This window comes from Cricetulus griseus, assembly GCF_003668045.3.
Source record: "Cricetulus griseus strain 17A/GY chromosome 1 unlocalized genomic scaffold, alternate assembly CriGri-PICRH-1.0 chr1_0, whole genome shotgun sequence".
NCBI lineage: Eukaryota > Metazoa > Chordata > Mammalia > Rodentia > Cricetidae > Cricetulus > Cricetulus griseus.
In genome coordinates this window covers 108,989,962-109,273,185 of record NW_023276806.1, presented here as the reverse complement: position 1 = coordinate 109,273,185, position 283,224 = coordinate 108,989,962, and the positions used below count along the sequence as shown (strand labels likewise).

Below are 283,224 nucleotides of genomic sequence, written 5' to 3'. Positions count from 1 at the left end.
TATCAAGGGCTGTCATCAGTATCTCTCAAATAAATCAGCAGCAGTTCTTCTGCAGCAACTGTTAATGCAACTTAAGCATGACTGTGTTAGCACTTATAGTACCATACTTTTGATAAGCACAAATTGTATCATCACAAAGTTGATGACTTAATGATACTATCAAACTATTTGAAAAGTATAGAATGGGTTACTTGCTAGTTTAGTCTTGATAGTGTGAGTATATCTTGGAACAAAAAATCTCCCTTAAATATTAGATTTTGCATTCTGTACTGATAATAAAGCAAGTTCAAAACTATTGTGATGAGCCTTTTCTCACACACACACACACACACACACACACACACACACACACACACACACACTTTACCCATAAGCACACTCTAGTAACTTTTTGGTTGGTTGGTTGGTTTTTACGAGACAAAGGTTTCTTTGTATATCTCTAGCTGTCCTGGAATTCACTCTGTAGACTGGGCTGGCCTCTAACTTACAGAGATCTGCCTGCCTCTGCCTCCCTGAGTACTGGGATTAAAGGCTTGTGCCACCTCTGCACAGTTATAGCAACATTTTTGTTGAAGTGGAGCTAGTTTACAGCTATCCAACAAAAGGATGTTCCTCAAGCTGGGCATGGTGGAGTATGCCCATAATCCTAGCCTCAGGAGACCGAGGCAAGAAAATCTAAAGTTCAAAGCATCACAGAGAGACCCTTTCTCAGAAAAAATAGTTCTCTAAGGAGAAGTGGTAAGTGCTATTTCCAAGGTTTTGTAGGAGATGTTCATTTTTTCAGAGATGTGAAATAAAAAAGTACATTTGAAATACCCAAGGTTTTAACATTTGATGGGTAAAAGAACCTTAAGCTAGTGGAGATAAGCTATAAAAAATTTTGTGAGGCTACAAGTTGGTATAATGAAGTAGAAAATTTTCCGGGTGCTTGGGCCAAATATATTTTAATGACAGTAATTTAAAATATATTGGTGATGTTGCTCAAAGAAAAAAATCTCTAGGGAAATTTTTCTAAGGAGCTTTTAGTGTGGTTTCTTGTAGTGGTCAGTGTAACACCGAAACAAGAAGGGAAAATACTCTTTCAGATCAAAGAAATAAGTAAAACAATCATATTTGGAATAGTTTCCCACCTAAAGATGAGCTAAGTTATTACTATTTATAGAGCCACACTTAAGGCAAGTTTTTACAGTAGAAAGCAATTAATACAAGTAGTCAATGTGTAAAAGACTAGCCCCCATCTCTAGCACAGGTAAAGAACAAGCCCACTAAGATGCTTAGCATCCTAGACTGAGCTGAACTCTGTATAATACTAAACTGTTATCAGAAATCAGTTGCAATGAACAAAATAACATAGATTTCATAAGGAAATATCTTGATATTGAGACTACTGTTGGCAAAGCACAGCAAAAGTATGCTTAAATGGATACTTCATTACTAGTGCTGAATTTCTTTGTCATGTTTAGTAAGTTCCTTTACATTTTTTTTTCCTAAAACACATAGGAGAAGTTAGAGCAACATTTTTCATGGATTATTTGAGTCAACATACTGACTGAAATTGAACAGTGAGTTTAAAAATAAGAAATATAATTTCTGTTCATGTGTGTTTCAATAAGACTTAGCAAAATGCAATTTATTCAAGTGTTATTGAACCTCTGTTTAGTATGTGGACATTATTATATTTCAGTTAGTTCTATAAAATAGTACTCTGGGAGACATAATATCTTTTTCTACCAAAAGGGGCCTCATTCTTTTCATTTTACTGTTTGAGAATTTCATACATGAAAAAAATATATTTTGATCAAATGCACTCCCCTTCACTTTCTCCCCTATTCTCATCAGCACTATTCCTTACCAACCAACTTCTAGTACCAGCGTTTTAAACCCCCTGAGTCCATTTAGTGAGCATGGGTATAGAACAATCTACTGGAGCATGGATAGCCTCTCAGGCAACTACATCTGTGAAGAAACTGATTCTCCCTCCTCCAAGCAGCCATCACTTCCCAATAGCTCCTTAGCACGTGGTGAGACTTGAAGAGCCTCTTCCCCATCCATGCTGAGATTCTAGCTGATTTGATCTTGTGCAGGTCTTGTGTATATAGTCACAGCCACTGTTAGTTCTTTCTGGCAAATACCATTTCACTGCAAACATCTACCTCTTGCTCATGCAGTTTTTTCTATCCCCTCTTCCACCATGATCCCTGAACTGCTAGGGTGTATTATTGATTGATGTCTCATTTAGAGTTGGGGGCTAGTCTTTTACACATTGACTACTTGTAGTTCTCTGTATTAATTGCTTTCTACTGTAAAAAGAAGCTTCTCTGAAGAGACTTGAGAGACACACAAATATGTAGGTCTAGATAAAGAACCGAGGGTCAGTTTATCATTATTTTCATTTAGCTAAATAATAGTATTAGGTTCTCTCACCAGGACCTGTGACCTAACCAGCAATAGGGCTTTGGCCCAAGTAAAGGTATCAGGCAAGAGTTCTGTCTTATGAATCGGTCTTTAAATCCAATCATTCTCACCACTCTTGCACCAATGGGCATATCTTGTTGGGCCAGTTTTTACTGTAGCTTACAGAGTTCATAGCATGGCAAGTTTGTTGATTATATTTCTTCCTGGATAGCATGCATAGCACCTTCCAGCAGTATGAAAGCTAGCCAATAAGGATTAAGATTCCAAGTTAATAATGGTTTGATTTCTACATGTCTTGTGATTCAAGTATGTGTTGTCATCAGCAATAGGGTCTTACCCTCAAGTTCTATAAAGTAACCAGGAACTGTGCAATAGCCTGTAGGTTTGGGGAATCTCTGGAACCCCACTGACCACCCAAAAAGGTTGAAAAGAGGTAATCCATACCTAGCACTGGGTGTCTGTTTACTAGCCTGTGGTGTCTGGGGGGAGGCATTGCTCCTTATTACAGAGTTACTCCATTTAAACTCTCTCTCTCCTCTCTCTCTCTCTCTCTCTCTCTCTCTCTCTCTCTCTCTCTCTCTCTCTCTCTCTGTCTCTCGTGTGTGTGTGTGTGTGTGTGTGTGTGTGTGTGTGTGTGTGTGTGTGTGTGTGTATGTATGTATGTATGTATGTATACATGCATGCTCGAGCTTTTTTTCTTTAGGACGCTTCTATGGTAGTAAGCTTCCATATGGAATTTTCAAAGACCTTTAATATTAGTAATCCTTTAATCCTTACTATGATTACTCCCCTGCCCTCTCATTCCCCATCCCATTTAACCCTTCCTGTTCCATATTTTTCCCCATTCATAACCATGTGTGTTCTCTGTCCCCTTTTAAATCCACCCTGCCATTGCCCCTTACTAGTTTTCCCACCTTTTATGGGTACTCCAATTCAGATACACATATTTGAAGTTCAAATCTAGCATCCAATATAAGTGACATCTCACTTATATTAGACATCATATTTGTTATTCTAGATCTAGGTACCGCACTGGTTATTTCTAGCTCCATCCATTTACCTGCAAATTTCACAATTTTATTTTTTCTTCTTTACAGCATAATATTCCATTTTGGAGGGTTTTTTTCCCCAGGGTGAGAGAAAAGGATCTATTTTGATTCTTCTACTTACAGGTATCCAGTTTAAGAAGTGTCATTTGTTGAAGATGCTGTCTTCTTTCTAGTGTGGATTTTTTGGCCTCAAAATCAGATGGCATAGGAGCAAAGGCTTATATATCTCTGTCCCTAATTGTATTCCATTGATTTGGGTTTGCATGCTCACTCTTTCTTTTCCTATCTCTCTCATGTCCCCCTCCCTCCCTTCCTCTTTCCCTTTTTCTCTCTCCTTTTCTTATTCCCTCAGTTAATTGGCTGAAGGTTTGCCAGTCTGGTTAATCTTTCAAAGAACCAACTCCTTGTTTCACTGATTCTTGTTTTTGTTTCTATTTCATTAATTTTACCTCTAATTTTGAAATATTGCTTCATCTGCTCTTTTGAAGTATTGTTTGCCTTTGTTTTTCTAGGGCCTCCAGGCTCATTACTGTTCTTTTTGGATTTCTCAGATTTCTTGGTGTAGCAACTCAGCACTATAAATTTTCCTGTTAGGACTGACTTCATCATGCCTCATACACTTTGGTTTATTTTGTTTTAATTTTCATTCATTTCTAGGATTTAAATTTTTTTATTTCACTAGTGACCCATCATTCAATTGTATATGTAGTCTGAATGAGTTTGTATGTGTGCTCTCCAATTTCTCTTGCTGTTGGCATCTAACTGTTAATCCATTGCATCAGATAGAATGCAGGATGTTATTTGTTTTCTGTATTTGTTGAGACTTGATTCATGTCCGAAATATTTGACCAATTTTGGAGACACTTCAATGGGCTGATGATATGATGTGTATTCTGAAATTTGGGGTGCCATGTTTTGTAGATGTCTTCTAGGTCCAGTGTTTCTCTGTTTAGTTTTTCAGATGACCTGTTTTTGATGAGATTGAAATATTGAAGTAACCCAGTATCACTATGTTGGAGTACATTTTTAAAAATGAAATTGGGTGCACCTTTATTTGCTGCATGCATGTTTCAAATCATAATATCCTCTTGGTATATTATTAGTTTCATGAATATGAAGAGGCTTTATCCCCTCTGACAAGCTTTTGCTTAGTCGGTCAGATGTTCGATATACCCACTTGTTTCTTAGTTGTGCATGCTTGTAATACCGTTTTCTATCCATTCATCTATATAGTTGATGGTAAGTTGCACTTCTTGGATGCAGCAAAAAGATAGATCCTATTTTCTGACCCAGTCAGCTACTTTCTGTCTTTTTATTGGGTGAATAGAAATCATTAATATTCAGTTATTGCTGACATTCCTGTCATTTTCATAATTTTCTGGTGTTTTCTATGACCTCTTTTGAAAGACTGTCATGATTTAAGTATTTCTCCTAGTGTCATTGTGCAGAGCTGGCTCAGTGATCATAAATTCCTTTAATCGGTTTTTATCATGGAATGGTTTTATTTTTCTAATAGACTCCTTATATTTATATTAAAATTATTAATTATAATTTTAAGAAAGGCAGTATTAAGATGCAAGCAGGTCTGTAAAAGAATATCTGAAGGTGGTAAATTGAAATTAAGATCAGGTGTGAAGAGATGCTCTAAGAATTGCTGAAGATTGAATGGAGAAACTGCATGGATTCTAATAAATCCAAAAGAAATAGGAAGGAAAGAGTGAGAGGCAACAGTGAAAGGAATAATGGTTTATACTTTTTAAGAATCTCAACCATCATGAAGAGTGGATTTACACAAAGTACAATGTTACTTGTGTATGAAAATGTCATGATAAAACCCATTCTTTTTAAAGGTTATTTTATCTGAATGTGTGTGTACCTACATGAGTTAATGTGCACTACAATGTGCACAGGTACTCGGGAACTAGAATTACAATTGGTTATGAGCAAATTGATAGCTGGTGCTGTGAACCCAACCTAGGTCCTCTGGAAGAACAGCAATCACTCTTGACTTCTGAGCCATTATTCCAGTGCTCTCTCCCCCCTAACCCCGTTATTTTAAATAAAAAAATTAAAACTGAAAAAAAAACAGTAAAGGTTAACAAAACACTCACTGAATAGGTAAAATACACAGACTCATAATTATGAAATACCAAAATAGGAAAACAGACCAGCTCAAAACTTTAAAAGGATTAATATTTAAACTCATTCATAATGGATCTCTGAAGAGAGGGAGATACTGCCGATTAGTTCCAGGGGCTGGGAATATAACTCAGTGGTAAAGTATGTGCTCAGTGTGCATGGGTTCCTGGGTCCAATCATTAGCACGCCCTAAAAACTATATTCAGCTAAATTATGGCTAGTTATTTTGAGATAATATTTTTAAATGCTTCATCATTCAGAGACTTTTGCTGAAAGATTTACAAACCTGAACCCAGAAATAATATGCAAGAAGTGGTGATATAAACAAATAAACCTAGATAAGTGCTTACTGGCTTTGAAAGGAAAATGCCAACTTTTGTGAATTTGGGGATAATTTGGCCCCCTTTTTACTTCTCTTCTGAGTCTGCATACATTCCACTCTCTTCCTTCTTAATACAAGTTTTTAGGAGGAGTCTCAAATGTGACTTTAGTTACACTATGCTTAGGTAAATTTACTTAATATCTGGGGTTCAATAATCACAAATCCACAAGTATATCAGTCATTTATTAATGTTACTAGTAATAAAGGTTGTGTTTTTAATGTTCATTTCTCACTCTTCTGTCTCAGCTTTTGATAATTTGGATAAGATTTTAGATAAAATAATATCTGAAACGAACTTTATTACGTCTTCATATGTATGAATTCTAAAACTTTGAATATTGTCTTATTGCTGTAATATTGTTTATTGCTGTGATAAGACACCATGACCAAAAGCAACTTGGGGAGGAAAGGGTTTATTTTGCTTACACTTTATATTTCAGTCTGTTGTGAAAGGGAGGCAGGGAAGGAACCTGGAGTCAGGAGCTAATGAAGAGGCCAAGGAGGCATGCTACTTAATGTTATGCTCTTCAAGGCCTGCTTATCATGCCACTCTTACTCCCCAGGGTCACCTGCCAAGGGTGTCACCATACACAATGGGCTAGGTTGTCTCATATCAATCACTAAGAAAATGTACCACAGGCCAATCTGGTGGGAGAATTTTCTTAATTGAGATATCCTTTTTCCAAATGACTCTTGCTGTGTCAAGTTGGCATGAGATCAACCAGCTCCTTAATGAAGCCGATATTTAACTCTTCGGATTAAAAAAAGGGAAAACTAGACCAGGCTGGGGATATTGCTCAGTTGTAGAATGCTTGCTGAGCATGTGTGCGATCTTGGTTTCAATCCCCAGTTGGGGAGGGAAATGGAAACAGTAACAAGCAGATAAAATGAAAAAAAACAAAAACCAAAGACATAATGATGAAGTAAAGAAATCCAAAAGCCAATTCTTTTAAATAGTAGTCATAAGAACAAGAAAAAATACATAGGCAATATTAAGAACGGAAGAAGACAAAAGCACTAAAGAGATTTAACTTGAATAAATCATGTGCCAACAACTTTAAAGGTGTAATTAAAATAGTAATTTTCAATAAAACTATGGCCGTTGATTCAAAATAGTAAAAACCGTGAATAAATTATAGCCACTAAAATAATGTGGTAACCAGTGGTCATAAGTCTTGTCAGAGAAAAGAGGAATCGCCTTCTAATTCTACAAAGCTAGTATTGTAGTTTGAATGAGACTGGCACCATAGATTCACGTATTTGAATGCTTGGTCCCCGGCTGTTGGAACTATTTGATAGGATTAGGGGCCTTGTTGAAGGAGATATGTCACTGAAGGAGGGCTTTGAAGTTTCAAAATCCTGTACCATTTCCAGTTAGCTTTCTGGGCCTTCCTCTTGTGGATCAAGATGTATCCTTTAAGCTACTGCTTGTTTCAGCACCATGCCTGCCTGCTGCCATGTTCTCATCATGACAATCATGGACACTAATGCTCTGAAATGTAAGTCTCAAACCCCTCTATAAGTTGCCTTGGTTCTTGTGTCTTGTCACATAAATTAATAAAAAAAAACTTAAGAAAGCTAGTCTTATCTTGATTAAGAAAAGTAAAGGAAGCATGGTCAGTTTCAATTGTGAATATAGATGCAAATGTTCTACATAATCAAACGTGGTATATCTGAGAACAGTCAAAATCATCTTTGGATATTTGATTTAGCTCAGGAATGGCATGATGTTAAAGAGTCTGTTAATAATTTTCACCGAGTAACATAATTGGGAATGAGGTACCATTTTATTCAGTGTTGACCAGCATTTGCTAAGTTTCAGCATCCAAGAGAAGAAAAAAATCATAGCAAACTAGGAATGTTAATTTTGGAATTTATTATAAACAATATTTTCTGTTAGAGACAAGTATGCTCACTATTCCTTATATTCTACATTTTATTGTAAAACTTAAAGAAATAATAATAAAAGGACAAAATGAAGTTATTTCCTAGGTTATATAGTTTGAAACTGAGAATTCCAAGAAACTAAAAACACCAGAATCTATAATACAGTACAGCAAGATTCCTGGATACAGGATCAATACAAATTAGCATTATCCTATTTCAATAGCACTTCTGCATAATTACATTGACCTTTTGGTGCCAGGCACTAATGCTGTGTTTACATTTAGTCTGAAAAATAGTCCAGTGAGTAATATCATTTTAAGAGAAACCAAACCCACAACTTGGAAAGTAATTGCCAAAAATCCTATAGGTGGTAAAAGTTATGTATGCCTAGGATTACAACCTAAATTCATATAACGCCTAAAAACTTGTCCTGTTTTAACTTCTAAGTACTCATTTCCTCCTGTTAGCTGTATAGAATGAGAAATCTTTGTTCCTGACATTAATGATTTCTTTTTAAGATGTTAAGGTTTTTTGTTTTGTTTTTGTTTTTTTACTAGAAAACACACCTGAGGTTCCAAAGACATAGATAAATGAAATGAAATTTGTGGTCCTAGGAGAGTTTCAAGGTTTCAGGAAAATCTAGCCAGTGGTAGATCATTATCCCTCAGGATAATAGCTGAATGAGGCAACTAGTGGAAGCCACTGAGACCCAGAGTTCTGAAGAGCCAAAAGCATCCAATCCCTGCTCTGTGCGCGCACAGCCTGCTGGGAAGCCAAGTCTGGTAGTCTCCCAGGGAGGTGTTGAACCAGACAGAACATGCCTTCTGCAAACTATGGACAAGAAAGGTTCTTTAGAGACACTAGAGTTGAGGCAATAGTGACCTCCCAGTTGACTTGGTGTCGTTCCTGAAATGTATTTCGCATTCATTATAGCAACAACAGCTGGAGCTATTGCCACACTTGCTGCTGCTGCAGTGACAGCGGTGCTGATAGTGAAAGGTCTGAATACCTTAAGGGACATAAATACAGACAAGGGTACTCAACATGCGGATAAAACCTCCGTGCCTAGTTCCAGGATAGAACAGGAAGCACACAAAAACTTGGACAAGGTGGACCAGGGCTTACACGAGGAACCGGATACGGGTCAGCAGATACATGAAGAACTGGACCCTAAGGAAGTGGGGACAAAGGAGGGGCCGGATGAGAAAGAGCGGAGTTCGCACCGGGATGTGCATGGAAAGGAGCAGGGCCGCCAGCCTTCGTGAGTGTAAAACTTGTTCAAGTGAACACAGGCAACACGCAGCCACGGTAGGCTTCTTTTCTGAAGCTCACTGGGCAGCAGGTCAGGGCCTACAAAACCAGTTTTCATGGGACGGGGCGCAGCGCGGTGGCTCTGAGGCGGATGCTGCCCTGGCACCGCACAATGGGCTCAACCTCACAGAGCGGCTGCGGGAGCCGCCTCAGCGCGAGCCTCACATGGGCCCCTCGGGGCGACGAGGTCGGCGGGTGAGCGACCAGGCCGCAGCTCTCGGGGACTGGGACCGTGGGAAAAGATGCGGGCGGGGCGAGTGGTGGGGAGGAGAGCGGGGCCAAGACAAGGCGAGGCGGGGAGCGGTGCTGAGGGAGAGACGCTCAGGAGAGCTTCCTCTGGTCGCTGCTACCCCGCCGTTGCCCGGAGACTGCTTGGCCTCGCTTCACGTGTCGCGACCGGCGCCCCGCCCCACCCCGCGGCTCCGCGGTCTCCCCTTTCCAGCTTTCTCGAACCCGCCGCGGCGCAGCGAGCCGTTGCCGAGCGCTGACGGGAGCGGCCGAGGGCGAGGCCGCCGAGCCTCAGCCGACCGGTGGCTCGCGCCTCCCGGGGCCGAGCGCGCAGGCGCAGACCGCAGTAACTGCCGGTTGGGGGCGGCGAACCGCAGTGGCGACGAGGCGGCGGGACGGGCGGAGGCGGCGCGGCGCAGGCGGGCGGGCGGCTCCACCTCCGCAGTTCCGACGCCCTGCCCTAGATTTTCTGACGGAGAGTGGGTCCTCTCCTTTGCTTCTCTCAGGAGTCGCAGTGCCCACAGAGGCGGCCCGCAGCGGGACGCGGTCCCCGCAGCCCGACGAGGAGGCGGGATGTCGGTGGTGGGCATTGACCTCGGCTTCCTCAACTGCTACATCGCGGTGGCGAGGAGCGGCGGCATCGAGACCATCGCCAACGAGTACAGCGACAGGTGCACGCCGTAAGTGCCGCACGCCCCCTTTCCTCGGGTGGGGCCCGGGACGCCCTTCGCGACAGGTGCAGCGTCTACAGTCGGGTCCGAGGGCGACAGGAGCTGGTGCCTCGCATCGCCCCTGCTGGCCGCAGACGCCCTTGACCCACCAGAGCCCCCTCGTTAGGCTGCAGGAAGGTGCCAGTGCAGGGCCACCCAGGCGTCCCAGACGCAGAGAAAGGTCTCCGGTGGCCTGTGGCCATGACCTGGGATTATCCTGCACTAGCTAGACTAGAGCTCTGCGTTCTGCCCTCCCTCCCCCATCTCCCTGAGCGATAGCTTTCTCAGAAAAGTGACCCCTGGTAAGGTACACTTCACGGAATGAATGGTAGTTTTTCTAAACCTAGAAGCATTTGTTTTATTTATCAATCAGTCTATTTATAGAAGAAAGGAAATGTTGTCCTTGAGAATTCGAAACCATCTTACCAGTTTCCGAAGGGATTAGGTTAATGGTGCATTCGCTAGGAGAGACTCGGCAGTGGGAATCTTGACCGAGTATATTGTCAATACTGTCAGTTTGTGGAAATTTCTACCTAAAGAGTATTTCTATAGAGTGAATTATTGGTGAGTCAGAGGCGACTATCCTGTATAAACAGGATTGTGGAGTGTTTCCATTATGAACTCTTGATGAAAGACTTAGTAACATTATGTCATGGAAACATGTGGGAAGTTTATTGGCAAAGAACACAGCTGATACTTGCATGTGAAAAACTCTTCTTGTAGGCTCCAGGTAGCCTGTAATTTTATGAGGAAAATTTTGTTCGTGTATTTTTATGGAGAGGTCATTTATTCGATCCTTGTGAATGATCCAAACTTAATTTTAAATTAAACTGTTAGCCAAGATCAAGTTAAATCATCTTTAAATGCTGAAGTTGCTACAGTTCTAGGAGTAGTGTAAGAATATAGCAGTATGTTTAAGAATAGCATTTGTGAATGCAGAATGCGTTGTTTACAAATATAGTTTAGACTAGCTTTAGGTCTCCTTTTCTTTCTAGATTGACACATCACCTCTCTATTGAAATTCTAGATATTTATATGCTCAAATGTTGGACATAAATCAGGTAATCATCGTATTCCCAGGGCCAATAATTTACTCATGATTTATTCATTCATTATGTATTTTATTAGAAAAATTTTGTTAAACTTAGAAATATTGGTACCTAAATGATAAAATTAAAAATTGTAATTCTATCCAAAAATAAAATTTCCAGATGGTTTCTATTTGTTTTTAAGATTGGAAGGGGAAAATAGACTTGATGTTCTATTTACTAACTTTTATGTACAGTATTTCTATACCATTAGTTTTAGTGTTTGTATGATCATTTCACTAATTCCATTCCATGTCTTACCTTTATGTGTATATTTCATTTTTGCAAATAATGTTACAATAACTACCTTTTTGTTTCCTTTTACTTTGTATGTTTGGGTTGGTGTTTTTGTTGTTGTTGTTGTTGGATATTTTTGAAAATTCACATTTAGTGGATGATAAGCTACTATGATTATTTTGCTTCTGACAAAAATTCAATGACTACATTTGCTGTCCTGTTTTTTAAATTAAATTTGTTTGGGGGTTATATGGGTTGATAGTACAAATTAAAACATAGCCAAACATAAGACTGTTTTAAAAAATCTTCAAGTATTAATAATGCAAGACTAAACAACTCCAGTCATTGCCTTGATTTTATAGGTGAGGAATTTGACATTAAATAAGTATAATGAATTTATGATGTTTCACATGCCATTGGTAGTCTTTTCAGTTTGTGATCATTATAAAAATTAATGATCATCACTGAGATATGGTAAGATTTCATTTAAGAAAGTATGTTGCAGATGGTAGTTTACAGGTTTTCTAGCCAGATATTTTTAAAGAACCTTAAAAACTATTGTACATTTGTATTTGCATTTTTACTGGGTGAATTTTGGGGAGGCTGTTTTTTTGTTTGTTTGTTTGGGGGATTTTTGTTTTTGTTTTTTGAGACAGGGTTTCTCTGTGTATCTCTGGCTATCCTGGAACTAGCTCTGTAGGCCATGCTGGCCTTGAACTCACAGAGATCCGCCTGCCTCTGCCTCCCAAGTGCTGGGATTAAAGGCCTAAACCACCACTACCTGACAGCTGGGTGAATTTTTAATTAAAACCATCATCAGCCTAATAATATGTATATACAATCACTGATCAGTTTCCATTTTTGTTTTTTGAGACAAGATTTTGGGCAAGTAGCCCAAACTGATCTTGGGCTTGATCCTCCTCCCTCAACCTCCTGAGCACTGAGATGAAAGGCAGGCATTGCCATGCCTAATACCTGTTCAGCTTCTTCAGTATTTGTGTGATTTGTTAATGGTCTCACATTATAAACTAATTTAATCTTTAAATTATATTTAATAAGCTTATGGGAACTTACATTACTTTTTCATTTGTTAAAATATTTAATCCTTTGACCATAATGAAAGATTGGAAGTTCTATGTTGTCATTAAATTATATATGCCTAAAGTTTTTTTAAGCATGATTGAAAGCCTATAGCAACAATATTTCATTCTGAGCACATTTCCTCCCTCTTCATCCTCTACCTTAACATTTTCCCCAGATAGTTTAAAAGTATTCAGATGTAAAATTCCCTGAAGAGCTAGATTCTCAAGTCCCTTTACTTGTAAGCACTGAAAAGTGTCCTAAGAAAAGAATGTTTTCCCAAGCTTACTTTAGCATTAAAGAACTATGTTGTACAGAAACTTGAGATCTGTGCCAGGGTTCTTAGATGCAAGTGATTTTGCCCTCATAGGAACATTTTATACTTACCTACAGATTTTTTGTGGTTGTCACAGTTGAAAGTAGGAGTGAAAGTGTACTACTATTAGCATCTTGTGGGTAGAGGTCAGCGTGCTCAACAGTCACAGTGCAGTACAGCCCCATTCATCCAACAGAAGAAGCATCTGGCCCTGTCAGGATTGCCATGGTTGAGAAACTGCTTTCAGGACACCCTGGCACTATAGTTGGAACAAACACATTGCTTAGCTGCTGAAAATTTAATTCACAGCCAAACTGGCAACATAGGAAGAGGGTCATAAAGACTCACCAAGGAATTGAAGAGATCGAAGCTTGCTGGCTATCTCGTATCATTATTCATCCAGCAACAACACAGTGACAGTAGAAGGCCAAGAATCCTGTGGTCTTTGTCTGGGAAGGTGAAAGAAAAAACTAGGACTATTTTTTAAAGGTTATGTAGCAAATTGTTTAGAGGAGCAGACAGATATATAGAGAGGTGGCTGAATTCAAAGTGCAGTGGGCCTCAGTGTGATGTCAGCTCTTACCAAGTCACACTGAGATAGAACCTTTGTTTTGTATTATACAGCACCATACATTGTTCTCTCCATTGCTTAGAAACTTAATTTCCATTAACGGATGCAGACATTTCAAATTTGTAATTGGGTCGTTGAGGCCCTATACAGTCTGACCTCGATACTATCTTAATCAATCACTCCTATGAAACTAGCCAACTCTGTATTCTTCCTAGTTACCCTGAGGATCATTCAGAAAGTGCCCTTCCTGTTTACCAGTCAGTACACCTGTCCAGTGCAGTAGAACTTTATGTTACTTATATTGGTTCTCTGTATACCTTTTATATCTACTAGCTACATGAGAGTGTAAGGAACCTGAAATGTGACTAGTTTTAAGGCACAGAATTTTGTTACTTTAATTTAAAATTTACCAAAAATGTGTGAGCATTGGATACCATTTTAATAGTGTAATGAGCACAGTGCCTTGTTCCCTTACAGATTTCACATTTTGCCTAGAGATACAGCTGGAGAAAACAGTTGTATTAGATGGTAATATATACTATAGAAAAGTAAAATTGGTTTTATATTCCATGAGATGTTTATGTTGGAGAGAATCAGGAATGCTGTTTATATAGGACTGACAGGGTAAAGTGTCAGACTAGGAACTTCTAAGGAGACTTGCTTGGCTCCAGATTCTCGTGGCTGGAGAACACATCCTGCACATTGCTGGTGTTCTGGCAGTGTCAGAAAGGGGACATTCTGTATGTGACATACTTCTGCAAAGTGAACACTGATTTTTCTGAGTTTGGTGCCTCATAATCTGGCTCCTATGCTCTACACAAGTGTCATTACATTTGGGACTAAGCTTTTAGCACATGAACCTTTAGAGGTAAACCATATCTAACTTCAGCACCTGTGTGCCTGCAATGTCCTTTCCACCAGACAGCTACAAATTAAATGCTTTTATTTCCTTTCAAGTCTTAATTTAGAAGTTGCTTCCCCTAAGCCCTGTGATGTGGAAATGGTTGTTCTTTTTCATTATCTTAGGTATTCTGTTGAATTTTTTCAGCAAATTGTAAATTATCCAAGGATAAATAGTGGATAGTGTATGCACAGCATTTGTTGATTGAATAGTTTCTTGTAGTTAAAACTGAAATCATGGAAATATTTTCTTCAATAACATGATAAAATCTTAATTTTTATTTTTATGTGACATGTAAAATGTAGTGATTAAAATATCAAGCATTTTAATTTTATTGTGCCAGGTGTTGACAGCACTTCTTTTTTTTTTTTTTTTTTTTTTTGGTTTTCGAGACAGGGTTTCTCTGTGTAGCTTTGGAGCCTATCCTGGCACTCGCTCTGGAGAACAGGCTGGCCTCGAACTCACAGAGATCCACCTGCCTCTGCCTCCCGAGTGCTGGGATTAAAGGCATGTGCCACCAACGCCCGGCTTGACAGCATTTCTTAACACCTACATTCACTCTCCTGGTTCTCATATAACCTGATGAGCAGGTGTTGTCATCACTGTCACCATATGGAAAACTGAAGCAAATGATGCTTACATAACTCCCACAAGATATTTAGCAGTTAAGCCAGAGTGGAAATCCAAGCAGCCTTACTTTACTAAATATGATTACTTTTTAATAGGTCTCAGGTCAGTAGAATTTGAAAAACAATTTTGGCACCAATACTATATTGTCAACTATTAGAACAGTTTTTTAAATTCTAAAATTCTGATCACTATTTTGTTACTATAAAGTTTAAAAAATGTAAAATTTTTATTTCTACTACCTGTTTTTAAAATAATTGTTTTAATTATTTTAAGTTTACTTTAGTATAAGGAAAACCATATAAAACCGCATAAACAGTATACCAGATAAATAGAGGAACTCTTGTTCTCATCTTATTCAGGGCCTGTATATCTTTGGGATCCAGAACTCGAGCCATTGGAAATGCAGCAAAGAGCCAGGTATGTTGTTAGTGTGGTTGTTTTGGCTTAGAGAGAAAGTTAAGTGCATGATGGTGAATTCTCGTGGTATATAGTTGAGAATTAAAGTATAGAGTTGAGAATTACAAGTAGGACAGAGTCTTATGCCTTTGTATTTTGTCAGAGACGCTTTGCTGGGTGTGGTGGCACATACCTGTAATCCCAGCTCTTGAGGCAGTAGGATTAAGAGTTCAAAGCCAGCATAAGAAGTATGAGATACCATTTCAAAATAAACGGGGTGTGGAAAAGGGAGGAGAAATAAATTTTTTTTGAGTTATAGACTAATTTTTATTTTATTTATTTTAAAAATTGTAAAGGTGAATGTCCGACCATGTGGATTTTTTCCCCCATTTTTTCCCCCGGTATGATCACTTTCTATAAGGGGCAGTCTTCTGGATCATTCAGTGAATAATAAAGTGTTCTTAGTAAAAGAAAGTGGGAGAAACAAAGGAGATAATTTCCAAAGTTACTTAATGTGGACCATGAAATTTAAGTACAGCTCTAGGCTTTTGAAATGCTTATGAATAGAATATTAACTTCAGGTTTGCCTGTTTGCTTGATAGCTTGTTGTTTTTATATGGGTTTACTTTTTCTTTATTTTCCTAAACCAAAGTTCTTGGTGGTTATTTCTTATATTTTGTGTATAGCATTGTCTTTTTTTCCTGTTTTCATGTCTGTAAACCTAGCACTAAGGAGTTAAAATGATCAGGAATTCAAGGCTGATCTCAAGTGAGATTAAAGCCTGATCTACATGACATCTGTTTTTAAAAAAGATCAGTAATATAATGAGCCATTATTTCCTCATGATTTTGTAGGAATTATTTACTCATTTATTTAAAAATTTTTGCTTACAACTTTGAAAGAGAATGTCTTTTATAACAACTATTTTGTGAAAGTGTTTTATGTTTTCTACATTCATGTTGTATATAAATGTTAATAATGTGCTAAACCAGCTCCTTTAATTAGGTTTATACATCACATTGTTGTTTTTAAGAGTTATTTTTTTATTTTATTTGTGTATACATCTGTGTCTGAATGTACAGGTGTGGGGCCAGTGCTCCTGAGGCCAAAAGAGAGTGTTGAGTGCTTTAGAGCGGGAGTCATGCACCTTGCATGGCTCCTAATAGGAGTGCTGGGATCCAAACTCAGGTCTTCATGACTGAGCAGCAAGCTCTCTTAACCACTGAGCCACCTTTCTAGCACCATCATATTTTGACTGCTTTAAATTTAGCAGAAATAATCTTTGTTTAAAGCAGCCTATAATGTTACTCTCCCATGAGTTAAATGAACTGAGTACCCCTATGTTTTAATCCCATGATGGAAGCTCCAGATCTGTTTGAAGGTCAGATACTGCATCTAAGTAACTATACATTTTGAACAAAAAAATTATCTTGTCAAAATATCAGTCATTTCCAATTAAGACTGCTGATTAGCACTGTACTACATAGAAGGGATTTTAATTACTGGTCTAGGGGTGGTTTTCAGCAATGGGAGCAATAAATAAGATATCTCTCAAGAAAATTGACATTAAGGAAAAGGAAAACTAAATTATTTTAAAAAATTAAATAAAAAACATTTAAAAATGGGGAAAGGTTTGGAGAAATGGCTCAACAGTTAAGAGCACACACTGCTCTTGCAGAGGACCAGAATCAGCTTCCTAGTACTACCAGTAACTCCAGCCCCAGGAGATTGGACTCCTCTTCTTGGCCTCTAAGAGCCCTGTGGGTACTCATATGTACCCACACACCCACACACATAATTCAAAATAAAATTTTTTTAAATGAGGGGAAAACACAAATATCAAAGATAATAATTTACTGGATCAAAAGTGCTGAAAATGAGCTGGGAAGATGGCACAATGGTCAGGAATACTGGTTATTCTTCCAAAGGTCCCAGATTTGATTCCAGCACCCACATGGTGGCTCACAGCCATCTGTAATTCCAACTCCAGGAAATTTGATTCCTTCTTCTGGCCTTATCTCAGGCACCAGACATGCATGTAGTATACAGACATAACATGCAGGCAAAATAACCCATACACATAAATTTTTTTCAAAGTGCTGAAAACGAAGAGATGATTTGTCAATAGTTTTTTACCATATTACTTGAAAAATTTTAGCTTTTATATTAACATTCTCTTTTTCACTAATTCCTAGGCTAAAAAGAAAATTGTAGAGACATACATTATATCATACCTTTTAGCTGGAAAACAAGAAAATGAATGAAATAATATTCTGAACTTGAGTATATTGGATTAGGTATTTTGGGTGGTTTTAATATTATGGATACTACCTTATTTTGCCTCATTAAGTAATTGATAAATTCAAATGTCTATTGCCAACAGATAGTCACAAATGTAAGAAATACAATTCATGGATTCAAAAAGCTTCATGGACGATCATTTGATGACCCAATTGTGCAAACTGAGAGAGTCAGGCTTCCCTATGAACTGCAAAAGATGCCAAATGGAAGTGCAGGAGTAAAGGTGAGCTTTGTGATTGCACAGTACATCTGTGTCCTTAAAGGAAAGAAAACGTGAGAATGTTGCTGTTATAACTCAGATATAGTACATATGTGCATCTCTTCTGGCTGATTTATTGTCAACTTGTCACAAGTTAGAGTTTTTGGGAAGGGGGACTCTAAATTGAGAAAATGCCTCAAGTACTTGCCTACAAGTAAATCTGTAATACAGTCTTCTTATGGGTCCAGCCCGTTGTGGTGGTGCCATCCCTGGCAGATAGGGGTCCTAGGGCATAAGAAAGCAAATTGTGCAAGCCATAAGGAGCAAGCCAGTAAATAGTGTTCCTTCATAGCCTCTGCATCAGTTCCTGCCTCCAAGTTTCTGCTCTGACTTCCCTAGATGATGTAAGATGAAAATAACCCTTTCCTCTCCAAGTTGGTTTGGTCATGGTGTTTTATCACAGCAGTGGAAACCCAAATTAGGACAACACTTGAGATAGTCAAGTTTGCAGTAATTTTAGTCAAGAATGCAAAATATTCTGTTTTGGATAGTAACTTTTAAAAAGAGTTATTTTGTTTGAAAGAAGAAATGACTAGTACTGGGAGAACTCCAGTAAATGAGACTTTTCTAGGGAGTAAAGGCACAGCCACGTACAACTTAGAAGAGTACACCTCCAAAGTAGTAGAACTGTCATTTTTTTCAAGTTTATAAGAATCTTGTAATATTTAGAATTGCTAGAACAAACTTTTTTTTTGGAAGATAAGTTTGTATTTATGTACAGAAAACTTAGCGGTGAGTGTACATTTAACCCAGTTTAGTAGCAAGTTCTTTAGCCTTTGCCTTTTCCAGCTTGGCAATTCGAGCCACAGATTTAGGACCCAGGACATTGCCTCCCCAGTGGCGTCGGATCTCATCATATCTGTCGTTGTAATTGCTTCCTAATAGCTTCCACCAGCTTAGCCAAAGCACCCTTGTCTTCCGAGTTAACCTGTGTGAAGGCAACAGTGGTACATGTTTTCCTGTGGACCAGTCATCCCAGCGTGGCTTTTCCCTTGATGATGCAGTAGGGGACCCCCATCTTCCGACACGGGGCAGGCAGGAAGACTACCAGCTCAATGGGGTCTACATCGTGGGCGATTACCACCAGCTGAGCCTTCTTGTTCTCCACCAAGGTGGTGACTGTGTTGACTCCTGCTCAAAGAACAGGTGGCCTCTTAGTTGGGACATCCCCTTTGCCAGCAGCCTTCTTCTCAGCATGGGCCAACAGTCTTTGCTTCTTCTCCTGCTTTGTCTCTGGCCTGTACTTGTGGGCAAGCTTGAGCAGCTGGGTAGCTGTTTGCCGGTCCAGGGCCTGGATGAACTGGTTAATGGCAGGAGGAACTTTTAAGCCGCTTATAGAGGATGGCCCTTTGCCGCTGCAGCCGAATGTATCGGGGCCATTTGACGAAGCGTGTAAGGTCTCGTTTGGGCTGGATGTCCTGCCCAATGCCGAAGTTCTTAGGCCTCTTCTCAAACAAAGGGTTCACCACCTTCTTGGCCTCCTGTTTCTTCATGACGGCGGGGGCCGGGGCCACCTTCTTCCCCTTGGCCTTCTTTCCCTTGGGCATCTTGCTTGGCTGCAGAAGAGAGAGAGCTAGAACAAACTTTTTTAAAAGAAATGGATTCTGTGTTTTGACTTCATTCTAAACACTTGTTAGAAATTGGTTTACACAAATGAGTGAGATACTAAAGCACAGTCAGTATATGAGTCAACAATTCTGCTCCTTACAAACCCCAAAGAGTTGAAAATATGTTCACAAAATTCCTATACATGAATATTCATAATATTAACAGTGTAATTTATAGTGATGAAGTTGCTGTTCTCATGTGTCCATCATGAGTTGGATAGGTGAAATAACATCTATACAGTAGAATAGTATGCAACCATAAACAGAAAGTACCGATACACACCATACCATATATGAACTTCAAAAACATGCTAAATAAAGGAACCCCAGCACAAAAGTCCACATAATTTAGCAGTCTAGTTATTTGCAGTATGCCAGGATACAGTAAATTCATATGGGCAGAAAGTAGATTAGTGACTGCTAAAAAGCCCAGGGGAAGGGAAAATGGGATGTACAGTTAACGACTATGAGGAGGTTGATTTTTCGAATGGGCTGGGGAAAACTAAGTTTTTAAGAGAAAACTCATTTTCAAGCAATAAAATTTTGTATATTCAGTATGAGTGGCTATAGGATAGTTAAAAGGCTTTGGAAGTGTCAACTTTGTGTTCCACTGTCTCCATCTTTGGAATCTGAGGATTGCTAGTCAGCTCTGTGTATTTTGTTCACTTGTTTTTCTTTACAGATTTGATTGAATGTACTTATTATTCATTTCATCTAACCTTCAAATACCCTTATAAAAAGAAGTACTGAACACCTCATCAGCCAGTTTCTGTAAGACTATGTGGCTTGATTCATTCTTTTCAGTGTTGCTCATTTCTCCTTACCCCCTTATTTTAAAGGCAGCAGTTCAATAGCATTTGCTACGTAGGAAAACAGTAAAAATCAATTTTAGTTGTGGTTGAAAATCTCTCCTGTATCTTTTTATATATACTGATTTTTACATATTTACACATCTAAATGCATTGCTAGGCTTGAGAGAATTCTACAGAACTCTTTCATAGAATAAAGGTGCACTCGGGAATCTAGAGGTAAAGAACATAGGCTTATATTGAGTGAATTTGTTTTTGCTGGGCATGGTGGTGCCCACCTTTAATTTCAGACTCAGGAGGCAGAGACAGGCAGATCTCTGTGAGTTTGAGGCCAGCCTGGTCTACAGAGTGAGTTCCATGACAGCCAGCACTACACAAAGAAACTGTTTCAAAAAAAAAAGTTTTATGCAAGTTCTTCAGATCACTTTGTATTGTATTGTATTTCATGAGTATGGTGTTTTGCCTGCAGTATTTCTGCATTCATGCCTGTTGCCTTCGGAGGGCAGATTCCCTGGAGGTAGAGTTATAGATGGTTATGAGCTGCCATGTGGTTGCTAGGTGTTGAATCCAGGTCATCTGGAAGAGCATCCAGTGCTCTTAACTCTTAGCCACCTTGCTCTGCTTTGCTTTTAAATGCATCATAAAGGCTAAATTTTCAAGTACAGATTCCTTGCTCAAACTAATCTTATATTCCTAAATGCAACACAATTAGGTGATAAAGTGATATCTGGTCTCCATTAATCTTTAAATTTTATACTTAATCCATATGTGTCCCTAGGAACTTTGGTGTAATCCAAGCACACTTTCTTCATGAGGATTATTTTCCTTTATTTCCCCAGTGTTTTTAATTTCCTCTTTTCAAAAACATGTGACTGATGCTTGCATATTAATACCAGTAGTACTAACTTTTAAGAATTTTATCATTTTTCCTTCATTATTTACATCAGACATGAAAAATTAATGATAAAAATTAATGCCTTTTGTGGATGAAGACCTACAAGTTTAGAACCCTCTTCAAAGTAATATAATTGTGTGGAGCTAAAAATGAGAGGCATGCTCAGTTTTGCTAGTGACCATCTGTAAGGAATAGACTGCTGTTTATACTGTTGTGTGTGGTGTACACATGTGTTTTGTGAACAAGTGACTAAGTGTATCAATCTTGGTTGTAGGTTCGGTACCTGGAGGAAGAGAGACCCTTTGCAATTGAACAAGTCACCGGGATGTTGTTGGCTAAGCTTAAAGAGACCTCAGAAAATGCCCTGAAGAAGCCAGTGGCTGACTGTGTGATCTCGGTGAGCTGCAGGGTATTGACATCAAGGAGAAAAGGTTTTCTCTACAAAATTTCTCCTTTTGGCCAAAAAATAACTTAAACTGATTTTACTTTTTTAAAAACTACCTTATTTCATAAAGTTTAGATTGACTCTCCTATAAACTCAGTTCTGATAATCAGTGAATCTTCCAAAAACCAGAGTGGGTTTTTTTGTTTTGTTTTGTTTTGTTTTGTTTTTAGCCTTCCTAAGGAATAAGTGAGATGGCTCAGCAGGTAAAGATACTTGCCACCTGAGTTTGATTCCCCAGGACCCAGATGGTGAAACCTGACTTCCATTGTCCTTCCATTCTTCATGATGTCATATCCCTTTAATCCCAACACTCAGGAGGCAGAGGCAGACAGATCTCTAATCTAATTTTATCATACTCTTAGGGTTTAAATTTTCATTATTAAAGATGGACTAGTGGGGACTAGAGAGATGGCTCAGCGGTTAAGAGCACTGACTTTCTTCTAGAGGTCCTGAGTTCAGTTCCCAGCAACCACATGGTGACTCATAACCACCTTGAATGAGACCTGGTGCCCTCTGCTAGCATGCAAGCAGAAGACATAATAAATAAATAAAATCTTTAAAAAAAAAGATGGACTAGTATTTTATTTTTTAACTTTTTTTTGAGACAGGTTCTTACTATGTAACACTGGCTGCCCTGGAATTCACTATATAGATCAGGCTGGCTTCAAACTCGAGATCCTCTTGTCTTTACCTCCCAAGTGCTGGGATTAAAGGCATGTGCCACCATACCTAGGACTAGTGTTTTAATAATCTATTAGTCAAGCTTTCAATACTGTATCAAAATACAGGCTAACTGTAAAGAAAACAGGTTTATTAAGATCATTCATTTTTGGAAGCTGAATTTAATAATGGGAAACTATTAGTCTTGTGGTGAGGATATAACAGCATCATCAGCAAGATTATATATGAAGAAAGTACCAGATTGCCGAAGAAGAAGAATCCAGACAGAAATGAGGTCCATAATCATTCCTAAAGCATACCCCTCAATTAATTTAAGCACCTTCAACCACAGTCCACCTCCACAAGGTCCACACTGAAAACTAGCACAGGAGCCTTAGAAACAGCTGTCTAAACCACAGTAACCAAATTAACACTGGCTCCTTGGGGTAAAGAGAACTGGTGATCCTGTCATACTAATTAGATTTGTGTTCACACTTGGATCCCATCTGTGTAGTATAGAAACTGTCAGACTTAAGAACCTACACTAGTATTTTATATTGATTTCAAGTTACATGTTCTGCAGTTACTAGTAAAGTCTGTAGCACTGAGGCAGTAACTTATGACTATTCTTAACAGATCCCGAGCTTTTTCACTGATGCAGAGAGAAGGTCCGTGATGGCTGCAGCTCAGGTTGCAGGCCTAAATTGTCTGAGGCTGATGAACGAAACAACTGCAGGTTGGTATAGCCACTTGAAAACTATCACCAGAAAAACAGCATTTTTTCTCTCTACAGCCTCTTAAAACTCTTGTATTGTTTATAATTTGTTGCTTTGGAATATAGAATTTTGGCTGAACTCACATTTGAACTTAAAGAATGGTTACTGCGGTAACTCTTTACAGATAAGTATTGAAAATAAAATGTTAAGTAATTTGTGAAAAGTTAATGTAGGTTGAATCTATTTTACTATACTGTATATTAGAATACAATATAAAAACAACTTTGTCTTGTTTTCCAAAGGACAGCTATACAATAATTAACCTGATGTTTATTCTTACATAGTTGCACTGGCATATGGAATTTATAAACAGGATCTTCCTTCATTAGATGAGAAACCAAGGAATGTTGTGTTTATTGACATGGGACATTCTGCCTACCAGGTCTCTGTTTGTGCTTTCAACAAAGGAAAACTTAAAGTAAGTAACTCAAATATTTTCTGTATATAAGATTGATGAGTAAGAGCATACAATATGTAAAGAGCACATATTTAACAAGTGGGCTAAAAGTCTTATTCTGCCTCTTAAAAACATAACCATCAGGACTGGAGAGATGACTCAGCAGTTAAGAGCACCATGGGTAGTCCACAACCATCTGAAACTCCAGTTCCAGGGGATCTGAGGCCGTCTTCTGACTTCTGAGTAGACTATGCATGCACATGGTACATAACACACACACACACACAACACACACACGTGTATATGTGTATACACACACACACACACACACACACATATATGCATACACACACATGTAGGCAAAGCATTCATACACAAAATAAATCTAAAAATATTACATGTGCATATATGTGTATATATACATATACATATCCTCAGCAAGTTTCTTAACCTTCCTTGACCTTGTGTCTCTCTCTCTCTCTCTCTCTCTCTCTCTCTCTCTCTCTCTCTCTCTCTCTCTCTCTGTCTGTCTTTCTCTCATTTTTTGAGACAAGGTTTCTCTGGCTGTCCTGGACCTTGCTCTGTAGACCAGGCTGGTCTGGAACTCACAGAGATCTGCCTGCCTCTGCCTCTGCCTCCCGAGTGCTGTGATTAAAGGCGTGTGCCTGTTATCTCTTGATTGATAACAACATCTACAAGTTGCCTTTTTTTTAAATGAACAAGAGAGCTTATAGAGTATAAATAAAGGAGTTACTTCCAAGAAGCACTCATCACAAAGTCCACCCAGCAGCATGGAACTTCTGTGAGACCTGTAGGCTGCTTGGCCTGTGGAGCTTCTCCTAGGATTTTTGTAGATATAAAATGCCTGAAATGTGCAGCATCTAGTTGTTTCTGTGTGCTATATATCTATATATCTTTGTTGTTTTTGTGTTCATCTGACAGGAGGTGCACCTTCATGTTACTAAAACAAAATCTTTATAATCAGAGCAAAGGAAATGGCATGTGATAGAATTATAGTATTTTTTCATAAGTTGGTTTAATTCCTGGCCTCTAATCTTAAATTTTAACTTAGTAACAAAGGTGAATTTTCTCTTCCTTTTTCTGCTAACTTGTAGTCATCTATACTTTTTTCATCACTGAGTCTTGTTGAAGTCTGATAAAGAAATTCTTAATTGAATACACCCTTGCGTTATCACATGGCAAGATAATTTTGTATTTCATGCTGGGCAGCAATGAACCCTGTGGATGTTCTGCATTCATAGAGTCTGTTGGAAAAATATCATCAATATAGTATTTGCATCATAGTGTGATGTCCCATCTTAGAAGAAACTGCTGAGGAGCCATTCCTACAGAAGGGTGACTCGGTAATTATAAGTTTAAGTAACCATTTTTCTCAGGGAGAGGGGTTAGATATCCTGGAGTTCTCTGACTTACTGGCCTACACACAGTGGCCAGCTGGTAGTCTGGTGGGAGGCAAGTTATTCTTTGTTTCTATTTCCATTTTTACTCTCTTGTATATTCTTTTGTTTTACATTGTAAAAATGTAGTATCTGGGAGACCATAACCAGTACCTCCTAGCTTATATGTCTAGTACTTTTTTGGAGGGAAGTATGTGGATTGAGAAATGGCAGGTAGAAAATGAAGGATACTAAAGAAAAAACAGACACAGGATTGATTTATGAGGGCAATCCAGTGAATCCTGAATTCTCCCCAAGTTAATTTTTCAAAGCCCTTTTATATCCCAAGCCAAAGGGGAGGGCAAAAAGCTTCTTTTCCATGATACAAAGAACACTCAAAACATTTCTTAAAGAGCAAAACATCCAGCACTCACACCCTTAGGCCAAACACTGGGTCAAAGTAAGACATCCATTAGTTACTTCTTAGGCCAAACATTCTGTTGTTTGACCTTGAAGGAGTGAAAACAAGCTTGAACTCTGTAACCTTATGTCAAGATGAAGTGGAGCTATTTCTCTGGGCCCCAACATGGAAATAAGTAGGTTTCTTAAAAGATCATCACCAAAAGCTTACATACTAATCTAGAAATTGCCTGGCTACATATAATAGTGTAGATCCAGTCTTTTGATATTTTTTTTGGATGCTTTTCTCTTGTCTGCACTTAGCACTTAACTGTTATTTGTCCTTAAACTTCATTTGGGATTCAGTTTATTAGAGAACCAATGAATGTAAGTTAATGAAATCTTACTTGTCACTCAGTTATATCATAATTAGAATTGTCCTTCTAGTTGTGTGATAGATTTGTTTAACTATAGGGCAGGTAATAAAGATGAGAGAGCTGTTTGAGCCAGGTACAAGAGATAATTTAACCCAATATTTGGCACCCAGTGATTAAAAGAGTTCTTTTGGTTGGCCTACAATTTTAAGAGTGTTTTTTGTTTTCTGGTTTGGTTTTTGGCTTTTGATTTTGTTTTTTTGTTTGTGGTGGTTTGAATGCAAATGGTTCTCAGAGGCTCATATGTTTAAATACATAATCTCTAGTTGGTGCAACTGTTTGGGAAGAATTAGGGAGTGTAGCTTTGTTGGAGGTGGTATGGCACTGAGGGTGAGCTTTGAGGTTTCAAAAGCCTATGCCACTCCTAGTTTGTACTCACACACTCTCCCTCCCACCTCCCATCTTCCCTCCCTTTCACCCTTCTCCCTTCCCCTCCTTGAATCATGTTTGTGAGTCATAATGTAAATTCCCAGCTACTGCTCTAATGCCATACCTGTTCGCCTGCTGCCATGGTCCTTGCCACGGTGGTTATGGGCTTTAACCATCTACTAGAGAGAGCTTCATACAAAGTAGAACCAGCCTAAGAAACAGAAGTATGTTGTAGACCGCAAAACTGAAAGGGCAAATCCATATGTGTGCTTTGACATGAGTTGTGAAGTTACAGGGTTTAGAGATTGCCCTGAAGTGTTTGGTCTTACTTTCATCCAGTATTTCCTTACTGTGTCACCCTTTTGGAATGGTAATGTATATTCTGTTCTATTGTTTGTTGGAAGTCTGTAAGTTGCTTTTTGTTTTTTATTTTACAGGGGTTACAATTAAGAGATTGCCTTGAGTTTCAGAAGCGACTTTAATCTGTGAAAAACTAAGGAACTTCTGATCTTGGACCAAATGCATCTTGCTTGATGATAATGGCCACAAGCCTATAGGGACTAGGGAATGTAATGCTGTGGTTTGAATGAGAATAGCTCCCATAGGCTTCTGTGTTTGATTACTTGTCAGTTGGTTGAACTGTTTGAGGAGGATTGGGAGGTATGGCTTTGTTGGAGGAGGTGTGTCAGTATTACCTCTCTCTGCCCTGTGGTTGTGTCTCAAGAGAAGATACTTCAGCTTCTGCTGTAGCATTGTACCTACCTGCCTGCTTCCATATTTCCTGCCATGATGGTCATGGACTCAATCTCTGTAACTGTAGGCTCCAAATTAAATGTTTTCTTTTATATTGATCATGGTGTTTTGTCATGGCAATAGAAAAGTAACTATTACACTGTATTTTGGAAAACTCAGTTATTTTCTTTCAACTAAACAGGTGTTGGCTACTACCTTTGACCCATATCTGGGTGGTAGGAACTTTGATGAAGCTTTAGTGGACTACTTCTGTGATGAATTCAAGACCAAATATAAAATAAATGTCAAGGAGAACTCTCGGGCCTTGTTACGGCTGTATCAGGAGTGTGAGAAACTGAAGAAGCTGATGAGTGCAAATGCTTCAGATCTTCCCTTGAACATTGAATGTTTCATGAATGACCTTGATGTTTCTAGTAAGATGAACAGGTACTGTATGTGTTCACTTGGAAGAGTGCTTGCTGATTTTCTGTTTGGGTTATGATGGGAACTCTTTCCAGTTGTGTTGTTTTAGAGGGTGTATTCAACTTTTCTTACCCAAAATAATGGTTTTTATTTCATTTTTCACAGGGCTCAATTTGAACAGTTGTGTGCTTCCCTCTTGGCCAGGGTTGAACCACCTTTAATAGCAGTAATGGACCAAGCTAGTAAGTAGAAATGACCAACTTTCTTTAAAAGTGTTGTGTTTTTCATTTTGAAAAGAAATTATAACCCATTCATTCATAGAGCAGGACACTAGAATTTCAGCTTTCTGAGCATTTCCCTGCTTGTTATGTTGTTTGGGGTGCTTTATGTGATTATATAAGATTTTAGTAGGAGATTAAATTAGATATGAGGATATAATTGAGGTCCTGAAGATAACTTTTTAAATAGTCTTAATACAGTTAGAAGGTGAAAATTAGAAAGGTGATAACCTCTGGAGAGCTTCAAAGCTCATAAGGAACTTTTCTGTACTTGTCATTGACATCTGGACCACAGTCAGTGGCATCACACAGACAATGTTACAGTTTGCCTTTTCCATAATTGCTAGGGTTCTTTTATCTTCTTTTGAGCACATAAAAAATCCACTTACATGCATATAAAGTACATTCTAGCAACTAGTGTGCACAAATTTTGAAGACTTCTCATTCTTTCACTGAAACACATTTTACTTCCAGACTTACAACGTGAAGACATAAACAGCATAGAAATTGTAGGAGGGGCCACTCGGATTCCTGCAGTCAAGGAACAAGTCTCTAGGTTCTTTCTGAAAGATATCAGTACCACACTAAATGCTGATGAAGCCGTTGCCAGAGGATGTGCATTGCAGGTTAGAACTGCTTAATATGTAGTTTGCACAGTGTCTGTAACAGGCCTTTTATCTGTTCCAATCACCCCGTCAATATGCTGAAAGTAAACTGAGGTTACTCTAGGTAAGGCGTGCATGTGCGAAAGAGAGAGAGAGAGAGAGAGAGAGAGAGAGAGAGAGAGAGAGAGTGTGTGTGTGTGTGTGTGTGTGTGTGTGTGTGTGTGTGTGTATCTACCTCTGCCTTTGAAGTGCAGGGATTAAAGGCATGCACCACCATGCTTGGTTTTCTTGAACTTTAAACTGTAATATGATAATGTATCTATGTAATGAAAACTGAATTCTTGAGATTATGTTCATTAATAATTCATTTTGGAAATTTAAAGCTGTTCGTAGATTAACTTTTGTAAAATCACATAAAATATGTGGGTCCTTTTAAACTTTCTTTTGTCATTCCAAAATTGTAACAAATTTTAAAATCTTAACAGTTTTTATTATAAAGACATTACTAAGCAATTTAATTATGGTTAACATAGAATGTGATTTGTACTTGCTCATTTAAGTGCATTTCTTACTTTCAGTGTGCGATTCTCTCACCAGCATTTAAAGTGCGTGAATTTTCCATAACAGACCTTGTCCCCTACTCAATCACATTAAGGTGGAAGACTTCTTTTGAAGAAGGGACTGGGTAAGTTATTTTTAAATCTTAATTATATTTTATCTTAAATCTTCAACCAATTAAATCTGCTTTTCCTAAATCATAGGAATTTATGCTTCTTAAAATTTTGTTAAATGTGTGGGGCTCAGTGGTTAAGAGAACTGGCTGCTCTTCCAAAGGACCCTGGTTCAACTCCCAGCACTAACATGGCAGCTCACAACTGTCTGTAACTCCTGTTCTAGGGGATCTAATACCCTCACACAGATATACATGCAAGCAAAACAACAATGTACATAAAATACAAATAATTTTAATAATTATTAAATGTGTTAAATAGTAATAGAGAAAATAGATTATAAAAATATCTTACAAACCACAATGAGCATATTTGTTAATTCACATTAGCTGTTTTTAACAGCTAGTGTATCTGCCCACACCTGTTCTTTGAATATTCATAAATAAAAACATGCACCTACTCAGTATGTACAGGATCATCTGTGGAGCTCCAGTGTAATTTGCTTTTGAAAAAGATATAGGACTTTCCCATGTCAGCAAACAGTAACTATCACAACAATTGAATATGCCATAGCAAATAGCCAAAGCACTAGGAAAATCACATTTTGCTATTTTAGGTGGTGTTTAGAAATATTGTTTTGTACACAACTATGCCCAGAGTGTTTGCTATGTCTATTAAAATAGCAGAGTAGAATTGCTTAGCCAGAGTAATCAACCATTTTGACTCATACTAACAAATTAGCGTTTAGTACAATATCTAAAAAGATCCCTTGCATTGCTATTAATACAAGATTACATGTTTTATTTCATTTCCCCTGTACTTTTAAATTTAACATGATTGTTGTAAAAAAAAAAAAGTACCCTTTTTTTCCTTCCTAATAATTTGACTCAGTTGGTAGAGCCTAGCATGTACAAAGGCATGGGTTCCATCTTCAGTACCACATAAATGGACATAGTATGTTGGAACATGCCTAGTACTCAGGTGGTGCAGATAGGAGGATCGAAGTTCAATGTGCTCAGCTACAATAGAGCATTGAAGGCCAGCATGGGCTATAGAAGATCCTGTCTAAAAAAACAAAACAAAATAAAAAGAATGTTTTTATTACTGTGCAATAAAATATTTTACGATATATTTTATTGTAAATATTACATAGATAAAATATAAATATTTTATTATATATTTATAAGCATATAATGTAAATTATATTTTGTGCTTCTGTTGACATTTACATTGTTTCTGTAAATTGCTCCGCATGTAAGTAGCTTGCTTCCCTACCAAAATAAAAAATTGTATTTTACTTGCCTCCCTTTGGAAATGGCTTATTCAATGAATAAAACTATCTACATTGTGAACTTGCTTTTGTTCTGTGTTCTGTATGTTATTATACCCAAGAAACTAAATTTTTTGTACAGATTTCAAAAATACAGACTTTAACTTGTGCTGGCCAGATTCATGTCAACTTGACACAAACTGTAGTCATCTGAGAGGAGGGAACCTCAATTGAGAAAATGCCTCCATAAGATCAGGCTGTGGGCCAGCCTGTAAAGCATTTTTTAAATTAGTGATTGGTGGGGAAGGGCCCAACCCATTGTGGGTGGTGCCACCCTGGGCTGATGCTCCCAACTTCTGCAAGAAAGCAGACTCAGCAAGCTATGTGGAACAAGCCAGTAAGCAGCACTTGTCTATGGCCTCTGCATCAGCTTCTGCCTCCAAGTTCCTGAAGTGCTTGAGTTTCTATCCTGACTTTTCTTTGATGAAAAACTGATGTGGAAGTATAAACTGAATAAACCCTTTCTTCCCCAACTTGCTTTTTGTCATGTTGTTTCATTGCAGCAGTAAAAACCCTAACAAAGACACAACCCTATATGAATGCCTTGTAGAGTATTTGGATGACTCATGTTAATTTTAGTTTAAGTCAAGAACTGTTCTGTAGAGTTCAATTTCAGTTAAATATGTAAGAAAAATCTCAAAATATATAGAGAGCTAAACTAAAAAGCATATGTGGTAGTGACCGCAGTAAGAATGAAGAAAGTATTAGTAGGCTACTGAAAACTAGAAAGAAATGTTTAATCTGTGTAACTTAAGCCCTTGAGTGACTGGAGTGATATGATTGTGTTATATAATAAACAGCTGTAAGCAATGGTCATAAACATTCCTGTTACATTCTTTAAAGAATAGAGATCACTCCATGTTTAAAACTTCCTGCTCTAAAGGGAAGAAAACACTATAAACAGGCATAACAACTGCAATATGACTAAAACTTCAGAGACTTTCCCTTTTAGGAAGTATTTGCAATAATAACATAAATGTGTCGCTTTCTATTTGTTTAGTAAAAAGTGCACAGATAGAATATGTGCATTCAAATGATGAGACAAGTAGGGCAAAGGCAGTAGCATGTCTGGGTGACTGATACACAGATACTTACTGTTTTTTATATGTATACCCTTTTGAAAACTTAAGTTTATTTCCAAATAAGATTATTTTATTGGGGCTATAATTCAAAGGGCTGGATATGGTCAAGTGTTTGAGAGTTAATAGGCAGGGCCTTGGCCTTCCTACATATAATCTCATAATATGCATATTCTCTGATAATTTTTCTCTTGGTGTACAGTGATCAATTATGTTAGACATTCTAAAAGCCTTAAACTGTAAACCTGATGAAAATAGAAAAAATCCATAGGTGTTTTTCCTTATGTATGTTCCTCTTTGCAATTGCTGCTCATGAATTAAGAGTGAAAGAATGGTCTGCCATTGGGTTCCCAAGCAACCTATTAGTTTTATTTAAGTGAGTGTCTTTTCCACCTGCACTTTAGGGAATGTGAAGTCTTCTCTAAGAACCATCCTGCCCCATTCTCAAAAGTCATAACTTTCCACAAGAAGGAACCATTTGAACTAGAAGCATTTTATACTAATTTGCATGAAGTGCCTTATCCTGATCCAAGAATTGGTAAGACAACAAAAATATTTAAGTTCTTAACCTTTAATAAACAACATATACCCAGGTGGTGGTGGTGCATACCTTTAACCCCAGCACTTGGGAGGCAGAGGCAGGTGGATCTCTGTGAGTCAAGAAGAGCCTGGTATACAAGGGTAGTAGTTCCAGGTCAGTGAAGGCTACACAAAGAAATCCTGTCTCAAAAATAATAAAACGAAGCAAATAAGCATTATATAGAATTAAGTAAGCAAAAATTAACATTTCATTTAAATTAGTCCTGATTTTAAAGAAATTTGTACTGTTTTGTAACTATGAACATTTTGTGCTTAGTTTATTTCTAGAATAGCATATTTGAATAGTTCTCATTTGTTTTGGCCTCTGTATTAGTGTATAGTCTTTGTACAAGATGATGGGTTTCATTATGACATTTTCCTTTCTGTGTGTATACGTAAAAGTAGTGTGCTTTGATCATAGTCACCCCATTATCCTCTCAACCTCTCTTTCTACCACTCCTTCCTTTTCTCAAGTAGTCCTACTTCTGTTTTCATTGACTCTGTATTCTGTGTATTTTAAAAGTGTCCTGAGAAGTTAATGTCAAGGTTGTTTAATGAAAAACACTTAGGAAAATTGTATTTATATCATTAACACGACTATGTAACTCTGAAACTGTATTGTCAAGTGATAAAAAAGAGCAAATGGGGAGTTGTGAGATCCATTTTATCTATTTATGTTTAAGTGATACAGTACACAACATGATTTTATAATATTTAAAAGAAATATTTTAAAATTTTTTCTCTATTAATAAACTAAAAAAGAGAAAGTAAACTTTGAAAACAATTACCAAAGCAGTAGAAGTTACTGCAAGTTATACTAGTTTTTATGGCTGCTGTAGTTCCACCAGCTAGATTGCTTAGGCAACAGATACTTATTGTCTCTATTCTGAACTGAGCTATAGAAAGTATGTTCCCAGCTGGTTGGAAGGTAGAGAGTTATCTCAATTGGTTGCTCAGACAGCCAATTTTGTCTGACTGGAGATTGAACTCCTGATCTACACTTGACCCTCTTCTCATTACTGTACTTTACTAGTCTTAATTAATAAAAAGAAAAAAGAAAGTATGCTTCCTAATAGGGCTGTAAAGGAAGGATCTACTACTCAAAGTGCCTCTCCTTGCTTTGTAGATGGCCATCTTCATAGTCACGTGGCATTTCCATGTATCTATGTAGGACCTTTTCTAAGTATCTCATTTTAATAAGGAAACCAGTCTTTAATTAAATAGCTCCTTAAAAAACAAAACAAAAAACAGAACCAAAACCTATCTACCAATACTATCATCTTGTGAGGTACTTCGTGGGACATAGAATGAGTGTTGGGGTACAACCCAACCTGTAAAAATGTAAGCTAAACTTGTTCACTGGCCTGTCTTAGTTTTTGGCCTGTTAGTCTCTCTTTAGTTAATACCACTAATTTTGGTATAGGAGAATTTGTTTTGTAATGTTTGTTTTGTAATGTTTGGAAATGTTGTATTCATGAACAGTAACTATTTTAAACAAATATATATATATATATATATATATATATATATATATATATATATATATGAGAGAGAGAGAGAGAGAGAGTTTTCAAACTCAGAAATTAGATTTTGTTGTTTTGGCTTTTAATTAATTATAAGTTACTTAAAGTCATTTATTGGCTTTTGAATCAAATCAAATTGTCCTTAGTTTAAAAAATACCAGCTCTTGATCTGGCAAGATAGCTCAGTGTGATAAAGGCACTTGCCACCAAGCCTGATGAACCTGAATTCAATCTCCCAGATGACTCCCATGGTAAACGAAAAGAAGTAACTCCTGGGAATTTCCCACTGACCTCCATACTCACTTGGTGGCATGTATGTATGCACATGCACATGATAAACACATAAATAGTATCAAAATCACATTTTTTCCTAGAACATTACTAAATGTGTGTTTTCATACCAGCTTAATACTGTAAAGAGGATAATCTGAGCAAAGCACTAGTTCCATAGCAAGCATCCAGAATTTAATCATATTTTACATATGCCTTAAAGAGGATGCTTATTAAAAACCTTTAATGAGTTTGATCTGAGGTTCATACACTAATCAAAGCTTTTTTTTCTTTAAGGGAACTTCACTATTCAGAATGTTTTCCCACAGTCTGATGGTGATAGTTCTAAAGTAAAAGTTAAAGTTCGTATTAACATCCATGGAATCTTCAGTGTGGCCAGTGCATCAGTGATTGAGAAGCAGAATCTGGAAGGTGATCACAATGATGCCCCTATGGAAACAGAAACTTCATCTAAGAATGACAACAAAGATGATGTGGTAGGTAGAAATTGTATCTCAGGTTCCCCTCACCTGGGATCATGACAGCACCCCACTAGTGAGTACTTTATTTCCCAGGGTTAGCATTGGGGTTCTTCTGTAGGGTTTCATCTTCATAACCACACTAAGGAAGACTTAGTTTAAGAATGCTCTACACCTTCTATCTTGTAATACACTTCACAAGGGCAAGGCATCTTCTATAGCTTATATGGAACATGTGAGTTTTGAAGTCTATTGATAATTCTTTAAAACATACATTTTATTTATAGCTAGATAAAACTAGGAGTAACTTATGAACTAAACATTTATTTCTGTTCTTCTTTGTAGACAGGGTCTCACTATGTAGACGAAGTAGCCTCAAATTCATAGATACCCACCTGGCATTCTGTGATTAAAGGCATGATTCTTATATAGTTAGGAATATATTTTACATATTTTTAGTATTTTTTTCAGGGTTTAGTTATAAATCATCTTAAAGGGATATTCTGTATGTCCAGTGACATTCAAATGTAGATTTTCTACTTTATGAAATATTTATGAGGCACCAAGTTTACTGCTGATACACTATAGAGGAAGGAGTATTGGGGAACTGTTAAGGCAAGTGCTCATGCTACCCAGACTGTCCTTAAACTCTGTATGTTGTTGAGGCCAAATGAACTCCTGAGCCTCCTCCTACCTCTAGAATACTAATATTACAGTTGCGCATCCTTGTCTCTGTGCCCAGTGCAGGGGGAGCTTGTTTCATTGACTTGAAGAAAATATTTACCTTTTTACATGCACAATATGTTTGCTATTGTCAATTGCATTTATCAGGTATTTTTTTCTACTCACATTTGGAGTAATTCCAAAGTCCTTCCCTTTATTCATGCATTTAAGAATGGGTTTTCAGAATGGGAGGTAGCTTAGTTGGTAAATGCTTCTTACAACATGAGGACCAGAGTTCAAAGGGAGAACCCACATTTTAAAACCTGAGCTTGATAGTACTGGCTCATCCTGGAGAGGAAAGACAGAATGAACCTCTGAGCCTTGCCACTTAGCCTAGCCTGCCTGTTAAATAAACCCAATGAGAAACCCTGTTTTTTTTTTTTTTTTTTTTTTTTTTTTGTGTGTGTGTGTGTGTGTGTGTGTGTGTGTGTGTGTGTGTGTTTTAAAGTGGTGCTTGAGGAATGACACCTCTAACTAAAATTTTTCCTTAAAAGAAAAAGTGGGGTGAGAGCTAGAGAGATGGCTCAGTGGGTGAGTACTGGCTGTTCTTCTAGAAAATTTAGGTTCAATTCCCAGCATACACAGGGAAGCTTACAACTCTGTGTAACTCCAGTTCCAGAGGATCCCTTGCCCTCCTCTGGGCCTCTACAGGTACCAGACACACAAGTGATGCACAGACATACATGCAGGCAAAACACTCATAGATACAAAATAATAAAAATATTTTAAAAGATTGGAGAGGGTCTTCAAGTAGGCATAGTTGTAGGGGGTAACTTTAGTATCAGCTACTCTGTAAGCGGAAGTGAAATGGTTGCATAAGCCCATGCCTGAGGGACATTAGGAAGACCCCATTCAAAAGGAGGAGGGTTATCTTTTTACAAGACAATTTCCTTTCTTTGGAAGTTGGCTGGCCTGTTTCATTTAACAAGAACTGTATTTATCCTTTCTTCTTGTTTGATCAAAGGTGTACTAGTAGCTTTAAAATATTTGAATTATGGCCCAGGGTATTTTCCCATGCAGCATTTTGTTAGTTGTATTGTTCCTTGGGAAATGTCAAATTATTCACACACACAAAGACAGTTCTTAATAATTTAATGACATGATAGTGAAAAGTTTTTTCTTTAAATATAAAATAAAAATTCTGATACAACATTATGACCATTTCCTTGAAAGCAATTTTGAATATTTTTACATTTTGTTTACTTATTTATTTCGCTTTGCAGGATATAAAAACCCTAAGCAATCACTCTACCACTCTCTACTCCTGAGTTAAATCCCCAGTAGCATTTTTCTTTTCTGTTTTTAAATAAAAGAAAGCATTTAACTGTGCTATGGATTCAGAGGATTAGAGTTCATAATAGCAAAGCAAAGGCATGGTGGCAGAGACAACTGAGATTTCATCTTGATCCGCAAGTAGGAGGCAGAGAGCACCAACATTTTTTTCTGTATTACTGTGTTGCATTTAATATTTACATTATGTTCCTCTGTGACCACAACTCAACACTGCATTTTTTTTTATCTGTTGTCATGATGTGGGAGGTTATAGAGTTGTAAAGAAAGATTTGGAATATAAAATATGACTGATCCTAAGGGCTAGGGTTGTAGCTCAGATGTAGGATTCTTGTCTAACATGCACAAAGCCTGGGGTTAAACTCACAGTAGCAAAATAATAATAATAATAATATTATTATTATTATTATTATTATTATTATTATTATTATTATTATTATTTAGCCTGTTTTTCTCTTTGGCAAAACTGTGTATTTATATTTATTTATTTATTCAAGAGAATGTTCTGGCAGTACATATTTGCTCAATTCCAGATAGAGCAAAAAAAAATGCAATGATTCCTATATTCTAAGCTTTTTCTTTCAAGAGGATAGCGATGAATGTGATTAGAAAGGGTACAAGAATGTATCTGTTGTTTGTTTGCCAATGGACAGCCCACTTGGCTGTTTATATCTGAGTGTTTCAAAGACATCTAAGTTTTGGTATTTTCTACACTGAAAAATATGTAACAGAAGGAAGGAATGGTGTTAGAAGGAGAGGAAGAGGAGGATGGGAGGAGGTGAGGTAAGGGAAACTGATCAGAATATATTGTATGAAAATTGATTTTCAATAAAAATTAAATTTGAAAATATGTAACTGAATTGTATGGTTGAATCTTATCTTTTTTACTGCACTTCCATCTAACTAAGGTCATCTCCATAATATTTTAATGTCAAGTTGAATATTCTCCCTTTTTAAAGCTTAATTTTAAGAATTCTGTTTGAGAACAGTTATCTGTATTCTTTACAAATTTTTAGTCAAAAGGTGAATAAGAAAGTATATTTACACAGTTTCAAATTGATCTTTTCATTTATACTTGTTAATCTGTTTGTTGCTACTATCATTTGAAAAGTGAGCTGCTTTTAGTATGCACAGCATCTCAGCATGGGAATAGTGCTATGCTTTTTACTAGAAAAAGGAAACTATGTATCATCTGTTACATATTTTGCCAGGACAAAATGCAGGTTGACCAAGAAGAAGGAGGTCATCAAAAATGTCATGCTGAACACACCCCAGAAGAGGAGATTGACCACACTGGGGCCAAGACAAAGGTTTGCTTTCCTATTTTTGTGGCTGTGTGATTGGAGCTTTGTCAGGTTTGGACTTTGTATCTGCTTGTTTGAGTGTGTCTATGTGGTGCAGGACTTTCTCACTCTTACATGTTCCCTCACTCTGAAGCCTCCCAAGTAGTTGGGTCACAGACCTGCACTACCTATCAGGCCTGGCTGAGATGAGATGAGATGCCTAGCTGATTTGTTTATTGCATGATGCTTGCCTTTTAATATGCTTAGTAATTTAAACTGCAGTGCTATGGAAAAGCATAAAAGCTTACAACTAAAATACCTACATTTTAGAGTTTTACTTAAAAGCTTTTAAAAGGACAAAACAAGCCAGGTGATGGTGGCACATGCTTGTAATCGCAGCACTCGGGAAGCAGAGGCAGGTGGATCTCTGTGAGTTTGAGGCCATCTGGGACTACAGAGCAAATGCCAGGACAGCCAGGACTATTACACAAAGAAACCCTGTCTCAAAAAATAAAAAACAAAACAAAAAACCCAAAAAGAACAAAACATAACATTACAAGTAAAATTATCTTTTGACAGGGAAAAATATTTTAATAACATTTCTTTTCATTGGAAATTACACAGTCTCAAAAAAATGGAGAAATGGAGCAATTCTAAATAAATTTAAATGTATAATGCTCTGCATGGAATTTTGGTCACATCATATTTTTCTTTAAAAAATATGGCCTGGGTGATGATGGTGCATGCCTTTAATCCCAGCACTCAGGAGGCAGAAGCAGGCAGATTTCAGTGAGTGCAAGGCCAGCCTGGTCTACAAAGTGAGTTAGTTCCAGGACAATCAGGACTGTCACACAGAGAAACCCTGTCCCAATAAACCAATTAAAATAAATCTTTGGTTAATAGAAGACAATACAGGGTCTCCCATATTCTCTGGCTAGCCTGGAATTCATTGTGTAGACCGACAGGCTGGATTTAAACTCACAAAGATCTCTCTCTGCCTCTCTGCCCCTCTGCCCCCTGCCCCCTGCCCCTCTGCCCCTCTGCCCCTCTGCCCCTCTGTCTCTGCCTTCTATGTCTACAGTCCTGAGAGCAACAGATCTCATTTACTTCCTATGGCTCCCTACCTCCATCCAATTCTCTGAATAAGATAATAGGACTGGGGAGATAGTTCATTGATATGAGTGATTGCTGCTGTTCCAGAGGACTGAGTTTGCTTCCTAGCAGCCTAGCTCACCATGTCCTATAACTTAGCTCCAGGAGCCCAATGCCCTCTTCCTGCCTCTGCAGGCACCTGCACTCACATGCACAAACCCATACACAAATACACATGCATATACATAATTAAAAACAATAAAAATACAATCTTAAAATAACAATTTGATAAGAATGTTTAATGCAAAATGCTAGAGGTAAATAACTCATTAGGATTGTTTTATTAAGATAATAATTTGCAAAAAAGCTGCACTTACCCTGTGGCCTGGTAAGTGCAGCTTCAGCTGCCCTGTACCGAGGTCCATCTGTACAGCATAGCTATGTGATGATTTTCCTTATAGGTTTTAAATTCTAGATTACAAAATTATTTAAAACCTGAAACCTGTTTTTTGACTTTCTCATTTTACTCATAATTTTGTGTTGTTGTTTGAGTTTGAGTTATACCTGGTACATCACACAGTTCTCCCACTTAGTGTACAGATCAGTAGTTTTTGGATCCTCACACCTGCATCATCACAATTTCAGAGAATTTTTTTGCCCTAAAAACAGTCACATACTCAGGAGCTACAACTTTCCCTTTCTCTAAATTCTTCCCCTGTCAGCCATAGGCAACCATTAGCCTACTTTGTATCTACAGATTTACCTATTCTGGAAATTTCAGATAAACGCCCTTAATGCCTTTCTACATTAAGCATGGTTTCAAGGTTCATCTTAGTAATAAGATGTGTTAGTATTTCATTTCTAGTTATAGACTAATACTGCATTGTATCAGTGCATCCCACATTCTTATTTACCCATATACTTGTGATAGACTTTTACAGTGTAGTTTTCCTATTGAGAATGTTACTTTTGACAAGTTTTCTGTGTGTGTGTGTGGTTTTCATTTTCTTTGACACTTACTTAGCAATGCGCTTGCTAGTCATAATAGTATTTAAGGGTTTAGCATTTTTGAAGAACCTCTCACCTAGCTTTGGGGCAGGGGTGTGTGCATATGCATGTATGTATACACATATATGCCACAAACTGTGTGGCGGTCAAAGGACAGCTTGCATGTGGGTCCTGGGGATTGTATTCAGCTTGTCGGCCTTAGCAACAAATACCCCATGAACCATCTCAGTGGCTCAACTATTTTAAAAACTGGCAACAATTACTACACACAGTACACAGTTTATAATGCTGTCAACAGTTTGTAAGAAAGGTTCCAATTTCTCCATACTCTTACCCATATTTGTTTTCCTTTGTCACTACAGCTTTGGATTTCCAACTCCATATTCGAAATGTAGAAAGGATTTAGCACTCAACAGAATACAAAAGGCTAATAACTAATATCAGTATTAGTTTTTATGTGGAAGCATGGGGGAGGTGATACCCAGAGTTTGTGAATGTTAGACAAGCACTTTGCTCTGAGCTGCATCCCCAGCCCATCCAGTTTCATTTTTTAACAAGTATAGTAAATGGTAATAGGTTTGTTGGCTTTACTTTTTTGTTTCACCTCTAAAATTTGTTTTTAAAAATTACACTTTTGATTTTCTTTTCTAGTCACCTCCTTCAGACAAGCAAGACCGCATAAATCAGACTATTAAAAAAGGGAAAGTCAAGAGTATTGATCTACCCATTCAGAGTAGCCTGTACAGACAACTGACCCAAGATCTTCTCAATAGCTACATTGAAAATGAGGTATGTAAGTTGGAGTTGATGTTGAATAATTGTCAGTGTATTCAGATACTGTATTGAAGTCAGAGGTTGAAATATAGGCATCAAACTACTAAGTTGTATTAGTACCATATATAGTACTTTTATCTTCGTTATATGAAAAACAATGTCCACTATAGAGAAAAACCTCTTTGCCATCCCCACCCCCCCTTTTTTTTTTAAAAAATCAGGGCTCATATGGCCTAGGCTGGCCTCAAACTCATTATTTAATTAAGAATAACTTTGAGGGCTGGAGAGATGGCTCAGAGATTAAGAGCACTGGCTGCTCTTCCAGAGGTCATGAGTTCAATTCCCAGCAACTACATGGTAGCTCACAACCATCTTTAAGATCTGGTGCCCCCTCCTCTGGCGTGTAGGCAAACATGCAGGTAGAACAACTGTATACATAATAAATAAAATCTAAAAAAAAAAAAGAATAACTTTGAACTTCTGATCCTTCTGTCTCTACCTTCTGAGTGCTAGGATTATAAATATGTGCCACCACTGTGGCTCCCTCTTTTATTGCCTAAGCAATAATAAAATAGGAACAGCCCCCTTTTATTTTGGCTTGGTTTGGGGGATTTTTTCTGTTTTGTTTTGCAGAGGTGTTAAGGGAGAGTCTTGTTGTATAGCCCATGCTGGCCTGAATCTTTAGATCCTCCTCTGCCTTCTGAGTTTTGAGATCGCAGGCATGTAACATCTCCTCTGGCCTAGCAAGCCCCATTTTAAATTTGTGATACTTAAAAGCTGTTCCGAGTGTTGATTAATGATCTTTTAAACTCTATTGTCATTATTAACATTTTCTCACACGTTCTTGTCTATTTTTATGTTTAGTTCCAGTCTGTTGAGAAGTGAGTTCTTTCTTTAGCAGTAGTTGTATGAAGTGTTGTTTTTTGTTTTTTTTTTTTTTTAATATGCTCCTCTTAGAAGGTATGAAGTGGTATCATAGTTTTAACTAGCAATTCTCTAGTGCATATTTTTATAACAATTTGAAACTTTTTGAATAGGGGAAGATGATAATGCAGGATAAATTAGAGAAAGAAAGAAATGATGCTAAAAATGCTGTTGAAGAATACGTCTACGATTTCAGAGACAAACTGGGCACTGTCTATGAAAAGTTCATCACTCCAGAAGTAAGTCTGAAGTTGTAAGAACTACTTGAATGTTTTTTGACAGTTCTAGTAAGAATTATGAATATCAAATTTGTTATTGTCATTTTTTTCCTGATGGTTCTTAGTTTTTTTTCAAGTTGAAGAGGGATAGTGGAAAAACATGTTTATGGATAAAATCAGAAGAATCTGGTATTGCACTTAAAAAGCATCTCTTTTAATGACTTATTTCTAAGGCATTTGTAATTCCTGTCTCTTAAATGTCTAACTAGGACATGAATAAGCTGTCTGCAATATTGGAAGACACAGAAAATTGGCTTTATGAAGAAGGAGAGGACCAACCTAAACAAGTTTATGTGGATAAGCTTCAGGAGCTAAAGGTTAGTAAATTGTTTTAAGTAGTAAGTGAATATTAATGTTTGAAACATTTTAGTTTTGTAAAAATTATGCAAAAGCATTGGTATTTAGTTTGCTTCACTTTGCTGGGCATGGTGATGATACCTTTAATCTCAGCATTTGGGAGGCAGAAGCTGGTGCATTTCTGTGAGTTTGAGGCCAGCCTGGTCTATGTCCTAATTTCCGAGCCAGCCAGAGCTGAGAGACCCTGTATCAAAAATAAAATTTGAACCAATATTTAAGTATATGAATCCATATGCAGTAAAATAGTTCTTTTTTTTTGACTGATTCTACAAAGTTTTAGCAACTTGATTTGAAATGATTGACAGTTTGGATTAGCTTTGGAGGTTTGTAAAGAGTCAAGAGGTAATCATGAGTGAATTTTTTTTAGAAAAAATAAAGGCTAAAGTAGGATAAGGGTCACTGGAATATATTTATTTGTGGGAAAATAGAAAAGACATGTTTTTATCTAGCTATCTTCTTTGCCTATTTATCATCCTGTAAGGGAAAAATAAATGTATTTCATTTTTTAATGTTTCTTATGTTAATAGAAATATGGCCAGCCCATTCAGATGAAGTATGTGGAGCATGAGGAGAGACCCAAAGCTTTAAACGACTTGGGCAAAAAGATTCAGCTTGTCCTGAAAGTGATAGAAGCACACAGAAATAAGGTACTGAGGTTATGACAGCAGCTGCAGAGGAGGATGTGTGGTGACTGGAGAAGTCCTCAGCTCCAAAGCTGCAGCTTCTCACGTGACCAAGCACACCAAACTTACAGCTTTTTAGTGAAGAATTACCAGTAGAGGACTCCAGCCGTTTAAAGTGTGAGACTTTCACTCTTAGATTTCCCTGAATTCATGCTTTAATCCAGTAACAAAACCCATTGTTTTCATTTTTGTTTCTTACGTGAAAAAAGGTCTTCCTTGACTCTAAACTGCAGTCTGTATTTTTTTTTCTTGCCTAATTTGTTGTTAATCATCCATCTATCATTAATCCATAGTCTCCTTTTGTTCTTTGTACATGCACAAACCTTTCAACTCTCCACTGTTCTGAAGCTTCAGGAAGGGTAATATACATGTTTCCATTTGGGTTAAATAGTAAGCAACCAGTCAGGCCTAACAGACTGTTGAGGAAATTATTGGTTTATACTTTAAAGTCTTTCCTGTGTCTGTTCACCTCTTCATTGCTGCTGTATTGCTGCAGACCAGCAGACACAGCTCTGTTTCAGAAAACTCAAGAGAAACAGGCCATCTTGTTGAAGTTGTCCCTAGGGATCAGGTTTACATCACTATTTACATACTCATTATCACCCAAGTTTGATCATTGATGTTAATACTGCATCCATATGCAGTAGAGAGCAACATCAGAATCATTCAGGCATGGCATCATCCCAAAAGCTTAGATTCACCAAGTAGTTATCTCACAGTCTCATCAGGGTATTTATTACCTATGAATGATGAATACTCTTGTCTCAATTTGAATATGAGAAGATCTGGATATTTAAGCAGCTTGTTGGATTACACCAATAATAAATTATAGGAGTCAGGAGTCAAACTGAAGTAGCTGGTATTAGTGTGTACACATCCTCTCAGTATCTACACAGTTTTCCAGTATACAACTTAATTCTTTATTTTAGAAGATTTGTGTGTTGTAAAAGAAAATTCTGCCTGAGTACTCATAAGCAGAATGTATGGATAATGGAAAAGTAAAGATTGAGGCAGACAAAATACCAAACATATTTCAAATCTGGTATAGTTTTTGGCATGGTGAGTATTCCTCTGACTTTAGTGGTCTTCTTAAGTATGGGTTTAAGATATCATTCAAAGGAAACTAGACTTTACTTTTGATTAGCCATGTTAGTTCTAATTATGTGCCAGGATGTTTTGTGGGTCCTGCGCTTTAGCAGACAAAAATACTAGGCCTGGTTGGTCTTATATGCTTCAGTTGGAAAATAAAGTGGTAATAAAGAGGCTGTGGAGAAAGTAGGGAACCTCTAGGAGCTCTGTCAGAGAAATTGGCAGACCAAAGAGAGTTATACACATCACTAAAGAATTGAGGGAAGCCAGGCCTCAGAATGATGGAGAAGAAATATTCTTGTAAACAGAAAGTGGGGACCAGTGAGTCAGCTTCATGTATAAAGCCTGCTGAGCCTGATGACCTAAGTTTAATCCTAAAGTCACACATGATGAAAAGAAAGACCTGACTACTGTAGGTTGTTTTTTGACCTTCAAATATGCCCCTCCTCCCTGCCACATACACACTTGGGGACACATACAAAAGAAACATCAAAGTTGTTGACTTACATCTGCGGAGGAGACAGATACCTGATCACAGAAGGCCTCATCTGAGCTGTTATGAAAGTTTGGGGTTTACTCTGATACAGGTAGCTTGGCCGTTTTAGCACATAGAGGCAAAGGGCTTGACCTAGTTTGTGAAGAATCTAGTAGTAGACTAGTTAAGATGTTAGAATAAACAATCAAGAAATGATGGAAGCTCAATCCTGAAATGAAGGACCAAAAGAGATTAGAGTTTTGCATTTATCTCATTTGTAAGGTAGAAATATAATAGTCCAAAATTACTCCAAAGATTTTGATATGAGTTGGTTGCATTTTAAAATATATGGATATGGAGAAAACTTCAAAAAGTAGGTAATTAATGAGGAATTTATAATAGTAGATATTTCAGGCTTTACAAGTAGCATCAAGTTGGTTAGACTTGAGAGTTCTGGGAAAGGCTACAGGCTGCAGATAATGTTAAAAGGCATGTATGTTGATTAATGCAAATAACTAGGAAAGAAAACTTAATCCATGAGCTAGTAAGAAAGTGAATAAAATGTAGCAGCCTAGAAGCCAAGTTCAATGTGATAAAGTTTTCCAAAAAACTGGAAAAGCTTAACAGTTTTGAAAATAGTATCCCCATGCTCCCTCTCCTTAACTTTGGGATTAATCAGTATTGAAGAGGCTAAGGCAGAGGATCAGGACAAGCCCTGGTTTGGCTAGGTTTAGAACCTGTCTCAAAAAAATCAAAGGAAAATACAATAAATAAATTTGGTTTTCTTATTTTAATTAGAAAGAACATTATATGTCGATCCCAGGTCCCTCTCCCCTCCTCCCCTGCCCCCCCCAACTAACACCCTACCTATCCCATACCCTTCTACTCCCCAGAGAGGGTAAGGCCTTCTGTAGGGGGGTCTTCAGAGTCTGTCATATCCTTTGGGATAGGGCCTAGCCCCACCCCCTTGTGTCTAGGCTCAGGGAGTATCCCTCTTTGTGGGATGGGCTCCCAAAGTCCATTTCTATGTTAGGGATAATCTGACCTGAATAAGGGAGAGCTCTTGGTCCCCAGACAGATAGTTGGGAAACCATCTTGGGACTGATCCAGACCCCCTGAATGTGAGTGTCAGTGAGGTGAACTCAGAAATCTGAATTTGTTTTTAAAAAAAAATTAATTAGCACACGCAGTATTAGGTTTTATTATGGCATTTTCAAAGGAAATTTGTTTAGTTTGATCCTCTTTACAAACCCTTCTACTTCCTCCTACATATATGTACCTTTCCCCACCTTCTGCTTTTGTGTCATGTGTGTCCTATTGCCCTCCTCTCCTTCCTCAATACCTCATTTTTCCTTGTTCACCCTGTAATTTCCATGCAATCCAAAATATTTATCAGGAAATCCTTGCTTTTTTAATGTAGCTGCTTTCTGCTCTGCTGGCGACTGATAGATGGCTACAGTAAACTGTGACTTCTTGGGTGGTTTCTCAGATACAGATGCTGTAACTGTGATTTTTGGACAGAATTTCATTATCTTTTTTTTTTTTTTTGTCAAGAGTACACCACCTAGTTTTATGGTGTGTTTAGAATTTTCTTTCTCACTCACTATATACCTGTGGACTTACTTTCTCCTTAATCTGCATAAATTCTACTGTGTTTAGCTTCTCTTGCCCAATGCAGAACCTCTACTGATGGCTCTTCTCCAAAGCTGACCTCTTCTGGGAGTCCTTTGCAAGTCTGCATTGACTTTATATTTTTTCCTAGTCTATTCAGTTTGTATCACCTTGTATCTTTACATTAATATGCATGAAGTGTGTAATAAGAACTTGAGTGCTTTAAGAAGAAATTAGCAACAAGCCATTACTTACAAAAATCACTTTTTCTTTTACAATTTTGTTACTTTTTTAATAGGATGAAAGATATGATCATCTGGATCCTGCTGAAATGGAAAAAGTTGAAAAGTACATCAGTGACTCCATGAATTGGCTGAACAGTAAGATGAATGCACAGAACAAATTAAGTCTTACTCAAGATCCTGTGGTAAAAGTGTCAGAAATAGTTGCAAAATCAAAGGTAAGAAACTAAAATTCCCTTTTAAAAATTATGTTTATGATGTGTGTGAAAGGACACAATGAGTGTGTGGGCACACATGCCATGGCTCACAAGATCAGATGATAAATTTGTGCTGGTTGATTCTCGGCTTCCACTTTTATGTGGGTTTCAAAGATAGAATTCAGATTCCTAGGCTTGCCCAACAGGCACTCTTACCTGCTAAACCATCTCGGTAGCTAAAATTTTCTTTTTCTTGGGTTCAAGCACTAACATAATTTTAGGGACTAAAAAAATTAGTGGGTATCACACTGAGAAGTAGTAAACTTGCAGAAGAACACAGAAGAGAAGTTTAAGGCCTGGCTTTGCTTTACTGACTTCAACAATTTAGGTATGAGTGAGTACTTTTTTTTTAAACTTGCTAGACATTGCTGGCTTTTAAGTTCCAAAAGTAATACACAATGAAATACAGCAATGTGACCAACATAATTATCCAGATTCTTTGAGACCTGTAATATCTTTATTGCAATAGGTCTATCTTTTGACTGTGAAATCCTGTTTTTAATTTTATGTAATCGCAGATAAACTTTGAAATTTAATAAACACTGATGATAAAAATGTCAAAAGCTATAAAAAAATCATGAAAAACATGGCACCAAACTATGCAAAGATGGAAGTAAGTGAAGACACTGGGTTAGGGACTGACAAAGAAGAGATGCATACTCAGTCACTAAGAATGCAGGAATTTATGTCTGCATCATTTGCTGTTTGCATTTATAATCTCTGCTGTAGGTGGAAGGACGTGGAACAGTGAGTACTCTCCCCTGACCAATTTAAATTTGTACAACTTTCCTGGGACTTTATATCAGAATATATAATATATACATATATGTAGACATTTGAAGTAAGTATATAACTATTACCCAAAAATCATAATTCTAGAAATTACTACAAAAATTCTAGGAATTACTACTATATATGTGATATAGCTATGAAGTATGATGCTTTAGTTATAAAGATTTTACAACATTGAGTAAAAATGACTAAAAAACCCTAATAAAACCACATTTGTAGGCATAAAACACAGCTCTCACTTCAAAAGAAATAAGGACCTAATTTCTTGTGAGTGACCATGGACCATGAACACAGATACAGGTTGCTCAGAATAACATTTCATCATGGAGGTAGTCTCATAAACTTAGTTCCTGAACAAAAGTGGGTCATAAATCAAGGCATTTATCAAAGGGACCAAAGGTAGAGAAGTCACAGCAGCAGGAAAATCCCATTTCAGGTTTCAGGCACTATCTTATGACACTATTGGCTTTGGGGATAGTGGAAGCTACTGCTCTGATAAGTTGGTCCATCTAAAATGTTTACCAGAGAGCTAGAAGGATTTGAGGGCAGACATAAATGAGGGGCCTAAAGGTATCCCATAGCTTTAGCTCTAGATCAGTACTTCAACTCTCCACAATCACAGCTTAGTCAGCCAGCCTGCAGAATCTCAATGTAGATAGGACATTTTTCTAGGAACTTCAATTTACAACAGTGTGTGTCCACAAGAGTCTAACATCTAGAAGGATGTTTACGGAAGCAGGGGGAATAGTTTTTCCCCAAGGAAACACATACCAATTGGTCATCCAATACCAAGTTGTCAGTCTTGGAATTATATATAAGTAACATTATACAGACTAAAGAGCATACATTTAGGAATATATATGTATGTACATACACATATATGCATAAAATATCAATTAATGAAAAAGAGGCCATGGATTTGAAAGAGAACAAGGAGGTTTTATAGGAGAGTATGAAGGAAGGAAAGGGAAGGGGGAAATGTAATTATAATCTCAAAAATAGAATGTAAAACAATTTTAAAACAAATTATATAAAACTTAAAATTAAATTGCATTTACCTTTACTTTTTTGTTTGTCCTTCAGCTATTTTTAAAAAGATGCTATGTATACTTACCTAGTTCTGTTTATTAAAATTGTTTTCATAAAAATGTTTAAAAACTTCATTTTTTTGAAATGTGTTGACATAATTCTGAAAACATCTGACATATAAAGAATTAAAAATTACACACAGTAGCAGTCAGGCGGTGGTAGTGCATACTCAGGAGGCTGAGGCAGGTGGATTCCTGAGTTTAAAGCCATCATGTCTATAGAATACACAGAGAAACTCTGTCCTTAAAAACAAAAGTAAATAAATAAAAGGTACCGTAAATAGATTGTTAAATATGGGCCAGGCAGTGGTAGCACACGCCTTTAATCCCAGCACTTGGGAGGTAGAGGCAGGTGTATCTCTGTGAGTTCAAGGCCAGCCTGATCTACAGAGTGAGTTCCAGGACACCTGGAGCTACACAAGGAAACCCTGTCTCGAAAAACAACAACAAAATGTTAAATATGTTGAACTAGCAAGTTTTAAGAGGTTAGAGAGCACTGTCAAACATCTTAAGCATTTTGTGTAATATTTGGCATGGTTTGTTTCTGTCTTCAGGAACTGGATAATTTCTGTAACTCCATCGTTTATAAGCCGAAACCAAAAGTAGAAGTTCCTGAAGACAAAGCAAAAGCTAACAATGAACACAATGGACCAATGGATGGACAGAGTGGTACAGAGACCAACCCAGATCCAGCAAAAGGCAGTTCTCAGCATGCTGAATCTGGAGAGATGGACGTGGACTAAGTTTCATGTAATTCCAACAGTGGGATAACTACAGGGTCCATTCATCCTTTACACCCGGTACACACAACATATGTTCAGTTGTTCTTAACTACTTTTGTCATTTGTTTTTTGGAGTAGTTTTGAAAAGTGTCTATATTGAGTGCACTGTTGATGCCCATTGCTGCTGTGAAGCTTTAGCTGAATATAGATGTACAAATCAGTTTGAGCTCTCCTCACATACTTTGTGTCAGTGTGCAGGACTGCTATGTACTCGGCATCCATCTACCTTAGTCACAGCTTGTACTTGCATAGCCCTCAGCTCCTCTATGCAGAAAAAAAACACTGCATTGCTCTTTTGTTGCAGAGGCAGGGGGTTGAATGCATTGTTATTGTGAAAACAAATTGAATTTCATGTGGTTTAGAGCCACCAGCACTGACCTTTTCCTAGTTTCCATATTGTTATCATTTAAATATTAAAACAAATGAGAGGTTCTGACATACTAGTCCATCTCACTGACGCGCCTCAAGAACTCCAGTCTTATCACATAAATGAACATAATGAGTCAGAAAGAGACAGTGCAGAGTTTGACATTCAGATGATACAAGCATTTGCTGCTTTTGTTAGTAGAATGGATTGACTCAGAGTAACTTTTCACTTGAAACTGTTGATTTACTTGTCCTGAAGACCAGCTGCTGCTACACTAACGCTAAGCCTATACCTTCATGTTATGGGGAAGCACTGTTGACCTGTTCAGATGTGCATCTGGGTTGCTGATGGGCTTAGTTCAGTTTTTATAGTTGTGTTGGTTTTAATTAATTTTTGTTAATAATACCTTAATCTGGGGTAGGGAGAAATTGCACACTGCATTGCATTATATATACCTATCACTGATTTAATGTTCAAATGTAGATAGACACTATTAAATAAGCAGTAATTCCTGAGAAGGAGTACCTGTACCTTAAGTCTTAGAAAATAATGCTTGTAATAAACTTAACTGTGTTACATCAGTAGGCAAAATACACAATGTTACATAGTGTAATATGATATGATGTGATTAAATTATAGTTCCTGCTGTTAAATTGCCTTTTGAAAACTTGGCTCCAGGTTTGGTGCTTCTTAAATGGGAAAAGGCACAGTGTACTTCAGCTATATTAAGGAACTGGTCTGGGTTTATCACCAGACTTGTTCACACCATTCAGCTCTATCCTGAGGCTTGGAACTGTTTGTTTAACCATGGGGAGGGCTGGAATGATGTTAAAATCTTTAAGGGAAAGAAGCAAGACAAATGCATAAGCCCTTGTGTTCCTAATGCCAGTTTACTGAAGATCAGCTTCAGTTAAAATTTTCAAAGGCTCTTTCCCCAAAGCTAAATCTTTATATTAAACACAATACTGACTTAAGTAGTTGAAGACTGAGAGTATACTATCTTCAGGGATAGTCATTTCTCAAATGAGTTCTCTAATAGAGATTTTGTTCCTACAATGTAGTCTGCACTGAGAGTGTAGGAGGGTGGGTGGTCATTTTGTAGGAATTTTTATTAAGCTTTTGGGGGAGGAGATATCATTCCTTTTTATTAAGAAAGCATACAGTCACAACATATTTTAAATGTCTATATCTTTTATTAAAGTGGAATAATTAGATTTAATAAATGAAGAAATACATTTTAAGTAGCTATCAGTTACTTTTCATTTATATGGTGAATATATACATAGGTCCATTAAAAAAATCATGGTTGTGAAGGGAATATGTGACCACAGAGAGATTTTATAGCTGCTTCTTGGTTAACACTTGCACTCACTCAGTAAGAAACCTGTTGGAAGTAGCAGGAACATCTCTCCCAGCACCTGAATGTTCAGCAGAGCCTCACATTTTCCATCCTGCTCTTAAGTCACTTTCAGTAGTTTAATGTTTTAGTCAGATAAAACACATTTTTGTAATTATATAATGTCTTGTTTAATAAGTTAAATATATCCAAAGATAATCTATACTTTTCTAATTAATTTTATGTGAATGTTAAAAGAACAAAAACAAAACCCAGTTTATGGAATTTAAAGGAAGACAAATGCATTCCCCTTAGTAGACAATATGATTCTGTAATAAGCATTGAAGTAGGTGATTCTAGATCCCAGACACTTCAAAACAAAAAAGTGCAATTTTAAAGAATAAATAGTCAAAGCAATGTTACCATTCATTACATTATTAAAGAAGGGTAGGAATCAAAAGTTTCTTAGTATCGTTTAATTCTGAAAATACAAATCATCTTCCTTTAAGAAGCCAACCCTTAAGCGGGGCAGTAGTGGTGTACACCTCTAGTTCCAACACTCAGAAGACAAGGGCAGGTGAATCTCTGAGTTTGAGGACAGCCTACCTGATCTACAAAGCAAGTTCCAGGATAGCCAGAGCTACACAGAGAAACGGTCTCGAACCCCTCCATTACCCCAAAAAGATGTCAACCTTTACCAATTATACTGTGTTTATACAAAGACTGTTAAATGGTACCCCCCCCCAAAAAAAGAATGATGTGCAAACACAAGGTGCAAGCACCCAGGAGACCTTTGTCTTCAGAAGGAGTCTGAACTCCTGGCCAGGCTGGGCTACACTGACATCCTACCTCAAAAAAACAAATTTGCTTTGATTCTTTAGCAGTATACAGAATCCTTAAATTCTGAAAAAATAGAAACATTCTATCAAATAGCTCAGGTGCTGGAATAACAGATGTCAGTTTTAAAACAGTAACCAGGTATTTGCTGTGAACAAATGAACTTTATTTGGGTGGGGAAGGACAAGTTTTAGTGTTTGTGATTATTTCCTAACCAGACATCTTTAATTATGGAGCTCAATACTCAGTTTAAAGATACTATTAAGCCAGTCATGGTGGCAAATGCCTTTTATCCTAGCACTCCTGAGGCAGAGACAGACTGATCTCCGAGTTCAGGCCAGCCAGGTCTACATAGTGAGCTCTATTAGACAGCAATTAACACCTCTGTGACTTGTGAGAAATCTACCTGAAATGATGGATTTGACAGAGTAACTGGATCAGTGTGACCTAAAATAGGTAAAGCCATTGTTTAATTCTCATGCAATGAAATGTAATGGTGACCCTTGAAATAGTTCCAGAAGGAATTTCCATGTGGTTTTGAGAGCTGGAGGTTGATAACTCATACAAATTATGTCCTTTATACTAATTTTAGGTTTGGGGGCAGGGACACCTCTGAGGCAGAGAGGGCCTCACTAACATTCTTAATACTGTGTGGATCACTAAGTACCTCCCAAAAAGTGCTGTATTTTAGAATCTTAAATGAGCAGAAAAATATGACTCAATCTGTCAATTTTTGGAATTTTACAGCAAAAACTATATTTTAGCTATATATACAATTTGTTTTGTGATATTCGACTATAAAATTTAAAGAGCTAATTAGCTGATCTTTTAATTGGTATCTGAAGATGAAGATGACTTAACAAGAAACAGAGGTTCTTAGTTCATAGATTTTAGTTTTAATAATTGTTACCCACTTTCTTGATGTTATATTTTTAACAAATCTTTAGCAAACCAATCATAAAGCAGCCAGGAAATTTTAGAGGACAAGACTTTCTGACCAAAAGATTATCAAGTTTAAACATTTCTTTATGGGTTGTTGTCAAGATTTAATCTAAATATTTTTAAAGCAATTCCAAGGAAGCCGAAGATTTTCTTTTGATTAAAAAGTAGCAAATTCAGTATAAATTAAAGACCAATATTTTAACTAAAAATTGTAACTGTTTAACTATCACATCTATCTTTAAAGTACACAAAATTAAATTCTTGGGTCTGGAAAGATGGTTCAGCAGTTAAGATCACTGTCTGCTCTTCACTGAGGATCAGGATTCAGTTCCCACCACCCATATGCAGGCTCACAACCATCTGTAACTCCAGTGTCAGGGGATCAGTTGCCACCTTCTGTCCTCAGCAAGCACAAACATAACACTCAGGCAAATATTCACACACATAAAAATCTCAGAATAATTTATTATTTATATATTCAATGTCTCCAAACAAAACTGGGCTTACAGTGCTGCCAAGCTTCATGGTGTCTTAGTCTCTGTTCTATTGCAGTAAAGAGACATCACGACAAAGACAACTCTTAAAAAAGAAAGCGTTTAGTTGGGAACTTGCTTACAGTTTCAGAGGTGAGTCCATTTACCTGGTAGCAGAGTAGATAGAGTTACATCCTGAATCACAGGGAGCAGACAGAGAGACTGGACCTGACTTGGGCTTTTGAAACCTCAAAGCCCACCACCCAGTGACACACTTCCTCCAACAAGGCCATACATCCTAATCCTTCCAATTCTTCCAATCCTCCTTAAACTGTTCCACTCCCTGGTGACCAAGCATTCAAATATATGAGCCCATGGGGACAAATCTCATTTAAACAAGCAAACATGGCTAAATTCTTACTATTTTAAGCAGTAAGAATGTTGAAAATCAAACTGCTTCAAAGGAAAGTTGTGATCAGCATTTTATAGCTGCAAAAGTTTCCTTACCTTCTGGATTCTTAAGGATGTAAATAGTAACAGATATATTGAATAACAATATATTGAAACCAGGAGCTTTCAAATCAAGGAGTCAAGAGAATAACTAAATCTATGATCATCTGATGTATGACATACGATGTAGTTAAATCCATGGTAATGAGAATAACACGACCCTTGCTTCGAGTATCAAGTCACAGGATGATTTGATTAAAGAAACACATTGAGACCCTAAAATGTATATCCTATAAGGAGACAGTGAGATAAAACATGTCTTAAATTATATTTTGGCATCTAAATAACATTTCACAATCGATGGTATGTAAAATGTCATTTAGATGGCCAGTGTGTTCAAATGCATTTCTCTTTTAAAATCTTGATTTTTCCTTTAACTCCTCTCTTTCACGATACTGAAAGAGTGCATTTTGTCACTCTGATGATTAAATTAGCAATTTAGATAAGTTTAGGAGCTTCTCTCCCCTCATTTTTGAGACTAGGTCTAGATATGTAGACCAGGCTAGCCTCCAACTTGTAATCCTCATGCCTCAGTCTTCAGTGCTGGAATTACAGGTGTGTGTCACCACGACCAGACCTTTGTTTCCTTTTTAATACTAAGTCTTACATGTTAAGATTTGGGGCTCTTAACTCAAATGAAACAAACCAGCTTATACATTTCCATATTCAACATCTCCAGTTTTAATAGCACCACTGAATAGATTCTCCATCTTTTGGGTGTTAAGTAATATGAAGTAGTTCTGGACCAAAAGAAGTCAGTTTGTGAGTGTTGTCTGTCAAGTATGACAATAACAAGGATCATCAGAAAGTTTGATTCTTTGATGCTTTCTCATTAAAACTAAGCATTATACATCTTTCTAGGTATTATTTTTAGTCTCTTAAGTTTGTTCCTTCTCAGAAATTAAGTGAAAACACTTTTAAAATCATGTCAGCCTGCTTAGACTGTAGATGTTAAAAAGCAATTTAAAATGAAAACTAGATACTCTTGTGGCTCAGTGTCTTGGAAGGAGTATCCTAGCATCAGCTGGTCACCTCTTAGATTTGGTAGGAAGAGGCCACTGTTACTTAACATCATACTACACAGAAACAGTTTGTAAAGGAAGCTATACTAAATTGTTCAGTTCTGGTAAAATGGTATTTCAGTCATCTTCATAACCATTATAACTATGTATAAAGTGACTCTACTCCAGTCATTCCTGTAAGATAACTTTTGACAGTTTAATTCTTAGTAACTTTCTTAGTTTCCTTCCTTTTAGAACTGTACATTTGATTTCTCAATTCTGTTTGCAATGCAGAAAATTATAATCAAATGTGGCATGTCTATAAAAATAATTTTGTTTGACATAATAGACCATTACCTTCAATGAACAGACATAAGAATGGCTTTCAATGTCAACTGATAATATTCTACAAATATCATTTTGGAATATGACTTTGGTTCACAAAAATATCCACAAAATGTTTGCATATGGAATGATCAAAGCATATAAAACATTTCCAATGTATGTAAATTGCATCTTCATACTAGCAAACAAATAACAATTGATAATAAATGCAATTCATTTTTGGATGTCAGTTCACATTGTCAAGAAGTCATGTAATAATAATAAATACATATTCTACCTACTCCTTGAAACCTGAGTTTTGCACACCAGAGGTTTAATTTTCAAGTGTTGAACTCTAATCATTGCATTGCATGAAACACTGAGGACAGGTCACCAAATTATTTTAAAGAAATTTACATAGCAATGAGAGTTTTTGAGTTACCTGGCAAGATTTGCAAACTTTTTTTTGTTTTTTTTTTTAATTTAAATTCTTTACTACTCATATTTACATATCCATCCCCCCCATTCCCTCGCCCTCCCATCCTACTATGTTCTCCACCAACCCCCCCAACTCCTCCCCAGGGATAGTGAGGCCCTCCACCAGGGACCTTCAAAATCTGTTACATCATTTGGGGGAGGGCCTAGGCCCTCCTTGCTGTATCTGGGCTGCAATAGTATCCCTCCATAGGGAATGGGCTCCCAAAGTCCATTTGTGCTCTAGGGTCAAAGACTGGCTCCACTGTTAGAGGTCCCATAGACTTTTAATTAATTCTGAAAATCGTATATGGTAGTTTGTGAATGTTAGATGTGTTGATGGAAGGAAAGTGTTGAAAATTCTCAGTAGGTTGAGAAGAACTTCTTCCTGGGTCCTGTTTATGACTTGCTGCTCCTGGAGCCATCAAGGTGGCTCAACCAATAAAAGTACTTGCTAGCTAAGCCTGAGGATCTGAGTCTATTCCCTAGATCCCATGATGGAAGGGGTGTTACCAACTATAAAGTTGTCCTGAATATGGCAGGAATGCACACACACAGTAAAATAAAGAATGCTGCTCCTTGGGCTGGGAAAATGTCTCTCTCTCTCTCTCTCTCTCTCTCTCTCTCTCTCTCTCTCTCTCTCTCTCTCTCTCTCACACACACACACACACACACACACACCAATAATAATAATAAAAAGGAACTGCTGCTCCTGGGGCTGGGGAGATGTCTCAATATAATGCAAGTACAAGCATGTGGATCTGGAGCATCACTTTACAAAAAAGCTGGGGTTAGTAGTAGCACTTGCCACTAACCAAGAAAATGGAAATGAGATCCCTGGGGCTTTATGATGTTATCTAATCTAGCTATATGGCAAGTTACAGGTTTAGTGAGAGACCAAGTCTCAAAAAATAATATGAAGCCATGTGTGGTGGTAATCATCTTTAATCCCAGTACTTGGGAGGCAGGGGAAGGGAGGATCTCTGTGATCAAGGCCAACCTAATCCACATACCTAGTACCAAGCTAGTCAGGGCTACAGACCTTGTATCTAAGTAAGCAAATAAAACCTAAATACCAGTAACTAAGAGGTGTCATATATTTTCTAGTTTGAAGAGGATATGTGGCCAGGGCAGTGGTGGAGCATGCCTTTAATCCCAGCACTCGGGAGGCAGAGGCAGGCGGATCTTGAGACCAGCCTGGTCTACAAGAGCTAGTTCCAGGACAGGCTCCAAAGCTACACAGGGAAACCCTGTCTTGGAATAAAAAAAAAAAAAGAAAAAAAGAGGATTTGTGGCTTTCAGAAAGACCCAAAAGTGAACAGATGAAGTTATGCTAAGAAAATACCTACCAAATGTGTTGATGTAAATATTTTGTGCCCCCTACATGAATAGTATAAATGAAACATTTAGAATGTAAACAGGGTATACTTTGATTATAAATAATTTGATTATAGAAATGTAGCAGCTCTGACACAAGTTTTAGAACATAGAAAGTAACTAGCAATGAAGGTGAATCCCATGGGAACAGTGATAATGGAAGGCAATAAATAAAAGAACAAAATGTGACTGGATGTAATAGATTTATATCACTAGTCATGGATATTTTAATAGACTCTGACAAACTTTACATACACATAGGATATTTACAAAAACAGTAAGGCCACAAAGTAAAGCCCAGAATACCAAGGACTGTCATACAGAATTTAGGCAACTGTTAATTAACCTATGAAGCCTAACATGGTGGCATACATCTAAAATCCCAGCACTAGAAAGAGGATTTGGAATTCAAGGCCAGCCTGAGCAAGACCTTATATCAAAAAAAAAAAAAAATTCAATTGCCTATTAAGACATTACAGAAATTCTTTATGCTCATGTGCTTGAAATTAAAATTCTAGAACATTAAATCATGTTGAAAATTAGAGAATGTTTCTATAAATGTAAACATTCCTTAAACAAAAACTGAACCCATTAAATTCTAGGGTTTTTTTTAATGTGTAGTTATCAAAATACATGTTAATTATAATCTCTTCACACAAAACAGTTTCTGCTCCAAATGACAGGAATATTTATCTTTGTTTTCAGGCAGCTCTAAGTGTGTCTAGCACATAATAAGATCAATAGGTTTTTGTCTTTAGAGTTTATTTTTGTAAAGTATATGTGATTAAGGGTTTGTATACGTGAGTGTAATGCCCACAGAAGCCAGAAGATGGCATCAGAGACTCTGGACCTGAAATTAACAGGAAGTGAGCTGACAACCGTGAGTGCTGGTCCTTTCTAAGAGCAGCAGTTCGCAATCAGTTCATCAAATCTCCAGCCCCACAGATTTTCACAGTAATTGAAAAATGCCAGCCAAGTACTTGAAGAATACTGTTTAGCTTGCAGTAAACAGTGTTGTGTTCATCTAAAAACAAATTGTGGCAACTCCCCTAAGTTTGGTTTTCTCAAGGTTAATACAAAGACAAAAGGACCCGAACGATGGCCTCACTGATAAAGTACCCACTGCCTCCAGCTCCTATTCCTGACTATAAACTACCCTTTGAAACCTGGAGTCCCCTAAGATGATCTTTGTTGGCAACCAAAAGGCTTTCCTGACTTTTCAAATGAATTTTTAATTGTTTTCTTTATCCAAATGAATCTTTTTCCTTGTCTCACTACTTGTCCTGGAGTCATTGGCATTTGAGGATAGACCTGGTTGGCTAACACTACTAGGATTTCTACTAAGAGTATAAAACACAGGCAGACTGAGAGATAACACACTACGTGGGACCTTCAGAAAACAAGTCATTACTTTTGATCTTTTTACATCTGAGATCTCAGGACAGTTAGGCTAAAAAGCAAACCCCTGCCTGTACACTTACTAATACTGACTTGTAATTACCACTTTTCTGCTTGTAAAGATCCTTACAACTACTCTTTCTTCAGAACATTTTTCAAGGAAACTTGTGTTGATTCCGTAGTCTTAGTCACTCACATACAGCTCAGAATAAATTTCTGTGAGACAGGTAGCTCAGAGCTGGCTCCAAACTCAGGGCAAAACTACCTTAGTCTGCTATAATTTTCAGGAATGAGTCGCTATGCCTAGCTTTTAATATGGGGGGGGGGGTGCAGGGGGACGGTGAGTTGCTGAGAGGAGGGACTGGAACTGCATTGGTCTGTTGAGTGCTATAATTTCGGAATGAGTCGCATGCCCAGCTTCTAATACACCGGTGGTGGGGGGGGGACGCGAAGGGAACTGGAACCCAGGAGCTTGTGCAGCTAAGCAAGCATTTTACCACTTAACTACATCTCATGCAGTTCACCATACACATAAAAACCACAACGTGTACATGGAGGGTAATCTAAGGAAGGCAATGGACTATTTCGAGACAGGGTTTCTCTGTGTAGCCCTGGCTGTCTTGGAGCTCGCTCTTTAGACCAGGCTGGCCTCAAACTCTGAGAGCCACCGGCCTCTGCCTCCGGAGTGCTGGGATTAAAGGTGTGCGCCACCACAGCCCGGCTGGATTTTTCCCCCAGTTCTCTTTAGGTTAAAAGTCTAGACATTGTTAAAAATGTTTTAAAGTATTTGCTAGGGAAAGTAAAAGCCCGGCGCGTGCAAGGAAGGGCCTCTACTATTGCGCTCTGCCCCTGGCTCTAAAACTGAGTCGTTCTTCAGGTCAAGACGTAACCTACCATTTCCAAAAGTTCTCGGCTATAGTGGACGTTCCCCTCAGTCTCACACTGACCGATTTCCCGCAAACTATTCCCCACTTCCGGCGCAGAGCTCGGAGACCCGGAATCCCCTCCTGCGCATGCGCTTCGTTCTCAGAAGTGGCGAGCGTCCTGACGTCACCGCCAGACTGGCTCGCTGAGAGACCGGCGGGAATTTTTCAAAATGGGAGCACCGAGGCGCCGCCCAGGCCTCAGGAGGTACCGGGGGTACCTTTCGGTGGCGTTGGCGGCGGCGGCATAGACAAGGCAGCCTGATGGGCTCCAAGACCCGCTGGCTGCTCGGAGCGCTGCCTCGGAGGGACTGCGACACGGCCGAGTCCGGGGCCCCGGATGCCCGGGAACATGGCGGCGTGCATCGGGGAAAGGATCGAGGTGAGGCGGGCAGACGCGGAGCTGAGGGCAGGCCGGGAAGGCGAGCGCAGTGCTGGAGGGAAGATCCGTATAAGGCTTGGTACAGACACGGGTGAAGCGGGGCGGGCGGGCGGGCGGGCGGCGCAGGCTGAGGGACACCCTGGTTAAGGCGCTCCCTGTTGCTCGGTGACCCATTTATGTGAGGCAGTGCTGCTGGCCAACGGAGGAGTGGCGGGCGGAGCGGCCCGCCCCTCGGAGCCACCCCACCCCCCGCCGTGGGGTGCCTGGTACCCAGCAGGTGTGTCTCCAGGTGTGGGCTCCGCCCGGTCCCCATCCCTTGGCATCGGGTCCTTACTCCCGCCTCCAAAGCCGCGCTCAGGGAGCTGTTCTGCCTGCTCCTCCCCTGGGACGGCGGTTACCATGGCGGGAGCGGCGGCGGGAGCCGGGTGGACGGGAGGAGGGAACCGAACTAACCCGCTCGTTAGAGGAGTCAGTCTCGATCCTCGCTGGAGCTCAGGAAGTTCCGCGGAGCATCAAGATGCCATACACCCAAGACACCAACATCATCGAGGTCTGCTGTCTGCTTGAACCTTGTCATTTCCGCTCGGGCCCATTTTACCAGATTTATTACAGTTCCTACCCAATGGGTTTCTTTCTAGTTCTGAGAGTCATCATGTATAATCTTAATTCTTTTTAAGGACTTTAAGGTTGGAAGTCTACTTGGTAAAGGATCATTTGCTGGTGTCTACAGAGCAGAGTCCATTCATACCGGTTTGGAAGTTGCAATCAAAATGGTAAGAATGTATTAGTGACCCTCTCATCAGTATTTTGCAAGGGACTAGAGAGGCATGCTATTTAAAATGTCACAGCCTTTATCTACTAGAAGCTGTACACACTGTCCCCCTACTCTGTGTGTGTGTGTGTGTGTGTGTCTGTGTGTGCATAGCCAAAAGAGAGTGTTGCTAAGTGCACCAGCTGATCTTAACCTTGCTTAAGTGAAGGTTTTATACTTTATTCATGTTCCAGAGACTAGTACATTTTGTTACTGTGAATACCTAAGGTAACTGGAAGAAGTCAGAACAATTTATGTGTGTCCATAATAATCCAAACTACCATTATTGTCGAGCACGGTGGTGCATGCCTGTAATCACAGCTCTAAGGAGTTGGGAAAATGAAGATCCGAAATCCAAAGCCAACTTCTATTATAACATAAACACATTGGACATACAGAAAATTCATTCTTCTAGTTACAAGGGTGGAACATAAAGAAGAGTAAGTTGACTTCAAAGACATAAAAAGGCTTCAGACAATTTTAGATTGATGTTTGGGCTTTTGTGTGGGCTTAGGGGTATAGCGTGTTGTTAGAGTGCTTTCCTCTAGCATGCATAAGGCCCTGGGTTCAAATAAATCTGGCCTCTTATTTTTAGATAGATAAGAAAGCCATGTACAAAGCTGGAATGGTACAGAGAGTCCAAAATGAGGTGAAAATACATTGCCAGTTGAAGCACCCTTCTATTTTGGAGGTAAGATACAAGGTGTATAGAAGTAGTTAAGAAAGCTGGATGTTTGTGTAATTGACTGCACCCTTTTCTGTTTTAGCTTTATAATTACTTTGAAGATAACAATTACGTGTACCTGGTATTAGAAATGTGCCATAATGGAGAAATAAACAGGTATCTAAAGAACCGAATGAAACCTTTCTCAGAAAGTGAAGGTAGGTGTCTTTTGGGGGGGTGGGAGGTAGTTTTTCTCTCTCTCTCTTTTTTTTTTTTTTTCCTGTTGGTTTTTGAAGGTGTTGTTTTGGAAATATGCTCCTCTTTACTATTTAGTAAAACATTTGTTTTGTGTTTTTGAGACAAGGTCTCTCTACTATGTAGCTCTTGCTGTCCTGGAACTCAGTATATAGACCAGGCTGATCTTGAACTGACAGACTCCTGTCTTTGCCTCCCAAGTGTTGGGATTAAAGGTATATGCCACTACACCCAGCTTGTGTATGTGTGTTTGTATTTTTATTTTAAATGTATGGGTCTTACCTGCATGTGTATCTGTGTACCACATGTCTGTCTGGTGCCCAGAGTGCAGAAAAAGGCTTTGTATCCTCTGGAACTTGATTGTGAGACATCTTTTGGGTGTTGGGAATCCAGGTCCCCTGGAAGATCAGCCAAGACTCTTAAACACTGAGCAGTCCTTTCCGATTCAGCGTTTGTTTTGTTTTGATTTTTAAAGCCATGTGTATGAGTGTGCAATTGTATGTGCGTGTAGTGCATGCAAGTAGGTGCCCATGCCCAAGGAGGGTTAACATGGATGCTGGGAATAGAACTTGACTCCTGTAAGAGCAGTATGCACTTTAACAGCTGAGCCATCTCTCCAGCCACAGATAAAACTATTTCAATTGTTATTTTATTCAATTGTGTCTCCACAAAAGCTAAATCCCATATCACAGAAGTAGAGAGGGGAATTTGTTAGCCTTCTGTTCTCCAAAACACATTTTCAATTAAATCATTGGTAACAATTTACTGTAAATCCTTTCAAACCTAGAAAACTACTTATAATGTGTTTGATGACTAAAGTTTCCAAATAAACACTGAGAACACCATGCTGGAACTCCTTTAGCTTATTGTTCATCTTTTAAAAGCTTGGAGTGGTTCAGACTCCCCAGGTAATATATCTTGGCAAAGCTTTTCCAAATATCTTTCTGTGAAATACAAAATGAATTTCAACTCATTCCCCCCATCTTTTCAAATCAGATATGGTCCATATATTGTCAAACTACTGATTTTTTTTCCCCCGCCAAGCCATGATTGATTTTGATATTGCAGATAGAGCTAAGGAAGAAGGCTGCTGATAGGTTTTTGTTTTAAGTATTTATGTGTTATGTTATATGTTATCATTTGTGTGTTATGGTCAGACATCAACTCTGGGGAGTTGGTTCTCTCCTTGTATCATGTGGATTCCAGATACAAAACTCAGTTCATCAAACTTGGTTGCAAGCAGCTTTATCTGCTGAACCATGTCACAGTGGCCTGAGAGAGCTTTTATACATTTAAATGTCTTTGAAATAGTTGTTAACATGCGCTTAATTGTAGAAATGTTGATAAGCTTTCTCTAAATTTCATTGATAAATGTTTATTCTGGGGGCTAGAGAGATGGCTCAGTGGTTAAGAGCACTGACTGCTCTTCCAGAGGACACTAGCTCAATATCTAGAATCCACATGGCAGCTCACAACGGTCTGTAGTTCCAGTTCCAGGGGCCCCTATACCCATGTTAAAACACCAATGCACATAAAATAATATAAATTTTAAAAAAGTTATTCTGAGGAAATAATACAAATGGCAGGGGGATCCATATACATGGATGGTAATTTCTGTGTTGCAAGTTTTTTTGTAAAGGCTTTATTACATAAGACAAAACTTATAAAGAAAAAAATTGTTAGTTTGAATTAAACTTAAAAACTTACATGCAGCCAAAGATGTATCTCCCTCCCAGCAACAAAGTTTTAAGACAAAGGTGGAAAGAAAATACCTGCAAAATATATGACTGCTAGGGTTGAGGCTGTAATTTAGTGGTAGCAAGTTTATTCAACGTGCATGCACAGGGCCCTAGGTTCCTTGTTTTCTACTGACAAATTTGTATGTGCTCAGTGTGTATAACTAAAAAATTCGCGTTGAAAAATTAACTGTGCACCCAAAAGGGAAAGGATAATCAAATAAGAAACTAGAGGGTATAGAGAATAGTCACAGAAGAGAAAGCTCAAATAACCAATAAACATGAAAAAAATACAGGCTCAATAGTAGTCATGAAGGTGCTAACCAAAACAATGAAGGACCATTTTTACATACTGAATTGAGACTATTTGATGTTAACAGGGAATATATGAAAATACAGCCTTTTAAAAAGGCTAACTTGCCAAAGCATGAAACTGACAATTTTCATATCTCTAAATCTATATATAGAATAAATATACCTTATGCAGAAAAACTCATTTAACATATACACAAAAAGTAAGCATGCACAAGAATGTTTATTCCTATATTATTTGTAATTTTGAAATATCAAAAATTATACAAATGTTAAACAGCAATTAAGTAAAATAAAGATCTAGTACATTAGAGAAATAACTTTAAGATGTACACTGAAGAAAATAATGAAACTATTTTTATACTATTTGTTTTATATTTAAAAGCATTTATTATAATGTGTATGCAGCTTTAAATATATATAAGCATCCAGGAAAGCATTAAGAAATATATTAAATGTTTACAGTGGAGGCTGTGTGTAAAGTTCTTGCCATGCAAGTGTGAGAACTGGGGTTTGGTTCCCAGCACCCATGTAAATGCTTGGATAGGTGTGGCAGCCTGCTTATCATATTGGCACTCAGGAACTAAAAATAAGATTTGCCCTAGCATCTGATATATTTATGAATTATTTATACAATTTTCAAAGCTTTTCTTTAAGATTTATTTTTTCATGTATTTTACGTATATGAGTATTCTGTCTTCATGCACACCAGAAGGAAGAATCTGATCCCATCACAGATGGTTGTGAGCCACCATGTGGTTGCTGGAAATTGAACTCAGGACCTTTGGAAGAGCAGTCAGATGTTCTTCACCACTGAGCCATTTCCCCAGCCCCTAAATAATTTTCTTAATTTTTATGGATATCTGGTTACCCTAGTTACCCTACACACTTTGAACTGATACAAAATTTGGCTTCCCTTAGCGTATAAGTTGAAAAAAGCAAAGATTAGAACGAGTGCCTAGTTAGATTGATGTTTTAGTTGGTTGGTCTAAGCTAGGTTTTATAGTGTATTCTAAACACTGGATTTTCTGTAACTTTTGAATTGTTAAGTTCTGTTTTTTTCCATCTTCACAGCTAGGCAATTCATGCATCAGATCATCACAGGAATGTTGTATCTTCATTCTCATGGCATATTACACCGGGACCTCACACTCTCTAACATCTTGCTTACACGTAATATGAACATAAAAATTGCTGACTTTGGACTGGCAACACAATTGAAAATGCCTCATGAAAAGCATTACACACTCTGTGGAACTCCTAATTATATTTCACCAGAAATTGCAACTCGAAGTGCACATGGACTTGAATCTGATATTTGGTCATTGGGCTGTATGTTTTATACATTACTTATTGGAAGACCCCCTTTTGACACTGATACAGTCAAGAACACATTGAATAAAGTAGTATTGGCAGATTATGAAATGCCAACCTTTTTGTCACGAGAGGCCCAGGACCTTATACACCAGTTGCTTCGTAGAAATCCTGCAGATCGGTTAAGTCTGTCTTCTGTGTTGGACCATCCTTTTATGTCACGAAATCATTCAACAAAAAGTAAAGACTTGGGGACTGTAGAGGATTCGATGGATAGTGGGCATGCCACAATTTCCACAACAATTACAGCTTCTTCCAGTACCAGTTTGAGTGGTAGCTTACCTGACAGAAGAAGACTTTTGATTGGTCAGTCACTTCCAAATAAAATTACTGTATTTCCAAAAAATAAGAATTTAAGTGACTTTTCTTCAGGAGATGGAAGCAATTTTTGTACACACTGGGGAAACCCAGACCAAGAAGCTAATAATAGGGGGCGGGGAAGATTAATTGAAGATGCAGAAGAAAGGCCGCATTCTCGATACCTTCGAAGAGCTCATTCCTCTGATAGATCCAGCACTTCTAATCAGTCTCGAGCAAAAACACACTCAATAGAACGTTGTCATTCAGTAGAAATGCTTTCAAAGCCCAGAAGATCCCTGGATGAAAATGAAAAGAGGTATTTACCCACAAACAGCAATATCAATTTTTAACTTCTTTAAAGACAAAGCAGCCAATAGTTGTAGATCTTTTCAAAGCTTTGATGATGACCAAGCAGTGTAAGGATAATTCTTTCAAAGGCATTTTGATAAACATTGTATTAGCACAGATACAAAGCTGCATCCAAACAAAGTGGAGTTATAAAATAGAATAGAATTAGAATTACAATTTAAGCCAGGCATGGTGATACATGTCTTTATTCCTAGAACATGGGAGGGAGGCACTGGCAGAAGGATCATGCAGCTGAATCCAGTCTGTGTGACACCAAGTTCTAGGCTTGTCTTTTTTTTTTCAAACCAAAAAGGCTTTTATGTTATTAATGTCAGTTAAGGTCTCTTAAAAGTGCATATAGGCTGGTGAGATAGCGCTCATTGGGAGAAATAGTGGCTTAACATATATAGTATTCTCATGTCAGTCCTGAGCACTCTAAATAAAAAGTGAATATGTTCATAACTGTGTTTAAATTTTTAGATGTATTTGGAGTAGATCTCTAGCACAACATACCGTTTATTGTGCAAATCTGATCCCTAAAGGACTAATAGAAACTACATGTAGAGGGAAGCTGAAGCTGAATGAGGAATAGCTGTGATACTGACTGTTTCTGATATGAGCACTAATTTTAGTGTTTAATTTGGTTCTTGTATGTGATTTTTTAATGTTTGAATTATAAATTTCTAAAAGGATAGTAGACATATAGAGGTGCCATTATAGTGCCATGGCATTTTGTCATAGTTTTAGAGACAACTGTTTTCTGCAGTTATTTTAAAATTTCAGGTATTTAAATTTCTTCTAGGGTTTCTGCTTTAAAATGTTTAGGGACTGGGAATTCTGCTGTCATAGAAGCATATTCATTGTGTACATATGTATATACCTCTAAGTTCTGTCTCCAATCCATCCTTCCCCAATAATTGCTTTATGGGATTTTTTTCCCCCCTTTTTAGTTCCAATCACCATTGTCTAGGAGAAACTCCTTTTCCATTTGCAGACCAGACGCCTCAGATGGAAATGGTACAACAGTGGTTTGGGAATCTGCAAATGAATGGTAAGTTTTTAATGGAGCATTTAATTAAAATTTAATGACCTGGAACCTGCCAAACACTGCAGTTTTCTGCTTATAGGTAAGAAAACAGTTCCAATAAAACATACTCTATTATTAACGTTTTGGAATATTTAAGCTACTTTCCTTAATATTCATTGTTATGATTAGTTTAGGTTTACATTACAAATATGAGGAAAAAAGCTATTTATGCATGAGCAAACAGAACACAACTCAGTTTGCACTGCCTCTGTGTGATTAACAAGGATTCTAGGGTAGTCTTGGCTCAGGCTGTACCTTGAAGCCTGTTCTGGTTGATGGCCTGTGTTAAAAACTGCTGTTATCAATGCCAATGAAGTAATCAAAGGATGCCTGACTTTACTTTTGAGAAGCTGATGTGAGAATTTTAGTTTGCCAGTAGTTTCTCATACTGAAATACACAGCTACTGAAACCCAAACATTTAAGCAGCTGTCCCCAGGTCATTATTAAGAATGTGGAGATTAAGTGTCCCCCATTAATGAACAACACTCACAGAAGGTGGGTGGAAAATAGTGGTGGGAAAAGAGAATTAAAAGGCAGCATCTGGAGGAGATCGTCTTTCACCATTGTGTCGTGTGGAGTGTGAGATAATAGCTCTCATTAGGCAGAGTTGTTATGCCCTGTCAAGAGGAGTCTTTTCCTTCTCAAGAAATATGTATGATTTTCAGAAGTCTAAAGAGAATCAGTCTGACCATATATACATACTAGATTTTTATTTTTTTTATTATTTATTTATTTATTTATTTATTTGTTTTGGTTTCTTGAGACAGGGTTTCCCTGTGGCTTTGAAGGCTGTCCTGGCTCTTGTAGCCCAGGCTGGTCTCCAACTCACAGAGCTCTGCCTGCCTCTACCGAGTGCTGGGACTAAAGGCATGCACTACCACCGCCCAGCTACTAGTTTGTTTTTTTTTTAAACTACAAAACTGCCCTGTACATTAGTCTTGCAGTCTTGTACTTATTTACAGGTTATTTTTAGTAATATGAGCTATTCTGAGATGGAGAAATAACCTCTATAAATATAGTCATTCTGCTCCAATTTTAAAGTATTTTACTTGATAGAAAATATTTTCCCTTATATTGAAAATGTGAGGACAAGAAGCTTTACAAAAATCATTTAAGATAAACTTGTGTTGAAAATTCAGAGAGTTTAATACTAAAAAACTAGAGTTCTATATAATTGATCATTTAAGGCCTTTAAAAAAATAGCATTAGGACATGGTGGCCTATTCCTTTAATTACACAATTTGGTAGGCTGAGGCATAGGAACCATGACTTCAAGACTAGTTAGGCTACATAAGTGAGACCCTGTCTCAAAAAAAAAAAAAAGAAAGAAAGAAAGAAAGAAGATAATTAAATTAATTTATCACAGAGAGTTTTATGTAATTAAATTATTTTAAGGCACTTTTAGAAACATGAACTCTAAGGGCTAGAGAGATGGCTCAGTGGTTAAAAACACTTGCTGCTCTTCCCAGAAGATCCAAGTTCAGTTCCCAGTACCCACAGCAGGTGTCTCACAGCCACTTGTAACTGCAGTTCCAGGAGATCTGATAGTCAGGCACTGCATGTACGTAGTGCGCATATATACAGAAAAGTACACACGCACATGCATAAACAAAATTTTTTAAAAGTAAACTCTGAAACCATGTGAAATATGAATATATAGAATTCTATAAGAGCTTTTAAATATACAGGTAAAGATACATTTGTAATAGGGATACTGAAGGTAGTGTTTCGCTTTTTAGTTGCACATTTTCTAAGTAGAGATTGATAAACCATCCTTATATTAAAAAAATTTATTTTTTTTCTTCTATAGACTGGGAATTCTCATTGACTTGTTTTAGAATGAGTAACTTGGTTTTGCTTTGATTGAAAAATTGATTTCTCCAGGCAGTGGTGGTACACACCTTTAATCCCAGAACTCAGGAGACAGAAGCAGGAAGATCTCTGAAGTTAAGCACAGCCAGGGCTACACAGAGAAACCCTGTCGAGAGAGAGGGAGGGGGTTGAAATTGATTTCATTTTAGTACATTTTCATAGCTGAAAGTTTTCCTTCAACCTGGCTTTAAATGTTCCTTTAATTTTTGTCCTTTTTTATTAAGAGCTCATTTTCTTAATAGCTTCTTCTTTTAAAAGAAACTATATATTTAAGATATATAATTATGTTATAAATAGTAAAATAGTTATGGTGGAAGAAATTAGCATATCTGTCATTTCAGTGTAATTACACATTTCCCCCTTTAGCAAAGAAAAACAGCTACAATTTACTGATTTAAAGAGAGTTCTAAGTATAATGCACAAGTGTTTATAATTGACTTTTCTATTGTTTAAAAAGTGCTGTTTATCAGTGTGTGGTGTAGCATGCCTTTAATCCTAGCACATGGGAGGCCAAAGCAAACCCATCTATTGAGTTCAAGAAAGACATAGAAAGACCCTGTCTTCAAACCAGGATCCCCTCCCCCCACAAAAAAAGTTACCATAATCAGCACATTATGCTACATTTTACTAAACTGCTTTTTAAATGTATATTTTAGCTCATTTGGGAGAAACTAATGAGCACAAAACCGATAACCCAAGCAGAGATTTCCAGGGCTATCCAGATTCACGGGACATGTTAAGAAATGCTTGGACTGATACAAGAGCCACCAAGAATGCTGATAATTCTGCTAATGTTCATCCTGTAAACCAGCTGAGTACGACAAAGTTTACTATGACTGCACATCATAGTAAACCTGAGATTATTCAACAAGAGCTGGCCTTCCATCCTCATTCTGAACAAAGCAAGAAGAGGAGTATGGAGTCAACACTGGGTCACCAGAAACCTTCCTTACGAAGCATTACATCTCCTTTGATTGCTCACAGATTAAAACCAATCAGACAGAAAACCAAAAAGGCTGTGGTATGTCAGTTATTTTTTCTAATTGCCTATTTGATGTTTTCCTTGGATACAATTCTTAAGTATGATCTGTTTTTTGTTTTCTATGGTATCTTTGGAATTTGAGATATTATACAAACTTAACATTTGAGGAAAATTTGAGTATTCATGGGAAAATAGCATTTGCTTCCCTCTGGTTTAGATAGGTAACATTTGGGTTTTGTTTTATGTGTTTTAAGAGTTTCCAGTAGGTAATCCAGGCTGGTTTTGGATTCTCTCCTTCTGCCTCAGCCTCATGTGTGCTGTGATTGCACCCTGGTGCCCTCTAGCTTTTGAAATTGGCAAGTTGATTCTGATAGGTTTTTAACTTTTTCCTTAGTGATTTTTTAAAATATATTTATTCTGATTTAATGTTTTGAGTATTTTACCTACATGTATGTATGGGCATTACATGCTTGCCTGGTGCCCAGGGAAACCAGAAAAGGGCATTAAGTTCCTTGGCATTGGAGTTACAGTCAGTTATGAGCAAACATGTGGATTCTGGGAAATGAACTGCAAGAGTAACAGGTGCTCTTAATCACTGAACTACCTCTCCAGTCCGTAAATTATATTTAAAAGACGGTTAAATGAAAATATTTAAAATAATATTGGCTACATGCTATGTTAAATACTTTATTTACATCTCCAGCTGGTGATTTTTCTATGTTTAATTTCATTTCAAATCAAGAGTAAGTTAGAAAATACAACTTTTAAAAAAGAACTGAAAGTAATATGCATTTCTGAGTTAAAATTCAATGAGCATATGTGAAGATGAAATAATTTCTTTGTGATTCCATCTTGATCCTGTTTGTTCTTTGTTTCCCATGTCAACCAGTCTTGCCTTTGTTTGGCCCCCAATTGTTTTCAGAGTCCTTGTCTCCACCCTACCTTCTGCTTGCTTTTTGCTCATTGGTTAGCATTTCACACTTAATTACACATTCTCACCTTTATACCTTCTGGCTCACAACTGTACGCAAGTACAATCTCTGTTCTAGACTACCAACGTGACGCAGCAGTTGGATTTTGTTATTTCTGCTATGGTTGGGTACTTTTCCCTCCTAAGTATTACGTGCCAGAAGTGTTCTTAAAAAAACAATTTATTAATTTTTCTGTTTCTCTAGGTGAGCATCCTAGATTCAGAGGAAGTATGTGTGGAGCTTCTAAAAGAATGTACATCTGAAGGACATGTGAAGGAAGTTCTTCAGATATCTAGTGACGGGACTATGGTAGTGTACCAGTTTTATTCATTTGCAATTTTTGGTGTGACTAAACATTCCGAATTGAGTTCCTTTTGCAATATGGTATTTAACCTGTATCTTTGGAATTCACAAACTGAAAAATAATAATAATTATTATAACTAGTAATAAAACTAAAATTTTATGTTAGAATACTTTATTATTTTTAGAAACTATTTTAATATTTTTCTAAATTAATGTTTAACATAGAACCTTGTATACTTTTTGGTAACAAAGGATAATACTTAATGGCATATAAGTTTTATTTATTTATTTTTTTAATCAGATCACTGTTTATTACCCAAATGATGGAAGAGGCTTTCCTCTTGCTGATAAACCACCCTTGCCTACAGACAACATCAGTAGATACAGCTTTGACAATTTACCAGGTATGTACATTTCCATGAGTTGAATTGAGATAAAAGATTTATATAGACATAGATTTTGTATGTATTTTTGTGGCATTTTTGTGATAAGTTGTAACTACCTTTGCTTCAATCTGGTTACTGGTCATATTCATGTACTGGGAAGATCTGGTGTATCTTACTATTCCACTGTCTACTGTTTATATATGTTGCCACAAACCTGTTAAGTATTAGTAACATCAGAGCTATAGCCTGTGCTTTTGTTTAGTTATTGTTCTATGTAGAACCATGAAAAATTTCAACATGGAGTATCTAGTTTTTCACACTTGAAATCACTGCAGTAATATAGAAAAATAATTTATAATTGTTGGTAACTTACTGTGTCCTGCATAAGCCCCTAGAAGCTATGATTTGGAGAAACAACTACTGAATAGCTTGGTTGAGATAACTTTCAAAAACAAGAAAGCTGTCTAACTTTTCCAGGAATTAGAATGCAGATACAACTGTATGTTTAGTCGATTCTTTCTTCCTTAATGTTAGATATATTTTTCTTCTTTAGAAAAATACTGGCGGAAATATCAGTATGCTTCCAGATTTATTCAGCTCGTAAGGTCTAAAACTCCCAAAATCACTTATTTTACAAGATATGCTAAATGTATTTTGATGGAGAATTCTCCTGGTGCTGATTTCGAGGTTTGGTTTTATGATGGTGAGTATACTACATGTGATCCAGTTTTTTATGGCTGTGCCCCTGGCTTTTTATCTGTAATATATGAGATCTTGCCCTATTCTCTGCTTAGCCCTGCATCAGTTCATGGCATAAGCTGCATGAAAAACAATATCCATATCTTACTTGAAACCGAAATGGACAGGCTTAACAATCTCTGAGCATTCTCTGGAGTTGATTTGTCTTTAGCTGTCTCCCTTCATAAAAGGTTCCCATGTAGACATCGCAGCACATGGTTATAGCTATCCCTGGTATTCTGTATGAACTTTGAGCAATCCAATCAGACACATGCTGAGAAGGAAAAATGATGCCTTACATTTGTTGAATACTTGGAGTGCTGTTTTACAAATGATCAATAAACATGATGTAAATAACTTTTCTGACAGTCATGTATTAGTATGATAATGAATTAATTATAGGAATAGTAAAATAACTGAAAAAAGAATGGTTTTCTGCTAATTTTCAGGAGCCAAGATACACAAAACAGAAGATTTAATTCACATGATTGAAAAATCTGGTAAATCTTATACTTTAAAAAATGAAAGTGAAATTATGAGCTTGAAAGAGGAAATGAAAATATATATGGACCATGCTAATGAGGTAAGTACCTATATTTCATCCAGTTAACAGTCACATGGTAAAGCAGCGAACTGCTGACAGGAGGCATTCTTCTCTGTAATAGGGTCACCGTGTCTGCTTGGCACTGGAATCTGTAATCTCAGAAGAGGAAAAGAGAAGCAGGAGCTCTTCATTCTTCCCAATAATTATAGGAAGGTAAGAGCTTAACATTCCTAACTATGGCTAAAACGTTTAAGATACATTTTGGTCATTTCATTGTAAATGATGATAAGAATTGCACCATGGTGACACACTACATAATCCTGGCACCTACAAAGTAGGGGCGACCTACCTTAGAACAGCTACAAGGGCCAATGAGATGGTTCACTGGATAAAAGTGCTTGCCATGCAAGCTTAACAACCTAAGCTTGATCCCTGAAACCTATATAAAACTGCTGAGAGAACTTACTTCAAAGGTCATTCTTCGACCTGCAGACACACTCTGAGGCATACATGTACCCACATATCCACACCATTCACACAGACATACATAATGAATGAAATTAAAAAACTTAACCAGCCAGATGAGGTGGCACACACCTTTAATTTAGGCACTGGAGTGGCAGAGACAAGTGGATCTCTGAACTCAAGGCCAGCCTAGTCTACATAGTGGGACCCTTTGTCAAACACACACACACACACAAATTTTTAGTTCTCTGTATATTGAAAAGCTTTAGGGAACTATACTGGGTCATTTCTCTTCTTTCAGAAAACCTGGTAATACTAGTTCACCTAAAGCCTTATCACCACCTCCTGTGGACCTAAGCTACTCAAAGGGTGAGCAAGCATCAACGAGCAGATTGAGCATGAATAGTGCGGCATTTCCAACACAGGCACCACTACACAATCCTTCTGTAAGTAAATATGAATCACATGGTGAGTGCCTGATGCCCTTACATAAAGTGAAATTGTGGGTTGGAGGTACAGCTCAGTTGTAGACTACATGCTGAATATGTGTCCATAGGTTAGATCCCAGCACCATCCAGAAAAATAAAACACTTACTGTCTGGGCCTCCGAACTATTTTGCCATATGTCTGCTTTCATAAGACAAAAGTCATTGCACATGCTATCAGCTGCCTACGGCTCATGGTTTAGTAATTATATAAATGTACAAGTTTGTATATGCGTTGACACATGTGTACATTCTCTAACTTCAGCTATGAAAAATAATGGGAAAGAAATTTGCTAAAATGAAAACAAGTCATGATTTGGCCTTCCATTTCTTTTTTTTTATTTTGAATGTGTGGTTGATTTTAATTTTAGAATTTTTGCTTTGAGAAAATTCTGTTTTAAAATCATGAAGCATTCTCAGCTTTACTAAAGCTGGCTTTATGAATGTGCTAAGGAAGATCTTCCTCTCCCTTACTGTTTCTAGACTGCTACAGCTGAAGGACTTGGCCACACAGCCACTGCCACAGGAGCAAGTTTCTCTTCTTCGAGTCTTCCTAAATCAGCACAGCTTTTGAAATCTGTTTTTGTGAAAAATGTTGGTTGGGCTACACAGGTGAGACATTTCTGAAAAAGATAATTACTCACTGTGGATCTCTTGATTTTTTTTTTCATTAGTTAAACTATTACTCAATAATACAAATTATTTTAACAACTTCTGTTTTCTGGGGAGTTTTTTGTTTGTTTGTTTTGGCTTTTCGAGACAGGGTTTCTCTGTGTAGCTTTGGAGCTTATCCTGGCACTCGATCTAGAGACCAGGCTGGCCTCGAACTCACAGAGATCCGCCGGCCTCTGCCTCCCGAGTGCTGGGATTAAAGGTGTTCACTACCAACGCCCGACTTTCTGGGGAGTTTTTTAATATATTTTTTTGCATTGGTTATATTCCTAAAAGTTTTGCTTTTTAAAAATTGGTATATATCACAAAGCTGCTGATGTTGACATCAGGTTCCTACAATGTGAACCATGTCATAATAGGGGTTTGCAGAGTAGAGGATGATGTCTAGGACATTTGAAATGGCAGAAACAAAATAAGTGTTGAATTAAAATTTACAAAATTTATGTCAGTGTATATACCTTTACATTGTGTGTATTATCAGGAGATTTGAAGTACAGGAATTTTGGAGTATGGCACAGGTATTTTTACTTGACAATTAAGTAAAAATTCACTCTGGTAATTTCCTGGGGCTTGTTGACATTTGTTGAGTACTACTTCCTGTGTGGTCCTATGTTTCTCACATGCATTGTCCCCTAAAATAATCTGGTAAAACTTAAGCTAGTTGCTCTTTTAAAGACAGTAAGATTACAATTTTTTTTGGTAGATTGATTTGCGTAGTCTTGTAGTGTGTGGAACTGTGTAGTCTGGTGTAAATACAGGACTGTTTGAGTCAGTTGGCCATGTTGTTTCTCACCTATGCCACATATCTTTCCATTTGTAGTAGCACAAAGACAAGTTTCAGTAGCTAAGAGATAACACAAGGGAGCTTTTGTCATTTCTTCAATCCTATCTTGGGAAAAATACTATCTGAAAAAACAAACTACTTAAATAACCTAGTAGATATTTGTGAGAAGCCAAATTTATTGAGAGTCATTTTGATATTATGCTGCCTTGGCCAATAGAGAAATGATCTGAAGAGGAAAAAGAAAAAGAATATTTCCAATGCTAAGATTATTAAAACCCAAGTTTATACTTATTGAGACAGATGTTTTTAAAGCTGTATTGGGTCTGTGTGTGTTCGCACATGCATAGAATTCTGGTATTTAGGAGGTACAAGCAAGAGTGAAATCAATGCCTGTCTGGGCTGTATAGTACGTGAGACCCTGTCTTAAAAATAAAATGTGTCCTTTAATCCCAGCACTAGGGAGGCAGAGGCATGTGGAGCTCTGTGAGTTCAAGGCCAGCCTACTCTACAGAGTGAGTTCCAGGCCAGGCTCCAAAGCAATACAGAGAAACCCTGTCTCGAAAAGCCTGAAAGAAAAAGAAAATGAAATGTGGAGCTAGAGAGATGGCTCCATGATGAAGAGCACTTGCTGCTCTTGCAGAGGACCCAAGTTGTTTTCCTCCGTGGCAGCTCACAACTGTCTGTAACTCCAGTCCTAGGGAATCTGATGCCCTCTTCTGGCCTCTTCAGGTTCTGTGAGCAAGTTGTACAGAGACATAAAATGAAGGAAAAACATTCATAGACATGAAAAATAAAATAATTTAAGTATGATGTGTGCCTTTAATCCCACAACTCTTAAGGCAGAAGCAGGTAGATCTCTGAGTTCTCTGAGTTCAAGGCCAGCTAGTGCTATATACTGAGACTATTTCAAAAGGGGTGTGAGGGAGGGGGGACCAAACTACTAAATGAATGAGTAAGACAAAACTATATAGAACACTTTTTAAGCCCTTAAAAATTGCAAGTTGTGCTGGGTGGTGGTGGTGCTTGCCAGCACTCAGGAGGCAGAGGCAGGTGGATCTCTATGAGTTGAGGCCAGCCTAGTCTATAGAGCAAGTTTCAGGACAGCCAGAGCTACACAGAAAAACCCTATCTTGAAAACACCCTCCACCCTCACCCCCACCAAACAAACAAACAAACAAACCTCATTGTGTCTTCTTGTGTGTAGTCATTTTCTATGCTTCTTGTTTTTCTAGCTAACTAGTGGAGCTGTGTGGGTTCAGTTTAATGATGGTTCGCAGCTGGTTGTCCAAGCAGGGGTGTCTTCCGTTAGTTACACATCACCAGATGGTCAGACAACTAGGTAAGTTCTTAAAGCACTGGGTGGGTTTCAATGTTTACTCTCATTTTGCTTTCTCTGTACTTGGACATAAGTGGCTTGCTAAGCTTAGTATTTTGACAATTTGTATTTACACTGTTCATAATCAACTCAAGAGATAGGATTTCTTTTAATTTCATTGAATAACCTGTTCAGTGACCTAATTAGGTTGACTCTTTTCAGAATGGACTTATGAAAGTTGATTGATACATATTTTTTCTTTTTTACCTAAAAGAACATGGGCCATGTATAGTGATGCATACCTTTAATTCCTCACTTGGGAGGCAGAGGCAGGTGTGTTGAGTTCAGTGCCAGCCAGATCTACCTAAAGACATCCAGGCTCAAGAAACAAACACAAAAAGGACATGGAGGGCTGGAGAGATGGGTCAGTTGCTTAAGTACTTGCTTTGCAAGCAGGAGGACTTCAATTCAGAGCCCCAGCACCCATGAAAAATGCAAGGCATTGTGCAATGATAACACAAGCACTGAGGGACTGGGGACAAGAGGATCATTGGCTCACACTGGCCACCCAATCTAGTCAAATAAGTGAGCTTCAGTTTCAGTGAGAAACCCTGTCTGAAAGTGATTGAGTAAGACATCTAACAGTTACCTCAAGCTGGATGTGATGGTATATAGACCCTTAGCAGGAGTTGGAGATCATCCTTGGCTACATAGCAACCAACCTGGATTATATGAGACCTGTCTCAAAAAAGTCTAAAGTAGCTAAATAAATTTGGTTATTTTTCTAAAATAAAAGTTATGTCCCATCTTTTGAAAGACTTTGATTTTTTTGTTGTTGTTGTTTGTTTTTTGAGACAGGGTTTCTCTGTGAAACAGTCCTGGGTGTCTTGGAACTCACTCTGTAAACCAGGCTAGCTTGGAACTCCCTGAGATCCACCTGCTTCTGCCTCTCAAGTGCTAGGATAATAGGTGTGTGCCACCACTGCCCAGCTTGAAAGATTTTTTAAAAACTTGTTTTTTTTTTTTATGGTAGGTATTGAACCTTGTGAATGCATTGCAAGCCTTCTAACTGAACTGTACCACCCAGCACTGACATTTTTGAAAGCAAACTACTAGTCCTGACAATATATAAGTGCTGTCTCTAAGTGTTCAACTAATCACAGATCAAAAATATAAAAATACTATGGTTGTACTGAGATACAACTCTATCAAAACAAGTGTTCTGTTTTTTAAAAGAAACAAATTGGGTGTACTTCATTTGTTTTTGGAATCCTAGTAAGTATATTGTTTTCTTGAGATAACTCTTGTCATTAAAGGATTACTGAGAAATGTGCTTTTGAGTATTCCCTTAAGGTCCAAGTAATGAAGTTTGTTTTGTTTTGCTTCATTTAGGTATGGAGAAAATGAAAAATTACCAGAATACATCAAACAGAAATTACAGTGTCTCTCTTCCATCCTTGTGATGTTTTCTAATCCAACTCCTAGTTTTCATTAATTCAAGTCCTTTCAGGTGTCTTTATTTAATAAATGACTTTTTGGTTGGCTTTCAAGTAAAGTGAGGGTTTTTTTTGTTTTGTTTTGTTTAATTTACTGTAACTTCAGAAAGCCTTTCTATGGCCAGGCGGTGGTGGCGCACGCCTTTAATCCCAGCACTCGGGAGGCAGAGGCAGGTGGACCTCTGTGAGTTTGAGACCAGCCTGGTCTACAAGAGCTAGTTCCAGGACAGCCTCCAAAGCCACAGAGAAACCCTGTCTCGGAAAACCAAAAAAAAAGCCTTTCTATTAAACAGAAATTTAATCTTTATCATAAAAAATAAAAAATATATGCTAAGAAAACAAAATAGAATAAAACTTTTATTACCAAATACAGTGGTTATAAAATAAACTAGGACATCTGATTTTGCTCAAAGTACTTAATTGCTCAAACTTTCTGTGCTCATGTTTGTATTGAACTAAATTGTGTGTGGTGTGTTTGTTTTTGTTGTTCTGTACTAGTAAGTCATTGAGAATCATGAACAAAACATGTTATAGCTTTGAATATGTAAATAATGTACTTATAAGCAATATGTAAACATGTATATTTTGTATTTATTTTTGTAGCACTTGTGTCTGATAAAATATTTCTGCAAATACATTTTATAAAATAAACACATTGGTAAGTTTACTTTTCATTTAAATACTTGTTTTAAAATAGGTTACTACAAATTCTTAAATTTTGTTTGCTGTTTATGAGGAGCCCCCCTATTTTATTTTATTTTTTGAGACTGGGTTTAGCACACAGGCTGTCTTTTCTATCTTCTGTCACTCTCATCTTCCCTCTGCTGGGAGTTCCTGCATTGCTCCAGGAGAGAAGAGGGTACTGGGCAGACAGACACAGGACCTGAAGGAAGCTTGGGGTGGTAAAGATACTATGGCTCCTAGGCAGGCACTCAGAGAAAATGTCTATCTGGGCAGAGGGAAGCCATTAACCTCGCAAGTCAGAGGGAGGAACTTTGTCAGCAGCTCTTTCTGTGCCCTTTATAGGCACTTTTTGTAAGAAGTTTTATTTCACCCACAGAGGTCAGAAGGGGGTCAGATACTCTGAGTTTGAGTTATAGGCCATTGTGAACCACCATGTTAGTTCCAAATCCACCATAAGAGTAGTAAGCACTGTAAACTCTCGACCACATTAAAACGTGAAGTTTTAATCTTGTAAGCTAAATTCTTGGGCTTCATTACTGAGGTTTATCATTTCACTTATATTGAGATTTGCTCTACTATGATCATTTGCAAATGTATTCATGATATACTGTTCGTGTTTTCTTTATAATTAGAACCTTGAATTTCATGAGGAATCAAATTGAACTAATAGGACTGTCCAGTCACTGTACTCCAGCCATTTTGGACCTGGTTTGAGTTCTGACAAATCTCCCAAAATGTCTTATCTCTAGGTTGTTTGCAAATCCTACTTTCTGCCTTAAGTGCCTTAGTTCCACCTTTTCCCATTCTAGTCATTCTTACACCAGGTACCAGCAAATCCTTATTTTCTTAGGGAAGTTTCCTAGTGCTGCTCTTTAGGTTGAGCTCCTTCTGGCCTTATCTTTCATTACGTTTCCCATAGCCAACCATAAATATCTATACCAGCTAATTAGTGTCTGAGGTTCCTGATGGAGTAGAAGCCTAGCAGTCACTGCTCAAATTTCAGTAAGTACATGGGAATAAGCATGTATTCAGGGCTTCTTAATATGTACTCAAAGTTGGCAGATACAAATCCTTGCTTTTTTTGACATGAACATACACAATGTAAGAGAAAGTTATAAATAAATCTTTAATAGTAAATGGTAGACAGAATTGTCTTTAAAATAAGTCTTAAACAGATTCAAATAGTAGTTTATCATCATTAAATTAAAAATCACAAGTTTATTTCACTTTAACACAAGAAATGAGCTTGAAGAGCTTGTTTTATAGAGAAGCATAATGGCTAGAAATGCTTTAAGAAGTGACAATCCATTCAACTAAAGAAATAACCCTTTGCTAGGTTTTCAAGAACAACTTATTTACTATACAGTAGTAACAGTTTTCATACCTTATGGTCTCTGTCTGCTACTCAGTTTATCCTCACTTTGTTCTATTCAAAACTTTAGCTCTTTTCCTAAACCTGTTGTTTCCCTCACTTCTTTGGTGTCGAGGTATGTGGTAATCTACTCTCCCAAGAAACAAATGCCTTAGTAAAAAAGAAGGTGTAGTCACTTTTGCTAGGTTATAGTTCCCTGAATTGTAGTGTTACGATTCTAGGGCTGGAAAACTTGTTATGTTCTTGCTGGGAACATGGTATACTGATAAAAAAGCTTCTTCATTCATTACACTTAATTTTTTTTCCCCAAATATTTCTGCAAGTCTGAGTCACTAGTACAAATAGTTCCTCACAGTTAAGTAACTGGTAGTGCAACTTCTGGGAAATTTTCCTTTTCTGAAAAGTGCAGCTGAAGCCTCTGAAGACACTTAGACAAGGACCATGCCTCCATTAATTCAAATGTGTCAGGGAACAGGATCTTCAGCCCTAAGATTGCTGTGAGAAATTACTGTGGGTAACACAGGAACTTGGAGAGAACTCTCACTCTTTTACTGTTGTCTCTGCATAGCACACACAGAGGGTTTTAAGGTCAGAAGTGACCGGGACCTGACAACAGAAACTGACTAAAGCAAAATGCTGCCATCATCTAGTGTTGATAACTTCAGTAGACTGTGGAGTTGAGGAGAGTATGATGTTCATGCTCAAATTTGAAACCATGGTCACAGAATGGGAAAAACACTTTTGCATGTTTTCAGAGATTCCTGTACACATATCAGTGTTCTATTCACACAGAACCAGAAACTCTGCATTCTACCTCAAATCATAGCATGACTAGACAGGAATGTCACAGCATTCAAAGTCCAACTGTATAGTTCTGCTTCTATGAATGGGTCTGCAGGTCTGCACAGGATGGAAATAGCAGTTCCTCTCTGTCACTACTGAGACAGGGCAGTAAAATCTCAAAGTTGCACTAGAGTTTAAAGGACTTAGTCATTTTTCTTTCTTTCTTTTTTTTTTTGGTTTTTCGAGACAAGATTTCTTTGTATTGCTTTGGAGACTGTCCTGGAACTCGATGTATAGACCAGACTGGCCTCGAACTGACAGAGATCCGACTGCCTCTGCCTCCCAAGTGCAGGGATTAAAGGCGTGAGCCACCAACGCCCGTGGAAAATAGTGATAATTTCAAGAATCCATTTGCTGCTAATACCATTAAAAAACACATTTGTCTTATGTTTCTAATGTGAATTTACAAGCACTTGAAAAGGTAGCCCTTCTAAAGGTAGTAAAATCCACCTTGACTCTTAGTTCTCTTTACTCCTCAGATATTAGCATTATTCTTGCTCACAGGTTAATTTAGAAGTGAGATTCTAAGTTAAAGTAGACAAAGGTGCAATGTGCAAATTACACTGAGGGAGAGTCAATGGGTTCACCCTGAGCAGGAAAGAAAAACTTAAGCCTAGTCTGGTGGTGGGCAAGCTACAAGAATTTAAGGCTCAGTTTTATTTCATTAGGAAACTGAATAATAGTGCATTTTCATAAAAAAAGAAAAAACTTTGATTAAAATATTTGTATTTTTGTTTAAAAAATGTTTCAGTCTGCCCTGGCTGATTAAAACAGAATTTTCCTCCAGTTCCACTTTCATAGTCCCATTGTTTTCAGGAGAGCTTCACAGTTTATATTGAGTGCAGTTTTGCACCTACAAACATTATCCACCCACTATTGAGTTCGTGAACTTCAGTTAAGTACAATAAAGATAATTCACTTTTGATAAAGAGATTATGACCCAGAATGTATTTTCACACATTACCATTCATAGTTAACTTACTCAGCACATGTTTTTGATACTCAAGGCTGAGTTGGAGATGGTTGGCAGCAAGCATCCAGCAGAGACTGCTAGTTTATTCCTGGATCCTCCCACATCTGACAGAAAAGGCAATAAGTCTTCTGTAAACGGCTCCCATGAGTGAAATGGTGAGCACCACTATTCCACACACAAGGCTGAATGCCCATCGTGGGCCCAAGTAAGTGTACACATGGCTGATGAACACAGGCCCAAGAATCCGTGCTGCACTTCCAGAAGCAGATAACCAGCCCATGTACATACCCTGTATTGGGGGTAAGGTAGAGAACAACAGATTAATTCAGGTTTAGTTATTTCAAATAAGAACAGTAAATCAGGCGTAGCACAAGCCTTTAGTCATAGCACTTGGGAGGCAGAGGTAGTTGGATCTCTGAGTTAAAGTCCAGCCTGGTCTACAAAGTGAATTCCAGGTCAGCCAGGGCTGTTACACACAGAAACCCTACCTCAAAAAAAAAAAAAAAAAAAAAAAACAACAACAAAAAAAAAACTGATCTGAGACAGTTTCAGGTCAGCTAGAGCTACACAGAGAAACTGTTTCAATAATCCAAAAACAAAACAATAAAAACTGATCTGATGATATGACAGACTTTGGAGATCCCTCAAGGAGGGCCTCACACTCCCTAGGGAGCTGAGGGGGGATGACCAGGAGGAGGGGAGGGAGAGGGAGCTGGGATTGACATATGAAGCAAGTTTGTTTCTAATTTAAATGTTAAAAAAGTGAGTGGAAAAAAAAAAAAAACTGATCTGAGCTGGAGAGATGGCTCAATGGTTTGGTAATATTTGACTTGTAAGTTCAAATACCTGCTTTCAATCCCTAGAACTTAATTAAAAAGCATGTGGGGGTAAGTCTGGAGGGAGAGATTGAATAAATATGATCAAAACATAGTGTGTGAAATACTTAATAAAAATAAGAGCAACAGGCCAGGCAGTGGTGGCGCACGCCTTTAATTCCAGCACTCGGGAGGCAGAGGCAGGTGGATCTCTGTGAGTTCGAGACCAGCCTGGTCCACAAGAGCTAGTTCCAGGACAGCCTCCAAAGCCACAGGGAAACCCTGTCTCAAAAAACCAAAAAAAAAAAAAAAAAAGTAAGAGCAACAAAAAGAAATGGGGCATGGTAGCATGTGCTTGAAATCCCAGAATTGGGAAGTTAGACACAAGCAGAACCCTTGGGTTCCCCAGGCAGCCAACCAACCATAGCCAATATATATACTGAGTCTTGGGCCAAGGAATGCTGGTATTAAAGGCATGAATCACCATGCCTAACCATTTTGTCTCAGAGTGTGGGGGGAAGGGGGAGGGCATGTGCCTGCTCTCCAGTGAGCTAATCCCTTGCAGCTGGAGTCACAGGTCATAGACCTCCTGATCTGGGTGCTAGGACCTGAACTTCAGTTCTCTGGAAGGGCAGTAGGCACTCATGACTGCTAAGCCATGTATCCATCCCCTTAGTTTGCTTTTTAAAGATGATCTTACAGTATAGTCTAGGTTTGCCTAAGAATCAACAAGTAGCCTTGGCTGGCCTCAAATTCAAGATCTTCCTGCTCCTTCCTCAGAAATGCTGAGATTACAGTCATGTGCCACCACAACCATTTCAGTTTAATTTAATTTGATTGGTTGGTTGGTGTTTTGAGACAGGATTTCTCTGTGTAGCCCTAGGTGTTCTAGAACTCGCTTTGTAGACCAGGCTGGCCTCGAACTCAGATCCACCTGCCTCTGTCTCCCAAGTGCTGGAATTAAAGGCATGTGCTACCACCTGGTCTGAGTTTAATGTTTAAAGAGTAAGATAATTTGTGGCCATTTATATAATTGTCATTAAAAACAAGAGTTTAGAAATACAGAAAATAAGTAAACAATAGTCCGATTATGAGTAAGTGATGGTACATCTATATAATGAAATAGTGTCTCACTGAAAGTAAATCTAAAGAATCCACGACATACTCCTTAAAGTACATGTAGCCATTTACATAGTCATAGAGAAGGGACTGAAAATGGAGTCTGACTTCATTAAAATATTAGTAGTTATGGCCTCTCTGAAACTATTATTCATATGTATCTATGTATTTTTTTCATTTTTTATAATGAATACATAAATTACTTTTGTGTGTGTATGTGTGCATGCCAGAGATCAAACCTAGGATGTCAGGCATTCTAGGATAAAATCTGTGCTTCTAGCCTAGGAATTTCCTGTGTGTTTTTGTGTTATTTAGGACCAAGTTTCACTATATGGCTTGGCTGTCCTAGACCTCACTGTGTAAACCAGGCTGGCCTTGAATCTTCTGTGATCCTCCTACCTCAGCCTCCTGGATTCTGAGATTACAGCTATGTATAACCATGCCCAGCTCAGCCCTGACATTCTTACTTAAAAATTAATTTTGGACCAGGGCTTTAGCTCAGTGGTAGAGCACAAGGATCCAATCCTAGCACTGAAAAAAAAAAAAAGTTAAAACTTAAAATACAGCTAGGCAGTGGTGGGGCACACATGGGGCACACATTTAATCCCAGCACTTAAAGACACCCTGGTCTACAGAGTTCGTTCCAGGACAGACTCCAAAACTACAGAGAAACCCTGTCTTGGAAAGAAAACCTTAAAATACATACAGATAGGTTTCAGAGTAGCTCAGTAGTAGCAGCTCAAGGTCCTGGTTTTAATCTCCAGCACAACACGGAAAAGGAAATAGATATAGCTGCTAAACTGTTTGAGACTATTGTATTTTTTAAGTTCAGAGACTTTTTTCAATGAAAAGTATTTTGAGCTCATAATTACTGAATTTAAGACATCTGATTTCTGGCTAAGCAAGGTTGTATTTCACCAGATAAATCTCACCAAACACATCATAGAATTTTTTGAGTGTTGGAAGCAGACAGAGGTAGAACCTAAAACTCAGACCTGCAGGGATACAAGTGAGCTCCAGCTCCAGAGCCTGTCTAAGAAGTACACCTCTCCCCAAAATTAGCCTTTTATTTTGTTTTCTTTTTTCATTTGAAATGTGAAATCAGATTTTTTTTTTAGATTTATTTGTTTATTATGTATACAATGTTCGCCTACATGTAGGCCTGCAGGTCAGAGAGTGCGCCAGATCTCATTACAGAGAATTGTGCAACCATGTGGTTGCTGGGAATTGAACTCAGAACCTCTGAAGAGCAGGCAGTGCTCTTATCCTCTGAGCCATCTCTCCAGCTCCATGAAATTAGATTTTTAAAATCTGCTTAAAAGGAAATGTGCTAGTGCTGAGACAAAATGTTAACTTACCTGGGGTTTGGGTCCTAGAACTTTTGAATATAATGTATAGGACATGACATTGCAGGCTGGATAGCCGATTCCAACTAGCACAGCAGCTGTCAGGAACTGGGCCAGATGGATCACCGGGGTATACAGGCACCAGGCTTGTTCAATTGGGCACCCGGTTGGCTGCTCACTGTGATCTTCTCTTGGAGAATTCCAAAGATCTATAATAATTTCTCCAAGTGTAGTATTAGGGATTGAGCTGTTGTGTAAATCTGTAAAATAAAGATAAGGTATCACTTGCTACTTCTAAAGAATGGAATGGACTGGTGTTACAGAATTAAAATCACCATACCTTCCCACTGTACTTTGGGAAACTGATTTCCCCAGGGTAACAAGATAAAGAAGCCGACCCATACAACCACGAGACCTCCCAGGAGAATGGCACGCTCATCAATCCTGTTGAACAGAAACTGATTTTGAAATGCAATGTGAATTCACAGTTCTGTTACCATAACTAAAAAAAAAAAAATGTAAGTAAACTTGCTATACAATTCATTATATTTATCAATTAATGCAATACTAAATAGAATTCCCCACTGAAAGCACCCAGTACTAGGCATGGCAGTGTACACCTGTAGCCTCAGCACCTAGTTAGATACAGAGCAGAAACCCAGGGAGGGAGTTCAAGGACAACCTGGGCTATATAGAGAGACCCATTCTCAAGAGAAAAAGAAAAAAAAGGCTTCTCTAATAAACTGATGATTTCAGATTAGGGAGCTGGACTCGAGGTGATGAATGCATTTATCTTTTCCTACAGAAAGTAGAGCTTGTCAGTAACTATTAGGGCAAAGAGACTTAGAGCCAGTGTGAAGAATGACCATACCTATACATGCCTATGCTCATTTTCAACCAGTATTTTAAGAATAATTAAACCATTAAAGCTGTTCATCAGCTAATAACCTGTGTTAACCTATATGGAAGGCTGAGATATATAGCTCAGTGGTAGAGTGTTCAGTGGTGGTATGCATGAAACCCTGGTACAATCCCTGCACCATAGAGAAAAGTAAAACTACGTGACAGAATTCAATTCCAGAATTCAATTCCCATGCATTCCCATATTTCCCACACACAGGGTTCCTTATAGTTACTTTCATAAAATTATTCTTTTAAAAAAGTTATCTAGGCCTGGCGTTGGTGATGCACACCTTTAATCCCAGCACTCAGGAGGCGATCTCTGTGAGTTCGAGGCCAGCCTGGTCTCCAGAGCGAGTGCCAGGATAGGCTCCAAAGCTACACAAAGAAACCCTGTCTCGAAAAGCCAAAAAAAAAAAAAAAAAAAAAAAAAAGTTATCTAGGGGCTGGGAATATAGTGGTAAAGTACTTGCCTAGCATATGTGAGGCCCTAAATTCAACCCCCAGCACCACACACACACAAATAGTTATGTGGTCAAATAACTTGGAGAAATAATTATAATTATATATGCCATGGTGATGGTATAGTGTTTATAAGATGGAGGCCTAGTTAGATGTTCTAAAATATATAAGCCTATAATCCCAGTGCCTCAGAGGTGGAGGCAGGAGGATCAATAATTCAAGGTTAGCCAGGGTACATGAGACCCTGACTCATAAAAACAAAACACACACACAAAATCTATGTAAGTTCAATTTGTTCTTTGAGACATGGTCTCAATAGGTAACATGCAGGCACTCATGGTCCTCTTGTCTCAGCCATCAGTGTAGAGGCTTTAATAACCAGAATTTCCCAAACTTAGTCATTCAATCTCATAAGACAATGTTTTATGAGATACACTTTTAGTAATATACATTAAAAATTATATAACAATAGTTAGTATACAGTTTTTTTTTTTTTTGGTAAGGCATTTTACTTTACCAAAGTGATGCCATAGAATATAAAAATATACATTCTCAGTAAAGTTTTCATCTTTTTGCAAACTTTCAAGAACTGTAATACAGCCAGGCATGGTGGTGCCTTTATTCCCTGTTCTCAGGAGGCAAAGGCAGACTGACCCATGAATTCCAGGCTAGCCAGGTCTATGTAGTGAGTTCCAGACTAGCTAAGGCTAATAAGCTCTGTCTTAACAACAACTAAAAAGCTATAACAAATGAAAAAATGTACTAGCATATTCATTTATATTAGTACTGCTTCATGTTTCTTTTTTTCAAAGACAGATTTGAAATAAAACTAAAACCATATAACTTACTTTTTGGAAAGTAATTTAACACCCATAAAAACAACAACTGCCTCAACTCCAAGAGCAGCAAGAATTACTCCGTCATAGAGCACAGCCTGCTCCTGGGTCCAGGCATACATGTCCATTGTTAATGGAGTGAGGATTCTAAGAAGAGAAAGCCATTGCTAAGAATTAAATATAAGCATTTATAATAATACCTTCAAGAATATACAAACCCTTTTAATTTCATATATAAGTTTATATAAGGAACACAGTCACATTGCAGGTTTGCAAACAAGAGACAACATAAATCAGTTACAGCCCTATCCTCCAAGCAACCAGTCATGATTACACTCTTTTTTTTCGTAGGGGGAGCTTTGAGCTTTAAGGGTGAAACTATGACTAGCCTTTCTTTGGGGCGTCACTTCTACTGAGGGCCTACTCTAAAGAGCCCCTACAGAAGTAAACTTTATGTTGATATCATTTTCAAAATCAGAAATTTATTTTAGTTTTGCTGGAAGTGCACTTTCTACATGCCCCCCCATTATAAAGTATGTGTGTTACCAGCAATGTCACACTGTTAGCAGACAGCAAAACAATTTAAAGTTTAAATTTTGTATTAAAAAGAATAGTATCTTAAATTTTGAAATCAGATGAGCTGATATGGAAAACAGATACATGCTTTCTCCAAGGGCTAAACAGTTAACAGGTACAGATCCAAGAACTGAACTCCAGCAGACATTTGCACAGCAATGTCACTCAACACAGCTGCATGATGCCAACGGAGCTCTCATCAGCAGATTAGTGGTCAACTAAAAGTAGCTGCCACCTGCCATAAGAAGTTAGAGAAGTCTGATACACCACAGTAGGAGGAACCCTAAACCTTCACACTCAATGAAATAAGACATGCATAAAATACTGCATGATGCAACTTCTTTGAGGGACCTTATACAGACAAGTCATCAGGAGCTGGTGAAAGACATGGGGAGTAACTGTGAGGGTGTGCAGCTTGTTTGGGATGATGATAATCTTATGACTCACAAAGTTGTAACCACACTTAATGCCATTGTATTCAACTTTTCAAAAACAGTTAAGAGTCTGAGAAATGGCTCAAGATTAAGAGCACTTGCTACTCCTGCAGAGGACCCAGGTTTGATTCCCAGCACTACAAGATGGTTCATAACCATCTGTGATTCCAGTTTCAGGGAAGCAGTTCTCTCTTCTGACCTCTACTGGCACCAGGTACACACATGGTATACATATATTACATGCAAAACACTCATAACACATTTTAAAAAATAAAAATAAATCTAAAACTTAAAAAAAGTTAATGTTGGGCCTAGTTGTACAGGTCTGTAAACATTACAGGAGGCTAAGACAGAAGGATCACAAATTTAAGCCCTGTCTGAGCTACAGAGTGAGTTTAAAGCCAGTCTGGATGTCTTAGTGAGAACTCATCTCAAAATAAAAAGTAAGCAGGTTGAGAATGTACCTCACTTCCCTAGCATGCTTAAGATCCTAAATTAAATCCCCAATGTTAGGGGGGAAAAGATTAATATGGTCAATTTTATGTGCCGTGTGTTTTGCATTAAAAATGTTCCCTAAAATGAATTAAGATTTTCATATGGATGAATTATTTTGAAAATATACACACCAAGCACATCCATTGATTCGTATTGATACAAAAATGTTGTCAAATGGTGACGTTACAGCTTAGGAGAGTGTAATACATTCTTCCTCTCCATTGAAAAAAACATGAAGTAGATTTTTGCAGGGCATATTTGTATGTGTATATGTGTATATAATGCTACATTTGCATATTTTTTCTCTTTTGAAAGGGTCATGTGATTTTTAAAAAAGGATGAATGAAACCTACACAGTTGTGAATTTTATAATTTTTGATCAAAGATTAAATAGAGATAATATTGCCAGACTTAGTGTTATGTCATAATGTAAAATCTATATACATTTATATTTAAATTGGTTGTGGTGGCATACCCATTTAATCCTAGCACTTGGGAGGCAGAGACACTCAGATTTCTGTGAGTTCAAGGCCAGCCTGGTCTTCAAAGGGTTCCAGGACAGCCAGGGTATATAGACCCTGTCCCCCAAAAACAAAACAGAATAAAAAAACCCAAAAATTTTATTTAAGAAAATATGCCTTACATAAATCTTTAAAAACAAAATCTATATGTATAATTAACACTGCATTAAGAAACATGGATTACTAAGTAATTGGATTTAAATAAAAAATAACACTTACGTTTCAAACAGGGCAAAAATAAACAAAACCACAAAAAACAGAATATTGGTAGTCACAACAGCAACTTGATCAATGCTTCCTTCAGGAATATGAACTTCATCTGTATTTTCTATAAATGGGAGAGAAATATTATTACCTATTTGTGTAATTTTGCATATGATGATAAAGTAATAGGAAATTATTAGCTGGGTGTGATGGCTCACACCTTAATCCTAGCACTTGGATTATAATCACAGCAAATCTGAGGCCAGCCTGGGCTAGGAGGTGTGGGGGAAGAGAAAATAAAAGTAACAAAAAAGGGAAGAGGTTGAGAAAGAAGTATCAAGATTCCCATAGTAATAAATCTTCAAATGGTAGTTAAGGTAAAGTAGATAGTCTTCCAAGAAGTATGTTTGAGTTCCATTACCTGTAGGAAATACTCAGGGTGGTTTATGTTGGTGTCTCCCAATCCAAAAGAGTGTTTAATAGACTTCTTAAAAAATACATTTGCTTTCAATTCCAGGTATGGATTTTCTACCTGACTTAAATCTTAATCTTACAATGATTCTATTATGTTCTATCAGTAGTTCATTAAACCAGTTCCCAGTTCTTTGGTTCATTTCAATGGCTCTTTTTTTTATTTCAATAGTATATCTTTATATCTTTGCATGACAGTAGCTTTAGAAGGCAAAGCACAAAGTACAGACATTTCAGACATAACTTCATAGTTATATACACAGCTGTGTATCTGCTCAAACCCATTCCTTATGTTATTACTCAGTGTGAACAATGTAATAACACAAGAATGAACATTATGCTCTGGGAGGGGGCAAAAAATGAGAAGCATGGTATGGTGTTCCCTGACAGAGAAAGTTTGTGTATGTTTTTGTAATGGTGTCTGCCCTTCTACCTGAAGGGAATGGAGATTTAGAAATGTCTGTAGTAGTATAGAGAGTGGCATGTGACTTTTCTTTCCAGTCACACTAAGAGTAACGGTCACCTTCATCCAGATCCCTTCACAGAAGCAGGCCCAAGCTCTTCTGACCCTTGTACTATCTGGGTACACCTTTCTAATTCTTAGTTAATACCCAGGGCCTATCTTGACTTCTTTGAATCAAGTACTAATGCTGCACTGTCAGACTGAAATTTCCTACATATCCATTGGTTGTTTCCTGCAAGCTATATCCAGTAAGGATAGAGCTGTAAGGAATCTCAGAAATGTATCCCAAACTGAGGAAATTGACTAAATGTCCTAATTACAAGAATTTTAGGGCCTGTCAGTGGTGGTGCAAGCCCTTAATCCCAGCACTCAGATGGTCTCTGTGAGTTCAAGGCTAACATGGTCTACAGAATGAGTTCCAGTACAGCCAGGACTACAAAGAGAAACCCTGTCTTGAAATAAATCACACACACACACACACTCACACACAAGAATTTTAAGGAAAGACTACTTCAGTTTATATTGATAGATTTAGTTTTTAAATTAAATTGGTTGGTTGATTTTTATATGTATTAGTGTCTTGCCTGCAGCATATATGTATATGTTTGGTGGTTGCAGAAGTCAGAAGAGGGCTTCCAAGTCCCTGAAACTGAAGTTACAGAATGTTTTGAGTCACCATGTGGGCACTGGGAACTGAACCCAGGTCCTCTGCATGAGCAGTAAGTGATTTTAACTGCTGAGCCATTACTCTACCCCACCCCCCAAATTTTATGTAAAATTATAATCCCACTCAAAACTTCTTTAAACTTGAACATCTTTAGATATTAAAAAATCATGTAAGTCTTTACCAATTCATTTTATCAAGGTATTTATTGAAATATAAAATGATCTTATATGAAAGTATTCAGTAAAATTACTTTGTTTTTTGTATAATTTTATAAAATCACTGAGCAAGTACCAACTTTCATTCTTACATATGATTGAAGGCCACAATTGATAACTAAATAACAATTTATTAAGTAAAATATTCCTACTTACCAGGAACTTATAAATTGGGAACTTATAAATAAGCCAATAAAAGATTTAAAGGACTGAGCTGTGAGATGGGTAAAGTGTCCACTGCGTAAACATGAAGGTCTGAGTTCAGATCCACAGCACCCACATGAAACTCAGGTCTGTGGTGATGCTAACTGGAGGACACAGACAGGTGGACTCTTGGGGATCACTAGCCAGCCATTCTATTCAAATTGGCAAGCTCCAGGTCAGTGAGAGACTGTCTCAGAAAGTAAGTGGAAACAAGGAAATCATCAATGTAGACCCCTGACCTCATGTGCAGCTACATGGGCATGCATACCTGTACACATATGCACACATGCATGCACCACACATACCCATAAAATAACTTAAAAGATGAAAATATACACTTATAAAATAATAGAATGCCTACTATCTTGATAAAGGTACTGGGAACTGCTGGAAGCCAGGTGTATGTATATGTTGTACAACTGTAATCTCAGCACTTATAAGGCTGAGGCAGGAGGATCTCAAGTTCTAGGCCAGCTTTGCCAAGCATGTCATTTTCAAGGTAAGCCTGAGCTACATACTGAGACACTGTCTCAAAACAACAACAAAACCTGCTTGAAAGGGCTTCCTGTACCAGGGTTATCAGAAGTATGGCAATGAGCACAAGGATTTTAGGACACTGGCTCTTTGAAAAAGAAAAGTGGTCTTTAGCAATGGCTTTTATCCTTGCCAATAATAAACAACATATAACTGACAGGTCTGGGTTCTTTTATTAATGTAGATTCCTTTAACCTTGGAAGATATTCCCCAGTCACCTACCATACTGTGCTTAGAGACAAAAGCAATGTAAATACCAAGGAAACAGAATCAGAATTTAGATGGTGCTACACAGGTTAACAGTACCTTCTTGAAAATTCACACTCTTACACTGCCGTCCTGAGTCATCTACACGATGCTCTCTTAAAAAGAAAAGCATAAATATTAAGACCTTAATTCAGAAGCAGTTTTCTTATTATTTGCACCCTATCTTTTCCACAGGCAGACACAATTTCTTTTATTGGCTTCTGAAAGTTACTAATTACTAATAAACATAACCAATAAACCAAAAAAATACCTTTTGTTTTCAGTACTAGTCAAGAAGCACAGGGCCTCACACATGCTGGACAAGCAAGGCCCAAAGCCTTGCACTGGATCTCCAGTGTGAGCTTTGGTGAGTAAAGGCCCAGCACTGTTGTCCAGCTGCTCTCAAACACCTGAGGTCAAGTAATCCTCCCACTTCACTCTCCTGAATAGGAAGATTACATAGCATATAAAACTTTCAAGATTTATCTAGAAGCATGTATATTTACATTAGTATGTATTTGAGGTTTTCAATGTTTTAAAAATGGTAAGTAGTTTTGGGTGGTTCAAGCCCACCCAGGGACGTTGTGTAGCTTTTAAGATGGGCAGTGGTGGCACAGGCCTTTAATCCCAGCACTCAGGGGAGGTAGAGGCAGGCAGATCTCTGTGAGTTCGAGACCAGCCTGGTCTACAAGAGCTAGGTCCAGGACAGCCTCCAAAGCCACAGAGAAACCCTGCCTCGAAAACCCAAAAACAAAACAAAACAAAACAAAACAAAAATTGTAAGTGGCTTTGGAAAATTGGATGAAGCACTCTAAAACATATAACATAATATTATGCTTGGTGGCGCACACCTATATTCCCAGCACTTCAGGGGATAAGGCAAAGAGAATCCTGAGTTCTCAGGCAGTGTTGACTACATAGTAAATTTTTTTTTCTAAAAGTTAAAACATAAACACAAAGTAATACTTGTTTTAGAAAATGAAATACCATTTTTTTTCTTATTTTTCTTTCTTTTTTTTTTGTTTTGTTTTTTGTTTTGTTTTTCAAGACAGGATTTCACTGTGTATCACTGGCTGTCCTGGAACTCACTCTGTAGACCAAGCTGTTCTCAGATTCACAGAGATCTGCTTCCTGAGTGGTAGGATTAAAGGTGGTGTGCACCACCACCACCACCAGGCAAAATATAGTTAGTAAATGAAGAATAGATCTTCCTCATCTGTGTCCATTCCTTGTCTGTCTTATTACTGCAGTTACCAGTATAACATGCCTAAGCTGTTCAAAAACTACCCAATATGGACAGCAAAACACACAGACTTCACAGGACCAGCCACAGCTCAGGTCTACAATCTCAGCTACCCAGAGGCTGCCTGGGACTCAGAGCACCTAGGCAACTTAACAGGTCCCTGCATCAAAATAAAAAGTAAAAATTAGAAAGGGCTGGCAAGGGCTTCAGCAGCTTAGAGCACTTGCTGGTCTTGCTAAGGACCCAGGATTGGTTCCTGGAACCCAACTGTGTGTAACTCCAGTTTCACGGGACCCAATTCATCCTTCTGGTTCCTGAGGGCACTGCATGCATGTGCTCCACATACATACATATAAGCAAAACATTTTAAAACACATAAAAATCCCTTTATAAAGGGAGATAGGGTCTTGGGAGATACAGAGTAGTGGTAAAGGGCTTGCTTAGCATGTATGAGGCCCAACAGTCAATGCTACAAATACAAAAAGACTTCATAGGAATAATTATCCTTGAATAATAACAAATCTTGTTAACTTTCAGACAATTTATAAACATAGCTTATCGCTTCTATGTAGTTACCTTAATATAAAGAGAATCAGAATAATGTTTACAATTCCCAGGAAGGCACCAAGTAAAACTGGTGCTGTGTACATGTTGATCTGCAGCTTAATGGTGTCCCACGTTACTCCCTTTTCTCCAATGAGTGCAAAGCAAGTCTGAAAAACTAACAAAGTGACATATGTACAAGTAAGTTTTGATGGGAGAAGCATAAGCTAAAAACTGTAAAAGATGCTTACCACAGAACTATTAGGGTCTATATGAAGCCACCATGTGTATTAAGGAATCTCAACTGCAGTGAGAAAATTGGCTCTTGGTTGGTGGAGACAATTTATTCTTTTCTTGTATAAATCACAAATACACACACATACACACACACACACACATATATATATATATATATATATATATACACAAATATATTAGTATATATGACAGATATATGATATTAAATTTTCATGCAGGTTAGAATAAATAGGAAAAACATCTAAGGCAGCTCTTTAGGGAGACTATTAAAAAGGTGAGACAGATGTGTACATTCACAAAGATTATACAATTTGATCAATCAACTCAGCATCCTCTTGACCATTTCTATTAGCATATACTCATTTTATATAATAATAAGATTTATTGTAACATTTTCATAGATCTATAATGTGTTCTTATCATATTTACCACCCATTTGGTGTCTTCATTTTTGTCAGGAGAGGGGTGCTAGGGACTGGGGCCTGAGGCCTGCTAAGTATCTACCCTACCTCTGAGCTACATTCTCAGTCCCAGTATCTATTTTTCTAAAAAAAGAAAAAAGAAAACTACTGTATATGAAAGTTAAGCTATATAATTTATTCAATAAATAAAATATAAATTTTAATAATTACATTGATTTATGTAAGTGGAAGTGGGCAGGAGAGCTTGCACCTGCCAGGGTGTACCTGTGAAAGTCAGAGAACAATTTTTAATCTCTCCTTTCACAATATGTTCTCCAGAGATCAAATTCAGCCTACTAAGTTTGGTAGCTAGCACAAAGGTAAAGACCCATTTGTAGTGATATATTATTTATGATTTATTAAAGCTTGACTGAAGATTTAGAAAAGCAAAGTCAGCCTCAAGCTATAGAGATCAGACAGTGGTGATACACACCTTTAGTCCTAGGACTCAGGATTAAGAGACAGATGGATCTCTGTGAGTCCAAGGCCACCCAGATCTACACAAGAGTGAATCAGTCTAAAAGAGAATTATAGCTCACACCTTTAATCCCAACATTATGAAAGTATGTAAGACAGAAGCAAGGTCTCAGAGAGGCATTTGTTCTCCAGCCACACTGAGGAGGAGGTTACAGTCTGAGACTTGGTGAAGAGCTCATGAAGACAGGACCAGCCTTTTCAGACTGAGCTAGAGGTGAGAGCTAATGGCTGGCTGCTTCACTTTTCTGATATTCAGATTGAAGTTTGAACCCCAATATCAGTTTCTGGGTCTTTCATTAATTCGTGTTACACCCATTGAACAATCTTGTTGGCTCAAGTAGTTAGAAATTTAACCAACTTCATTACTAGAAAACATAACAGTTTCAAGTCAAGTATTTTGAATATTATTGTATATGTGGTACTTAAATTATACATATTTAGTATCACTTAACATTAATCTGTAGTAAAACTTGGATGGAACAGTTCTGGTCTTCACCCCTGGTTGATATGATTTTCCTTGGGCCCTGTCAGTAACTGGGATCTAACTTTAGCTGAGTCGAAAAGCAGATGCTGCTCTTACAACAGTACTGGGTACAAAGCACACAGGAAAATGTCAACTCTGAGCCCTGAACTTCCCACCTGCTTTGATGACACTGGATAGATTCTATACCCTGGGATCCTTATCTGTAAAAGGGGCAAACATCATTCAATTAAGAGCTCTGGTGTCAAGGCAAAATAGTCTAGCAATAGTAGTGTATTGAAAACATTAATGTCAGCTGGGTGGTGGTGGTGCACACCTTTAATCCCAGCACCTGGGAGGCAGAAGCAGGTAGGTTTCTGTGAGTTTGAGGCCAGCCTGGTCTACAGAGTGAGTTCCAAGACAGGCTCTAAAGCTACAGAGAAACCCTGTATCAAAAAATAAAACAAAACCAAACAACAACAAAAAATCTAATGTCCCTCCCTGTTAATGCTATAGCTCAGTGGTAGAGTGCTACCTAGCATACATGAAGCTTTAGGTCAGTCTTCAGTATTACACACACACACACACACACACACACACACACACACACACACACACACACACACACACGGGGTTTGGGGAGATTAATGCTTTCTTTTCATTGTGATAATTTTTAGCTAACATAGGAAATGTGTTTCATTATGATATTTTTATGAATTTATATCACTGTACTTTGCTCTTAATTTCCTGGCTCCCTCCCTCCCTCCTTTCTAAAGTTTCTCTCCTTTTCCCTTTAGCCACAAAGCTTCACACATGGGTTACATTTAAGTTTGAACCACAAAGGTTTTCCTAATTCAAATTTAAGAAATCAAGTAAAGACTACAGACCTGGACCCAGAATAAAGCCCAAAGCTTGGCATGTGCTCGTATTGGCCATGGCACTTGTTCTTTCCTGAAGGGAAGTAGCACCAGCAATGTATGATCGAACAACAGCTACGTTTCCTAAAGAGACAATAACAGTAAAGGAATCACCCTTCAGCTATAATACTCACCTCAACTGGCTTTACACAGAGCAAGAAATACTGATGAGCACCATGGTCACGTCTTCCTCTATGCCATCTTACACAGTATGTAAGATTTTTATTGAACAAACACATAACTAAGGGAACAAAGTATTTTCACTCATACAGAAACTTCAGCTAGGCTGGGTAGTGCACACCTATAATCCCAGCAACTGGTACACAGAGGCCAGCCTAGACCACATAGTGAGTTCTAGGTCAGCCTAAGGTATATAGTAAGACTCTGTCTCAAAATCAACCAACAACAACAAAACAAGAATCAAAATAAAACAAGCCCACCCACACAAGTGAAAACATAGTTTTAGATAATGTAAAAATGGCATTATTATACCAAGATTTTCTCATCAAATAATGGACAGCTGTAATAACAGAGTGCTATGCTATAAGGAAATGTGTCACAAATGGATGCACAGACATGTAATACAGAAACAAAGAGTCCACTAAGAATGTAAGTAAACAATTTTGGGCTGGAGAGGGCACAGTGGTTAAGCATTCATACTGCTCTTATAGCAGACCTGTGTTCAGTTCTCAGCACCCACATCAGACAACTCACAAGCACCTGTAACTCCAGCTCCTGGGGATTCAGTGTTGTCCTTTGGCCTCAGGGTACTACTATCACATGCATATCTTCACTAGGCACATACATATACACAACAAAAACAAAGGTTTTTTTTATTATTAAGCACTTATTTTATAGTAGAGACTCTGCTAGGAACCACAGAACATTTTAAACTATCATTTACTGCTTCTAATGTAAAAATCATACTAAAATTGATGAGAAAAGATGGAACCAGTACAACAGGGCAAGCAAAGGCCAGAAACAGGTCAGAAAAGAAAAGGAACCATTCAGAGGCAAGAAGCTCAAGAGGACTCCACACTCAATAAAGCACTTAATGTGTATCTTGAGGGTGAAATCTGATGGAAATAAAAGAGAGGACCTGTAGGTCCTAGGAGGATTATGAGCAAAGGCAAATGAAAGGCACCTTCCTCTTCCTAAGATGTGTGTGGGATGTGAAACTGAGCGGGGATGACACAGGGAAGACATGGCTATGAACAGTAGGAAGAATGTGAAGCTTACACACAAACCCACATACACACACACACACACACACACACAGAGAGAGAGAGAGAGGGAAGAGAGAGAGAAAGAGAGAGAGAGAGACTGAGCAGGGATGACAAGGGGAAACATGGTATGAAACACATACACACACACACACACACACACACACACACACACACACACACACACACAATTACCTGCTCCAAATCCCACCAATCCACGAGCAATCAACATGTAGTATTTATTATGAGCAGCTGGTACGTGAACATATGCATATAGGCAGTTGGCTACCACCGAAATAAAGATGGAGACGATAAGAGGTTCTTTTCTTGGCCTATAATTAGACCATAAACCAAATAGAGGTGAAGCTACCATTTGGCCAAGACTAAATGAAGCAATAACCCAGCCTAAAAAACTTGCATCGGCTGTCTGATCAATCTGCAGAGAAAAGTAAATGCTTTAAGAATCATCACATAACAACAGTCATAAGCTTCTGGCAGCTACAAACATCCAAGGCAGACTTTTATGTGAATATAAGTCTGGGTAACTAAGTATCTGGGAACATGGCTGCTAGATCAGTTAGTAAAACTATATTTAGCCTTGTAACCAATACCCAGACTATATTCCAGAGTGGCTGAACCACCTGCATTTCTACCACAACCTTTCTGGATTAGTATTTCTGTGGAGAACTCCTGGAACATATTAATAATCGTGGAGAAGTTCATCACTGTACATTCGACATTATAGCACTGTGTGGTAAGTTCTAAAGATACAGAGATGAAATGGAGTCATCCCTTGATGTTCTCAGAACTGACTCCAAGACTCCAAAACACCAGAATGCGTGCACACACAAGACCTTCATATAGAACATTTGCATACCAACTACATATACCTTCTATAGGTGTAAGTCATCTCTGATCACTTATAATACCTACTACAATGTAAATTCTGTAAAGACAGCTATCACATAGTATAGTTTATGGAGTAATAACAAGGAAAATAGTATGGGTGATTTAAAAAAATATTTCCAAACTTGAATTTTTGGATGCAGAACCCAAAGATAAGGAGGACCACCTATATACAACCTGTCCCAGACTGGGTGTTGACAGTCAGAGGAAGCTTCCCAGAGGACATGAGAAAAGAGGCCCGAAGGGTGAATAAAGGTAGAAAGGAGGAAGGGGGGGGCACAGGAAGGAAGGTGAGGAAAGGAGCTAGAAAGAAGCTAGGGAAGGTGACTCTGTGCAACCCTGCAGAGCCTGGGTTACTGAAGAAGGTATGTCTAACACACTGCTCTCTACTTATCTATTACAGGTCAAAACTTAACACACATGAATCTCTGGAAAATCAGTAAGCAAGGGGTGAGCTGCTAAAGATACAGAGAATTAAGACTAAGAAATTAAAGTTAAGACAAAAGCTGGCACAAAAGAGAGGACAGTGCAAACCCTTCACACATGAAGGACAAAAAATGAACTGAACACAGATTTTTTTTCTTGTCACTGTTCTAGGACTGAGCAGTTTAACAACTACATAATGCTGGCATTGTCCTAGGCATTATATGCAATCTAGAGATGATTACAGCATGTAGAAGAATGTGCACATATTATAAGCAAATACTACATCACTTTATGTAGTGGACTTGCACATACAAACATTTTGGTACACTTTGAGGGGACTTAAAAACCAATCTCACAGCACTATCAAGAGACAGCCATGTTGCCTATCCTTTTCACAAAGTTTTCCTGAAAACTCAAATTAATTCCACGGGAAAATCATGAAAGTATTCCTCAAAAATGTCATCTGTACATTTTGAGAATTCCCTTTGTCTACTTGCGCTGCTTTCACTAGGGAGACAGTGATGGATGTGAACACACCTGATTAAGAGGGTAAGCACACCTTCACTCTGCCTGCCACTCTCCAGGCATGAGTCTGTTTCTTGGCACAGCACCCTTTCTGCTTTAACTGTTTTTGTTTGTTCAATAAAGCATATGACCAACATGCCTCCTTCGAGGAACTACTATTTTAAGCTGTTCTGAGACAGATCAAACTACATAATACTAAAGACACTCTCTAGACAATGCTTGACAACACTAGAGTTACCTCCACTATTATTTAAATCAACAGATTGAAATGTACAAACCTTTTGAAGGTATGGCCAGATTGACATTATCACAATAGAAAAACCTGCAAAGGAGCAGACATGTTTACTTGCATTATAATAATGTAATCACTATGACAGGTATAGCTTTTAGAAATATAGCACGGATTTTTAAAATATTCTGAGCCTGAAAATTTACACACACAAATGCTTAACTTATCAAGCAGTAAAGTCTTAACCCTAAGAAGGATAATAAACTCTAATATAAACTAGAAACACAAGGTAATCATAGTCCCTTACTCTGCCTGATACAGCAAGATCAAAGGGTCTGCTTCTCTTCTCATATCCCTTGTAAGTGGAAATTACTGAACACTTTGCTGAGCCTACATGGCAGACATGAGTGGAAGAAAGGCCATGATTGTCAGAAGGAAGTGCTAGTCTTCTGTGCTGTTTAAAAGAGCAATCCACTGCAGGAACGATAGGAAAGAGGGAACACCATCTCAAGGGAAGCAATATTAACTGAAAAACTTGAAGATGGTCACACTATAAAATCTTCCTGGTTTCTGATAGGTTTTTCCACTTAAGAACTATGATAGAAAACTCCTGTACTATTTGTTATCTTTTTTTCACTTTTCTGAAGTGATGGGGATCAAACCCAAGGCCTCATGCATTTGAGATAAGTACTCTACCACCCAGTTACAACCCAGCCCTATTTGTCCATTCTAAATGTTAGGCAAATCCAGTCAGAAATTATGGAACGCCTACTTTTAAATGGTTAGCTTTACTGCTGGGTGTGGTAGCCCAATTCTGTAATCTCAGCACTCAGGAGACCGAGGCAGGAGAATCAAGAGTTTTAAACCAATTCAAGACACTGATTTACATAAAGAAAAAATGCATTAAGATATGATTCATGTCCAAATGACTCACCCCTTAAAATATACAATTCATATAAGGGGAGAGAAGAGGGCAATAGAAGGGCAACTATATTAACATGCACTGGGGCTGGGAAGATTGTTCAGTCTGTAAAATGCTTGATACACAGGCACGGAGATCTTAGTTTGAACCCCCAGCGTTATATAAAAGCTGACTGCAGGGTTCATCATCCATAATCATGGTACTAAAGGGAAAGGGAAGAGTCAGGCAGTTCTGGCTTCTTTCACTAAGCATAAAGCCCTAAGATTCATGTGTCTGGTACTATCTATTAGTAATTACTTCTTTCTTTCATAAAGTCTATTCTCTTGGGCTGGAAGAATAGCTGGAACAGTGCTTAAGAGCACTTGTTCTTCTAGAGGATCTAAATTAAGTTCCCATCACCCATATGGTGGCTCACAGCTATCTGTAACTCCAGCTCCCAAGTTCCAGAAGATCCAACAGCTTCTTATGACTTCCTTAGGTATACACATGGTGCACATACAAACATGGAGGCAAAACACTCATACAGATAAAACAAATGCAAATGAATTTTAAGTCTATTTTTTTAAGATAGGGTCTCACTATCTTGGCTGTTAAGTCTATATTCTTGCTTTTGATTAATTTCATTATTACTGTGGGGGGGAGTAACACACACATGTATATGAGTACAGGCACACATGTGGAGGACAGAGGAAAGCTTGAAGAACCTCATAGGTTCCAGAGATCAAACTCAAGTCACTAGCTGAACTCAGTGGCCAGGGTTGCATGGAAAATGCTTTTTATCTACTGAGCCATCTTGATGTCCCTAAAGTCTGTTTTGAATGTAACACACATTATTATCAGTCTCACCTTCATGTTTTTGTTTTAATTTGGGTATGGGGGTCTTGGAGGTTGAACCCATGCCAGGCATCATTCTACCACTGAGGGGCCCCCAGTTTTCTATGTATTTGGAATTGAATTGACTTCGATGAATAAAGAAATTAAAGAACTATTTCTTAGGCAGACTAGTAGTCTGAACCTGTAATCTCAGCACTTAAGAAGCTGAGGCAAGAGGATCAACAGTATAGGACACACAGTGAAACTGTCTCAAAACCTCTCCCATACAGGGATTTTAAAAAGTACACTTTATAATGAAGTTACATCAAGTAAAATGTTTAACATGTCAATTAACATCTTAAGTAATTTTTCTTTTTCTCTTATTAAACTTGAAACTGTTTCTTAGACAGCTGAGTAATAAAAACTAAATGTTTTAAAGGAGGAAAAATTATCAGTCCAAGCACTAGGGAAGCTGAGGCAACAGAATCCTGAGTTCTAGGCCAGCATAGGCTACATAGTAAGGGTTTTTTTTTTTTTTTTCTAAATTGATAAGTAAAATGGGCACGCCTTTAATCCCAGTACTTGGGAGATAGAGCCAGGCAGATCTCTGAGGTCAGTCTAGTCTACAGAGAAAGTTCCAGGACAGTCAGAGCTAAACAGAAAAATCCTGTCTTAAAGAAACAACAACAAGCCAATCGGTGGTGGCACATGCTTTAATCCCATCACTTGAGAGGCAGAGGCAAGAGGATCCCTGTGAGTTTGAGGCCAGCCTGGTCTACAGAAAGGGCCGGGATAGGCTCCAAAGTTACACAGAGAAACCCTGTCTCAAAAAATGAAAACAAACAAACAAAAACAACAACAAATGAATAGATAAGTAAATAATCTTAAAACTACCACAAAGCTAGTGTACTATGAACAGTAGAACTGTGTGTAACTTCTAGCACTTACCCACACTGCTGAGAAACATAGTGAGGTACAGAATCCTAACAGATCTCCATCTACTCTTGTAATGCTCTTGTGTTTCTACCGTGTCCCATTCTCTAGGTGGAAAGAAGAAAAGGGTTAACAGGTTGAGTGTCCCTAATCTCAAAACTCCAAATCCATGTTACAGTAACTGAATGTGAGGATTCTATCATCTGACCTCATTCAATGAATTATAGCAAGAATGCACATGCATTAAGACACTCTGTACCTGCTGGGTGGTGGCAGTGCAAGTCTTTAATCCCAGCACTTTGGAGCCAGAGGCAGGCAAATTTCTGTGAGTTCAAGGCCAGCCTGGTCTACAGAGCTAGCTCCAGGACAGCTAGGGCTGGATACAGAGAAACCCTGTCCCAAAAAACAAAAAAGAAAAAGAACAAAACAAAACTCTACCATCTCTTTCAAGAACTGGAAAATTACAAGCATTTCAGATAATTTACAAGGGCTGTACTCCCTGGTCTTTAGGGGCAGGTATTTATGCATTAATAATTTTACTCTGTCTTCTCTAAAGATATAAAAATTATATAACAGGCATAATTTATTAATATTGGAACCTCTGAATAAGCATTTTAAATTTCACTGGGTTGTAGGACCATAGTAATGCACCATTTGGAAGATATAAGACATCTTTAAGAAGTAAACTATTTTCCAAAGCAATTTACTGTTTTTTTTTCTTTTTTAAGTTTTCATGTTTATATGGTATGCATATAGAGGCCTGATGGTAGATATAGCTAGTCTGGCTATCCAGGTTGCTCTAGGAATCTGTTTCTAAATTCCAATGCTGGAATTACAGTGGCCCATCATACCCATCTGACACTTAACAAGAGTTTCTAGGGATCCAAATTCTAGTCCTCTTGATCGCTCAGCAAGCATTTTAGCCACTGAGCTATTTTCCCCAGCTCTACTTTTCTATTGCTGAATTCAATAGAAACTTGTTAATCTAACAGGATGAATGAATACATTTTCCTAAGAAAAGTTACATAAACTAGCTACAAGAAACATCTCCCACAAATGATATATATTAAAAATTAATTACCAGGGATGGTAAGATGCGAAAAGGTCCCTCCCTAATAACCTGAATTCCCTCCCTAGGACCCACATGGTGGAGAGAACTGACTCCCCCAAATTGTTGACTACCCTTTACAGGTATACCATGGCACACATGTCTGCACACAAACAAAAATGAATGAATAAATACAATAAAGGTAGATTTGTTTTCAGTAATTACTCTGGTATTTCTGGAATGTCCTACTTGTAGCACCATATTACCTTTGCTGTGAGCTGTTCTGACTGGAATGATGTCACCTAAGACAGTCCCAGCCTGGAGCTTCCTGGGCCACTGACCTTTGCTCTGACATGAATTGCCAAATAAATTCTACTTGTAGACTAAAGAGCTTATGATGATAGAGCAGACTAGTTTCATGTTCTGGATAATTATAATCTGTACTAAAAGCAAATATATCAGTTAATATCTTGTTTGGTGATACCTGAGTGTTTATGCTCATTAAGTGCTCACAAAGGTGCCAGAGTTGGCAACTTATCTTATGTGAGCACTACTTTTCCAAAAAGCAAGACACACTTAACAGACAAAATGCCTACTTATGTTCCAAGAGTATTATCTTTTGGAGAAAGGGTTTGGTTGATTTGTTGTTGCTGCTGCCATTGTTTTGTTGGAATAAAGTCTTTCTATGTAGCCCAGGCTGGTCCCAGAGTCTAAAATCCCCCTGCTTCAGTAAAGTTCTGTACCACAAAATCTGTGGCCCAACACTTATTTTATAAAATAGACCTTGATGTTGTCAAATTTAATCACCAGTGAAGAAGCTTTCTTTCTTCAAATGTGCTATTTATAAATGGCAGAAAGGGAAGAAGAGAAACATTTTAGATCTACTGTTTGCCAAGGATATTCATTACATATACATATATATATTTATATTATTATATTTATTACTTTAATATATATATATGTGTGTGTGTGTGTGTGTGTGTGTGTGTGTGTGTGTGTGTATGGGTTTGAGTGTTACGGTATGCATGTGGAGGTCAGAGGATAAACTGGGAGTTAGTTCTCTCTTTCTGCCCTGTGGATCCAAGGATCAAAGTTAAGGTCATCAAGTTCAGAAGCAAGCTCCCTCACTCACTAAGCCATCTCTCCAGCCCCCAGGACTCATATATTTTAAGTCATTAAAACACTGCATATATAATATTGTGAGCTATACACAGAGACCTTTTAATTGTGATATAAAATACCTGAAAAATGCTAGCACTTAAGATGGCTGTATTACAAAATCAATATACCTAAATTAAATGTATACCACTGCAATTAACCACATACTGGGAAAAGTATGGATCATTGAATCCCAGAGTATGGTCTTTCATATCAATTTAATGCTTAGTAGTATACTTTCAGGTACCCATTACTATTCTATGGAGATTAGAAATTAAACACATTATCACTTTACAAGAAGGATCAGGACAATTTACATTTCCAAGTAACTGTTTCCCTAAGCTCTTTCTCAGCTGGGGAACTGAGAAGTAAATTATTTATGTGAAGAAAGGTAATAAAAAAAAAAAAAGCTCGAGTGACTCTAACCTGACTGGAAGCTCAGTTAAAGGAAAAATAAAACTTTCCTAGCCTAAAGCAGTTACAAATTCAAGGCCAACCTTGGCTATGTAGTGACTGTAGGACAACCTAGGCTACAAAGTAAGAACCTGTCTCTAAAAGAAAACAAAACAAACTTTTTTGCCAGGCCTATAATCCTAGCACTCAAGAAGCTAAGGCAAAACAGGTGTGGTGGGTTAAGCCTCAATGTCTCAGCACTAAGCAGGAGGATCAGGAGTTTGAGGTCATCTTGGGCTGCATAGTGACCTCAAGGCCAGCCTGGGCTCCAAAACTGTCTGAAAAACAAAAACAAACAAACAAACAAACAAAAAATGGGGAAGGTGCTGAGACGTCAAGATCAACATCAGCCTGGGATATATAGCAAAATTCTGCCTCTATTTTTTTAATGAAATTTTCTTCACTTTTTAAATTTGCCTTTTATTTTATATGCATGGGTGTTTTTGCTTTTGGGGTTTGTTTGGTTTTTTTAAGGATTTATTTAGTTACTATGTATACAGTATTCTGTCTACATGTATGCCTGCAGGCCAGAAGAGGGCACAAGATCTCATTACAGATGGTTGTTAGCCACCATGTGGTTCCTGGGAATTGAGCTCAGGACCTCTGGAAGAGCAGCCAGCACTCTCTACCTCTGAGCCATTGTTCCAGCGCATCCATGGTGTTTTGCTTGTATGTATGTCTGTGCTCTGCACCAAATATATGCAATGCCCACAGAGGCCAGAAGAGGGTGACAGATCCCCTGGAAACAGTGTTACAGTTGGTTATGAGCTGCCATATGGATGCTAGGAACCAAATCTGGGTCTTCTGTAAAAGTAACAAGGGCTCATAACTGCTAAGCAATCTCTACAGCTCCTAACTGTCTTCTTATAATAAAATCTCTTAAAAACTGAACGGATGAGAAATTTAAAGTTAGGATTTAGTGGTTATCTTCTATATAATGGATGAAAACAAAAATGTTCAAATTTTGGTTGAAGGGCTGTTTAAGGGCAGGAAAACCCCCATTGTCTAAATTCAAATCACAGAACAAGAAACTCACTTTGATAATGAAAGCTCCAGTGTCCATTCTTCTAACAAATGATGGAGTATGCATTCCCGTTCATTGGGGCCTGGCAGCCTGCACTTCTGATGGAATGAATTAGCATTCCTCAATATTACTCATGTGACAGTCTTGTAACCAAGAGAGAAACAGTTCACTAATCCAGATTGTGAGAAAGCCCTTAGGAACACTGACCTAAATCTAACAGTCAGTTGTCACATGAGCAAAAATAGGTCCAGTGACAGTTTGTTGTGTTTTGTTTTGTGATACAGGATCTCTCTGTGTAGCCCTGGCTGTCCTGGAATTCACTATGTTGACCAGGCTGGTGTCAAATTTACAGAGATTAACCTGCCTCTGCCTTCCAAGTGCTGGGACAGTTCTAAGCTAAACAGTTTAAAACAGGATAGAACCAACCAACATACAAGCAATGACTGTCTTGTATATATAAAGTGTGTTTGTGTGTGTGCATATGTGTATTTGTTTATTACATTATTGGAACAACTAGAGAAACAAGGAATACAGAGCATAAATTGTATAATACTCGTAGTGGTATTTCTTTGTTGTATTGGTGTTTCTAGTGGTATAATAATGATGGAATTATATAAGGGATATATTTTTTCTTGGGAGAGGCTGGCTTTAAAAACATACTTGGAATAAGCAAAGCATTACAATGTCTGAAACTTCAGTTTGGCAAAAGGTGTGTGTGTGTCTGTGTAAAGACTAAATGAAAAGGTATTAGGTGTTCACTACATTGTTATTTCAACTTTTCCATGTATTTGAAATCTTTCAAAGTATTCAAAGTAACAGATTTTATTTTGCTTGTTTTAATTTAGAAAACTAACCAGTCATTTATCTTCCTATTTTGTCATAGTAGGAACAGTAGAATGGGGCTGTTCTTCAGTCACTTTTCTACATTTATCTTTTTAATTATTGATGACACAAACATGTCAGACAGCTGAGACTGATTTACACAGGTTTCTGCTTTGCCGGGATGTAAGAGGAAAATACTGCAGCTGGATGTGCTGGTGCTCACCTTTAATCTCAAATCACCTTAATTTGAGGAAACTCTAAGGTAGGACGAGCAAACTATCAATCTCACCTTTAATCTCAGTACTCAGCTGGCAGAGGCAGGAGGACCTCTGAGTTTGAGGTCAGCCTAGTCTACAGAGCATGTTCCAGGACAACCAGGGCTACACAGTGAGACCCTGTCTGAAACAAACAAACAAAAACCAAAAGAAACAAGCAAAAGAAATGATGTACCTACTTCCAAAGGGATTTGTTTAACTTTTACTTTCTGTCTACTATCACTGCTACATTCTGGCATTAATTTTCCAACTGGAATTTTCTTCTAAGTGAAACTGCAGTGGTCTAACATTTCCAAAAATCACAGCTCCAAATGACAGGATGTTTAACAAAATTTTAACTTGAAATCCAGAAAGAGTTCACAATACACTGGTATGAACTGATCACTTAGGTAAACCTGAATAGGAATAAACACAAAATGCTACATTTTGGATTCAGTGTATTTTCTTGCACAGAGACTGGGGCAAAGAGGCACTACACTGGTCAAAGTCCAGCTTTATTACTGAAGCAAAGACCACCTAGACTCAGAGCTAAAGAGAAAGCAGTGCTGTGTAGCACTGGAGAAATGTAACAAATGAAATGTCCTATAAATGAGTGCACTGTAAGACAAGCACATTATCACTTGCTGGATATTGTTTCTGCATTATTTGAAAGGGACAGCAGGAAGACCCTAAATCCAAGGCCATCCTCTACCACAGAGTGACTTGTAAGCCAGCCTGAGCTCCAGTTTGTAAGAAACAAAAAGGACCTAAGACAATTACATCAATAAATTATAATGAATCAATCTTGTTAGCTAGGAAGGGCTGTTAGATAACTAAATTGAAGTTTGTGCAGTAAAGTCTATTGCAACAGACTAAAACTGCAATAAGAATTTGAAGTTCCTGGAGTATTTGAGGAAACTCTAAGGTAGGACTAGCAAACTATCAATCTGCAGGTCAAATCTAGACACCATCTAACTGTAGCTTGAGAGCCAAGACTAGTTTTTCAGGTGACTATTTGTTACCAATTTGATGACAGAACACTAACTTCAAGTGCAATCAATTCTCTCATCAACAGACCAACCTACCTCACTTATTATGATTGTAGATTGTCTCTTGTTGTCTAAGTATCTACACTGTCCTTGACTTTGCCTTTGGGCCTGAACAAACCTAAACTATCTACTAATGTGGCCATTCAGAAAGTGTGCCAACTCTTTTTCTCTTAAATGAAACTCTTAAAGTAGGTCAGTTGGAAGCACTAGACACTCAAGAAAAAAAAAAAGGACCTACGCCAACTAAATCAATAAATCATAAATCAATCAATCTTGTTAGCCAGGAAGAGCTATTAGATAACTAAATTGAAGTTTGTGCAGTGCATTAAAAGAAAAACGTATCAGTCATAATTAGGGAACCAAATTAGGATTTTAAAGACTGTTGACTTGTTCTGAAAATATTTCCTTTTCTTTTTAAAATGCTAAATATAAAACCTCAATCTAATGAACTTTCTATGAACAGTGACATCTGAATGTAGATGGATCCTAACAAAATCACTTATTTAAAAGAAAGCTAAAAGTCGGAGAATTGCCGGGCGTTGGTGGCGCACGCTTTTAATCCCAGCACTGGGGAGGCAGAGGCAGGCGGATCTCTATGAGTTCGAGGCCAGCCTGGTCTCCAGAGCGAGTGCCAGGATAGACTCCAAAGCTACACAGAGAAACCCTGTCTCGAAAAACCAAAAAAAAAAAAAAAAAGTAGGAGAATTTTTTTTAAAAATAGGCTTGTTTTGATAAGGTCACAGAATGTACAAAACAAAAACAAAAAACAACATAAAATTGCATTGCATATACTCTACTTAGTAAATCAAAGACCATGGGGTTTCAATGTTGTCAAAATAAAGGACTCATGTTGAAGATAGATAAACGAGAAAAAATAAGATTTAGCCTGAGGCTTAACTGTCCATTTAAAAAACCTACTTAATAGAGTTACTATGTTTTGCTTGATGTGGTGGCACACATCCCGGTAATTCCAGCAGTTTCGAGGTAATACCAGGAGGGTCAGGAATTCAAATCATACTTGACTATATACTGAGGTTGAGGCCAGTCTGGGTTTCGGGGACCCTGTCTCAAAATATAATGCAAAAAGTGGTGGAGATAGTTCAGTGGGTCAGGGTGCTTGCCCCCAAGCCTAAGGAGCTGCGGTGTGTCCCTAGGGCAGAGGGAGCTCTAGACACGTCCCACATGGCAAAGAGAACCCAGTACCAAAGTTGTCTACTCAGACCATACCACGTGCCACCTCCCTCCACGCCCCCAAAATAAATGTGATTTTAAAAACCCACTATTCTTCAAATAAAAAAATTAATAAAATAACAATACTGTTACCTAAAGGTAAAAATACATACTGGTGCAGTGAGACAAGTCCAAACTTTTCTAAATCAGAGCTCATAAATTAGGATCAAAATACTAATGGAACGCTTAAAGAGTAATCTTTATTTTGCACCTGTGGCTTTAAGCAAAAGATGAGCCATTTTTAAATGGGTTTATTTGCAAAGTATCAAGACTTTACCAAGCAAGCCATCAGGCAGGTCAGGAAAAGGTCAATGCCCTCGAGTGCTGGTTAAAACCATCATTTCGGGGCTTTTGCGAAATGTGGACAGTGGTCAGCTACAGAGGGTCAACAGAATGCAGCTGTAAAAGAGGCAGCTAGGTTCTTTTATACAAAACTAAGGAAAAATCGAATGTGGAGGAGAAAACGAAGCTCTCACGCAGGAAGAAACTCCCAAAACAGGACTCAGGCCGGAGCCTCAAGGCTACCCGGTTCTAGAGTCCACACCGGCTACAATGAGAAGCTGCTGTGACCTCTGGCCCCTTCCGCAGCGACCTGGGTACCCAAGTTCTCCAGGTACCAAACTTGGTACCCGGGTGAGGATTCTCCACTATTCCCAAGTAAACGCGATTATCCGGGAGCCTGTCCTGAGCGGGTCCGGGGACGGCCGCCGGGCCCATGCGTGAGCGACCGGATTTCGGGCCAGGGCGGTGGACACGCAGAACCTAGCCAGTCCCACCCGCCTGCTCACCTGCTTCCGGGCGAGCCGGGGCCCAGGAGAGGCTCCCGCTCGGCCTCGCTTCCCAGGCTCGCCATAATGACAGCCCTCACTAGGAGGCGCGCCGCCAACTCTCGCGACACCGGCTCCTCCTCGGCCTGAGCTGTCAAAACACGCCTACGACGGCGCGTGCGCGCCGAGGAGACGGAAGCGGACCGGGTGTCTAGGGGAAGTGTGAGGCTGGGGCCTCGCGGGAGGCGGTAGTGTTGGTTCTGGTGAAGGAGGCCGGAAGGGGCGTGGCGAGCCAGCACCGCCTTCTCGGGGCGTGTCCTGAGGGAGCCCCGCCCCGCGTTCGTCCTCCTTGCCCGCAAGGCTGGCAGCGATCCTGAGTCTTGATAGCTGAGGACCTTCAGCTCTTTGCCTTCCGAGGTGAGGCGAAAGTCCGGTCCCTAGAGCGCGGAGAGCGGCGGTGCCAGGAGGCTCGGTGGGCTCCCCTTCAAGTGTACGTCTGTGAGCGGCCTGTAAGTAGCAGCCTGTGCGCTCCTGCCTTCTGCTGCGTACGTGCAGGGCGGCATGAGCACAGCCGGGTCCTGGTCCGAGGGAGGGCGTTGGCGACCCCGACCCTCCAGCGCTGCTTGGCCCTTGGCTCCTCACCTGAGGGATCTGAGGGACCGAGTTGAGATGGCAGCCAACCGCTGCTGCCTCGCTGGCTCCTCAGGACTGAGGGACGCGACTGAGGTGGTAGCCAGATGCTGCTGCTTTGCTGGTTTCCGGACCCCCGAGCTTCAGCTTTGTAAATATCCCTTCACCAGAGCCTGCTTAGGTCCAATTGGCTACTTTGATCATCAGGAGCAAGAATGTTCACCAGACTCAAATAATGTTCACTTCCTTGTCGCTGCATATTGTTATGTCCCTGCCATTGCGCTTGTCAGCTAATAGGTGCCAGAAATCATCGTTTCTCAACTCTTTGCTAGCTTAGCTGTAGAAAACATTGTCATATGATTTCATTGGATCACATCTGTCCTAGGAGATGTGTAAAGCAGACACATTTCTACTTTACCATGACCTGAAGTCGAGGTAAGTTATCTGGAATCTCAGTGGGAAGGTGGCAGAGTTGGGACCCAGACTCAGTGTTTAAATAGTCCACAAAAAAAACAATTAGTATCAGCGTTTAGCATTTGTCCTGCCTCATGTGAGCTCTCTGTTGTGTGGCGTTGTCATCACCTCACCTCTGATCTTTCATTTGTGATCATCTCCTATAGTCAACGTTGTACCCCACTAGAGCACACCAAAACTTGAAATGTGTCTTCTGTTATCTTCTGAATCCAGCTCTGATTAAGTCGTGCAGATTCATTTATTGTAACAAAAACATGCAGATTCTTCTGATTGGTTTCAAGAATATAGATGGGTAATGAAGTATTTTCCATGATATTGCTTCCTGTGTCATAGTTATATTTTCTAATCCTGGAGGCTGCACAATTTTCGGCGCATATATAGTGGAAGAAGAAAATTTTAACTAGCATTCCACCAAGCAGAATGTGGTGTGTGTGTTGAAAGAATGCTTATTCAGTTCCCTCATTTCATCCCTACAATAATTTTCTAAAGAGGAGAGGGATTGTCTCAAGTAAGTAGATGAACAAGTAAAAGGCAGAGGACATAGTAAATTGCTGAGGGTTGCACAACTAACCAACAATGGCTTAAATTAAAAAAACAAAACAAAACAACAAAAAAAAACGGGGCTCCTCTGACAGTAAAACCTGTGCTGTTTACCTCCAGGTTCCCTGTAAACAGAATACCAGTAAGAATATCTTCTCATATTTCTTAATATCAAAACATTCATTGTTTACCCAGTTGAAATAATGTGTTATGTATCAGCCCAAGTGTAGCTTCCTACGTACAGGTTGAGGTAGTTCACTCAAGGTCACACAACTAGTGGAGAAACTTAGCTCTTTCCACTACTGCCTCCAAGTGATGACTTCAGACCACAAAAACGCATGCAGTGAGTACATAAACAACTCCTGAAATCTAAATAGACTCTTATTTCTCAGAAGCATAAATAGCAATCAAAGCAAATGTGGGGAGGATAACTGTGGTGTTTTTTTTTAAATAGTCCACAAAAAAGAGGAGCAAAAGTTGAAGAGATGCAATAAATCTCTTGCTGATCTCAAAGATGTGGGACTTGTTGTGTATTCTTTTCTTTTTTGGTGATGTTAGGGATTGAACTAAACCTTGCAAATGCTCTACAGGAAAGTTAACAACTGAACTATATAACCAAACCCTGGTTGTTGTTGTTTTATTTTGTTTTTTTATTATCAGAATAGTTACATCTTTCCCAAATAATTACTTTTCTACAGTGTAAGAGTAGTTAAATTGGTTCCCGAAGAGTAGTGGATTTTAACAGAGTTGATATTTTTGTGATTTAAAGGTGTGAAATTGGGGGCTGAGAGATGACTTAGAGGTTAAAAGCACTTGTTGCTCTTGCAGAGGATCAGAATTTGACTCCCAGCATCCACATGTTAACTAACAATCATCCAGTTCTAAGGGATCTGATGTCCTCTTTAGAACTCAACAGACACTAGGCACATACATGGTACACATACATTCATGCAGGCAATTTTAAAAAAATATGAAATTAAAATTAGGTCTCTTTGGATGGCAAGAAGGAAGTTATTGTACATGGTAGATTAAAATTAGTACATTTTAAATTTTTGTGTGCAGGTGCACATGTGCTACAGAATATGTGAGACAGAAGACAGCTTGCAGAAATGGGTTTCTCTCCATGGTGACATTTTTTTGAAATTGTACTTATGCCTTTGAGATACACATGATAAAAGTCTAGGAAGAAAAAGTAATATTTGTTTAAGTACTTAGATATCAGAGTAATGAGAGATTAAAAAGTACTAGATGGAGTAATATTAATAGATGTCAGTGCCACATTAGCAAGAAAATTCATTTCTAGGAAAGACATTTCATTCCTTGGCACTGTGACTGTACTTCTATTTTTGTTCCACTTTGTTTTCCCCCTTCCTACTTGCTATTTAAAAATGTAGGTGGCAGTAGTGTTCCTTTCCCTTTTACTTGATATTTACTTCATAAATAGCTGCTATTTCCACAGGATATCAATGGTGTCTTGCTTGACCTGAGGGCTTTTAATACCTGGAACAGCTCCAGATGTCACTTCCTTATGGTGAATTGGTGTTGTCTTTATCCCATTTAGAAAATCCATAGTTCTGGAGCTCCTGAACATGGCCAGCCCTGCCTAGAAAGATCTGTTTTTAGAGGCTAGAGAGATGGCTCAGTGGGTAAGAGCACTTTCTACAAAACAGGTGGATCTTAGTTGAAGTCCCCATCGCTTGAAAAAGGCTGGGCATTGCTGCATTTGTCTGTAACCCTACTACTATCTGAGCGATGGAAACAAGGATTGCTAGGGCTTGCTGGCTACCAGCCCTAGCTCTGGGTTCAGTGAGCAACCTGGTCTCAAGACAGAGATACAGAAAAACACCCAATGTCCTCTGACTTACTGCACCTCCACTGGCATGTTACCCTGCACACATGCACACACACAATCACACCAAAAGAAAAAGAACTATCATTTAGAGATTCAGAAAAGCCTTCATTTTATATTGTTTTGGGACTGAAATGTTATTTAAGAAGACCTGTATAATACCAAGTTTCAATACCAAATACATAATAAACTGTGTGTGTTTGATTTGTTTTCTGTTCCTCATCTGTGAATTGCTTGCACAATTCACAGATTTGAATATAGCAAGGAAATAAATGGTCTATTACATAGGAAAGCAAGTGATTTAGGCAAGTTTTCTAGTGGACAGTTGAAAAGCAGAAAGGACTGAACAATTTGATATATAATGAATATTGTTCATTACAAAATATTTGAAAGTTTATTGTTAAGTACTTTGCCACACATGCAGAAATTGTTGTAATTTTTTTAAAGTGTATGGGCATGTTGGGGCACGTTGGCTTTCGCCTTTAATCCCAGCACTCATGGGCCAGAGACAGATGTCGGTGAAATTTGAGGACAGGCAGGCTTATATAGAGAGACCTTATCTCAAAAAAACAAAAATAAAATAGAAGTGAAATACCTCTTGAATAGCATACTGTTTCTTGTTGGAGAATATTTGGTTTTTGTTTTCTTACTTATATGGAATTGACTTAGTGTCATGATGCATGGATATTCCAAAGGAGAGTGTTGACCCTAGTGTACAATACTAGAAAAAGACAGGACCTGTATTACAGTGGCATACAACTGTTCTGCACCTTCATAAATATATACAAAAATATGAGTAACGAGCATACAAATCAATACAGAAAGATTCAAGTAGTAATATAATTTAAATCATTGTTACCTGTTGTCTGTATGACAAAGTACCTAGAGCCAGGTGGTGGTGGCGCACTCCTTTAATCCCAGCACTCGGGAGGCAGAGGCAGGCGGATCTCTGTGAGTTCGAGACCAGCCTGGTCTACAAGAGCTAGTTCCAGGACAGCCTCCAAAGCCACAGGGAAACCCTGTCTCGAAAAAAAAACAAAAAAAAAACAGCCTAAGCTGAGAAGTTTTATTTATTTTTTTAAGATTTTATTTAATTATTTATTATGTATTCTGCTTCCATGAATATCTGCACACCAGAAGAGGGCACCAGATCTCATAATGGATGGTTGTGAGCCACCATGTGGTTGCTGGAAATTGAACTCAGGACCTCTGGAAGAGCAGTCAGTGCTCTTAACCTCTGAGCCGTCTCTCCAGCCCCAAAGTGTTTTATTTTCTATTGCTATGAAGACACCATTGCCAAAGTAACTTCTAGAAGAGTTTATTTGGGGCTTAGTTTCTGAGGTTGTGCCAATGATCATTGTAATAAGAACATGGCAACAGGCAGGCATGGTGCTAGAGCAGTAGTTAAGAGCTTATATCTTCTAAAACTGCAGTTGGACAAGAGGCATGGACTCTGTGATGTCTTGAGGTCTACTAAGAGCATGATAAATATGGTTGATAACAATATGCTATATTTTAAGTGTTCTCAAAACAAAAATGATGAATGTGTGTGATATAACATGTTAATTGGTTTAATTTAGCCATGCCATTTGTGAACATACTGTATTATGTATCATAATTGTGCATGACTATATTTATGAGCTAAATAAATGAATGGAAAAAAATTAAAAAAATAACTGGAACCTATGGAATTAAAATAGAAGTATCACACATAAAAAAAAGTTTATATCTTCATCTACAAGCACGAGGCAGAGAGAACTAATGGGGAATGGTAGAGCTTTTAGAATCTCAAAGCCTACCCTCAATGACACCTACAACAAAGCCTCCTAATCCTTCCCAAACAGTTCCACCAACTAGGGTCCAAGTATTAAAATGCATGAGCTATGGGGGTCATTCTTATTCAAACCACCATAAAAAGTGTATTTTTGGCTTATGGGTTAATGTGGCCACTTTACTTTTAGGCCAGTGGCAAGGAAGAACATCATGATATGGAACATGGGGCAGAGAAGCTCCTTTCCAGTCATGAACTGGAAAAGAGGGAGATAAAAGAACATAGAGAATGGGAGTGGGCAGGCTCTTTATATACCTCAAGCATACATACCCAGGAACTAAATCACCTCACAAGGTTCTTCTACCCTGTAAGCTGAGCACCACATAACAATAACTGTTCACCATTTAGAATTATATTTTCTTAAGCTGTATCTCCATCCCACCTGATTTATCCAGAGCTGACCTGATTGGGAATATGTAAAGTATTTGTATACACATGCTGTGCTCTGCAAGTGGATGCCAGAGGACAACTTACAGAAGTCAGCTCTCTCCTTCCAATCATGTGGGTCCTAGAGAATCAAAGAGGTATATCAGGCATAGTGGCTTATACTTACTGAGCCTTCTCACCAACCCTAGATTTTTGTTAATTGAGGAAAGAGTACACTGGCTGTTCCGTTTCCAATTTAGTGCACCTATAATAGTTACAATCCATTTTGTGCAAACTCCCCAAATTAAGGGTTTGGGTTCACAGATGCCACTGCCCTAGATGCCAATCTTACCTTAGGGGTTTCTAGGCTTCCAGAAAGATAACTTCTAACTTGGCTATTAGAAAAGTTTCTTGTGGATCAATAATTTGCTAGAATGACTGACATAACTCTGGAAAACCCATTAAAGTATATATACAACACAAAAACAGCCAAAAATGTTGAGATACCATGGTCTCTATGTATGGATCAGAGAGAATTTCCAGCCAGACCTCAAGGTATCTGTCCTGCCAGGTGGTGGTAGAGCACGCCTGTAATCCCAGCACTCGGGAGGCAGAGGCAGAGGCGGATCTCTGTGAGTTTGAAGCCACCCTGGTCTACAAAGTAAGTGCCAGGACAGCCAGAGCTGTTACACAGAGAAACCCTTCCCCCCAAAAGGGGGAAGATATCTGTCCAACAGTGCCACTAAAGCCAGTATCTAGAATTTGTATTGGGTTTATATTACTATGTGGCCCAGTGATAGAACATAATAATGTCCAGTTCCCTTCTTCTGTGGAGGTCAAGCCCACCTAAAGTTCCAACCTTTTTTTTTTTTTAAGATTTATTTGTTTATTTATTATGTATACAGCCTTTTGCCTGCATGTATTCCTGCACACCAGAAGAGGGCACAAGATCTCATTATAGATGGTTATAAACCACCATGTGGTGGTTGCTGGGAGTTGAACCCAGGACCTCTGGAAGTGCTCTTAACCTCTGAGCCATCTCTCCAGCCCAAGTTCCAACCTTCTTTTTTTTAAAAAAAAGATTTATTTATTTTGTGTGTAGTGTTCCACCTGCATGTATGCCTGCACGCCAGAAGAGGGCACCAAATCTCATTACAGATGGTCATGAGCCACCATGTGGTTGCTGGGAATTGAACTCAGGACTTTTGGAAGAGCAGGCAGTGCTCTTAACCACTGAGCCATCTCTCCAGCCTGTTTTTTTTTTTTTTTTTTTTTTTGTTGTTGTTGTTGTTTTTTGTTTTTGTTTTTGTTTTTCGAGACAGGATTTCTCTGTGTAGCTTTGGAACCTATCCTGGCACTTCCTCTGGAGACCAGGCTGGCCTCGAACTCACAGAGATCCGCCTGCCTCTACCTCCCGAGTACTGGGATTAAAGGCATGCGCTACCAACGCCTGGCTCAAGTTCCAACCTTCAAATTATGTGCTTTATCTTTCTGATGACCTGAAACTATTTGCATGCTCACTATGAGTCACCTCATTAGCATAATAGTTATAACTCAGGAAATTCTAAAGGTTTTAGGAGCAAGAACCCTGGGAAGAACTGGGATCTTACAGAATCCAAGACCTGTACAACCTCAATATACACCAACAGCTTCTCAGGTACTTTTTTTTTTAAGATAAGGTCTTATTAGTAGCCCAAGTTGGCCTCATGACCATCTTGTTTCAGCCTATAAGTGGTAGTATTATAGACAGCTGTCACTACAACTTGCTAGATACTTTTTTGGTTGTTGGTTGATGCTGGGAATGGAACCCAAATGTTTTTTTGTATACCAGAAAAGCTCTGTACTAAGATATATCTCCGCTTTATTAGATAACAGTGACATTTACTCTCTCTCTCTCTCTCTCTCTCTCTCTCTCTCTCTCTCTCTCTCTCTTTGGTTTTTCAAGACAGGGTTTCTCAATGTAGCTTTTGAGTCTATCCTGGAACCCGATCTGTAGACCAGGCTAGCCTGGAAATCCCAGAAATCTGTCTGCCTCTGTTTCCCGAGTGCTGGTATTAAAGGCATGCACCACCACTGCCTGGCTTTTTTTCCCCCCTGACATTTATTCTTAATGAAAAAATAAGCAATTTAAACACACACACACACACACACACACACACACACACACACACACACTCTCTCTCTCTCTCTCTCTCTCTTTCTCTCTCTCTCTCTCTGCATGTGTGTATACTTACATGATTTTAATAATTGTTTTAAAGTAGAATATATATACTTACATGATTTTAATACTTGTTTTTAAAGTAGAGTATGTATATAATGTAGACAGTATTTAAGAAGCCACTTTTCCAGTTACATGCGTTGGTACATGCATGTGGTTCCTGCACTTGGGAGGTAGAGGTAGGTGGATCAGGAGTTCAAGGTCATCCGTGGCTACAAGTTGATTTGAAATCAGCCTGAATTATATGAGATCCTGTTTCAAAAAGAAAACCATAAAAGCCAATTTCCATTTACCATTTGTTTGACTTTTAAAAAAAAAAACCAAATTACTAATTGGCATTTTCCTTTGGAGGTTTTTTTTATTTTTTTAAAGTAAGAGTTTTAAGTGAATGGAAGAATATAAACATGATTTAAACTGTAAAGAGCCAATTGGCTTATAAACAAGTGGTTGCTCAGGTCTATGGAGATTGTGGTTTTTAGTAGGGTTTTTTCCCCTATTGGTAGAAATATGAGGATCTGATCCTAATATTTAAGTATAAACCCAAACATATTTCAAAGGTTGAGAAGTAACAGGTTCTTCTTCCTGTGTAACAGTTTCCAAGGTAGTCCTTAAGATCATTGCTTTTTGTTGCTCACAGTGTTGAGTTTGGGCAGGACCCATGATTTTTACCTTCTAACCAACAGGAAATGGAAACTTTGATTGCACTCACACACTTGCCCTTTCTTCAGTGGTATTGGACACTCAGGGCTCTTTCTCTCTCTCCAACTGGCCATGAAGAAAAGAAGTCAGCTGCTGTTTCTGACTTCTATGGAGAGAGCAAAGTCAGTGTGAGATGAAGAACTGTGTAGATGGCCTCCCAGAGCTGAGCTTGTCTTCTGGCTGACAAAGGACAAAATATGAATAAATCCTATAGTTGCAAATATATAAATTGTACCCCAAACCTAAGAGCCTGAAAGCAAATTCTTCTCCTTGAAGCTTCTAGATGAAAATTTCATCCAGCCGACGTTTGATTGAAGTAGACGAGGCCCTGAAGTAGAGAACCCAACTAGATGGGTTATTGCAAACTAATCCTGGAGGAAAAGGCAAATGAGAAGATTGAGAAGAGGAAAAATAGACTTGGAGATGTGTTCTTCAGTTCTTTCTTAAGGTCTTGGGGAAGCTGTTCCTGGTGGCTTGGGCCTGTAATCCCACCTCCACAGGAAGCTGAGACATAAGTATGTCAAGTTCCAGGTCAACTAGAGCAATTTAGTGAAACCTTAAAATGAAAAATAACTAAAAGGCTGGGAATACAGCTCAGAGGTAGCCTTTGGCCTAGTAAGAGTAGTGTGAGTAAGACCCTAGGCCCACCCTAACCTCCCACCCCCAAAATAGGTCTAAGTGAAGCTTTCAGGTATTTAAATTATGGCCCTTTTTGAAGAGTGTCATACTTCTGAACACCGAGCTAAGATAACTATGATAATTATAGTAGCTGTCAAGAGGAAAAGCATCAGTTTAGTTGTAAATTCTGTAAGGACACTGTCCCCCTAAAGTAGCTGGCTAGTGTATGGTACTCCCACAACTGTCCCTGCTTTATTTTCTTTCTTCCCATGCTCAAAGTCAGATACCTTCAGCTCCTTTCCACATAGCGCATAGTAAGGTAATTGTGCACCGCTCTTCCAGCTCGACTGTTAGGGACAGATCTTAAAGATGGTTTGGGACAGATTTTACACATGGGAAAAGGACCATTCTTGTTTGCCTCCAGATGGAGAGTGTGCTTCCCCAGGGCTTGTCAAGCCCATGGGAGGACCTTCGTTAACTTACATGGGCAAATGCGCATGAAAGTGGTTCAAATTTACAACAGGGAGGAAGGCGTGCAGAGGAGGAAGAAAGAGTCTGGATTTTTCTACGATGGTGTGTAGAGGCTGCTGAGCAGTGGGAGTGAAGCCATACCCCTTAGGATGCCATACCGAGCAGAAAGCCTCCTAAAAATCCTCCAGTCACTAAAACATTCTTCTTTACAAAGGACACCAACTCCTCGGCTTTGCTCTTGACCTCGTTTGGTATTTGGGCGCTCTTCCGAATCTTCAGTTGCTCCTTGGCCTTTTTCATGTCCTTCTCTAGTCGATTCCAGTCAACTTTGATGTAGCCAGTATGATTTGCAAGCTGAAGGAGAAAAAAGCCCCCTCCCACAGCTGTGGCAGCCAGCTTCCCAACTTTCTGGAATATGAAGCCAGTGCACCAGCCAGTGACACCGCCGATCAGGAGCTGGGTTGCCACGCTGTACTTGTCACCTGAAGGCCTCGTCTCGTGCCCGAAGAGCTTTCGCCACCAAGGCTGTTTTTTGGCAAATTCTGTAAGATCCAGTGCCTCATATGTGTCAAAGGGCCCTTGACTGGTTGTGGCCATCCCCGTGAGCTGATTGTGAGAGGAAAAGCGCAGAGTGTCAGCAGGCCAGGAGATGGAGCGTACCGCGGTTACGGTGGTAGTAGTCGTTGTCATGGCCAGCGGGTTTTGTGCACGTGGGCAGGTGTATCCATTCCCACGGCCGCGGCAAAAGAGGGCAGGTGGAGCGCGCGCATCAGCTTTCCCTCAGCCCCAGCTACGTCACAAAAGCACCTTGACCTTTATCCAGTACGTAAATTGAGTGTCCTAAGGGTAGTAAAAGTCTAAAACTCAACTGTTGTTTATATTCATAAGACTGGAAAAGTAAAGTATATTATAAATACTAGTTGGAAGATTTGGTGGGTTTTGCTAAAGAAAATGGATTTCAATTGAATACTCATGCTAAAGCAAGAGATTTGTTACTAAGTGCAACAAGTTTACAAAAGTATAACTTTGTTTTATACATTCATCAAGAAGCTTTTTACAGGAAATTCAATGAATGATTTCACATTAGAAGTGTGGTTTCTTTGCATTTTAATAGCAGAGACACTCTCCAGGAAGTGAATTTACTTGGGACTATGCAGGTGATTACAACCCAGGATATGTATATTGTGACAGATACATCTGAGACTGAGACAAGTTAAAACGTTTAAGGCAAAAAGAAATGCATATAGATTGTGCTGAAACAAAAATTCGTTGGTGACAGAGGCTGGCTGCACAGTGTTTCTTGTGTTGTTTGCTTGGAAGAGGGTCTTCACAGAAGTGATCCTGATTGCAAGACTGTGGTTTAGACAATTGCAACTATACATCTAGTACTGTCTATTACTGGAAGATGTTCATAGAAGTAGGTTTAATGTAGAGCTGTGGGCCTGACTGTTTTTTGTGATAGCCTAAGGAGTAACAATATCTAGTAAATATTTGATTGTGAGAATTGTGAGACAGTATGAACAACTTGCTTTGCTGGTCTAGTCCTAAGAAGGTTAAATACCCATAGTTGACTGTGGGTTAAACTGGGAGGCAGAGATTGGAGGATTAGGAATTCACGGGTAACCTCAGCTACATAGTGAGTTGAAAACCAGCCTGTGCTGTTTGAGACCCCTCCCCTAAAAAAAAAAAAAAAACATTAAATTGAACTTATATCAAAAAACAAAATATAGATAAAAGTTCAAAACTTTTGAAGCAATAGATACTTATTGAGGATAATTGATGGAAATGTAAATTTTCATTTTTCTTATATCTCTGTGCAGTTAAACTTGAATCTGAATCAAGTTTGCCCATAAATTGGAACTGTAGCTTTCCTTTTTACAGTATTGGAGATTGAATCTAGGGTTTCAAGTTTGTTAAGCAATCACTCTGTCTTAGCTACATCTCAAGCCCAGAACTACACCTGTTAATTAGTGAAACTTCGGGTAGATATTGAAAATTTCTTGGAAATATTTGAGAAATAAGCTGGGCAGTGATGCCATACACCTTAAATCCCAGCATTCAGGAGGCAAAGGCAGGCAGATCTCATGAGTTCCAAGATGGCCAGGGCTACACAAAGAAACCCTGTCTTAGGGGATAGGGGGGGCACACAGAGAAATTTGAGAAATAGTGCCCAACTAGAAGCACTAGTTATTGTTGTCTGTTCACTGTTACAAAAAGTCAGTGTTGTGAACCTGCTAAATCTTGGACATTATGCCTGAAGTTGAAGCTTGGCCCTCTTTCCCCGATAGCCATATGGCCTAGATAAATAACTGTTTACTCTGTGCCTCATTTTCCTCTGTATAACTCAGATAATCCTTTTTAGTTTGTTTTCTTTCTGAGGCAGGGTTTCTCTGTGACTTTGAAGCTGTCCTGTAACTCGATCAGTAGACCAGGTTGGCCTCCAACTCACAGAGATCTATCTCCCTGTCACTGGCTCTCAAGTGCTGGAATTAAATTTGTGCACCACTCCCGCCCAGCCCAGATAATCCTATTTCAAGTGTTCTTGGATATCTTAAATGAAACATGTGGCTGTGTTGTAATTTAAATAGAGCCTGACTGATACTATAGTACTATGTGAGTATCATTCCTTACTTATATCAGTCCTTGTACTCAAGATGGAAGTCCTACCCTAAAAGAATTCATCATTTAGTGAAGCTTTAAGACTCTTCATTTCTGTACTTTGAATCCCAGGTTTTTTCTGAATCTCCTGTTGTATTGTTTGTTTGTTTGTTTGTTTTGTTTTTCGAGACAGGGTTCTCTGTGTAGATTTGGAGTTTGTCCTGGAACTTGCCCTGTAGACCAGGCTGACCTGGAACTCGCAGAGATTTACCTGCCTCTGCCTCCCAAGTGCTGGGATAAGAGGTGTGTCCCACTATGGCCCAGCATGTCCTATTGTATTTTTACAGGGACAAATTCAAGGATTTACTCTTCAGTCTTTGATTTTACCTGGTATTCAAATAAATGGTTAGGAAGTTAACCTGCTGCCTTAATAAAAGTAAAAATATTTTGAAGTCATTTTAAATTTTACTTCTAGATGCTGTTTGGCACTCATGGGTGTAAGCAAGTTAGATATTCTATACCGGAGACTTCTTCTCACAAAACTTTTCATCAGAGGATGGGGAAGGCCAGAAGATCTCAAGAGGTAGTGTGTGTGTCTGTGTGTGTGTTTCATGAATGCTTAGCTGTTTGTTTATTTTGTGTGTATGAGTGCTTGCCTGCACATATGTGTGTGCATCATGCTTCAGAGGTCAGAAGAGGGCAATCAGATCCTGTGGAAATGGGAGTTGTGACTGATTGTAAGTCACCATGTGGATTCTGGGGACCAAACCTGAGTTATCTGCAAGAGCAACAAGTGCTCTTAATTAGTGACCCATCTCTCCAGTCTATGAATGGTTATATTGAATTTATTGTTTTAATATACAGCTAAACATTTATTTCAGTTATAAAATATTTGGGCTTCAAATCTAGATTGGCTTATTGAGGAAATTAAATATTGAACTTTTAAAAAATTTTTCCTTTTATCCTTTTAGTGATTTCACTACATTTTAACTTATAACATCATAACTTGGGTGCAAACTTTTTTTTTTTTCTTTTTTGAGTCAGTTATTGCTAAGCTGGTTGAAGTTGTGTTTGGTTTCCAGGCACTGATTTTCTTCAGTGTCTGGGAAACTGGAATATACTGAAGCTCATGGGAAAATCTAAGAAAAATTATTTTCAAGATTGGCCCCTTTCATTTTGAATCCTAAATGTGTTCATTACTTCTGAACATTTTAGGTTCTCATATTTTTTTAAAAAAATTTCCAGTTTCTAAAAGAGAGAAGATGTACCCTTTCCTATCAGTGATAAAGGTTAAATTGAACATGGCCTCTTAATTGAATTTGCTAATTTTAATCACTGTTCATCACTTGTAACATAGTAGGTGTAATGGTTAACATAAAGGGTGATTTTAAAAAACCTTTTTGTCTTTTAATAGACTCTTTGAATTCAGAAAGATGATTGGAAATCGAGAAAGGTGCCAGAATCTGGTTTCAAGTGACTATCCAGTACACATTGATAAGGTATGCAAGAACTAACAGTGCTGAAGTCCTGTAGCAGTCACTCTGAGACAGTGCCATGGAGTATTAGTGCATATTTAAAGAATGCTATCCTACCCCAACCACGTTTTTATAATGTTCCTCGTAAGTAATATGTGTAGCATTTGCCTGAATACATGGTATTTAGGCTGCATTTTTCTGAGTTTCATTTTGTATCCTTAGGCTCCTGAGGGTTCAATTTTCCAACATTAAAGAAGAATATTAAAGAAGACTAGTAAGTATTAAAAGAAAGTAATCTACCTGGAGAATCAGCACATCAGGCATTATTTGCAAAAGCAGCTATTAGGAAGTACTAGGAGCTACAATAGAATACATTGCTCAGAAAATGCTGGAAAGAAAATGCTCTGAACTTAGAGAGGGAGAAAATATTTTTGAAATTGTTTTGTTTCATAAGCAATCAGCTGCTTTTCTGTAAAATCTTAAGTATGTGTGATTGAGTACTTTATAGGAGAAGGGAAATAAAAGGGTGAGTTTCCCAATCCATCCCTGACCTTTGGCTGAAGTAAGTATACTTGCATCTTTTATATATTGGATATATTTAGATTTCCTTCATCAGAAGATTTCCCCCTGATAAAAACCAGAAACTGAGGTGTTCAGGTTTAGCCCGGTGGTGGTAGCACATGCCTTTAATCCTAGCACTTGGGAGACAGAGGCAGGCAGATCTCAGTGATTCCAGACTAGCCTGGTCTACAAAGTTTCAGGCGAGCCAAGGCTACACAGAGAAACCCTGTCTTGGAAAAAAAAAAAAAAAAATGCTAGGCTTTTAGCTAGGTTTGGTTGTTTTGGAGTGGCAGAGAGGGGAGGGTCTCTAGGAGTTCAAGGGTAGCTAAGGCTACACAGAGACCCTATTCCCCCACTGCACCCCCAAAAAAACTTTTAGGCTTTTTCAGGCTTAGAAGATGGCTTAGTGGGTACAATTCTCATTATACAAGCATGAGAACCTGATTAAGATCCCCAGTACCCACATGAAAGCCAGACATAGAAGTGGATTCCTTTAACACTAGCACTGGAGAACCAAAGACAGAGAAATCTTGGGGACTGCTGATCAGTTAGTCTAATAGAAACTACAAGCTCCAGGTCAGTGAGACACTTTGCTGCAAAAAATAGAGCAGCCTTGCAAAACTCCACGCTATTTAACAAAGTATCAACATCATTTTATATACTCACCAGCACTGTACAGGAATCCCAGTTTGATCAGATTCTCATTGTATTCCCCCCCATCTGAATATAAATATTTCTGGTCTTTTGACTTGTGTCTCCCTAATATGAATGATGTTGAAATTCTTATTATGTTAGGCCAATTGTTAGGTCTCTTCAAATCCTTTGTTGATTTTTTTTTAGAAAGTTTTATTCGTTTTTGTTTTTTTTTTTAAAGATTTATTTATTATGTATATAGTATTCTGCCTACATGTATGCCTGCATGCCTTAAGAGGGCACCAAATCTCATTATAGATGGTTGTGAGCCACCATGCAGTTGCTGGAAATTGAACTTACAAGTTGTGTGTGTGTGTGTGTGTGTGTGTGTGTGTGTGTGTGTGTGTGTGTGTGTGTGTGTGTGTGTTTGAAGATGCAGGAAGGTTTTGGATCCTGTATAGCTGGAATTATAGTGGTGGGCCACCTGGCATGGGTGCTGGGGTCTAAACTCTGGTCCTCTGCAAGAACAATAGGTACTCTTAACTGCTGAACTATCTTCAAGTCCCCTTTGCTCCTTTTAACAATTTGATTAAATCTGCTGAGTTGTGTCTTGCCCTGTGCTTTGTAACTTTGTATCTGTCTTAAGATGTTTTTATTCCTTTGCAGCCAACCTGACATCGCCTATTGAATTTTTTTACCCTTTTACATTAGTTGTGGATACTCTGTATTAGATAATTAGTGAGATATTAGTTTGTGATGCTTCTTTTATCAACTTAGTTTTCTAAAATATATGAGGAAATAGTTTTGGTTTTGAGACAGGCTCTCATTGTGTAGCTCTGGCTGGCCTAGAATTCACTATGTAGACCAGGCTTGCCTTAAGCTCACAGAAATCTGCCTACTAAAGGTGTACACCATCACACCTGGCCAGGGCATCTTAAGCTATAGTAAACAACATAAAAATCAAGTGCTTATTTGAATCCCTCCTACTCTTTAGAGTTCTTTTTCATTTGTTTCTTATTAAACCTATTTGAGACAGGGCTTCTCTGTATAGCCCTCATGGTCCTGGAACTCACTCTTCATACTAAGCTGACTTTGAATTCAGTCATCCACATGAGTGCATGCCCCAAAACACCCATCTTGTTTTTTTTTATGGTTTTTTTTTGTTTTTTGTTTTTTTTTTTTAATGGTAGGGACTAGGAATATAGTTCAATTGGTAAAGTGCCTGATGTGTGGAAGAAAACCCATTTACTAATGTTAATTCACAGTCACAATCCTGGATTTGAAGAATTGAAGCCACTAACATGGATGGATTTTTGTTTTTTGTTGTTGTTTTTTGTGTTGTTTATTGGATATATTTAGATTTCCTTCATCAGAAGATTTCCCCCTGATAAAAACCAGAAACTGAGGTGTTCAGGTTTAGCCCGGTGGTGGTAGCACATGCCTGCTACTTTAATTTTAACCTTTGACCTGAAATAGGTTTTTTTTTTATTTTAAAGAGTAACTTCTTGAGAAGTAAGCTTAGGTATTGAATGTTAGCAAGATTGCGTCTTTTGTTTGAAATTTTTGAGACAGGGTCTTGCTATGTAATCCAAGCTAGCTTTGAATTTGTGAGGCTCCTGCCTCAGATTGAAAACCATAGTAATTTTAAACATTTGTTACCATAGCTGCCTGTAAATTGCCTTTACTTCAGATAGAAATCCCCTTTTCTCCTTACATAATGTACTGGCAGGTAGTGTGACATCAGACCACTCTGAATACTTGATATCAACTTAGACTGCACCAATTATTGCTGCTTCTAAATTGTACTTTTGATTGCTTTTATATTGTTGAGTGCTTTTGATTGTTTTTGATTTTGTGATACCTAGAATTGAACCTAAGATCTCCCTGATAGCCATGTGCACTCTATACTAAACTGTACTCCCAGCCCTAATGAATGGTACTGAATTCCTTTAACTTGTTTATTTTGAGACATTGCCTGCCAGTGTGTGAATTAAATTTGTTATTTCCCAACTAGACTGTAGAGTAGAAGGAAAACAAATATGTGTAAGTAGAAACTGTCTTTAAAAAGGCATGGACAGTTCCCTGTTAGGTAAATACAAATGGAGGCAGGGGGATCTCTATGAGTTTGAGGCCAGCCTGGTCTACAGAGTGAATTCCAGGATAGCCAAGGATGCTCCGAGAAACCCTGTCTCAAAAAACCAGAAAAGAAAGGAAGGAAGGAAAGGAAAGGAAGAAAAACCAAACCAAAGTATATCTTTCTGTGGGAAAAAAACAGTGGGCCTGAAAGGAAACATAGTAAGCACTGGAAAAGTTTTTGGTGCCAAGGATATAGCTCAGTTCTTGTTGGTAAAAATGAGGCTCGAGTTCAAGAACTGAGAAAGAATGTTAGTTTTTCCTTGAATAGAATTTTTTATCATCACAAAGTCTATGATAGACTGATACCTTAGTCTACTTTGCATACACCTTGGTTTTCTTTTCTTTTAGGTTGAAGAACAGTCAGATTGTAAGATCCTAGATGGACACTTTGTTTCTCCCATGGCCCACTATGTGCCTGGTATCATGCCAATTGAATCTGTTATTGCAAGGTAAGAATCTGTTCAACAAGCTATATTAGTGAGTTGAGTCTAGCAGCATGTGTCCAAAGAAGCTTGAGTACATGTAAGTACTGCTTGTGCTCTCAGTGTGGACGATGTCCTAATTGTCCACACTGGGAAATTAGTTACCCTCTCATGCATATTGTTACTGACATGGAAATAAGGTCCATTGTGAAGTTTAGGAAGTCAACACTGTTTTCATAAAAATCCAGACATGTACATAGTCACATAGAAACATTTCCAAAGGATTTTAGTCATGTGCTAGCTCTGCTCATCCCTGAGTAAAGAGAATTTGCCTTTCATATCTTCACTTGAGGGGTAGTGAGATAGCTTAGAGGATAAAGCTATCTGAACAATTTCCAGGACCCAAATGGTAGGAATTCCCACAAGTTGTCCTCTGACTTTCACATGTGTGCCCCTCCACACTAAATTTTCATTTTTAGAAGTCTTTGATGATGGGGATGATGGGGCTGTAGAGATGGCTTCACAGTTGAGCAATGGCTGTTCCTTCAGAGGAAACAGATTCAATTCCCAGCACCCACATGGTGGCTCACAAACATCTGTATCTCCAGTTCTGTAACTCTCAGATCCAATGCTCTCTTCTGGCTTCTGAAGGCATTGTATGAACCTAGTGTAAGACATTAATATAGGCCAAACACTTATGCACAAAAATGAATGTAATTTTTTTTTAATTTCTGTGATTCTGGGGCTAGAGAGATGGGTCAGTGGTTAAGAGTACTGACTGCTCTTCCACAGGACCCAGGTTTAATTTCCAGCACCAACATGGCTCCTCAAAACTATCAGTAACTCCACTCCTAAAGGATCTGATGCACTCTTCTGATCTTCATAGTACTGTATGCATATGATGCTTAGACATACATGTGGGTAAATACTCATACACATGAAAGTCTCAAGTCACTACCTTAACTGCCCTTCCCCTATAATCAGACTGATGATTACATTAATTGACATCATAGAGCCCTCATCCATTAACTGATGGAAGGAAATGCAGAGATTCACAGCTAAGCCCTGTGTTGAACTCCTGGAGACCAGTTGTAGAGAGGGAGGAAAGATAATATGAGCAAAGGGGCCAAGACCATGTTGGGGAAACCCACAGAAACAGCTGACCTGAGCAAGTGGGAGCTCACTGACTCCAGTCTGACAGCTGGGGAACCTGCATAAGACCAAACTAGGCCACCTGAATGTCAGTGTCGGTTGTCGGTTGTACCTGCCTTCTCCACACCTTTTGCATAATCCAGAACGGAGGGATGTTCTGTTTGGATTATTTTTATAAAAAGGATTATTTCTAGAAATGCCCTGTTTACAATTCCTTTTCAGATGACCTTGTCTATCACAATTAAAACATTTGACATTTCGATTTTTCTTTAAACCTTTTGGAATCACCTCTCCTATTCATGTATCGTCATCATAGCCATGAGCTTCAATATTAATTTGTCTCAGATCTAATCCTCTAAAGGTGCTGATTTTGCTTTTAAAGGCATAATTATCTATTTGCATTGGGCATTAGTATTTTCAAAAGCCATTGTTTCTATTATTGTTTTTCTAGTATCTGAATCTGATATCATTTGAATGATTGCTAATGACAGTCTTTGTAAGAAGTCCATGAAAAATAATAATAATAAAAATAAAAATAAATAAATAAGTCCATGAATGCTTCCTTTGGGCCTTGTAAATGATTCAGTTTTCTTTCCTGCTTCTCCAATTCTGTTCCAAGCTTTCAAAAGCTGCTTCATGGATTAAACCCATGAAATGATCGTGATATTGACACTGCCTTTCTAAAGTAGCATAATTTCCTTCTCCAAGAATTTGATCTTGGGAGATATCTCTACCTCTAGCTTTAGACTTTTGTTCAATATTCTTAGCCTCTTCTCTGAACCAGGAAACCCATTGTAATTGTGGTCCAGGCTCTAGGACAGCCTTAATCAAATCTATCCAATCTACAGGGATAACCCTATTACAAACAGACCATATGTTTATTATCCACTTCACAAATGGCGAATGGATGCCATGTGAGAGACTACAACTTCCTTGAATTTTCCTTATCTTACCATTGTTACAGGCTTCTAAGTAGCTCTTAAAGAATCTCCTTCTTTTGGCACTTCATATAAGGTTACTGGCTACATTAAAGGTGGTTCTCTTAAGATCTTAGAGTGGGGCTGGAGAGATGGCTCAGAGGTTAAGAGCACTGACTTTGCTTCTAGAGATCCTGATTCAATTCCCAGCAACCACATGGTGGCTCACAACCATCTGTAATAAGATCTAGTGCCCTCTTCTGGTGTGCAGATATAAATAGAAGCAGAATGTTGTATGCATAATAAATAAATAAAAAGATCTTAGAGTCTTCATTTTTAACTTTAAAATGCAATGCTGATTTTGGCTCTCTATGTAATTCCTCGGTCTGGTTTGAATATCTCTATAATCTGTTTTAATAAGTTTTTCTAAGACCTGCATCTTAGCACTCATATCAACCAACTTTTTTAGAGATAAACCAAGAATTATCAAAACAACAACAAAGATGATCAAAATGACAATTAATAGTATGTCAACTATGTTTAAGTTGATTATCATTTCATGTTCCATTTTTAAACCACAGAGTATGTAATCATGGACTGATCTAATTCTCTCTATTTTAATAGTATTTTCTATTTTTTAGTGTGGGGGGAAACTTTTTTAGCTAACTAATCCCTTTCTTAGACTGAATAAAGCCATGGCTTCCATATTTTTTTATAGTTGTTTTATTAAAATATACTAGAACTATCCATGGTTTCAGTGCATGGCTCATCTGTAATCATGCTCACTAAGAGACATGCAAAACACACAGATTCTGTTTTAATCTACGTTGTGCTCATCTGTAACTCGTTTTTTTGCTTCAGTTGCACTATTTTAATGCTTATTATCCTGTGACAGGAGGTATTGGAAATAGAAATAAATTTATAGTCTTTGTTTTGCTGAAAACAAAACAAAAAGAATTCTCAATTAATTTACCAAATCTGCCCACAATGTCAGTGAACTGTGAGGTGTAGCACTTCTGAATGGGAGAACTAACTTGTGGCTGTGAGCTGAGTGTCAGCCCAAGGGGAGAGGGGCTCTATGAAACGCCTGAAAGCCTCCCGAGTTTGGGTGGCACCTGAAGACTGAAAAAGTTGCAACTGAAAAATCCCACACTTGCTCAAAGACTTAAGGAGAAAACCTAGTTGGTTGGGCCCAGGGACTCAGGCAGAAGGGACTCAGGAGGGAGTCCTGCCTGCTGCTCAGGCTGGGCCCAAAATGGCCTCAAAGCAGCTTTTTCATGAATTTCTATTTTAACGTTGGGCACCAAATCCACACACAGAAAATAAAAGACCCAGAGACTAATATTGGGTTTTAAGCTTCAAGCTGAAGATCAGAAAAGCAAAGCAGCTGGCCACTAACTTCTTACCTCTACCTCAGGCTGAATGGGCTGATCCTGTCTCCACAAGCTCTCACCAAGCCTCCCTTTGATTGTAACCTCTCCGAAGCATAGCTGGAGAATAAATGCCTCCTCCTGACTACTTGCTCCTGTCTTTTATACCCCTCTAGTGCTGGGTTAAAAGTGTGAGCTATAATTCTCTTTTAGACTGATTCACTCTTGTGGCCTTGAACTCACAGAGATCCCTCTATCTCTTAATCCTGAGCTTTGAATGAAAGGTGTGTACCACCACCTCCTAGCTTCTGGCTGCTGGAATTAAAGGTGTGCATTACCCACTGCCTAATATCTATAGCTTGAAGCTGACTTTGCTTTTCTGAATCCCAAATCAAGCTTTAAGAAATCATAAATAATATATCATCATAAGCTACTCATTTCAATCATATAATTTAATAACTTTAACTACCAAGCTATTCTATCATAATGGAATTTTAAAAATCCTTTTGTTGCCTGGTTGTGGTGGTGCATGCTTTAATCCCAGTACTTGGGAGGCAGAGGCAAGTGTATCTCATTGAGTTCAAAGCCAGCCTAGTCTATGTAGTGAGTCCATGTTAGCCAGAGCTATGTAGAGAATCCTAGTGGGTTTTGTTTGTTTGTTTGTTTTGTTTTTTAAATCCTTTTGTTTTAATTTGTCTTATCAACTTTTCAATGCCTTTATTTTTTTGTTGATAACCTGTATTACTTCACACACGTCTTTTTCTCTAAGTGTGATATTGAAGGGGGGTTGTGTTGCTTACTATATAGATGATTGGCTTGGATTTTGACAGTATGTGAAGTTTTATTTCTCCTGTATACTGATGTTGACTTTGAGTTCTTAGTGCTTAAGATTTGAGTGCTACCGTGTAAATTCACTTTTACTAAGTACAGGAAAGCTGTTCCTACCCATTGCAAGAATGAGGAAGATCTGATTCTAAACATAAAAGTTCATGCTAGGAAGACTACTTTCCTGATGCAGATTGTTAGATTCCTTTTCCTTTTCTTAAATAATTAGTTTGCAGTATTAAAGGGTGAACCTTGGATCTTTGCACATGCCAGGGAAGCAAATGTCCTACTTCTAAGCTATATCCTCAGATCAGTTTTCAGTTTCTTCACTGTTGAAAAAATTTTTATGTGTCTATGTATTTGTTTGTGTGAGTGTATGCCATGTTTATGTAGCTGCCAATGGAGGCCAGGGGAGGTTTTCAGGTCCCCTGGAGCTGGAGTTCCTGGTATGTGTGAGCTATCCACTATCCAATCTGATGTGTATGCTTGCTGGGACTGAACTTGATCCTCTGGAAAAGCAGGAAGTGCTCTTAACTGCTGAGCCATTTCGTTAGTTTCTTTATTTTTTATAAGTGTATGTATGTGTGCATATATATGTATGTTTAGTATGTGAATATACAGTTTTTAAATTTTTGTGGTACTTGGGACTGAACCTAGGACCTTGCATTTGCTAAGCAGATGCTATGCTTAGCTTATCTACTTTCTTAGCTGTATCTACAGTCATTTAGTTTTCTTTGATAACACCACATCACATTAAATAAGTCCATGTCCAAAATGTGCTACAAGTTTGTTGTGGCTACAGCCCATTTGTTGTTTCCTCCCTATTTATGGTATCATAAGTAATTTCCTTTTAAAAATTTGTTAATTTTTTAGCCTTTTACAATTTCATTCATAAACAGTATTGTTTGCAACATTCTATCTCCCATTGTTATCATTCTCTTCCTCACCCCACCAAATCCATAACTTCCTGAGTCTTCCTCCTGCTTTCATGTTTTTTTGTTCCTAAGAGAAAGTAGATTTATAATATTCTTGTAGCTTTTAGACATAGTTACAAATTAAATGTCAAAATTCTAAATGTTTTCTTCCAGATAGTTAAATTATAGGCCATTGAGATGGCTGAATAGATAGAGATGCTTTATGGCTGACAAACAAATTTCATTTCCTAGGGCTCATGTGGTAGAAGAAAAGAACTACTGCAAGTTTTTCTCTGACCTTTGACATGCCTCAGGGCACACCTACACACTTACATATAAACACAAAAAAATAAGTAAATGTAAATCCACTGGCCCATCCTTTTAGAGAAAGAGCAAGAATTTTTTTTTTTTTTTTGGTTTTTGTTTCGTTTCTCGAGACAGGTTATCTCTGTGGCTTTGGAGACTGTCTCCTGTAGACCAGGATGGTCTCCAACTCACAGAGATCCATCTGCCTCTGCCTCTGCTTCCCGAGTGCTGGGATTAAAGGCGTGTACACCACTGCCCGGGGCAAGAATTTAATTATAATACTTTTTAAATTGAAAGTTTAGAGGCAGGCATGATGAGTCACACCTGTCATCACAGCACAAGTTTGAGTCCAACCTGAGCTACATAGGAAATTTCAGGCTAGCCTTAGTTATATAATGACAAGACCCTCTCCACAAATTAAGTAACTATAAATATATGTATAGTTTAAAGAAAATTTCATTCTTTTAATAGGTTCCAATTTATTGTGCCTAAGGAATGGAACAGCAGATACAGACCTGTGTGCATTCATCTGGCTGGAACAGGAGACCATGTAAGACTTCTGATATCGTAGTGCTTCAACCCTAGAAAACCCTTAGCATTTCTCCTCAGCACTTGCCTATTATATTCTAAGTGTGTCATCTCTTTCCTTAGCATTACTGGAGGCGCAGAACTCTCATGGCTCGTCCTATGATTAAGGAGGCCCGAATGGCTTCATTGTTGCTAGAAAATCCTTATTATATCCTTTTGTTATACTTAAAAGGTTTTTTTTTTTTTAATCTCATCATTCATATATTTTACTCTTTAAAAAATTATCAGTAGTGCTTTTTTTTTGCTTTTTTTTTTAAGATTTATTTCATTATATGTGCATGAGGTTTTTGCCTGCTTGTATGTCTGTGTGCTTGGTGTTTGTGGAGACCAGAAGAGGGCACCAGATCCCCTGGAACTAATATTACAGTTGTAAGCTGCTGTGTGGTACGGTACTTCGAAGAGGTACCCTAGAAGAACATCCAGTGCTCTCTACTGCTGAGCCATCTCTCCAACCCCAGTGGTAACTAATTGTTCAAAACTAGTTAAATCTAGTTATCAGTTCAAAAAATATTTAAAAAGCAAGAATGAAGATTATTGTATGCTTTTTAAAAAGAAATGTAATGAAAAGTAGCATTAGAAGGATCAGCCAGGTGTTGGTGGCACACGCCTTTAATCTCAGCACTCGGGAGGCAGAGGCAGGAGGATCTCTGTGAGTTTGAGGCCAGCCTGGTCTCCAGAGCGAGTACCAGGATAGGCTCCAAAGCTACACAGAGAAACCCTGTCTCAAAAAACCAAAAAAAAAAACAACAAAAAACAAAAAAAACAAAAAGAATCAGTAGTTCAAGGCCAGCTTTCAATGCATAGTTGGTTTGAGGCCAGCCTGCGCTACAAAAATCCTAGCCAAAAAACAAACAACAACAACAAAAACATACTTAAAGGCCAGGTATGGTGGCATGCCTTTAATCCAAGCATTTGGGAGGCATATGCAGGCCCATCTTGGACTTTGAGGTTAGCCTGATCTACATAGCAATTTCCAAGACAGCAAGAACTACCCTGTCTCAAAATAAGAAGTAAAGGATATATCATATTTAGTAGAATATTCCTATAATCCCAGGTGCTCAGGAGATTGAAGCAGAAAGGTTGTGAGTTCAAACCAGCTTAGGCTTCATAGTGAGGCTTAACATAATATTTTAATCCTGTTTATAATGATGATAGATTTACTTGTATTTCTTGAGGTTATTATGCTGGACTTAGTAAATCAAATATTTGCTATTAAAGAAATATTCATTTTTCAAATGCATTTATAGTAAAAGTGGATGTCTAGAACAATATAAGTTTCAAGATGACATCAGACTATTCATACTAGAAGAAAATTAACTGATGTACAACATTTCTAGTAATAAAAGAAATGCAAAGTTCAACAGTTACCAGTGTTTCTTAAATAATAAACACAGTATTAGGAAAACGACTGTGAAAGGGAACTTACTACAAATAACTGAAAATCAGTTTAGCTCAATACAAAAGTAATTTGAATATATGTTTTAGGAGTCTTAAAACATCTTACATCTTCCTGGGGCGATAGCTCAATCAGCAAAGTGCCTATACACAAACACTGAAAACCAGATTTAGATCTCCTGAACTCAAATAAAAGAGTAAGACATTAGCATTCATCCATAACCCCAGTACTGGGGAGATAGAGACATATGGATTCCAGAAGCTCATTGGCCAAGGTGGCATTGGTTGATAAAGATGCCAGTGTATCCTCTGGTCTCCAGAGAGAGAGAGAGTAAGCGCAATTTCACATCTGGGCAAAGGTGTAGCTTGATGATAGAGTGGCCTATTATGTGAATTCCTGGATTCAATCCCTTTGTGTACCACAAAGGAGAAAATATAGGAAAAATAAACTCTTAGATCTCTTGACAGATTTTTTTTTCCAAGTCTGGCAAATTTATTCTAAGAACATAGTACAAAACAAAAGGAAAAAACTATACATAAAAAGTGTGCTTATGTGTCTTTACTTATATGGACAATAGAAATACATGTGCACCCGAGAAAAGCTACTGAGTAACCTGGTTCATAATACTGGAGTGCATACTATTGGTTGTGTTGTTTATTGCTTCTGCTATTGTGTCCTTAGATCTGCCAGTATTTGGAATTGTAGATGAAAGTATTTATGATGTTCCAGGCAGTGGTGGCACATGCCTTTAATCCCAGCACTTGGGAGGCTGAGGCAGGCAGATCTCTGTGAGTTCCAGGCCAGCCTGGTCTACAGAGTGAGTTCCAGAACAGCAAGGGCTGTTATACAGAGAAACCCTGTCTCAAAAAAACAAACAAACAAGCAAAGAAGTATTTATGATGTAAAAGTGAGACATTAGACCATGTTCTCTCAGGGGTAGAACAAATGCATGAGGTTGTGGGTAAATCCCTGGTGCCAAACCAAGACAGAAACAAACTCAAACCATGTGGAATGGGAAAGAAAACAAACAAACAAACAATAACCAAAAAAAGACACATAAGGAAAACTACTAGAAATAATTTTTAAAATGTTAGTGTCAATGTCTGTAGATAAAGTGGTTTTCAATACTTTTCTATATTTCCTAGATTTCTAAGATAAACATTTATGTAAATTATATCAATAAGCTGGGCAGTAATGGCACACACTTTTAATCCCAGCACTTGGGAAGCAGGAGCAAGTGGATCTCTGAGTTTGAGGCCAGCCTGGTCTACAGAGTGAGTTCCTAGACAGCCAGGGCTACACAGAGAAACCGTCTTGAAAAAAAAAATATCAATAAATTTTATTTTAAATCTAAAATAAAGATCATATAACTTTGTAAATATACTGAGTATTTCAATGTATAAATTTCAAAAATGTGTATTTGGTTTGTGATTATATCTCAGTAAAGCTATGTAAATTAAAAGAAAATAGCTAAGTTGAAAAACGTAAGGACTTCTAAACAGCTTTTGAAGTAACTAGGAAATAGTTATTTGAGTGTTCAAATTTAACTGTTGTCTTCAATAATATGTTCTGAGCTGAGTTTATTTAATTATTTTAATACTTTCTCTTTGACCCATCTTCTCAAATGGCTGCAGGAAGCCCAAGGACCAAGTGTAAGTATCTATTGCCTTCATTGTCTCTTTTTCTGCAGTCTTTAGGACAAATGTTTAGTAGTCTTAGGTTAAACATTTCTTTAGTTGACTTGTAAAACTTAGTAAGAATACTGACTTTAATTCTTAATTTTTAATTCTTGATTTTTACATTTTAATGTCTAGTAAGGTGATAGACTTAGAATTTAAATCTATTTTTAAAATAGATTTTTAAAGTACATTTTTAAAAAAAAATCGCTGTGTATGTGTGTGTTGGGCAGGAAGTTGATATGTGCATGTGACTATAGGTGTTCATAGGATCCAGAACATTGGATCCACTGGATCTGGAGTTACAGGTGGTTGTGAGCCATCTAATATGAATGCTGGGAACCAAATCTGAGTCCTCTGCAAGAGCAGTATGAGCTTTTAACCTCTGAGTCACCTCTCCTGGCTTTAAACTTTGTCTTTTTAAAAGTACTTTTAATTTTTTTTTTAAAGACTTGGAAGGAGTGTGATTGGAACATTGGTCAGAAAGACATTTGGGGGAAGGAGTATGTGGGGTAATTTTTCCAAATGGGTAAAGGATTTCAAGATACTTGTATCTTGAGGGTAAATGCTCATCAAAAGGTGAGTTTGGCTAAGAAAAGAACTCAGTAATCAAGTAGATAGGATGATCTAGTCTATTGACAGTTAGCCTCTTTTTCCAGCCAGCCCTGAGTTTGCCTAGTATATCCATGAATAAAGTGATCACGGTAGCAGAGATGGAGGTTATCAATGGATTGGAATAATAGGGACTTTCACTCATCAAGACTGACCAGGGTACAGCTGCTGCTGAGTGCCAGATCTATCAACAGCAGAAACCAACACTGAATCCCCATATGGCACCATTCTCCTGGTGACCAGCCAGCAACCTGTTGGTAGATTGGACCTTCAACCAATTGGACCTTCCTTCATGAAAAGGGCAAAGCTTTGTCGCATTGGAATACTTACTCTGGTTGTGGATTTTCCTCTCCTGCACATAATGCTTCTGCCAAAACTGTCATCTGTGGACTTAGACAATGCCTTATCTTGGTATTCCACATTGAGCATTGCATTGCATTTGACCAAGGAACTCACTTCACAGCCAAAAGAAGTGGGACAGTGAACCTCTTCTCATGGAATCCACTGGTCTAACCACATTCCCCACCATCCTGAAGCAGCTGACTTCTCAAAACAATGGAATAGCCTCTTGCAGAGTCACCATGTCAGTTAGGTGGCAATAGCCAGAGGGGTTGGGATAGGGTTCTCCAGAAGGAAGTATATGCTTTGGATCAGCATCCATGTGCCTTGCTTATGAGAAATGGGTTAGAATGAATTTTGTGAAGTTACATGAAAGTTAAAGTCCAAACTAAATAGTTCAAGAATTTTCAGTCTAGAGCCAAACCCTGAAATCAAATATAGGAGAGGAAACTGTTTTCGTTATCCATAAATCGCTTAAAAACCAAAGAGTTTATTTAGAAGCAACCTGAGTTAATAAAAAGACCGTGACTCATACAGACTGGGGATGGAATGATAACTTGTCATTTACTAATTATAGAACCTGGCCTCTTTAGTTCAAGTTAACTCATTTATATAATGGGTACTAATGATTTCTTCCATGCCGAATTATCTTTAGAATGATGTTTAGAAAACATTGTTCCTGCTGAATATGATGGTGTACACCTTTAATCCCAGCACTCAGGAGACAGGCAAGTCTCTGAGTTCTGGAGCAGGCAGGCTACACAGAAAAACCTTGTCTCAAGCAAACAAAAAAGGTGGGGGGTGGGGAGGGAGCAGAAAGAAAAACATTGTTTCTTATATTATGTACTCAAGAAATGTACTGGTCTGGGATGGGGCTAGAGTTCAGTGGTAGAACCTTTGCTTAGTGCAGACAAGGCCCAGCGTTTGATCCACAGCCTTTAAAAAAAGTTCAACAGGAATACAAATGGCTTGCAGTTTAAGTCTTTAATTCACAATTTACTACTTTTGTTTGTTTTGGCTGGGGTCGGGAGGTGGAAACTGAATGAGGTACTTCACTAAGTTGTCCAAGCTGGCCTACTTCAACTTCCAAATCCAAAGAGATGCGATTATAGTTGTGTACCATCATGTCTGGCTTCTCTCTCTTTTAAAAAAAGTCATCTTAAGTCTATTGTCATCAAAAGTGAGTAAACAAAGATTACAAAAGAGAGGAAGGAAAGAAAGAAGGAAGAAAGGAAGGAAACAGTTGGACCAGGTCCACTATATCACTTGTCCAGAATTTGGTGCTAGTCTCTCTCATGATAAGAACCAACTGAGGAGTGACAGGGTGCAGAGCTTCAGAATTTGTAACTTCCATGCAAGATCAAAATAAATTTTGTAGTGAAATATGGAAAACTGACTTGAAGATGGGAAACAATGTGGGGTGTTTTTGATGGAATGTGATCCACTTTGATGGAGGAGAGCAGTTTGTTGTTAGCATTTTTGAAACAGTTTCACTGTGGATCTCATGCTGAGCCTGGCTCCTGCTTCAGCATTCCAATGAACTCTTGTCAAAATGTACACAGATTCACTTAGTGATTATTCACTGGGTGCCTACTTATTAATTCTGTGAAGAGATGACCAGTTTGAAATCAGAACCTCAGCCACCTCAGAGTTTAATGTCTACTGTCTTTCTTCTAAGTCTCTAGTTGCAGAAAGCAGGCTTCTCTTTATAAGAACTCCCCTGAGCAGGGCGTTGGTGGCGCACACCTTTAATCCCAGCACTCGGGAGGCAGAGGCAGGCGGATCTCTGTGAGTTCGAGGCCAGCCTGGTCTCCTGAGCGAGTGCCAGGATAGGCTCCAAAGCTACACAGAGAAACCCTGTCTCGAAAAAACAACAACAACAAAAAAGAACTCCCCTGATACGGGGCACAGTGGCCCACCTGTAATGCCAACACTGTATAGTAAAGGCTAGTGGATCAGAATGATCCTGTGTTTAGCATGATCCTGTGTCAAAAATAAATAACATTAGAAAATTTCAGATATGTTGGTTTTTGTTTAAATTAATCTAGCCAGGTTTATGGTACTACTGTAATCCCAGCACTAAGCTAAAGCAGATCTGGAATTCAAGGTCAATCTGGTATATATAGAAAGGCCCAGTCTCAAAAATAAATTGATTAAATTGATAATTGATTAAGACAGGTTTTTGAAGTCAGGAATGGTAGCATATATCTGAAATCTCAGCACTTACAAGGCAGAGGCAGGAAGATCTAAAATTTGAGGCCACCATGGACTACATATGAGCTCACTACTAGCCTGAGCTACATAGCAAGCCTCTATCTCAGAAGAAAAAAACAAACAAAACAAAAAACACTAAAATGTAACTGTGGGCCAGTGAAATGATTGAACTGGTAAAATCAACTGCTGCACAAGCCTAACAACCTAAGTTCAATCCCTGGAGTCCACATAAAGGTGGAAGGAGAAAACTGATTTCATCCACAATGTTGTCTTCCGACCTCTACATATACCATGGCATGCATACATGTGCACATGAAGCAATAGATGCCAATACACAATTATTTATTAACTTTTTAAAGTATTAAAAATGTAAACACATGAAATAAATCATCTTCTGTTTTGTTTTGTTTTGTGAGGCCAGAAGATCCAGCTTGAAAAATGTGTCTGACCTATTTGTGATGGGGGGTGCTCTTATTCTGGAGTCTGCAGCTCTCTTGCACTGGCTGGAGAGGGAAGGTTATGGACCTCTCGGGATGACTGGAATATCCATGGGAGGACATGTGAGTCTTTTCAGCTTATATTTCCTTACCATTGTGTTTGTAAATAGGGGTAATTTTAAGTGTACTTGAGGCATGAATTTAATGTTGGTGAAAATAGTAAGTAAAAATAGTTCTAATAATGAAGTAATGTTATTTTGTGTGATTTATGTAGACATGTGTATATTGTACAACTCCAGGTATAGCTCAGATTTTGGAATTATATTTTATTAAAAGTTGATTACAAAGCAAGACAGTGGTTGTGCATGTCTTTAATCCCAGCCCTTTGGAGGCTAAGGCAAGGAAGATCTCTGAGTTCAATGCTAGCCTGGTATCCATAGTGAGTTTCAGGACAGCCAGGGCTACACAGAGAAACCCTGTCTCAAAAACAAAAATAAAAAAGTTGATAACAAAAATGTAACTTTTCAAAGTATATTCTTACTTTTGCTACTGGTCAGAAGAAAAATGAGGGGCTGGATAGATAGCTCAGGGGCTGCTCTTCCAAAGGTTCTGAGTTCAATTCCCAGCAATCACATGGTGGCTCACAACCATCTGGAATGAGATCTTGTGCTCTCTTCTGACCTGCAGGGATACATGCAGGCAGAATACTGTATACTTAGAGAGAGAGAGAGAGAGAGAGAGAGAGAGAGAGAGAAAGAGAAAGAGAAAGAGAGAGAAATGAATGAATGAACTGGAAGGTGTTTTTTAATCTTTGTAGTGTATATTGTTTCATTGTGACGTTTTTTTATTGTGCATAGAATGTATTTTGATGATTTTCACTTTTCATTTATTACCTTTCTCTATCCCCAGTACCACTAACCTGTGCTTTGTCTTCTAGATTACACTGAACAGACTCTTAATTGGTTTCTCTCTGCCCAGTCTTTTCTTTCATTCTTTATTATTGCTATTAGTATTATTACTGAAAAAAATTTCATATAATATATTCTGATCATACTTTTTTTTTACCTCTCTCAACTCTTTCCAGATCCTCACCACCTCTCTACCCATCCAATTCACACCCTTTTTCTTTAACAAACAAGCAAATACACACACACACACACACACACACACACACACACACACACACACACATCCCAAGAAATGCATATACACACACAATCCTTCCCCCAAAAAATAATTGGAAACCAAAGAACAATTGTCTTAAGACCAATAAGACAAAAAAAAAAGAATTTATTTTGTGTTGGCCATCTATTCCTGTGCATAGGACCTAGGAGGAGATTCATTTTTTTTTCACCCTTAAAGTGGGTACCAATTGCAGACAGCTTCTTGGTTAGGTTAGGGATGGGATCCCCATGTCATCTTCCCCCTCTCAGGGCTGGTATCCAATCTGGTTTGAACCTGTTCAGGCCCTGTGTGTGCTGCCAGTCTCTGAATTCATATGTTTATCAAACCATTTGAGTCATTCACCACTCCTGGCTCTTAACAATCTTTCTACCCCCTCTTTGGTTCCTTCTGCTCTGCATAGGCCCCTGAGCTCTGAGGAAAGGCTTGATGTAACCATCCCATTTAAGGCCAGGTTTTCCAAAGCCTCTTTTCTGTTTTTTGTTTTGTTTTGTTTTTTGAGGTGGGGTTTCTCTGTGTAGACCTGGTATCCTGGAACTTGCTATGTAGACCAGGCTGGCCTAGAACTCAGAGATCTGTCTGCCTCTGCCCCCCATCCCCACTAAAGGCATGTGTCACCACCACCTGGCTCAAAGCCTCCTACTCCTTGTACATTGTCCAGTTGTGGGTTTCTGTTAGTTCTCATCTACTTCAAGAAGAAGCCTCTCTGATAAGGGCTAAGCAAAACACTGATCTGAGTCCCAGACTGGTTTCTTTACGTTTTTCCTCTCTGGTATAACTTGAATGTGAGTCAAACTTTTGCTTCCTCCTGCTCAAAATGTGCTTCCTAGCTTGCTTCACAGGGCTCTATCTGTGTCAGGCACTAATGTCTCTCTAGTGCCCCCTTGTGCCATCATCTAGCCAAACAACAGCTTTACGGCTTCCTTCCCACCAGAAGCCCATTTTTGAGTTCCAGCTTCACCTGCAAACTGTACTTCATCTCTCAGTACATTTCCACAGTACTATACCATAATTGCTTGCTGAACTGTTTTTTTCCATGAAGCACTTAGCGCAGTTAGTTTCAGAAGTGTGCTCTGGTTTATTACATAACATGTATTTGTCATTAGGAGTGTGTGTGTGTGTGTGTGTGTGTGTGTGTTATATATTAAAAAATGGATTTGAAGTTTACTATAAATGATCATTTGAATGATAAAAACTTCAAAATGTTACTCAGAGCCAGGTTTGGCAAGTGCATGCTTGTAATCCCAATACTAGAGAGATGGGGGGTGAGGGGGTGGGGGAAGTGGAGCACAAGTGTGAAGCAGAAGCAGCCTGTGTGCACAGCAAGACTATCTCAAAAACAAGACAAAACAAAACAAAAAACTGAAATAAGGCCTTTATAGTTTCTTGCTTCCTAGAAGGAAAGTTATATGTTGTTGAATTCATAACTTGAGGGCATTCTATAAGTATTACAGCCCTTATGCTCATGTCTTCTCTCACTCACCCCCAACTATACAAAGTATGTTTTAGTATTACATATTTTTCACATTAATGGATAGAAACTCTAAATTTACTTTTGTCATATTACAGATGGCCTCCTTAGCAGTGTCCAACTGGCCTAAGCCCATGCCATTGATTCCATGCCTGTCTTGGTCCACAGCATCTGGGGTCTTCACTACGGTAATTGGATTGAGTTGAAATTTCATAACATGTGCTTATCAAATTATCTTGGTGGTTCCCAAAATCATTCCTAGGATTAGTGACTGCTGCAAAAGGATATGACAGAAAATCAACAAAAGGAAAAGGCACATGAAACAAACCTGGTCCTTCCAAGGGTCCTTGCTCAGCCGAATCTAATGGTTTATGCTTAAATCCTCTAGCAGTCACTTGTAACAAATGGTAAAATGCTGCTCATCACTGAGCCTATCAGAGTTAAGAATCTGTAGTCAGTGCTTAGATGCCCTCAGCCTTGAGTATACCAGAAGTTGAGACAGAATTTCAGTGTTAAGCAGAGCACAGACTTGTATAAACAGTATGACTACAGTGACCCACTCTTATCATTTAGGGAAAGTTGCATCAGTTAAAAGCTGCTTATTGATCAAATTCCCAGACTCCACTCAAGAATATAAATAGGCCTTTCAAAGGATAGATAATCTCAAGCCCAATTGTATTAACTCTGTCTGATATAGTAAATAATAAAAATAAAAATACTATTCAAGCTATGTTATGATTTGATCTTACTTTATTTCAGGGTGTCTTGAGTAAATCAATTAATTGGCGGGAGCTGGAAAAGCAGTATTATACACAGACAGTTTATGAAGAAGAAATTATTCATATGCTTGAATACTGTGGGGTAAGTTTTTTGTTTGTTTGCTTGTTTTTTTTCCCTTGTGACTAGTCTGTGTCAAGCTGACAAAAACTAACAAGCACACTCATTAAACAACCCATTATATTATTAAATGTTTCTGGGGGATTTGCTTTTTCCTTTTTTCTGTGTGTGTGTGTGTGTGTGTGTGTGTGTGTGTCCATATACAAAGCAATACAAAATATTTTCTCACCCATTTTTTTTATTATTCATGTTTTCTTATTCTTTACTGATATAAAATTGTCTACTATATAGATGAATGTACCATGATTTATAACTAATCCCTATTAATAGATACATGTGTTCTTTTTACTTTTTTTTGGGGGGGGGTGGTGGTTTGAGACAGGGTTTCTCTGTGTAGCTTTGGAGCCTATCCTGGCACTCGCTCTGGAGACCAGGCCTTTTTACTTACTTTTAACAAGCATAATGATCAACTTTATAAATTATTGAACAAGTGTCATTTTCTAGAAATACTGTTTTCTGGGTCAAAGGGCCTATCATTTGCAGTATGGCTAGATTTTAATATTAGTTGTATCAGTCTAGCCTATAGGAGAAAGATATGTTTATTCATTAATTCACAAATTCAGTATGTGAACAAATATGAGGAATTTTTAAAACTATTATGAGGTAAGCTCACTAGAGAATACATCTTCTTATTTTTCTCCTCTTCTTCTTTTTATTTATTTATTATTTTCTTTTGGTTTTTCAAGACAGGATTTCTCTGTGGCTTTGGAGGCTGTTCTGGAACTAGCTCTTATAGACCAGGTTGGTCTTGAACTCACAGATATCCAACTGCCTCTGCCTCCCCAGTGTGTGTGCCACCACCACCCAGCTCTTCTCCTCTTCTTATTTATGTATTTTATATATGAATGTTCTGCATGTGTACCTGCATGCCGAAAGAGAATAAAAGATCCCATTATAGATGGTTATGAGCCGCCATGTGGTTGCTGGGAACTGAACTCAGGAGCTCTGGAAAAGCAGCCAGTACCCCAACCTCTGAGCCTCTCTAGTCCTATACACGAACATCCCTTTTTTTCTAACTTAGTATTTTTTATCTATTCTTCTGTCAATATATTCCATCCTGATTGCAGTTCCCCCTCCCTCCTCCCAGACCCTCTCCCCTCTTTGCCTCTCCCCCAAATCCACTCCTCCTCAGTTTCAGAAAAGAAAGTCTTTATCTCCAGCCAGTGACTGTATGGGGAAGCATGCAGCCCCATCCTCATATTTCTTTGTCATACACACACAGACACACACACACACACACACACACACACACACACACACACACACACACCACACACTGGTTATACACTTCAATTAGCAAGAAGCAAAACTACAGAAGCCAAAAAGCAAGGTTAGTAGTACATTTAGGATTTTGCTGGATCCTAGAAGTATGGACTAGGTCTTTGATACATTAGGTCTTTGTTCTCATTTTGGCAGGTGTTTGGGCATATGTGCTGGGTTTTAAGGTCAAAATGGTGCCTCTGGCCAGGCAGTGGTGGTACATGCCTTTAATCTCAGCACTCAGGAGGCACAGACAGGCGGATCTTTGTGAGTTCAAGGACAGCCTGGTGTATAGAGTGAGTTCCAGGACTCCAAAGCTACAGAGATCTGCCTGCCTTTGCCTCCCAAGTGCTGGTACTAAAGGCATGTACCACCACAGCCTGGCTCTATTATACCTTTAGATTTTATTTCATTCTAACTTCTAATAAAGGTGATTTGAGCCAGGCATGGTGGTGTACATCTTTAATCCCTGCATTCAGGAGGTGGAGGCAGGTAGATCTTCTATTTGAAGCTAGCCTGATCTACATAGTAAGCATTAGGCCAGCAAGGGATATATAGTGAAGCCTTGTCTCCAAAAATAAAGTAAAATAAAAAATGATTTGATAAGCCACTTCTCATATAAGTTGCAAGTCAAATTTTGCCAAGGATGTCATCTGTTCTTTTTATTTTTCTCTTAATATACAAATATAGTAAAGGTTATTTTAAGCTTATGTTGTATTTATAAGTTAATAAAATTTTAATCTACTTCTATAACTTTCATGCATAATATGTTTTACATATTTTTTAAATTGTAAATCCAAAAATTCAAAAACAGGATTTCAAATAGCTATTTCTTGTGCTTAAATGTACATTATAGTACAGGTATGCCCATAAAACTTTCAGAAGATCTGGAGTTAAAGTAGATTATAGCTATATTTTGAAATTTTTAGCGGTAAAATCTGATGCGGGTAACTTTGACTTTTTTTGAGACAGGTTTTTCTGTGTAGCCTGGCTGCTTTCCTGGAACTCACAGGCTGGCCTCAAGTTCAGAGATCTACCTGCCTCTGTCTACTGAGTTCTGGGATTAAAGACGTGCACCACTACCACCTAGCAACTTTGACTCTTTATTAGAAACATTCAACAATAAAAGTACTGTTTACCTTCATCTTTTTCACATTTTGGTATCTGTTTTTCCTTTGTCCCTGTAAGAATGATGGTAAATCAGAAGGTGTAGTGCAGCATTTTAGTGTATTTTAAGTATTTCCTACTGTAATGTTCCATCCTGTATTGCTGTTAAATATTAAAATACCATTAAATGAAGAGAAAAAAAAAAAGAATGATGGCAAATCTACCAACATGGAATTTACCATTTTTTATATGCCATTGTATGTATGCCCTACTATACTTACCTACTAATACTTCTTACCTTTTCTGTTTTTAAAATGCTTCATAAACTTCTAATATAAGATGTTTTCTTTTCTATCATATTTCAGGCAGATTCTTTCAAAATGGGACATGAGTTCATGAAACACTTCCCTAGCAGGGCAGACAAGCTGACTAACCTGAATCTGGTTTCCAGAAAGTTAAATTTAGATATGACAGACCAAGTAGTGCCCCCAAATGCTAAGTGCCATAATTCTGGTAAAACATCTATCAGTGCTACTTCAAAAGGACACTTGTTGCAAGATCCTGCTAAGACGGAATGCCTGAATCAAACACTGTCAACTAACACAAGTCATTATGCAAGTTACAACCCTCAGTCATGTCACCTGCTCAGCAGAGAACAAAAAAGAAGCAATCTTCAAAGAGAATCTCTAATATTCATGAAAGGAGTCATGGATGAATGCACTCACGTAGCGAACTTCTCAGGTACTAAATTTCATAGGAAACTGGAAAGCTGTGTAAATATTTGTTATGTACATTTCATGTGTGGATGGGTGTTTTGCCTGCATGCATGTCTGTATATCACATACAGTCCTGGTGCCCTTGGAGGCCAGAAGAAATGGGAACTGGAGTTATAGATGATTGTGAGCCATCCACTGTGTGGGAACTGGTGATCAAACACAAGTTCTCTGGAACAGCAGTAACAATGCTCTTAACCACTTGTGCCATCTCTCCAACTCCCTTGTTTGTTTTTGTTTTTCTGTGTATATCTTTAGAATATTCATTTTAGGGCTGGGGATATAGCATGCACAATATATGGACTCAATCCCCAGCATTTCATAAACTGGGAATGGTGCCACATGCCTATAATCTTAGTATTAGAACTCAGGTATAGGCAAGAAGATCAGCAGTTCAGAGTCCTCCTTGGCTAAATAGTGAACTTGAGGGCAGCCTGGACTACATGAGAAGTCTATCTTTAAAAAAAAAAAAAAAAAAATCATGCAGGGTGTTGGTGGCTCATGCCTTTAATCCCAGCACTCGAGAGGCAGAGTCAGTCAGATCTCTTGTGAGTTCAAGGCCAGCCTGGTTGGTCTACAGAGTGAGTGCCAGGAGAGGCTCCAAAGCTACACAGAGAAACCCTGTCTCGAAAAACAAAAAAACAAACTAACAAACAAAAATCTTCACTTTATTATATGAATATTATGGTAATATGGTATATTGTTTTCTCTTTCATGTATGCATGTCCATATATATGTACACATACATTTTGGAAGCCAGAAGTCACATAGGTGTCTTCCTCAGTCACTTTCTACCCTAATTTTTTCATGCAAGTTCTCTCACTAAACCTGGTGATCCAGTAGGCTGGCTTGGCCATCGTCTACTTCCCCAGTGCTGAGATTATAAGTGAAGCCCTGTGTCCAGCTTTTAGCATGGGTTCTTGGGATCTAAACTCATGTTTTCATGCTTGTGCAGCAAGCACTTTACTAACTAAGCCATCTCCCCAGGGTCTAGGACAGGGTCTAAGTTGTCCAGACTAGTCTTGAACTTGTTTGTTTGTTTGTTTGTTTGTTTTTTGGTTTTTCGAGAAAGGATTTCTCTGTGTAGCTTTGGAGCCTATCCTGGTACTCGCTCTGGAGACCAGGCAGGCCTCGAACTCACAGAGATCCTCCTGCCTCTGCCTCTGCCTCTGCCTCCCCAGTGCTGGGATTAAAGGAGTGTGCCACCAATGCCCGGCTGGTCTTGAACTTGTAATCCTCTGCCTCAGATTCCCAAGTAGCTAGGATTACAGACTCATGTATGGTGCATTTTGTTTGGTAAGATGATTTTAGGATTCATACAGAAACCAAAGCACTCTTTAATGGATCAAAATCCTACACTTAGTTCCAGTTGACCCAAGTCTTATTATTGTGGTACAAGCCAAAGAGGATGCCTATATTCCACGAACAGGAGTTCGAAGCCTACAAGAAATTTGGCCTGGTTGCGAAATCCGATACCTAGAAGGGGGTCATATCAGTGCCTATCTCTTTAAACAAGGACTCTTCAGGTAAGATGATTTGTCTAAGTAAGTATTTATGTTTTGCTTGTTTAGGGAACTTTTTTTTTTCTTTAAGAAATATATGGAGGCTAAGGAAATAGGAAGACTAGAACATATAATAATATTTTATCCGGGCAGTGGTGGTGCACACCTTTAATCTCAGCACTTGGGAGGCAGAGGCAGGTGAATCTCTGTGAGTTCAAGGCCAGCCTGATCTACAAAGCTAGTTCCAGGACAGCTAGGGCTGTTACACAGAGAAATCCTGTCTTGAAAAACAAAACAAAATTTAAAATCTTACATTGAAGGATTTTTCCTAGATTATCCTCTTATATTTTGTCCTCTAGAGATAATCAGAAGCATATTTTATCAGATATTTTTAACCAGAGATAATTTTAAAAATACAATAGTTATCTGCCTCCTCCATATTTGTTAATGACTAATTGTTTCTTTACTTTTCATTTTAGACAAGCCATCTATGATGCCTTTGAACGTTTCCTTCATAAGTATGCTAACTAATTGGATTGCCATATAACATCCTGTTTCCCACTAAAAGAATTCTCCCTATGATGATGTGAAAAACAAGCAGACAGCACTACTTACCTGATTGCTGCCATATAGTCTATATGCCAGTGTTATGGGTCAGTTGCCAACTGTAGATACATTTCAGTAATTTAAAAGCAGTACTTGAATCATATAGTCCTGAAGTATTTGTTACTCTTTTGAAAATCTCATATACTCAATGTGATATGACATCTATTGTTACTATTTATTAAAAGACATTTTAATTTTGAATAATTTATTGATTCAGAATAGATAGAAATGCTATTGGTTTTTAATAGAATTGTTGAAACTGAGATTATAACATCATAAGTACTATATGCTGTTATATGGCATTTTTTTCTATTAACTTGATTTAAAAAAAAAACTTTGTTCCTCCTTTTTGTCTATGTAGTGGGTTTATGATATAGTTTTCAACTTTAGATAATTTACTGCCATAGAAATACCTAAGATATGTAAATCAGTGTTAGTTTTGAATTAAGAAAATATCCTGACTGCTGAACTGTACCTACATGGCAGTACAAATTTGTAATCCCAGCACTTGAGAAGTGAAGGCAAGAGGGTCAAGAGTCCCGACATTGTCCTTTACATAGCAAATTTGAGGTCATCCAGGGCTACAGGAGACCCTGTCTCAAAACATATGCCTGGCATGATAGATAGCTCATGCCTTTAATTCCAGCAGGTATGAGACAGAGACAGGCAGATCTCTATTGAGTTCAAGGCCAGTCTGGTCTATATAGCAAGTTACAGGCCTGCCAAAGCTACATGATAAGACTATCTCAAAAAAAAAAAAAAAAACAGTACAAAACAAAAACCTTACTGCTTTGTAGTGCTTTTAATAATTAAACTGAATGCTGAAATATATAAATAAGATTTAGACTAGAATAGGCTTTAAATTTTTATCAAACTTTAGGTCAGAAAAAGTGCCAGGGCTGGGGCTGTGCTTTCCCAGCCTATGAAGGCTGTGAGGCCACTTCCCAGTACTGGCAAACAAAAAGAAAACCTGAACATGTTTGGGGATGGGGGTCAAACATATTTTCTCTACTTAAGAGTTTTGTTTTCAAAAATGGATATGGTAGAAGAACTTTGCACTTAATGGTGGATTCTACCAGGCATTTCTTACACACCTGGTTGGTTCTTCAGTTGCTTAAAGACTGAGTTGGCAGCTTTCACTTTTTAATTTCAGAATTTAATAGCCACATATGAAATTTAACCATTGTACAGAAAAACTTGAGATTTTATAGATGCTAACTTTTTAAAATGGCAATTATATGTATAGATATTTGGTGCTCATACTAAATTTCTCTGAGCTAAAATGTTTAGAAGGTAATGTTTAAAATGAGTTTATATTTGAAATCTGCATTGCCCTTAAATTTAAACTAGGTCTTGCTGGTCTAGTGAGGATATATGGATTGATTTGGATTGTAATATGCCTTTGGCAGTTTCTTAAAGATGTTGTGTGCCATTCTAATGGCTCTGTCACTAAAATTCCTGAGAAGTATTTAAATATTTTTTCTGTTAAATCATTGATGGCAGCCGGGCATTGGTGGCGCACGCCTTTAGTCCCAGCACTCGGGAGGCAGAAGCAGGTGGATCTTTGTGAGTTCAAGGCCAGCCTGGTCTACAAGAGCTAGTTCCAGGACAGGCTCCAAAGCCACAGAGAAACCCTGTCTCGAAAAAGAAAAAAAAAAAAAAAAAAAAAATCATTGATGGCAAAGTAGTAGCTTCTTGGATATTACTTCCACATAACATTACAGTACAGCTATTAGAGCTACAGCAGTTTTCTATATTCAGACTAGAACTTTTACTTTTGACTTCAAGTACAAAATGATCCTTAAAAGTAAAACCTGAGCCTGGCATTGGTGGCACACACCTTTAATCCCAGCACTCCGGAGGCGGAGGCAGGTGGATCTCTGAGTGTTTAAGGCCAGCCTGGTCTACAGAGAGAGTTCCAGGATAGGCTCCAAAGCTATACAGAGAAACCCTATCTCGAAAAACAACAACAACAAAACCAACAACAACAAAAAAGAAGAAAGCCTGGCCTGTGTACACCTTTAATGCCAGTCAATGCTTTGGAGGAAGAGGCAAGTGAATCTCTTGAGTTGGAGGCCAGCCTGATCTACAGAGTGAATTATAGGACAGCCAGGGCTACTAAGGGGGGGGGCAGATTAAATGTATTCCACTATTCTATCATACATATAGTAACATTTCATTGGATTCTGAACATAGTTTCAGTAAAAACCAACACTTTCTTCTTCACATATGCATTTCTTATTTAAAAAATTGTGTTATGTAGTTTTTTCTACTAGTAAAATAATGAAAATTTGACATTTTAATTAATTCTTAGACTATTTTAGGAATTTTAATCTTTTAAGATCTGGCTGTAGCTAGCCGGGCATTGGTGGTGCATGCCTTTAATCCCAGCACTTGGGAGGCAGAGGCAGGTGGTGGAACTCTGTGAGTTCGAGGCCAGCCTGGTCTACAAGAGCTAGTTCCAGGACAACCTCCAAAGCCACAGAGAAACCCTGTCTCGAAAAAGCCAAAAAAAAAAAAAAAAAGAAGAACTGGCTGTAGAGCTGGGCGTGGTGGCACACACCTTTAATCCCAGCACTGGGAGGCAGAGTTCAATGCCAACTTGGTCTACCAGTCAAGTTCCAGGGCATTCAGGGTTACACAGAGAAACCTTATCTGAAAAGAAAAAAGAAAAAAAAAAAGAAAAGAAAAAGAATTGGTTGTCACTGGCAGTACATGCCTGTGATTCCAGCACTTGGGAGGCAAAGGCAGATCAGTCACAAGTTCCAGGACAGTGTGGTCTGCATAGTATGTTTCAGGTCACCCAGGGCTACCTGCTTTAAATAATAAATTCATTTTCATCCTTCAGTCACAAAAATGCCTAAACTGATTGATTCAGACAGAAAAATGCCTTTTTTTGCATTTCTTTAAACCCACTCTGCAAAATAGTAGCTTAGGTACAAACACACACACATTATTTATATTCTTTGAGAAATTAATATATTTTCAAAGAAGTCTGCCTGTCAATTTCCTGCCGCTTTGTGGATTAGCTCTCTAAAATACTACAGATTCGTTCAGACCAGAGTTGCAGGGAACTAGTATTCACAGGCCAGTTTGGCCCAGTTTTATTTGGTGTACATAGTAGGTGTACATTTCCAGTTCTGCCAGTGGACTTATCTGTAACTACTACTCTATTTCTACACTCTCTACTCAGCTCTAAAGACCCTTGATGTAGGTCTATAGTTAGACTTCATGATCTGCCAGTGTTGTAATTAGATCATTTTATCAATGTATTTTAATGTGGTGCTTTTGTTTATAAATATTAACATTATAACCGAATTTTAAAAATATTTCCAAATTTTATATTTCATAATAAAAATATATTTTAGAAGTTATTTGCTTTGCATTTTTTATGAGGTATTATTACAACTACCAGAAGCATGTATCACTTGATTCATGTGTCCAAACTTGAGCTGGTTGTATTTGTTTGCCCTTAGATGTTATACCCATGTGGTAAGGCAGAAATAAGTTAAGGGAGGCTCTAACACAAAGTATCAGTGTCTTAGTAACTCTTCAGAGCCAGGTTTGCTCCATGTGATCCCAGGAGAATAAGCACTCTGATGTATCATGTGTTGTTTAACTTGGATGTGATTATGTTCAAAATAGTAAATACATTACAAACAAAACCTCAAGGTGTCATTAGCCAAAGATTCCCTTAGGCTGGGGAAATAGGATCCTGGAGAAAGGCTGCCATAGAATGTTTTGGGGTTTGGGGGGGTTTTGTTTTTTGTTTTATTTTTTTGTTTGTTTGTTTGTTTTTGGATGTGGTTGTTCATATCTGTAAACCCAATACTGGAGATGCTGAGGGCAGGAGGAAAGAATGTTCAAAGCCAACTGGGCTGATTTCACACTTGTATGTACCTGCAACTGCAAGCATGGGCACACATACACACTCTACAAATAAGTATAATTGAGCCAGGTGGGGGTGGTGTATGTCTTCAATCTCAGCATTCTGGAAGATGAAGCAAGTGGATTTCTGACTTGGAGGCCAGCCTGGTCTACAGACAATTTCCATGACATCCATGGCTACACATTGAAACCCTATCTCAACAAAAAAAGAAAAATAAAACAATTAATAAATGTACATTATCTAATAACATTATTAAATATATATGTGTAATTAACATAATAAATACTTGTATATATTAGATAATATATTATTATTGTTTTGTCTTAAATTATTTTGAGACAAGTTCACTGTGTAGCTCAGGCTGGCCTTGAATTCAGAAATCCACTTGCCTCTGCCTCCTAAACATTATGATTAAAGGTGTGTGGTGAACTGAGAGTAAGATTCTTTTTTCAAAGGAGAAAATTCACTTAATTGGTTTCAAAGTTTTGTTCCTTATCATCAAAATCTTTTGCAAATATTCATGTGTCAAGGCTCTTCCACCAGGACATCTTGCATAAATTTGCTCTGAGAATGTCTGCAGATAGATGCTGCCAGAGGCAAATGCTTTCATTTTATTTAATTTTACTGTATGTATCCCTGACTGGCCTGGAACTATTGATGTAGACCAGGCTAGCCTTTACTCACAAAGGTCTGCCTGCCTCTGCTTCCTGAGTGTCTGAAGCAAATGCTTCTAGTTGGACCCTTTGGAGTGTGTTTATAAAATTCCACTGCATTGCTCTCCATGCTTGCCTTGTTGCAATAACATGAAGTAATTACAGTAGCACATACGGTTTCTATTGTGACTCCTCAAAACTGTGTAAAGCAGCCACAGAACATCCAGAAACGAGTAATGTTTTACTTTCAGAACAGAAATTTGAATTTCATGATTTTCATGTGCCACAAAATATTATTTTCATCTTTAGAGTGCTTTCCTAGCATGCTCAGACCTAGGTTCAATACCCAAACCACTGTGGGTGGCGGAGGAAGACATTTGTAGTTTATCCCTGTGGGGTGTACAGGATTTGGCCAAGGCCATAGTGTGCCAATGCCCAAGCCAGTAACCCATGCAATGCTGACTTGTTTCCTGTCTATCACCTTTACACTACTATATATCATCCATCTCCTTGGAATGGAAGCAGCTATCCAGTAATACAGCTATTCCCCTTCAAGGGCCATTTAATAAAAACAAACAACAACAAAATAACATTTGGGCTAGAATTGTAGTTTAGTTATAGTGCTAGCATTTGTGAGGATCTGAGTTTTATCCCACCACTGCAAAATAATAATAATGAAACCCTCTTCCAGAAACAAATGGAAGCAGATGCAGAAATCTACAACTAACCATTGGGCCAAGCTCCTGGAGCACAATTGAAGTGAGGGAGGAGCAACAATATGAACAAAAGAGTCAAGACCATGATGGGGAAACCCACAGAATCAGCTGACCTGAGCTAGTGAGAGAGATCACTGACTCAGGTTTGACAAATGGGGAACCTGCATTAGACGGAATTAGACTTCCTTAATGTAGGTGACAGTGGTGTGACTGGGGCAATATATGAGGCCACAGGCAATGGGTCCAAGATCTAACACTAATACACAAACTAACCTGGTGAAGCCCATTCTATATGGAGAGATATCTTGCCCAGCCTAGAACAGGGGTGTGAGGGTAGAGAGGTGTCTTGGTCCTGCCTCAAGGAGATGATGGGACATACTTAGTAGACTTCCTAGGGGAGGCCTTACCCTCTCCATGGAGCAGATGGGAGGAGGGGGAATTAGAGGGAGCAGGAGGAGAGGGAGGGAGGGAGAACTGGGATTGGAATGTAAAAAATAAATTAATAATAACAAAATATATTAGAGGTGAGATATTTGCATAAGAAAGCCAGAGGCCTTTCCTTCACTTTCCTATCTATGGCTTTGTAACTTTTTATCATTTGGAAAATACTAGGTCACAGGGTCATAGCAGATCTTCCTAATATTAATGCATTTCATTATATACCAAATTACATTCAGGAGCTGGAGAGATGACTCCGCATAAGAGTTATTTCTGTGCAAGAACAAGGACCTAAGTTCCTATGCCAACATCCATGTCAAAAACTGGGTGTGGCTGTAAGAATACCTGTAACTTGTAGGGATGAGACAGTTCATTGAAGCTTGATGGCCACCAGACTACCTCTGGGTTCTTCAGTGAGCGACTCTCAAAGGAATAATTCAGAATGTGATAAAAACTTGAGGCAACCTCTTTTGGCCTCTGCATGCAAACACACACACACACACACACACAAAATTAAACAAAAAGCTTTTCTGTTCATAAATAATAAGCTTTCAGAATGAAGCCAGAAGAAAATATAGTTCACTCATAATATTAAAAAATGAAACCAATGACTAAACCTAATTAAGGGAGTAAAATGTATCTACAACCCATGGATTCAATGTAATTCCTACCAAAATTCCAACGATATCTCACACAATTAGAAAAAAAAAATTCATATGAACTCACAAAACACCCACAGTAGCCAATCAAAGGCAGAAAGAACAATACTGTAGACATCATAAGCTGACTTCAAGTTATGCTACAGAAACATAGTAACAAAAACAACACATAGACCCAGAAATCCACAACAGCCACTTAATGCTTGATGAAAATGTCAAAAACAAGCATCAAAAAGCCATCAACATGGATCATGCTTGCCATGCAAGCCTGACTACCTGAGTTTAATCCTTGAAATTCATATAAAGGGAGAAGTTTTGAAAAAACTGACTCCTCAGGTTGTCCCTGGACCTCCACATGTATGCTGTGGCACATGCACACCTAAAAACACATCTCTCACACACATACCCACAATGATCAATAAAATAAAAAAATATTAAATGTAAAAGTGAACTCAACTCTAGACTTCACTCACATACATACCCCTTCTCTATAGGCAAATTAATAGTAATTAGATTAGGCCATCAGAGATCAGTACATGATTACTGAACGTAGTCTCAGCACTGACAGATGAGGCAGGAGGCTCCCCAGTTTGAAGCCAGCCTGGGACAAACAAGGAGAACCTGTCTCAAAACAATAATACCCGTTCTTTTAGGCTGGAGAGATGGATCAGAAGCCAAGAGCACTTGTTCTTATGCAGGACCCAGGTTCAATTCCCAGTACCCACATGGTAGCTCACAACCCATTCATTCATAATTCCAATTCCAAGGAATCTGATGCCCTCTGTGAGCAACAGGCACACACATAGTGCATATGCATACATGTACACATACATATGTGTAGGCAAAATACCCATACACATAAAATAAATTTAAAACATAATTGTTCCTTCAGAACTGGAAAAGAAAAAAAGGTCTGCTTTTCTGCACCTACTAATTATTAGAATATTTTAAAAAATTAAATATTACCTTCATATGTATTATTGTAAGTTTTTTAAAAAGATAATTTTTCCGGGCTGGAGAGATGGCTCAGAGGTTAAGAGCACTGACTGCTCTTCCAGAGGTCCTGAGTTTGGTTCCCAGCAACCACATGGTGGCTCATAACCATCCGTTATGAGATCTGGTGCCCCTTCTGGTGTGCAGATATACATGGAAGCAGAATGTTGTATACATAATAAAATCTTTAAAAAAAGATAATTTTTCCATGTGTATGGGTATTTTGCCTGCACACATTTCTGTCTGGTGCCTGCAGAGGTCAGAAGAAGGCATTAGATCTCTTGGAACTGGAGTTACAGACAGGTGTTTACCACCATCAGGATGCTGGAAACTAAACCCAGGTCCTCTACAAGAGCAACAAATGCTCTTTCCTGCTGAGCTGTCTCTCCAGTCTCATAAGGTATTATCTTTAAAGGTTTGTTTTTATGGGTGTATGTGCACATGGGTGAAGATGTCAGTAGAGGCCAGAGCAAAATGTCCAGGTAGTTGTGAGCCAGCTGATGTGGGTGCTGGGAACCAAGTTCTGGTCTTCTGCAAGAGCGTATGCACTATTGACAGCCAAGCCTTCTTTCCAGCCCCAAAGATTACTTTTAGAAGAGAAAAGACTTGTGGTGTGGAGGTAGGAGAATCAGGAGTTCAAGGAAATCTAAGGTTACATGAAACCCTGTCTCAAAAAACCTGACAAAAAGAAAGACACCAAGCAGTATGGAAGAAAGGCAGATAGACAGCCTTCAGTGCTAGCTATGCTGTTATATTGTTATTGTTACAGACAGGAAATTCTTAGCCAAGACACTTAGGCTTTTTTGTTTGTCAAGACAGGGTTTTCCGTGTAACCACCCTGGCTGTCCTGGAACTCACATTGTAGATCAAGCTGGCCTCAAACTCACAGAATAAGAAAATACTGGCCAGGTTGATAGACTTTCTGGCAGGTCCATTTCTGAGTTTCCAGAAAATGGAAATGCCAGAAGCTTAAAAAGGTAACCCCACAAGGCCACCAGATCTCCCATCAAAATCCAGTAGGGCAAGAGTGCATTGCATCCAGACATATTTATTTCCTACCCGTATACCTCATGCCTACATGTGAGCAAGCACATCCAGTGCATATAGGTCAAACAAACACAGGACAAACAGAACTTTTAACCTGTAAGGTCCGTTTTTTCCTTTTTTGGTCTCACATTACTGGGAACCAAACCTGAGTCCTCTATGAGATCAAGTGCTCTTACCCAGCAGTGGTGGCACTGACCTTTAATCCTAGCACTTGGAAGGCAGAGGCAGGCGGATCTTTGTGAGTTCTGTGACAGTCAGGGCTGTTACATAGAGAAACTCCATATTGAAAAACCCAAACAAACAAAACAACAACGAAACAAGTGCTCCTAACTGCTAAGCCAACTGTTTAGTCCTTGTTTAGTTTTTTCAGTCAGGGTCTCCTTCTAAAGCCCAGACAGGAATGGCACTCACTGTGTAGCCCAGGTTGTCCTTAAGCACATTATTCTATCTCAGCCTCTTAGTGTTGGGTTGCCTGCTGTAGAGGTGCTGTGGAGTCACTTTTTTGTTTCAAAGATTAAGCTAGAAGAACACAAAGCCTAACATATGCATCAGCACTGCCCCTTGTCTTCTAGATTAGAGAAAATAGGAAACACTGCTGCAATCTATTAACATAGGCAATGGCTAAAGGCCTACAATTCTGCAATTTGAAGCAAAGGTTCATCATATATTCCTTTAAAAAACATCATTTACCTTTAAAGTGGCTATTTTGTAGGAAATTAAAAGAATCTTTGGGTTCCATTTCATTTTCTCCTTGGATTTTTAGGTCTCCAACACTCACTCTATCTAATGCAGTTATTGAAATGTCTCCAGCATCCAGGAAGACACAATGAACTTTTGGGTTTTTTCTAACCTTAACCTGGGAATAGTAGAGGTCCTTGATGTTCTCATGGGAGCAAATGTCCTGAAATAGCAGGGGAGTGGTGAAGGGAGCATGTTCAATCATCTAAGGGTTTGTTAGCAGACTCCAAACAGGAAAAACCGGACTTCTCTTCCAAAGGCTTATTTGAACAATCTAGTCATCGAGGCTGTATAAAAATTATTCTATGTTTGATAACTTTCAAGGCCCAAAGGACCATTCTCAAGAGACAACCTTATGTTATCTGGATTCTAAATTCCCATTACATTAAAAGGGTGTGTGTGTGATCTCAAGTAATTTAATATGCCTGCCTACATTTTACATTTATCTTATGAAATGGGCCTTAGTGGAGGCAGAGAGGCCAGTAACACCATTGTAGAAGGGTGACAGCACCATGGAGGAGACTGAGAGCAGTGGAGGATGAAGTCAAGAGAGCCAATAGTCCCAAACCCAGTAAGAGTTAGTGAGAGCCTCAACCCCTGCTGGTAGCTTCTTGTTGATGAATGAACTAGCTACAGAAGGCGAGGGAAAGGGATGTGCAAGTTTGTCTCCTAAATGAAGGTAGTTGTCAATCACTAAGGCTTTTAGCTGAGTGTGGTAACACAGGCCTGTAATCCCAGCATTTGGGAATTCCCAGGTATATAAAGAATTCAATGCCAGTCTGAGATGCATGAGACTGTCTCAAAGAACGGAAGTTGTTAAGGGATGTTTCCTCTCACACACTCATAGGAGACCTCCCCATCATTCTCCACCCATTTGCCTTGACAGCAGACTTTTAAACCAAATAAGCTGTTGCTCTAGGGTAGGACAAATAATCCCTACTCAATGACAAATAATTCATGCATTGGCTAGGGACTCATTTACTCTAAGTAGAAAAATTGGGCTGAAGTAATAACTCAATGGTAAAGTGTTTACTTAGTACTCCCTACCTGGCTTTTACCCTACCACCATTTTGAACATAGAGATCTCCCTGTTTGCCCATGCTGACCTCCAAATTCTGGGTTTAAGTGATCCTCCCATGCCTCTTGAGTAGCTGAGATTACAAGTGTCTAACAACTTACTTGCCTGGCTCCTCTGTGATTTTGAAATAGGAAGTGGAGGAAGCACCTGGAATAAGCTACAAACCAGCTATAAAGGAAAAGTCAAGGAACAAAAGGGAAGTTATCAGTGCCGTATTGGGTCAGCTAGGGTACCACTAACATAACATATGTCAGTAATATGAATACTCAAAGTTCATAATTTAAAGTTGTTAAAAGGACCATTTACAGAGGTATAGACAATCTTCTGGGAAATCAACAGAGTATAGCAGAGCACCCTGAGGGCTGGTGGCTATTATCCAGCTACCTAAAGGGACAAAGGTGAGAATACAGAGCCCTTTAAAGAGAAAGCACTACAGACAACCTTTGGTGATCTACCTTTAGGAATGAGGGCTGTGAACTTCCCTGTCTTCATACCTTTCACTGTTCACATACTGGAGGGCAAGACTGGACATTGCTACCATCTAGGGAGGTTAGACTTATGTGGTACAAGGTCAGGAGAAGGGGGAATGGGTTTGCCAAGTGTGCTGGCACATGATTGCAACTCCAGGCAGCACTTGGGAGGCTAAGGCTGATAGATTGTAAATTTGAAGTCAGCCCAGGTCACAAGGCAAGTTCCAGGCCAGGCTGGGCTACATAATGAGACTCAGTTGCAACAAACCAAAATAAAACAAAAAAGTACAAACCAAACAAACAAACAAAACACAGAAAACCCACTTTGCAGACCCTTCCCATGTACCTATTACTCTACTTCTTAGTAAAATCTTGCTTCCTCTTCAAAAACAAAACATGAAACAAATAAAAAGAATAAAGAAAGACTAGAATGAATATGAAGGGACAAAAAGAAGTAGTTTACAAGAAGCAGTTGCAGCTGGTCTGTGGAGGCCCACACCTTTAATTCCAGCACTTGGGAGGCAGAGGCAGGTGGCTCTCTATGAGTTCAAGGCCACTTCTGCTACAGAGCAAGTTCCACGACAGCCAAGGCTACACAGAGAAAACTCTGTCTCAACAAACCTAAATAAATAAATAGATGATAGATAGCCAGCTCCTGTCATGAGCAATAAATAGCAAATAATAAATAATAATAAATAATAAATCCTGCCACTGCATTCTAGAGTCCCTGAAACCACAACTGCCCTCCAGTTCTCTCCCTGCAAAGCAAATAGTTTCCTAGAGACATTGTTTCTTAATCATCCTTCACCTTGACTTAAGAAGTCTGTGACTTGTTTGTTTGTTCATTTGTTTTTTGAGGCAGAGTTTCTCTGTAGCCCTAGTTGTCCTGGAACTAGCTCTGTAGACCAGGCTGGCCTCCAACTCACAGAGATCCATCTGCCTCTGCCTCCTGAGTGCTGGGATTAAAGGCAGGCATGTTCCACCACCGCACAGCAGCACAGCAAGTCTTTGACTCTTATAGACAATGACGAGCTGGGGTGAGAACTTAGTAAAGTACTTGTGAGGATTTGAGTTTGATGTCCAGAACCCACTGGGGGAGGGGGACAAGCATGGTGGCACTAGGGAAGCACAGACTCACTGGACAGCTGGCCTAGCCTATGTGAGTTTAAGCCAGTGACTTTAAATGTGTGCACACCCCCGCCCCCAACTTTGGAAAGACACTATCACATTTCCTTTTTCTCCATTGACTCAGTCATGTACTTGAACAAGCACAATGGTAAAAATGAATAAAATGTGTTCAGAATCACATTGACTGGCATTTGTTGGTACACTTACATACAAGAGTTACATATTTCCTAACAATACTTAAAAAAAAAACACTTATAATAAGAACAGCTAGTTAGGTTGGAAGTTAAAACTCAAAGAGCCACCAGGAATAGAGCTCTAAAGTTGGCATTGGGCAATAGAAATGGAAATACAGTCCTCATTGAATAGCAGCCAGATTCAGGAGGTTGCTTAGGGTCAGGTAAACCAGAGATTTCTGTGTAGAAAACAAGAAAAGCCTTACTGTTTATAGCAGATGTAATGTGTGAAGTGGTGAATACAGTATTTAACATGGTTGGGGTCGGCGTGAGGTGGAGAAAAACTCTTCACCAGTAGGAACATGCTCTCAATGATGACCTGGCACCAGATATAACTTTATTAAGCCATAAGAATAGTATGTACAGCCAATATTACTTTAAATCAAATTTCAATGCTAAGCAGAAAGGTCTTACTAGGTTTACCAAAACCTGCACTATTTTAATACCCATTGTAGGAAAGAAAAATTAGGAACATAGTTAAGTTGTGATCAAGTGCTATTTCCATAAACTAAGGATGGGTGATAAACTGGAAGTGATGGCTTACCTCCCCTAATCTCAGCACTTGGGAGGTAGAGTCACAGTCACTGTTCAAGGCTAGGGGCTGGAGAGATGACTTGAAGATTAAGAGCACTTGCTGTTTCGTTTCCCAGTAACAAGCATACTGAGCAGTTCACAAGAGCCTGTTATCTCTAGCTTAAAGAGGATCTGATACCTCTGTTGTATCAGGGTACCTGCGCACATGTGCACACGAGCTCTCTCTCTCTCTCTCTCTCTCTCTCTCTCTCTCTCTCTCTCTCTCTCTCTCTCTCCTCTCTCCTCACTCACACACACACACACACACACACACACAAATTTAAAAATAGAATAATTCTTGCTGGGCAAGGCTGTCTACGCCTTTAATCCCACCATTTGTGAGGCAGAGGCAGGTGGTTCTAAAAAAAGAATAAATCTTCGAAATGGAGTGTTGAGTGTTCAAAGCCTGCTGGGTGTGGTCCTTATGCCTTTAATACCAGCCCTAGGGACGCAGAGCCAGGAAAACCTAAAAGAATAAATCTTAAAAAAGAAAAAAAGTTCAAGACTAGCCGGATGTGTGGTACTCAACGCATATAGTCACTGCAGCATTTAAAAGGCTGAGGCAGTCGGGCGTTGGTGGTGCAACACCTTTGATCCCAGCACTTGGGAGGCAGAGACTGGTGGATCTCTGTGAGTTCGAGACCAGCATGATCTACAGAGCTAGTTCCAGGACAGGCTCCAAAGCCACAGAGAAACCCTGTCTCGAAAAACCAAAAAGGAAAAAAAAAAAGAAAGAAAGAAAGAAAGAAAGAAAGAAAGAAAGAAAGAAAGAAAAAGCCTAAGGCAGGCACATTCCTTTGAGTTCAAAACCAGAATGGTTTAGTTGATGCTTCCAAGTCAGCCTGGACTTGAGTGGACCGCTCAAGTGGACTGTCTCAAAAGCATGCGGAAAAAGAAAGCTTAAGGCCTGCTGGGCGTTGGTGGTGCACGCCTTTAATCCCAGCACTCGGAAGGCAGAGGCAGGAGGATCTCTGTGAGTTCCAGACCAGCTTGGTCTACAAGAGCTAGTTCCAGGACAGCCTCTAAAGCCACAGAGAAACCCTGTCTCAAAAAAAAAAAAAAAAAAAAAAAAAGGATGCTTAAGGCCAGCCTTGATCTTGAGTTCAGGATCAACTTGCTACGCGAGACCCTGTCTGAAATCATCAAAACCCACTAAAAAGGTAAAAACTGGAGAACGGTGAGAAATGTTAAGTATTTGCTTTACTCAAGAGCACTGAAAAAGCATTTCGTTGTCTGTGGGGTGAAATCAGGACGGACAAGTGGCCTCCTTGGAATTCCTGGGCTCGGTCTTCCCTTGGACTCAGGATCAGGAGTGCCCGTGGTGCCCACAGCCTCACTGGGAAACTTTGCCGGGATCCTGAGAAGCTGCTCCCATGAAGGGCCTGCAGCGCTTCACATTAGCGGAAATGAACCGCCTGGTTGATCATCCAGGTCCCTGCGGAAAGCCCTCGTCCCGGGTTCACATAGGCAGGAGTGGGGAGTAGCAGGTTCACCTTCGCCCGCTGCTGGGGAGTGGCCCACAGCAAACCACGCCCGCCGCACTCGGGAAGACTGTTCAGGCCGCGGTCGCGCAGCTAGGCGATTAGGGGAGCCGGTGTGTAGCCACGTCACTCTCTGGGGTGCTCCGCCCTCTACACGCCCTCTACATGCCCCGCCTCTAGTCTCACGTTTGCCTCTGCAAGCCCTGCCCCTCACATTGACTCTCCCTCCGGTTCTCGCCGGGATCCTTAGGCACCTTGCCTACCGAACGCTGGTCCTCCTGGTCACCTCTCCCTCCCTCCGAACACCTCGCCCTCTGCACGCCCCGCCCACTGGCCCTCCTCTCCCTGTGCGCGCCCCGCCTCTTGTACGCCTCGCCCTCGATACGCTCCGCCCACTAACCCGCCTCGCTCTCTGCACGCTCCGCCCCCGGCTGCCTCGCCCTCTGCACGCCCCGCCCCCTGGGGCAGTTACCGGCTCAGGCCGCGCGCGGCTCCTCAGCTCTCCTAGAGATCCTTCAGCCTGGCTGGAGCACCGCGTTGTCGTCCGCGCCCGCTGAGGGCTCGCGGCTCGGGCGCGCCCGGCGCGTGTGGCGAGCTCCGGCCGTGCGCTGCGACGAGGCCGGGCGGCGGGCGGTTAGCGCTCCGCTCGGCGGGCGGGGAGGAGCGGCACGCCGAGCGCTGCACGCCTCGGCGGGCGGGTTCCGCGTCCCAGGACCGAAGCGGGTCTGTGCCCCCGTGTGGAGAGAGGGGCGGCCGGGCTCCCTGGACCCGGACGGCCCCCGGCTGGGCAGGAGGCTGGGGCCAGGGGCCGGCCATGTCGCCGCTAGGACCCCCCGCCGTGGCCGGCGACCGGACGCGCTGTTGGCAGCGGCGAGCCGGCGGGCGGAGCAGCCGGCGCCAGGCGAGCGGGAGGGCAAGGAGGCGAGGGAGGAGCGGGCCGCGGCCGCCACCAGCGCGGGGGCGCGGGGAGAGCCGTCGCCGGCGCTCGTGCTGGGACACAGCGTGCCGCAAGCGGCCGTGCCCGTGAGGCCGCTGGCGCTGCACCTGGCACACAAGGCGCGCGCGCCCGGGGGTCCCTTCGGCGGGGAGGCCCCACCGCCACCACCGCCGCCGCCGCCGCCGCCGCCGCCGCCGCCAGCACCGCGGGACTCTCCCGAGGACGCCCGAGAGGACCCTGCGGCAGGCGGCCCCGAGGACAAGCCGCCGCCGCCGCCGCCAAAGGGGAACCCGTGGACCAAGAAGCTGCCGCAGCACCTGTCCCCCGTGGGCACCGGCGCGCCGCCGCCCGCTCAGGACGCCCCAGAGGCCGGTGAGTGCGGTCCGCGGGAGGTGCTGGGTTCCTAGGTGTCATTCAACGTGCCGATTTACATAAATGGACATCTGGGAGAGGGAGCGACAGGAAGAGGTGGGACCTCAGGTTCTCCTTGACGGCTAGGGGCACGGCGTGGGTGACTGGGCACCGCGGCCCGGCTCGACTTGTGCCTTCACGTGTCGGCGACCTGGACGTAGTGAAGACTATGGGAAAGTTTCCGTGAACTTGCCTGAGTGTAAGCGAGTCAGAATAAGCGGATTTGCGTGCAAGTTCCAAGCAAGATCGGGCTCGCTCGTGAAGTAACTGGTGAAATGCAAAGTGTCAGAAGGCTGCTAGGTAGTTGTGGCTCTGAATGTAGCTGGCATTGAGGTGGTTTTCGGTCGTGTTTCAGAATGCCTGACATAGGACAGTTGATTGAGAGTCTGGATCGCACGGCTGGTCCCATGGTAGCCTGCGCTTTAGAGATTGGGTTGTGCCATTGCGTTCGAATGCTGACCAATGCAATATGGACCTTAGGGCTTTATTTGGGTTGCAGCAACTGTAGTTTAGAAACTACTGACCTGTACTTGGTAGCGCACGCCTGTAACCCCATGGATGTGGAAGATTGGGCGTTCGAAGCCAGACTGAGCAATTTAGTAAAGTATTTCAAAAGGAAAGAAAGAAAAGAATGGAAATGCTGAGAGGAAAAAAAAACTGTACTAAAATAACTGGGCTTTCTATGGAAATAGAGGTTGTTTTGTTGTCAAGTTTTCTCTGTTCTGAGGAGACTCGGTGGAACAGCCGAAGTTTGAGCATGTTTACGGGGTTGTGGGGGTCAAATGCAGCCAAAGGATCCTGTACAAATGTGATAGTTGTATCTGTAGGGAGGAGATAAATGTTGACTTAGTTTCTTAGCTTTTGCACGGAAATCCTCATTAATTTTTTGTTTGTTAGTTATTTTGTTTGCTTTTGAAACATGATCTGAGTAGCCCAGGCTGGTCTGGAACTCTTGTTCCTCCTGCTACTGCCCTCCTTCCAATTGCTGGGTTTATAGGTATTTCTCCTCTTCAATGCTTACTAAATTTTGGCACTTTAACGGGAAAAAAACCTACTGAATTTTGCTCTCCATTAGTATTGGCATAATTCTGGCCTAGCTGAAAAGAGCTGTTTACTACCATTGCTAAGTGAATAAAACATGCTGTGCCAAGTCTCTCTAAAATTTAGTAAGAAAAGAAAGCCCTTGTTGATTGCTTTATTGACAGTTACCTCTCCTTGTTACCTCTCCTTGTCTAGATTTGTATTTATTGAACTACCAAATATGAAGTCAGTTTTTATAAACCCAGTTTTTTAGACTTTAAAACTTTTCAGAGGGACTTGGGATTCTTTTTTTTTCCCTTCTTCCTATGCTGGGGATGAGCCTGGGGCCCAGTGCTTTATCATCAAGCTGCAAATGCAGATTTCCTACACCCCCTCAGGAATTTTTAATTGCAAATTACTTGGAAAAATCTTTGACAGTTGACCTACTTGTGCCTTGGATCTTCAGTTTTTCTTAGATTAAGAATAGTGACACTAATAGCCGGGAGTTGGTGGTGCACCTTTAATCCCAGCACTCGAGAGGCTCAGGCAGGAGGATCTCTGTGAGTTCGAGGCTAGCCTGGTCTCCAGAGTGACTGCCAGGATAGGCTCCATAGCTACACAGAGAAACCCTGTCTTGGGAAAAAAAAAAAAAAGGAGAGAGAAGAAAAAAAAATAGTGACACTTAACTGGGAATATGACCTATACCTGTAATTCCAGCAGGAGGATCATGAGTTTTAGGTCAGCCTGGACTACACTCAAGACCAGGATCTCAAAATCAAAAGGAGCCTGGCCTGGTGACTCACTCTTTAGTCCCAGCACTCTTGAGGGAGTGACAAATAGATATCTGAGTTCAAGGCTAGCCTCATCTACCTAGTGACTTAAGACAGCCAGGGATATGTAGGGAGACCCTGTCTCAAAAACAAAAGAAAAAATCAAAAGGAGTTTCAGTTGTATCAATGTTTCTTTATTGACAACTCTTACTTCTTGGTCACTCTGCAATATTAACAATGCTTTTCTTCATTATGTTAGGGTAGCAACCCTGAATCTAAACTGTTCCTCCACAGTGTCTAATAGGTAACCTAAATAAGAGATTGTGGTATAGGAATGCACTGCTGAAAGAAGCAGATGATAGTTTAGTTGTTACTAACTAACTAGTTGACTTTTGGTAAGGTTTAATGGGCTTGTAAATTAATGACATGGATTGGTTCATGTTTTCTATTTGTTTTTTTGTTGTTTGTTTGTTTTTCGTTTTTTCAAGACAGGGTTTCTCTGTGGTTTTGGAGGCTGTCCTGGAATTAGCTCTTGTAGACCAGGCTGGCCTAGAACTCACAGATCTGCCTGCCTCTGCCTACCGAGTTTTGGGATTAAAGGTGTGAGCCACTACCCCCCACCTGGTTTTTTGTTGTTGTTGTTTTAATTTTTTTTTTTGGTTTTTGTTTTGAGATGGCATTTTCTGAATTATCCAGGCTAGCAACAAACCCAAGCCTCCCCCTCAAACCTGCCCCTGGGATGATGGGCATAGAGGAGCCAATTTTTTTTTTTTTTTTTTGTTTGATTGATTGTTTTTCAAGACAGGGTTTCTCTGTAACAGCCCTGGCTGTCCTGGAACTCACTTTGCAGACCAGGCTAGCCTCAAACTCACAAAGATCTGACTGTCTCTGCCTCCCAAGTGCTGGGATTAAAGGTGTACACCACCACTCCTATTAGACCCACTTCTTAACACTAGAGTGTTTTATACTTGAAAGCTAGGTACTGTGGCCTCTCATTTCCCTAAGAAAAATCAATAGGATGATATAGGGCTTGGGCAGATGGTTCAGTGGTTAAGAGTACTTACTGAAAAAAAAAAAGAGAGAGAGAGAGAGAGAACTTACTGCTCTTTCAGAGGACTCTTTTCATTTCTAGCACCCACATCAAGAGGCTAACCCAGTTCCAGAGGATCTATTGCCCCTGATCCTTGAGGGTGTCTGCACATGGGTGGAGACATACACAAAAATAAAAAGTAAGAAAATTTCTAAAGTATGAAATAAAAAAGGATGAGATGTGTAATGGTACATACCTATAGCCCCAGCTACTCAGACTGAGGCTGCAAGATCAACTACACCTAGGAGTTTGAGACCAGCCAAAGAAGTATAGTGAGGCAGGACTTGGAGAGAAAGGTGGCTCAGAGGTTAAGATCATATATAGTGTTTTTTTCAGAGGATCTGAGTTTCAGTTCCCAGAATCCACATTGTGTAGCAAATAGCTGCCTGTAATTCCAAATCCAGAGAGTCTCAATACCCTCTTCTCTCCTTGGGCCCCTGTACTCACATGCACATAGATAAACACATAATTAAAGTTAAATAAAGTAAGACCTTGTATCAAAAAGAGAAAATAGTAATGATAAATAATCAAATATGTCCAGAGATCATTTAGGACTTAAAGGATGCATATTAAGCTATATTAAGTTAGCAATTTATTGAGAGGACGGTCTTAGAATTTATTTTAAAATAGGATACTCTTTTGAGACAGAGTTTCTTTTTAGCTTTAGAGTCTGTCCTAGAACTTGCTTGCTCTGTAGACCAGGCTGACCTGGAATGTCCAGAGATCACTTGCCTCTGCCTCTGCAGCGCTGGAATTAAAGGTGTGTGCCACTACTGCCCAGCAGTGCCACAGTGGTTAATGTGAAGATCAGAGAACAGCTTTGGGGCAGTCGTTTCTCTTAGATCATGTATGTTCTGGGGACCAACTTGGCGGCAAGCTCCCTTACCTACTTAGCCAGCCATATCGGCAGTCTAACCTCTAGACAAAAGTGAGGCAGATTTTCTTTTTTTTTGGTGTTTTTGAGACAGGGATTCTCCGTATTGCTTTGGAGCCTGTCCTGGAACTCACTCTATAGACCAGGCTGGCTCCCATGTTTTGAGGCACACCTCCACTTTTAGGATGGCCCTGGTGATATATTGCTGTTTCTGGGAAACCAGATAAAACACTTCAACCAAAACCAGGCCCACCTAGAAATGTCTTGAATTCAGTATTGAGACTTCTGATCTAAGATCTTCTCAAACTATCCTAAGCTTGTGTTAGTTATAATTTAACAACCCCTTCATTAACAGTCTATGGTTTGCTAATCACTTGCTTGTAGCTGTAGTTGTATAGTAAAAAAATCAGTCTTGTATAATTTCACAAAAACTCGGAATATAAAATATTGATATTTTGCCCATTTTTTCATATTTATTCTTTGACCCTGTGTTGTTTTGAGAAAGGATTTCACTATATAGCCTTGGCTGACCTGGAATTCACTATGTGGACTAGGCTGCCCCCAGATCCACCTGCCTTTGCCTCCCTAGTACTGGGATTAAAGGCATTTGCTGTCCTGCCTGGCTTTATGTTACTATTTATCAACCCACTTTTCTCCTTTTTTTTTTTTTTAACCACAAGTAAGTAAGTTTGCTGTTTAAACCTTCATGAAATACATCTTAAGCAAATTATATATATATATATATATATATATATATATATCCTAAAAATAAAACTGTTGGGGCTCAGTTGGCAGAGTGCTTACCTCACATAGCTGAGCCTGTGCATTTCATCTCAACATACACCACAGAGAAGACCCATAACTCTTGATCTTTTGATATTCCCTTCAAAAAAAAGTTCAAAAAAAATCATGTTACTGATTAATCAGTTTCCTTAATTTTTTTTTTTTAGATGTTTCTAGCAATTCCTTTAAAAAGTGTATTCTATAGATGTGCTTGGAGCATGAAATTTCATCCACCCTTTTTATTTAAAGTACTGATTGGTTTTTAAGTTTAATTTAATTTAAAATTTGAGATTGGGCTTTGTGTACCTCAGGCTGGCCTGAAACTAAGTAGCTTAAGCAGTCCTTGAATTTCTGATCTTCCTGCCTTCACTTCCGAAATATGGTGATTCAAGGCCTGTGCCACTTCATCACCATAGTGATGTCTAGTTGTTATAAAGGCTAATCCTTTATAATCTAGACTCACTTTTAAAATTGTGGAGTAATCCATAGATATAGCTCATATAGGTAATTTAGAGCCTTGCTTGTTCCCTTCCCTTATCTTGACAAAACAGCTTTTTTGTTTGTTTTTGTTTTTCAAGAGACTGGGTTTCTCTGAAACACACCTGACTGTCCTGGAACTCACGCTTTAGACCAGGTTGGCCTTGAACTCACAGAGATCCCCTGTCTCTGCTTCCCAAATGCAGGAATTAAAGGCATGTGCCACCACTGGCTGACAATGCAGCATTTTATATGTATCTTTTGTGTTTGTTTACATCTTTCCCTAGGGTAAATGTAGAAATGAAGTGTTATTTTGCAGGGTATTACTGTTTGACACATTGCTTTCCAGTGACTATAAATTGATATTTTCTTTGTTAGCAAAAGAGAGAATTAAGTCTTTCCTTGTTTTTGAGTTTTGGAGTTTTCTCCTCTTTTAGATAAGAATCTTGCTTTGTAGGTCAGATTAGCCTTAGGGGTTTTGGTTTTATTTCCATTTTTGTTTTTGAGTTTTTTACCTCAGCCTTTCCAGTGCTGGAATTATAGACTTGCAAAAATCCATCAACCTGGATTTTTGGATATATTTTTTAAAGATTTGTTTCCCTATTTTATGAGTTTTTGGTTTTTGTTTTGTTTTGTTTTGTTTTACCTGAATGTATGTCTTTTACCACCTGTGTGCATAGTGTCTTCAGAGGCTAGAAGATGGCATTGGATCCCCTGGAGCTAGAGTTCCAGACAGTTGTGATCCACCATGTGGGTTCTGGGACCTGGGTCTTCTGCAAGAGCAACCAGTGCTCCTGATCACTAAGCCATCTCTCCAGCCCCAAAAATATTTTTACTGGAGATTTAGGTTTCTTTCTCCACCCCCCCCACCCACCCCCCACCCCCGTTTTTGTCCTATACTCCTGTTTTTGTTGTTGTTTTGCATGGAGAGGTTTTTAAAAACTTTATTTTTTGAGATTATAATATTAATAACATCATTTCCTCCTTTCCTTTCTTCCCTCCAAGCCCTCCTATATACCCCTCCTTGCTCTTTTTCAAATTTATGACCTCTTTTTCATCGTTATTCCTGTATATATTCATTCCTATACATAAAAACAGCCTTCTGTGTTTGTTTAATGTTACTTGTATGTATGTTTTCTGGGCTGACCATTTGGTTTTGGATAGCCAGCTGTTTTCTTCCTGGGGAAGACTATTTCTCCCTCTTTGAACATTCCTTTGTATCTTGTAGCTGTTGGTGTAGGACTGAGGCTTTATGGTCATTCCCCTGTCTACTTTGGCATGTATATTATAAGTGTTGTCCTCGATCAGCTAATGTTTAGGTAGTCTTATTAGTAAGACTTTATGGGTGTAGCTTCTGGCATTCCAGTGAGACCCAGTCTCACAGCATACTCCCTGATCCTGATCCTCCTCTGGTTCTTTCTGTCTTCCACCCCCTCTTCTGCAATGTTCCCTGAGCCATAGGTGAATGTGTTGTATGTACTGCAGTTATATCCAATGAGACTGGGCTCCACAACTCTGCATTTTGATTGATTGCCAATGTTGTATGTTCTTTGACATGTTTTATTCATATGCACATATATGTATACACCTACACATGCTATTTCATGTACTTGTAGTGTATTACAGGCACATTTTACCATGCTGTGTTATCTTCTTTCTTTGATAAGAATTCTTTTAAAAAGTATACATATAGTTATTTAATTTATTTGAAACAGGGCCTGTATGTAGCCCTGGGTATCCTGAAACTCTCGATGTAGACCAGGCTGGCCTCTTCAAATATGCCTGCCTCTCTGCCTCCTAAGTGCTGGTATTAAAGCCCTGTGACACTACACTTGACTGTTATATTATTTTTAATTAAGTGCATGTGAATGGGAGGGGTATGCATTTGCCTACAGAGGCCAAAAGATATTATTGAACCTCCTGTAGATGCAGTTACAAGCAGTTATGACCTGCATGACCAAACTCAGGTCCTCTGAAAAAGCAGCAAGAGCTTTAACCAGAAACTATTTCCGCCTACCCCCTCACTTCAAGGAGAATTTCAGATTACAGCCAGCCTTGTTTTGAACTTGGGTAGTTCTCTGCTTCAGTTCCCTATTACCTTTGTTGATAAGTGTTCTATATCCTGTTTAAATCTATTGCTAGCTTTATGGTGTGGGGAAGGCTCTGTGTGTGTGTGTGTGTGTGTGTGTGTGTGTGTGAGAGAGAGAGAGAGAGAGAGAGAGAGAGAGAGAGAGAGAGAGAGAGAGAGAGAGAGAGAGAGACTTATTGTGGTAGGCTCCCAGTCCCAGGCTGGTATGGTTAACTGGTGGCTATACTAGGGAGGAAAGCAGAGACAAGATCAATTCAAGTTTGAGGCCAGCTGGTCTGCATAACCAGTTCCATGTTAGCCAGGACTACACATCCAGACCCTGGCTCAAACAAACAAACCCACATACATACATACATACATACATACATACATACATACATACATACATACATACATACATGAGTGGGTGAGTGAATATAAAAAAAACAAAACCGCAGCTTTAAAACCCTTAATTTAAAGACAGTTCTTATGATCAGCCATTGTGCTGTCTTTCAAGATAAGGACAGTTGATGCAATGTTTGTCTGTTTTGCTTGTTTGGGGCGATGACCTCGAGCATATTGTGTAAGCTTTCTACCTGCCCCTGAACTGCAGCCCAGCCCACAAATTTCTACAGAGACCTGTTACTTTTCTTTTTGTGTCTGAATTCTGGTTGTCCTGGTTGGTTGGTTGTTGCTTTGTCAGCACTAACTAGCATTATCTGAGAAGAGGGAACTACAATTTAGAAAATTCCTTCAAGCCTGGCCTTGGTAGTGCTCACCTTTAAACCCAGCACTTGGAAGGCAGAGGTAGGTAGATCTCAGTTCTAGGCCAACCTGGTCTACAGAGTTAGTTCCAGGACAGCTAAGGCCTGGTTGGGGGGTGGGGGGGAGAAAATTCCTCCATAAAATTGGCCTATAGGCAATTAATGAATGATTGTTGTTGGAGGATCTAACACATTGTGGTGCCATCCCCTGGCTGGTAGCCCTGGGTGTTAAAAGAAAGCAGTCTGAGCAAGCCAGTAAGGAGCACTCCTCAGAGTCCTCTGTATCAGTTTCTGCCTCTGATTTCCTGGCCCTAGCTTCCCTCTCTGATGGACTGTTGTTAACCTAGGAGTGTGAGAAACAAATGTTTTTATCTCCAAGTTGCTTTCGATGATTTCTTTGTTTTTAAAAAAATTATAGCCCGGCGGTGGTGGTACACACTTTTAATCCCAGCACTCAGGAGGCAGAGGCAAATCTCTGTGAGTTCGAGGCCAGCCTGGTCTCCAGAGTGAGTGCCAGGATAAGTTCCAAAGCTACACAGGGAAACCCTGTCTCGAAAAACCAAAAAAAGAGTTGAGGGCTGGGACTGTAACTTGCCTTCCCATTCATGACATGCTAAAAAACAAAATTAAAAGGGAGGGAATTTTACTTAGAAGTTTTAGTTTTAGTTTTATGTTGAATTTTCTCTTTTTTGTTTTGTTATTTTTGTTTGTTTTTAAGACAAGGTTTCTCTATGTAGTCCTAGCTGTCCTAGAACTCACTTTATATACCATGCTGTCCTTAAAACTCAGATCTGCCTGCCTCTGTCTCCTGAGTACTGGTTCTCTCTCTCTCTCTCTCTCTCTCTCTCTCTCTCTCTCTCTCTCTCTCTCTCTCTCCCTCTCTCTCCCCCTCTCTCTCTCCCCCTCTCTCTCCCTCCCTTCCTCCCTCCCCCCCCTCTGAGATAGGGTTTCTCTGTGTAACAGTCCTGGAACTCTTTTTGAAGACCAGGCTGGACTCAAACTCAGAGATCTGCCTCTGTCTCTTAAACGCTGGGATTAAAGGTGTTTGCCACCACCTCCAGGCCTGTATTTTCTTAATAAAAGGATTGGTCTGCCAGCTTAGTATGAATTAGTAGTTTCCATATTTTTTCTTTCTTAGTTTTTCATTCTTTTCTTTCTTTCTTTCCTTTTCATTCTTTTTTTTTTTTTTTTTTTTTCCAGACAGGGTTTCTCTGTATTGCTTTGGAGGTTGTCCTGGATCTCACTATGTAGACCAGGCTGGCCTTGAACTCACAGAGATCCACCTGTCTCTGCCTCCCAAGTGTTGGGATTAAAGGCATGTGCCACTAGCCTTGGATGTCAGATCTGCTTGCCTCTGCCTCCCAAATGCTGGTATTAAAGGCTTGAAACCCTACTGCTCTGCTAGTATTTTCTACTTTTTAAATGTGGGTAACATTGAATTTGCGTATTACAGTTGATGTCCTTCTAGGAATTTGAGTACCAGAAACTTGAATTTTGTTGTAAGTGATGACTATACTAACTTGTCAAAATTGAATAATACTTATTTTGCTAAATGTATTAAATGAAATGGTTGTAAAAACTGTTTTATATATATATATTTTTTAGAGCTCAGCTCCCCCAAAATTATAAAAGCGGGAAAACTCAAGACAAAGAAATCCAACAAGGTATGCCTTTATAGGATGTATTTTTTAAATGTATTGATTTTGAAAATCATTTTGAAACAATTCTGGCTTGAACTCTGATTATAAGACCATTGAATTTTTACTTAAAAATGTTTGCGAAATATTTGAATTAGCTTGCCAAGTATACATAGAAGTAAATAGAGGTGATTTTTAAAATTACTATTACTTTATTTGATTTTGCTGTTGCTTTTTTCCCCTTTGGTTGAGACAGGGTCTCACTGTGTAGACCAGGCTGGCCTGGAACTCACAGAGATCTACCTGCTTTTTGCCTCCAGAGTGCTGGGATCAAAACATGTTGTCACATGAGCCCCGGTGGTATCATTATAGCCCAGATTAGCTTTTTGTGTCCATGGTTGATCTTGAATTCCTGTTTCTCCTACTTCTAAGTGCTCAAGATTGCTGGCATATACCACCATGCCTGGCAACAAAAATGGTGTTTTGAAATATTTTTTTTCCTGTCTGAAAATTATAAAAATCATTTTCAGTTATAACAATTATTTTATTACATTTTAGGCTAGTGACTTCAGTGATATGGCAAACTGGCCAACGCCAGGTGAACTAGTGAACACAGGGGTAAGTATGTATTTAAGTCTATTTTAAAGAGAAAATTCTTGTTTCAGTATTGTTTGCTGTATTGGGTGTATTTAAAGATATAGCTCATCAGTAGTATTATTTTGACTTGAAACATTCTTTGTTCCATAGTATTAGTAATGAATTTAGTACCTTAACATTTACCCAGAGTACATTTTACCTTTGATTTTATAATAATGATCACATATGCTATAATCTTGATAAGATGATTAAAAAACTGACAGCTATCCTTTTTAGTGTTTTACTGAATTATAAGATACTACTTTCATTTACATTTCCCTGCTTGACTATATCCCCAGGAGTATGCATCTCTGTGTGATTTTTTTTTTTAACAAAAAGGATTAAATTTTATTTTTGACTTAAAAAATTAGATTTATTTATTTAATGTATATGATTTTTTGTGTGTAAATACAGGTGGTTGGGAGAAACTGAGTTCTGGGAATTGACTCAGGTCCTTTGAAAGAGCAACATAATCTCTTAATTGCTGAGCCATCTCTCTAGCACTTAATTATTATTAGATGGAGGGGATTTTTTTTTTTTTAATGTTTGTGTTTCGAGACAGGATTTCTCTGTAGCTTTGGAGCCTGTCCTGGAACTTGATCTGTAGACCAGGATGGCCTTGAACTCAGAGGTCTGCCTGTCTCTGCCTACCCAGTGCTGGGATTAAAGTTGTGAGCCACCACCACCCACTCTAAGTAAACTCATTATATCACCACAAACATAAAAAATGAGTTGGCTCCTATTTGCAAATGTTGCAGTCATCCCCACTACCCAGCAACTGTTTGTATTTTCTGTGTATGTGGAATAGTGTAGGAGGCACTGTTGTTTCTGTCTTACTCAGATTTTTTCCATGTTGTGTGTGTCAGTGATTCATTTCAGTTATGGTTGTAATGTAATGGTGGACCTTACATTAGCTATTGTAAATGAAACTTTGTATAAAAATTTGCATGATTATTTCCTCCCCAATCCCCAATGTAAATAACTAGGAGAGAAGTGGCAAGGTCATATGCTAGCTATTCTTTAATTATTTTTAAGAAACCACCACGAACTAGATAGTGGTGGCCTATGCCCAGCACTGAGGCAGAAACAGGCAGATCTCTAAGAATGAGACCAGCCTGATCAGAGGGAGTTACAGGACAGCAAGGGCTATACAAAGAAACTGCCAAGTTTTCACTCCCAATGGTGGTGTCTAAGAATTTCCATTAGGTCACAGCCTCATTAACTCTTAATTTGGTCAGTTTTTAAGACTTATTGCCATTGTAGTAAATATATGGTTAATTTGCATTTCTTAGACTAATGGTGACTGCACAGCATTAATGTGTGTTGGTGAAATTGGGGATCTAACCCAGTACCTCATACATACTAGACAAGTGCACTACTACCCTTCCAGATTTTTAATTTTGATTATTTACTTTATCATTTGTTTAGCAATATTTATAATAGATGCTGATTTTTTTTTAGTGAAATGTTAATAGAAATGATTCTATTCAGAACACTGTTTTTTTTTTTTTTTTCCAGTCTCAGAGTGTTAGCAGCCAAGGAAATAAGAAGCCACAATTTAGAAAAGAAAAAGAAGAGAAGATTGAAAAAAGAAGCAACAGTGAGAGCAAAGAGAACCGGGAAGCAAAATTAGATGGTCCTGTTGAGAATGTCAGCGAGGATGAGGCTCAGTCAAGCAGTCAGCGGAAGAGAGGTCAGCTAACACGTGTTTTCATTTTAACTTGAAGTTTTTGAAGACTGCTCTCCTTGTCATCACATGTGGATGTGTGTTGAACCACCTGCAGCAGTAACTGATTTGACCTGTTTGACCTTCTGTCCTGACCCCTTCCTCTCATTTATTTATTTTGCATTATATATTTGGGTTTGTTGAGACAGGGTTTATCTGTAGCAGCCCTGCTTAAACTATATTCTGTACCAAAAAAAAAAAAAAAAAAAATGGGATTCTTTTGAGTTTGAGACCAGCCTGGTCAGAGTGAGTGCCAGGACAGGCTCCAAAGCAATACAGAGAAACCTTGTCTCCAAAAACAAACAAAAAATTTTATTCTTATGTTATTGTTCTGTTTTCTGCATGTATGTCTGTGTGAGGGAGTTGGGTTCCTAGGAATTAGAGTTAGAGACAGTTGTCAGCTGCCATGTGGGTGCTGGGAATTGAACTGAGTCCTCTGGAAGAACAGTCAGTTCTCTTAACCATTGAGCTATCTCTCTAGCCCCTGGTTTTCTTTTTCTTTTTCCTTTTTGTTTTTCAAGACAGGGCTTCTCTCTGAAACAGTCCTAGCTGTCCTGGAACTCACTCTGTAGACAAGGCTGGCTTTAAACTTACAGACATCCTCCTGCCTCTGACTCAAGCTTGGATTAAAGGCGTGCACCACCACTGCTGGTCATCCCCAAGTTTTCTAAGAGAAGTGATAATAATTTTAGTCAGTATTTTAAGGATTTTTTGTTTGTTTGTTTGTTTGAGACAAGGTCTCAATATGTGGTACTGGGTAGCCTGGAACTCAGCTGCCTTTTGTCTCCATAGTTCACACCTGACAATTTTTAATTATGTGCAAGTATGTGTGTGTGTACATGTGTGTTGGTTTATGGGTGTGTGTGTGTGTGTGTGTGTGTGTGTGTGAGAGAGAGAGAGAGAGAGAGAGAGAGAGAGAGAGAGAGAGAGTGTGGGTGTGTGTGTTTGTGTGTAGGCACAGATAACCATGGGATCCAGAAGAGAGTATTTTGGTCCCTGAAGTTGTAGGCAGTTCTGAATCTCCCAACATGGGAGCTAGGACTTGAATTGGGTCCTCCAGCTGGGCAGTTCACAATCTTAACCTCTGAATGGTTATCTCTCCAGCCCTTAGTCAAGGTTTTCCCTGAAAAATTAAGTTATAGAGGAAAAACTTACTGCCCTGAGGTATTTTCCTTTTTTTTTTTCCTGTACTTTTCATGTATTTAGGGACAGGCTTGATAAAAGCCTATACTCATTCATTCAGGGTTCTGAGCCTAGGATAAGCAGCAGGAGATATGGGCAAGGTTCATGTAAGTTAAAATAAAGATTCTGAGTGCTTTGGGAAGGACTTTCTCTGTCCCTTCAGTCAGTTTTGTCCCTCCAGCAGGCTCCAAAATAACCACATAGAGACTTAACTAATTTTGAATGCTCAGCCGATAGCTTAGGCTTGTTACTAACTAGCTCTTACATCTTAAAGTAACCCACATATCTTATCTCCACTCTACCATTTGGCAGTATCTTTTTTTCAGCACAGTGTGTTCATCTCCTGCTACCTCTCTGTCTGGCTGGAGACTTCTGTGACTCTGTCCTTCTTCCCAGCATCTTATCTTTGATTCTCCTACCTAGCATCTTCCTGCCTAGCTATTGGCTAGTCAGCTCTTTATTAAATCAATGAGAGTAATACTTATTCACAGTGTACAAAAAGGATTATTCTGCAACAGGCACTGAAGCATTTACTCTGCAGAGGTGAAATTAAACACTAAGGTACATTTGATGGTATAACACTTGGTAGTTAACTTTATTGTCAATACCAAATTATCATATACTAAGCACTTACTTGAATAATTGTCTTTCACTTAATTATTTATTTATATTTTTGAGGCAGGACTTTTTATGTATTTCTGGTTGTCCTAGAGCTTGGTATGTTGACCATGCTGGCCTCACAGACATCTTCCTGCCTCTGCCTCCCAAGTACTAGGATTAAAAGCATGCACAACCATACCTGGCTGAATCATTGTCTTTTATTAAATAATCTTAGCTGTTGAGTTAAAGGTTAGACTCCTTTGATCTAATGAGCAAAGCTTGACTGCTTACAAGCAGTAGAACTGAATAAGCAAGTATTGAAAATTTTCTCCCTGTTCATTAACTGCCTTACTGCTCAACATTTTTTTTCTGCTTTTATATATATATGATAGTCTTCATGGCTATCTAGAATTCATAGTTATGAAAGACTTGTCAATTTGCTCTAAAATTTGTCTTTGTTTTGGTTGCTTCAATTGAAATCTATTGGTCAATACTTATGTCTAGTGTTCTATATATAGGTAGATAAATTTAGATAATATGCAAGTTATGAATTGTGCACCTACTGTGTATGTGTTTTTTCAATGGAGAAGATAATATTGACAAATTTATATTATTTTTTTTACTATGGGGGCAGGAGGGCAAAAGACTACTTGCAGGAGCTGGTTCTTTCCTTCCACAATGTGAGTCCCAGGGATCCAGCTCCTCCTTGAGACAGGGTTTCTTTGAGACTTTGGAGGCTGTCCTGGAACTAGCTCTTTTAGACCAGGCTGAACTCACAGAGATCTGCCTGCCTCTGCCTTCCAAGTGCTGGGATTAAAGGAGTCCACTACCAACACCTGGCTTGTTTTTGTTTTTTTAGTTTTTTGGTTTCTTAGTTTATTTTTGTTTTTGTTTTTTAATTAATATATATATATATATATATATATATATATATATATATATATATAGTGTTCTGTCTTCATGTATTCCCTCAGGCCAGAAGAGGGTACCATATCTCATTACAGATGGTTATGAGCCACCATGTGGTTGCTGGGAATTGAATGCAGGACCTCTGGAAGAGTAGCCAGCGCTCTTAAACTCTGAGCCATCTTTCCAGCCCCTATTTTTAGTTTTTGAGACAGGGTTTCTCTGTGTAGCCCTAGCTGTCCTGATACAAGCTTTGTAGTTCAACTAACAAAGATCTGCTTACCTATGCCTTCTGAGTACTGAGATTAAAGGAATTCACTACCACTGCCCAACCAGGAGCACTTTTTTTTTGCATGGGAAAACAGTTCATCAAATCAAGCACATGCTGGGTTTTTTGTTTTGTTTTACTTTATTACTTACTCTTTTATTTATTTTGGTTTTTTTGAGACATGGTCTCTCTACATAATCCCGACTGCCTGGAATTTAGGAGGTTCTATAGGGCCTACCAGCCAGCCAATCTAGCATAATTAGTGACCTAAAGGTCAGCGAAAAACTTAGTCTCAAAGGAAAGGGATAGTTTTTCTGAGGATGACTCCAAAGGTTGTTCTCTGATCTTCATGTACAACATGAACCTATGACACATGTGCATGAATGCATACATACATACACAAAGAGCTTGACCTATCATTCATGTGGGAAGCAGAGGCAGGAGGAATGCAAGTTTGAGGCCATCCTATGTTATTTAGTGAGTACTAAGTTAGCCAAGGCCCTGTCTTGACCAAGACCCTGTTTTGAAAAGCAAAAAAGATAAAGTAGACAAGCATGAGATTGGGTTAGGAGGGCAGATAGCATGGGACGGGCTTTCTATACTCTTTAAGGCTTTGCTTGTTTGTTTGTTTGGTTTTTTGAGATAGGTTTTTCTGTGTAGCCCTGGATGTCTAAGAAGTAGATTCATAGACCAGGCTGGCCTCTAACTCAGAAATCTGCCTGCCTCAGCCTCTGCCAGGATTAAAGGCATGCACCATCACCACATATATAACTGTGTGCATCTACAGAATACATGTGGAAGTTGAAGGCAACTTGCAGGAGTCAATTTTCTCTTACTATATGAGTTTTTTAAAAAATAATTTTTTAACTTTATTTTATAAGCATGAGGTATCAGATCCCCTAGAGTTATAGACAGCTGTGAGCTGCCATGTGGGTGCTAGGAATTGAACCAGGGTTCTCTAGGAGAATAGCCAGTGCTCTTAACCGTTATACTATATAGGTTTTAAGGATCAAACTCAGTCAGGCTGTAGTTTGACTACAGACTCACAAATACAGAGACTTATTATTAATTATGAAAGCTCAGCCTTAGCCTAGACTTGTCCCACTAACTTAAATTAACCCATTTATTTTAATCTGCATTCTGTTGCTTACTGTCCATCCTGCTTCTTCCATGTGTCTGCATCTCCACCCTTCCTAGAGTCCCAGAAGTCCCACCTAGCCTTGCTACCTAGCTGTTGGCCATTTAGCTCTTTATTAAACTAACCAGAAGGTGCCTTGACAAAGGTACATCTTCACAGTGTAAACAAATATTCTGCAACATCAAGTTTTTTGGTAGGTGCCTTTACCTGCTAAGCCATCTTGCCAGCCATATATTCTTTTTCCCAACAGTCATCTTCCCTTTGTCCTGCAGGGTCTTTCTATGAATTCAGTTTATCTTTGAACTATTAATTCTCTTGCCTCAACACTAACATGCTGGAATTACAGGCTTGAACTAGCTACCACACTTGATTAGCTCCTTTTCCTGATGCTATGATTTATTTTGAATCATGGTTAAAGGATACATACCTACATGGTGGGGAAGCCATAGAGGCAGGAACTTGGGGCAGCTGGCTATATCTCACCCCCAGTCATGAAGCGTTTGCTCTCCTTTTTTTGCCTCTTTCTCCTATGTTTTAACCCATTAAAGCTGGCCCAGTGGTGCTGGCCACTGTTAAGTAAGGCCCACCTTAATAGAATCTAGAAAAAAAATCCCTTTAAATCCAGAGTCTCATTCCCTTGGTGATTCCAAATCCTTTCAAATTGACAGTTGAAATTAACATCATTGTTGGGCAATGGTGATGCACACCTTAATATCAGCACTTGGGAGTCAGAGGCAGGTGAATCTCTGTGAGTTCAAGGCCAGCTTGGTCTACAGAGCAAGGTCCAGGATATCCAGAGCTACATAATGAAATCCAGTCTTGGGGAAAAGGAATTAACATCACAACCACTTTCTTTCCTTTAGAACTTTGGTGTGTATCTCAGGATAGTCTGGAACTTCCTCTTGCCTTTCAGATGCTAGAATTATAGGCATCATGAGCCACTTTGCCCAGGTTCTCTCAGTTTCATTGTATCTGTGACAGCTGTAATATAATAACTGTAAAGATTATTGTGTCAGAGAGGAAGCACCTATGCTTATTCCTATGCTTTGAGAAACCACTTAGTAGTAATGATGAACAAATGATTATTACTTCAGACAGTGTTCTAAAACCAAAGTCCCTGGTTTTGTTTTGTATGTTTATGTGTGTGTGTGGTATGTGGATGTGAATGCATATGTATATAAAAGGCCAGTTGCTCTCTCTGTCTTATTTGAGATGGGTTCTCTTACCTCTTACTGAACCTGAAACTTGCTGAACAGTGAGCCCCAGGGATCCTCTTGTCTCAACCTCCTCAACCTTAAGTGTTAAAATTATAAATAAGCCTTGCTCTGATGTGGCTGCTGTGGGTGAAGTTCGGGTCCTGGTGCTTGGCCAGCTAGTGTTTACTAATGAACTCATATCCCCAGCCTCTGGGGTATTTGTTTGATTTGTTTTTAATTGCTGGCCTTTCACTTGATATTATTTCTCTTGAAATATTTCCACAAACTTATCAAGGATAAGTCTATAAGTATGGGAAAGGATTATTTTGGTAATCTGTAGATAATCCATTTAAAGGCAGCTGAATCTTTAAAAGTTCAGAGTGCTTTCAGAATTGCAGAGCTTTAATGAATATTTACATTGTCATGAAATTATTTTGTTTTGTTTCTTCAAGCTAATAAGCACAAATGGGTACCACTCCACTTGGATGACGTGAGACCAGACAGCCAGGAAAGACCTGGGTCCCGGAACAGCTCTAGATGTCAACCTGAAGCAAATAAACCAGCTCACAGTAATAGGAAAAGTGATACAAGAAGTAAGTGTCATTTCAAGAGTGCCATGAAATTGGAGTGAACATAGCTTTAGTGTTTTATCATTGGAGCTGTGTAGAGTAAACTGCAGACAAATCTCTAACCCTACATACCTTCAGAAGACATATCTAAAGAATAGTGTAATTATGGCACTTAACCAACAAAGCTGAATGTTAGCAGTGTAACTGTTAACCTTATGTCCAATTTTGGTTTTATTTTAACTTTATATTTTATTTTATATTTTGAGACAGGATCTCACTACTTAGCTGGGTTTAGCCAGGCACTTATCATGTGCCTGACCTCAGACTTGTGATCTTCCTGCCTTAGCCTCCCACATGCTAGGATTACAGAAAGGTGCCATCACTCTGGGCGTCTAGTCTTTCTTACAGCCCTCTGTCTTCCCATTACACATCACTTTAGTTATCTTTCTCTTTAATCTCCATCATTGTCTTAACAGTTCTTTTTCTTTGTCTTCCTGACAATGATTTTTTTTTAAAAAGATAATAAGATTATTATTGTTATTCTGGAACTTTTTATGTATACCAGGCTGACCTTGAACTCACAGCACACAAGGTAACTCCATTTCACCCTCTTCTCACCAACATCAAAAGTATGAGGTTGAAAAACCTTGTCTCTATAATTGGTCTTCATAATGATTGGATTATTCCAATTTGAAGTTGATGTTTTCGCTCTCACTAATAGTACACACTGTCATGGCTCTTCTGTTTTGTTCAGCATTTTAGGCCACATAGCATACCTCAGTTGTAGAATGCTAAGATAGCACTTGTAATGCTCTATATTACAAAAACAAAACAAAACAGTTGATATCACAGGACGTTAAAATGCCTGTCAGACTGGATAGGTGGCTCATTCCTCAGGGCCAATCAGATGAAGCATTGTATTTTATGTTCATTGGCTATTTGTATATTCTTGTTTTGCTTGTTATTTTCTTGTTCATGGTACCTGTAGGGAGTACTTGTAATTCACCCCAGTTACATAGTGACACCTTGTCTGAAAAAAAAAAAAAATGTTGATTAGAGATGACTATAATCAAAATACACTGTAAACACATATGAAACTATTGAAGAATAAATAAAAGATTTTAAAAATCCAAGGAGAAAAATGGGGGGAAGGTAATTACTATCTTTTTGTTGTTGTTGTTTTTTCGAGACAGGGTTTCTCTGTGACTTTAGAGGCAGTTCTGGAACTCACTCTAGGCTGGCCTCGAACTCACAGAGATCCGCCTGCCTCTGTCTCTGCCTCCTGAGCACTAGGATTAAAGGTGTGCACTTGGTAATTACTATCTTTCATAGAGGTGATCCTATAATTTTACTACAAATTTGAATGTATAAAATTTTTATTTTAAGGTTGGAGACGGGATAGAGAAAAGAGAGATGATCAAGATGAAGTATCCAGTGTGAGAAGTGAGGGTGGTACCATCCGAGGTTCTGCAAGAGGCCGGGGAAGAGGCCGGGGCCGGGGAAGAGGCCGAGGTCGAGGAAACCCTAGATGTATGACATTAGATTTTTTTTTTTTCTATGTTGGATTAGCTTTGAAAAAAGTTAGCAAATGTTCTCATTTTTCATATTACCCTCTATTTTGTTAGTTTTCTTGTGTGTGTGTGTGTGTGTGTGTGTGTGTGTGTGTGTATTGGGTCTTTCTACCATGTGTGACCCAGGGATTGTATTCAGGGTATCAGGTTTGGTTTACCTGCCGAGTCATCTTACTGGCCCTTTTGCACAATGTTTTTGTTAATTATTTTGGTTTGACAGTAAATTTGGTTTTGTGTTTGAAGTTCTTAAGTTTGGATTTTTCTTTACAGTTATGGCTTACTTGTTTTTTAACTTGTGATCTCTTTTCTTTTACTTTGTGTCCAGTGAACTTTGATTATTCATATGGTTATCGAGAGCCAGGGGAAAGAACTGATCAACCATTTCCCACAGAGCTTAACACCAGCATGATGTATTACTATGATGATGGCACAGGTGTGCAGGTATATCCTGTGGAAGAAACACTGCTTAAAGAGTACATTAAGCGCCAAATGTAAGTTGATATAGACAGAGATGGCAGTAACATCTGTTTCTGTAGCAAACTTATATCTTTAACTATTTTATCATATTTCTAAAACAGTAAGAAAAATTAGAATGAGAATATCATTTTGATTTTTTTCTAGGAGACAGTGACAAAATAAATATCCACAAGTTTTTCTCCATGTTCTTGTTATTTTCCTAAGACTAGTTAAAATATCATTGTATAGGCCCAAGCGGGGGAGGAGGGGTGGCTCATACCTTTAATACTAGCACTTGGTAGGCAGAGGCAGGTGGATCTCTGAGTTTGAGGCCAGCCTGATCTACAAAGCCACACAGAGAAACTCTTGTCTCAAAAAAAACGTGTGTGTGTGTGTGTGTGTGTGTGTGTGTGTGTGTGTGTGTGTTATATGTATCATTGCATAATGAGTAAAATATCAAAAAGACTGTAAAACTTCTATATATTATTTAAAATTAAGTAAAATGTGTCTCATTTGCAAATAGATGTTTATATTAAAATTTGTAAATGAGCTGTGTGTGGGTGGTACAAGCCTATAATTCCAGTACTGGGTGAAGCAAAATTGCTATTTGTTCAAAGCTAGCTTGAGACATGGAACAAAACCCTGTCTCATATAAAAAAATAACAATAATAAAAACACTTGCAAATGATAAAAATGGTGCCCAATGTCTTTTAATATTTCATAATAACTGATTTCTGCATTGTCTGTTTTTTAATCTTTAAGCTCTTTAACTTATATTCTTATTTCTTTGTGAGACACTTATTAAATGGATATTTTAGTTCAGACCTTAGTTTTCCATAATAGTTGTTTTCTAGCCCTCTTGTATTAAATATGCATTTTGAGTATTTGGATGATAGGTTTATAATGATTTAAAAAGAAAAAAAGAAAACCTTTCCAAGTGATTTGTTTAACAAACTGGATAAAATCTTAATTATTTTTCTGTCTTGCATGGTAAAGGAAAATGGACTCTTTGAGAAGGCATAAGCATTTAAAAAAACAACCATTTTTATAAAAAAGAAGCTGGATTCCTTGTGTGAAATTAATTTCTTCATTGGCATCAGCCAGGAACCTATGGTAGCCTTGGTGGTAGATGTGATGGCCTTTAACTCAGTGCAGAACAACTGCTTATTTTGTTCTTACTTTCTTTGTTAAGGTTGACACAAAACTGAAAAGGGTCTTTTTATGGCCAGAAAGTGACTGTCAACCTCATACCATTATTCCTGTCTCTCGCTTTTTGTTTTGTTTTGTTTTGTTTTGTTTTGTTTTGTTTTGTTTGTAACTTACTGTTAGGTCTCTTCTGAGATCTGACAGTGAACAAACGTAACTCCATGTCAGGATATTCAGCCTCTACCGTGCTCATATGTGTGAGGAGCAGAGCTACTTCCTTGTTGACAGTTTCTGGTCATGCAGTATAGAATGCAGAGCTATTAAGGTAGGACATGTATGTCCCCAAAGACACTGAGCAAAGTGTCAGACATGAGTCATGACTCCTTTTTGTTGTTTCAGGGATTTCAGGCAGGAATTTTGGCAAACATCAGTGGAGGATCACTTAGGAAAGCTGGTTCACACTCTGCTCAGTGGAGCTGTGGCTTTGAGGAATTGCTCTTTAGACTTTGTGTTCTAGTCTGGTACTTAGAAAAGTGATCTATTTGGGTTTGGATTTTTTAAGTTTTCATTATAGTTTGGTGCTAAATTTGTTTTTAATAGTACCACATTCTAACCAGCTAAAATAACTAGGTAGTTGAAATAAATTTTAAAGTAATATGCTTCACTATCCCTAATGGGTAGTCTCCATGACTCTAAATGAAAATTTTTATATCAATAATACATTTTAAGTTTTATTTTTCCTTTTGTGATAGGCACTCATGGAGCCCAGGCTTGCTTCAAACTCCTGGTCCTTCCTGCCTCTACTTCCCAAGTACTAGCTAGTCACTACACTGGGTTAAATTTATTTGGAGAGGATGGTCTCTTGTCATTCAGATATACAGATTTGCATGTTTGTAATCCAGCATAGACTATAGCTAATAGTGATTTGTTGATTTACTTACATAGTTTGGTCTTCACAGTTGATTACATTTAAAGGGAAGCGTATTACTGATTTAAGGAATTTGTATGGAAGTACAATTTTAACTTGTGACTGCATCAATGTCTAGTATACTGTCCCAGGTTTCATAATCTCATACATTTCAAGATTCTGAGTCATTGTGATTAGGCATTTGAGATGCAGTAAAAACCAGAATTTACAACTTTGATTTTTTTTTATTACTTAAGAGTAAAATACTTATTAGTGTTGCTGAGATGCCAGTAAAATAGCCCCTATGAGAACTTTTCACTATGAATGAATATCACAGAAGACAAATTTAGATGTCCTATGTTTAAAAAGTAGGATAATTGTCCCCCTCCCATAAGTGAAATGTTACCCCAAACCAGTTATTATTTAGAGGTGCTTAGAAGAACCAGGTTAGAATTTGTCCTAAGGACCTCAAGGTTACTTAGTAATGGAGTTTTACACTAAAATATGTGAAGTTTGTGTCTTTTCCTAACTTGCTGCCTTTTGAACTTTCTCTGGAATTGAGAATCTGTAGGATTGGCAGCTGTGCTATGTCACCATGGGTTTCTCTTTTATCCTGTCTGGGATTCTGATCTTTGTCTTCGAATCCTACTGTCTTTTTATTATATGGATGCTATACTTTAAATGTATGATTTCCAAATTATTTTATTAAATATTGTTCTTCTGGGTCTCTTTTATGACTTACCTTTGTCTTGAAGTTTATAGTCTTTGGTCATACTGACAGTGTCAGTTTATATTCTGTCTGGGGAAAGGTCATTTATATTTCTTTCTTAGCTACATTATATTCATTCTTCCCTTTGTTTTTGAAATGTTGAGGATCAAATCCTGGGCTTCTAGGAGCTATGTATGATTGTGGGTATATAAATGTAACTGTGTTGTCATGTTCTTTACTTAGCTGTGTGCTGGTTGCTAAGGGTCCAAATAATGCCATCCTGTTGTCTGTTTAGGTTAACTGTAGTGATTAGGAATGACTTGGGAGGTAGTAAAACTGATGTTTAGTTTTGTTATTTAGTATTTAAATGAAGCAGATAGAGGTGGCTTAGTAATGAAATCTCAGTGAATGAATGGCTCATTGAAAAATCCAGGGCTGTAGATTTTTCCACTTACCCAGTGTGCACAGGGCTGGATTCCGAATAATAACATAAACAAATAGATTAATTTGTTGTTAGACTTAAGTGAAGTTAATCTTGATAGTGTTAGCTTTTAATCAGTTTCTGCTTATGTGTAAGAGAAATTGTCAGTTGAGCAGGGTTTTGCTTGGTCTAATATTTGTCCTGTGCTATGTTATACTATGTATGTTTTGCTTAACCTGTAAGATAGTATTATTAACCAGAGGAGAATATTTTGGTAGCAGTTGTTGTAAGCAGTGTGTATATCTCTATGTTGCTGAATGAGTGGATGAACTCATGTCCTCTCCTTTCTTAGTGAGTATTACTTCAGCACAGAGAACTTGGAGCGGGACTTCTTTCTTCGAAGAAAGATGGATGAGCAGGGATTCCTGCCCATTTCACTGATTGCTGGTTTTCACCGTGTACAAGCTCTCACCACAAACCTTAATCTCATCTTAGAGGTAAATATTCATTTAAAGAAGAATCTGAGTTATATTTCATTTTCCTGGGAACCTAAAACTGCCCTGAAAAATAGTGTTAAAAAAGAAAAGTCTACTGTTCAGTGGTAGAGCATTTGGTAGAGTGTATGTGAGGTCCTGGTTTCATCCCCAGGAGTAGCAAAAAAGAAAAAAAAGAAAAAGAGAAAGAAAAGTGGGCTACTAAGATGGCTCCCTGAGTAGGGGTGCTTGCTAACCCTGAAGACCTGTGTCCTATCCCTGGAAACAACATGGTGGAAGGAGAAAACCAGCTCCTGTAAGTTGGCCTCTGATTCTACACATGCGCCATGGCATATGCAAAGCAGCATTGTACACAATATGTGAATACACACACACACACACACACACACACACACACACACACACTGGGTAAATGTATTTAAAAGTATGCTGATTATGGTGTTTGCTAAGACTCACTTTTAGAAAGTTTAAGCCTAAGCTACAGAGCAAGAACTTGTCTCAGAATTAACCTCTCCACCCCCATCCCCTAAAGAGATATGCTAGGCATGGAGGTGCAGAGCCACTTAGAACTGGGGTAATGGAATTCCTAGAGTCCATAAGTTCTAGGTCAGCTGTCATCTCAAGAAAAGAATAACAAGTTGTCAATCTAGTTTCCTAAATTTCAGAGAACATCTCAACTTTTTCTGTTTTTATAAAACTTGTCTTTGAAAAACTTCAACCTTCTTTAGTATTCTTTAATCTTCTTTCAGATTGCTTTAAACTAACATGCATGCCTACTTATTAAATACTGAATTTTTATATGCTTTGGGAATTCCCCCTTCACATGCATACGTGCACACACACATACACATGCTCATTCATAGAAGCAGGGTTGTCACTGTGGAGCTGAGGCTGGCCATGAATTCCTGATTCTCCTGCCTCCACCACCAAAGGACTGGGATACAAGTGTGGGCTACCATGCTAGTCAGGGAGGGTTAATTGAAAAAAGCCTTTCTAGTTGTGATAGTACTGCTATCTTTATTTATTATTATTATTTATTTATTAAGTCTGTTTTTGTCTTGTTTCTACTAGAAATTCAACATTTTTTTTTTCCAAGGCAGGGTTTCTTTGTGGCTTTAGAGACTGCCCTGGAACTAGCTCTTGTAGACCAGGCTGACACTCAAACTCCTGACACTCGCTCTGGAGACCAGGCTGGCCTCAAACTCACAGAGATCCTCCTGCCTCTGCCTCCCGAGTGCTGGGATTAAAGGCATGCGCCACCAATGCCTGGCGAAACTCAACATATTTTATTCTTTTTTTCTACATATATGTCAGTCCCTGTGTAGCCAATCTCTTTTCTACATAGCCCCTGAAAGACTGATCTTTGGTCTTTGCAGTTTTGTTTTTATAGCCCCTCAAAAGACTGATCTGTTTTTGTAGTTTTGGTTTTTCTAGATACCATATAAATTAGTAAATCTTAGACTTTTGTAGCCTTTCTTTCTAAGTTCTTTATTTTTTTTTCTCCATTGTATAGCCAAGGCCAACTTCAAACTTGGGATCCTCCTGCCTCTGCCTCTGTCTCCCTAGTGCTAGTATTACAAGTGTGAGGCAACACACATAGCTGCTCCTGATGTTGAAGATTTCTTGCAGTACTTTTGAGATTTCTGCTTTGTTGCATGCTTTGGTATTCTTTTTTTCATGTTGCTGACCACTCTTCTGTTCCTTGGTGTATCCATGTACTGATGGGTGATTGTGCTCCATTCTTGGAGATGTGAATAAAGACTGAGGTCTTCATGTAAACGTGTTTTGATTTATGCTGGGTAAATTCCTAGGACTGTGTAATAAGTTGCTCTGATTTAGTATTGTCTACATAGCTAAATTTGATGGATCAGTTTCTTCTTTTAAAAGGTAGTCCAGGCTCACCTTAAAGTCACAGAAATCCTGCCTCAAGCCTCCTGAGTATTGGGATTACAAGTGTGAGACTCTGTATTGATATCTGCATTAAATCTAATGGATCCCGGTTCTGTACCTTACCAACTGTTTTAATTGTAGGTTACTTAATCTCTCTTTTTTTTTTTTTTCTGAGACAGGGTTTCTCTACTTTTGAAGCCTGGCCTGGAACTAACTATGTGTAGACCAGGCTGACCTCGAACTCACAGAGATCCACCTGCCTCTGCCTCTGGACTGCTGGGATTAAAGGCATGCCTACCACTGCCCAGTTTAATCTCATTTTAAACCGGTGTTTTTTTTTCATCTACTGAATTTGTGGCTGTTCATTCCTTTATTCTGAGGTTCTTATAGATACATATCTTTCAGCACTAAGGAATAGATCTGTGTAATATATCATTAGTAGTTAATATTTTTTAAATATTTGTTTATTATTTTACTTTATGTATGAGTACCCTACCTTCATCTATACTTTTATCCCAGAAGAGGGCATCAAATCACACTATAGATGGTTGTGAGCCACCATGTGGTTGCTGGGAATTAAACTCAGGAGCTCTGGAAGAACAGCCAGTGCTCTTAACTGCTGAACCATCTCTCCAACCCCAGTAGTTACTATTTTAAAAAAGCCAAACAGACATTATTTTTGCATGTAGATGGGTAGACATGGTTAGCCATGGTGTGTGTGTGTTAAGGTCAGAGAAAAACTTGTAGGAATTGGTGCTCTCCTACCATTTGAGCTCCAGGAACTGAATTCTGGTCATCCGTCTTTGTGGCAGAGGTCTTTACCAGCTAAGATAGCTCATTAGCTCAGTTTTTTCTTCTCCTCTTCCTCTTATTCCTCCTTCCTTCTCCTCCTCTTCTTTCTCCTCCTCCTCCTTTCTTCTTCTGAGACAAGGGCCTACAGCTGGCCTTGAACTCACAGAGATCTGCCTGTCTTTGCCTCCTAAGTGCTTAGATTAAAGGTGTGCAGCACCATCCATTTTTTCTTAATAACTGTATCATAAAAAAATATCTAGTTGGTTAGCTAGTCAGAGAGAACTTTGGGTGCCCCAAAATATCATTGTACACAGGATCTCTTAGAAAGCATGAATAATGAGTAGTTAATTTCTCTCTCTCTCTCTCTCTCTCTCTCTCTCTCTCTCTCTCTCTCTCTCTCTCTCTCTTTGGTTTTTCGAGATAAGATTTCTCTGTGTAGCTTTGGAGCCTATCCTGGCACTTGCTCTGTAGACCAGGATGGCCTTGAACTCATAGAGAGATCCGCCTGCCTCTGCCTTCTGACTGCTGGTATTAAAGGCATGTGCCACCAACACTCAACCTGTTAATTTATTTTCAGCTTGATTTCCCCCTGTTGATTTGTTAATGATAGAATGTAAAGCCACAGGTTGTTTTCTACATAGGGAATAAATTTCACAGAATCTGTAACAAACAGATTTTGACTCATCTTTGGCCAGTAATCAGCCACTTGTTTTCTTGTTAACAATCAGTGTGCCTTTTTTTGTTTGTTTTTCTGTACATTCTTCTTGAGATAGGGTCTGTATAGCCCAGGCTTGAGTTGAACTCATATCAAACTATGTAACTTTGAATAATCTTCATCTCTTCATTCTCTTGCCTCTACCTCCTGAGTGCTGGGATTACAGGCAGGCATCACTATACCTGGTTTTTACTGGGTACTTGTGATCAAACCCAGGACATGTGTGGTGCTAGGGAAGTACTATAGCAAGTGAGCTACTTCTCAGCCTCCTGTATTCATTTACTAGTTTTTGACACCCGGAATTGGGAAGTACAAGGTTTCATTTGGCCCAGCTTAGCTTTGAGCTAACTATGTAGCCTAGAATGACTTTGAGAACCTCATCTATCTCCATTTATTGCCTACCCTCTCTGCCTGAGTTCTTTTTTTGTTTTTGAGACTTGGTCCTAACATATGTTATTAGCTATGGCCAGCCCAGAGCTTGCTGTATAGCTGGCCTCAAACTTGGCACAATCCTTTTGCTTCTGGCACCTGATCACTGGGATTACAGGCATGGGCCAATATATCCCACAAATCTGTTCTATTCCTAAAACTAATTCATGGTTATTTTTAGACACATTAACTGTATTTACAGACTACTAACTTGAAACTTGTAATTTTTAGATTAGAAATATAAGACATATAACTAACCTTTTGATTGTCACTTTAATAGCTTAAATTGTCTATTGTCAGGCACTGAAGGATAGCACAGAAGTTGAAATTGTGGATGAGAAAATGAGGAAAAGGATAGAACCAGAAAAATGGCCAATCCCAGGCCCTCCTCCACGAAATGTGCCACAAACAGACTTCTCTCAGTTGATTGATTGTCCAGAGTTCATACCAGGCCAGGCCTTTGGCTCCCATACAGGTAACTGCTTTTCTTCTAGTGCAAACAGTGTAACAGTGGGCTGCTTGATGAGGTTGCCTATCTGTTTGTAGTTTACTGAGCTTTCTTGGGAAAACTAAAGCTAATTAAATGACTGCTGGTCCTCCCAATATTACTTATGTTATCTCCCAGCTAGACTATAATTATGCAGAATCATAGGTAAAGGTCTATTACTGTTTCTTGATCTTAGATTTCGTCTGTGTTGTCTTTTGTGGGCTTTCTTCCTATCTTTTAATTCTACTATATATAGTGCCACTTTTCTCCATGTAAAACTGAAAGAGCCAAAAATTGTGCTCAAGACTGGATTAGCCTTCCTTTACTTTTGTTAGTAAGGTACTTTAATCTTGTTTTGAAAATATAAAATAACCCATATTCTAAAATATAGTTGGGATTTTCTTTAACCTGGTTCTTTTGAGTTTCCAAAAACTACATTAGTGTTAAGAATTTTTTTTTTGCCTGGTTCATTTTAAAGATAATTGCTCTTGGGAAAAATATGTGTGCTTAACCTTTTTTCAGTCAGGGTGATGATCTACTGATGCTCTTGGATGTCATATGATCGGAATGTACAGTGGAGTAGGTGACTCCCTGAAATACCATGTAAATATGAGAGCAAATCGTGCTGCAGAAGTGAGAGTGACCATACTGTCTTCTGTGCAAGAATGTCTACGCCCACCCCCTTGTGGAGAAGGTTGGGCCAGCCTGCAGTGGAGATAACCACCTTTACGATAATGATGTGAGACAGACCAGAGGACTGCTGTTGTTACTGTAGGAGCTTCTCCTTTCTATGTCATTAGCTTAGGCTGCACGGGCTACTTCATTCGTGGTGGGAAAGTTAATTGTTATCATTGGGGAAATACTGCAAATTCTATCTTTTGTTTCCAGGCATTTATACTTTGCCCAGATCAATAAAGCAGAAAAAGAGAGGATTGAGTAGCATTTCCAAAATTGTTAGGTCCTTTGCTATTTGACTTGCTCTTTAATATAGTATACTTTGCATAACTCACATGTTGTCATATTTCACATGTACTATAAGATGTATTAATGTGAATACTTAAGGGGTAAGAAATTTAAGTTAAATAAATAAGGGCATTTTTCCTTTATGCTTCAAAATTATTATTTAAGGGCTTTTCTTTTTATTGTTTTATTTATTATTATTGTATGTATATGATATGTGTGTTTGAGTGTGGGCACATGTGTGTCATGGTGTGTGTGTGGAAGTAAAAGAACAACTTTTGAGAGATTGTTCTTTATTTCCACCTTGGAATTCAGGTATTAAACTCAGGTGGTCAGATTTGCATAGCAAGTGCCCTTACCTTCTGAGCCAGGTGGCTGACTTGAAAATTGTATTTCATACATTGGCATGAAAGCACTGCCTGCCTACTACGCCCATCATCATGAACCAGAATAAATGCTTCTTGTCAGGAATTTGGTTACAGCAATGAGAAAAGTAGCTAATAAAAAGGTTGGTACCAAGAAGTAGAGCTGTTACTGTGACAGTCCTGACTATGTGGTTTGTAGGCATTTGGAACTGGTTTTTAGGTGGAATGTGAAAGACTTCTAAGCTGTAGGCTAGAGAAAACTTAGGGTATTGTAAATAGCTCAATGAAAAGGTATAAAGTGACCATTGTGCTAAGCGGTTTTCAGAGAGAGAGGCAAGGAATTTGGGGGGAGCTGAGCTAAGGGCTTTTTGTATTTTCTTCTGATGAAGGATATCAGATTATTCTGCCCATTCCTGAAAATGTAAGTCATAGAATGATTTGCAGTTTGTTTGGCAGAGGCAGTTTTAAGACAGCATTACATTTAGGCTGAGGTGTGTTTACTACTCACGGCTCTTATTCAGATCTATAGCAGGAGAAAGCAGAATAACTGGAAAATGTGCAGTTTGGGAAGAAAGGAGTGCACCATCTGAAGTTACCAGCAAGCAGAGTGCACACAAAGTTTTTGTAATTGTTAGTGCCAAAAAGAGGTATCTTACAATCTTCACTAAGACAGGAACTGTGCCTTGAAGGAAAATCTGTGGAAGTCTCTAACTTGTGAAAATGGAAATTGATTTGAAAGAAGAGAGACTAAATGGAGACTGTGGCTGATGGGGTGCCCTGCTGTGGAAACAGACTCCTAGGAGAAATGTTTCCCAGGTTTGGTAGCCAAGTTGTACAACGGCCACTCATAGCAGTGTTAGGAGTCCAGACAACACCTCAATCTGGCAATAGAACTTGATGCTTCATTCACTTCATGGTAGTTTAGTAGGCACGTAAAATTCAAGTTACAGAGTCATGGAGGTTTATACCGGAAGCCGCTGTGTGGCAAAGGAGATTCTGTGAGGGTCAAGTTACAAAGTAGACTTCCAGGCTGTTGGAAACTCCAGAATTGTGGGACGTCTGCCAAGGAAAACTGGAGGAATAGAACATCTCATGAGAGAGGCTTTATATTGCTACAAGTGACAAAATTGGAGAAGTGGAGCTGCTCATGGTCATTGGCGTCCAGATGATAGTACTACAAGCCCCAGATGCTCAACATGGAGCTTCAAGGTCTAGTGTTTGCCTGCCAGAATTAGGTCTTTTTTGACCCAATCTTACCTTGCTGTACCTCATTCCTCTGTTGGAATGGGATGTTTACTCTGTGCCATTGTAAATTGGAAGTATATAACTTGTTTTCTGAAATTATAGAGACTCACAGTTAAAGAGTTTGTCTTGCATCTCAGAAGAGACTTTGGACACTTGAACACTGATGGGACAGTTTAAGACTATGGGACTTTTGAAGTCAGACTGAATTCATTTTGCTTTATGAGTTTATGGGGGCCAGAGATGAAATGTATTGGTTTAAGTGATTTGTTTGAGATTGATGGTAACAAGGAGTGTACTTGTGATGCTGAACCTTCATTGACAGCTTGACTGGATATGTCTGTGAGGGCATTTCCAGAGGGGCTTAACTGAAGAGGGAAGACCCATCCTAAACATGAGCTGGGTGCTTAGCCTGGGCACCAGCGTTCATCTCTCTGTGCTTCCTGACTGCAGATGCAGTGTGACCAGCCACCTCATGTTCCCATCACCATGCCTTCCCTGCCATCATGGACTCTACCCCTCAAACTGTGAGCCAAAATAAATCCTTCTTCCCTTAAGTTGCTTCTTGTCAGATGTTTTGTTGTAGTGACAAGAAAGGTTGCTAAATATTCTGCCTCTCAGTGAACAGTGATGGATCATTTCAGATATTTCTCTTTGAAACCAAAATACTTCTTTTGTTTCTTTTAAACACCATATGACCTAATTAATTCTTTTAAAGGTATTTTAATTATAATTGCAAACAGTGCATAGAATTTGTTACTTGTTGTTACCCAGAAATAGTCTCTGTGCAGTCTAAAAGTTTCACACATTTTGTACCACCAAGGTTTTATATCTCTGCAGATCTTTTATACCCATAATTTTTTCTCTCTGTAATAACTAGGATATGTTTTTAAAGATATGTTTTTAAAGGATATGTTTCTATTCTTAAAGATTTAACAAATAACTGAAAGATTTGTTGTGTAAACTTGGAATCCTTTTTAACTAGCGTATGAACAATTAGTTGGGGAGTTGGGAAATACAGAAAATATTTTTTTCCACAAGATAGCTGTAACCTTGGGGGTAAAGTGATATTTCTAGCCAGCTTATGAACAATTAATTTGGAATGTTGGCCAGTATACAAAATATTTTTTTCTACAAGATAGTTAAGATAGGTCAATCAAGTTGGAGTACCTTACCACTAACCGTTTATGCGTTATTAATAAAATTGCAAGAATAAAATAAGTTTTGTACATTTTACCTTTTGACATGTTTTTATATTCATACAAATAAGCCAATATAAATGTCACATTAATATCAGATTCTTAGATTGTACAAAGAGCAAATAGATGGTAAATAAATAAATAATTATATGGGATGTTGATAGAATCATGCTGTCTCACATTAGCTCATAGGAGTAATTCTGTCCATCACCATTTCCTCTGAATCTTCACATTCTGACCTTGCTAGTCTATTCGTAGACTGCTTAAAGAAGTATACACTGGAGAAGAAATAAGGTAGGAAGTATAGACAGCTACATAGTATAGCCAGTTACATAGTATAGTTCTTATGTAACTAGGTGAAGTAAAGGAGTGAAGATATTATCTAATACCCTTGAATCCCAAATTATAGTATCTTAATAACTTGATTGTATTTTCTGTGCCATTTGTATGGTAAAATATTTTAACATAATTGATCCTTTTCATCACAGAAATGTAAATATCTACTTCTTCCTCTTTGGAGGTTGAATTGTGTAACATGGGTTGGCATTGCCACTGAGCAGAAGATCTTAATCACCACAAAAGGTTGATTATGAGACTGGTAAGATGACTTCTGGAATGCAGGGTTTGCTGTGGGTGTGGTATACTGTCAGCTTCTGAGGTGTGGAAGGGCCTAATGGCTACTGAATAGGCTGTGGGACTTTTTTTAAAAGCTCTATGTCGAGGTTCTTAAATACTCATTACTTGGAACTGAAATCACTCCACACTACATCAAAGCATACATTTGGAGAGCCAGGCTGACTTTTCATTTAATAAAAAAATCAGCAAAGGTAAATTGTCTATAGTCTCACAATTGTTACCAAGATCTTATGTGTCTGAATAATTTTATATATGTAAAGTAAAATCAGAAACTTCAAATCTTACTTGAACTTTTGATTTTAGCTTTTTTAAAGTAAGTACTTTAGCTGGATGGTGGTGGCGTAGGTCTTCAATACCAGTACTAGAGAGGCAGAGGCAGGCAAATCTCTGTGAGTTTGAGGCTATAGCCTGGTCTACAAAGCTACAGAGAGAAACCCTGTTTCAAAAAAATAAAAAAAAAGTACTTTAAAATATTTTAAAATAAAAGACTAGGGCCCAGAAAACATGTTGTGTAAATTTAAGCACAAAGTGAACAACTTCAAAGTTTCATTCTAATGGTGTTATTTTTTTCTTTGCCAAATGTTTTACTGTCCTTCCATTTCTAAGCACACAAATGTTTTAGTATAATAGAGCACTTCATGGTACATTCATAATTCAAGCTTAGAAGACATGAGGAGGTGGGTATAAGAAGGCTAACCTTGTGTAACAAAGGGCTGGAGAAGGTGGCCAGAAGACTCATGTAGGGCAGCTCACAGCAATTCCAGCTCCAGGGGATCCAGCACCCTCTTCTGGCCTCCTTAAGCACTCATACACAAGTGGCACACCCTCCCCCAATATAAATAAACCTAATAACTAGTTTTGATTTTCCTACTATGGCTCCAGTTGCTGTTCTGACATGTAGATCTTAAATACATGTAGTTCAATTAAATTTAATGATAGCTGTATAAGGAACTAAGTCATCCCCATAGTTAACAAGATAGTGGTTCTTTGTTCTTTTAAAACTTCGATCATTTTATAAATATTTCAGAGTATTATAAAAACAGTTCTCTGGAGTTAGTGGTTTTTTTTTTTTATTCTTTTCCTATATTCCTCTATCAGTGTGACCGAGTATCATCCTTTTGTTTCATTTTTATTGGTTTTACGAGTAAATTGGTGGTAAATGTGCTGTTTATGGAGAATGTTGGTCTTGTGGTTCTGGGTATCAAATCCAAAAGCCTCCTATTATCCGCATGCTTGCATGCCCATACCTGCTGTATTGGTTGGGATATTCTTAAGACTTTTCTATTCAATCAAACTGCTTCTTTAAAAATAACAGTGATTTGATGATTGCATCTGTGTGTCAAAGGGGAAGATACTAAATCCACCTCTAGCATGTTTAGGGAATTAAATCTTGCAATCTCATCACACATACTCCTGCTTTGTGCTTTTAGTTTAGTAAATAAAAGATTCACTGTTCATCAGTTTCAGCTTTCATATAACATTCACCCTTGAAGTGATTTTAATGAATTAATTTTGAAAGTAATGATGTTTACAGTTTTAAAATACACACTTGTAAAAATAAATTTTGTATATAGTCAAGGTTTTAAACAGGTTATCTTATGACCTGGGGAGGAAATTGTAACTTAAAACACTTAAATAGAGCCAAGCAGTGGTGGTACACACCTTTAATCTCAGCACTTGGGAGGCAGAGGCAGGCAGATCCCTGGGTGTAGGCCAGCCTGGTCTACAGAATGAGTTCTAGAACAGCCAGGATGATACAGAGAAACTGTCTCTAAAAACAAAAATAAAACAAACAAAAAACAACAACAATAACAACAACAAAAAAACCCAATCTTTTAAAACTTTTAGAGGAAACAGTTTAGGTATTGTAAAAATAGTTTATATTTATTTTGCTTAAACATATCTGACAAGGTAAGATAAAGAAAGGTTTAATTTTTAAAAAAAGCTTTATATTTTTTGTATGTATTTGCTTGCATTTATGCATGTGTACAATGTTTGTACTTATGCCTGTGGAGTCAGAAGAGCAAGTCTGATACCCTAAAACTGAAGTTACAGATTTTTGTGAGCGGCCATGCAGATACCCAAATCTGAATATAACAGCAAGTGCTTTTGCCCATTGAGCCATTTCTCCATCCTAAGAAAAGCCCTTTAAATTCTGAAGGTTTTAAATGTTGTTGCTAGAGCTACACAGATTTACAGGGATGACAGTGTTTTGCAGTATGAAGTAAGTGGGCACACTGTCTTTCATGCAGGAAATATGGGCATAGGTGTAATGGCTACTGTAGTTTGGATATTTGTCAATCTGTCATAATAATTTTGCCTTGAATATCATGTGTGTTTAGACTACCTGTGGCTTAATAGCAGTTAACATTCCATAGTTCAATATGCAGGCTTTTAATTGGTGACTCACTGATACTTTTGAAGCAGTAATGAATATAATGATCTGTATAAGTGCTGGTGACATTCCTTCATTCAGTGGCTTTTCTTTTGAATATTCAGAGTAAATTTTGCAAGGCTTTCATATTTGAAAATCATGGAAAGGTTTTGGAATTGACTACCATGTTTTTGTGCAGGAAAATCCATATTAAGGCAAAAAGAAATGCAGTTTATAGGTAAGAAGAACCAGTATTTTAATTACAGAACTGATTTAAAATTTTAGAGTCTGCCCCAAACTCTCCAAGAATTGGAAGTCCACTGAGCCCAAAGAAACATACAGAAACAAGTACTATCCGAGTGATGTCTAGAGGTTTGTCTACCAGCTTACCTGATTTGGACTTAGAACCATGGATAGATGTGAAAGAGAGGCATCGTCCATCCTTGGTGATATTAAAGGTAAGTTTACAAACCAAATGAAATTTTGCCTTGAGCATAATGAGTTTTTCTGTTTGTCATACATAGATTTTTTTTCAAGGTTTTATAAAAATTGGAATTGTGGCCATCAAGAGAAACTTGGGTTACTTTTATGAAAAGTGAATTATATTTTCTCTTTTTAAAGATTATCTTTCATTTTTAACATAATTTGAGAATGCTTTGTCTTGGTCTTTTTATTTATGAAAAATGTCCAGATTTTGAAGTTATATCATCATTTGTAAGGCTATTAAAGCACATTGCAGGCTTCAGAAAAAAAGAAGCAAAAAAAAAAATAGATTTCTTGGTGCACGAGAAAGTATCAGATGGTTATAATGCGCCAGAGGAAGTGCTGGAAGGAGGGCATAGTGGTTAAGGGTATTGGGTGCTCTTCAAGAGGTCCTGAGTTCAATTCCCAGCAACTACATGGTGGCTCACAACCATTTATAATGAGATCTTGTGCCCTCTTCTGGCCTGTAGGTAAACATGCAGACAGAACACTGTATATATAATAAAGAAATACATCTCAATAAAATAAAGCAGAGCTTTGCTCTGTTTAAAAAAAAAAAAAAAAAAAAAAAGCTTCCAGAGGAAACTGCCTTGCATTGTTGACTGGTGACTGATGCATAACTTACTATAAAATGTTTTAACCAAATAACTAGTTAGTACAAGTGGAAGTTGGAAAACCTAAGTAAAATTGTTGGCTTATGTGGGTAATTTGTCTTGAGATAGTTGCAATGTTTTTATGGACTAGTGGGTGAGGGATGAGTAAGATCTACTGTTTCTTACAACTTTGTGAATATACATTTGCTGCAAAATAAAAAGCTTGTCAAAGTTTAGAATAAGTGCTATTTGGATGCTCAAATGTTGAAGATAAGCTCTATAAGGAAAGGTAACCAAAACTATGGAGCTGAGCTGTGTAAGAAGAGAATGCTGGGATGTCAAAGGCTCATAAACAAGGTTCCTTCTCCTAGAAACCAGAGGTACAGAGAGGAAGATGGGATTTCAAAGACTCTTCATTGTACATCTGTCTGTCCATATCACAAAAACACTTTTTTGTTGTAACTGGGAGGGTTCTGCTGTATCTAGTGAAAGTCAGGAGTATTGCTGCTGACCCACAGTGCCCTGAGGGCCCCACATGTTCTAAAGTATTACCAAGTCCAATGTCAATAGTGTTGAGTTTAAGAAACCTTAATAAAAGGTAACTTCCTTTTCTTTTTTTTTTTTTTGTTCTAATACTACAGTACAATTCAGAACCTCAGGTATGCTAGTCAAGTGCTCTGCCACTGAGCTATATCCCAGCCCCCCAAACAATTAGACACGGTGTATTTAAATGTCAGAAAATCACCACATTTCAAAATTTGTACTCCAAATTGCTTTGGGGAAACTCAAGTCATCTCTATGGTCTCAAAAACTTCCTGGGTACCTGTGGGGTATGGTATTCCTACACTAAGGCATGATGATGGAACTATATTTTACTCAATTTGATAGCCCCTTTTATGTCTAAAATGTCTACATTTCAACATCTACTTTTCAGTAGTATTTGAGATTTTAGTTCTTCTTAAAATTGATAGTCATGAAGAACATAAAAATCCATTTTTGTGTGTCTGTACATGTAGAGTGTCAGATAATATCAGTAGTCAGTATTCCTCTGACTGGTACTTAACAGTATTAGTAAATTGTAGACTTTTTCTTGTGGCTGTGAGTACAGTCTGTTCACCCTTGGGCAATTTTGTTGAATGTCAGATACAACCCACACTTTTGATTAAATGAAAGTTTCCACAGGTTTGGACTTCTGTCCTACACCTTGGCAGAGAACAGGCATGCTGACTTTGGATCTCAGCCATTACAAAAATAAGGAGTATTTTTCTCAGAGAGGTACAATTAGTTTCTCTCATTTTCTGATGAAATTATATTTTGTCTTTCTGCCCCTGCTTCGACTAGTTGAAAACAGATGTTATAAAAACTTCTCTACTAAAGGGCTGGATTAGGTGGTTTTCCAAACACTTGCTTTGATTGCTCCCTGCTCTTTGTGCCTTCCATCTGAAAGCTTTCTAGGATCCTGGTGAGAGCAGTGCCTTCTGTTTTCTTTGCTATAATACTAGCTGGTTCTGGGTGGCTACATCTTCTTGTGTCTGTCTCATCAGTGTAATCACATGGACTATATGCTTTCATATTTTCTGACCTAATAATTATTTATGAATGAACATAAGCATGTAGTCAGATCATCTTCAACCCCAAATCTCTTTTTAAATCTGTTCTTTAAATTTTTCTTTTCTTTATTTATTTAGCTTCCATTAATGAGGGGAGGGCGTGGGTATGGAGGTCAGAAGACAATTTGAGAAAGGAGGTCAGTTCTCCACGATATGGCTTGTAGGATTCAACTCAAATCATCAGACTAGGAGGCAAGTTCCATTTCCTGCTGAGCCTTCTTTTAATTTTTTACTTTTTTTATTTTTTTTTTTTTTGTTTTTCGAGACAGGGTTTCTCTGTGGCTTTTGGAGGCTGTCCTGGAATTAGCTCTTGTAGACCAGGCTGGTCTTGAACTCACAGAGATCTGCCTGCCTCTGCCTCCCAAATGCTGGGATTAAAGGCATGCACCACCAATGCCTAGCTTGAGCCTTCTTTTTAGTCTCAACCCAAAAACTTTTAATCGTTCCTTACAAGTTGAAAAAAATGCATTTGAAATATAAAGTTCAAAAGTGAAAGGTTGAGGCAGGCCCCTAATGACCAAGCAACCCTGAGTCCGCTGAGATCACTCAGGGCTGAGTGGAGAGCTACTCCTGCCCCCACTTAGGGCAGAGAGGAGAGCTTCGGCCCCTGCCTTGGGTACAACTTCTGCCTGTCCTGGCTTCTGCAGGCAGATCAACTCGGTCCCTGAGGACCAAGCAACCACAAGTCTGCTGACTAGTCCTGTGCCCACCCACCTGGAGAGGGAGTGACTTAGACCTGCCTACACCCACCATGGAGACCCATCAGAGTTTTGGAGCCTCTTGCATACACTGGAAGACAACCTTGGACCTGTACACACCAGGAAAGGAAGAGACAATATCAGCAAGACCTCAACATCCTAACACAGATGAAGCAGAAGAGAACGACTTTAAAAACAACTTCATGCAGATGATAGAGACCCTAAAAGAGGAAATGAGAAAATCCTTTAAAGAAATGGAAGAAAAGACAAACTAAAACTTGCAAGAAACAATTCAAACAGTGCAAGGTTTGAAAGCCCAGATAGAGGAAAAAAAAAAAAAAAGTCTGAGGGAATGCTAGAATTAGAAAAGACAGGTAAACGATCAGGAACTATAGATGCAAGCATGACCAACAGAATACAGGAGATGAAAGAGAGAATCTTAGGCATTGAAGATACACTAGGAGAAATAGAATCTTAAGTCCAACAAATCCCTAACACAAAATATCCAGAAAATATGGGACACTGTGAAAAGGCCAAACCTAAGAAGAAGGTGAAGAAACACAACTCAAAGGTGCAGAAAACATATTTAACAAAATCATAGAAGAAAACTTTCCCAACCTAAAGAAAGACATGCCAATGAAAGTACAAGCCTACAGAACACCAAATAGAGTGGACCACGAAAAAAGTCCCCTCGTCACGTGATAATTAAAACACCAAACGTGCAGAATAAAGAAAAAATATTAAGAGCAGCAAGGGAAAAAGACCAAGTAACATATAAAGGCAAACCTATCAGAATAACACCTGACTTCTCCATGGAAACTCTGAAAGCCAGAAGGTCCTGGATAGATATTCTACAAACACTAAGAGACCACCGATGCCAGCCCAGACTACTGTACCCATCAAAGCTTTCAATCACTATAGATGGAGAAAACAAGATATTCCATGACAAAACCAAACTTAAACAATACATAGCCACTAATTCAGCCCTACAGAAAGTACTGGAAGGGAAACTCCAACCTAAGGAAGTTAATTACACTCACAAAAATATAGCCAATAGATAATTCCACTTTACCAAAAGCCAAAAGAAAAAGCAGGGTAAATCCACACACAATACCACCACCAACAACAACCAATCAAAAACAAACAAGAATAAACACTCAATGGTCCTTAATTTCAATCAATATTAATGGTCTTAACTCCTATTAAAAGACACAGCATGACAGAATAGATGCAAAGACAGAATCTATCATTCTGCTGCATACAAGAAACACACCTCAAGGTATTCCAATCAAATGGACCCAAGAAACAAGCTGGTGTAGCAATCCTAATATTTAACAAATTAGACTTCGAACTAAAATAAATCAAAAGAGATGAAGAAGGGCATTTCATACTCATCACAGGAAAAATCCATCAAGATGAAGTCTCAATTCTGAACCTCTTGTGTTCCAAATACAAAGGCACACACATTCATAAAAGAAACATTACTAAAACTTAAATCACACATAAAACCTCACACAGTTATAGTGGGAGACTTCATCACCCAGTTCTCACCCCTATACAGGGCCACCAGACAGAAACTTAACAACTAGACAAAGAAACCAACAGAGGTTCTGACTGACCCAATTGGGATTAACAGACATCTATAGGACATTCCATCCAAACACAAAAGATCAACACCACATGGAACCTTATCTAAAATTGACCACACACTTGGCAACATAGCAAACCTCAAAAAGTACAAAAAAATTGGAATAAACCCATGTCTTATCAGACCACCATGCTTTAAAGTTAGAATTCAACAACACAAATTGCAGAAAACCTACCAAGTCATGGAAATTGAAAAACACAAATTTGCACCATTCCTGGGTCAAGGAAGAAATAAAAAAATTAAAGAATTCCTAGAATTCAATGACAATGAAGACACAACATGCCCAAACTTATGGGACACTTTGAAAGCCATACTAAGAGGAAAGTTCATTAGCACTAAGTACTCACATGAAGGAACTAGAGAATAGTCACACCAGAGAGTTGACATCACAGCTGAAAGCTCTATAACAAATGGAAGCAAACTCACCACAGAGTAGTAGATGCAAGGAAATAATCAAACTGAGGGCAGAAATCAATAAAGTCAAAACAAAGAAAACAATTCAAAGAATCAATGTAACAAAGAGTTGGTTCTTTGAGAAGATCAACAAGATAGACAAACCTTTATCCAAACTAACCAAAAGGCAGAGAGAGACCATGCAAATTAATAAAAATCAAAAATGAAAAGGGGGACATAACAACTGACACTGAGGAAATCCAGAGAATCTTCAGGTCATACTTTGTAAACCTGTACTCCACAAAATTGGAAAATTTAAAGGAAATGGACAATTTTCTGGGCAGATATCACTTACCAAAATTGAATCAAGAACAGATGAGCAAGTTAAACAGACCTATAACCCCCTAAGGAAATAGAAGCAGTCATCAAAAGTCTCCCAACCAAAAAAAGTACAGGGCCAGATGACTTCAGTGCAGAATTCTACCAGAAATTTAAAGAAGAGCTAATACCAATACTCCTCAAATTGTTCTACATAATAGAAGCTGAAGGTTCATTGCCAAACTCTTTTTATGAGGCTACAATTGTCTTGGTACCCAAGCCACAACAAGACACAACTAAGAAAGACAACTACATACCAATATCCCTCATGAACACTGATGCAAAAATACTCAATAAAAAAGAATGTATCAGAAAAATCATCCACCATGATCAAGTAGGGCTTCATCCCCGAATGCAGGGTTAGTTCAACATAAGGAAATCTATCAATGTAATGCACCATATAAACAAACCACATGATCATCTCACTAGATGCTAAAAAAGCCTTTGACAAAATCCAACACCCCTTTATGATAAAGGTCCTGGAGAGATCAGGGATAACAGGAACATACCTGAAAATACTAAAAACAATATACAGTAAACCAACAGCCAACATCAAACTAAATGGAGAGAAACTCAACACAATTCCTCTAAAATCAGAAACAAGACAAGGCTGTCCACTTTTTTCCATACCTATTCAATATTGTACTTGAAGTTCTAGCTAGAGCAATAAGAAAACAAAAGGAGATCAAGGGATACAAATTGGAAAGGAAGAAGTCAAACTTGGACTATTTGCAGATGATATGATAGTGTATATAAGTGACCCAAAAAACTCTACCAGGGAGCTCCTACAGCTGATAAACACCTTCAGTAAAGTGGCAGGGTGCAAGATTAACTCAAATAAAAAAATCAGTAGCCCTACTATATATAGACAATAAATGGGCTGAGAAAGAAATCAGAGAAACATCACCCTTTACAATTGCCACAAACAACAAAATATCTTGGGGTAACACTAACCAAACAAATGAAAAACCTGTATAGCAAGAACTTTGAGTCTTTAAAGAAAGAAATTAAAGAAGATACCAGAAAATGAAAAGATCTATCATGCTCTTTGATAGGTAGGATCAACATAGTAAAAATGGCAATCTTGCCAAAAGCAATCTACAGATTCAATGCAATCCCATCAAAATCCCAGCACAATTCTTCACAGATTTTGAAAGAACAATATTCAACCTTATATGGAGAAGCAAAAGACCCAGGATAGGCAAAACAACCCTGTACAATAAAGGAACTTCCGGAGGCATCACCATTCCTGTCTTCAAGATCTATTATAGAATAGAGCCATACTCCTGAAAACAGCTTGGTATTGGCACAAAAACATACAGGTAGACCAATGGAATCGAATTGAAAACCCTGATATTAACCCACATACCTACAAACACCTGATACAATGGAATAAAGAAAGCATCTTCAACTAATGGTGCTGACATAAATGGACGCTGGCATTTAGAAGATCCATATCTATCACCATGCACAAAACTTAAGTCCAAATGGATCAAAGACCTCAACATAAATCCAGCAACACTGAACCTATTGGAAGAGAAAGTGGGAAGTATCCTTGCACTAATTGGTACAAGAGACGGCTTCCTGAACATTACACCAGTAGCACAGACACTGAGGTTGATAATAAATGGGACCTCCTGAAACTTAGAAGCTTCTGAAAGGCAAAGGACACAGCAAGACAAAACAAGAATGGGAAAGCCCACAGAATGGGAAAAGATCTTCACCATTCCCACATCTGACATTGGGCTGAAATTTACAAAGAACTCAAGAAGCTAGTTTCCAAAATACCAAATAATCCAATTAAAAAGTGGGGTACAGAACTAAATAGAATTCTCAGTAGAGGAATATAAAATGGCTGAAAAACACATAAAGTTCTCAACATCCTTACCCATCAGGGAAATGCAAATCAAAACAACTCTGAGATACCATCTTACTCCTGTCAGAATGGCTAAAATAAAAAACACCAATGACAGTTTATGCTGAGAGGTTGTGGAGAAAGGGGAGCACTCCTCCACTACTGGTGGGAGTGCCAACTTGTACAGCCATTTTTGAAATCAGTATGGCGATTCCTCAGGAAAATGAGAATCAGCCTACCACAAGATCCAGCAATTCCACTCCTAGGCATATAATTCAAAAGAAGCACATTCATACAAGGACATCCGTTCAAACTATGTTCATAGCAGTATTATTTGTAATAGCCAGAACCTGGAAGCAATCTAGATGCCCTTCAACAGAAGAATGGACAGAGAAAATGCAGTATATTTACATAATGGAGTACTACTCAGTGGGGGTGGACGACAATGGAATCTTGAAATTTGCAAGCAAATGGATGGAACTAGAAGAAACCATTCTGAGCGAGGTAACCCAGTCACAAAAAGACAAACATGATATGTACTCACTCATATGTGGATTTTAGACATAAAGGATTACCAGCCTACAATCACACTGCCAGAAAAGCTAGGAAACAAGGATGACCCTAAGAGAGACATACATGGTCCCCCAGAGAAGGGGAAAGGGACAAGATCTCCTGAGCAAATTGTGATCATGGGAGTAGGGGAGAGGGAGCTAGGAGAATGAAAAGGGGAGAAGAGGAGTGAGGAGGATATGAATGAGGGAGCAGGGAAAGAATAGAGGAGAACAAGATAAGACATACCATAACAGAGGGGGCCATTATAGGTTTAAAGAGAAATCAGGCACTAGGGAAATGTCAAGAATCTACAAGGATGGCACCAACTAACAATCTAAGCAACAGAGGAGAGGCTACCTTAAATGCCTTCCCCTGATAATGAGATAGACGACTAACTTATATGCCATCCTAGAGCCTTCATCCAGCAGCTGGTGGAAGTAGAAGCAGACACCCATAGCTAAACACTGAACTGAACTGGAATCCAGTTGCAGAGAGGGAGGAGTGATGAGCAAAAAGGTCAAGACCAGGCTGGTGAAACCCAAAGAAACAGCTTACCCAAACAAGGGGGAGCTTATCGTCCCCAGACTGATAGCTGGGAAACCAGCATGGAACTGATCCAGACCCCATGAATGTGGGTGTCAGTGAGGAGGCCTGGGAAATCTATGGGGCCACTTGTAGTAGATCAGTACTTATCCCTAGCATAGGAATGGACTTTTGGAGCCCATGCTACATAGAGGGATACTCCCTCATCCTAGACACATGGGGGTGGGCCTAGGCCCTATTGCAAAGGATATGATAGATTTTGAAGAACCCCCCCCCATGGAAGGCCTCACCCTCCCTGGGGAGCAGAATGGATATGGGACAGGTAGGGTGTTAATGGCGGACAGGGGAGGAGGGAAGGGAGAGGGACCTGGGATTGACATGTAAAACAATCTTGTTTCTAATTTAAATAAAAAATGGAAAAAAAAAGTGAAAGGTTGCCTGGTGGTTTGGAGCATGCCTTTAATCCCAGTCCTCAGGAGGTAGAGGAAGGCACGCCTCTGTGTCTGGTTTACAAGACCTAGTTCCAGTACAGCCTCCAAAGAAGCCACAGAGAAACCCTTTCTCTGAGAAAAAATAAGAAAGAAAGAAAGAAAAAAAAGAAAAATGTTTTGCCAGGTGGTGGGTGCACATGCCTTTAATATCAGTCCTCTGGAGGCAAAGGCAGGTAGATCTCCAATTTCAAGGACAACGAGGGATGTTACTCAGAGATACCCTATGTGTTGGGGGAAGGGGAGAGGTTTTATCCAGAGTTTACCATTTTTAATAGTTTGGTGTTTGATCCCTTAGGCTCCCCCCATATTATCTACATATAGTCTTTAAAAATATATTTGGCCCTCCCTCCCACCTCCCTCCCTCCCTTCCTTCCTTCCTTCTTTCTATTATTTCTTAGACAGGATTTCTTTGTATAGCTTTGGCTGTCCTGAAACTTGCTCTGTGAACCAGGCTGGCCTTAAACTGGGAGATCCTGAGTGTTGAGATTAAAAGTATGTGCTATCACTACCACCTGCTATTACTTATTTTTTTAGGTGTATGGGTTCATAGCCTACCTTTATGCACCACATGTATTCAGTGCCTACCAAGGCCAGAAAAGGGCATTGTATCTTCTGTAACTGGAGTTAACAAATGGTTGAGAGTCACTGTATAGGTGTGGGAGTTCTCGGGTATTCTCTCAGGCTAGGCTAAGGAGAAGGTTCCATTGATAAAGTACTTGCTTCTCCAGATTTGGATCTCTAGAACCATGTAAAAAGTTAGGCATGATCTTGCTGGACCCGAGTTTTCTTGTTTTCTCATTGCTGAATATCGAACCAACAATGAACTCTACCCCTAGACTATTTGGGACAGGATCTCATGTAGTCCACTCTGCCCCCAGACTGACCATGTAGCAAGGGCCGACCCTAAAATCAAAATGGAGAGATGGTTCAGTGGCTAAGAACACTTGCTCTTCCAGGAGAACACAGGTTTGACTCCCAGCACCCACATAGCAAATCATAATTATCTTCAACTCTAGTCCAGGGGATCTGATGCCCTCTTTTGTCCTTTGGGTACTTCAGGCAAGGCACCCATTAAATAAACAAGGTATATATAAATAAACAAGTTAGGCAAGGCATGGTGTTGTATACCCATGACCCTAGTTCTTGGGAGATGGAAACAGGAGGATCACTCTACCCAGAACCTCAACCTCTAGGTTAAATGAGAAACTCTATCTCAAAAAATGAAGTGGGGGGTCTGGAGCCACGGCTCAACAGTTAACACTGTCTACTCTTGCAGAGGACCTGTGTTTGACATCCAGAACCCACATAGTAGCTCATAATCATCTGTAACTATAGTTCCAGGGGATATGATACCCTTTTCTGGCCTATGCGGGCACTGCACACAGATAGTATATACATATATAAAGGCAGGAAAAGCACTCATAAACAATTCAAGAACTAGTAATCATTAAAACAAAAATAAGATGGAGAACAATTGGTAATCAAAACATGCATGTGTACACAAATATGCATATATCAGACATATATATGACACACATGTTCTGCATTTTATAAAATATATTCACATGTAGACAGCTTTCCTAGAATACTGTCTGTCTCACATTGTCACTTAATGACTATAGATCTACATGACTAAGGAATCTGAAAGAAAGGGATTGCTTTGTTTTAGACATATGGAATTAACATGAACTGGAAGATGAAATTGGATCAGAGAGTGGCATGTGGCAGCAAAGCAGAAGTGTTTGGTGTGCTAAGATTTAGGCTAGGCTAGATGTTAGACACTGCCAGCAGGATCTCTAGAGCCCTAAACTTGGGTGTGTTGTGCCAACCATAGCTACTTTATCTGAACACAAGGTACAGAGTATACATTTTAGCATTAAAGCAGATATATTAAAACAGCTGCACAGGAGATACAGATAGCAGAAGAATTGACCTGTGGGTGCCAGGCACACACATTGTGCATATAGATATATACATGCATTGTCAGATACAAGGGCTCAGGCATGAAGAGCTTGTTAACTCTAAACCTAAAAGACTTTGATTCTTTGTTTCTCTGAATTCAGAGGAAGTAATTCTAATATCTAGGCCTTGCTTTCTCATGATTTAGATGATCTAGGGCCACTCCAAATCTAGGGAGTCTATATCAATCCTTTTATTCAACCTTGTGTTTTTCTCCAGTCAAGCCAGAATGATACTGCTTAGCTTTCTATTAGAATTTGCCTACTCTTATACAACGTTTGTCCTAAGAGAAAAAATTATTAAGTTTTTATGTAGGAAAAAAGTTTTTAAAAATACATGCATACATGTGTAAGTATATGTATTATGTGTACATGTATACATATATACACGGATATGTGTATGTATATGTTTAAAACTACTTTGTTTCTTTAGAAATCAATGTCTGTACTTGAAGAGACATCAAGTCAACTAGCCTTTCTGGAAGAACCAGAACGAGAAGAACGTGAGTTTTTGTTTGATGAAGAGATGGAACAGACAGACAGAAGGAAAAAGACATTTAATGATTGGTCTGATAATGATTCAGATTATGAAATTGATGACCAAGATTTAAACAAGATTTTGATTGTAACTCAGACACCACCTTATATGAGAAAGCACCCTGGAGGAGATCGAACAGGCACCCATACATCACCAGCAAACATTACATCAGAACTTGCTGAAGTGATTAATGATGGCCTGTATTACTATGAACAGGACCTATGGACAGAAGGTGAAAACCTGCGCACAGCCATAAAGGTAACGATTTCTGGTGAGCATCTTTCTGCTGATAGTTTGCTTTGATTGTATGGTATTGCTTGTTTTGTTAATTTCATAAATGCTCAAGTATAAATAAATTATACCCTATTTGAAAATTCTTAGAAATATATTTGATAGTCACAAACTGAGGAACAATTTTAAGTGATGATATAATAATACTATCATCATCAAAAAATATTATTTAATGACTAAAACTTGTGGAAAAATATAATTTCTGATGAAGGAATAAAAAAGTTGCATGGACAGGCCTGCTGGATATGCTTGTTCCATTCTCTTGCCCTTTTACCACAGATTCTGGCCTCTACCTAATTGTTAAGCTAAGGCAGAAGAAAGAACCAGAATGGCTGTCTGGCCTTCAAATGTCTTTAAATTGTAGGCATGTAACAGGGTCTTTTTCTTCTGTTAAACTTTTCAGAGAGGCTTCAAAAGTTAAACATGTCAGTGAGTGATGGAACAGTGAGGGTGAGTTACCTCTCATAGGAGAGCGATCTTAGAAATGAAACTGCTGTAGAAAGAAAAGCTGCCAGCAAATGTTTGAACAGAGGGGACTGCTTATCACAGGCTTGTGAACAAGAGATGTGATCTCCTTAGAATTTCCACTACTGCTTTTAGCCACTGCCTTTTTAGAGAAACTGCCTCAGCTGTATCATGTCAAATGCCTTGAAGCCTGGACATTTTTTGCCTGTCCTGCTACTGTGGGAAAGGAAGTATGCTTTTATGAAGTTTAGATAGAATGTTTTTATTCATAAAAACACATTCGTGTGTGTGTGTCTGTGTGTGTGTGTGTGTGTGTGTGTGTGTGTGTGTGTGTGTGTGTGAACAAATGTGAACAAATTCACTCATATCTCAATGCAAGTGTGGAGGTTGATTTTTTTTTCCTTCCATGTAGGTTCTGGGGATGGAACTCAGGTCCTCAGGCCTGACAGCGAGCACCCTTACTTGCTGAGCCATCTTGCCCACACTGTTAATTTTATTTCTGATGCTTGCTTCTAGAGGTGATGTCTATCTGAAATCACTTTTGTAGCAGAAATATAAATATATTCTACTAATTGCTGGGTCTTGGGACACAGGCCTGTATAATCCCAGTTTCTTGGAGAAGCCAGTAGGAGTAGAACAAATTCAAGGGTAGCCTGATCAATTTCACAAGACCCTGCATCAAAATAGAAGAGGGTATGGCTCAGTGGTAGATCGTTAGCATGATTGAGGCTATTTCCATGATGAAATCACTGTCCTTGGTTCTAAAAGAATAAATATATTGATGTCAGGTTAGATAGTCAGAATGGGCCTCTGAAAAGAGTCAAGTTAGGATGAAATCAGAAAAGGTAAGAATGAAATGTGCAAAAAAGCAGGAAACAGTATTCCAGGAAGAGGAGTCAATGAAGTATCAGTGATCTGAAAAAGAACAACTGACAAATGTGAGATACCAGTTTGCCCATATCTGTATAAGAAGGTAATTATGTTTGTGTAGACACAGTCAGATTAGAATAGAATTTGTAGACCATGTTAAATAGTGTGGAATTTAAAGTTCAAGTGCAGGTTTACAGATACACTGTGACATGATCCTATTTCTATTTATTTATTCCATTTTTTTAAACTTTTGATTTCATTTTACATTCCAACTACAGTTCTCCCTCCCACCCCCTTGCCCACCATCAGTCCACTTCTCCTCACTGGGGTAAAGGGTCCCATGAGGAGTCAACATAGTCTCTTCCATGTATTAAGACTGAGCATGGCATCCCACCATGGGAAATGAGCTAGCTGGTGTACCAGATTTATATCTTAGTCCTACTGCCAGGGGCCCCTCTGATAGTCCAAGCTTCACAACTGTCTCCCACATATGGAATCTCCATAGTTGTAGGTCTAGAGTTCATGAGTTTCCACAAACTTGGTTCAGCTGTCTCCATAGATTTCTCCATCATGATCTTGACCTATTTTTATTTTTAAAAGATCGATGTGGTCCATAGGACAGAAAATAGACAGGCTTTCTATCTAAGAGATGGAGAATGGTAGGCTTAGTTAAATTGGTAGCACAGGAAATAAGAAAATGAGAACTACATCCGAGCCTTGATGGATAAGAGAGAAGATTCAGGCGTGTCAGAAACTCCATGGTTGATTGAGTAGGAGTGCAGAGCCTGCCAAGATGATACTACAGTTTTAATGAAGAATTGGTGATTTCAGAAGCTGTGTTGAACTGGTGTGGCAGGGATAGGCTCACATATCTTTATTGCTAAAGACCAGTGAAATAGCCACATGAACATGACAGATGGTGAAATGAAAAATCTTAAAATCTCCAAAGGTCTGCAAGGTGAGTGATTAGAAAAGTGAGATGGTGGAGCTTGTTTGTGGAATTTTATTGGTGGTGGTGAGTTCAACCTTGCAGAAGCTACCCAAAACAGGAAAAAAGACAGACACCAAAGTTGGGGATTCTAATGAGTGAGTCCATTCATCATCAAATGATTGCCTTTAAAGAATACATTCTATACTTTCCTGGCAGGGAAGAGACCATGGTCAAGAATGTAGGTTTCCTAGATCAAGGCTCATCTACTATATTTGAAATATGCTGACCCCTGAAAGTTCTCAAAAATTCAGTAAACTCTACTGTGTAAGTTGTTGTGGGGGAGTGTATGCATGCTCTCCCCTAAATTAAAAAAAAAAAAAAAAAAAAGCTAAATAGTTTCTCAGTGAAAAAACTTAATTTGCCTTTTTACTTCCTCCCCTAGGGAACAGAACATTTTACTGGTTGTTTTAAACAGAATAGAGAAGGAAAAAAAATTACACTAGAGGTGTATTCCTGAAGCCCAAGTATAGTGATTGGGGGCTATAGAGATGACTCAGCAGTTAAAAGTACCTGCTGCTCTTTCAAAGAACATAGGTTCAGTTCCAAAAACCCAATTCTTGTCCCTTTGGGTTCCAAGCACACATGGTGAACATTCATACATGCTGTAAGGAAATGTGAGCACCAAAATGTTAGCTAGTGTGATTGTTACAGCTTTGGGGCAGCAAAGGTGTCCTGACTTACCTGGAAGACAGGCTAGCTCTGGAAGCTGGAGCCACAATGGAACAGTTCAGCCCTGGAGAGAGAGGTATCCTGACTTGTCTGGAAGCCGGGCTAGCTGAAGTGGGGTGCAGTGGGGTATGGTCTCCTGCAGGATATAGCAATCCTCTTCTCAGAGCAGTTGCAGCTGCACTCTGCTCAGTTTCCCTAAGCGGAACGTCCTAGCAGAACTAATCGCTTCTTAGTTCTTTGGGGGAAGTCCCTGCAGAAATGTAGCAATCTCCTCCGGCTCCTGCAAAAAGTTGTTACTTTTCTGCTACAAAGGGAATGTTCCAGCAAGTTCTTCTATTCTGCACTAGTAAATGAAGATCTTCAACCAAGACTCTTTGAGAAAGATTTGTTTGGGAAGGAGTTGTCCAGGAGAGTGGCTGCCTCTGCCAGGGTGGGAAAGAATAACCAGTGGCTGAACAGACAGAGGGGTTTATATAGGGCTTCTTAGGGGCAGAATTTTCCCAGGGAGTTTTTCTGCTCAGGAATTGGTTAGATTTCCTGCACAAAGATTGGTTAGTTTAGTTGGTCAGGGACAGAGATGGCTCTGATTTCTGAGCAAACTGTTTCTTTCAGGGGTCCTTTTTTTTTGCCTTTTGGCTCTAATTTTAGGACCAGGGTATATTTCTTTCACTGGCTCTAATTTTAGGGACAAAGTGTGTTTTTTTGGCACTGTTTTCATAGTCAGGATTTTTTTTTTTTTTTTGGTTTTGGGTTCAGGAATAAAGTGTTTATTTCACTGGCTCTGGGTTCAGAGTCAAGGGGCTCAGGGATTGGTTGGTGTCCTACTCAGGGATTGGTTGGTTTAGTGTTTCAGTTGGTCAGGGGCAGAGCTGGCTCTGGTATCAGGGCCAAAGTGAGTTTCTTTGGCTGGCCTATTTACGATACAGATGCAGTCAAAACACTCATATGCACAAAATAAAAGTAAATAAATCTTAGGTAAAAAATAAGGTGGAGAGCTTCCTCATGCATGTGCATAACATGTACATATATACAAAGACAAATAAATCACATAAAAATTATTAAATACGTTTTGAAAAGTTAACCTGATCCTATCAATTTCACAGGGCCTACTATAAGCAAATTTAGATCAGTTTGAATCAACTTTATTCCTGGAACACAAGGTATTTACTCAATATTATTTTATAAGGAAATAGTAGCACAAAGTTAATAAACCAAATGAATTGCCACACAAGAGAATGAACAAAACTATGATACAAGAAGACCAAACCTTAAAATAATTGATGTAGTTTACCTATGTTTATTATACTTAAGGAAATGAAAACTTACTCTAGGGCAGAATGTGGTGGCACACAATCCTAGCACTTGGGAAGCAGAGTCGGGCAGATCTCTTTGAGATTTCAAAGAAAAATAAAATAGAAAGAAAAGAAATTCTAAGAATAAGCATAGAAGTCAATTAGCAGCAAACTAGATGCAGTAGAAACATGAAGACTGCATATCTCCAGATTGGGAATCAGAAGCAACATGATTGCAGATTGCAAAGATGCAAAAGATTTTTGTTTTGTTTTCTTTTTTGTAGTATATACCATTTTCTCTTGTTTCAAATCACTTCTGTAATCTAATATTAAGTCGATTTTACTATAAAACTATTTACTAAAAAAACACAAAACAACAACAACAAAACCACTAGCAAACTACAAACTTGAAATACAGGGTGTCAGAGAACAGGGAAAAGAAACCACCCTGGGGTGGTTTGTTTAACACAAACATTTAGGTAGCTGAAGTAAGTAGATTGTTAGAGTTTATGTAAGTACAACCAGCTATTTACATCTAAAACACTGAAGAAACAAAAGCAGAGTTGGACAGGAAAAATTGTACCATTAGATTAGCACAATCTCCATCAGCATCCAGATGGATGCACAACAATTAATGATTAGAAATTCATGTAAAAATTTAAAAAATTTAAATAATTCAGAATAGTCAAAACAGCCTTTACAAAGAACAAATTTAGGCTGTGGATGCACCTCACTGGGAGAAGGTTTACCTTGAATTCTAGAATACTCTGTGTTGTATTCTAACACAGCCAAAGAATAAAAGAAAGAAAATAAGTTGAAGCATTCAGCTTATTGTAAAAAGTACCAAAAAGCTACAGTTACCATGACAGCAGTACTTGCATAAGCATAGACATGCAAGTGATTGGAATATATCACTTGAGTTCAAATAAAATAAGCACATGTGTGAGAAATTCTCAAATGTTTATCAATCAAGTGCATTTAATGGGAGAAGAATATTTGTTAGTAGTGGTGGGTCATCTGGATATTTACATGCAAAATAATGTAATTGGTTGGGCCCTTTCCTATATCAGATATAAAAAAGAAAACAAAAACTAATTCAGGCTGGGCCTTGTGGTGGGTGCTGGAGAATCAGGAGTTCTAGGTAAACCTCAGCTACACAGCAAGTTTGAGACCAGTTTAATCAAAAAGACCCTAATCTCAAGAAAACAAACAAACAACAAAAACAAATTACCAAAATCAGAAATGAAAAGGGGGGCATAACAGACACTGAGGAAATCCAGAGAATTATCAAGTCATACTTCAAAAACCTGTACTCCACAAAATTGGAAAACATCAAGGAACTGGACAATTTTCTAAATAAGTACCACATACCAAAATTAAATCAAGAACAGATAAACAACTTAAATACACCTATAGCCCCTAAGGAAACAGAAACAGTTATTAATAATCTCCCAACCAAAAAAATGCCCAGGCCCAGATGGTTTCAGCACAGAATTCTGATGTTCAAAGAAGAACTAATACCAATACTCTTCAAATTGTTCCACACAATAGAAACAGAAGGAACATTGACAAACTCTTTTTACAAGGCTACAGTTACCCTGATACCCAAACCACACAAAGACACAACTAAGAAAGAGAGTTACAGACCAATTTCCGGCATGAACATAGATGTAAAAATACTCAAAAAAAAAATAACCAAAAAACAAACAACAAACAAACTGGCAAACCGAATCAAAGAACATGTCAGAAAAATCCACTATGACCAAGTAGGATTCATCCCAGCAGTGCAGGGATGGTTCAACATATGAAAATCCATCAATGTGATCCACCATGTAAACAAACTGAAAAAGAAAAACCACATGATCATCTCACTAGATGCTGAAAAAGCCTTCAACAAAATCCAGCACCCCTTCATGATAAAGGTCCTGGAGAGATCAGGGATAACAGGAACATACCTAAACATAATAAAAGCAATATATAGCAAGCCAACAGCCAACATCAAACTAAATGGAGGGAAACTCAAAGCAATCCCACTGAAATCAGGAATAAGACAAAGCTGTACACTCTCTCCATATCTATTCAATATAGTACTTGAAGTTCTAGTTAAAGCAGTAAACAGCAAAAGGAGATCAAGGGAATGAAAATTGGAAAAGAAGTAGTCAAGCTCTTGCTAGTTGCTGGTGATTTAATAGGTTACATAACCAACCCTAAAAATTCTACCAGGGAACTCCTACAACTGGTAACGCCTTCAATGTTGTAGCAGGATAAAAGATTAACAACAACAACAACAACAACAACAGCAGCCCTCCTATATACAGAAGATAAACGGGCCGAGAAAGAAATCAGAGAAATGTCACTCTTTACAATAGCCACAAACAACATAAAATATCTTGGGGTAATTCTAACCAAACAAGTGAAAGACCTGTATGACAAGAACTTTAAGTCTTTAAAGGAAGAAATTAAAGAAGATACCAGAAAAAGGAAAGATCTCCCATGCTCAAGATCATAGAAAAATGCAGAATCAATCTTAATGATAGAAATTAACAAATATCATCAAAATACAAGTTAACTGAATGTTCTGAAAGCAAACATGTAAAGATGGATATCTTAAAATACTCTGAAACAGAAGGAGGAAAAAGATATCTCCCCCCCAAAAATAGGATTCAAACAACCAACTCACAATAAACCAAGAGAGACCCAAACCCTCAAAAAGAACACACTAGGCCTGTAGGCTGAAGATGGCTGCTCCAACATTACAGAGATGTCTCTGTCAATTCTAGAGTTTATATATTATCCTTATGTGGTCTTTGATGGACTTGAAGACAGGTTTGGGTATCAGGATAACTGAAGCCTTGTAAAAAGAGTTTGTCAATGTTCCTTCTGTTTCTATTGTGTGGAACAATTTGAAGAGTATTGGTATTAGTTCTTCTTTGAACATCTGGTAGAATTCTGTGCAGTTAGTTATGATAAAAGATAAGTTACATATAAGACTGTAGACTCACAAAGATAGGATAGATGATAGGACATTTTCTTTAAATTTTGCCAAATGTTAATGGACTAACTGTTGTAACTATAGTTCTTACTTGATAACTGTTTTTGCTATATATAATTTTAATATGTTAAAGTTAAAACCTTTCTTTTTATTTAGACAGAAAAGAGATGTATATGTTACTCTTATTGGTTGATGAATAAAACACTGTGTGGCTAGTGGCCAGGCAGGAAGGATAGGCGGGACTACCAGAGAAGGAGAATTCTGAGAAGTGTAGGCAGACAGGAGTTATCATGTAGAGCCCAGGAAAAGAGGATGCGCAAGGTGTTCTCTGGTAAGCCAGGCCTAGTGTGTCTGGCAGACTTCTCAGTGAAGCAGGGAATTTAACTATCTGCCTGTATTACCAGTTTGTCAGTCACTTTTCTTAGTGTCCTGCAGAATGTCTGGCAGACTCTTCCGTGAAGCAGGAACCCATCTTGTTTTGGCAAATTTAGAAGTCACTTTCCTGTGGGTCCTGTATGTCCAGTTTGGACAGCATACAGTCAGACAGTTCAGGCAAGAACAGTTTCTTGTCCAAATGACTAGTCTTGCCATGTTGAAGGCAAATTCCATAACAAGTTTCTTTGATGCCCATCTTCCTTTCTGAAGTAATTGGTGTGCCAGGAGCTGTTGTGTCTCACTGTCATGAAAAACCTAAATATTTTTTAGAATTTTTTTTAGTTCAAATTAGGAACAAGCTTGCTTCATATGTCAATCCCTTCTCCCTCCCTTTCCCCCAGCCCCCACCTGCCCCCCAACCCCATCCACCCTCCACTCCCCAAGCAGGGTAGGGCCCTCGACAGGGCTCCTCAAAGTCCACCACATCATCCTGGGCAGGGCCTAGGCCCTCCCCAATGTGTCCAGGCCAAGAATGCATCCCTTCACGTGGGATGGGCTCTCAAAGTCCCCTCTTACACCAGGAAAAATACTAATCCACTACCAGGGGCCACCTAGAGTGCGGAGGCCTCCTCATTGACATCCATGTTCAGGGTTCTGATTCAGTCCTGTTCTGAACTCCCAGACAGCAGTCTGGAGTCCATGTGCTTTCCTTGTTCAGGCCAGCTGATTCTGTGGGTTTTACCTGGTACAGTCCCCGTTGATCTTCATTCCTCCCTCTCTGCAACTATGTTCCATAGTTCAGTTCAGTGTATATCTGTGGATGTTTGCCTCTGCTTCCATCAGCCACTGTATGAGTGCCCTGGGATGGCATAAAAAGTAGTCATCAGTCTTATTATAGGGGAAGGGAATTTAAAACATAAATAATTTTAAATGCTATATGTGTAGGTCTTTGAAAGGTTTGAAGAATATCTATCCATCTCAAATATATTTCTGTATATCTAGAAAACCTAACTATAAGTTTTGACTATTATAGGTGACTATCATCTTACTTAATTATACATTACATTTTAAAAGATCTGTATAAACATAATACCTAAACAAGAGAAATATACATATAACAAAATTAACCTTATCAATAAGTCAAAATCCATACCGTTTCTATAGTATTCATTCTCTAGTATTCTAAAGTATTCATTTCTTTTTTTCCTTCAACCTGGTCTATAGAGCTAGTTCCAGGATAGCTAGGTCTGTTATACAGAGAGACCCTGTCTTGAAAAACCAAAAACCAAACCAAACAAACAAACAAAAACTTGTCCACAGAAATACTTTTGCACAAATATTCATCATACCATGTTAAAAGTGGAAACTCAAATCTCACCAGCTGATTGTGTTGTATCCATACAGTAGAGTATTTGGTAATCATTGTGAACTGATGGTAAACGAGTGGCACGACATGAAAGATTATGGAGATAGAGAGTCAAGACAGGCATAAAGGGCTATATCTTTTTAGTCTATCCATGGACAGAGTGTAGTTTGTAGTTTCCTTGGATGCAGGTTGTAGGGGCATGTAAGAAATGTGGAGTGAGTGCTGATGGATGCTGGGTTTCTTTGGGGATCATGGAAATGTAAAAATGATTGAATTGTATATTTGAATTAGTTGTATGATTACATATGTTAAAGGTGGTTATATGAAACAACAGAGAGGGGTGGAGTGGTATAGCCTGTAATCCCAGTTTACTTGGGAAAACGAAGCAGCAGGATTGTTTGGGGCCAGCCTGGGTACCACACACATAGCAAGACTGTGTCCCAACAAGAGTATCATCAAGTTTATGGATGAGTGTTGTTAGCATATCAGTACCATTCAAAGCAATCTGGACTCTCCATTCTCTGTCAAAATCTTGACAGCTTTTGTTTTCTTTCATAAACAGAAATATATGACCAAAAACTTACTGAACCCTGTAAAACATTGAAATAGCTGGATGTGGTACAAGCCTGTAATGCCAGCACTCAGATTGAGGAAGAAGAAAGTTGAGGCTGTCCTGGGGTCTTGGCTACTAGTGAGAACTGGTCTAAAAAGGAAGACTGTGGGCATTAGGGCTGCACATATGCTTATACGTACTTGCAGGCACTCACATTTCAATAAAAACACAACTATTAACAGGGAAGAAAAAAGGTTACTTTATTCTTCCTTGATTTTCAAATGTACTTCAGAATCACAGCAACCAAAGTACTTCTTGACCAATGGGACAGAGGAGAGCTTAGAAGGAGACCTCTGTGTATATAACAATAATTTTAAACAAACCCTTTGTATGAATACATATGTGTATGCATGCATGTTTATGTTTGTGTATGTGCACATGTGTATGTGTGCATGTATGGTAGCCAGAAGTTGATGGTGGTTGTTGTGCTGGATAGTTTTATGTCATCTTGACACAAGCTTGTGACATGCTTGTGGAGGTCAGAGGACAACCTACAGGAGGAGTTCATTCTCTCCTTTAACCTGCTAGGTTTCAGGGATTGAATAGACATTGTCAGGCTTTACAGTAAGTGCCTTTCCCCCACTGAATCATCTTGCTGGCCCTCAAATGATTTTTTAACAAGTATACCAAGGACATTCAATGGAGAAAAAAAAATCTCTTCAAATGGTTTTGGGGAAACTATGAATCCAAATGTAAAAACCTTATACTATATTTTAAAATAAGTTGAAATTGGACTGAATGTTTAAATATAACACCCATAACTATAGAACACTTAGAAAATCGGTTCTTAACCTGTGAGCCTGTGAGTTGCAACCACTTTGGGGGGGGGTGTTGGTGAACAGCCCTTTCACAGGGGTCAAATAGTAGATATTCTGCATATCAGATATTTACATTATAATTCATAACACTAACAAAGTTATAGTTATGTAATAGCAGCAAAAATAATTTTATGGTTGGGGTCAGGAAGGTTGAGAACCAGTGACTTAGAAGAAGGCCGTAGGTGAAGAGCTTTGTGACATTCCACTAATCAGTAGTTTATTCTGTATCACATCAAAGCCACAAGCTACAAAAATAGGTAAATTGGAGTTTGTAAAATTTTAAAACAAAAGTCAACTGTGGAATGAGAGAAAATTTTAATAAATCACTATGGTATATAAAGAACACCTACAACTCAAGAATATATTTTAATTTAAAATAGTCAAAGGACTTGTATAAACATTTCCCTAAAGATGATATAGAATGGTTTGTAAATATTTTAAAATCTGCTGAACATTATTATCAAGAGTATAAATGTAAATAAAGCTATGAGATAGTGCTTTATTCAGATAGCTACAAGATAGATATAGATGAACCTGAGAACTGCATGCTATGAGAAATATTTATAAGAGAGAATACTGAATGATTCCACTTATGTGAAGTATGTAGCTAGAGATGGAAATCTATTAAAGCTGAGAGAAGAGGGAGATGTTAAATTGCTACTAAGTGCTATTAAGCTGAGGACTGGGGACAAGCACTTGCCCCACATGTTCCATCCAGGCCCTTGGTTCAATCCTCATCAATGTAAATTCATCAAAAAAGATGTAACAGAATTCATTATATTTTATATTTAATAACAAATGTTTTGGATAAATGAAAAAGTTCACAGAACAAATCCATTGTCAAAGTGATTAGTTCTGTAAGTAAATAGGGGACAATCATGCAATAAAAATGAATAAATCTAGAAACAGATCTATACCTGAGAAATGTACCTGAGTGTTTAGTTTTTTTTGTTGTGTGTGGGGGAGTTGTTGTTTTTTAATTGATTTATGGCTTCTTCATTTCCAAATTATGTGTGTGTGTGTGGTTGCAGGTGCCCATGTAGGCCAGAGGCATCAGATCCCCCTGGAGCTGGAGCTTAGGAAGTTTTGAGCTGCCCAAAGTGGGTGCTGGGAATCAAACTCAGGTCCTTTGTAGGAGTAGGTTACACTGTTAACCACTGACCCATTTGTCAGGCCCCACACATGGTTTCTTTATTTATAGTGGATTTTAAACCAAGTTTCAATTAGGAATTAAACTAATGGTTAGAAATAAAAGTGAAAGGTATTGATTAGTCCTTCTGCTTGAAAATAATGTTTTAAAATAATTCAATGCTCAAAGGAGAATCCAGTGGAACTTAGAAAGTATGAAGTTCACAACTGAAGTTAAGAGGTGCAGCAAACAAAGCCATAAACTTTAAATATTGAGGAAAGCATTTTGAACCGACAAGCCAATCTCAAGCATTATCCTTGACTCATAAAATTATTCCTCAGAGAGACGTAGTGGTACACACCTGTAATCCTAGCATTAAGGAAGCTGAGGCAGGGAGAGCAGGGTTTTGTTTGGAAAAATAAATCAATGAGTGCATGCAATTCTCCAGGGCTTCAAACAAAAACTTCTCATTCAAGTTAGTTGATTTTGATTTTGAGAGCACGGGATGGGAAAGATGGAGACTGAGTTGCTGTAGTCATCTTCTCACTTGAAGATTAATGCTGACCCACAGCCCCTTAAGAACCTGTGCTTATTCTCATGAAGAAGATGAAGCCATGTCTTGCAGTTCCTTCTGAGCCAGTACCTTAGTGTGCTTTATTGATATTTTTGACATTTACAGGCTTGGTGATGCATATTCTCAAAATCCATGTGACAACTGGAAGATAGTACAATCTTCTTAGCTACAGAATAGAGGCAGAAATGATGGCAAAGACTGAGGTAATATACCTATCAAGGAGTTAGAGGAAAAAAATCTGCAGTGTGTGAAACCTTATGAAAATTTGGAGAAAACTACCAGAATTTGCTGACTAACATGTTTCAAACACAATAGAGTAGTAATTGTGCAAGACTTTGAAAAGTCTAAAATTAAACTCAAGAGGCTGAAGAGATGTCTATGTTTTAGGACACTGGCTCCTCTTCCAGAGAATCTGTGTTCAGTTCCCAGCACCCACATGGCAGCTTTGTAACTCCAGTTCCAGAAGATCTGATTCCCTTTTCTGGCCTTCAAGAGTACCAGGCAAACAAGTGGTACACATGCATATGTGCAGGCAAAACACATAAAATTAATTTTTTATTAGTTCAAATTAGAAACAAGCTTGGTTCACATGTCAATCCCTTCTTTCTCTCCCTCCTCTCCCCCCCAACCCCCCACCAGTCCCTCACTCCATTCCCCTCTCCACTCCCCAGGGAGAGTAAAGCCCTCCATGGGGGCTCCCCAAAGTCCACCATATCATCCTGTTCAGGGCCTAGGCCCTCCCCTATGTGTCCAGGCTGAGAAAGCATCCCTTCGTGTGGGATGGGCTCTCAAAGTCCCTTCTTACATCACGGAAAAATGCTGATCCACTACCAGAGGCCCCATAGAGTGCCGAGGCCTCCTCATTGACATCCACGTTCAGGGGTCTGTATCAGTCCTGTGCTGGCCTCCCAGTCTGGGGTCCATGTGCTCCCCCTTGTTCAGGCCAGCTGTTTCTGTGGTTTTCACCAGCCTGGTCCCAACCCTTTTGATCTTCCTCCTTCTCTGCAACTGGGCTCCAGAGTTCAGTTCAATGTATAGTTGTGGATTTCTGCCTCTGCTTCCATCAGCCACTAGATGAGGGCTCTAGGATGGCATATATAGTAGTCATTAGTCTCATTATAGGGGAAGGGCATTTAGGGTAGCCTCTCCACCATTGCCTAGATTGTCAGCTGGTGTCATCCTTGTAGATCTCTGGAAATCTCCCTAGTGCCAGATCTCTTCTCGGACCTAAATGGCTCCCTTTGTTATGGTATCTCTCATCCTGCTCTCCTCTAGTCTTCCTCCGATTCCATTTTCTGCTCCTCCATTTCCTCCTCTCCCCTCCTCTTCTCCTCTCATTCTGCCAGCTCTCCCCTGCCCTCAGGCTCCTAATTAGCTCATGAGATCCTGCCCCTTGCCATTCTCTGGGGTCCATGCATTTTTCTCTTAGAGTCCTTCTTGTTTCCTAGTTCCTTTGGTGATGAGGATTGTAGACTGGTAATCCTTTGCTCTATGTCTAATATTCATATATGAGTGAGTACATACCATGTTTGTCTTTTTTGACTGGGTTACCTCACTCAGGATGGCTTCTTCTAGTTCCATCCAGTTGCCTTCGAATTTCAAGATTCCATTGCTTTTTTTCTGCTGACTAGTACTCCATTGTGTAAATGTACCACATTTTCTCTATCCATTCTTCTGTTGAGGAGCATCTAGGTTGCTTCCAGGTTCTGGCTATTACAAACAACGCTGCTATGAACATAATTGAACATATGTCCTTGTGTGAATGTGTATTCTTTGAGTATATGCCCAAGAGAGGAATTGCTGGATCTTGAGGTAGACTGATTCTCATTTTCCTTAGAAACCGCCATACTGATGTCCAAAGTAGTCTTACAAGTTTGCACCAGCAATGAAGGAGTGTTCCTTTTTCTCCACATCCTCTCCAGCATAGACTATCATTGGTGTTTTTGATTTTAGCCTTTCTGGCCAGTGTAAGATGGTATATCAGAGTTGTTTTGATTTGCATTTCCCTGATGGCTAAGGATGTTGAGCACTTCTTAAGTGTCTTTCAGCCATTTTGGATTCCTCTGTTGAGAATTCTCTATTTAGTTCTGCACTCCACGTTTTAATTGCACTGTTTGGTGTTTTGGTGACTAGCTTCTTGAGTTCATTGTGTATTTTAGATATCAGCCCTCTGTCAGATGTGGGGTTGGTGAAGATCTTTTCCCATTCTGTGGGCTGTCATTTTGTCTTACTGACTGTGTCCTTTGCCTTACAGAAGCTTTTTGGTTTCAGGAGGTCCCATTTATTAATAGTAGATCTCAGTGTCTGTGCTACTGGTGTTATGTTCAGGAATTGGTCTCCTGTACCAATTAGTTCAAAGGTACCTCCCACTGTCTCTTCGAGGAGGTTCAGTGTGGCTGGATTTATGTTGAGGTCTTTGATCTATTTGGATTTGAGTTTTGTGCATGGCGATAGATATGGATCTATCTGCAATCTTCTACCTGTCTGAATCCATTTATGCCAGCACCATTTATTGAAGATGCTTTCTTTTTTCCATTGTATAAATATAACTTCTTTGTCAAAAATCAGTTGTTCATAGGTGTATGGGTTAATGTCAGGGTTTTCAATTCGATTCCATTTGTCTATCTATTTTTGTGCCAATACTAAGCCGTTTTCAGGACTGTGGCTTGAAGTCAGGGATGGTGATGCCTACAGAATTTCCTTTATTGTATAGGGTTGTTTTGGCTATCCTGGGTTTTTTGTTTTTCCATATAAAGTTGAATATTGTTCTTTCAAGGCCTGTGAAGAACTGTGTTGGGATTTTGATAGGGATTGAGTTGAATCTGTAGATTGCTTTTGGCAAGATTGCCATTTTTACTGTGTTGATCCTACCTATCCAAGAGCATGGGAGATCTCTCCATTTTCTGGTATCTTTTTTAATTTTTTTTTAAAAACTCAAAGTTCTTACTGTACAGGTCTTTCCCTTTTATGGTTAGCGTTATCCCAAGTTATGTTACGTTGTTTGTGGATATTGTGAACGGTGTGTTTCTCTGATTTCTACTCATTGCATTTATCATCTGTATATAGTAGGGCTACTGATTTTTTGAGTTAATTTTGTATCCTGCCACTTTGCTGAAGGTGTTTATCAGTTGTAGGAGTTCCCTGGTAGAGTTTTTCGGGTCACTTAAGTAGACTATCATATCACCTGCTAATAATGAGAGTTTGACTTCTTCCTTTCCAATTTGTATCCCTTTGATCTCCTTTTGTTGTCTTATTGCTCTAGCTAGAACTTCAAGTACAGTATTGAGGATATGGAGAGAGTGGACAGCCTTGTCTTGTTCCTGATTTTAGATGAATCGCTTTGAGTTTCTCTCCATTTAGTTTGATGTTGCACTGTTTGGTGTTTTGGTGACTAGCTTCTTGAGTTCATTGTGTATTTTAGATATCAGTCCTCTGTCAGATGATATGACTGACTGACTTTGGGGAACCCCCATGGAGGGCCTTACCCTCTCTAGGGAGCAGAGGGGTGTTGGGGGGAGGGTGGGAGAGGGAGAAGGGATTGACATGTGAAGCAGCCTTGTTTCTAATTTGAACTAATAAAAAAATAATCTCTTGGGAAAAAACTTAAATATTATTATTGTTACTTGAATTTTAAGATACAGTCTCATGAGTCCAGACTTTCCTTGAACTCATTATACTACATCTGCTTCAGCCTCTCCTAAGTGCTGAGCTTCATGCTGATATTTTTGTTGTTTTCAGCCATAGTCTCACTATGTAGCCCTGGCTCATCCAGAACTCACTATGTAGATCAGGCTGGCCTCTGAACTCACAGAAATCCACCTACTTGTGCCTCCTAAGTTCTACAATTAAAGGCATGTATCACTATGCTGGCATACATACATACATACATACATACATACATACATACATACATACATAAAACTTTTTTGAAGTTTTATTTATTTTTATAAGTGCTCTGTCTACATGTACACCCTCATGCCAGAAAAAGGCAACATATCCCATTTCAGATGGTTGTGAGCCACCATATGGTTGCAGGGAATTCAACTCAGGACTTCTGGAAGAGCAGACACTGCTCTTAACCTCTGAGCCATCTCACCAGCTCCTAAAGGTTTTTTTGTTTTTGTTTTTGTTTTTGTTTTGTTTTGTTTTGTTTTTTGATCACTAAATTACATCTGTAACTGCAGTGTTTGGGAGGCTGAGACAGGAAAATCATTAGGTTAAGACATAGCATGTCCAAAAACAAAATAAGAAACTAAGGGTTGGAGACATGACTCAATAGTTACTAGCAATTCCTGCTCTTTTAAGCCCAAATTTGGTTCTCATGACCCACATGGCAGTTCACATGCACCCCTGTACAACACACTCACAAATGTACACACTCACAGATGGACATATACATATACATAATTAAAAAGAAAAAAATTAATTAAAAATAGTAAAATAGCTGGGCAGTGATGGCAAACATCTTTAATCCTAGTGCTTGGGAGACAGAGGCAGGCTGATCTCTGTGCGTTTGAGGCCACCCTGGTCTACAGATCAATTTCCAGGAGAGCCATGACTATACAGAGGAAACCCTGTCAGGTAAAATAAATTTGATATTTATATAAAGAAAAATTCTGAGGAAGATATCTGGATTTCCTAAGTAATGGGACTAAATGTATGACTAAAGTTATATACTGGGCGAAGGTATGTATGTATGTATGTACTCATGAGGAGGGTCTGACTGGTGTCTGAGATCCACTGGACCATGCATACAGCTCAGGCAGTGTGGGAGATACAGGCATAAAGATTCCAAAACCTCTAGCTAGCCAAATTCAGCCATTTTTAAAAAGTGATAACTGTATGTATTCATTCCAATAAGACATGTTGATTGTACATTAGAAAAATTAGTGAAATTCACATTTAACAGGTTAATCTTATAATCTCATGAGTAAATGTAGAAATTGCACATAAAGGTCAGTTTTTATATACATGGAGGAAAATGTGATCTAAGGATAAAATAGTATCTTTGCCATTAGGTTTCTACAAAGTGTCTTGGAAAGAATTCAGAATGGTGAAAGCTGAAGTTATTCTCTTAGATATGTTATATCTTTTAAGTCTATTTTTCAAAGCTGTTATTAAGAGTAACTTGACTGTTCTGTTTACAGTATTTTTAAGTCATGAAGAACCTGTTTCTTATGGCCATAAAAACTGGAAAGGCTGAAACAAAACAAATTTATGTTCAATTGAATCAGGCTTATACCTATGCTCATTCTAGGCTCAAATCAAGGTGTTAGAATTTGTAGCTTGTAATGACAGTTTCTCCATTCATTTTATCCTGTTTACTTTTTTAATTCATGAATTTAATGATAAAGTACATGTGAGTGTGCACAGGTGTACATGCATATACATGTGCCTGCATGTGGAAATCTGATGAAAACTTGTCTGAACTTGTTCTCTCAATAAGAGTCCCAAGGATTTGATGACTCAAGTCATCAAACTTGGTAGTGGGAACTTTTACCCAAGGAGACATCTTGCTATTTTTGGTAATGATTTATATGATAAAACAGTCATCTAGAGAGTGAAAGTGAAAACTAAACTGTTCAAGGAACCTCATGCTGCCCTGACCACCTTGTGGTCCTTGTGATAAGTACTTCTGGGATGCTTTCCTGTGTAGACATTGTGAATCAGAAACACAATCACAACACTCAGTGAATCAAATTTGTGTAGCTCCAAATCCATCCTGTAAGGAAATTGTTAGCATATATCCATTATATAAGTTGATGGGTTTCAAATGACACTTTTCAAATATATCATATATCTTGACTTTATTCTATCCTCATACTCTCACCTATATCCTACTAGTAGCCCTGTTCCTATCCTCAGATAGGCCTATCTACTTCCATATCAGGTTTGATGGATGTGTGTACAATCTGGGGTCTGTGTATGGAAGGAAACACACAGTGCTTACGTCTGCTTAATCCAGAATAAACTCTTGTATTTTTTGGTGTGGTGGGTTTTTTTTGTTGTTTTTTGAGACAGGGCCTCAAATCCTGGAAATCACTGAGTAGCTGAGGACTCTCTCACCTTCACCTCCTTAGTGATGAGAGGAGGCTCGTGTTACCATGTCTGCCTTATGCAGTGCTGGGGATTGAGTCTGTATGCTAAGTAAGTACCTTGTCAACTCTATCCCCAGTCCATTGTTATTGTCTTGTGGTTATTAGTAATCTCTTTAAAATTTTTTAGATTTGCATTATTTTATATGAATATATACCACGTCCTTGCCTCATGCCTTGAGAGGTCAGAAAAGAGCATCAGATCACCTGTGATGATTTGAATGAGAATGCTCATCCTTTTGAGTAAGTACTTGGTCTCCAGTTGGTGGATGTGTTTGGGAAGGATTAGCAGGAAACCTTGTGGAGGAGGCATGTCACTGTAGACAGGCTTTGAGGTTTCAGAAGACTCATGCTATTCCCTGTATGCCTCCTGTTTGTGGATCCAGATATGAACTCTCAGCTGTTTCTGCTGCCATGTTTTTGCTCACCGTCATGGTATCAGAAGAGTGAGTAAGACACCTTGGGACTGGGACTAGAGATGGTTGTGAAACTGTGTGGATGCTGAGAAACAACTTGCATTTTCTGAAAGAATGGCACGTGCTCTTACCTCTGAGTCTAGCTCCCAGTTATTAGTAATCTTAATTACATTTACAAAGTTCCATTATAGGGATTAGAGGACCTGGGCTTGTTTGAGGGGCTTTTTCTGTCTATAAGAGGCTAAATTTTTAAAAAGTTGTACCACTCCTTTAAAGAGTATTGTACATTATAATGCTTCATAGACAGTAATTAAGACAGAAAGTACCAAAGTTCATGTTTTTATAGACAATGCACTAAAGAGAATATTCACAAAATTGATTTAAAAATCAGTTAGAATCTGATTTTCTTTTTTTTTTTATGAATCTGGCATGTGTACCACTTGACATGGATGTTTAAGGAACAGAAATTCTAGCATATCCTAAAGGTAGGGCAGAGTATTCATGATTTGGATATGTGTAGTTGCCACAGGGGAGTAGTGGAGCACTGTACAGGCTTATATTGTTACTTTGACTTATCTCAAAGACGGATCTTATGGGAAACAGGTGTGTGTGGCTTGCATGTGCTCATACATGCATGCATGCATGTCTGCATATTGGAACTTGTAGCCTCATGCATGGAAAAAGTTTTTTATTTCTTTTTTTTTAATTTTAGAAACAACCTTATTTTACATATCAAAACCCCTTTCCCTCTCCCTCCCATCTTCCTATGCCCCCCACCGACCTCCCAACCCACTCCCTACCCACTCCCCAAGGATAGTGAGGCCTTCCACGGGGGATCATCAAAGTCTGTCACATCATTTGGGGGAGGGCCTAGGCCCTCTTGCATGCATCTGGGCAGCAATAGTATCCCTCCATAGGGAATGGGCTCCCAAAGTCCATTTGTGCACTAGGGATAAACCCTGGCTCCACTGTTAAGAGGTTCCATAGACTGCCCTGGCCTCCTAGCTGGCACCCACATTCAGAGGGCCTTGTTTAGTCCAATGCTGATTCCCCAGCTTTAAGTCTGGGGTCCCTGTGCTCTCACTAGGTCAGGTCAACTGTGGGTTTCCCCAGCATAGTCTTGATCCCTTTGCTCATCCCTCCTCCTTGTCTACAACTGAATTCTGGGAGTTTGACTCAGTGCTCTTAGCTGTTGGATGTCTGCTTCTGCTTCAATCAGCTACTAGATGAAGGCTCTAGGATGCCAATTAAGGTAGTCATCAATCTCATTATAGGGGAAGGGCATCAAAGGCAGCCTCTCCACTACTGCCTAGATTCTTAATTGGGATCATCCTTGTAGATCTCTGAACATTTTCCTAGTGCCAGATTTCTCTTTAAATCTATACTGGCTCACTCTATTAAGGTATCTTGCTCTCTTTTATTCCAACCCTGTCTCAGTCTTCCTGATCCTTCATTGTTCTCCCCCCACCCCTGGAAAAAGTTTTCTTAAGTAGACATCAAAAGCACAATGGATAAAAATTGTTACAAATAATTTGTGAGCCTTAATGAGAAATTATCTGGCCAAACTGCCCATGGAGGATTGTCTTAATTGAAAATTGATATTTAAAAAGACTCAAACTGTGGGTGATAGCATTCCTTAGGCATGTGGACCCAGACTCCGTGAAAGTGAAAAAAGCTGCTGAAGTTTCTCTTGACCATGATGTGATGTGACCAACTTTGTAATCCCCTGCCTTTGTGACTTCCTTACAGTGATGGACTGTAGCATGGGACTATAAGCCAAATAAATCCCTAAGTTGGTTTTGATTAGTATAGTTTATTACAGCAATGCTGATACTAGATGTGTAAATGTTGGGTTAATAATAGCTTCACATTTATACATATCAAGTGGCTTTTATCCCCAAGTCCTAGAAACGATAAGATTGTCAAAACTTATACTTTGGAATATAATAAATAGTGAAAAAGAAAGCTGGAAAAATTGTTGGACTTTTCAGTGTATTGAAGACCAGAACAGAAATCAGCTGACACCATGGGACCTCATTCTGAGAGCAAATAGCTGTGATTATATACAGTTTCACTGAAGAAGCCAAGGGGAATGTTTTCTGAGATCATGACCTATGTAGGGGTCTCACTTGTAGCTTTATGGCTTTACTTTCTTTCTGTTGGCTTCTCCTAAGTTCATACTAGGCCTTTCTAATGACCTCTGTATGCCTCCCACAGAAAGTTTTTGTAAAGAGTCATGACTTCTTCAGTTTCTGTCCTGTTCATTGCACCATGAATTTCAGAATAAGGGATTCCATTGATCTTACCACTCTCTTTCCACACTAACAAGCCACACTGTTTTATGCCTTCCAAAAAAGTTGCAGTAATATAGCAAATAACCTGTACTGTTCACTGAGCTCAAACAGTTGCTAATATCTTATCACATGCCTTTTGTCCTTATAGTATAATATAGTTATATACCACATATGTGCTTTTCCCTGAATGATTTGAGAATTGGTGGTAGACATTGTCACTTAGTCCACATCTCCTCAAATGAGGCCTTTTTCCTACAAAATGTCAATTATCAAGAAGGAAATTCGACATTGATGGACTGTGTTATTGAGTATGCAGTCTCATATTTTCAAAATTATCTTAGAATTTAAAAGTGGTTGCAACCAGGAATCATACATTACATTTCAGAATTCCTGAGCTAGATAATTACAGTGTTTTCCTATTTAGAAACTGTGCAGCCACTTTTTTTTTTTTTTTTTGGTCTTTGTCTTTCATTTTAATGGTCTTTTTTCACATAAGTAGCTTTGGGTTAAACATTTTGGGGAAGCTCCCCAAACAACATAGCTGCAGGGTAGCTCCTCAGGAGATAAGTGGTGATAGTAACATGGTAAGAGTTGATGGTGTGAGTTCTGTCTACAGATTGCCTATTGTGACGGTATCTTTCTCATTTTGTAATTAATATCTTTAGAGTGATGCTTTGAAGTTCTGCTAAATTTTTACCTTCTCGATATTGTTTTGCTTGAATTATCCTACACTTATTTTAGATAGCCATTTTTTGTTGTTTCTTCCAAATTAACTAGTAAGCATTCTTCTAGACAGAACTCTCTAGTCCATTTTAAAATATTTTTAATCTATCCCCCACTCTTGTCATGAACTCGGGAATGAATTCTCTCACTCATTCTCTGCATCCTGATGTTCTAAATGTCTCAATTCTTGTCAAGCTGGAGTCCCTTTAAGATGGCTTCTATGTACAACTGGCACACTCTTATCCGTTTAGGACCTTTATACTTAAAGGTACAACAAGGGGATGTGCTTGCCTTTTTCTTGTGTCTATTTGTGTTCAATTCTTTGCTTGACATAAAGCTTACTTAATTTAAAATGTTAGCATTTTCAAGCATTCTAACTTAGTGTATCTGGCTATTTGTGTGTGTGTGTGTATGCATACACATGCATCTTATTGTGCACCCGTGTGGGAGTCAGTTCTTTCCTTGCATCACGTGGATCTTGGGGATATAGAACTGAGTTCGTCAGACCTATTGGCAAACACCTATATCCCTTGCACCATCTCACCAACCTTCAGCCATTTTAAAAGGAATAATTTCTGCTGCTTACTTTTAAATAATTTAGGGTGTGTGTGTGTGTGTGTGTGTGTGTGTGTGTGTGTGTGTGTGTGTGTGAATGTGTGTGTGACTAAATGTATGACTATCAGAGGACTGCTTTCAGAGTCTTCCTCCCCTGCTGTCTTATAGGATAAGGACTGAACTTAGGTTGTCAGACTTACACCCTAGCGTCTCTACCTTGCTAACCACTGCTTGCTTTTAAATGTGTCCCTCCTGGATTCTATCCTTGCCGTGCTTGTCTAGTTTTTTGTTGTTGTTGTTGTTGTTGTTTTTTCAAGATAGGGTTTCTCTGTGTAGTTTTGGAGCCTCTCCTGTCACTCACTCTGTAGACCAGGCTGGCCTCGAACTCACAGAGATCCACCTGCCTGCCTCTGCCTCCCAAGTGCTGGGATTAAAGGCCTGCGCCACCAACGCCCTGTGCCTTGCTTCTCTTATTGCTTTACTAACTTAGTTTATAAAAATAACTCCCCAGTCTCTCTGTGGGTCTTTACATGTATATAACTAGTAGCCTGTTAAGTTCTCAAGTTGCTGTGTGTTTTGTAAGCATCTTCCTTATGTTGTGTTTATCATGAAAAGGGGAACCTACTCTGATCCTGTTTCCTATGGTTTTTGTTTTGTTTGGGTGTCTTAGGAAATCCCATCAGCTCTGGCCTGAAGCTTTAGGTGCTGTTCCTTCCTGTCCATTCCCCTTCCATGCATCTTCTCATAGCATTTCCCCCATAAGTTCTTTACACTTATCTCATTCTCTTTCTTGTGTTCTGGTTCCCTTTTCAGCACGGAAAATAAGGAGATTTACTGCTAAGTTCCTGACATAGTGCTTGTTTTCAGACAAGTATTTGTACAAGACCCAAGAACATGTTGTTGTTGTTGTTTTCACCCTGTCTTTGATCTGCTTTTCCTTTTCTCAGTCTTGCTTTCTTCACCTGGCAACAGCAATGGCCACAGGCAGGGTCTGTGGCCTTGAAGCTTCTCAGTCTCCTCATGTGCTGTTTCCCGGTGGTTAGTGTTTTTGTAGCTGCTTACTTGACAATCTCTACTTTATCCTTTAGCTAGCAAACCTAGGTCACATAATGGTCCAGGGGGAAAAGTGCTTTTACTGTAGCTTATTTCTTCCTCTTTTTTTTTTTTCAGGGAGGGCGAGCTGGGCATCAAAATCAGTGCTCTCTACTACTGAGTTAAACCCCAGGGTTTACCTTTCCTCCCCTTTGTCCCTCTTTTCATCTTCCCTTCTCCTTCCCTCCATTTCTCTCCCACCCTTTTTTCATTGTTCTGTTGGCACAGTCTTGTAATGTAGCCCAGGCTAGCCTTGAAATCCTGATATTTGAATTTGCTGCTTGCTGGGATTCCAGGTGTGCACTACCGTGTCTGGCTTCTCTGGTTTGATAGACCACACTATAAATGTGTAAAGAACAAAGAAAAAAAGGGGGGGCTCTGGTTGTGCATCCTATGTATGTACACCTACCCCCTCCTGCTGAGCAGAGTTAGAAAAATGGGAATTAAGAAATCGATTGAAAGAAACCTTGCAGGCTTTGGAAACCATCAGGAGCTGTTTCCTACAAACCAGAATGAGGAAGACTGCTTCCAGGGGGTCAGCTCCTGAGGTTTTATGAGCTTGATGGGACCTTCTCACCTATCTCCCTGAAGCAAATACCATGGAGGCATCAAATATTCAATAAAAATAGTGGAGCTGAGGGCTGATGATGTGATGATGATATTGTTGTCAGAGCTAAAAGAGAAGGACTCATCCTTGAGAGTGGAGGGGGTGGTTTTAGTGACTAGCTCACCTACTATGTGTTTCTCCAGAACTGCATCTCACAGTTTGATTAGCAGCAGATCATCACTATTGCCCTGAAGGAGAATGATGAGTAGAAATGTTACCATATTTATATCAAAAACACTTCTTTCCCTTTAAAGATTTATTTTTATGTATGTTTGTCCCTACATGAGATTGTGTGCACCATGTGCATGCAGGAACACACCACATGGATGCTGGAATGAAACCCAGCTCTGAAAGAACAATGTGTGTTCTAAACTGCTATTCCTGTTTCTGCAGCCCCGCACTCTTGTAGGTCAGGGCTGTGAAATAGATGCAATCTAATTTTGACAAAACCAGACTACTTGTACTTTTCTTTTCCCCCTTCAGTCTCTCTCTTCTAAATAATGAGTCTTATTACATAGCTCAGCATCTCAAACTTGACACCTTCCTACTTTACTTGCTGAGTGCTGGGATTATCCAGAAATGCCACCATGGCTAGAATAAAATACAAGTATTTCTAAGAATTCTTGAAGTTGCTGATTAATGAATAGCTCAAAATTTAGATTGTGTAGCCATCATATATAGCATTATCCCTTGAGAGTGTTTAAATTAAATTTAAAATATAAAATATATCCCCCAGAATAGCTATTTAAAGATAAAAAAAAAAAGAAAATCTAAAATGGTTTGAATGTGAGTCAGTTAATTACAGACTTATTTCAACACTCTTCAACATCATGGACAGAAAAGATCTGTCAGCATGGTGCTTTACATTAAGCAAAAGGGCATAAAATGGCCAGTGATGGATTAACTACAATAAGGGCATAGAAAGGTTCAGTGACAGAGTTCAGACTCCCTAGTGGCTCATTCACTCTATCTTGCTCTTAAAATAGGTAAATTTTACCATATCAATTAAATAACAAATAAGACTCCCTAAGTTAGTAAACTGAACTAGATGTAAAATAACAATGTTATCAAAAAAACAAAATTGGGGAAATTTTTTATTTAAAGCAGGTTTTCCTTAAGGAAAGTATTAAAGAAAAAATTGCAGAGGAGAAACATGGTTCTATACAAAATTCAAAATATGGGAAAGAGGAAAGAACAGAGGGAAGTGTAAATTTAACTGTATACAGAACTGAACACAAGAAAGCCAGGGCTGCTGCTGATAACCAAAGGAGACTTAAGAACTCACAAATGAAAATATCAAATAGCTAAATTAGCCACTCTAACAAATACTTAGTCCCAAACTGTGTACATGTCAGTGTACTTTTCCACAGTTATAATGTCTGTCTGTTACATTTTTATGCCCTCTTCAACCACAAAGGGGAAAAAAAAAAAAACCATGATGAATTGAAACTAGGAAAAAAACTACTTTATATACTAATTTATAGCTCGTGTCTTTTTGCCTTCCTTATCACTCAATATTGCCCTTTCTTGGTTTTCCTTCTATGTGCACTATGCCCACACTTACAGCTGTTTATGTATGTGCATGTATACATCATGTTAGGTTTCACATATGAGGGAGAACATGCAGTTTTTCCTCCTGAGTTGGGTAACCCCATATAATACTGTGCCTTGTCAGTTCCATCTATTTTCCTGCAAACTTTGTGATTTCAGTAACATTCTCTTTTGTATATGTGCCAGCTTTTGTCAATCTGCTCGTGTGTTGACACACATCTTAGGCTGGTTCCATTCCTTTATGTACACAGCAGCAGTAAACATGGACATATAGATTTTGCTATGGTACAGTCCTCAGGGTATATACCCAGGAATGGGAGAACTGGATAGTTCTTTAATAGGGTAGTTCTAGCTTTACCTTTTTGAGGAACCCCCAGTCTCATTTCCATAATATCTATTAATTTGCATTCTCCCTAGCTCCCCATATCCTCTTGAATGTTTTTTGTTCATTTTCTTGATGACAGCCACTCTAGTATCTCAAAAATAATCTTAATTTACATTTCCCTGATGACTAGAGATGTTGAACACTTATGAAACAGTTATTGGCCATTTATGTTTCTTCTTTTGAAAACTGCCTGTTGAATTTGTTTGCCCAGTTTGTTGACTGGTAGTTTTATTGCCTTGGTTTCTGAATTTCTGAAGTTATTTGTAAATTCTGTGTATCAGCTCTGTCTGAAGTATAACTGGTTGAGATCACCAATTCTTTTTTTTAAATTCTTTAATTACTACACATATTTACATAGAGCAAGGATCACTAGTCTACAATCCACACTGCCAGAGGAGTGAGGAAACAAGGAAGACCCCAAGAGAAGATTGTATAGTCCCTCAAAGAAGGGGATGGGGACAAGAACCCCTGACCAAATTGGAGCCCAGGGGCAGGGAGAGGAAGGACAGCCTTCATCCAGTTGCTGTTTGAAGCAGAAACAGACACCCACAGCTAAGCACTGAACCATACTACTGGAATTCAGTTGTGGAGAGGGAGAAGGGATGAGCAAAGGAGCCAAGACGGGGCTGGAGAGACCTGCAGAAACAGTGGACCTGACCTACTGATAGAATGGAGACCCTAGTCATAAAGCTGGAGAATCAGCATTGAACCAAACCAAGCCCTCTGAATGTGGGTGCCAGCTAGGAGGCCAAGACAGTCTATGGGACCTCTAACAGCGGAGCCAGTTTTTATCCCTAGAGCACAATGGACTTTGGGAGCCCATTCCCTATAGATGGATACTACTGTAGCCCAGACAGAGCAAGGAGGGCCTGGGCCCTCCCCCAAACAATATGAAAGACTTTGAAGTTCCTTGGTGGAGGGCTTCACTATCCCTGGGGAGGAGTGGGGGGGGGTGCTGGAAGGGAACATGGAGATCTCCAATTCTATGGGCAGCCTGTGTTCCCAGGAAAAAGAAACTGAACAGAGACTTCCTGGTGAGATGGCTGAGTGGATAAAGGGCTTGCACTCCAGCCTCACAACCTGAGTTAGACCCCCCAAAACCCTTGTAAAGGTGGAAAGAGCACCAACCCCACAAAGAGTTGTCTTCTGACCTTTACACATGCACATCCGAACACATCTCACACATCACAAATAAATAAATACATACATAATAATAGAGAAATTTTGAAGATACAAAGATGGATGTTTTATAATCATAAGTTAAACTGTCCAAGTTTCAGCCTCTAAATCTGCATACATCTAATATAAAATTTCAAATGCATTTATTTGAATAATACAAAGTACATAATACAAAAATTGGTAAGGAAACACATTTTTAAAGAGAAAACAAAGACGTAATTTTTACACACCACTGGAGCTTTCCAAAAGTAAGATGCCTAAAATCAAGTTAGGAAGATTGGGACTTCCATGCTAACCTTGGCTTCACACTGAGCTTGAGGATGGTCTGGGGATAAACCAAACACACCGTAGTCTCCCCACACAGCCAAAGTGTTGAGAGTAGTAGCTCCTGCCTCTAATCCCACATGGAACACCCTAAAGTGCAAGGTCACTGCATGTTTAAAGCCAGTCTGAGCTTCAGAAACTCATAGTCAGTTTTTGTCAAAATGGCTTTAAACTTTTACTTATTTCTTGGACAGTTCTGGATTCACAGCAAAATAAGCAGAAATCAGATTTCACACACACCCCATATATGCCTAGCCACCTCTATTATCAATACCCTCATCACAATGGAAGATATGTTACAATTATGAACCTACATAGACAGTGTTATCACTTATGCTCCATAGTTTTCTGTTGGGTTCTTTCTCTGTCAAAGTGGCTAGATTTGGGGTTTTTTTGTTTGTTTGTTTGAGACAGGATTTCTCTGTGTAACAGTTCTGGCTGTCCTGGAACTCACTTTGTAGACCAGACTGGCCTTGAACTCAAGAGATTCACCTGCCTCTGCTTCCCAAGTGCTGGGATTAAAGGTGTGTGCCACCACTGCCCCTCAGAAGTGGTTAGATTTTAAGAGCTGGTGTTACCAAGTATTAATGCAAAGGTAGAGGACTGAGACCTTTACTGCTGGTAAGATGTAGAAGACACCCTAGAAAACTGTAGCACGAATAATAAAAACCCAGAGACAGATAGTGGGGTTCAAGCTGAAGATCAGGAAAGCAAAACAACCAAGCCACTAGAGAGTTCTTACCTCTGTCAAGGCTCAGACCCAAAGGGGCAATCCTTGTCCTCAGCATGACTGCAGACTGACTGACTCCTGTCTCCTCCTGTTTTATATTCCTCTTTAGTGCTGTGATTAAAGGTGTGCACCACCACCACCCAGCCTCTATGGCTAACTAGTGAGGCTATCTTTGCACTCTAATCATAATATTATGATCTATAATTAGATCATAAACAAAATATCACCAAAGAAAACAGGCAATTTTTCTTAAAACTAAGGAGAAGCATACTTCCTGACTTCACAGTGCCTCCCCCAAGTAAATACCCAACAAAAATTATATCCCTGTTTATGAAAAAGGAATTCTTTTCAGCAATGTAGTTGTAGTAGCCATAATTCTGGGAGGACTAAACACTCATTAAGAGAACAACAGGTCTTAAAAGGAATTGTTGTGTATTTGTACAATAGACCAGGATGGAGGTAAACTAGTGCCATATGTTATCAATAGCAACTTTTCAGTCCAGGCACACTGATGAAGCTCTCCTCCTAAGCAAATGAGTGTGGTTGTGTTTCAGTTAGGATGAGAGCAGACTTTGGCCTTGGTTAGGTGTATATATAGCTTCCTGACTTGGAAGCTGTAGTGCTGTAAACTTTGTATTATGCACACAGTCTTGCATGACAGCCTGAATCTATGGTGATGAAGTCTGCATCCTGGCTATCACTCAGGAAGGAGTGCTAATCACTTCAGGGTGCTAATGATCTCTCTTAGAGGTAGTTACCCAGTTCTGTTCACAATGTGTATAAGGGGAGTTATAGGGAACTGGACTGAGTTCTCATAGATACTGGACAAATTACCATTGAGCCACATCACAAGCCCCTATGTTTGATTACTATTAAGATCAACACTTTTTAAAAATGTAACTTCTTTATTGACTCTTTGGGAATTTAACATCATGCACCCCAATTTTGCTCACCTCCTGGTTCCCCCCAATGTCCTCCCATCATCCCTGCTCCCCCCAAAAACAAAACAAAGTAAGCAAGCAAACAAAAGCAAAAATAAAAACCCCCAAAACCAAACCAAAACAACAGAAAAATCTCCCTCTTTCCTGCCTCTCCAACACTTCACTCGTCTTGATGGCACCAGAGGCTTCAGTGTGCTGGCAAATGTTCACTGCAGTTAGTCACTGGTCTGGCTCAAGGCTTCTGGTTTCTGATATCCCATTATCACTGGATCCTCACCAGAACTCCTCTGGGATAATCCTGTGGTCACCTAGAGTCTTGGAGATCTTGCAGATCTTGCGGGTATCCCTTCACTACCTCCAGCAGGTCCTAGACTGGATAGGTGCTAGAGTGGGTCAAACCAAGGCCTGGTTGTGGGCCTGGGTGGTAGCCAAGCTGGTAAAGTGGGGCCACTGAGGCCACCGGCCAAGGAGGAGGAGTCAGCTACTTTATATGCATACCCTCAGGGTTGATTCACCCTGGCCTGTGGTTAGGGGTAGAAACCATCTCTCCCTAATGCAGGGGCCAGCCAGAGACAAGACCAGCTTTCCCAGGGCCAGCAAAGGATGGGGCCAGCTCAGCATGGTCCTCTGATTTCATCTCATGTGGTTCCCAAACCCTCCTGAGATGATACTGGCCACAGACATTAACATAGCAACTGCTGGACCACAGACCCAGACATGTCCCTCGGCAGCAGCTTAGGCCTGGATGATATCCAGGCTCTGGGTAGAGGGAATGGGTCTGGTGGCCAACCCTGGGCCTCTATGTAACTTTTGCTGGCAATGCAGCACCCAGACTTCAGCACAGACCACAGACTCTATAAGACCATGAACCTTGACATGGTCCTCGGTAACAGCTGGTTCTGGATGTCACCACTGCCCACAGAGGCAGTATGGCCCTGAAACACTAACTTGGCCCTTGATCTTGGGTGTCTGCATGGCCTTTGACTGTAATAGGAACATCAGATATCAGCACAGACCCCTGACATGGTCCTCAGCTGTAACTCTGGCCCAGATGTCACCATGACATTGAATAGCAGAGCAGGCCACTCAGATCTGGATGCATCCTGGCCCTTGGACACCATCCTGTACTCAGATGGCTGATCTGACCCTAGGCATCCTCATGGTGCTCAATGGCAACAGGAGCCACATACATCAGTCTGGACCCTGACCATTACAGTGCCACAGACCCAGACATGGCTCTCTGTAGCAGCCTGGGCCTGGATGACATCATTGCCCTGATGGTAGCACAGATCACCCATATCTATATGGCCCCTGCTGTGGCATGACCCACTGACTCCACCCAAACCACAGGCTCGGGCCTAGATCCTGGGCCTCTGTATGGTCCCTAGTGGCAACTTAGGTCACAGACTTCAACACAGTCCCCAGCTGCAGCTGTGCCAAGGACATAGACATGGCCCCTGGTAGCAGCTTGCCCTAGTTGACATCGTAACTCCAATTGGTAGGTAGCCCCAGCCACTCAGATTAGAATGGCTCTGGCAGCAACATGACCCCTGGACCAACAGGCTCTGGCAGCAACATAACCAACAGGCCACAGGTTACAGCCCAGACCCCAGGCTTCATGTAGCCCCTGGTGGCACCATAAGACATGGACATCAACATGTACCTTGGCTACTGTAGGACCACAGACCCAGACATAGGCCTGATTATCACCAGGCCACCCCAGGTGGTAGCAAAGGCCACCCAGATTGGTACGGCACCAGCAGCAGCATGGCTTGTAGACCCAGGTGGTAGCCCAGCCCGTTGGAATCAGTATGGCACTAAACAGGAGCCATGGACATCCACACAGACCCTGGCTACTGTAGGACCAGGGATCCAGATATAGCCCTTGGCAGCAGCCCAACCCAGACATTACCATGGCCTCCAGTGGCAACCAAACCTCCCCTTAGTTTACTCCTCACCACCTTCACCAGGGCCCCAAGTGACATGAAGGCCTTCAACATCTGTCCACTCCTCACTATCTTCATTCCTTCCTTCCTGCTTTTTTTCCATAGAGCACAAACCATACCACTTCTCTCTCTCCCATCTTTTTACCACGTGTTTCCATATCATGAGACCCACAATGCCTAGGGCTGCAATGCTCCAGGTAGGCCCATGGCTGTCTCCCCTCCAGGCTAGACATGGTCTGAGCATAACAGCATCAGGCAGGGTTAGGTGTCTTCCCGACAGCTGGGATTTTAAGGACCCCACTCTATTTTAAGATTGACACTTTTGGTTACTGTGCTTATCTGGTTTGTAGTCAGTTCTCTTTTATATCAATTGTTTTAAAATTAGAACTGAGAATATACACTATCTGTGTCCATCCAGGTTGGTTTTGTTTTTATGTCTGCCATGTTATAAACAGAATAATTGTTTATTGACTTGAATTAGGACTTGAGCAATTTATTTTTTTCTTTCTGGTATTGGAATCACTCACAAAGCATTTTGTGTACTAGGCAAACACTCTAGCATCCTCTCCCCAATTTTCCCCCAGTGCTAGGGATTGAACCCCAGAATCTCACACATGTTAAACAAGTACTCTGTCACCAAGTGAACTCTCCCAGCCCCTGTTAAAGGCTTTGGAAGAAGAAATTTTGGCCTGAAGTAAGGAGCTGGTATAATTTGTTAGGATGCCCTTTAAATACATGCTTTTTAATTCTTTGAGAATTCATTTTGTGTATACCATGAAATATATGACTCATCCTCATCCACCCTAATGTGAAATGCAATTAATGTGGATCGCAATGGAGTCAGAACTAGTTTGAAAAACATTGTTTATTAGGAAGTACTCATGTGACATAGCCAATCCTGTACATCCAGGCAGAGAGGGAACAGAGAGAGCTGCATGTGCGCGACCCTTATATTTAAAGCCTTGCTACGTCACTCTTGACCACGCCCAAGTATGGGTGGTCAGTGTCACCTGTGCCAGCCCTCAAGAGGGAGTGGTCAGCATTCCCCCCTTCGCCCCCCTCATTTCATAGCCCCAACACTTTCCTCCTCCAATCATCTAAAACATTGACAGGCCTCCAAAGCCACAGAGAAACCCTGTCTTGAAAAACCGAAAAACAAAACAAAACAAAACATTGACAAGATTTAGTAGATGATGCTAGTTGGCAGTAACTAATGACTGAAGGTGTGACATTTTGTGGTTAGATAATCAAAGAAAACATCTACAGCTGTTCTTTTAATTTTCTTTTAATTTTAATTCCATCTAACAACCACTTAACCCTCTTTGGATGCGATCCAGATGTTCAGTTAATCTTGCAGTAGTAGATTGTCATTAGTCACTCCAGATCTACCTGGACTCTGTCTCTGGCAATGCTCTAGATGTTTGCAGGTCAGTGCAGTGGACATGTAAGTGGTAGTGTAGCAGGAGCCACCTGTGGAGCAGAGGCAGGGAGCAGCCAATTCTCCTCTCTTGTTGCTGCACTTCTGAGAGGTTTAGAAATGAACCTCACTCACCCCATCAATTAGAGACTTAAGCAAAGACTTCTGGTAACTTTCTCCAGGCTCATCGACAAGCCTTTAATTGCCCAGGTTGTACACACATTTTTCTTATTCCCTTAATTACTTTCTAATACTTGTGACTTTTCTGTGTCCTATGTCTGCTTACAATCACTATTTAGAATACTATTCCCCGTCTTATAAATTCTCATCCCTTAGGGACTATTGTGGTCCCATCTCTCCTGCAATACCTTTCTAGTATCTTAAATCTTATACCAAATGCCACCTTTCACATTCCACCTGATAATCATTTGTTTTTAGTGTGTAAATTTCTTTTGAACTCAAAAAAAAAAAAAATCCCTTAAGGCCAGGTCTTATTTAGGTTACTATGTAAATTCAATAATACCCAGCATTCCTGTTTATAAATGCCAAACAAAGAACTCATGACTAACATGTGTGCTTTCACAAGGTTTTTAGTTATAAAAACATTCATATTTTAGGGTTCTCCATGACTCTTAAGCTTTAAATATTATTAACTATAATGCTCGATTAGAACATCTTACAGTAGTCTTAACAGCCCCTGTTCTAAAGCTGTTGTTTTGAGGTTGCTATCAATTGTTGTCTGTTGGTCAGTCTATTAGCCAGGTTAGTAATTAGATTCCTCCATTTTCTTCAGCAAGAAGTTGAGAACTTTAAGAAGCTAAATCTCATTAGTAAAGAGCAGTTTGAAAACCTAACACCTGAACTTCCTCTTTTGAGCCAAAAACGAGAAGTTCCCGTAGCACCTTCACAGTCCAGGCAAGTATATACACATGTTTTTGTGTCTGTGTAGTCTTAAAGCAGTTCTTCATTGTTTGAAAGGATGCATCAGGGATCAAGAAACACTAGAATTTAAAAAAAAACTGAATGTATATATGCATATACATATATATGAAGAGTCAAAAATACAGACTGTAAACACATCTTGTAGTAAAGTAGAATATCCTGATGGGATTGCTCTAAGTGCATCAATGGGTAGGGATGCTGTCATAGAGGCAGCATCCTCACTGTTGCAGCACAGTGCTCAGAACTACACGCTTGCTCATAATTGGTTGGTGCTTAGTGTATCTGATGCGATTTTCAGTGTGTTGGAAATGTTTCTCTTAAGCTAAATTAAAATTCTCAGTTCTTAGGACACTCAATGAAGTTTACTGTTTTGTTTTGAGGCTTCTGTTCTGTATGAAAATGCAAATGCATGTAGTAGTCATAAGTAGAATCTGACATTTCCTGGCAAGTGCAATTGATTTCTGTAGTCTTTCTTGAAGATGGTTAAAAGAAATTACTTTCTTCTGTCTCCATCTCTGGGGTGGGCACTGGAATCCCAGGCATGCTGCACACCCAGTTGGCATTTACATTGATGCTGGTTCCTCATGCTTGTTCAGCAAGCGCTTTTGAACTATCTCTGTGGCCGAAATGGCACTGTCTTAATCAGCATGCATGTAAGCTGCAAACACTGTAATAGGATAGTCAAGTCTCTCTAGTTGAAACATTCATGCTATGTCTTGTAATAAAATCTGCTGGAGAAGCATGGGTGTTTGTCCTAGGAAGTTTCATCTGCTGGATTTTGCAAGTTGTATCACTGTGGTCATATTTTACTTGTTTTCTGTTGCCACAGGTTGGATATAGAGAGGGATGGATGATTGGCTTGACACTAAAACTTTTCCACACACCATGATGTGTTGATTGTTATTGTGAGATGGGATTCTCACTGTCTTGGTCAAGTTCACCTTGACCTCTTCTGCTTGCTAGTCCTCCTATTTTAGCACTTGAGAAGCTGAGGCTACAGGTATGCACCACTGTGCTGGTTAAGGCATTCCTGACATCTGGCTTGCAGCATGGGGGACTGAACAGGTGGCTTCTCCTCTGCCCAGCTGTCCCAGTTGTCTCCTTTAAATCTTTGCTATTCATTAATCTCCTCTTTTTAGTTTTCCCTGATATATTTTGCTCTTTCTTGTGGCCCCATTAGTTTCTGGTCTTGCTCCCTTCTCTCTGCCCTGGTGGGATTTGCTTTGCTCCTTACCCTGTTGTGTGTTGGAGTGGATGGAGGACTGAGTTTGATGCTGAGAGCTCCCAGTGCTGTAAGCTTCCTTTTAAGCAAAATGCTTTTCACAAATTTCAAAAGCATATGCTTTCATTTTCATCCAGTTCCTAATGTTTTTATAATTTCTTCCCAATACTACAGTACCTGTAGTCCACAAATATTGGTGTAGTATATTAATTTTCATTTGTAATGATTTCTACAATATTTTAAGATTTTGACTTTCATATTTTAGGGATGTTCTTTAATTTCCAAGTAATTGGAATTTTTCATGGCATCTCATTTTGTATTAATTATTCTATTATGAAGAACATATTCTACATTATTTCAATGATTTTATGGCCATAGAAAGCTGTTTTGTGTGCATGCATATGTTTTCTGGGGGTTAAATTCAAGCCCCCTCACATGCTATGAAGTCACTCCTCCATGGAGTTACATGCTGTGTTTAGTGGAATGTTCTATGATATCTATTTGATCCAGTTGGTTATAGATATTGATGTATTGATTTTTCTTCCTGCTTGTACTGTTTATTCCTAAGGATGAGTGGAAGGCTCTTTCTCTTCATTCTGTTATGTTTCTACTGCATTTACTTTGGACCTCTTCTGTCTAGTGCACTGCATATATGGCTTATTGTGTCTGGCAAATTGACCCTCCTATTGATCCATATTATCTTCTAGTATCTTTATCTCTAGTAGTTCTAATTGCTCTGGAATTTGATTTTAGTTAAGCTACCCCATACCTCTATTGATCATTTTTTTATGTGTGCAATATATCTTTTTCTATCCTTTTACTTCCTGTCTCATTGTACTTGAAGTAAAGTTGCTATATCATATAATTGGGTAATGTTTGTTTTCAACTTGACAAAACTTTTTAGTCGTTATTTTTAGACTACTTTTTTTTTCTTTTTGGTTTTCTGAGACAGGGTTTCTTTGTGTAGCTTTGGATCCTGTCCTGGAACTCATCTCTAGACCAGGATGGCCTAGAACTCACAGAAATCTTCCTGCCTCTGCCTCTCGAGTGCTGGGATTAAAGGCGTGTGCCACCACTGCCTGGCTAGACTACTTACTTTTAATTAATTTTTGTTTGTTTGTTTGTTTTTGAAACAGTATTTCTCTACAAAGCCCTGACTGTCCTAGAATCCACTATGTAGACCAAGCTGGCCTCAAACTCACAGAGATACTCCTTATACCTCCCAAGTTCTGGGGTTAAAGTCATGTGCCAATTGGCCTAGAATACTTACTACTTTTAACATAATAAATATGTTGGGATCTAGGCTTATGTTTTTAATTTAATATTCATACACACATCACACACATATATACACACATACATACATACATACATACATACATACACACACACACACACACACACACACACACACACACACACACTCTCAGAGGGGGAAGAGATGGGTGGGAGAAAATGGAACAATCAGGGAAAAATACTGGTTTTCATAACCTATGAAGAGTTATGTTTCACAAATCTTAGAACCACTAAAACCATTAAACACACACACATACACATGTGTCTAAATTCAAAATAAACTAAAAAGAAATAAAAATATTACAGATAATCAACAGAGAACAGAAAAGGGGAAATAGAAACAACTCAGGAAGCAGAAACAAAGAAATGAAAAGGTAAACCTAATATTAAGCAGAAAGAGATGTGCAAGCATTTGATATGCCATGTTTGGTTGATATTCATGGGAGGCCTGTCCTTTTCTGAATAGAAATGAAGGAGTGGATGGGGGTATGGAGATGGGGGCAGAGACTGGGAGGAGAGAAGGGAGGGGAAACTGTGATCAGGGTGTAAATAATAATAAAAATCATTGAGAGAGAAAGTGCAAGTGTGTACACACATGAACATAGGAGGAATAGGTGGGATTGGGCGAGGAGAGGAATTGAAGGAAAAGGATAGGGGATGGATTGGATCTAAACATATTGTATGCATATATGAATATTATTAGACTAATATTATTAGACTAATCACCTTAGGCAGGCAAGGTGAAACAGATGCAATACATTTTTACCTAATTAAACAAATGCTACATAAACAAATGTAATATACCTTTACACAGTAAAAGTAATATTCTGTAGCAAAAACAAATGTAACACATTTTTGCCTGATTAAACAAATATTCCACAACATTTTCCAATTGTTTTTCTCTGTTGAGATTAGACAATTTCTATTGATTGTGCCTGTCTTTTTTTATTTATTTATCACCCATTTAAAGACATTTAAGTATAATTACCTTAGTTTCCTTTTGTACTTCTTATACTTTTTTTTTTTAAAGCTAGGCCTGGAACTTGCTTTGTAGACCTTCCTACAGAGATTTCCTTGCTTCTGCATTTCAAGTACTGGTCATTGAATTATTTCTACATAATTATTAATTATATAATTTTAATAAATTTTGTGAAACTTCCACTATTTTACGCTAAAAAATTAAACTAAGCTGGGTGTGATAAGCATCCTGTCATCCCAGCACTCAGGAGACTAATGCAGGATGGTCTCTAGTTTCAGGCTAGTGTGGACTACATAACAAAACCCTGCCCACCCCCCCCCAAAAAAAAAAAAGAAAAACAACAAAAATAAACCACTAAAATTTTAATAGTTTTTTCTGTTTCTTTCATTGTGTGTAAACTCTGTGTGTAAACCAGGCTGTTCTTTCACTATTGCTTTATTCTGTACCAGCTCCCAGTCACAGTGTTCTTTCATCATCCCAGTCTTGAGCCTCTCCAATCCTTTCTTCTTAGGGTATTACTTGATGTTTTTAATCTCAGCAATTGTGGTTTCCCACTCTAGAAGTTTGACTGGGTCCTCATGCTATCCTGTACTTTATTGAATAAATACAGTCTAGTCATAACCTTTTTTCATGATTTTTGGATCTCTCTGTGTAGCTTTGGAGCCTGTCCTGGAACTCACTCTGTAGACCAGGCTGGCCTCAAATTCAGAGATCTTCCTGCCTCTGCCTCCCAAGTGCTGGGATTAAAGGCATGCACCAACACAGGGAAATTTTTGTTTGTTTTAAGCAAAGTCCATCTAGGTCTTTGGGGGTACCCTGCTTCTGAGTCCTGACCCTTAAGAGGGAGCTCCCTCTCTGGGTATGGGTCTCCAGTCATGAGTTGGTTACTTCCACAATTTCTGCACCATCTTTACTCCAGCACATCTTGTAGGTAGGATATCTTGTAGGTTGAAGGGTTTATGGCTAGTCTGGGGTCCCTGACCCTCCACTAGAAGTCTTGCCTGGTTACAGGAGATGGATGATTCAGGCTCCCTAACCCCTATTGCTAGGAGTCTTAACTAGGGCCACCCTCATAGATGCTTGGCAGTCTCCATTGCTCTAGAATAGAATCAAACATGAATGGCAAAAGAAAAGGAGAGGAAAGAAAAAAGTCAGTGAAATGATTCCTAATGACATTCTGCTATACTCATGGATTGGTGCCTAGCCCAACTGTCATAAGAGAAGCTTCACCCAGCAACTGATGGAAACAGATGCAGAAACCCACAGAGACCCAAACATTAGTCAGAGCTTGGGGAATCCTGTGAAAGAGGATGAGGAAGGATTGTAGGATCCAGTGGTGTCAAGGGCACCACAAGAAACCCAAAGAACCAACTAACCTGAACTCATAGGGGTTCACAAAGACTGAACCAACAAGCAGGCAGCCTGCAAGGAACTGGCTTAGGCCTTCTGCATATGTTAACTTGGTCTTCTTGTGGAACTCATAACAGTAAGAGCAGGGGCTTTCTCTGACTCTGTTGCCTGTTTAAGGGACCCTTCCCTCCTACTGAGTTGCCTCATCCAGCCTTAATGAGGGGGGAGTTGTCTATTCTTATTGTAACTTAATATACCATGGCTGCAGAGTTCAGTTCAGTGTATATCTATGGGTGTCTGCCTCTGCTTCCGTCAGCCACTGTATGAGGGCTCTAGGATGGCATATAAAGTAGTCATCAGTCTCATTATAGGGGAAGGGCATTTAGGGTATCCTCTCCACCATTGCCTACATTGTCAGTTCGTGTTATCCTTGTAGATCTCTGGAAATCTCCCTAGTGCCACATCTCTCCTTGGACCTATAATGGCTCCCTCTGTTATGGTACCTCTCATCCTGCTCTCCTCTATTCTTCCCCCAACTCAACCTTTCTGCTCCTCTTATTTCCTCCTCTCCCCTCATCTTCTCCTCTCATTCTGCCAGCTCCCTCTCCCCTACCCTTAATCTCCTAGTTTGGTCAGGAGATCCTGGCCCTTCCTATTCTCCAGGATACTGCAGCTTTTTTTTTTTTTTTTTTTTTTTTTTTGTAATTAATTTTTTTTTAGTTCAAATTAGGAACAAGCTTGCTTCACATGTCAATGCCTTCTCCCTCTCCCCCAACCCTCTCCTCGAACCCCCCACCTGTCCCCTACCCCATTCACCCTCCACTCCCCAGGCAGGGTAGGTCCCTCCTCGGGGCTCCTCAAAGTCCACCACATCATCCTGGGCAGGGCCTAGGCCCTCCCCCATGTGTCCAGGCCAAGAGTGCTTCGCTTCACATGGGATGGGCTCTCAAAGTCCATTCTTACACCAGGGAAAATAATCCACTACCAGGGGCCCCAGTTGCAGAGAGGGAGGAATGAAGATCAAAGGGCTTAGGACCAAGCTGATGAAACCCACAGAAACAGCTGGCCTGAACAAGGGGGAGCACATGGACCCCAGACTAATGTCTGGGAGGCTAGCATGGGAAGGATCCAGACCCCTGAACAATGGATGTCAATGAGGAGGCCTCCGCACTCTAGGGGGCCCCTGGTAGTGGATTAGTATTTCCCTGCTGTAAGAAGGGACTCTGAGAGCCCATCCCCCATGAAGGGATGCTCTCTTGGCCTGGATACATGGGGAGGGCCTAGGCCTGGCCCAGGATGACTTGGTAGACTTTGGGGAGCCCCTGTGGAGAGCCCTACCCTCCCTGAGGAGTGGAGGGGGGGATGTAGTGGGGGATTAGGGAAAAGAGTTGGGGGGAGGGGAGGGAGAGGGAGAGGGAGAAGGGATTGACATGTGAAGCAAGCTTGTTCCTAATTTGAAATAAAAATAAATAAAAAAATAAAAATATCTTAAGGAAAAAAAATATACCATGGCTGCTTATATCCGTGGGATGCTACCTGTATCAGAAGAGAAACAGTGGAGAGATGAATGGACAGTAGGAGAGGAGGGGTACTGGGGTGAGGGGAGGCATGGAACAAAACAAAAAGTCCAAGCCCAGTGTGACTGGCTGTTCTAGTTCAGTCCGAGGTCAGCATATTCTGACACATACTAGTTGGTCATAACCTTCCATTAGTAGGACTAAAGCTTTTTCACGCCACAGAGGCAAAGCTGAGCTGTTTTAACAGAGGTCTTCTGACCTAAAAAGCCAAAAATATTTACACTGTAGCATTTGCTGAACTTGGCTTTAGTGACACCTTTATTGATTTAAAGACAAACTGACAAACATGAAACCTTTGAAGTCTGCCTCCCATGAATATGGTGTTGCTGTTGTACAAGGCAGCTCCTATGGCAACAGCAAGCAGTGGGAAGGGATCACATTAGCCTTACTTTGATTACTTTCATGTTGTAGAAAGGTAGGCTCAGTGGTCCTTAAATTTAGCAAGCATTTGGTTATTCACTGGGAAACTAGTTAAAATGGGGCTCCACATTGAGTTCCTGGTTCAGTAAGTTATAGATGGAGTCCAGGAATGCACATCACTAACAAGATCCCATCTTGGGGTTCTGGTTAGGACCACTTTTGCTAGCTACTATTTAGCTTTCGAAATATTATTCCTTCATAAACTTTAGCAAAATCTGGATGGATGGTAGATGTTTTGTAATGTCTTCCGAAGAGCAGATGGCCTGATTTGTTTTTACAGCCCTTTTGAACTATAGTTTACATATCATTAAAATTTAACCACTTCGGGCTAGAGACATAGTTCAGAGGTTAAGCACTTGCTGCTCTTCTAGAGGTCCTAAGTTCTATTCCTAGTAACCACATGGTGGCTCACAACTTCTATAGTGGGATCTGATGTCCTCTTCTGACTTAAAGTTGTACATGCAGAAGGAGCACTCATATACATAAAATAAATAAATCTTTAAAAAATTAACTATGTTAAATTTGAATTTCAGTAAATGCTGTAGTTGCACATCCACAACCCCTCCAGTGTACAACAATGCCACTGTATTGAAAGCTCCCTCTTACTGTTAATCTATTCTGCTTGTTCTCTATTTATATATGCATATTTAAAATTATTTAACTATTTTGTCTGTATGTGTGTTTGATCTGAATGTATGCATCACATAGGTGCTTGCTGCCCATGGAGGCCAGAATTGGGTGCCAGATCTTCTGGGACTGGGGTTACAGATAGTTGCAAACTGCCAATGTAGGTACTAGGAATTGAACCTGGATCCTTTAGGAGTAGCCAGTATTCTTAACCACTGAGCAATCCCTCCAGTCATTATATATGCATAGTTTAATAGTATTTTAATGCCTGCTATAAACATTTTATTTGAAATGAACTATTGATAATTTTATGTCAGTATTATAAATAATAGGCTATACAAATTTGAAAAAATGTTTCTTTGAGATAAAAAGACATAGATCTTAGTCTTCATAAGATTTCTATATTTACTTTTATTGGCATATCAAATTAATATTATTCCTAGAGTCAGTTGAAAAATGAAATAAGAAGACTTTACTTTTGTTGGGCAGTTGAGATGACTAATGGGTAAAAGTGCTTGCTGCCAAGCCTGATGACCTGAGTTCAGTCCCATGTGATGAAAAAAGAGAAGTGGTCCTCTGACCTCGGTACCCTCATACTCACTACACAGAAGTGCATAAATGTAATTAAAAGGCCTTTATCATTTGGTCTTTGAAATATTCAGATATAGATGAAATGTAGGAGATAGCTTAAAGGATTCTGTGTGCCAGTCTGACCTGATTTCAATCAGGTTGGTAGTTTGGCATTCTTTCTTTATCTTGACTGGCCTTCACCATCTATTTGTTTCTGGTACTTCATACTCAGTCTTGAAATTGTGTTGTTTTTCCAGAAATATTTCTTCATATGTTACATTATGCTAATAAAACTAAATTTTGTAGGAAAGTAAATGACAAACCCTTGTATATTGTGATTCATTTTGTCAATTTTCAAAATATTAAGTTGGCATCCCAGCAACCTTTGAGTGAATGTGACTGAGTCTTCATGTTTCATTGTGGACTCATGAAATTCATGTCCTCCTTCCTTGTAACTTGCTTCAGCCGTTGTTTAGTTGTCATACTGCTGATAGTTGATTGGATTTCTAAAGTTTGCTCCTGCCCTTTGACCTTTGTTGTTAACATTTAAATATGTCTTCATTCCCTTCTATATACGTTTTTAATAATTTAGTATGTCCAAGACTTATGTATACAGTATTTCAGTCATTATTTCCTCGGGCAAACCCAGCTGATCAGTGAGAATCACTCAGAGGTCATAACCCAGTGCTAGGGAGCTTATTTATTTATCCCAGGAAGTTGTTGATCCTAGAAGTTTTGTATTTCTTTCACCTTGGTGCCTGATTTGACATTGTTCTAGTATATACTCAGTCTTAGTTCAAGATTGTGTGATATTTTGGCATATGTAAAATAACATAAACTCAACTGAATTAAGTTTAGCATTCCTTCTCATTCCTTCTCACTGGTACTTAGTGAGACTGGCTGCTGTTTTCATGGGTCTTATGAGATGGCAGAGAAGAGTAAACGTTAATGGGCTAAACTGAAACTGTGACTCAGTTTTCTAATGATATGACAACATATTTGAGAAACTTACAAGAAGGATAATTTTATTTTGGCTTAGAGTTTTAATAATTCAGTCCAGGGTCACTTGGCCCTGTTGCCTTTGGACTTGTGGTGAGAGCTTATGACCAAAGGGGCCTTTCCACCTCTTTGGTGGTGGAGTGTGATGCCCAGAGAGAAAGAGGAGGGACAGAGGCACACCTCTATGTGACCTGACTCTCCACTAAGCTCTACCTCTGCAGTGGTTTCCACCATTTCCAACAGTGCCCATCTGAGTATGTAGTTGTTTACAGTTGGGCTTCTGGGAGGTATTCCAGATCCAAGCTATAGCAGAAGCAACACCTGGATGAAGTGCAGAGGGACACAGAAAGTATTCACTCTGCTGGCAGGGGGTGCTCAAGCAGTGTCTCACACACCCAGCATTTGTGCTGGGCATTAAAAGAAACAGCCAACTGGTTGTACACAAGATGAAGAATAGTACTTTCAGAGAGAAGGAAAAATTATGTATCAAGGAGGCAGGACAGCTGTTTGGGAAACCATAATTGAAGTGGAGAAAGGGAATAGATGGAGCAAATCAGGAAAGATGAGCTTTTGCACTGTAGGGTTCTGAGTGCAGGCGGGTCTCATGGGCTCTTCAGAACAACTGGTGAACATGAGAGAAATCTTAAGAGGAAGGGCAGCATATGGGTAAGTTCAGTTTTGACTTGACAGACTTGGAGATATATGCAGATGGTAAGTACTTGGTATTATTTGTGGAATGAAAGAAGAAACAGGTGTGAATCACAGGGAACCGAAATAGAACCTGCATGTTAGCCACTGGTACTTGGCCCATCTTCTGGCTCACTGTCTTACCATAAGATTTTCATGGAAATAGCTCAAAGCAAATAGCTCAGTAGAAAAATAGCCAAAGCATAGTTAGTGGTAAGCTCACAGAAGGGGAAATCTGAAAGGTTAAGTAGGTCTGTGTTAACATGTTCAAGGTCACTGTAACTATCCAGGATATGCAAATAGCATTCTGATCCTGTGATGGAAAAGTGCTTAAGTCTGAAGAAAAACTGGTTTTGACTTGGATGTTAATTCACAGTGTTAGCTGGTGAGCCATTGTGGAGAGTGGTGAATGGTCAGCCTTGAGAAAGTCAGAAGACCTACTTTGATGACATTTCCATTCATATAAATCCTGGAAAAGGGTACACCAGTACAAGAGACATGTTCATCTTACAGAATGAAACAAAGTATGATGTCCTATGTATAAAGTCAAATAAGGAAAATAGTATCATTGTATATATGTAGTAACAGATTAAAATACTGAGTTTTAGAGCTTGGTTATCTCTAAGAGGGGTAAGCAGGAAGGAAATTGAATTGTAAGCCTATTATTTATGCATTTGTGCATGTGTCTGGATGCATACTCCCCACAGCATATGTCTGGATGTGAGAGGACAACTTGCAGTTATCTGTCCTCTCTCTGCACCATATGTGTTCTGCAGTAGAACTTGGGTCATCAACCTTGATAGAAGGTTCATTGACATGCAAACCAACTTGCCTGCTTGCAATGTTGTATAAGTAGATAACAGTTACCAAGTATACTTGGTAAGATATTTGAAATGTTTCAATGAAAAAATCTTGTGCCTATACAATTTCAGACTTGTCTTTGCTCTCAAAGTAAAATATTTTTCTAGCATCTAAACAAGTTAAAGAGCTACTATGCAGATTTGACTGATAAATGAGCTTAGAAGCTATTTGATCTTTCAGAAATGACTTCAGCAACAGAGACTCACACAATGCCCTCTGTAGTTCCTGCATCTCCCAGGATTCATCCTGCATGGACTCCCAAAGCATGTCAAATGCCTTGGTTGCAAGTTCCTAACAGAACACTGAGATTTTATCCTGTTGTCAAAGAACCAAGAGCCATTGATGTAAAGGTAAAAATGACCAGGAATATGAGGTCTGCATTGGATATACTCTTACAGTGCAAGAGAAGGTTTCTTATCATGTGTATCTCTATATTGTAACAATTCACTTTAAAATGGTATTTACTGTAGTGATGTTTTCTCAGGCTAAGAAGTACCTTCTTTTAAAGAGTCATGTGATAAAAGACAATTACAGTGTAGTGAGTTATTCTGTGTTTTCCTTTAGCCTTATGCTCAAACCAAGACAGAGTCCTTGCTAAGCTTTGCAACTTGTGTGTAAGATGTTTGGGTTTTGTGACTTCATGTGATTTCACAATGTGCCCTCTGCAGTGTGAAATGTGTAAGTTGGTTTGCAGTCAGAGGGTTTTAATTTCCTTGTGAAGTTCATACTACCAAAAGAAATTGCAATGTTTGACTTCTTTTTCTTTAGAGTCCACGAAAGAGGAAGACGAGTCACAGCACAACCCCCCCTCTAGAGTGTCACGTTGGGTGGGTGATGGATTCCAGGGACCATGGGCCAAGACCACCCTCTGTCAGGTACCTGGTTGTCAGCCACTGTCTTATGCTCAATTCAAGCTATTTGGAAGGATTTGAAAATTAATATATAGAGAATTATAAAACAGTGAGCAATCACAGAGCAGGGAAGAAGCAGAGCTCTGTAGGAAGCACTTGGAGGAGAGACTTCAAGATGGCTCTCCAGGGGGTGCACAGAGAGAAGACTTCAATGTCACAGCTTGTTTTCATTTCAGTTCTTCTCACAAATGGGGATTGTTAGATTTGTAAATGGTGTGAGTGCTGGAAAGTTTCCTTAGTAGGAGCCTAGATTCTTCTTAATAGTAAGTAGGTTCCTGGGAGGTGCTAAGAAAATTTTTGTGTTAAACAGTCTTCTCAAACTATATTAAAAATATAGAAACAGAATATTTTTAATTTTGTTTTCTTCTTTGGAAGAAACAATTTAGATAATTAGCAGTATATGTATATATTTTTCTTTTAGTTTTAACTTTAAGAAGACCATTATTTATCTCAAAATAGGTGAAAATATAAGCCATTACCGTGTTTTCTATTTAAAACCTATTCATGTGCCCCTGAGATGGCTCACTGGGAAAAGGTTGCTGCCATGAAATCTGACAACTGTAGTTTAGCCCCCAGAACTTATGTGGTGGAAGGACAATCCCTCTAATATCATGGCATGTGTGTAGGTGAGCCTACACACACACAGTTAAGTATAAAAGAATCAAAGAAGTATAAAAGAATCAAAGTCTATTTCATATTTGTAGTAGATATTTTCAGAATTAGTGTCTGATCATTTTTTCTGTTTCACACTAAATTCTACTGAGCCATTTGGTGGGCCCCAGAAAGATTAATTTTATGAAAACAAGTGCTAGGGATTTCATCTTGAATTCGAAATCCTGAAGCTTACTTTTTTGATACCTATTTGGAATGCTTTTACACTGCTCTCATTAAATAATTGTCTTTAACAGATAAAATATGTGTGCTGTTCAACACACTGCTTTTGAAGGGTTTTAATCCTTGAGTGGGTTGTTTTGTTTGTTTATTTTGTGTGTGTGTGTGTGTGTGTGTGTGTGTGTGTGTGTGTGTGTGTGTGTGTGTTTGTGTGTGTGTTTGTTGCTTTGTTTTAGCTTGTTTAGAGATCAGTAGGGAATGGTCAGTGACATTTAGTTTAGGTAGAATGTGGTTTTTTGTTTGTTTTGTTTTGTGTTTTGAGACAGGGATTCTCTGTGTAGCTTCCTGTCCTGGCACTTTGTCTTTAAAGCAGGTTGGCCTCAAACTCACAGAGATCTGCCTGCCTCTGCCTCCTGAGCACTGGGATTAAAGATGTGCACCATCACCACCCGGCATATTTTTCTTGCTAATAATAAACATTCATAACTTGTCTATTCCCTTTCCTACCCCACACTTTGTCACAAATATGGATGGTGATGATGAATTTAACATCTGTCCACTCTTAAATGCAGGTTACTACCAGTGTTCCCACTAGGTATACTTCCTTGTGTCATTATCTCCTGTTGAAGCTGCTCTGTCGAATACTCACATAGCTGTTTATTTGTCATATTTTCCTGTCTTTTGAAACAGTATCACTTTATGTAGTCAAGATTGTTGTTTTGTTTTTTGTCTCACTATGTGACTCAGGCTGTCCTCTAACCTCAGCCTCCATATGTGAGAGGTTACAGTTATGAACTACAAAACCTGACTTTGTCAGATTCTCCATGGCATTTAGAGTCACACACGTACAAAAACATACATTTGCATACACATAATATTTATCCTGTTCTGTTTCTCTGATAGTGGTGGTTTGATATATTATTCAGTTAGGAAAAATTCCTACTGTATATTTTTTTTAAATGATGAGTTTCTGTGTATCATGTATATTTAGGAGCCCATGTAGACCAGCAGATGGCTTGGTTTACCTGAAACAACAGGTAGTTGTGAGCCACCATGTGGGTACTGGGAACTGAACCTGTGTCCTCTGCAAGAGCAGTAAATGATGTTAACCTCTGAGCCATCTCTCCAGCCCCTTTTCTCCTCTTTTGCTTTTATTTTGTATTCACAATATACATATGTCATAGCATTTATGTCTCAGTGCTCTTGTATCTCTGATGTTTAACTTACTTCCCTGCTCTTTCTCATTGTAGTCACTTTGACTACTTTTGATCTATGTTTAAACATGCATACTATTTTCTCCTCAGCAAGTTTTCTGTTTACATATGGCGCTCACTTTTTACATTGGGTAGTGGTGGTGGTGATGGTGGTGGTGGTGGTGGTGGTGGTGGGGGGTGTGTGTGTGTGTGTGTGTGTTGTGTGTGTGTGTGTGTGTGTGTAACTGGGTCTTACTATGTAACCCAGGCTAGCCTAGAACTCACTATGTAGACCAGGCAGGCCTCAAACTCAGATCACCCTACCCCTGTCTCCCAAGAGCTGATGATAAAGGTGTGTGTTCCCACCTGGCAACAGATCTTTAATATTTAATGATAATTACTTTAAAGTTCATTTCATGATCATATCAATGGTGACCCTGAGCTTGGCTCTGGCTGTAGCTATTGCATTACCATTAGGTCCTTAACTTTGACCAAATACAAGATAGTTACTGCTGACTTTTGTTTGTTTTTGCTTTTAATATCCATCTCTTTGCTGTTTTTTGTTTGTTTGTTTGTTTTTAAGATAAGGTCTTTCTTACATAACTCAGGCTGGCCTCAAATCCAATATGTATCTGAGAATGACCGACCTTGAGCTTCTGACTTCATGCCTGTACTTCCTGTGTGCTGGGATTGCAGGTGTGTGCTAGAGACTGAACCCAGAACCCGGTGCACTCATGCTAGGCAAACATATCAATGGAGTTCCAGTCCCAGCCCCTCTCACCATTCCGTTTGCCCACCCACATCCTTACTGAGGTGGTGGCTGCATATGATCAAAATACATTGTATGGAATTCTCAAAGTGTTAATGAAAATATATACTACATTTTAACTAGAAAAAGAAGACAAAGCTAAACCAAAAAGAAATAGTAGAGCAGAGCAAAGAATAGCAACAGAATTTTAAAAAATAGAGAAAATCAAGAACTGAACATTGACTCTTTAAAGAGACCAACAAAACTGACAAAATTCTAAACTGGCCAAGATATAAATGGAAATACACAAAATAAAAATTAGACATTAGGGCCAGGTGGCACATGCCTTTAATCCCAGCACTCCGGAGGCAGAGGCAGGTGGATCTCTGTGAGTTCGAGACCAGCCTGGTCTACAAGAGCTAGTTCTAGGGCAGCCTCCAAAGCCACAGAGAAACCCTGTCTCGAAAAACCAAAAAAAAAATTAAATAAATAAATAAATAAATTTAGACATTAGGAGCTCAGAAGATGGATGAGTGGGTAAAAGCACTTGCTGCACGCACATGCATGAGGGCCAGCATTTGAGCCCCCAGTGCCCACATGAAAAGCTAGATATGGCTGTATTTGTTTAACTTCATCACTGTCTCTGAGGGAGACAGACACACAAGAGCTTGCTGGCAGCCAGCTAGCTCCAAGTTCAGAGAAGAGACCTTGTCTCTCGGGAATATGGAAGAGAATGACAAAGTAGGACACCCAATATCCTTCTGGCTTCCAGTCATTCCCACTAAAAAGGAAATGACCACACTACTGTGTTCCATAGCTGTGGTAGGGTGGAACTGTGCACTGGGCTTATGCAGTGGGCCTGTACTGTGAACCTGTGCTGTGGGCCTGTGCTGTGGGCCTGTGCTGTGGGACTGTGCTGTGGGACTGTGCTGTGGGCCTGTACTAGACCTGTGCTGGGCACAGGCAGTAGCATATCATGACAGGAGTGCATGACAGAGCAAAGCCACTTTCCCCATGGTCATGAAGCAAAAGAGAGAAAAGAGGAGGCCAGGTCCCATCATCCCCTTTGCAGACTTATGACCTAAAGACTCTCCATTTAACTCTACCTCTAAAGGTCCCACTAACTCCCAGAAGCACCACACTGGTGATAGAGGCTTTGGAAACACTCAACATCCAAACTATAGCAATACTTTTGGCTGAATTAGGAAGAAGGAAAATCTCAACTGATCTGTAATAAGAGATTGAATTGATAATCAGGAATTTCCCAATAAAAATTTTGGACCAAATGGCTACATCAGTGAATTCTACCCTGCATTTAAAGAAAACAAAATTGCAAGCCACTGTCTCATTTTTTTCCTGTCTCAGTTCTGTCTTTTTCCTTTACTGATTATAGCCACTATCTCTTTTTAAGATAGACACTTAGGTCATTAAAAAAAGTACTAGCAAATATAATTAGGTAGCACATGAATAGAATTATTGACTATGGCCAGGAGAGTGGCATCTCATAACATAAAAATAAATATATAAAATCTATCATATTAATAGGACGGAAGAACAAAAAACACACATGGTCATTTCAACTGATATGGCCTATTATGATTAAAAACTCAGAAAAACAGGGGAAAAATGACATGTTCTCGATGTGAAAATAGAAATAACATTGTATTCAGTAGTGAGACATGGAAAGCTTCCTACCACCGAAAGGAATCCTTGCTGATCCTTGACACTGTACTGAAGGGTCTTGCCAGAGCCAGAAGACAAGAAAAAGAAACAAAACCCATCAAATTGGAGAGGAAGATGCACAACTCTGTTATAGATAGTGTGATTGCAAAGAGTCTACAGGTGTGTTAGGGTTTCTATTGTTGTGAAGAGACACCATGACCATGGCAACTCTTATAAAGGAAAACATTTAATTGGGCCTGGTTTACAGTTTCAGAGTCTTGGTCCATTATCATCCTGAAGAGAAACATGGTGGCATACAGGCAGACATGGTGCTGGAGAAGGAGCTGAGAGTTCTTTATCTTGATCTGCAGATAAACAGGAGGAGTCTTTGTCCACACTGGGTGTAGCTTGAGCATATGAGAACTCAAAGCAGCTGACACACTTCTTCCAACAAAGCCATACCTAATAGTGCCACTCTCTATGAACTTGTAGGGGCAATTAAATTCAAGCCATCGAAACAGGAAAACTATCAAGGTTGATTTGGAAAAACACTGCCTAAAAAAAAAAAATCCATTGTTTCTCAATATAGCCCCAATGATCAGTATGAAAAGGGAATTTACGAAACATTTGCATTTATATTAGCATCCAAAAATTTAAAAAATTAGGAATAAATCCATCCAAGGATGTCAAAACTATAAACCATGAAGCCTATGAGATGAGCTATATAGCCAGGCATGTGATATGTATGCCTTTAATCCCAGCACTGGGGAGGCAGAGGCAGACATATCTCTGAGTTCACCACCAATCCCCTATACCACCCCCCATCCACTCCCCAGGAAGCGTAAGACCTCCCATGGGGTATCATCAAAGTCTGTCACATCATTTGGGGCAGGACCTAGACACCCCCCCCACCCCTACCCATGTGTATCTAGACTGAGAGAACATCCCTTCATAGGGAATGGGCTCCCATAGCCCATTCATTCACTAGGGATAAATACTAGCTCCACTGCCAGAGGCTCCATAGACTGCCCAGGCACCCCAGCTGACACCCATGTTCAGTGAGCCTGATTCTGTCCTATGCTGGCTCCCCAGATGCCAGACTGGGGTCCGTGAACTCCCACTTGCTCAGGTCAGCTGCTTCTGTGGGTTTCCCTGGCATGGTCTTGACTCCTTTGCTCATCACTCCTCCCTCTCTACCCCTGATTCCAGGAGTTCAGCTCAGTGCTTGGCTGTGAATCTCTGTTTCTACTTCCATCAGCTACAAGGTGAAGGCTCTATGATGGCATTCAAGGTAGTTATCAATCTCTTATAGGAGAAGGGCGTTTAAGGGAGCCTCTCCACTATTGCTTAGATTCTTAGTTTGTGTCATCCTTGTGATCTGTGGAGATTTCCCTAGTGCCACATTTCTCACTAAACTCATAATGGCTCTATGTATTAAGGTATCTCTTTTCTTGCTCTCCTTGTCTGTTCTTCCCCCAACTAGAACTTCCTGATCCCTCATGTTCTCCTCACCTCCCTCCCCTCCTCCCCAGTGCTCCCAATTTGCTCAGGAGATCTTGTCCCTTTCCCCTTCTCTGGAGGTCCATGTATGTCTCTCTTAGAGACCTCCTTGTTTCCTAGCTTCTTTGGAGTTGTGGATTGTAGGCTGGTAATCCTTTGCTGTATCTACTTATGAGTGAGTACATACCATGATTTTCTTTCTGTGTCTGGGTTACCTCACTCAGGATGGTTTCTTCTAGTTCCATCCATTTGCCTGTGAATCTCAAGATGTCAGTTGTTTTTTTTTCCCAATGAGTAGTACTCCATTGTGTAAATGTACCACATTTTCTTTATCCATTCTTCGGTTGAGGGGCATCTAGGTTGCTTCCAGGTTTTGGCTGTTACAAATTATGCTTCTATGAACATAGTTGAGCATATGTCCTTATGGTAAGAATGTGCATCCTTTGAGTATATGCCTAAGAGTGGAATTGCTGGATCTTGTGGTAGACTGATTCCCATTTTCCCGAGAAACTGCCATACTGATTTTCCATGTGTTTGTACAAGTTGGCACTCCTACCAGCAGTGGAGGAGTGTTCCCCTTTCTCCACATCCTCTCCAGCATAAACCATCATCAGTGTTTTTGATTTTAGACATTCTGACAGGAGTAAGATGGTATCTCAGAGTTGTTTTGATTTGCATTTCCCTGATGGCTAAGGATGTTGAACAATTTCTTAAAGTGCCTTTCAGCCATTTGAGATTCTTCTATTGAGAATTCTCTATTTAGTTCTGTATCCCACTTTTTAATTGGATTATTTGGTGTTTTGGTGTCTAGCTTCTTGAGTTCTTTGTATATTTTGGAGATCAGCCCTCTGTCAGATGTGGTGTTGGTGAATATCTTTTCCCATTCTGTGGGCTGTCGTCTTGTCTTGTTGACTGTCTTTTGCCTTACAGAAGCTTCTCACTTTCAGGAGGTCCCATTTATTGTCTAGTGCTAGTGGCGTTATGTTCAGGAAGTGGTATCCTGTGCCAATGGGTTCAAGGGTACTTCCCATTTTCTCTTCTAAGAGTGTGGCTGAATTTATGTTGAGGTCTTTGATCCATTTAGACTTAAGTTTTGTGCATGAGGATAGATGTGGATCTATCTGCAGTCTTCTACATGCCAGCATCCAGTTATGCCAGCACCGTTTGGTGAAGATGCTTTATTTTTCCATTTTATAATTTTAGCTTCTTTGTCAAAAATCAGGTGTTTGTAGGTGTGTGGATTAATATTAGGGTCTTCAATTCAATTCCTTTGGTCCACCTGTCTGTTTTTGTGACAATACCAATCTCTATAGTAGAGCTTGAAGTCCGGGATGGTGATGCCTCCAGAAGTTCCTTTATTGTATAGGGTTGTTTTGGCTATCCTGTTTTTTTGTTGTTGCTGTTTTTCCATATAAAGTTGAGTATTTTTTTGTGAATAATTGTTCTGAGATTTTGATGAGGATCACATTGAATCTTTACATCGTGTTTTTGGTAAGATTGGTGGTTTTACTATGTTGATTCTACCTATCCAAGAGCATGGGAGATCTTTCCATTTTCTGATATCTTTAATTTCTTTCTTTAAAGACTTAAAGTTCTTGTCATACAGGTCTTTCACTTGTTTGGTTATAGTTACCCTAAGATATTTTATGTTGTTTGTGGCTATTGTGAAGGGTGATGTTTCTCTGATTTCTTTTTTAGCCTTTTATCATCTATATATATAGTAGGGCTACTGATTTTTTTGAGTTAATCTTGTATCCTGCTACTTTACTGAAGGTCTTTATCAGCTGTAGGGTTCCCTGGTCAAATTTTTCAGGTCATTTATGTAGACTATCATATCATCTGCAAATAGTCCAAGTTTGACTTCTTCCTTTCCAATTTGTATCCCCTTGATCTCCTTTTGTTGTCTTACTGCTCTAGCTAGAACTTCAAGTACAATATTGAAGAGATATGGAGAGAGTGGGCAGCCTTGGAATGTGCACTACTTTTACAGAGGTCATAACATCAGTTTCTAGCATCCTGATGAATGTTCACAACTACTTATAACTCCAGCTACAGAGAGCTAGCATTCTCGACTCCAGTCATCTGCATTGCCACATGCACATGGGTGGACTCACCCAATTAAATGAAAATATATTGTTAAAGAAAAAAAACAGGTTGATTTTAGAATGTGTGAAAAACCTAAATGGACATTTCTTTAGAGAGGTAAGGCATACAAGTGGCAACTCAGCCCACTAAAAGAATTGTAACATAGTCCTTGGCTAGACAAAAACTAAAAAGAAACTTATAACAGGATACTACTAGGTCAAGTGAATAGAATTGTGTACCCTAGAATCCATATATCGAAGCCTTAACCCCTCATGTAAGTGTGTGATAGGGACTTTAAGGAGGCAATAAATGAGGCCATTTAAGGAGGTTTATAAGAAGATGCAGACACCAGGCATATTTCTTTGTGCCTGAACAGAAGACAGGACATAGCAAGAAGGTGGTCACATACAAGTCAAGAGAAGTTTCACTAGAAATCAGCTCTATTTTTGGGGACAGAAGGATGCTGAGAATCAAGCCCCAGAGCCTTGTGCATGGTAGGCAATTGCTATACTACTGAGTTCTCTTCCCACCATTGTTTCTGAGATGCCAGTCTGGAACATGCTATGTGGAGCATGCTGGCTTCAACAGGTGACCTGTTTGCCCTCTGCCTCCTGAATCCTAAGATTACAGGTGTATGTCACCACTCAGAGTGTCCTGGTTTGCTTCTCTGTTGTGATAAAATATTGGCCAAGACCAGCTTGGTAGAGGGAGGATTTATTTAATCTTACAACTCCCAGGTCCCAGTCCATCACTTAGTGACATCAGGACAGAATTTCAAGGCAGGAACTGAAACATAGACCAAAAAGGATCACTGCTTACTGACTTGCTTTCAAATACCCCAGGAGCTAGGGGCTCCTACATCAATTATTAATGAAAGAAAGGTCCCCACAAAGTTACTTATAGGCACTGATGGAGGTAATTCTTCAGTTGAGGTTCCTTCTTCCCAGGCTACTCCAGTTTGTGACAAATTGACTGAAAAGAACCAGAAGACCTTTTCTACTGGCCATCTTGTTTTGGGGCTTCTAACCTCTAGATTTAAAGGAATACATTTCTGTTTAAGCCAACCAAGTCTGTTCTGTCTTGTTATAGCCCAAGATGATTATAGAAATATAAAAACCTTCTGAAAATGTTTTTGAGGATGCAGACAAATTGGAATCTTCTTGTATTGCTAGTGGAATTTAAAACGCTGAAACCTCTATTGAAGAGTTCTGCATTTTCACAAAATGTCAAGATGAAGAATTACTGTGTGGCCTTGCTATATACTACAGAGGTATTCTGTGTGTATATATATTGGCTTGTTTTGTGTATCAACTCACACAAGCTGAAGTCATCAGAGGAAGGAGCCTCAGGTGAGGAAATGCCTTGATGAGATCCAACTGTAAGGCATTTTTTAATTTAGTGATCAGTGTAGGTGCTGCTGTCCCTGGGCTGTTGGTCCTGGGTTCTAAAAGAAGGTAGACTGAGCAAGCCATAAGGAGAAAGCCAATAAGCAGCTCCTCTCCATGTTCTTTGCATCAGTTCCTGCCTCCGGGATCCTGTCCTGACCCTGACTTCCTTCAGTGATGGACAGCAATGCTGAAGTGTAAACCTAATAACCCTTTCCTCCCCAACTTGCTTTTTGGTCATGGTGTTTCATCACAGCAATAGAAACCCTGAGATATTGTACATGCCCATATGTATTTGGGTATACATGTGTACATTTTTGTGTGTCATGCAGGTGTTCTATTCATGTCAAGGTCAAGACAGCCTTAGCTGTTGTTCCTTAGGCACCGTCTACCTTTTTTTGAGACAGTCTCTGATTAGCCTTGAACTTGCCTAGAACACTAGGCTGGTTTCTTTGTAAGCCCCAGAGATATACCTTCGTCCATCTCTCCCAACATGTGCTACTGCCTGATTTGTTTGTTTGTTTGTTTTGTTTTTTTGTTTTTTGTTTTTTGTTTTTCTGAGACAGGGTTTCCCTGTGGCTTTGGAGGCTGTCCTGGAACTAGCTCTTGTAGACCAGGCTGGTCTCGAACTCACAGAGATCCTCCTGCCTCTGCCTCTCGAGTGCTGGGATTAAAGGCGTGAGCCACCACAGCCCGGCGATTTTTATTTTTATTTATTTTTAATGTGAGTTCTAGGTATTGAATTCAGGCGCTCATGCTTCTAAGCAAGCACTTTGCCTAAAGCTTTCTGCTCAGCCCTATGTGGAAGTCATAAAGACATTTGTAGACCCATGCTGATAGCAGCAATAATTCATTACCAAAAGTTAGAAACTCAAATGTCCATCAATATGACTAAATAAGCACAATGTCTTGTCGAAACAGTAGAATATAGATGTTATTCAGCTATAAAAAGAATGAATTTCTTTATATTGCTTGGATTAAACTCAACACCTTGGATGTGTAGACAAGCACTCCTCTGCTGGTCCACACTCCTGGATCCTGAAATTTGATTCTTGATACAAAGATGGACCTTGAAAAAAAAATGACAAGTGCTTAGTGAGATGATCTGGATACAGAGGGATAAATAGAGTCATCATACTGGCATAATGTAGGTAAAACAGGCCCAGACATGGAATAGAATGGAGGCCATGTTGTGGGTAGGAGAAGTCCTGATTAATAGGTACAGTGTTGGATATGCTAAGAGTCAGGTGTGGATGGTGCTGGTGACTGCATACCATTGTATATGCAATGCCAATGAATTATACCCTTACACATAGTGTTTAACATGGTAATTTACATTGCATATACTTAAACATAAGCATAAAAAGGCCATTATTTTATTAGAAAGGTCTTTAGGTGTCAGTAGGAAAAATCTTTTTTTTGTTGTTATTGTTTTTTCGAGACAAGGTTTCTCTGTCCTGGAACTCACTCTGTAGACCAGACTGGCCTCGAAGTTACCTGTCTCTGCCTCCCAAGTGCTGGGATTAAAGGTGTGTGCTACTACCACCTGTCAGGAAAAAAAAATCTGCTTAGGCTTCTGACAAATACAGAATTTATAAAATCTCATTTTTGCTTGAAAACTCAAGTTTTATCATTGAAAGTACTCAGTAATTTTTCTTGATGTTAAAGACCCAGTCAAGACAACATTTCACAAAATAAAGAAGCCTAGAGAATGCAATCATTGGTCATTCTAATTCAGACAGTACTGTGGCAGGTAAGATAACTCAGTAGATAAAGGCACTTGCCAATAAGTCTGATAACCTGAGTCCTATCCCAAGGGTTCTGCAAGTTGTTGTCTGACCTTTACCTATGCACTGTGGCATGCACATGGAAGCACACATATGCACATGAGTAAATAGTTTTTTAAAAACAGTACTCCATGTGAAAGCCCATATTTTACCTCAGTCACCTGAGTGTTTTAGCACGAGACATCTGTTCTTTAATAGACCATGTAAGCATTGTTTCTGTCACATATCTTTAAATTGTGGTAAACAAACACACACAAAAAAAATAAAAACCCAGCAAGTTTACTGTCTTAACTGTGCATGTGTAGGTATGTGCCTCCATACATGCAAATGTAAAGGGCAGAGGTCAATATTGATTGTCTTCCTCTGTCACTCCCCACCTTTCCTGTTTTGAGATGTCTTACGCTGAACCTGGAGCTCTTCATTTTGGCCACATTTGTCTGGTTAGTGAGCATCCAGGATTTGCCTGGCTTCCCAAAGCCCAAGTGCTGGGGCTGTAGATTGTGCATGCCACTTCCTGAGCCATGTCTCCAGCTCCATCCTGCTGTAGGTGTGCAGTTGACAAAGGTTTTCAGGACATTTCCACCATACAGATCTGAAGCTTCCATGCTTTTGTCATACAGAATAGATGAGCACTCTGTAGCTGTGATGTCATAGAGTTAATTTTTCCACTTCATCCAGAAGTAAAGCTACTTTTTTTTCTCACTGCAAGCACATAGGAGGGAAGAATATAGTCATTAATAAACTTTGACCACAGCCCCAGCTTATGTCAACACACCATCGCTGTTAGGATGTCCTGTTAGGATGGACTCCAACACACTAGAAAGAGACAACAGTGTCTTAGTGTTGTATGGAGACAGTTTGGGTTTGCAGGCTTTTCGAGGGTTCTCCTGTACCCTCCAGGGCCTGCCTGCACTTTGAGAACTGCTCATGTGGATCACTGTCTTAGGAGGATCTTGGTGTCAAGGTAGAGGAATAGTGAATGCAAGTAGAAGAAGGCCTAGACTCGAATATTCAAAGGGTTCTTATGAAAGACAGACCAAGGTGGCAAGTATTGCAGAGGGAGACCAATTTAAGCACATTCAGGTGTGACTTTAGGAAGGTGAGATTGCTGGTTTCATCCTGTCAGACTTTCTCTCATTTCCATCATTCATTTTTATATAGTTAAGTTGAGGTTTGCTCTAGTACTGTAATGTTGAGAGAGAAAAAAACTAATCTCAAACAAATAATCTGGAAGAGTAAATGAGCTGTTCAATTTTCTTTTTAGAGTTTTAGTGAATTATGGCATTGTTCTGAGTGCTGTATTGGCCCTATATAGCAACACTCCTGTCGATGTGTGCATCAATAGTTAAGGATGTCCTTACATGGCTCACACAAGTTCTGGTGATGAGAACACAGTCCTCTTGTTTGGGGTAAACTGCTGATACCTTTTCCTCTTCTCAAACAGCAGTTCAAATGCGTCACCTTCCGAAGGTGCACCACTCACAGGAAGCTGCAGCTGCACTCCTCACTCATTCCCAAAGTTCCAGCACCCTTCTCATGAACTGCTGAAGGAAAACGGATTCACCCAACAAGTGTACCACAAGTATCGTCGAAGATGTTTAAGTGGTAAGATGCCTGTCCTTTGCCTAGCTGTGTTGGCATCATAGGGAACTCAGTCAGAATGGCAAGGTGCCTGTCCTTGTCTAGCTGCATTGATGTTACAGGAGATTCTAAAACTTGAACTGTCACTTGATATCTTGCTAAAATAGCCTTTTATTTTGTTGTACTTACAAATAAACACTTTTAATTTATATATTCCTGTGTTTTTTACAGCTTACACACATTAGTAAATGAATTTAGTACATTCTTCTTGCTACTGTTGACAAGTACTTATAACTTGAGCAGTGTGTCATAGATTTACTGTTGGTCCTATATTTAGGAGAATCTCAATTACTGTTTCAGGGTTGGTGTTGTTTCATTTTGAGGTATTATTTCTTTCCAGAGAGAAAACGCTTGGGAATCGGACAGTCACAGGAAATGAACACCCTCTTTCGTTTCTGGTCCTTCTTCCTCAGAGACCACTTCAATAGGAAAATGTATGAGGAATTTAGACAACTTGCTTGGGAAGATGCAAAAGAGAATTACAGGTCAAACGTTTCCTAATGCTTTTTCTAATTTTCTTTTTAAAAACACAATTTCAAGTAGTCTGATTTTGAAATAACCACAACATAACTGGAATGAGGATTATATTTGTTTTTTGTTGCTACATAGTAAATAACCCGTAAACTCAAGAGTAAAATGAACATTTGTTAACTCCTAAGGACAAGACTATAGGAGCCACCTAGCCAGATAGCTCCAACCCAACGTCCCTCATAGGATTTCATTCAGGGTATTTCCCTGATCTCTGCAGGATCTTTTTGGTATCCTTACCTTGGCTGTTGGCCAAGGTATCATTTCCTAGCCACAGCTGCCTTCCATAGAGTATTTTTCAGTGTAGCTATTCACAGAGCAGACTAAGAAAGAAGGGCAGCTTCCAAGACAGAATCCTCAGTACTTGTCCCAGGTTCTCTAGGGAGTTTGAAGAAATAACATGGAAAATGCTTTTCTGATTTGTAAAATGAGTTTATAGTCCTCTTGTCAATAGATCTGCTGTGAATATATTTTAGAACTATCAATATCCATTTAATTAAGCTTATACCATTATAGTTGAAGAGATAAAAAATGTGGACTTTTTCAGACAAAAGATTATATTCAACAAACAAGTACATAATTTAAACTTTGCTTTGAGAAAAATCTAAAACATTTTCAATCAATGTCACTGGATCTTTTGACCAGTTGGGAAATAACACTGTCCTGCACTGATCAGCATGTCAGTTAAAAATCTGCACTATCCAAGAATTTATGAAGCTGAGACAGAAGGCTGGCAAGTTCAGGGCCAACTAAAACTACATTGTGAGTTCTAGGGTAGCCTTGAGTACAGAGTGAGACACTGTCTCAGAAAACAAAAACAAGAAATACTACTGAAATTATCTCTGTTAAGGTTTGTGCCATGTTTGCTTGTATGAGATATCACTATGAGGTGCTAGCATGATTCTAGCAAAGCCACAACTTTATACCTTTTTCTTCCTTCCCACAGGTATGGGTTAGAATGTCTTTTCAGGTTTTATAGTTATGGACTGGAAAAAAAATTCAGACAAGAAATTTTTAAGGATTTTCAAGAAGAAACCAAAAAAGACTACGAATCTGGTAAAAACAAACACTGTGTTTGTAAACTGTAGACTTGAACTGTCAATAAATAGAAAGGGAGGCTGACAAGATGACTCAGTGGGTAAAGGCACTTGTTGCCAAACCTGTAACCCTGTAATGAAAGGAAAGAATTTACTCTAAAAATCTACTCTAAAAAGCATCTTGGCCTGTACCTACTTTGTGTGTGTGTGTGTGTGTGTGTGTGTGTGTGTGTGTGTGTGTACATTAGTGTGCTCATACACACACATACACACAAACATGCAGTTTTAGAAAAGAAGAAAATAATTTGTAGCTTTTTATCCTCAGGACAAATCATTTAAGGTCCTGCCCACTATTGTTAGTTCTTCATGCTGGTGGGACACCATGTAGTAGTGAGAATGCTCCTCCTGTGAAGCTATTTGTTTGTTTGGTTGGTTGGTTGGTTTTGGTTTTTTGAGTCAGGGTTTCTCTGTGTACCTCTGGCTGTTCTGGAACCTGCTCTGTAGACCAGGCTGGCCTTGAACTTACAGAGATCTGCCTGCCTCTGCTTCCCCAGTGCTGGTGCCTTTACCTTATGGAGGTGTAAGTCAACATTAACTTCTTGATAAACATGGCTACTCATTGGTGTGCTTGGCAAGGCAAATGAGAAGCGTGGGCTCTGGTCCATATAACTCTGAGTCCCTTTCTCTTGCTTAGTAGCCATGTGACTTCCACTTCCTCCACCTTGCCAGTTCCTGTATTCCCATCTGTAAGGTAGACAAGAGGAACCATCTAACCAGGCTGGTTACATGAGGTTCAGATTATTTTGATCTGTGATTAAAAACTTAAATAGTATCTGTTATATAACAAATGACCAGTGAATATTAGCTGCCACCATTGCTAATTTACTGTGTCTTAATGGACCGTAAGTGGTTTACTAATGGTGGGATCATATGCATGATAGATTTGTTAGTTCTGTATAACATATATTCTTTTGTTTTTAAGGCCAGCTATATGGACTGGAAAAATTCTGGGCCTATTTGAAATATTCTCAATCTAAGACACAGTCTGTGGACCCAAAACTTCAGGAGTACCTCTGTAGTTTTAAGAAGTTAGAAGACTTCCGTGTTGATGTAAGTTTTAATTTCTGTCCCCTATTGTTTTTATCACCTGTATAACTTGATAACAAATTTTTATAATGTTAATCTTAAATTTTTTAGTTTTTAATTTTGAAATTTTAACTTTTCATTTTGACATCAAACTTTGAAAGCAGGTACAAAAATAGATAAAAAAAAATTACCATTATTTTCTTCATTTAGATCTCCCAAAGTTGGGGGCTTGGGAGATGGCTCAGTTGGTAAAGTACTTGCTAAAGCTGCAGCAGATATCCCAGCCATGTGAAAGCTGAGCACAGTAGAGTGTGCATCTATAACCCTGAACTGGGGAAACGGGTGGGAACAGTGGCCAGCCAGCCCTATCCAAGGGTTAGTGAGAGCCCATGTCTCCAAAGACAGTGTGAACAGTGACAGAGGAAGATATCCAACATCAACATCTGGTCTCCACATACAGGTTCTCACACACACACACACACACACACACACACACACACACACACAGAGAGAGAAAGAGAGAGAGAGAGAGAGAGAGAGAGAGAGAGAGAGAGAGAGAGAGAGAGAGAGAGAGAGGAGAGAAAGGAGAGAGAGAGAGAGGAAGGGAGAGGATTTCTCAAATGTGAACACCTTACATAATGGTACACTTGTCAGTGCATTTGAATTTGGATATGCAACCATACTTATATGGTCTCTAGGCTGAGGAGATACCACTGGTGTTTCTGATGTGAAGCTTTTTCACTAAATTTTGTCTGGTTTAGCTTTGGATTGTTTTCCATGCTAAGGATTGAACCAGGGGCCTTGTGCATGCTGAGCAAGTGTTCACCACTAAGCTGTATCATCACCCAAACTTTGTACCTTTTTTTTTTCGAAGATTACTTTATTTGTGTATGTGTGTATGCATGTATGGAGACAACCCACAGAATCCAGAAGAGGGCTTTGGATCCCCTGGAGCTGGAGTTACTGGAGGATATGAGCCACCTGATGTAGGTGCTAGGAATCGACCCTGATCCTCTTATCTGCTCTCTCCAGCCCCAACTTTCTATTTATTTTTTAGAATTGAAGATTTTTTTAAAGATTTATTTATGTATACAGTGTTCTGTCTGCATGTATGCCTGCAGGCCAGAAGAGGGCACAGGATCTCATTACAGATGGTTGTGAGCCATCTTGTGGTTGCTGGGAACTCAGGACCTCTGGAAGAACATCCAGTGCTTTTAACCTCTGAGCCATCTCTCCAGCCACCAACTTTCTACCTTTTTTTAATGTGCTTTTATCCATATAATTTTATAGGACTGCTAATATGCATTTAGAGTTCCTTCATCATAAAAATTAGTGTAAGGGCTGAGCCTAGTGTGTGTGTTTGTAGCTTGGAATGGGTAGATTCCTGGCAAATTAATGCTGTTAATTGGTAGGTACTTTAATTGGTTTGATTTCAACTGCAAAAGAAAAGGGTTAAACCAAGAAAATAACTGCAAAGGAGGAAACAGGGTGGGGGGTGGGGCTGAAAAGTAGAAAAGGTGTCATTCCTGGCTCAATGTAAGCCACAGATGTAGACCATCAATTCCAAGTACAACAGAAGGAGGGAAAAGATGACTGGCTTTTTTGTCTTTGTTTTTGTTTGTTGTTGTTTTGTTGTTGTTTTTGTTTTGTTTTGTTTTGCTTTGAGACAGGGTTTCTCTGTGTAGCTTTGGAGCCTGTCCTGGAACTCGATCCATAAACCAGGCCAGCTTCGATTTCACAGAGATCCACCTGCCTCTGCTGGGTTTAAAGGCGTGCACCACCAATGCCCAGCTGAAGATGACTGTTTTAACTTGTTTATTTATTTATTTATTTATTTATATTTATTTGTTTGTTTTTCGAGACAGGGTTTCTCTGTGGCTTTGGAGGCTGTCCTGGAACTAGCTCTTGTAGACCAGGCTGGTCTCGAACTCACAGAGATCTGCCTGCCTCTGCCTCCCGAGTGCTGGGATTAAAGGTGTGCACCACCACTGCCCAGCTTAACTTGTCTTTTAGATTAAAAAATATTAGTCTAACTATATTTACAGTTGGATCTATAACTGTATAACTAAAAAAACGCCTCAAAGCACTTGTTTTAAATACAGAGTACCTTCTCTCTTCCTGCTTGCAGTCTAAATGAGTTTGAAGGTGTTTAAATTTAGTATCTTCAATAATGCTATCTAGTCCCTCTATCATGGGAACCCTGGGTGAAATGTCAAACTGGCTTGAGGCTGTTTAGCTTGGCACTTTTCTCCCCTTTCTGGTTCTATTCAGCTGTTAAACATTAGACACTAGAGAGGCCCAGAATAGGAGCTCAGTGGTAAGGAAGGGACTAGAATTGCAACACATCCAAGTGTTTTTTTTGGAGGGAGGGAACCCTCTGTGCTTATTCCTTAAACATGAGAGGAGCTTCTCCAGTTCTTGTGACTGAACAAGCTAATCCCAGTCTGCCAAGGAAATGTGAATTTAATCCTGTGAGTTGCTGTAAGAATTCATTATACTGCTGAAGTCTACAAAGCACCAATATGAATCCCCTGGTTGGTAAGTCTGGCTTTACACTCTGAGAGGAGTAGTGAAAAGTGTCTACTATGCTGTCTTTTCATGCTTTGCAGCCCCCTATTAGTGAGGAATTTGGAAGAAAAAGACATTCATCTACTTATGGGGAGGAGAGTAATCGCCATAGACTTCCATCTCACTCCTCCACACCACCACCAAGTGTTGCTCAGTCTGCATCTGCCAGTGAACCACAGGAGAAATCCTCAGGCACCCAGTGACAACTCATACCATGACAGTGCTGCCTCGGCCTCCATGGGTGAAGTACCAGGGAACTAGATGCTTCCACAAAAGTTGTGTGTCCTTGAAATCAACAGCAGCATCTTCTGATGTTTAATTGTGATAATCAGAAAACAAAAAGGAAGAAAAATGGTTGTCTATTTTTCTAGCAAGATAAATTCTACACGTTTACCCCGATTCCACAAACAAACAAGGTCTGGTTGACGTTAGGAGATCCTGTAGTAATGCACTTTGGCCTCAGATTTTCTTGAAGGCCAATGTTTACAAGAGCAAAATTCCTTTAATACATTTAAACACACACACACACACACACACACACACACACACACACACACACACGGAATACCTGACATTTCAGCTCATCCTTCTTACAGAAGATACAGTATGTTGTATTCATCTCTTCTATAGAACTCTTAAAGAGTCAGTGAAATCGTCCCACTGTCAGTCCATATCTGAACTTGTTGAAAGCAAGAAAGGATTATGTATATAGGTTTTAAGTTCAGAAATGGATATGAAAGATATTTTTTCTTGTATATACATAGTTTAAAAGAATTTTTTCTTTCTTTTTTTTTTTTTTTCCTTTTTTACACAAAACCATGCACAGCAGACTGGTCGTGAGGACTATAAGCTTTGGCTGTTGCTGATTTCACAGCGCTGTGTTGATGTGGAGCTTTCTGAATTGGCATAAGCTGGGTATATAGAGTCAGAGAGACTGACTTTTGTGATTCTACAAAAACTTGCACATGTAATTAAAAACAATTGGGATCTGTTGGAAGTGTAAATAAATTGTTTTGAATGTGTCTGCTGTTTATATCTACAGGTGGGTGTGTCACAGCAGTCTCATAACCAGTCACCTAAGAAAAGCATTTAGTTTTTTTTCTTTTTGTTTCTTTTAATTTTGTCTTATGCTCATAATTGTTTTCAAGAGTTGAGACAAGTTGATTTCTAATTCTTAGTGCTATTGCAACTGATGTAAATAATAGTTTTATTTTGTGGAATTTAAAAATAAATTATTTTGAATTATTTGAATTGACTTAAATTTTATTTATGCTATATTTACAAAGCTGTAGTATTTGAATTCTACTACATCAATTGTTATTACGTTTTGTTAGTGAAGTTCTAGTTACAAAGTTCTTAGGCCGTTTGTACTGAGCATAGTATGATTCACAAGTACTTTATCGCACTGGCAGAAACAGCTAGTTTCAATGCATTACAGTTATTATTTTCTTTTTGAGCAGACTGGATATCTTATCTTGTTCTCATAAGTTACATATTAAAATGCTCTGGGGATGTGACTAGTGGTAGAGTACTTACCAAGCATTTACAGGGCTCTGAGTTCAATCCTCACCATTGGGGAAATCTACCATACATAGGGATGGTCATGTAGCTGGGGTAAAATGCTTGCATAGCACTGTGAGGCTTAGACTGCATCCCTAACAGAATAACGGAAAATGAGAGAAGGATGGGGAGAAACAAAGAAGAAAGAAAGGGAAAAAAGAGACAGAAATAATACCATCTTTTGAGAAAGGGCTGTTGATTCATAAATACCTTTTAATTAGGTTGTCATGCATAAATAATAACATGCAGTTTGTTTACTACAATGACAATTTTGAAGTTTCAACTTTAGAAAGCATAGTTGAGTATTCAAAACAGCATTTTTACTCACCTATGCTATAGGGAGGACACAAAATCAGCCATGCTCTTGTAGATTTGAGAGGGTGCTGTTCCTGATCTTCAGGGGGGATTTCTGAGCCAGTAAGTTTTGTTCAGGAAATATGAGCTATTATCTATGAAAGTGTGGTCAGTTTGTAATGCATATTTTATGATATTATTTTGTGTAAACATATACTTTGAGAAATTCAGAAAAGCTCAGAAAAGAAAATAAAGCACCTTTTTTTAAAAAATAAAAAATGGTATTATGTTATACATATGGAAATGTAACCTGCTGGTTTTTACTCAGAGAAGTTGGTTTCTAATGATATTCCTATTTTTGCATAGTAACCTTCACTAGATACACAGTGTCCCAGTATATTGTGCACATATTTAACTGTTTGTCAATTGTTGAACTCATCCGTGGCCAGTTTGGCTTTTATAGACAACCAGTTAATTTATAATACCCTTACATACATATCTATGTGTATAAGTTTGGAGTTATTACCTAGAATAAATCTCCAGAAGTTTACATTCAAAGTCAAAATACACCTACTTGGTGCCCTATAGTGAGGCTGGCCAGTATGTGCTTCCTTCTGTCTTTGTACACACCATTGACAAATTTTTCTTCCTATTAAACTGAGAAAAAAATGGATTGTTATAATCTTGTCATTTTGTCATATTTTACACTTTTGGGGGACATATGCCTAAGTAAGTATGCAGAGGTCAGAGGACAACTTGCAGAAGTCTGAGTGACAAGTTGTCTTGCCTATGAATTATATTATTTGTAGATTGCTTGATTGTGTCCTTTTCTTTTTCTTAGGAGAATGATTATCTTTGATTAATTTATCTGACATCTTACTTGCCAAGAATATTAACCCCCTGCTGTTAGATTTTACATTTGAGTACAGTTTTTGATGAAAGTTAAAATTATATCCCTTTAATTCTAAATGTAAAGGTCCACCAAATAATGGCATGGGTGCTTGAGGAAAAGAAAAATACTATAAACTGACGATAAATCTAAGTGATCAGATCCACAATTCAAGTCCCTTGAGATCCTATCCTTTTCCTTCCCTGGAACAAGGATGAGGCCCACACCTGTCATCCCAGCAAGTCGAGTAGCGTGTAGCTAAAGATGATCTTGAACTCCTGATCTTCTAACTCCCAAGTACTGGGATGGTCACTGGGACCACCATGTGTGGTATAGATTTTATTTTGATTTTTCTGAACTTGTTTTGACAGCTGGAACTCCAGCCTGGCATTTTCTTAGCATCTTGTTTTATGCTGTGGTATTAACACGTTCCTTTATATGCTCAGTCTTTTCCCCCAACTAATTCCTTGTGTCTATTCTTGCATGGGAGACAGATCCAATGGAATAATGCCCAATTGTATATCCACTAGATGGCAGAATAGAATAAGTCAGAGCTGTAGGCTTATGACATGGGAGTGTGTGTGTGTGTGTGTGTGTGTGTGTGTGTGTGTGTGTGTGTGTGTGTGTGCTCGTGTGTGTGTGTGTGTGTGTGTGTGTGTGTGTGTGTGTGTGTGTGTGTGTTGAACTCTTACTTCATCTTGTGGTGATATAGAATTATCAATGACTTGAATTCCTAGTATTCACTCATATTTCTCCCTGCTAATAGTAAATTATTCTGAGCTATTTCATCATTGGTATAGAGGACGTTAAATTTTTGCTTTGGTATTTTGTACTTCCACTTAAAAATTTATGATTAACTCTCTTGGAATGGAAAAAAAGCAAGATTATCAGATACATGCATTTAAATGTCTGGCCAACATAAAATATGTAGTTAAATCATTGGTAAATAGGTCCTGCCTGGAACATGAGGAACCTAGCTAGGTGAATGACCAGGCTAGGGGTGGGGCTCCGAATCACACATTGTAGGCTGTAGCCTGATGGCGCTTCAACATTGTGAACCTAAAGTGTGTTGTATTACAGCTGGAGGTCAAGATTAAGGTGCTCATGGGTAAGACTTTATTTTTTGTGTGTTTGGCATCTTTTGGCAGAGACTTGTCTGGTATTTAGATAAGTCATCTCAGGAGGGATATGATTAGAAAAGAATACAATCCCCATTTTCCCAGAAGTAGAGAAGGTAAAATACAAACCAAAAATGACCATTTTTATTCCATTATTGTTTGCAGTTGAGGATTACAGACTACTCAGAAGTAGTATTTTCTGGTCTTAGGTGTGAAGGATCTGTGCTCCAAGGTTAATAGGAGCCATCTCAAAGCTGTAATACTTGAGAGTATGAGCTACCCTTAGGGATGAACAAAACCTATACCAGGCTTTCCATGACTGTCCGAAACTCCAGCTCCAGGGCATCCAACACCTTCTTCTGCCTTCTCTGCACACATGTACAGTAACAAGAATAAAATGCTGCTTTAAAAGAATCATCTATAGCTTTTTACTGCTTGCCAGTTTGACTTTTTCCTGATTTTTTTTTTAATACGGTGCCAAGGATTGAGCCAGGGCCTCTTGATAGGCAAATATCCCACCTCTAGATACAACCCCATCCCTACTTCCAGTGATTCTGTCTTTTCTGTCCAGTGAAGGAAGATTTCCTAATAGACTGCTAACAACACGTAATACTGACGTAAAATCTAAACCAGAATGTGCTACTGCTTTTGTATTTTTTCCAGGTGATTGAGTTTACAAACTATGCTTTTCAGGGTGGGTATTTTTTTTTTTTGAGATGGGGCCTAATTACATAGTATAAATTGGACTTAAATTTAACCAATTTCTGCCTTGACATAGCCCCCCTCCCCCCCCCCATACATACACACTCAGGTTCAGGTATATCACCACTCCCACAGTGTTTTAAGATGTGTTGATTTTTATTATAACATAGATACCTCAGTAATGTTTAATGTCCAAATTGGTTTGCAGTTGTATATCCCTAAGTATAATCTAAGCCCACAGGCCCGGAGCTTCTTTGACAAGAACAATCCACATAAGTTATCATGCTCGTAGGTTTTAAGGTGGGAAGTTAACACCTGCTACTGGGAAACTGCTTGGCTTATCTGTGGAGTTCAGGCTCCTCTTGCTAAGTTACTGTCCTTCAACTACAAAGTCCTGTTTATCTTGGGGTGTTGTCAGAACCCAAGCACAGCACTGGACACAGATGGGGAGCCCCATGTAAATAACTGCTTACACTAAGCACTCACTGGGCAAGTCTTGCTTCCTCTAGGAAGTTACTAATGTACCCTTCCATCAGTGGTTCTCAACCTTCCTAATGCTGCGATCATTTAATACAGTTCCACCTGTTATAGTGACTCCCTCCCATAGAATTATTTCATTGCTACTGTTATGAATCATGATGTAAATATGGTATACAGGATATCTGCTATTCAATCCGAGGGGTCGTGATCCCCCCAGGTTGAGAACCACTGCTTGAAGTGAAATCAATCTACTTAAAGCTCATGTTCTTTGCACTTGCCTATAGATGAGTTAGGACTGTTTTTCCTGCCTTGTTTGTGTCAGGTTCACCCACCTGTCAGAAGCAGGAGCTGCAACCTCTGTTACTCGGACTGAACACTTGACCGCAGGGCAGTTTCCTTGGGTCTCAAATGCTGCCCCTCTCCGTGCCTGGGAGCTATTTGGCCTCATTATGACCCTTCAGATCCAGAGCTAGATAGGATTGACTGCTGTGGCTTTGCCCGCCAGCTGAGGCACCTCTGTATGGCACCCATTTCCAGTTTGGACTTGAGCTCTTCAGAAACCATATTTTTGTTCACTCCTGAGAATTTACCCCTGGAATTCTTCCATAACTTTTACAACTTTTATACCAACTTTAACAATAGCTGATTCCCAGCATATGTGTTGTCTTCTGTATGATTTTATTACAGGTCAGCCTGTGCCTGCTTTTTCCTCTATTTAGGTTGAAACCAATTTTACCAGATACCCTGACCGAGGAGGAACCACAAAGTCGTGACCACGCCGGCCTGCTTTATTCTCGTCGTACTTTGCAGTGTCACTTTTGTTAAGATTCAGAATTACAGTATAGACTTTAAGGAAGCCCAGGTGAACTCTCATATGTTCTATAGCTGTTGGCTAATACCAAAAATTGCCTTTTCTTTTTTTGAGGTAGGGGCCCATGCAGCCCAGGCTGGCCTTGAACTTGCTGTGTAACTGAGATGACCCTGAACTTCCGATCATCCTGCCTCTGCTTCCTGAGTGCTGGGCTTACAGGCATGCACCCCCACACCTAATTTAATAAATAAAGCTTTCACAAGTCTTCCTAAAGTTTACAGAGTATATAAAACACAGCCTTGCTGTGCTATGTGGTGATGGCAGTGTCTTCACTTTCAAATATCAGTTTCCCAGAAACAACGATTTTTACAACTGTGCCTGAAGCTTTTGTTTTCCCAGCTTGACTATGTTTGAACTATTAATGCCCAAAGCATACTGAACTGACATAGTACTAGCTTAGATGGTCACAACAATGTGTTTTGAGGAAGAAGTATCAGGAAAGTAATGGTCCAGGAAAAAAACTTGGTTTTCCATTGTAGTTGACCAGAAATGCAGTCTCCGGCCACGGCTCTTTTCAGGAAGCATGAAGGAAACACAGGAAGGAGGAGAACACCTGAAATCCATCTGCCACATACACAGCCATATTTTGTATAATGTCTTAAACTATTGAAGGGGAATGTGTGAGGTGCTGAAGCAACACTGTGAGTGATAAAAACAGCAAATGTGGAAAGGGCAGAATTAAGTGCACAGAGATAGCAGTGTGCACTGAAATCCTTCCTGTCTCTCCAGGGGGTGGAGCACCCATGAGACTCAAGCCTGCTTATTGCTAAGCGTATGCAGAACTGCACAGTTTTTTTTTTTTTTTTTTAAGTTTTATGTGACAGACTTGTGGTACTAAGTTTGGAGAATTCTCTAACCGGGACCTGGTTGTGGTTCTGTTAGTGGTGTGTAACAAATTCTGGGTGAGTGGACTAAATGATATAATGTCATTTAAGGGCCAAAAGAAGACATCAGAATACTTGACAGGTGTGTCAAAATCCCCATCTCGGGGCCAGAGAGACAGCTCAGTGGGTAAAGGCGCTAACCACAGAACCACACAATCTGGGTCCAATCTCTAAAACCCACATGGTGAATGGAGAGAATTGACTCCCTGCATGTTGTCCTCTGACTGCCATGTACATATCACAGCACATATGTCCACATGCACCCCCTCTCACCCCCCCCGTGTGTGTGTGTGTGTGTGTGTGTGTGTGTGTGTGTGTGTGTGTGAGAGAGAGAGAGAGAGAGAGAGAGAGAGAGGAGAGAGAGAGGGAATCCGTGTGATAAAACTTTCCCATTTAGTACTGGCATGTTGGCCACACTTTTAATTCTAGAACTTAGGATGCTGAGACAGGAGGGTTAAAAGTCCCATAATGGCCTGGGTAACATAGCCTGGCCCTTCCCAGAAACAGTGACAACAGCAGCAACGAAATTTTACTACTTTGGGTTGTCAAGTCAGTTTGGTTTTACAGAGGGTTATAAAGGAATGATTTGCCCATGGGGGCATGAAAGTTCTGCAGTGTTCAAGTTCCCCAGGGCCACACAGAGGTGGGCTGCTGCCACACAAAAGAGTTCATGAATATCTCAGTGGAGGAGAAAGCTTTGTGTATTTTTGGCTCATGTCCATTATGTTATTTAACAAGGAAAGTCAAAACATGTTTTAATCAAGTCATATTAAGTATCTTTTGATTACTGTGAATCCTCATTTCATCTTTTTTTACTGTATGTTTACAAAGTACATTATTTTTAAATAGTGCTGGGTTTCTTTGGGGGCACAGTAGCAGCAAAGGGGAAGTGGGAACTCTGGACCTGAGAAGTACTGTGTACATGGTAGGCTATGCCAGTGGGTATTATTCTGCTCCAAAATTTAGAAAAGTACACACAAAGTCCTATCGGACAGTAACTGACTCCCATATTAAAAACCTTTGGTAGAAGGTAAAAATTATCTACCTAGGAAAAATCAATCAGATCCCATTATTTGGAAATGAAAGAGAAGCTTTGTACAGATAGAAGGGAATCAGCAACAGGAGTACAGAAAGTATCATCTCAGGGCACGTGGCACGAGGCAAATAAGATATGCTCACATGATGTGAAGAGACTGTGATGATACCCAGAGGGTATCAAGACAGGTATGAATTTCTGCCTTGTGGAATCCTGCTGGATCCGCACTAAGTTCAGCCTTGCAGCCATGCAAGGCACTCTTGCTGTGCCTCGCCCAGTGCCATCCCTTGCCTCAGCTCTGCACTCAGAGGAATTTCACTCCTGACCCTTGCATTCTGGCACAGCCTTCTGCCTTCCACATCCAAAGTCATGAGAAGGGCCAGCCTCACTATATCCCAAAACCTGTCTAAAAAATCAAAGCAGAACAAGAATTGCTTATGGCTCCTGGGCCTTTGGAGTTTAGGTTAGTTTCTGCCTTCAGCAGTCCCAGCTGTGACAGCTTTCTGTTTCCATGATCATTTTTAGGATTTGTCTCACCTTCCTTTGAGCTGCCTCTCTGATAGTTTTTGTTGTTTCTGTTGTTTTTAGTCCTAAAGGGATCAGTTAAGGGAAGCTTAACATAAAGATGGGGGGAAAAAGTGAGGAAGAAAAGGACATATGATAGGTAGGACTTTATTTGGGGGTTGGTAGAGGAGGAAGGGAGGGAGAAGGGACCTGGGATCGTCATGTAATTCAATCTTGTTTGTAATTCAAATATATAAAGAATAAAAAACTAAAAAAAAAAAAGTAAGGAAGAAGAGAGAGAAGGAGAGACCCCTACTAGCTGCAGTTACACAGTTTACAAATGGACAAAATGTGTTTGGCTCACTTGAGTATCCCCAAATATTACATAACAGGCAACATGGGACGGAGAGGTGAAGATGCCCCTTCCTGGGCCATGGGGCTTGGTCTGCACACCACACCAGTTTCCCAGGGTACTACAGCAATTGTTTGTTCATAGATGCCCCGTAAGCTCATGGAGGTGGCTAAGAATTAAGTTGCTTATTAATTCATTTAGTCTTGACCTACATATGGTTGAATAATCACAGGGCCATCTGTCTTCCTTAATTAACATGCAGAGATGAAGAGATTTTTCTGTACTTCTGTGGGTGGCGTGAATCCTATCAAGCAGCCCAGAGTGACTTGTCAGGAGCCCTGGCAATTGCTCTGAGGCCAACAGCCAAAGGAATGGTGTGTTTGCTATTTGGGCAGATTGTGTCTTTTTAAAAGGCCTCCTGCTGGGACAGGCCTGTGCTCACTAGCCAGCACTGCCAGAGTCTGGTGATCAGCTTTAACTCTTCCTCACAGGCTCAGGCGGGGAAAGGGGGCTTCCCTCAGATGCTCAGGAGTTCCCTCTCCCTCAGGCTTCCCAGCTTCTCCAGGGTCTTTCTTTGGCTGTGTGACAAGAGTGAAAGCAGTCTGCAACAGTGTGGCTTCTTGGTTAGCCCCCTGCGCTGCTGGGGTAAGAAGCCGTTAGTTGAAACTCTTAGCAATAAACTTTGGAGGATCCATGAACCTCCATGACCAGAAAATCCTACTTAATGGTTGTCAAGGGCCTGACCAAGAATGCTTTGTGACTCTGGAGAGATGGGAGATCAATAGTCTTGTGAATGATAACACCTGAGTTAGCAAGTGCCTCAGTTTATTGCAAGGACTGTCACAGGCTTTATGTCAGTCTGGCCTCAGTGTATCTCTGGGAGGCCAACGGAGCAGGTAATGTAACCCCCATGTACAGATCAATGAAAATAAAAGATTGAGGGAAGGGCTTCAGAGAGCTAACACTGCGCCTGCTCTCTCTCTCTCTCTCTCTCTCTCTCTCTCTCTCTCCCTCCCTCCCTCCC

At 39.1% G+C, this 283,224-nt stretch overlaps 6 protein-coding genes, 1 non-coding gene and 1 pseudogene across 24 annotated transcripts; 5 read left to right on the top strand and 3 right to left on the bottom strand.

Annotated features, from left to right (window-relative positions):
- The first annotated feature begins 8,665 nt into the window (after nucleotides 1–8,665).
- Nucleotides 8,666–55,079, top strand: Hspa4l (heat shock protein family A (Hsp70) member 4 like). 3 transcript variants are annotated; one of them, XM_035451608.1, is made up of 20 exons: nucleotides 8,666–9,133; nucleotides 9,918–10,091; nucleotides 15,304–15,361; nucleotides 17,724–17,864; nucleotides 21,486–21,608; nucleotides 22,953–23,052; nucleotides 23,377–23,510; nucleotides 27,023–27,267; nucleotides 27,409–27,485; nucleotides 27,996–28,147; nucleotides 28,705–28,811; nucleotides 31,611–31,744; nucleotides 33,876–34,075; nucleotides 37,282–37,380; nucleotides 40,105–40,242; nucleotides 41,265–41,390; nucleotides 41,639–41,746; nucleotides 42,314–42,433; nucleotides 45,943–46,104; nucleotides 48,578–55,079. In XM_035451608.1, exons 1-20 carry the CDS (start codon nucleotides 8,784–8,786, stop codon nucleotides 48,764–48,766), a joined length of 2,937 nt encoding a protein of 978 aa, XP_035307499.1. In that variant the 5' UTR covers nucleotides 8,666–8,783; the 3' UTR covers nucleotides 48,767–55,079. The 3 variants fall into 3 exon arrangements, with proteins under 3 accessions (XP_035307499.1, XP_027247743.1, XP_035307500.1); XM_027391942.2 differs by having other exon boundaries at nucleotides 9,003–9,180; XM_035451609.1 differs by lacking the exon at nucleotides 8,666–9,133 and having other exon boundaries at nucleotides 9,613–10,091.
- On the bottom strand, nucleotides 18,602–19,453 carry LOC107980200 (annotated as a pseudogene).
- A 3,803-nt stretch (nucleotides 55,080–58,882) lies between the features above and the next one.
- Nucleotides 58,883–77,706, top strand: Plk4 (polo like kinase 4). Of its 4 annotated transcripts, XR_003480433.2 has the most exons (17): nucleotides 58,883–59,149; nucleotides 59,827–59,922; nucleotides 60,556–60,651; nucleotides 60,728–60,842; nucleotides 64,002–64,917; nucleotides 65,900–66,000; nucleotides 68,566–68,930; nucleotides 70,067–70,171; nucleotides 70,468–70,570; nucleotides 71,106–71,255; nucleotides 71,740–71,873; nucleotides 71,956–72,047; nucleotides 72,601–72,745; nucleotides 73,268–73,396; nucleotides 75,473–75,579; nucleotides 76,589–76,830; nucleotides 76,948–77,706. XR_003480433.2 is itself a non-coding variant. In XM_035451758.1 (16 exons), the coding sequence occupies exons 3-16, from the start codon at nucleotides 60,571–60,573 to the stop codon at nucleotides 77,048–77,050; spliced, it is 2,646 nt and encodes an 881-aa protein (XP_035307649.1). In that variant the 5' UTR covers nucleotides 58,883–59,149; nucleotides 59,827–59,922; nucleotides 60,560–60,570; the 3' UTR covers nucleotides 77,051–77,702. The 4 variants fall into 4 exon arrangements, 3 of the variants coding, with proteins under 3 accessions (XP_035307649.1, XP_027247732.1, XP_027247733.1); XM_035451758.1 differs by lacking the exon at nucleotides 76,589–76,830 and having other exon boundaries at nucleotides 60,560–60,651; nucleotides 76,948–77,702; XM_027391931.2 differs by lacking the exon at nucleotides 76,589–76,830 and having other exon boundaries at nucleotides 76,948–77,702.
- A 1,131-nt stretch (nucleotides 77,707–78,837) lies between these two features.
- On the bottom strand, nucleotides 78,838–109,796 carry Mfsd8 (major facilitator superfamily domain containing 8). Of its 4 annotated transcripts, XM_027391933.2 has the most exons (12): nucleotides 109,594–109,794; nucleotides 101,783–101,874; nucleotides 99,149–99,192; nucleotides 97,209–97,449; nucleotides 95,761–95,874; nucleotides 93,251–93,395; nucleotides 91,492–91,547; nucleotides 88,647–88,755; nucleotides 86,414–86,548; nucleotides 84,544–84,647; nucleotides 84,216–84,463; nucleotides 78,838–81,212 (listed from the first exon to the last, which is right to left on the bottom strand). In XM_027391933.2, the coding sequence occupies exons 1-12, from the start codon at nucleotides 109,656–109,658 to the stop codon at nucleotides 81,006–81,008; spliced, it is 1,560 nt and encodes a 519-aa protein (XP_027247734.1). In that variant the 5' UTR covers nucleotides 109,659–109,794; the 3' UTR covers nucleotides 78,838–81,005. The 4 variants fall into 4 exon arrangements, with proteins under 4 accessions (XP_027247734.1, XP_027247735.1, XP_027247736.1 ...); XM_027391934.2 differs by lacking the exon at nucleotides 86,414–86,548 and having other exon boundaries at nucleotides 109,594–109,796; XM_027391935.2 differs by lacking the exon at nucleotides 101,783–101,874 and having other exon boundaries at nucleotides 109,594–109,739.
- Nucleotides 109,797–109,893: 97 nt separating this feature from the next.
- Abhd18 (abhydrolase domain containing 18) lies at nucleotides 109,894–149,402 on the top strand. 5 transcript variants are annotated; one of them, XM_027391937.2, is made up of 13 exons: nucleotides 109,894–110,081; nucleotides 122,342–122,449; nucleotides 123,281–123,365; nucleotides 127,020–127,120; nucleotides 133,049–133,127; nucleotides 133,229–133,313; nucleotides 136,186–136,213; nucleotides 139,824–139,962; nucleotides 142,591–142,680; nucleotides 143,252–143,353; nucleotides 146,122–146,497; nucleotides 147,893–148,055; nucleotides 148,511–149,402. In XM_027391937.2, exons 2-13 carry the CDS (start codon nucleotides 122,358–122,360, stop codon nucleotides 148,560–148,562), a joined length of 1,392 nt encoding a protein of 463 aa, XP_027247738.1. In that variant the 5' UTR covers nucleotides 109,894–110,081; nucleotides 122,342–122,357; the 3' UTR covers nucleotides 148,563–149,402. The 5 variants fall into 5 exon arrangements, with proteins under 5 accessions (XP_027247738.1, XP_035307650.1, XP_027247739.1 ...); XM_035451759.1 differs by having other exon boundaries at nucleotides 109,971–109,989; XM_027391938.2 differs by lacking the exon at nucleotides 109,894–110,081 and adding an exon at nucleotides 123,564–123,615 and having other exon boundaries at nucleotides 122,402–122,449.
- Nucleotides 118,892–120,934, bottom strand: LOC100771404 (FUN14 domain-containing protein 2). The gene has a single exon (XM_027391941.2). It carries the CDS (start codon nucleotides 119,956–119,958, stop codon nucleotides 119,413–119,415), a length of 546 nt encoding a protein of 181 aa, XP_027247742.1. The 5' UTR covers nucleotides 119,959–120,934; the 3' UTR covers nucleotides 118,892–119,412.
- A 14,506-nt stretch (nucleotides 149,403–163,908) lies between the features above and the next one.
- On the top strand, nucleotides 163,909–274,070 carry Larp1b (La ribonucleoprotein 1B). Of its 6 annotated transcripts, none has more exons than XM_027391921.2 (18): nucleotides 163,909–164,042; nucleotides 173,533–173,591; nucleotides 174,123–174,182; nucleotides 175,719–175,893; nucleotides 181,669–181,809; nucleotides 183,172–183,315; nucleotides 183,682–183,847; nucleotides 187,348–187,492; nucleotides 191,616–191,790; nucleotides 198,864–199,036; nucleotides 210,214–210,589; nucleotides 254,729–254,898; nucleotides 255,317–255,423; nucleotides 268,095–268,255; nucleotides 268,632–268,776; nucleotides 269,766–269,875; nucleotides 270,839–270,966; nucleotides 273,552–274,070. In XM_027391921.2, the coding sequence occupies exons 3-18, from the start codon at nucleotides 174,141–174,143 to the stop codon at nucleotides 273,711–273,713; spliced, it is 2,520 nt and encodes an 839-aa protein (XP_027247722.1). In that variant the 5' UTR covers nucleotides 163,909–164,042; nucleotides 173,533–173,591; nucleotides 174,123–174,140; the 3' UTR covers nucleotides 273,714–274,070. The 6 variants fall into 6 exon arrangements, with proteins under 6 accessions (XP_027247722.1, XP_027247723.1, XP_027247721.1 ...); XM_027391922.2 differs by lacking the exon at nucleotides 163,909–164,042 and adding an exon at nucleotides 164,135–164,280; XM_027391920.2 differs by lacking the exon at nucleotides 163,909–164,042 and adding an exon at nucleotides 164,205–164,381.
- Nucleotides 213,077–213,238, top strand: LOC113833023. Its single transcript, XR_003480570.1, has one exon. It is a non-coding gene; the product is annotated as a U1 spliceosomal RNA (small nuclear RNA).
- Nucleotides 274,071–283,224: the final 9,154 nt, after the last annotated feature.

Bases quoted from the DNA above. Each gene is read 5' to 3' on its own strand.
- Larp1b (XM_027391920.2), top strand. From the start codon at position 164,357: ATGCAAAGTGTCAGAAGGCTGCTAG. The intron at 181,810-183,171 runs GTAAGTGTCATT...TTTTATTTTAAG, and splicing joins TAGGAAAAGTGATACAAGAA to GTTGGAGACGGGATAGAGAA. The intron at 268,777-269,765 runs GTCAAACGTTTC...TCCTTCCCACAG, and splicing joins GATGCAAAAGAGAATTACAG to GTATGGGTTAGAATGTCTTT.
- Hspa4l (XM_035451608.1), top strand. From the start codon at position 8,784: ATGTATTTCGCATTCATTATAGCAACAACAGCTGGAGCTATTGCCACA. The intron at 10,092-15,303 runs GTAAGTGCCGCA...CATCTTATTCAG, and splicing joins TACAGCGACAGGTGCACGCC to GGCCTGTATATCTTTGGGAT. The intron at 40,243-41,264 runs GTATGTAAGTTG...CTTTTTGAATAG, and splicing joins ATAGCTACATTGAAAATGAG to GGGAAGATGATAATGCAGGA.
- Mfsd8 (XM_027391933.2), bottom strand. From the start codon at position 109,658: ATGGCGAGCCTGGGAAGCGAGGCCGAGCGGGAGCCTCTCCTGGGCCCC. The intron at 97,450-99,148 runs GTTTGTACATTT...TTTTCTCTGCAG, and splicing joins TCTGGCCATACCTTCAAAAG to ATTGATCAGACAGCCGATGC. The intron at 86,549-88,646 runs GTAAGTGTTATT...TTCTCTTCTTAG, and splicing joins ATTTTTGCCCTGTTTGAAAC to AATCCTCACTCCATTAACAA.
- LOC100771404 (XM_027391941.2), bottom strand. From the start codon at position 119,958: ATGACAACGACTACTACCACCGTAACCGCGGTACGCTCCATCTCCTGG.
- Plk4 (XM_027391931.2), top strand. From the start codon at position 59,108: ATGCCCGGGAACATGGCGGCGTGCATCGGGGAAAGGATCGAG. The intron at 60,652-60,727 runs GTAAGATACAAG...TTTCTGTTTTAG, and splicing joins AGCACCCTTCTATTTTGGAG to CTTTATAATTACTTTGAAGA. The intron at 71,256-71,739 runs GTGAGTATACTA...GCTAATTTTCAG, and splicing joins CGAGGTTTGGTTTTATGATG to GAGCCAAGATACACAAAACA.
- Abhd18 (XM_027391937.2), top strand. From the start codon at position 122,358: ATGGGTGTAAGCAAGTTAGATATTCTATACCGGAGACTTCTTCTCACA. The intron at 133,128-133,228 runs GTAAGACTTCTG...CTCTTTCCTTAG, and splicing joins TGGCTGGAACAGGAGACCAT to CATTACTGGAGGCGCAGAAC. The intron at 139,963-142,590 runs GTGAGTCTTTTC...GTCATATTACAG, and splicing joins GAATATCCATGGGAGGACAT to ATGGCCTCCTTAGCAGTGTC.